The sequence below is a fragment of the Phyllostomus hastatus genome, unplaced genomic scaffold (assembly GCF_019186645.2).
Source record: "Phyllostomus hastatus isolate PE091 unplaced genomic scaffold, TTU_PhHast_1.1 phas_scaffold_21, whole genome shotgun sequence".
Taxonomy (NCBI): Eukaryota; Metazoa; Chordata; class Mammalia; order Chiroptera; family Phyllostomidae; genus Phyllostomus; species Phyllostomus hastatus.
Window position 1 is genome coordinate 4,603,811 of NW_025334017.1, and position 243,470 is coordinate 4,847,280.

The 243,470-nt window shown below is 38.4% G+C and overlaps 3 protein-coding genes across 7 annotated transcripts; 1 reads left to right on the forward strand and 2 right to left on the reverse strand.

Moving 5' to 3' along the window:
- Positions 1-32,698: 32,698 nt before the first annotated feature.
- Positions 32,699-41,996, reverse strand: LOC123832883 (cytochrome P450 7A1). The gene is made up of 6 exons (XM_045860720.1): positions 41,846-41,996; positions 40,061-40,301; positions 38,256-38,824; positions 36,521-36,651; positions 34,507-34,682; positions 32,699-33,911 (listed from the first exon to the last, which is right to left on the reverse strand). The coding sequence occupies exons 1-6, from the start codon at positions 41,923-41,925 to the stop codon at positions 33,612-33,614; spliced, it is 1,497 nt and encodes a 498-aa protein (XP_045716676.1). The 5' UTR covers positions 41,926-41,996; the 3' UTR covers positions 32,699-33,611.
- A 29,974-nt stretch (positions 41,997-71,970) lies between these two features.
- Positions 71,971-96,328, forward strand: LOC123833017 (syndecan binding protein). Of its 3 annotated transcripts, none has more exons than XM_045860980.1 (9): positions 71,971-72,111; positions 81,935-82,000; positions 85,353-85,431; positions 86,447-86,556; positions 88,556-88,717; positions 90,574-90,749; positions 92,095-92,266; positions 94,027-94,118; positions 95,143-96,328. In XM_045860980.1, exons 2-9 carry the CDS (start codon positions 81,950-81,952, stop codon positions 95,195-95,197), a joined length of 897 nt encoding a protein of 298 aa, XP_045716936.1. In that variant the 5' UTR covers positions 71,971-72,111; positions 81,935-81,949; the 3' UTR covers positions 95,198-96,328. The 3 variants fall into 3 exon arrangements, with proteins under 3 accessions (XP_045716936.1, XP_045716938.1, XP_045716937.1); XM_045860982.1 differs by having other exon boundaries at positions 71,978-72,111; positions 88,559-88,717; XM_045860981.1 differs by having other exon boundaries at positions 71,999-72,092.
- A 635-nt stretch (positions 96,329-96,963) lies between these two features.
- Positions 96,964-240,861, reverse strand: NSMAF (neutral sphingomyelinase activation associated factor). 3 transcript variants are annotated; one of them, XM_045860979.1, is made up of 31 exons: positions 240,763-240,861; positions 137,251-137,340; positions 134,946-135,024; positions 134,788-134,855; positions 134,671-134,707; positions 130,278-130,328; positions 127,727-127,798; positions 127,368-127,415; positions 127,211-127,263; positions 120,940-121,069; positions 119,294-119,365; positions 117,415-117,523; positions 116,331-116,507; positions 115,158-115,237; positions 114,515-114,605; positions 114,360-114,423; positions 111,471-111,522; positions 111,247-111,367; positions 110,743-110,874; positions 109,676-109,718; positions 109,202-109,365; positions 107,188-107,296; positions 106,033-106,091; positions 103,199-103,266; positions 102,356-102,423; positions 101,787-101,910; positions 100,853-100,936; positions 99,769-99,919; positions 99,134-99,236; positions 98,882-98,991; positions 96,964-97,642 (listed from the first exon to the last, which is right to left on the reverse strand). In XM_045860979.1, exons 4-31 carry the CDS (start codon positions 134,835-134,837, stop codon positions 97,548-97,550), a joined length of 2,517 nt encoding a protein of 838 aa, XP_045716935.1. In that variant the 5' UTR covers positions 134,838-134,855; positions 134,946-135,024; positions 137,251-137,340; positions 240,763-240,861; the 3' UTR covers positions 96,964-97,547. The 3 variants fall into 3 exon arrangements, with proteins under 3 accessions (XP_045716935.1, XP_045716932.1, XP_045716934.1); XM_045860976.1 differs by lacking the exon at positions 240,763-240,861 and adding an exon at positions 153,776-154,119; XM_045860978.1 differs by lacking the exons at positions 109,202-109,365; positions 109,676-109,718; positions 240,763-240,861 and adding an exon at positions 153,776-154,119.
- Between the last annotated feature and the right edge of the window lie 2,609 nt (positions 240,862-243,470).

Below are 243,470 nucleotides of genomic sequence, written 5' to 3' on the forward strand. Positions count from 1 at the left end.
TAAAGGAAGGGGTAGAGATGTGTTGTACAGGTGGCAGCATGGCTCATTTCCAGGCGCGGGGCACCTGTTCCTGCAAGTGAATGGTCCTGGCAGTTTCCCAGGTGGAATAGGGGCAAAGAGGGCTAAGGAATGCCCTCCTGAGAAAATAACAGTACGTGAAGTGCCTGGGTGTGTCTGAATCCAGTAGTAGGTAGGTGCTGTGATTTTAGAAATTTAGAGATAAAGGAGAACACTGTTCTATGGAGACATGATGAAAATGTCTCAACCTGTTAAGTTCTCTTTGATTACCCACAAAAGTGTGCTGGTCACTTGTCATGTACTCTGGTTGCTTATAATAAAATGTCCTCATAGATTTTATCTGTATATCAAGTTAAAATACTACTAGCCTTATAATAGCTATTACTTGATGCATTTTGTTAATTACACATAATTTAAAACTATTAGCCATTGATATTTTATTTTAGAATGTAATACTACATTGTCATTTATTTACTTTAATGCTGATAAGCTCCAAAAAGTGAAAGTTTATTTTATGAAATTTAATAAATTGGGAGTGTGCTAAAATATATGTAAACACTTTTATAAACTGGAAAGGTACAGAAGGATGATACTAGATGCTTTCATCACATGTCACTTTAAAATCACACTACTGTGAGATGTTAACTTTGGCAACCCTCTCAAGTTGGCTGAACTTATAAAGAAAATACTCACTAGTCATTAGATATTGTTCTTGTTCTCTAAATTAACCCCATTACCCAATCTTCCACGCAAGCAAAGAAGTCAGGAATGACCTGGAGTTACTGATTTCCTAATAACCTTTTACACAGCCAAGGATATCTGCAAACATCTATGAGTTTCAATGTTCTTATTTTTCAGAAAGGCAGTGATGTTACAGAATTCTCCTAATTTTCATATTTCTTAATAGCAACCTTGTATATATGTTAAAATATTCAACTAGTACTTGCTTAATGTGCATAGGTTTCTTTTTAAAAGCCCATTATAAGTACAAACCTTAAGTATACTTGCCATTAAAAATGGCACCAAAGCTTATAATTATAAGTGAGCAGGGGTTCTCTATGTGCAGTCTTGAAATAAGAAATTACTTTTAATGCAGCACTTTATTCACAGGCATTGCAGGCCATTTGCTTCAGGTATAATGAAAATAGCAAAGGGGCTAGCTTTAGTTCCAAGAATGCCATGGCATCTGTTCATTTGATCTAATCTCCTCGAGTGCACAGAACCACTGATGATTCACAAACTGTATTTTTTCTTTTTCTAAATTATTTTTAAATAAGATATTTAAAATTGAATCTAATAGTGAAAATAAAATTATGAAAGGTGTTTGCCTTCCTTTTTTTAAAGGTTAGTTTTTAACCTTATTTTTATTGTTGGCACTATTACAGATGTCCCCAAATGCCCCCTAGCCCCCGTTGCCTGCCCACCTCCACCCAGTCCCTGACCCTCCTTCCCTCAGGCCATCACCACACTAGTGTCTGTGCCCATGGGTTATGCACATGTGTTCTTTGACTAATCCCTTCACCTTCTTTCATCCAGTACTCCCTCTATTCCTCCTTCTGACAGCTGTCCATCTGTTCCATGTATCCATGCCCCTATTTCTATTTTGTTCACTAGTTTATTTTGTGCATTAGATTCCACATATAAGACACGTAATATGGTATTTCTCTTTCTCTGACTGGTTTATTTCACTCAGCATAATAATCTCAAGATCCATCCACATGTTGCAAAAGGTAATATTTTCCTTCTTTTCATGGCCATATAGTATTCCATTGTGTAAGTGAACCACAGTTTTTTTATCCACTCATCTACTAAGGGGCACTTGGACTGTTTCCAGATCTTGGCTACTATAAATAATGCTGCTGTGAACATGGGGGTGCATATAGTCTTTCAAATTGGTGTTTCAGGTTTCTTAGGATAACCCAGAAGTGGAATTGCTGGGTCATAAGGCAGTTCCATTTTTAATTTTTTTAATTAAAAACTGCACACTGTTTTCCACAGTGGCTGCACCAATCTGCCTTCCTCCAACAGTACACTAGGGTTCACTCTTCTCCACATCTTCGGTAGCACTTGTTTGTTGATTTACTGATGATAGTCTTCTGACAGGTGTGAGTGACATCTCATTGTGGTTTTAATTTGCATTTCTCCTATGTTTAGTGATGTTTAGTGATGAGCATTTTTTCATAGGTCAATTGGCCATCTATATGTCCTCTTTGGAGAAGTGTAAAATGAGAGCCTCACTTTTTAATTGAATTGTTTGTCTTCCTGGGGTTGAGTTGTATAAGTTCTTTATGTATTTTGAAAGTTGACCACTGATTAGATGGACATATCATTGGCAAATATATTCTCCCATACTGTGGATTGCTGTTTCATTTTGTTGGTTGTTTCTTCTTCTGTGCAAAAGGTTTTTAGTCTGATATAGTTTTATGTTTCTTTTCCTTTGTTTCCCTTGCCCTAGGAAATATATCAGCAAAAACATTGATATGAGAGGTCTGAGATTTTACCACCTATATTTTCTTCTAGGACTTTTATGGCTTCATTCATTTTGAATTTATTCTTTTGCATGGTGTAAGTTAGTGGTCTAGTTTCATTTTTTGCATGTACCTGTCCTGTTTTTATAACACCATTTATTGAAGAAATGATCTTTACCCCATTGTAGTCTCTTGCCTTCTTTGTCAAATATTAATTGCGCATAAAGCATGGGTTTATTTCTAGGCTCTCTTTACCGTTCCATTGGTCTATATGCCTGTTTTTATGCAAGTACCAGGCTGTTTGGGTTATAATGGCCTTGTAGAATAGTTCAATATCAGTTATTGTGGTCCCTCAAATCTTATACAACAGTCCAGGATGTAACATGAGAAGATGTGCATTTTCACCTGCCGATACATATGTATGAAGGGGGAGTCATGTGAGGTAACAGTTAATGAAGTAATTTTTTTTCATATGTTATCATCTGGCAATAAATGCTTAAGGTCACAAGCCCTGTTAATTTTTACAAAGATCAAGGAGCTGTTGATAGTAAAACAAAATCTCTAGTTACCTTTGACAAGTTATGTGTGTGGGAATTTGATTACTTATCATCTCCATCAGAGGGTGTATGGGCCCTGGCAAAGAATTCACATCATTATCTTTCCCTTAGCTGGTTTAGTAAAACAAAGGGACAGAATAAAACTTACTCATTCAAAGAAGAACAAGGAATAACCCAGACATCAATATTATTTAGTACTGCTTTTTCTCTTCTCCTACAGTATAGATAAGGAACACCTGGCTAAAAATAATTAGCATTTTTCCGAGATGTAATAATGTTAAATTCTAAAAATATTGATAATGTCAGTGTACTCTGGGCACTAGGGTTTTTTCAGTGCGATGTCGCCCATTAAACATTGCTCAGTTGTTTATTGCGTTAGTGTATGGGCCACTGAATGTTCTCCCTGGAAGGAATTTAACTCTCAACTCTCTCAATTATGCTTACTCCATTTTGATGCACTGCCACCAAATTACTCCTTTGCTGTTTTTCCTTTTTTTATGCTAAATTGTGATTACTCAGATTTCAATTCTTGGGTTCTTTATATCTTCGCAGTCACCACTTCTCACAATAATGAATTCTACTTTAATCTTCACCTTTCTCTCTTCCAAAAGTGTGTGTGCAACTTTACAATCACCAGGTCCACTGATAGAAACATGAGTGGCAGGACTGTGAAATGAAAATGGAGCAATTGGCATAAAGGTGGGATGCCCTGAATTCCTTATCATGTGCCTAACACCAACTCTGCAGGTCCCAGTGTTCTCATCTCTAGAATAAGGAGATCACAACACAATCCTTTAGTTCTTAATTCTGATGTCTTTTTTCACAAAATTAAGCACTAACCAACATAACATGCCTGAAGATGTTATGATTGACTTAAAGATAGACAAATGATACAACTCATTGGAAACCACTGAATAAATCCAGAGAAGATACAACTTTTGTTGTTTATTGTCTTCCTTGTGGGTTGGTTTTCTGTAGCTATTTACTGATAAGGAAATTTGAGAATTCTTATTAAAAATGTATTCAATGTAGTAATGTCTGTGGAATAGCTGGTAAAGGATAACATTAACAAATAGGTTAGTCAATGAAAATTTTGCAGGCGATACAATTTTCTTAAGCACAGATCTATTCAACAAAATAGGTTGGTGCCTTCATTTAATACTTTTGTTTTTTTTTAAATGTTTCATAGAATTTAGTGATGTGAAAAAAAATCATGATAAGAACAAAGTTGCCCTGGCCAGATAGCTCAGTTGGTTAGAGCCTTGTCCCAATACACCAAGGTTGTGGGTTTGATCCCCAGTCAGGGAACATACACAAATCAACCAATGAGTGCATAAATAAAGTGGAACAACAAATTGATGGAGTCTAGATGTTGTTGTTGTTTTTTAAAACCTGCTTACCATTTCCAACCCAAATTTTGGTCTTTTATAATTAATTCCTCACTAAAATTAACCAGGAAGTTGGCCCGCAAACCAAATCGTCACCAGTTCAATTCCCAGTCAGGGCACATGCCTGGACTGCAGGCCAGGTCCCCAGTAGGGGGCACACAAAGAGGCAACCACACACTGATATTTTATTCCCTCTCTTTCTTCCTCCCTTACCATCTCTCTAAAAGTAAATAAACAAAATATTTTTTAAAAGCCCTGGCTGGTGTGGCTCAGTGGATTGAGCGCTGGCCTGCAAACTAAAAGGTTGCTGGTTCAATTCCCAGTCAGGGCACATGCCTAGCTTGCAGGCCAGGTCCCCAAGTTGGAGACATGTGAGAGCCAACCAATTGATATTTCTCTCACCCACTGATGCTTCTCTCCTTCCTTCCCCTCTCTCTCAAAATAAATAAATAAAATCTTTAAAAATATAAAAAGTAACCAGGGCTCCTTGAAGAAATGGCAGATTCCAGGGAAAGGGAAACACAAGATGAGCACAGGCCATGCTGTGATCAGAAGTGAAGGTTGTTTCAAAGACCAGTGGAGTCAGGGCAAAAGGGCACAAAAGCCAGGTTGAAGTGGTTCCCGCTGGCCTACTTTGGCACCATTTCAGCATTGAGATGAAAATTAAGTCTTCTCAAATCAAGTCTATAAAAACTCCTAAGTCCTTCTTGATTCTCAAAGGAGTCATTAAAATCTCTTTGTCACCATTTGAGGTAGCCATTAAACCACTCCTTACTTTGGAGACTTGTAAGTAGAGGGAAGTGTGGATTCATCCTGCCTTTCCAGTAAGCCCCTTACTCCTGAGTACCAGTAGCCCCTCATTGATAGAGCGAAAGCTGTACTTTACTAGAAAAATGCCAGCTAATGAACACAGATGATGATAGAAATACAAAATCAGCATTTTGCAGTCCCTCATGAAATTACTGACTGGCAAGGATTACCAGTTGGTGTTAAAATTATTAGTGGATTGCACTCTCATCACAAGGGGACATCGTAACTACTGTGAAGAGGAGCAATGAGACAGGGAACGGTGTCATCCTCCTAACTCACTGGCCAGACCTAGCACCCCTGGCGGTGGAACAACCAGATATAGTGCATTGTCTATTGGGCGGCCTGTGGCACATACATGTCACCTGCAATGTACTCAATTACAGCATTTCATGTGAGTCTATTGGGCCTTTAGTTGTAACTTTCAGCTCACAGGGAATAAGTGGGAGAACAAGTTGATGTTGCCCCCAAAAAGTAATCTGACAAAGCCAGAAGAAAAACATTTTACATGACAGCTCAGTGCCATGAAAAGAAGAGACTCTTCTAGATTACAGGAGAGGTAGACTACAGCTAGACTAGTGTGACTTGGACTAGACCCTGATTTGGAAAGACCAGCTATAAATGATATTTTGAGGGCAACTTGTAAAATACAGACTGGATATATTGAAAATAATGATTGATTTTGTGAAGTGTGATCACGTTTTAGGTATGTAGAAAAATATTCTTTTTTAATGTATACTAAAGTCAAGTCTTCAAAAACTGTTAGTGCTCATTAACACAACATGTTAAGGGTAGCAGAGTATAAGCTTTGGAGACAGGCCTGGGTTTGACCCTGACTTCACCATTCACCAGCTAGTCAAGGCATTAAAACTTTCTACCTTAGTTACCTGATTATATTGACCAAACTTTGATACAAAGGTAATGGGAATTATAGAAAATAATGCATAGTGTAGCAACTAACTACTCTACTTTTCTGATTAACCTCCAGATGGTTGACCTATTTTTCTTCTATTCTAAATTTAAAAAATATATATTTTCTTTGTTCCTCACTGTTTTAGGCTTTCATTTTATTTCATTCTTATTCCCACTCCTGATTCTTTGATTCTCTCTCTGTGTACTATGAGGAGTCACTGTGAAATTTCCTTCATTATCTGTGTGCCATTGAGAACTCTGATTGAGTAATTATTCATTTCTCTTAGGTCTTTTTATCACTGAAAAACTCAACCATCCCTGCCACTCTGTCACTTTGTGACTCTTTATTTAAAACAATATTTTTCCGTCTTTAAAATTTTTCAATTACAGTTGACATTCAATATTATATTAGATTCAGGTATACAGCATAGTGGTTAGATACTTAGTTAACTTGAGAAGTAATTTTCCCGCAGTAAGTCTAGTACCACCTGGAATCATACATTGAAATTACAATATTATTGACTATATTCTCTATGCTGTAATTTACATCCCTGTGACCATTCTGTACAGCCAATTTGCACTACTTAATCCCTTCAACTTTTTCACATAGTCCCTCAAACCCCAACAATCTTTTTTCTTATTGACTCTTCATAATTTCCTTCAGCTCTTTATTTCCTGAAATAGTCTTGTCTGCTTTATTCTCATTAATTCTGTCCCTCTCCTCACAGAGACATAGGAGAGAATAGTTTTTCTCCTTGAATGTTTCTACACTTCTGATGTCTTCATATTTTCCTCAATCTTGCTCCTTAGTGGAGTCGGAGTCAAAGTTTGCCTCTGAAGTGCTTTGTTTAAACACCTGCATTGCCTGAGCTGTCCACTCTCCAATTCTCTCCTCGCTTTGGGCTCTGACTTTGCCACCCTCCACTGTCAGAAAATGCCACAATGAACTTTTCTTCAGCCTTAATGACCTCCACAGTCTTTCCTGAATGTGATCGCTCATCTTCAAATTTTCCAGTTATTCACGTTTGTGATTAACATCTGATCCCATCTATGTTAATGTACAGTTGACTGCCTTTCTTACTTTTCCAGTATTTTATTTGAATCTCATTACATTTAAATTGCAGTCTACTTGTCATTCTCTCCCACTTGTCCCTAAATTTCACATAAGGAACACTTTCCCATATTTTCATCACACTTATTTTCTAATTCCTGCAATTTCCATAAAAGGAATGGCAATGTTCTATTTTCTCGAGAACATTCACCCAAGAAAAGTGAATCTGATGAAGAGCAAATGCTGAAAAATAAAAAGAGAACTATGATAAGGCAAAGGTCATTCATCTCTTTTAAATCACCTACTTATTACTTTAGGGATTAGATCATAGATCAATAAGCAATTAGAGTCACTAATGTTTCACAGACTGAGCTTGGTAGATGGTAAGTCACAGAAGCCACCCCGGGCCCCAGGGTAGTAAACAAGTGTGTTTTTCAAGGAGAGGTCCAAGGCACTTCCGGGGGAGCCTAGAAGAATAAACAGAATAACATTACACTGGAGTCAAACCCCAGTTTAATTCCTACCGCTGCCACTAGTTCCTGAGTGACCTGAGAAAGCCATTCAAAGCTCCAATGTCTTCATCTATAAAGTTAAATAGAAGCTAATGCAGGCACACCTGTGAGATATTGAAGCCTGCTCCAGACCACCACAATAAAGTGAGCCGAATTGCTGCTGCTGGAGGGTTTTGCCTTGGATTTGTAAAAAACACACCTGTGAAGTGCAATAAAGTAAAGTAACATCTCCCAAGGGTGAGGAAATTAAGTTATGTAAAGATACTTACCTATTTGTTAACTACCCACCTTCCAGAGAGAGAGATGGTGGGGGGGGGGTGGGGGAGAGAGAGAGAGTTTCTACCAGCAGTAGCTATGGTTTTCCTTCCTTCTAATCTCTAGATGAGACTGGCTCTGACTTTTTTCCATGTCCTAAAGAGATCAAAGCCCTTCCCAACACCGCTCCCCATTCACTTCATCTTCACAAGCATCCTTGCTGCAAGCTCCTTGCTTCTATTTGATTAGTTTGATCCATGGTCAGTTGCCCACTGCCCCTCCTGTGTCTCCTGTCCTATATACGACATTGACAGATGTGAAACTAAAACACTTTTTATGGTTTCCTCTCCCACCCTGCCCTCCTAGAAAAGCAAAGCCCAGCAAAAACAAAACTTCACACGCAAAACCTTCTTTCTTTCAGCAGCCAAGTTTACTAAAAGGAGATTGCATGGGAAGAGAAAAAAGTATTTCAGCCAAAGAAACAAATTGAATGAAACACTGAACATTTTTATTTTCAAAAGTCTTACTGTTCACCCCTAGAGAATTTTCCTTGGCCTCCTGTTCTGCTGCACCCACAGGCATATGCTCCCTGTTTGAAGGTTAGTGCTCCCTGGAGTTCCAAACTCTTCCTATTAAGTTTAGAGCCTCTTTTCTGTCTCTAATCATAAACTTAGGCCCTTGGTGAAACCAATTGAGCTCCTCGAGAGAAAGGTGGGCAGTTCATTCAATGATATTTGCCTTCCTTTAAAGTTGTAAATAGCATTTTCCCTACTGAGTACATAATTGTTTGGATTTTTAGTGAAAGTGTGGTGACAGTATTGTAGTTTGTTTTCTTAATGCTATTTATCTAGAGTTTGTGGACCTAAGGCAGGAGAACTGCCTCAGCCTTAAAAACCATTAGTAGAACACACAAAGGATCAAGGCTACATGCGAGTAGTTTGGTTTCAATGTTCCAAACAGCTGTAGTGCTTTAAAAAATAAAAAGACCTTGATAAATACGGTTCAAGGTCTGCTCTTCTCAGTAAATAGCCTTGATCTTGACTATTCGGTCCAGAGTTGAACAAGCTCTGTATATAACCTACTGGCTTCTGTTGATTTTGGAAGGCTTACAGCTTTTCAGTGACAAAAATGCTTGCCATTTCTAAGCTTTCTAGTATGTACACAAATAAGTGCATGCTTCACTTCTACTGATATTTCTTTGTCCTCATTTATATATTTATGACTTTGACTACCTTTTTGTGTGAATCTATTATTTATAGCCTTTGAAAAATATACCATTTTAAGGTGAACAGAACAAAGGGTGGGGAATAAAATCAAATCAATGAACTCATTTCAATAGAACCAACTTTAGATCCTCCTGCTTTATTGGAGATATATTTTTTAAACAGTTATAAAACCTCCTGGCTGGTGTAGCTCAGTGGATTGAGCTCAGGCTGCAAACCAAAGTGTCGCAGGTTCGATTCCCAGTCAGGGCATATGCCTGGGTTGTAGGCCATGGCCCCCAGCAACCGCACATCGATGTTTGTCTCTCTCTCTCTTTCCCCCTCCCTTCCCTCTCTAAAAATAAAAAATAAATAAATAAATAAATAAATAAATAAATAAATCTTAAAAAAAGAACAGTTATAAAACCTAATGTGTGACCAATGTAAGATGAACCCAAGGTGAACTGAAGGCTGGAGTGCAGAGAAAGTTTTGGGGGTTTGTTTTAGGTATTATTTATTTATTTTTAGACAGAGGGGAGGAGGGGAGGGAGAGAGGGAAACATCAATATACGGTTGCTTCTTGAGTGCCCCCTACTCGGGACCTGGCCCACAGCAAAGCCATGTGCCCCAGCTGGGAATCAAAACAGCGACCCTTTGGTTTGCAGGCCAGTGCTCAATCCACTGAGCCACACCAACCAGGACTGTTTTCTGTTTTTGAGCTTCAGTTAAGCTACTGACAAAAACAGCATAGCCAATGACTTTACATGCTTGAACCAACTTTTCAATTGTTTTAATAGGTTAAGCAAAATATAATCGGAGACATTGAAATTAAGAACAAACTGACAGCAACCAGAGTGGAGTGGGGAGGGACATAAGGTGGGAAAGAAGGGAAAGGGTCTTAAACGAACATGTATAAAGGACCCATGGACAAAGCCAAAGGGGAGGGTAAGACTGAGGGTGGGAGGTGGGGTGGGTGGGGCAGGGGCAAGTGGTGGTGGAAAAATGGAGGCAAGTAAACCTACTTTTGTCCACCTGCATACATGCTGCCAGGCTTAGGGGAAAGACAATGACTACACCTTGGATCCTACTCCTTATGTCACCACTTACCATGAGTGAGGTCCTAGACAAATTGCTCTACCTCTGTAGAATGTTCTACAGTACAATAAGTGATTATGCACCTGTCATCTCTTGATTTAAGGCCATCTTTACATGATGGCCTTTAAATCTACTTTAAAAGTAAGGTAGTTACTCTACTGGTAACTACCATGACCTTAGAGTCATCTCCCTGAGCTCCTCTCAGCATTTACTCATTATAGTAACATGCTCATGTAGAAGCCTACATATTTTTCCCCTAATAGGAAATTAATGTTGATCAGACCTTATGAAGATTCTTTCAATTTTGGAATGCTTTGAGGATTGTGACCAGAATGGCAAGCATTAAAACAAATGTACATGTAGCATATTATTCATTTATGTTCTTAGTTAAGTATTATTTGAACTTTTCTTTGGATGAATTATCTGTCTTATATTTGGCTTAGGTTAACTCCACCTATGCTTTTCTTCCCATTTTCCTGGCTTTGTGAGAAATGTCTGAAATATTCTTTTTCTCTTTCAGTTTTGAACTCTAGACAAAATTTTTAGTTTCCAGAAGTCAGTACTATTTGGGCATATGCAAGCTCAAAGGTGGACTTACGCCACTAGACTCAGGGAGCAGAATTTCTATGAGGGCAAAGCTTTGCTGACCTAGTCTTTTATGATGCAGCATCACTCACAGTGAAACAAGTCACAGAGCGCACCCAGACTCAAGGGGAGGGGAAATCACTGTGCACCCCCAAAGAGAAGAATATCTATCACTTTCAGTCTGCCATAATTTCTTTTTCCAGAAACATCACTCTCAAATATTTTTACCAAAAATGACATTTCAAAAAGTTAACATGGAGTCTGATAATGACATAGACAGTGTTTGATCTAAGACACACGAAAGATTCCTTTTTTTTAGAATTAATTATACCCAGATATAATGTAATGGGTAATGACCTAGCACATGCTAATGCCCTATATGGAGGATCCATTTTCCTAGTTATATGGCTTCAGAAAATATCTGCTCCAGGTTAGAATAAGTTATGTCATTAGAAATCATGGGTGGTTGAATAGGAAGAAAAATTAATCATACCAAGAGCAATTAATTGTTATATTTGTATCCAAAAGTGATACTAATGCCATAAATAATCTCTCAGGGTCTGATAGTTGTGCTTTATCTACATTAACAAACAATTAATGCTTATTCTTATTTTCAACCTAGTTTCTTAGCTAACACCAGAGGACCAGCTAAGAGCAGCTAACCAGCTGCTATTAAATTCATACAACCCATGATGTTTAGGCTTTGCAGATAAAATAGACAACTTACAAACAACCTGAGAAAAACTGCTCCATCTTCTTAGAGCCACAGGTTACACAAACTTGCTTTGTCAGCTTTTTAAAAAAGATTTTTTTAATTTATTTTTAGAGAGAGGGGAAGGGAAGGAGAAAGAGAGGGAAAGAAATATGAATGTATGTTTGCCTCGCAGGCACCCCCCACTGTAGACACCCGGCCCACAGCCCAGGTATAGAACTGACTGGGAATAGAGCTGGCGACCCCTTGGTTCACAGGCTGGCACTCAATCCACTGAGCCACACCAGCCAGGGCAGGACCTTTTCTTTTATATCTCCTTATCTCTTCTTCTCTGTTAGCCTCAGCCTTCTCTCTCTATGCATATCGGCCTTCTCAATATAGAAAAAAAATAGAACAACTTCAGGGCCTAACTGAACCTGAACGACCTTTAGGATCTGACTGGCCTTAACAGCAACAGCCTTCCAGGGACACAGACTCCCTGGAGTCCTCTTGAGATGTGACCACGAGGACAGTGAACACTCAGTCAGAGAGTGGATCCAAGGACCTCAGAAAATGTGGAGAAAGGGTTTGCCACAGGGAGCCAGCTCAAGGTCTACTTGAAGGACTACACACTCACACACACCGCCAGGGCAGAAAGTCTGCTAATACTTGCCCTGTGAGATTCCATCTTTGCTATGGAGCAGTGACTGCTGTGTGGACTCTTTTTCTGAATGGGAGTTTTTATTGCAATCACCAAGCCTTGTTTCACCATGTCCTCGGTGGGAATACAACGTAAGTAGAATTGCTTCATAGTCTCATCTTCTTACAGTGTTTTTTAACCATGTAGCTCTGTAGACAGATGCTCCTTGACTTCCAAGGGGGTTATAGCCCAATAAATGCCTTGTGAGTTGAAAATATAAGTTGAAAATGCATTTAATGAACTTCCCAAACACCGTAGGCAACCTTAAATATACTCAAAACACACATTGCCTACAGTTGGGCAAAATCATCCAACACAGTGAATCCACTGTAGAGTGTGTGTTGTTTACCTGCACAATCAGGTGGCTGACCAGGAGCTGCTGGCATAGCCAATGTCCAACATCACTAGAGTGTGTCTTATATCTTACCAAATATCAAATATCGCTAGCTCAGGAAAGGTAAAAATTTTATGTTTTTCTGACCTTCTGTGAACTTTTTAAAGCATTAATTAGTTATATTTTATCTTTTCATTGTTTTATTTTTCTGTGATGGTGTTGCGCGTGGGTCACCGGCCAGCAGTGACCACGGAACGCTGTGGATGGCTCGACGATAAACACGCGAGAAAAAACAACACATGCACAGAGACAAACTAGTTTCTGTGGGGAAGTAGGGACGAAATGGCCACCCCCCTAGTGGGGAGCACGCTGATTTACAGTCCATACCTGCTTTTATTGGGCTCATTTTGCATAATAATTCAGGTAAAGTACAGTACTCATTAGGGGAAGTAAGGAACCATAGAAAACAAAGAACTCTGCCGGTCTATTGAGTGGGGGGTCAAAGAGCTGTAAGACTGAGGAACAAACTAACTTCCTCCTAAGACCCTTCTCATTCAACTGAGAGCATTCTAAACAAAGAAGGTTTCACAGTAATTTACATATTCTTTCTTAGGCCTGATCACCCCGGGAAATCCGCACTTCTCAGTACCGAGCTGTACCACCCTGTCATTGTTTCAGGCTTAGGTGGAGCAAGGGAACTAAGGCAACTGAGAGATAAGGAGATTTTCTTCCAGACGCTGAGAACTCAGGCTTTGTCAAAGCCGAGGAGCGAGGGTCCATCACCCCCTTTTGCTGCAGCCCCCAAGTCCTTCTTTTGGGGGGGCCTCCCAAAGTGATCGTGCCTGGCTTAGGTCGTTCCCCCCGTGGGGAATCTTACCCGTCTTTGGCTAACCGACCAAGCTTTTTGGGGGTTCAGTCATGAATAAAGCAGCAGAAGCAGCATTCCTGCCAGGGAGATAAGCTTTTGTCTCCTTGCTGGCTTACAGTTCCAAGGGCGTTCCCTTAGCCTTAGCTAGGCGGGGGTTTCAGCCTCTGATACCAGTCAGGGCGGTTCCCAACATGATGGTTGTCCCAATTTTTCCCCCTTTGCTCTCCTCCACCCAGCCTAACTAATTGCTAGGCTAATTAGTTATATATTTGCTCCCACTCCCCCACCTGTCAAGCCCCACCCCATTGGCCATGTCCATGGGTCATTCATACATATTCCTTAACTACTCCCTTCCCTTTCTTTCCACCCTCATCTTCCCTTCCCGCTTCCCACTGGTGGCTGTCAGTCTGTTCCTTGTTTCTATCCCTCTGGTTCTATTTTGCTCATTTGTTCATTTTGTTCATTAGCTTCCTCTTACAGGTGAGATCATATGGTGTGTTTCTTTCACTGCCTGGATTATTTCACTTAGCATAATATTCTCCAGATCCATCCATGCTGTCACAAAGGGCAGAAGTTCCTTCTTTCTTTCTGCTGCATAGTATTCCACTGTGTAAATGTACCACAGTTTTTTGACCCACTCATTTGACAAAAGGGACAGGAACATATAGTGGAGTAAAAATAGCCTCTTCAATAAATGATGTTGGGAGATCTAGACAGGTACATGCAAAAAAAAAGAAAAATGAAACTAGACCACCAACTTACACCATACACAAAAATAAATTCAAGGTGGATAAAAGACTTAAATATAAGTTGTGACACATAAAAGTCCTAGAGGAAAACATAGGCAGTAAAACTTCAGATATCCCAGGCAGCAATATTTTTGCCAATGAGTCTCATAGGGCAAGTTACGTAAAGAAAAATAATAAACAAATGGGACTGCATCAAATTAAAAATTTCTGCATGGCTAAAGAAACCATCATCAAAATTAAAAGGGAAATAACCATATGGGAAAACATATTTGCCAATGATACATACTTCAGACAAGGTTTTGATCTCTAAAATATATAAAGAACTGACATAACTCCATACCAGGAAGACAAACATCCAATTAAAAAAATGGGCATAGGACTTGAATAGACACTTCCCCAGGGTCATACAGATGGCCCATAGACACATGAAAGGATACGCAACATCATTAGCCATCAGAGATGCAAATTAAAACCACAATGAGATACCATCTCACACCTGCCAGAATGGCCATCATTAATAAATCAACAAACAAGTACTGGTGAAGATGTGAAGAAAAGGAAACCCTAGTGCACTATTGGTGGGAATGCAGACTAGTGCAGCCACTGTGGAAAACAGTATGGAATTTCCTCAAAACACTAAAAATAGAACTGCCTTTTGGCCCAGCAAATCCACTCCTCAGTTTATACCCTAAGAATCCTAAAACACCAATTCAAAAGAACCTATGCACCCCAATGTTCATAACAACACAACTTATAATAACCAAGTGCTGGCAATGGCCTAAGTGTCCACCAGTAAATGAGTGGATCAAAATTTTAAATTTAAAGTAGGGTTTACATTGACCGTGTATCATTTTCACAACATTGTAAAGTCAAATCATAAAGTGAACCACTGTTAGTCCGGAACTGTTTCTGACTCCTTTGTCCCAGTCTCTGTTCCTGTATTCTTCCCCAGTTCTGTGCATGGAGGGCCTGAGACAGGAACAAAAGACAGCACTCCCCCTTTCTTCCCATAAGTATTTTTTTCAAATGCTGTTGTATATCTGTTTTTTCTCAGGAGGAATTCCTTCACCATCTTATCAGTGGCTAGTGACTTGAGATGTAGCTTTTGGTTTTCCAGTATCTTTGCATGTCAGTCCTGGTCTTTAGGGATCTGGTCCTGCTGGTTCTCAGGACATTCCAAAAACAATAGTACATCCTCAGCTCAGGCCCTGCCTCTGAGAGAAAAGTGTTCACACCCCACAGCCAACTGTCCCTAAACAGCTTCTGCTTTTCCTTTCATACTAACAACATCAGAAGGGGATTGGGGCTCAGTATTGGGGCCTACAGGGTTCAGATCATTACCTAGCCATGAGTTGAGTTATTTAACTTCTCCAAGTCTCAGTTTCCTCATCTCTAAAAAGACATAATGCACCCATGAGAAGATGGTTGTGAGGCTCAAATGGGACAATGCATGACAGCCTTCAGCACAGTGCCTACCTAACACATAAGAATCATGCAACAACTTTACTGTTGTTATTAGTTTCAGTTCAAAATACCAGATGAAATTATACATCCGAGGCTTTTATCTGATTTAATAAATCAAGAGGTCTAATCTGTGAAAATCTCAACAGAATTCCTATGTTGAGATTTCCATCACTAAACCTCATTAATAACAGTGACTTGTAGGTGATTTGTATAAACATTCTCCTGAACATGTGGATTGATGGATGGAGTGAAGAGTCGTAAAATTTTTAAAGTTCTCGTACTGCTATGATTTGAGAAGACATATTTTGGAAGATATCACTCTGTGCCTTCTGGGCCAATCCTCTTTAAGAAGCTGAAGCTGGCTCTCTGACTTCCCCTGTTACTACACTTTCAAGCCTGACAGATTGTTCTCCATGTTCTCCTTGCTGGCAATTGCATGGTTTTCTGGCCTGGCAGGGAGGCATAGCTGTACCCTAAAGTCAATAATGACTTGCAAAGATATATTTACTTTGGCTTTTGTTCTATCACAATTCTGTAACCTTGGGCTAAAATGAACAGTTCTCAAACATATTCTTTCTGAAGGGCAAAGTCAAGAGGTTCACCACCCCTTATTTTCCCCTATAGAGTGAGAGAACCATCAGAAACAGGACAAAGCTTCTGCTTTTCAGATTCTGAGAATTGAGACTTGTAGGACTTTGCACAGTGACATTTTCAGTTCGTCCAGTCCAGCGTTCCCTTTCTTCGGAGGCCTCACCATGAGGGGAATCCTGGCTGTTCTCTGCTGCAGAGCGATGTAGAGGCTGCAGTTCCTGATGTTGAACCATTTCCTCTTCCTTTAGCCCCACCTGTCTGTGGATAATGCCTTGAACACACATAGTTCCACTGTATAAACTAGTACAGAATACAGAAAGTTCTCTTTTTTGTCCCCATAACATTCTGAAATCTAAAGCATGAAGTGAACACTTATAATTAAAACTTCTGTAAGACCTACTTAATACTATGCAGTGTTTCAGCCCTCATTTGCTCCTAAGAGCTCTATGAGGTAGGGTAATCAAGGCACAGAGAGATGAAGATCATGAGACCTGTAAGTCGAAGAGCAGAGAAGTGAATGCAGGATTTACAGTTCCGAATCCAGGCTCCTAGCCACTGCGTCAGGCAGCTTCTAAGATGACCCCCAATGATCTCTGCCTTCTGGTACTCACGTCTTTTTGCAGGAGATAAAATTTTTGACTTGCTTCTAACTCACAAAATGCAGCAGAAGTAATGGGATGTTACTTCTGAGGTTAGGTTATAAGAAGACTGTAGGACCCATTTTGGCAACTCCCTCTTTCTGTGCTAGATGACTCACTCACCCCAAGGGTGGCCAATTGCTATGGTGATAAGCAGCCCAGGGGAGATGCCCACACAAGTGGACTTGGGTGCAGATTTCTAAGGTCTGCCAACAACTACCTGAGTGAGCCTGGAGGCAGTTTCCTCAGCCCCAATCCAGCCTTGAAACTACAGCCTCAGGCAAGACCTTGGGCCTCAGGCACCCAGCAAAGTAGCCTGGACTCCTGGCCCACAGACTCCATGAGTCAATGTTTGTTCTTTTAACAAGTTTTGGGGTAATTTGTTATATCACAACAATACAACTGCTAAACTATATGGCTAGATATTTTGTTTATTTGTTTTAAACAATATATTACAATGAGAAGTTGCATTTCTTAAAAAAGTCTACAGTGTGTGAGAGCACTTCACTATTTGTGGTCCCTGTGTTGATTATTTCAAGCAAGTGCCTTCTTCATGTTCAAGCAGAATTATTTCCATAACAATTTCATGACGATTAGTTTTTTGAAACTTATCAAAGCCTTTGTGAAATTCTAAATATATTCCCTGATTTGGTTATCCATTTCCTCTCTGAAAGAAATTCATCTGTCATGCATACCTTACTGGAATTCTGTGGACAACTTTTGTTTAATGAGAAGCGGCCGTGCCCTGCAGCACAGGCTCTGTGAGTGGGGGCAGCATGGAAGTGTCATCCACAATTGCCCCCACCTACCTTCCCTCGCTGGCCCTTTCAGTGTCTTTCTTTCACTCTCTTTTTACTTTAATTTCTTTCTTCTTCAAGTGTGTGTGAGAGCATAAATGTGTGAGCACATTTGTGTGTGTCTGTGTATAGGAAATTCTTTTGTAGTCTTCTCACCTGACACAAATAAACATATTCTGACCAGAAATATTTTCTTAGATTCCTACAAAAATATCAAATTGTTTTTATCTGGGGTAAATCATTTTTTAAAATAATTATTAGTTTCATTTAGAAATATGGAAGAGCTATCACATGATCTTGTCCATCCAGCTTGTACATTTTATGAATAAATTTGAGCATAGGAACTTCTTTAATGCCCTGGCTGGTTGTGGCTCAGTGGATTGAGCACCAGCCTGTGAACTGAAAAGTCACTGGTTTGATTCTCAGTCAGGGCACATGCCTGGGTTGTGGGCCAAATCCCAGGAGGGAGCATGTGAGAGACAACCACACATTGATGTTTCTCTCCCTCTCTTTCTTGCTCCCTTCCCTCTTTCTAAATAAATAAATAAAATCTTTAAAAACATTTTTTAAAGAACCTCTAAATCTTCTTCAATAAAAACAGAGATCAAGGATGTATTTATTCTATGAATCATCATCACTTTTTCCTCCTTAAGAGGTTGCTCCATCATTATGAGAGGGACACTGAGAAACCTCTTTAAGGATTTGCCAGCACAGTTTTGGATATTCAGAAAGGTCTCCCACCATCCATAACACTTAGTACTATGAGGTCTGGTCACCTGACACTTGTGTACAAGAGCATGGAATTTACCCAGTGAGTCAACACCTGGCCATCAGCCCAAGGTCAACATCCTGACTTACTTCATTGTGGCAGGCATATTTTATGGAGGAATTATATGTTACATTGCATGTATATGGTCAGGTGGTTTAAAAAAATCTCTAAGTGCCCAAGGGCTACTTAATCTTTCATTGTTACTGCCCTCTTGTTTCTTCTTGTCAAAGTCCTTGGGCTTACATCAGTTTTAGTTTGCCATGTAGTCTAAAGATTTTTCATAATAAAAAAACCACTTTTCCTCTGCTCTTCTTTTGTATAAATGCAAAGTATTACTTAGATTCTGTGTGGGGAGAGGGTGTTAAACATGCCATATTGGGGCAAGATTTCAGTTTTTTACGTTCTTACCAATCAGCTTCACTACTGCCCTTAAATGACTTTAGATGCAAGGGCTGCCTGATTTACCAGAGACACACCAACGAGTACATTTCACCAGAGGCAGTCAAGGTGCCAAGGTGAATACTTTGCAAACAACTATTGACTCTAGATCTCCTGCCACAGTTTCAAACACCATGAATCAGCATTGGAAGACATCCAATGAGAGTTTATAGTTTCGAGCACCAGGGTTGTTTTGCAGGAATCGTATGGCACACGAGGGTTGGTAAGCACAAGAGTTTTGAAAATAAGGCAAACGGCTTCAAAAAAAACAACTCTGTTGTTTTATAAGTGTGCCATCAGGTAGAAAAGGCAACCATTGCACCCCTGAATCAGGGCTAGTCTCTAAAGTACATTTGTCTCTGGACCTGACCGTGGCACCTTAGAAAGACATCCTTACCCTTTATAAATGTACCACCATCTGCCATTTAAATTCCTTTAATATAGAATGGAGTCTGTTTATTCTGAAATTAGAGGTTACATTTTAAATACCACCAAATGGTATCATGCTGTTTTAATTCACTCTTGGGTATACATGGTGTTAGAATTAGATCTTCCTGGGTTTCTAAAGTTGTTGAACTAGAATCTGAACTCCTTGTGGGCAGAGACTGGGTCTTTTCATCTCCATAAGTCACTATGTACCATAGCTGGGGCAGCCTGAGCACTCAGCAGCCCATCACTCTTTTACAAACAAGAGGCGGACACTGTGCGATGAGGAAGCGGCAACCAAAGACAAACTTCACTTCATAATTTTGCCTTGCCTTGTTCTGGGGTGTCAGACTAAAATAATAATGTTAGGTTAGTCCAGCAGCTCGATGGGGGTCATTCTGGATACATGAATGCTATAGGATCTGCATAGTTTCCACATTTACTTGTTAGCTTATAAGGGACCTACTACCTAGGTGTAAATACAAAGAACCAAGTGAGGCTGGCATTTGCTCTGGGGTCCTATAGTCTTGTAATCACCTGCTTACCCAGGAGTGTGGAGGGGTCTAGATATGTATAGATAATTATGCTATCTTTTTTATTCTTAGGTTAGAGTGAACAAATGAATAAGTTGACCACAAAGCAACAACAGTCAGGATCAGACGAAATCAAGTTCTCTATTCTCATAGGAGAGCTAAGCACTGAGTGGGAGAAAGAGCTGTTGCTGGAGTTTCTTAGCCTCTCTTTCCTAGTGCTGAGCAGATTAGCCAGGTCTTAGCTTTGCCCATTTATTTCCCTAGAAATAAGCAATTGAGCAGACAAAGAGGCATTTCTGGAATGTACCCTTGAGGGTCTCACTCCTACCTCCATTACAAACAACCGATCAAAGAATTCCTGAGATGAATTTTGGTAAATTAACTTTTTTTCATGTTCTTGCATTTCAGTGTTTTTGGTGACCCTCGTGAAATGGCTACCAGTTGGACTTTGATTTTGGTTCAGATGCAGTGGAGTGCAACATGGAGAAACAGGCTGAGCTCTGGGAAGTAAAAACTCAGATCAGCTGCTTGTGAAGTTGTTCCAGAGTTTTTGAGAACAAGCTATGTAGTAGACTAGTAGAAGTGAGTTAGCACATGGGACTGGGTGGAATGTAAAAGAAAAACTCTTTATGAAAGTAACTATCCAAGATGATCAGAAAGAAAATAAATAAGGGAAGAATCCTTTTAAAAGGCAGGCAATTTCAGTATTAGAAAGGGCTGGGTTAGGCCAACATTTCAGTGACTTAACATAATACACATTTATTTCTCATTGATTACAATATCCAGTGCAAGTCAGGCAGCCCTTCTCCATTGCACACTTATCTCCAATATATGATATGGGATCACCATGGCAAAGAAAAAGACAAACAGCATGTCTTGAAGGTTTTTAAAGGCTAGCTGGGAGTGGCTTCCAGTTATAACTTCATCCTATTAGGTAGAACCCAGTCATTTGACCCCAACCTAACTGCAAAAAGGGCCAGGACATGTAGCATTCCCATGTTTCCAGGATGAGGATGAAGAAATGCAATTAGCTGAACACATAGCATTATCTCTGCAATAATCCCACTTTGATCACCTTGTAAAAAGTCCATTCACATTGAGAGAATTCACTCACCCTTTCCCAAGGGAGACCCCTAGAGAGCCATAAGACCTATATCCAGTTGAAAGTCTAGGGACTCCCTGGCATAGACTCCATCAAATCAGCCTGCTCTGATCTGGAGATCTATGAGCTGAAAATATATACACTTGCCCTGGCCACGTGGCTCATTTGGTTGGAGCATTGTTACTGTGCGCCAGGGTTGTCGGTTTGATTCCTGGTCAGGGCACATAAAAGAATCAGCCAATGAATGCATAAATAAGTGGAACAAAAAAAAATCAATGTCTGTCTGTCTCTTTCAAAAAAATCAATAAATTTTAAAATAACTTAAAAAATACACTATTCAGCTGATGAACCAGACTAGAATAAGGCAAGAAAATACTTTCATTTACAACATGGAAGAGTGGGAGACACACAGTGCTCACTGCTCTGCAGCCATTCTGAAGTTCCTCTGCAAGGCACAGGAAAGGCCTTCTGTCGCGTGGGTGAGTTCCTTGACTGGTCCTGGATCATGCTGTCTTGGAGAGGATCCCCTGGCCATGGCTCTCGGCTTGCCCTGTCTGAAATGCACACTGGGCAGCATGCCCTCATTGGGGGCTGCACAGCCATTTCGGCCAGCTTCCTGCTCAAGATAAAAGTGCCCTTTGTGGAGCCTGTGTGATGGCATTGGGATTTAGGGTCCCATAGGAAAAAGTAAAATTCATGGGGAAGAGAATTGATGCTCTTTACTCTTTAGCCTCTTAGTTACCCCATGCCAAAGCTCCCAGTACTCTTCTTCCCAACCACCGCTCTGTGCCTTGCCCTGTTCACCTGGCTCATTGGCAGCACTACAGCCTCTTTAATGTGCTTGTTTTCTTTCACTTTTTTTAAATTTTTTAAATTTTAATCTTTGTTCAAGTACAGTTTTCTCCCTTTTATGGACCAAATTGTGCCCCACTTAGGGTTTCAAAACCCTAACCCGCAGTACCTCAGAATGTGATTATATTTGGAGATAGGGACTTAAGAGGCAATTAAGGTTAAGTGAGGTCACTTAAATGGGCCACACCCCCATTTGACTGGTTCGTTATGAGAAGAGGAAGAGATACTAGTGATATGCATGAACAGAGGAAGGCCCGTGTGAGAACAGTGCTTAGATGGCCATCTGCAAGCCAAGGAGAGAGGCCTGAGGAAAAAGCAGGTCTGCCAACATCTTGAACTTGAACAGTTAATTTCTTTGGTTGAACTTACTCAGATTATGGTATTTTCTCATGGCAGCCCTAGCAAACTAATATATGGATCTGTCCCACTGTCTCAAATTCTTCTTCACATGCCATTGGTCTTCTCCCCTCTACCATCTCACCTTTAGTAAGAAAAATAAATAAAATAAAGGAGCTTTGAGGTAAAATTAGAAATAACCGCCTGCCTCTTATTTTTCTCTGCTACAAAATAAGTAAGTATCCATAACTTGGAGACTCCACAATTCTAAATCACCTCCTTTGAAAGAATCTAGATAACTCCTTCACAATCTTTTTTAAAAAAATGTATTGATTATGCTATTACAGTTGTCCCAATTTTCCCCCTTTGCTCCCTCCATTCAATAACTGCCCTCCCATTCCCTCCAGCAATCCCTCCCTTAGTTCAGGTCCATGGATCATGCATATAAGTTCTTTAACTACTCCATTTCCTATACCATTCTTAACATCTCCTGGCTGTTCTTTACCTACAGATTTGTACTTCTTAATCCCTGCACCTTTTCCTCCATTCTCCCCCTTCCTCCTCCCAATTGATAACCCTCCAGATGATCTTTATATCTATGCTTATTTGTTTAGTTTGTTTTTTAGAGTCAGTTATTGATCATCGTGAGTTTATTGCCATTTTAATGTGTCATAGTTTTGATCTTCTTCTTTTTTTTAAATAAGTCCCTTTAACATTTCATATAATAATGGCTTGGTGATGATGAATTACTTTAGCTTTACCTTGTCTGGGAAGTATTTTATCTGCTCTTCCATTCTAAATGATAACTTTGCTGGATAGAGTAACCTAAATTGTAGGTCCTTGCTTTTCATCACTTTGAATACATCTTGCCAGTCCCTTCTAGCCTGCAAACTTTCTTTTGAGAAGTCAGTTGATAGTCTTATGGGAACACCTTTGTAACTCTCTTATTTTCTCTTGATGCTTTTTTTTTTAGATTTTATTTATTTATTTTTTAGAGAGGAAAAGAAGGGGGAGAGAGAGAGAGAAACATCAATTTGCGGTTGCTGGGGGTCATGTCCTGCAACCCAGGCATGTACCCTGACTGGGAGTCGAACCTGTGACACTTTGGTTCGCAGCCCACACTCAATCCACTGAGCTACACCAGCCAGGGCTTCTCTTGATGCTTTTAAGATTCTCTCTTTATTTTAATCTTTGGCACTTTAATTATAACATGTCTTGGTGTGGTCTTCTTTGTGTCTATCTTGTTTGGGACTCTCTGTGCTTCATGGGCTTGTATGTCTATTTCCTTAATCAAATTAGGGAAGTTTCCTTTTATTATTTTGCCAAATAACTTTTCAATTTTTACTCTTTCTCCTTCCAGCACCCCTCTGATTCAGATGTTTGAATGTTGGTATGTTTGAAGTTGTCACAGAGGTTCTTTAGCCTACCCATGTTGGTTTTCTTGGGAGGGTGGTGTCCTTTTTACTTCTTGCTATTTTGATTGAATGTTTTTTTCTTCCTTGTATTCCAAATCATTGATTTGATTCTCAGCTTCTTCTACTCCACTGTTATTTCCCTGTAAATTTCCCTTTATTTTACTTAGTGTAAACTTCTGCCTGGGTCTTCTTCATGCTGTTGAAGTACCCAATGAGTTCCTTGAGCATCCTAATAATGAGTGTTTGGAACTCTGCACCTTGTAGATTGCTTTTCTTCATTTTGTTTAGTTCTTTTTCTGGAGTTTTCTTCTGTTCTTTCATTTGGGCCATATTTCTTCGTCTCCTCATTTTGGCAGCTCCCCTGTGTTTGTTTCTGTGTTAGAGAGAGCTGCTTTGATTTCCTATCTTAGTAGCATGACCTATTGTAGAAAAGTGCACCAGTAAATTGGATGGAGTAGAGCCTTAGGTAATCATCAGGGCAGGGCAACCAGTGTGAACCAGGCTGATGGAGTCTCTAATATGGTGTAGTCACCCTGTGGCTCTGTTGGGGGAGGGCTCAGAAAGAGAATAATGACACTGCCTGGCCTCTGGAATTTTGTCCAGGAGGGAGCTGTTCCCTGGCACTCACCCTGATGCCAGACTCTTCAATTTATTCCTGTATGCCACTGGTGTGCTTCAAACTGCTGTACTGGTGCTGGAGCCCAGAGGGAGTGAGTCTGCCTGTCCTAAGTCCATTGTGGGCCCTTTAAGAAGAGACTGGAGAATCCCATGGTTTCTTCCGCCACCCCAACCCCCACTGGTTTTTATAGCCAGACTTATAAGTACCCATCTTCCTGGTACTGCAACTCTGGACTAGGTGATCTGGTGTCCCAAGTTATCTATCACACGTGGGTATGGGACCACCCATTCCACATATTTGCACCTCTCCACCTCTCTGTGTGTCTCTACATCTCTGCTGCTCCTATATATCTGGGTGAGTGTGACCTCTTTAATTCCTTGGTATCAGACTTCCATACAGCTTGATTTTCTGATGATTCTGGGCAATGTTTGTAGTCTAGTTGTAATTTTTTCTGTGGTTGTGCGAAGAGACAAGCCATGTTTACCTACTCCTCTATCTTGACCAGAAGTCACTCCTTCACAATCTTAATGTTCCATCTCCCATCTATTTTTTAATCCTCATCTGAGGATATGTTTATTGATTTTAGAAAGAGAGATACATTGGGGGGCCATGGATGTGAGAGAGGATGATCAATGGGTGCATCCTGTACACACCCTGACCAGGGATTGAACCTGCAACCTTTTGGTGTATAGGACAACACTCTAACCAAATGAGCCATCCAGCCAAGGCTCCCATCTCTTTTAAGACATCTGTTTTCAAGTTAAATTAAAATTATTTCTTAGTTCATTTAAAATATTCATATTTCAATAGCATTTTCCCTCTTCTTTCGCATTGCAAAATTATTCAAAACAGAGTGACCCACGTGATGTTATGGATTAAATTAGCTTTTACTTGTTTCTCTGGGTATTTAAATTCCAGTTAAAATGTAGTTTCTTCAGTAAAATATGTTTTGAATCCTAAATATTTTATTTACAAGTGAATATTTGGAATATATTACCTAGAAATTGGGGCTCTCTAAACATGGTAGAATTGAATTGAGTCATAAATCTTGATGCTATTTCTTTGTCAAGCAGCTTTAGTTATTATGAGGAATGTACCTTGACCTCATTATAATAAGACCAGAAATCTAAGAGATTGCTGACATCTGAGTTTCATCCTCCAACCCTAGAAAACTGCACAATGAATGAACTATTTCATCAAGCCACAAGCAAAGGCCTGGTTATAACCAAATTTAGGTCCAGACCCTCAGCAGGCTGAACATTTCTAAAACTTTGTAACAAAATAGAGTATAAATATAGAGTCTGTAGTACATTAATGACTGAACAGGAGAAAGGGTTCTGTCTTATGCTTGCTTAGCCTCAGCTCTGCTTCCTGTGTCTGACACTGCCCACCTCCCGTGGTTTCTCTGAGATCCATCAGCAGCCTGCTCAGCTGTGCACAAAGCTGATACCCTCCCCACCTCCACTTTATTTTAGCAAATAGTAAATGGGCCTTATCAGGCAACGTGGGCCTGAGTTCAGGTCAGCTGTGTTCTCAATTCTGTGTGTAACTCTTTCTCAATATTTTAAATAGTGTGGGAGATCAATAGAAGCTAAAAAGCCTGCCAGCAAATAGCCAACAAAGCATTGACAACCTGTTGGAGTCTGGGCTGAGAAACACAGAGACCATAGAGTGCAAAACACCTCCACACCACTCATTTATTTACTTCATTGCTGTCCTCAGATGTCTGAGCTCTTACTATGTGTAAGACACCAATTAGGAGCTCTGGTGGGCTATAGCATTAGCTCAACCGCACTTACTTTCTGTAGGGAGCTGCTGTTCCTGAAATCACTCCAAAAAAACTGATGAAGTAAAGGCACTTTCAACTACATTTCTGAGAAACCGCTGACTCTGTTTGACTGCCATGATTTTCTGGCCAAAGCACAGTCAGGGGCACCTGCCTTCATACTTCAAGTAGCTCAGGCAGCTCCCTCCTCAGGGATAGCCAGCCCTTGACAGACATACCATCTTACTTGGAACACTGAGTACCTCTGTGTGTTTTTTTCACCATGTTTCTTAGAACTTCTCCCTAACCACATTCTCACCAACATGCTCGAAAACAAAAAACAAACAAAACAACAACAAAAAACCACCCTCTGAAGGAAAGGGGTTTCCTGTTCATATCTCCCTATGTGCATATATTTTTATGTTGTAAGAGAACTATTTCTGTTTCCAAGGGAGTTGAGGTGAATTTCACTTTTTTTCCTGCCAGAAAAGTGAAAATATGTTTAGATGTAGCGTCAGGAACAGTGAGGAAGATTATATCCCATCAGCATCTCCCTAGTTGCCTCAGCCCTTTTTCTACACTGCAAAGGTTTAGAGCATCCGGATAAAACCCCAAATTGGGAAACTTAAAAGAAAAATACATAATAATGAGAAACTCTAACTAAAATCGCTTTTCAAACCATCTTTCGTCATAAAAGCAAATGTGGGAACATGTGAACAATCGGTGGATTGAGATGAAAGTGGAGTCTTCGTTGTGCTCTATCATCGCCCAGGGTTGGGAATTTTGCGAAATAGCAAGTGGGGATGTGGATCGCCTTTCCCCTGTCAGCCCGCCCTTCTCTCATAAACTCTCTCTCACAAACTCTTTTACTTCTTACAACTGCCCTCCTTTAACTCATGCTCAATTGCTCTAAGATGGTTAAGTGTTGCATCTATATTCTAATTACCTTTGCAACAGGCTGCTGGGTAACTATCACTTGGAAATGATACTTGGCAGGTGAAGTTGAGAACAGACAATGTTGGTGTACACTTTTTTCAATAAAGGTAAAGATTTGTAAATATATAGCAATGTTAAAGTTTATGAAAATGTTTTATATTTCTAAGCTTTTTTCATATGTAACTTGGTAGGTGAAGAAATGGGCTTTGTGGAGTCTGTGAAACCTAATGCCTCTGGTTTGGAGGGTGAAGTTCTTAATGTTAAAAGTATACCAGTTAATTCAGTGGTTACTGCATTTGCTGGGCAAACAGGAAGTTTCTAGGGTCAGAACTGTCCTGTAATTTGCTGTGCTAACTTTTTAGCAAAATCATTTCACCAGATGGTTTCTGACTCAAATGAGGGCTTAGACTAGATGACTGTGCATGATCTCTGATGCTCCATGAAGCATCAGTGCTATGAGATGACTTGATGTCACTAGAGGTCCCAGTGTCTAAATTGGTATCAGCCAATGTGGTGTGGAGAACGGGCTGGTTGAGTGTGTTGTTGGTATTCCATTATCTGTTTAGGAGACCAATCCCAGTGAGCCATAATCCCAACCAGCTCAAAGAAGTTGAACACTGATTTTAGAGGAACAGCACTTGTTAATTCCAGGATTAACCAATCTAAGCTATTGGTGAGTTAGAGGAACTTTCTCTATGGGGGTGGGAGCAGGGGATCATAATTTAACACTGCAAATTGTATGTGATTATACAGCTGCTCCTCACAGGCTCACTGAGCCATTGCTGGGCGGGAGTCCTCAGCTTCCTGGCAGCCTTGGACCAGCTGAACATGGCAGCTGTTGTGTCCTCGTCCTCTGGCCAGATGATACTCCCGGACAGTGGAAACTATGGGACAGAAATGACATCATGGATTCTGTTTACCATAGGCAATCTTCCATGACCTATGTCAAGACAGTCCAACACTTGGACTCGCTACAGAGTGAAGAATGCTGGCTCTGGAGTCAGAACAACCTGGTTCCAACATTCCCAGCTCTGCCACTTGCCAACAGTGTAACCTGAGGTCAGTGACTGACAACCTTGCTGGTGTTCCCACTCTCCCCTCTGTAATATAGGGATGATCGTGATAGACACCTCAGAGGACCCTTATGAGGGTCAAATGAGATGATGCATGGGAAACATTTAAATGTGGACCTGGTTCACAGTAACCCTGAACACATTTAGCCAAATATATACATATATTTGAGGCCTATTTGATCATACAGCAGGTATTATAATTTTTTCTTAATTATAGGCCCTTGTTTCAAATAAAGATCTCACCTAAATAAAATGATTTAGCCTTCAATAAAGTTCTAAGTTAAGATTGTTTACAAGAAAATCATATGTGTTGTATTTTTTAAATCTAGTCCTCTCACATGCTTTTTTAAGGTGAAAAAAGACCTCATGTACTAGTGCTTTTTTTTAAGTTGGTGAAAGTATAGCACAAAATAGGTTTTGAGATTGCTGTACAACAGGGGTGAGCAAATGGTGGATGCCTTTGCAGCACCATGGTCTCCGCTGCAATTGCATTGTAAAAACAGCCCTAGCAAAGAATACAAATAAAAGGGCTTATGTCCCCACAGAACTTTACTTCCGGTTGCAGAAATCTGAATTCATAGAATTCCATATGTCAAGACATCTTCTTTAGGTTTTTCCCCCAACCATCTAAAAATATAAAAATCAGGCCCTGGCCAAGCAGCTCACTTGGTGAGGGTGTTGTCAAGATAGACCAAGGCTGCAGTTCAATCCCTGGTCAGGGCACATACAAGAATCAACCAATAAATGCATAAATAAGTGGGACAACAAACTGATGTTCCTCTCTCTCTTCCTGCCCCTTCCTCTCTAAAATCAATAAATACAATTTTTTAAAGTAAACATAAAAATGTAAAAACCAATCTTGGTTTTCCATCTACACAAAAGCAGGTGGAGGGGCGCCTCTGGCCTACAGTTCCATCAAAGGGCAACCTGTGCTCTGCAGTAATAAAGGCACACAAAGGTGTAAGGGTGCCTCTAGCATGTTATGAAATAGATTAGGGAACTACACCAGAAATTTAGTTTCAAACCATTTGCTATAAAACAGAACTTCATTTATCTTAAACCACACCTAAATGAGTTTGATTTTTTTGATGTGAGAACCTACATAAGTGATAATTCCATGGCAATATGAAATGGCATGGTTAAAAACCTTTAATGAATTTTATGAGATATGATGGTAATTTCTGAGTGAATGTATTTTGATTTTCTAAGAAATTAATAATGAACAAAATTATTGTAGCTTATCATAGGAGAATCTGTTTAACACTCTGAATATTTGAACATTTAAGACCAGGGCCAGTTCTGTCCCCAGCAGCAGTCTGCTGCTGCAGGGGAAGCCCTTTGAGCCAGCAGCAGCCCTTCCCTAAAGCCTGTAGTGGCCCAACCTTCATCAGCTGTGGTATGGGACAGCCCAGCTCTGCCCACCTTCCTATGATTTCACCCAGCCAGCCCCCAATCCCCAGGCACAGAGGCCCCCTTCTGGGGTTTAGCGCCCTGTGCCCTCCCTCAGTTATGCTCCCCAGGGAAAAACAGTCAGGGTAGGGTGTGGTGTGGGGAGTCCCAGGAACTCGCTCCTTAATGTTTTCCCATGGGCATTGAGAATCCTGCAGAGGGGAAAGGGACACTCCCCATCACCATGGTGACTGCCATGGGCAGAGGTGGAGAGACAGAAGCACAGGACTGACAGTGGGGGAAGACATGCCCTCCTAGACCTGCACCCTGACCTGCCTAGAACATCTTGGTAGAGGCTGCAGGGCGAAGGTGTGCTTGAAGATCCTGAGAAACCCGGGATCCCAGTCATCACTACAGTTTTGTCAAAGTCTGAGGGGCCCTTTGCATCCCACCCACCATCACCCCTAGGTTTGGAGAGGGTTCTCTGGGCTTGAGTTCCTCACTTGACCTATCTCTTGCCTTTGCTGAAGAAGAGGGTCTTTGTGTCCCTCTTGCCTCCTGACTTCATCCATCCTTCCCCAGCCACCACCACATTATGGCATAGGGAAGGGAGAAGAGTCCTTCAGCTTCTCTCGCCTTCAGAGGGAAGATTTCTCAGCTTCTTGTCCCTGAATGATAGGATGCCAGAAATGGGGCCCAGGCTGTCACTGACTCCCCCACTCTTCTTGCTTTCCCTGGCTGGCTCCCTACACCACATATACACAGAGAGGGGAGAAGTGATGGGAGAAACCACAAGAAGGGGTTAGCAGGGGTCAAGGAGGAGCTGGGGACAGAACCTAATCAGGAATGGAAGGACCCCTCCTCCAAGATTTCTGTTCAGCTCCAGAGGTGAGTCTGGGGGTGGACCTGGGCGCCCTGTCACCCTTCTCCCCCTCATTTTACCTACACTCTGTGACCCCAGCTGTTGTCCCCAGTGATGACTTCTGGAGGCAGGTTGGTGGTGGTGTCAGAACTGAGAGCCCTGGGGAAAGGCAGATGGTGGTGGGAGGGAGGTGGGAGAGAAATGAAGAACGGCACTGGACAGAGGCTGGGAGAGCTCTGCCAGATGCAGCCAAGGGGACAGCACCAGCTGGGGGCCCGTGGGGGTCAGAAACCTGGCCTCTGCTCACAGATTCACCACCAAGGAGCTGGTGAGCACCAGCCTTTTCTGAGGAAATTTCCTAAACACTCTGAAGTGGGGGTTGCAATAGCAATTTAGTCTACCTCACAGGACACAGGTGAGAAACTGGGTGGAAAAGTCCTTAGAAGGAGAACAGTGCTATTAGGAGAGAGGAAAATGCCATTATTAGGGGAACTGGAGGAGAGGCAGGTATGGATGAGAACAGGAGGTTCAGTAGGGTGACCCAATGGCAGGTAAGGAACATTCAAGTGCTGTGAGAGGGAAGGAATGGGGACAAATGTGTGTAGGGGTGGGGATGGGGCAGAGAAAGTGTCTTGGAGATTCCCGACTTTGAAACCCCCAACACTGAGGAGGGGAAGGAATGTCCCTGGCAGCCTTGCCCCCTTCTCCAGAGTAGCCTTCAGTGACTCCACAGCCTACATCACCATGTTTAGGTTCTCATGTGCTTGAAGCTTCTTCAGCTTCCTGTGGTGGATGGGGTAGGGCTGGCTCTGAGTGGGGAGGGCCCTCATCCTGTCCATGTTGGCCAGCCTGCTCAGTTGCACCCCTGGCTCCGCCCTTGTCTCTCCCTGCCACTCTTTCCTCCCTTCCCTAGGAAAGGGAGTGTGTGTGTTTGTGACTCAGAGATGGGGCCCTGTAAGTTGTGGTCCTGGTTATTCCCAGACTCATTGTGTGACCTTGGACAACTCACCCACCTTCCCAGATTCCCCACTGCTCTGACAGCTGGTGCAGCCCCTGTCACATGGCCTGAAATCCGCACTCTGCCTCCCCGCCCCATTCTGCAGCTCAGCACTTCTTAGGTTTTCCAGATCATTCACAAGGCTGATGTTTTACATGTCTAGGGAAGTTCAACATCTGCTGCTCACTGTGTCAAAGGTAATCACTGGAACCCTGTGACTGCAGTCTCAGTGACCTTGGATGTTCCACAGGACAGACAAGACCCCATGGTACTCCCACACATCCCTCACAGGAAACCCTCCCTGGTTGCTACACGATCAATTGCTCGAACTTCAAGAGTGAATGAGAACTGAGGGCTGACTTTAGACATTCATTTTAACATGACGACTTGAATTTTTTAGTGTTCTAAAAGAGGAAGATAGTAATTGTCATAAACTCAGAGATGAGTATCCTGACTTCCAGAAGATAAACTGGATTCCAGGGACCTGAGGCAGGCATGTGGGGCGGTGGTGGTGGGACATTACAGGGGACGAAAGTACGAGACCAAGAAGAACCATGATGTGTGGGCTCCAAGGGCTCCAAAGTCCAAAGCCATCCTCACCTGCGCAAAGGGTCACCACACCCAAAATAAACTGGGCTTCCTCTGCATGGCCCCAGGGACAACTCTTAGCTCCATGAGAAGTAGGCCAAGTGAAGTGAGCATTTTCTAAAAGTCATTCTGCATTACTTAATTCTGCCCTGAGAGGAGGGAAACTTTCTCAAATGTGTCATCTGCTTTTTGTCACTCAGAGTGGACATTCCAAGATTTGACCTTTCTTGCAGGTAACAGCATCAATGTGATTAATATTATGCATTTTGCCAATGCCCAAAGGCCACTTGGAGGCAGGGAGAATCACTTGTCCACATGAACCATTGAGAAGACACCACAAAACCCTTTGAGTTCTTATAAATACTTTGAATAACATCCCTCCCTGCAACCAGGCTGTTGTTCTCATTGCTATAATTCTGACTGTGACAAACCTTTTGGCTACTTCAAAAAAAATTTTTTAATGTGCACATTCACACTTTTATATCTGAAAGGTAGATCATTTAAAAATTATCAAATGTTGCAATGTTTTCTTAATATTTGTATTATAAGATTAAAGGTAAACATAATTTATAAATACATACAGGAATATTAATAAAAATTTTATAGGTGAGGCAGCTCTCTTGGAGTGTGCCCAACCCTTTCCCTGCCCCCTTCCCCCAAGCGTGTTTTCCTTTCCTCCTTCTTTCTCCTGAGCTCCAAGGGCCTCCCATTCCCTCCGTAACTGGTTTCCTGAGCCTATTTCTTCTACAGCTTACTTCTTCTACCTCTGTGACTTTCTAACTAAACTTCCTCTTATAATTTGAAAGCAACTATTATAGTTGATAGTCCCAACACTTAAAATATTTTACTAAAGCATTGTTGTACACAGTAAACACTATCACATAGGCTTAAATTATGTTTCTTTCAACAAGTCATATAAAGATAAAAAATATTTTATTTAAATAGAGTAAAATGTCAAATTATATCTAATGAACTCTTTCTGTTTCATATCCAAAGTGTTTAATGGTTTATTTTCATCCAGTTTTAATATTAAAACATGTCACGTGAGAAGTCCATTCTTTTCATTGTTGCATGTTTAGTAATAGCAGAAAACCTGACTTCTCTGAAAAAATAAAATCTTCTCATTAACATAGGATCGAATGAATGTATAAATAAGATAGCTGAAACCTGACATAGACATTAGATTTTTTAGAAAGAGTAAATTAAAGCATAAAGGGAAAATATTAAAACCCTTTTAATGTTTTCAGAACAGCAGATCATCATTTTTAAATCCCTGAAAACTGGATCTAAGGAAAGATGAACAATGTTTTCTTTTCATTAAAAAGCATAATTTAATCTTTTAAAATATCCTTTATAATATACATCTACACCTGAAGAGTTCCACATGTAGACAAAAACTCATGCAGTTTCACTAAAACGTGAATTTGTAACTCTTTCATAATTGTTAAGTGGTTTTTATAAAAATAAAGCAGTTTCCTTAGGAAAAAATATTCTGCCAATTGGAATATCTTCATTCTGGAAAATAAAAGACTTTTTCCTCTGAAAATAATGAAGTTTAGTCCCAAGCTACATGAACATTCATTGACTTATTCAAATGAAAAGACATTATAATGCTTCTAGAAACTAGTTTTCTTCATTAACGCAGTCTGAGATAGCTTCTGGAAACCATCACCAAAATGTTAAGATGCACAAGCACGTACCTGTGAACAGAACTGAACCTGCTGGATCAGCCCCACTACCAATACATGCACCTGCCAAAGGGACGAAGAAGTGGTGACATTCCACAATTTGTCACATCATCTAATTTCCTCTTTCTCCCAACCATGTATTCACAAATGTTTGAATTTATATTTAAACTCGATATCATTTAACGGTGGTAAAATGCCCAAGCCTGCGCGGGACTGGTCCAAAGGGGGACATTTAACATGGCTCTCCACAAGCTCTAGTTCAAAGAGGGAAAGCATTAGAATCAAAAATTGCTTGATTTCCTGGACAGCAAATAATCTTCCAGGACATATTGTCACTCCTGACCCAAAAGGCATGTAGTAATATTTCAACTTGAGTCCATTGCTGTAGAAAGCGGTCTTTGTCTTCCCGTTTTCATCTAGATAACGATCGTATTTAAACGTCTGCAATGAAAATACAAAGAAAACAAATCTGTAAGTTAGTTTTAAATAAATGTATCTGTTCTTTGACCTGGAAGCTCCAAAGCATAATTTTCTTTCTTAATCTAATTTATTGTTAATTGAACAAATACCCCTCCATGAATCAAAGAGTAATGAAGAATAGTAGTTTAACAAGAACTGATAGGAACGAGAAAGTTTTGAGATGCCGCCTACTCTGCCTGGGTGATGAGTTCCTCAGTAAGGCAGAACTAGAAAGAAGGGTTCAGGTAGCACACTAGAAGCCTTTAATTTCCTGAATTTGGGAACAAGCATTTTTCAAGGAAAAAGAAAGGCAGAAGCTTTATTATCACCACTGCAAATATAATCTAACAGAGATTATGTGATGACAAATATCAGAGAAAAATGAAAAGTTCAGACCATCATCTAGATGGTCCAAAATATATGAATATTTGATATAATAAAGGAGACAACAATCCCTATGACTTCTATAATAAAATCAGTCCTGTAATGGTAAATTTCCTCTTTATTTCAATTACCTGGATAGATACCACCTGGATAGATATCACCTGGATACTGACTTTGATGAACAGGCACTTACCAAAGGGTCTGGGTAGATTTCTGGATCCAAATGCATTAACTGAGGATACAGAGCTATGATGTCGTCTTTGCGGATATTATAGGAACCATCCTCGAGGTGCAAAGTGAAATCCTCTTTAGCAGTCCGGATGTTCAGGGAGGCACTGGAGAGCCTCAGAGACTCCTTGATGATACTATCTAAATATTTGAACAGGAAGAAAGGAGGTGAGGAAGGGCAGGGTAAGAGAGGAAGGGAGGGAAGAAGGGTGGGAGGGCAAAAGGTAGAACAAATTAAGTATTTAAAGGCCACATAATATAGAATCTGAAACACTTCTAGCAGTCCAAAACACAAAGCTAAACAGACTGTGAAAAGCTGGCTAGACACAAATTTCCCAGCTTTTTTCTGTTACTACTATGCTATGATCAATGACTCAGCTGTGTCTGAATGTATTTTTTAATCTGATAATCTGAGTTAATAATAATCTTTTGATAAAGTTATAATCTCAGTCATCAATAGGAGCTAGACTTTCATAAATTTATGGAAAAATAATCTTATTTATACATGTCACTAGACATCTAATACAATGGGCAAAAGCAGTAAATCACTCTTATGTGAATTATTCAAAGTTTATCACTTTTGAGATTTAATGTACTGATAATATTTGAATATAGAACTATTTGGCCAGATGGTTAATGCAACTTCAATTCAGTGCTGACAAGACCCAGTTTTTATCATTATACTGCCTAATGCCTCACGGCAAGACCCTGCTGCCTGGTGAAGATGTAAAGGGACAAAAAGAATCACCGTGTGAGTGGCTAAAACATGGCAACCTAGTGAGAAGGTCTAGCCTGACCTTCTAGCCTCTATCCTTTGAATTGTCATGTTTGGGGTGATCCTCACCTGATTGTGTGTAAAATCATAACCTGTTAGCACTTTATTTTACAAAGGAGAAAAGTAAGGGCCCCAGAAATGGTGACATTTCTGGAGACATGTCTAAGGTCTCCCATGACAGAGCACAACGTGGAACCTATGCTTCTGGCCTCCTAGTCCCTTCCACTAACACACACTGTCCATAAAAGCATATATTAGTTTCTTTCCTATAGTCAAAAATAACAAAAACAGCCCTGGCTGGTGTGGCTCAGTGGACTGAGTGCTGGCATGCAAACCAAAGGGTTGCTGGTTTGATTCCCAGTCAGGGCACATGCCTGGGTTGTGGGCCAAATCCTCAATAGCGGGTGCTCCAGAGGCAACCACACATTGAAGTTTCTCTCCTTCTCTTTCTCTCTCCCTTCCCCTCTCTAAAAAATAAATAAAATCTTTTAAAAACTAACAAAAAGAAAACTCTTTCTTATTATAAAACATATATGTTGTGTGTTTGTATAAAATATAAAAAGAACAAAAATAAGAAAATCCTTCCATCCCATTACCCAACCCATGCATCTAATTGTGATTTCTTTTTTAAATGGAAATTATTATTTTAAAAATATTATTTATTTACTTTTAGAGAGAGGGGAAGGGAAGGAGAAAGAGAGAGAAGCATCTCTGTGTAAGAGAAACATCAACCAATTGCCTCTCACACCTATAACCGGGGGCCTGGCTGGCACTCAGTCCACTGAGTCACACACCAGCCAAGGCTAATTGTGGTTTCTCGATGGTACTTTTTTCCCCTTGATTTCATGAAAATGAATAGTATGCTCCCAATTAACTGTAAAATGAGTGTAAGAGTACTAAGAAAAGAGACAGAGTACGAAGTGCAGAGAAGTGGTTGAGAGTGCAGGGACAGGAGTCCCACAGTAATGTTTAATTGGTTCACCATTCCATGCTGGACAGCAACTGAGCATCTAAGTGTTGGTTTCCTTACTTGTTATATAGAAATGGAAATAGTCCCTAATCATAGGTTGCTGTGAAGATCACAAGACATAACACATTAGAAATACTTAGCATTATGCCTGAAACAAGCAAGTGTATTACATAGACTGACAATTACTGTTAGTAGGAAGCAGTAAATGAAATGAATGTAATAAGTTATGCATACCTAATACAGGCATGTCATTCAGTTGCATTTGATTCAAACTAATAGGTTTGTCGTCAAAGCTGATTTTTTGACCAGCATTCTCTAGTGTTTTATTCACTTCTTCAGTAGCTGCTTTCATTGCTTCAGGACTCCTATTAAAAATTAAGAGAAAAGAAAAGATGTACAGCAAATAAATTTTTTCTGTGCCAAAAAATTTGCAAATACATGAGCTTTTCCCCTATCTTATAAATACATGATCAAAATACCAGAAAAAAGGTAGAAAGGGGATATTTCCTTTCCTTCTTTAACTTTATTTTGTAATTGTGTGTAAGTCCTTGCATATCAGCAAGAATAGCTGCCTTAAAAGGGTGTTGCTATGTAGAGTAAAACTGACCAGGTTTTTATAAATGCTTCTAGTAAAGATTAAAAGGTCAAGTTAGTAATTTACATAGTAACTGACAAGAAAAATTGCATCTAAAATAACAATCATATGGTACTGGGTAAGTTACAAATGGAAATTTAAATTTACTCCTAAAATCCATACCATCATTTCAGGTAGAACAACAGCTTTTCCATTTATAATTGTTCTAGCACTTTGACTTGTAAAATGAATGCTACTTCATTTCGCAAATCAAAGTCAACTTTAATGCATTGAAGTTCACTGGAGCCTCAGTGCCATTGTAAGAAATCTACATGATGTGATTATGTCACTGATTCTCAGAAATGTTTGATAACTGATAAGTATTTATGTGATTACCGCCGTAAAAAGGCTACTATTAGCTACATGACATTAAATTGATGCTGCGACCTTACTGTAAGTATGTGATTTTGTTCTGGACAGAGCTCTCTCAAGTAAAAACTCTGGAAGACATTGAGCATTTGAGACAGATTGATAATGGTTTTTTTATCTAAAATTGTTTTGACAATATTTTTTTATATTACAGGCACAAAACTATCAGCTATCAATGGAAATTTGGTATTTTCAGTCCCAGGGATAATTCAATAAACTATTTGAATGTCAAATTTCCAAAACACTAACACTTTGGAAATAAATCACATTTATGTAAAATAATGTGTTACGTACAGTTCTTTTGTTTGTTTGTTTTTATCTACATACAGTTTTGAAAGGCAAAATCTAGCTAAATCCCATCAAGAATAATGGATCCATAGCTATAATATTTGGTCAAATAGACAATAAGACAAAACCCCTGGCCAGGTGGCTCAGTTAGTTAGAGCTATGTCCCAATACACCAAGGTTGTAGGTTCTGTCCCTGATCGGGGAACATACAAGAAGCAACCAATGAATGCATAAATAAGTGAAAGAACAAACTGGCATTTTTCTCTCTCTTTCCTTCCCCTCTCTCTCTAAAGGTCAATAAAGAAACATCTTTAAAAAATAACAGTAAGACTAATAACTAACTGAGTGAAAACACACACTGTAAATGCACAAATGAATAAGGCATAGGCCCTGCCCCTTCGTTGTCCATGAGTCATTAGTCACTTAAATATATTTTAATGATTACAAAGACTGAATTCATGGACTTAAGTTGGTGTCATGATGAAGAGCCTGGGGTTAAGAGCCAGGGCTCTGGGCCCAGGTGGCCTGAATGGACCCTCCACCAGCGTATTCCTTTCCCTGGGAAGTTCTGCTTCTGTAAGACACGTTTACCAGTCATGGCTGCTTATGGTTTTTTTTAAGAGTTGAATTTCTGCCTTCCTCTGAAAGAAAAAAAGAACTGAGTAAGTTGCTGGTTACCTTATCATTTGAAATAAGCTCCAGAAAGTGGCTGGAATGGTGTTTGCTTGCGATGCCCACAAAACAGCAAGTTGCGTCTTGGCCTTCTCCATGTCATCTAAGGTGAAGAGCATGTCATTCAGGAACCTGACCAGCTCTGACATGTGGTCTCTCTTTCCCAGGTTCTCGTTCCTCAAGCCCTCTGCCAGTTTTTCCCGGGCTTGGTGTGCGGTCTTGAACACATGAATGGGGAGGCCTGCTACCAGGGCCGGAAAGATTTTGTCAAATTGCTTGAAGTTGTCAAGTTTATTTAGAATGAGTGCATCTTGTTCTGTAAGATCCCTGCCAAAGAGAGTTAAATACCCAGCTTCAAACATCACTCGGTAGCAGAAGGCGTACATCCCTTCTGTCACCCAGGCAGGCCTCTTCAAGCCAGGAGCGACTGGAGGTCTCAGGACAAGTTGCAGGTTTTCCATCATCGCTTCTGTGAGGGAATTCAAGGCATCGCCCTGCAGATTTTTGACAAAAGCTTTGCTTATGTTCTCAGTGGTATTTCCGTCACTGGGGTCAATGCTGCTGTGCCCAAATACCTGACAGTAAACAAAACATGGGAAAAAAGAAATTAAACCTGACCCAGTGCTAGTAAATGGCTGAAAAACAAATTAGATACCTTGATAAGTGGAAAAGTTTCATTTTTAAAAAAAGTCTATTTGTTTAAAAAGAGGGATAGAAATTGCCCTTTCCACATACATTTTTGTAGCATTTTCTAATAAATGGCCAACTTATACCCTTTGTTTATGGGCACATTTAATCTCCAGCTCCTCAGTGTGATTTCCCTCAATCATTCTATTTGTCTGTTTATTTTTATTATGCTAAGGCATTTATTTGCATGTTAATTTGGTACCAATCAAAAATGGTTTTTAATCATTAGTTCTCTTTTATATTTTTTGTAGATATAGTTTAACCAGACTTTAATTTACTTAGAGGTAGACACCATGTCTAATATTTCCTTGCAGAGACGCAGTCAATGTTGGTTACCATATTTTGCCAGGTATAATGTGCACCCAGGATTTTGGCCCAAACTTTTGGGGAAAAAAATTTTCATGTTAATTTTTTAATTCAATTATTTATTTATTTATATTAAAAGACTTGGGGTTTTTTTGTGTTATAAAGGAATTTTAACATTTATTTTTGAACATATGGATATCGTTATTGCTTTCTAGAGTTAACACATAAGCATAAATAAAAGAATTAAAAACATTTATATAGATACAGAATTATTACTACCTATGTATGATGTGCATCCTTATTTTTCCCTCAAAAATTTGGGCAAAAATGTGTGCATTATACACAGCAAAATACAGTAACTATTTTCTTTGTAAAAGACCTTCTTAGATTATATCTAAGTGATGTCAAAATATCTTGTCAATTCCTTAATAAAGTTAAACAAAGTTGTGGCAAGAGTGTGGGAAAACAATGGTTCAATGTTAAGTTCTCACCATATGCACTCTGGTGTTGTATAGACATGGCTGACATGAGTGAGTTTGTATCTATTTTACTCATACAGTGTCATCTGACTCAGTAAAATATTTAATTTTTATTTCACCTTCATTAGCTGGTTAAGAAATGACAAATCTATACTTATTCTGACTTTTTAAATGACTAGTACCAAAAGGTTATATCTAATTTGATTATATTCCCAAGAATGTTCATGTTAGAGTAACTCTTACATCTCTAAGTCAAAGTACCTCAAAATAACTAAGTAGACTGACATATTTAAAAGGTAGAAAATAAACAGAATGCTGTATAAATGCAAAAGTGGTTACCTTTGCAGAAGTAGTGAAATGAAATTTTTTCCAGTCAAAGTATTTTCCATGGCACAACACTTTATGGTATGACAAGGGGTTTGTGATGAAGTGGACATAGTTTCCCATTAGTTTGCAGGTAAACACAGGACCATATTTCCTTTGATTTGCTCTGAGGAACTTGAGCGGATTGGCACCAAACTGCAGAGCACATCCTAGGTATGGAATCAGCCCATTCTCCAGAGGTGGTTCACCCATTTTTCTTAAGACACAAACATAGGATAGATATAGAAAATTACACAGTTTTATATTTATACCAGGTTTTTAAATTGTTACTATTGACTTCAAACTTCAAAACTCTACAGTTTACAGATACTTTTCAGTGTTGATGGGGCCCTAATCTTTTACTAAAATAATGGGCTATATTAACCTAGTAAGATGTTGGTGAAAATGGTTATGATACCCACCCACCCTTCCATGGTTACATTCCCCAGCACTTACTGAATGTCCACTATATGTTAGCTACTTTTCCCAATGATTAGGATAAAAGGATGAACAAAACCAACAAGATTTTTGCTCTCAATACAGAGATCAAAATAAATTCTAGCATGAATATTTTCCTAAGCATAATTTGCCTAAGTAATTTATTGTTTTCTTTAAAGATATAGAATACTGAATAACAGAGAGGATTATAGAATTGCAGTTTTCACAATTTTCATAGTTTGAAGATATGATTCTGTGATGATAGTTAAGGAGAATCTCATTTGAGAAATTAGTGTATAAAATAAAATTAAGATAAGTATTGACAGAATCATCTATTGTAATTCAATACTCTTTCATGCAATTTTAAATGTTTTTTTAAAGAATATAAACATTTATTTCCCAACATAAACTACTATCCTTCTTGGTAGAATAACACAGCATAAAATAATTATTTTTTATTTTCTTATTTCGAAGATAAGTAGTTTAATTAAAATTAGAAACCATCAGACCTGAATTAAAACATCTTAAGGGATAGAACATACTTGTTAAAGGAATACGACACACAGCCATCTACACAGTTGAGGATATGTTGTGGGTAGTTCTATCCCTTGGAGATTGACCCCACAGAAAGTACTAACATATTACCCACCCCCTCCCCATGAACACTCTCTGAGCCAATCAAAAGTTAAACTATGCCTATATATCTGACTCTATTTGTATTTCTTGCTTTCTTGAACCAGCTATAAATAAATGACACATACAAATAAAAGTGATGTCACATTCATATAGCAGTTTTCCAATTCATCATGGTCAAATATCTTTAATAAGAAAAAAACTATAGAATGATCAGTGCAGGCTCTCTGCTCTCGTCTACACTTAGGCTGAGTCTCTACAATGCACCAGAACTAGCTGAAGGAGAAAATTTATTTAGTCAGAACATCTATTTGATCCACATGATAGAAATTCTTTTCATGGCAGATCCCACTTATCGCTTGTATCTTTACTAATCCAGACTTCCTCTTCATATGCCCACACAAACATGCACAGAGACCTCACAAATTTCTGTCAGTTATGTTTAACAAGTCTGTACATTTTTGCATTACCATGGATATGCCAATGCTAAAAAGAAGATCACCAATTATATCTTTTGTTAAATATAACTTAAAAGATACCACTTTAAAAATTTTAACCTTTTAATTTGAGAAGAAAATTAAAGAAAATGTTAGTGTAAGTACAGAAAGCCAAATTTATTTTATAACAACGAATGTAAAAAAATATTAACTGAATGAATTTAGATTCAATTTAAAGATACTATTTTTTTACCTTCTCCTCATTCCAAGGATAAGCCACAAACAGCAGCACATTGCTATCACAATCCCCCAGATCAAAGACATGGTTATCATTTAGCAAATCTAATGCCAAACCTGAGGAGGAGAACCTGAATAGAAGGGTAAGGATGTCACTGAGCAGAAACTGCAGCTAGACTTTTTATACTGCAGCTAGACTTTTTATACATGGTAAGGTCTTGCATTTGAGTGACCAAAGCAAACAATTAACCATTTGTTCATCCTATTAGAAAAAAAAAAAAAAGAGCTGGCCTTGAACTAAGTCCACAGGTATCAGAAGACTTTCCAAAACAATCAGAGACTTGCAATACTCAGTAAGGTGAAGGTCTTTCAAACACATGCTGACTTAACATTCAGACCTGGGAATGACAGCTAATGTTACAAAGTTAGTATGTTTATAACAAAAAACAAATTAACCTGTTCAGGATGAACACATTAAACAGAAATGTAAAATATAGCAATTGAGAAAAAAAAGCTTAAGTTATTATGAAGCCAATGATCTGATCTGTTACCTTTTGAAGAAGAAATCAATTTGAATGATTTATGAGAGATACAGTGGTCAAGTTCAAAGGAACAAGAACTGGGTGAAATGTTTCTGGGGCTCCATGGTTCAGTGCTTTTACAAAACCATAGCTATTTTACTATATACAATAAGAAGTTACTAACTTAACATCCTGAAGAAAGTATCTCATAGAAATGCATCTCTCAATTAAACTGTTTTATGTAAGCATCAAAACTTTGTCAACCAATTTTTCTAATTGAAAATATGATATTAATTTTTCTCATTGTTAAAGTAACATAATCTCATTTCAAATAACTTAAAACTAACTGAAACATATCTTAATAGAGAGTGAAAGTCAATTCATAATTTACCTTCCCTACAACTCCCCACTCAAAGGTAACCATGGTCAACTGTTTGGTATATACCCCTTCCAACTTTATTTCTGTGCAAACACAAACATTAAGTAAGCACCTATTCTGTGTCTGCTAGGAACTCTTCAAAGGTGCTCTGGTTATAAGTGTTCACAAGATGGACAGAGGCTCTATTTTAGAAGAGACAGACAATGAAATATAGATGTTATGGATACAATAAAATCAGGTATAGAGAGCTATTGGGGGATAAGAGCTACTTAGACAAGGCAATCAAGAGAGAGCTCTCCATGTAGAGGACAGCTGAGAGCTGGATGACAAGAAGGGATTAGCCAAGTGCAAATCAGAAGAAAGAGAACTGCAGGAAGAGAGAACACAGGATGCAAAGGTCCTGATCAAGAATGAACTTGGTATATCTAAGAATGAGAAAAAGGGTAAGTTAGACTGAAGCAGAGTGAGTGAGGGGAAACATAGTTAAGATATAAAGACAAAAGGCAGTAAAGAGATTAGTTCATGCATAGGAATGCATTAGAGCAGGGAGAAAGGTTAAAAATACTATTTTAAATGTTTTAAATTTGAGAGACCTATTAGATATCCAAGGACCAATATCAGATTGAGAGTTGAGTTTTAGAGTCTGAAGCTAGGGATAAAAGCCAGGATTGGAAATAAAAATCTCAAGTCATAAGCATTTGGATGGTATTTAAATCCAAGAGACCTTATGAGATTACCTAGGGAGACAATAAATCCTGAGAAAAAATGAGAGCCCGACACCAGGCCACAGAGCTTTCCATTTACTGAGAGCAGGAGAAGGGGAGATGGATAAGAAAGAACCAGAAAGAAAACTAAGAAAATATGGTATCTTAGAGAGAAGAGGAGAATGCATTTGAAGAAATATGAGTGATTAAATACATCATATGCTTCTTTGAGGTCAAAATAGATGACAAAGAAATCACCACTAGATTTGACAACATAGAGACAGGTGGTAAGTCACACATAAACACACACAAAGATGGGGTTATATTAAAGACCTTTTTTATAGCACATAAAACAATGAATATATATACTGTGGACATTTCCTGTAACAACATATATCTATGTACTATATATGAGTATGTTTATATACTTTCATTTTTAATGTGTGTATATTCTTCCATTGACTAAATACACTATAGTTTACTATAGCACTTTTTTTGGTTTGTACTATATTCAATTTGTTTCCAATTTTTGGCTATAAAACCCATCAGTTTATATCATGCTTTTTTGTTGCCTCCTTAAACAAAGAACACTAATTTTTTGTGTTATTCATGATCATAATTATTAATATCAGTCAATGTATGGCAATACATAGATCTCCTGATCTATTTAGGTTTTTTAAGACTTTGTGCATATTAACCCCATTTAGTCTGATGTGCTTTTTTAAATTGTTGGATCTGCTTTCTGTATTAAAAGGTAAACCTTTGCATGGCCTGTCACAGTTGGAGAAAACACCAATCTAACATCCAAACAACCCTTTAGAGCCATCTCTAAAACAAATAAACAAACAAACACGAAAAGGAGTTGGTATAAGGGACCCCTCAGTACTATCTCTGGAACTTCCTGTGAATCTCTCATTACAATGAAATTAAAAGATTTTCCAAATGGTAAAGGGGAAATACATTCACAACCCGAGGAAAACTTCCTTAAGTCTCATCTTCTTCACCCCCTCTCAGAACATCATAAACTCCTTTCACATATAGCCTGGTTGGTATTTCTCTCAATTTCTCTTACCCAGATCTATTCACACTTCACTTACTGCCTATTTTCTCCTTACTTCTCTATCTTACTCCTTCACTTACTGCCTACCTTCTATACAGCAAAAGCCCAGGAAACACACACACAGTTTTCTTTGTGGGCTGAGGAAAAGCAGCGGCTTAAATATTGATAATAATTTTTTGTTACATATGGTTTATGTCTTCCTTCTGAAGATGTCACTTCTTGCTACTGTCACATGTCCATAAATGGCACTAACACATCCCTAATATTCTACTTCTAATCTGGTGAGTAGGAATTCAGATATTTGCTACCATTGCCAAAACTTGATAGGCTGCAAGGAAATACCTAAAAGGGTTCCTGATAAGTCAAATGCATAAAGTTTCACACAAGGATTTTATGAAATCTCAATGTGTTTATCATAGTGCTCAGAGTATCAGGTATTAAATAAATGCTGGCTGAATTGAAGTTGTTTGCTTGATATTTTATTATTCTGCTCTTTCAAATTGTAAAGCTTTATTTTCTCCCTTCCCCTTTCTCTCTCCCTCTCCACACACACATACACACACTCACACACAGAGCACCTATTATGTGTGTCGGACACTGTGTCAACACTGCATTCAACAAGGAAGCCCTGAGCCCTGAGCTGGGGGGTTGCAGTGCTGCGGGGAAGGTTTTAAGCACCCCGATGCAGAAAGGAATACATCTTAGTTGCCAGAAGGCCTGCCTTAAGGAACTGGTTTATCTGAACTCTTTAATCCCTCCACAGCTTGTCAATATCCTCTTTATCTTCAGGGAGTAGTGTACACGCTCACTGATGTGTTGAGAGAGAATTTACTGGGGGCCTTAGAGAATATCTTGGTGTTGGCCAAGTCCAACACCAAATACTCATGAAGAGATATATACACAACATGAAAACTAAAACTAGAAGAACAGAAAGCAAACTGAATGACTAAAGCTATTCGTTTATATAAACTGATGGCCCATTTTGGTGGTTTCTACTAAAAAATGCAGTAAACACAATCTATATAAAACTTACACATCAGTAAGATTGCTTTAAGTAAAATGAACTGTGAATATAGTTAAACAATTGAGTCAAACCAGTTGCTCTCCTGAATTTACAAGTCAAACCTACTCTCCACAGTAGAAAGCAGATTGCCTCCATTACTGCAATGCTTGGCATTTTCCAAGAGCATCCCAGAGTTCCCGGGGATCAAGGCTGCACATCAGGTTCCTAATCCAGGTCCAGTTAGTGGGACAGCAGAGTGGAATGGGCTGGTGAGGTCTTGTTATGATTAATTTGGGTTTTCATAATAAGTTCTTAGGAAATACAGGCTCCAGCAGAAGTAATAACTGCTTGAGTGTGGTTGGTAGGGTAATGATATGAATGTAATAATTTATAGTTTTAATTTGAGCATTTCACCTAAAATGCTATGTGGTGTGTTTGACTATGATATTGTTGTCGCAGAACTACATGCTTATGATTTTGTAATAAAAGATTTTGTATGAAATAGGGGTGTTATTTGTGCTGGACTGTGTATATCTTACATTTGAGCCACATCTTCAACTTTTTGTAGGAAAAAAAGGTTATGTTATGACATATATGGAATATCTGATTCTCCAATACAGTTGTACATCTCAAACATGGTGTTGAGGCTATAAATGCCTAGTATATCTAAATGTGTCCGTTGAATAAATACAGTACCATAGGACTAGAGAACAGGAAGGTGTTGAGAAATTCTATTTTAGAGAATCATAGTAGTATTTACATGAATTTGAAGCTTTTTAAAAAATGCTTTTGAGCCCTGACTGGTATGGCTCAGTGGTCTGGGCATTGTCCTGCAAACAGAAAGGTGGCCAGTTCAATTCTTCATCAGGGCACAGGCCTGGGTAGGGGGTGTCGGTCAGTGATTGAGACACATTGGTGTTTCCCTCTCTTTCTCCCTCCCTTCCCCTCTCTCTAAAAATAAATAAGTAAATAAATAAAATCTTTTTTTAAAAAAGCTTTTTACATACACATATTTCCCAACTTGAAATAATCAACTCAGGCAGGACAAGTATTTTAGTTATCTTAAAGGTAAGGAAACAGGGACATGAAGGTTAAGTGACTAATGTCACATAAGGTAAAATTGTTCAAATGGAATAGAAGCTGAAACTAAACCTGGGTTTATATGTTGGCTCTGCCACTGACTAAGTGTATTCCTTTGAACAAAATGCTATCCTAAGTCTTTACTTTCTTACCAGTATAATGGGGATAATTACAGTGCATGACTCTTAATAGAGAGGCTGAGATAAAGCAAGACAATGTGTGTAAAATATTGGCCTAGGGTTTGGCACAGTCTATGCTAAAAAGTGCCTGTTGAAGGCAACTCACTCATGAGTTGGCCCACATCCACTCAGATGCGACTTTTTGCTTCTTTCATAGCAGCACCTGTACCCTGGCGTCTTTCTTTTTCTCTACCTGAGTAAAACTTGCTTTGTTCTAAAAAAAAATTGTTGTAATTATTAAGTGGCAAACCCAGGACACAACTCCAGATTTTTCTGAGTTGCAGCCAGCATTCCTCCTGTACAACCCAGAACTTCACAGGAAGTTCAGTGGAACTAAAGAGTTCAGTGGAGCTGGCCACAGATTTAGGAAAGGGTAAACATACCAACTACACATTCAGATATAAAACTGATTCATCAGACATGTTCTGAACACCAAGTATGTGGAAGGTGCTGTTAGGTAATGAGGGAAAGGTAAGTAGATCATCCAGCAAACATTTCTTCATGCATTTCATTGATTGATTGATTGATTGATTCATTCATTCATTCATTCATTCAAACTTAGTACTCACTTTGTGCCAGGTAGCTTTTAGGTTCTGGACATACAAAGGTAGAAAAGACAGGCAAAATTCTCTGGTCAGGTTGATACAACCAGTCAATATGAGAACAAAAGGAGAACAAATATGCTGTTTGATTTCTGATAAAATGTCATTTTTGTTAACAGAAAAGGTCAGGCTATTCATCAATGTTTTGTTCTAAGATCTTCACATGCTTGTCTATGTAAACCACGTGGTAGCACTATGAGATGGACACTGTTGCCCCCATTGTTAGATGACTTAATGCTAAGAAGCTCTGGCTACAAGCCAAGCCCCAGTTTAATCCCTGCTATGCCATGCTCTTTCTTGGAGAATTCCTTTCCCCCAAGTTAAAGGCAGGATTGACGATTTAGAATCAAAGAAGGCTAAGTGCTTCTTTGCTTTTTATAATCTCACCTTAATTTGAACCTTCTGGAATTTAGGCCAGGAATCTCGACAGAAGACAGAGCAATTGTTCACCAAGAGGTTAAGAGAGCTCAAGAATTAGAAAAAGGAGAGAGCAGCCAGGGGAGATCAAGAGAGCTGAGCCTCTTCCCACTTTTACTTATACATAGTATTGCTATGAATATTCATGTTCAAGTTTCTATATGAGCATATGTTTTAAATTTTCTGATTATATAGCTAAGAGTGGATTTGCTAGGTCAAACTGTAACTATGTTTAACTTTTTGAAGAACTGCCTGACTGGTTTCTAAAGTGACTGCACCATTTTACACTCCCACCAGTAATGTATAAGGTTTCCAATTCCTCCCTGTCTACGCTTATAATTGTCTGTTTTTTTTTTCTATTATAGCCATTTTAGTGGGTATGGCATATTATGGCTTTAATTTGCGTTTTTTTAATGACTAATGATGCTAAACATCTTTTTATGTGATTATTGGCCTTTTGTAAATCTTCTTTGGAGAATATCTATTAAATCCTTTGCTCATTTTTTAGCAAGGTTATTTGTTTTTTTATTGTTCAGTTGAAGTTCTTTCCATATTATGGATACTATACCCTTATCAGATATAATTTTCAAATATTTTCTCCCATTCTGTGGGTTTCCTTTTCACTTTCTTGATAATGTCTTTGGCTACACAAAAGTTTTTCACTTTGATAAAAGTCCAATTTATCTAATTTTTTTGTTGGTTACTTATACTATTAGTGTTACACATCTAAGAACCATTGACTAATCCAATGTCATGAAGACTTCACACTTATGTTTTCTTCTAAAGGATTTATAGTTTTGCTCTTATATTTAGGTCTTTCATCAATTTTGTGTTACTTTTTGTATATGGTATGAAGTACAGTGTTCAGCTTTACTCTTTTCATGTGGATATCCAGTTGTCCCAGGAGCATTTGAGGAAAAGAATGTTCACTTCATTTTTGTCGCCCTTGTTAAAAATCAATTAACTGTACATGTTAAGGGGTTATTTTTGGACTCTCAATTCTAGTTCCCATTGATCAGCATATCTAGTCTCATGACGGCACCACAAAATCTTGAGTACTGTAGGCTTGTAGTAAGTTTTGAAATCAGAAAATATGTGTCCTCCCACTTTGTTCTTTTGAAAGATTGTTTTGGATATTCTGGATCTCTTACATTTCCATATGAATTTTAGAATCGCATTGCAAATTTCTGCAGAAAACAGGAAGCTGGGATTTTGATAGGGATTGCATCCACTGTATAGATTCATTTGGAGAGTATTGTGATTTTAGTAATATTAAGTTTTCTTATCCATGAGCATGGGATGTCTTTTCATTTATTTAAGTCTGATTTAATTTCTTTTGATGATGTTTTGGGGTTTTCAGTATACAAATCTTGCACTCTTTTGTTAAATTTATTTCCAATATATTTTATTTTACTGATGCCATTCACAGAGAATTGTTTTCTTAATTTCATTTACAGATTTCTCATTGCTGGTGTATAGAAGAAATAAACTGATTTTTAGATATTAATTTTTCATTCTGTAACTTTGCTGAACAGTTTGATTATCTCTAAGGATTTTTTTGTGGGTTCTTGATAAGTTTCAATATACAAAATGAATATATATTCTAATATAGACATAGTTTTCCTTTCAAATATATGTCTTTTATTTCTTTTTCTCACGCAGCTTCCCAGAATATTACTTCCAGTGCAATGTTGAAAAGAGGTGGCAAGAGCAAATGTCTTTGTCTTGTTCCTGATCTCAGAGGAAAAGTTCTCGTCTTTCATCATTAAGTATCACGTTAGCTGTGGGTTGTTTGTAGATGTACTTCATCATGTTGTGGTAGTGCCCTTCTATTTCTAGTTTTTAAAAGTGTGTGTACATGTGTTTTTATCATGAAAGGGTATTGGGCATTTGCTAAATAGATTTTTTGCATCTACTGATATAAATATGTTGCTTTTTATCCTTATTGTATTAATATGGCATATTTCATTGGTTGATTTTTGTCTACTAAATCACCCTTGCATTCTTGTGATAAGTCACTCTTGATAATGGTGTACAGTGCTTTTTATGTTGCTATATTCAGTTTGCTAGTATTTCTTGAGAATTTTTACATCTTGATCTGTAGTTTATTTTACTTATAATGTCTTTATCTGATTTTGGTATCAGATAATACTGGGTCCAAAGAGTGAGTTGGGAAGTGATCCTTCTTTTTCTAATATTTGGAGAAATTGTGAAGGATTGGTGTTATTTCTTATTCAAATATTTGGCAATAGGATTCACCACTGAAGCTATCTGGTTCTGAGCTTTTCTTTATAGAAATTTTTAAAATTTCAACTTCAATATTTTTTCTTGTTATAGGTCTACTCAGATATTTTATTTCTTCTTCAGTCAGTTTTGATAGTTTGTGTCTTTTTGAAATGTGTCCATTTCATCTAGGTTATCTGATTTGTTTGCATACAATTGCTATAAGCATTCTTCTTATTTCTTTTCCCTTTTTATTTTTCTAATGTGGTACTAATGTTTCCTCTTTTATTCTTCATTTTAGTAATTGAGTTTTCTTTCTCTGTATTTCTCTTTCTTCTTTTGGCTAGTCTAGCTGAAGGCTTGTCAACTTTGTTGATCTTTTCAAGGAACCAACTTTTGATTTTGTTGATTGTATCTATTTTTTCTTTTCTGTATTTCATTTATTTCTCCTCTGGTTTTTATTATTTTCTTCCTGCTGCTTGCTTTGGATATATCTCACTGTTATATTTTTCTAGTGAAAATACAAACCTAATCATGAAAGATTAGGTTTTTAACTTGAGATCTTTCTTTTTTTAATATAGGTAAGTTGTAGGTTTCCTTCTAAGCAATGTTTTCACTGCATTAATTTTTGGTATGTTATGCTTTCTACTTTCCTTTGTGTTTTCTTCTTTGAACAATTGGTTATTTCTAAGTGTGCTATTTAATTTGTGAATTCACATATTTGTTAATTTCCAAAATTTTTTAATTAAATTTATTCTATATGGTCTAACATATATCTCTCTTAGAGAATATTCCACATATACTGAGGCTTTGTATTCTACTGTTGTATGGCATGTTTTATATATGTCTATTGAGTTTAGTTTGCTTATAATGTTGTTAAAGTCTTCCCGTTCCCTGTTGGCATCTAGTTGTTCTGTGTATTATTGAAAGTTAGATATTGAATCTCCTGACTATTGCTTTTGAATTGACTGTTTCTCCCTTAAGTTCTGTTAGTTTTTCTTCATGTACTTTGGAACTTTCTTTAAGATGCTTATATATTCATAATTGTTATAATTTCTTGATGGATTTACCCTTTTATCATTCTAAAATATCTAACAATAATTTTTGTCTTACATTTGCTTAATTCATTCCTATTAATGTACATTTTAAGAAAAATATTAAATATGTTCCAACCCTAGCATAAACCAAAAGGTAATATGAAAATTGATTAAATTTGGCTTGTTTTAGAGTTTATTCATTACTTTTTTCCCTAACATGCTGATATATTTGTACAAGAATCTGGTTTGGTCTCGTTTGAAGTCAGGACTCATTTCACCCTCTGGTGGACAACTATGTCCATTGATACTTCCTCTAGTTAAGTCAGAGGAAACTACCAACCCTCACCAAGGGAACTAAACCAAAATTAATTTTAGACATAAAAAATAAACAGCATTTACTTGAGCAAAAGGAACACAACCTTGGAGAACAGATTTAGACAGCAACCTAAACTGTGTTCCACCGAGACAAAAGGGAGGCCATCTTTTAGAGAAAGTTCCCACCCAAGTTCCCAATTGTATGTAGATAAGGTTTCCAAATTGTACGGTTCTGATTGCTCAGTATAGATGCAAACAAGAATGCAATCTGTGTAGTTCTGCTTGGACAGGGCAGGTCTCAGTCCATTGGTGGAAAGACAAAGCCAGGGTTTCACTGTAGTGCTTGACTCAGTCAGCTTAAACAAACAAGGCATAGTTGGGGGAAACTTCAGTTCTTCCCCTGAGCACAGGGTGTGAGAGGAGCCTTGTCAGCAGATGACTGCTAGGCTGTTACTATCCATAAAATCTGAGCCTTGGTGATCACACAGGGAGTCTATCTCAGCAGATCAATTTCTTCTTAGGGTTCATAGAACCTTAAACTGGAATCCTGGAAAGCATGTAGAAATTCAGCTTAAAGACACAGACCTCTGTCTCTCATCCCACATTTTGGAGCCAGCAAAACCTGGGCTTGGGGAAACCCTGATTTTGTTGTTGTAAGCCAGGGTCCTGGTATTCACAAACGACACAGTAAGACCATTAAGGGGCAAACCCTGGGGGAGCTCCAAACTTAAAGATCCCAGAATAAGTCCACATGAGTTTTTCTGTTCTTGTGGCATGTGGACAAAGATGAGAAACCCAGCATCAGCCAGGCTGCCAGTCACAACCGCTGCTTGCCTCACGCCAGGCCATGGTGCTGCTCTACTTGTAATGTGGTTTCCCATCTTATCGCCTTCGAGATTTTTCCTTTAACTTTGGTTCTGAGCAGTTAGACAATGCTGTTTTTAGGGTTTCTTTTTTTCTTGAATCTCTACCTTGTATTTTGTCATTAGTTTTAGAAAATGTTTGGCCATCATCACTTCAAACATTTTGCTACTATCCTTTTACTCTTCTGGGCCTCCAGTTAGATTTATGTTGGTGTTTCTTATTGGCTTATTTTCAAGTCCACTGATTCTTTCTTCTGTTGTTTCCAGGCTGCTATGAACTCACTGAGGAAATTTTTCATCTCGTCTCAGGTTTATTATTTCTTGCATTTCCATGTGACTGTTTCATTGCATCTGTCTTTCTAATGAAATTCCCTTCCCTTAATGCTCATTGTCTATTTACCCCACCAGATCTTTCAACATTTTAATTATGGTTATTTAAAATTCTCTCTCTGTCAGTACCAAACATCTTGAGCCTGGATTTGTTAAATGTTTTGTTTCTTGACATTAGACTGATTTTTCTTACTTTTTGTAAAGTCGCATAAATCCATGGTGAGATTTAAATTCATCTAACTTGGCTGGCAGGAAATAAAAACTCACCAAGAGGGAAGAGAGAATCCACACTGGTGACTGTGGTTTAACAGAAAAACTTGGATGTTTATAGTCAAGAGCAGTGTCTGGCCATTTTATACCTGAGACAGAAAAAGCCTCTGAATTCAAGGCCCTTAGGTAAGACAGCTAGACTTTGGAAAAATAACTACTTATGTGAATATAAAAATTTTGAAAGCTCAAAATAAATATCAAATATAAGACATCCTGCAGGCTACAAAAGGATCAGACCAGTGGTAATATCACAAGGATATGTCTGGTTGTATAAAGCAAGATTTTTGTTTGTTTGTTTGTCAACTACAGTCATCCCTCGCTATATCGTGGTTCACTTATTGTGGCTACAATGTATGGTGGGTTAACCCAGTGAAGCTGCAATAAGTGAACTGTGATATAATGAGGGACAACTGTACACTTCGCTTGTGAGTACCCATATAGAATTTTGTATGTTGTTAAAATTACATAGGTTTAAGGGTGTAGAAAGTGTTTAAGAGCATATGAAGCATTTATAAGTGTGACAAAGGTTTATAGGAGTGTGGGAAGGGTTTATAAGGCTTTAAAATATATATAAATAATAAAATAAACATAACACCGCTACTTTGAGCATTTTCACCTATCGAGGGGGTCTCTGGAATGTAACTCCTGCGATAGGTGAGGGATCACTGTAATAGGTTTCATTTTTAGGACAGGTTTAGGTTTACCAAAACAACTGAGCAGAAAGTCCAAAGGGTTCATGTATATCCTCTCTGCCCTCAGTTTCTCCTATTATGAACATCTTGAATTGATGTGGTATGTTTGTTATAATTCATGAAGCCATATTGACACATTATTATTGCAAAAAGTAATATTAAGCAAGCCAGTTTAAAATGGAGTCAGAGCTGCCATCCCAGAGGAATGGCCTTGCATGTCTTACTCCTCAAGTCCTTGGAATGTTAAAACTGGCCAAAATAACCTTTGAACTGGGCTTAAGGACGGGTAGTATTCCAAACAAGTATTTGCAAAGCTAACAGAAAAACAGATATGACTAAGGGACTGAAAATTTAAAACATTCTTTAGCACCAGCATCCCTAAGTCAGCTTATCTGAACCCATAGAAATTCCTTTCTTCTGTTCACATAATTATTCCCCTTCCTCTTCTCCTAAATACCTCTCTACCTTCACCAGCTAACTGAAAACTATTTAGGCTTCTTCCTCAAGAGAGCTTCCCAAATTCTTTTGGATCTCCAATAAATGCCTGTAGCCTCTTCGTTTGGCCTTTTATTTTTAGGTTAACATTATTACCTAAAGTTCATAGTTTACATCAGGATTCACCCTTTGTGTTGTAGAGTTCTGAGTTTTGATGATACATAATGCCATATATCCATCATTATAGGATCAGATGGAATAGTTTTTGATTGCCCTAAAAATCCCTCCTGCTCCTGCTCCACCCATTCATTACCACCTCCCCCACAAATCCCTGGTAACTACTGTTCTTTTTTCTGCCTCTAGGTTTTCCTTTTCCGGAATCTCATAGAGCTGAAGTCATAGAGTATATAGCTTTTCCAGATTAGCTTCCTTCACTTACAATATGCATTTACTATAAGTTTTCTGTCTTTGTGTGGCTTACTAGCTCATTCCTTTTTATTGCTGAATGATATTCTACTGTATGGATGTTGCGAAGGTTCATTTTATGCATCAACTTGATTGGACCATAGGTTGTCAGATACTTAGTTAGACATAATTCTAGGTGTGTCTATGAGGGTGTTTATGGATGAGATTAAAATTTGCATCAGTAGACTGAGTAAAGTAGGTAACCTTCCCTACTGCAGGCAAGCCTCATTGAATCCATAAATGCCAGGATAAAACAAAAGACTGAGCAAAAGAGAATTCACTATTTCTGCCAGAGGGTCTCCAAGTTGGGGCATCAACTATTTCTGGTTTCGGATTGGAACTTACACCATCATCTCCCCTGGTTCTCAATAAAATATATCTGCATGTATGTCCTTTTGGTTGTGTATCTTTGAAGAACCCTGTCTAATACAGATGTGCTACAGTTTGTTTATTCATTCAATTATTGAATGGCATCTTGGTTGTTTACAATTTTAGGCAATTTTGAATAAAACTTCTATAAACATTTATGTACAGGTTTTTGTGTGAACATGTTTTAGACTCATTTGGAAAAGTACATAGGAGCATGATAATTGGATAATACGGTGGACTGTAATTAACTTTGTAATAAATTGACAAATGGTCTTCCAGGGTGGCTGTACCATTCTGCATTCTAATCAGCTATGAATTAGAGTTCCTATTTTTCCACACTTCTGTCAGCCTTTGGTGATGTCAGCTGGAACCAGTTTCTAACAGCACCATTATATATAGCAACAGTTTTTTTTATATAAAAGAAAGTTTATTTAGAAAGTCGCAGGGGTAGAAAAAGTGAGTGGTAGAAGAAACGGGCTCAGGAAACCAGCGACAGCGGGAAAGGAAGGGGCTTTTGGAGCTTAGGAGAGAGGAAGGTAAAGGTAACACTCCTGGGTTGGGGAAGAAGAGGGGGAGAGGGAGGGGAAATGTGCCGACGTGCACCCGGGAGGAAGAGCGCCTATAGCAACAATGTTTTAAAACTAGAACCCAGGCTTGGCCGGGTGGCTCCGTTGGTGGGAGCATCCTCCCAATGGTTCAGGGTTGCGGTTAGATTCCCATTCTGAGCACATGCAGGACACAACCAGTGGGTGCATGGGTGGGTGGAACAGCAAATCCATTTTCTCTCTCCCTCTCCCTTCCTCTTTCTCTCTCTAAAATCAATCATTAAACAAAAACAAACAAACAAAAAAACAAAACAGAATCCACTGGTGAACAAATGGGATTTTGTGCTTGTCTTTCTGTATGGTGCTTGGGAAGAATACTAACTTCTTTGGATTAAGTGGTTCATTTGGGTTCTTATATCTTGTTGATGATGAGAACTTACAATAGGGGCACTGGATGTTCTTTTCTTTTAGATAAGTGGGTACTTGAGTAATTAATTGAAAACATAAAAGTGGTATTGTCATAATTATACCTCAAATAAGCAAAAGGGGTAATATGTCATAAAACATTGGCATTTACTTGGAAAGATATTTTATATGCACTACTGAAATGCTCTCCTTTAAGAACCCAGCTAAAACCCAAAAGTTTAAGCAGCTGACTGCCAAGTGAAGCCATGATTACCTTTCTTTCATTTGCCTTCTGGCCCTCCACTTCCCACCCTTCCTTTACCACTCGGCAACATAAATGTCTTCTAACAACTCCAGTTCTTAGCTGCTTGTGATTATTTATAAATAATTACTTACCCTAGACTTTGGTTCTTGTAAAAAGAAATTGAGCAAATTAATAATGACATTTAAATTTCACAATAAGAGTAGTTAACTTTGAGTAATGTTATAATAGGTATGCAGTGTTTCTTTATCTTTTCTACATTTCTACATATGATCTGTGTTGATCCAGGTCACACTTGCCCAGGAATTCAGTAGACAAATAGTAACAATAGTAAAACAGTGTTTCCCTTATTCATATTCACCCTTGAAAGTTAGGTGTTTTCCCAATCCCTTCTCCAACATCATCCCTCCAGTTCCATACACACCTCAGTATCTCCCAACTCCCCCAACACTGTGTTCTAGGTGCTAGGCTGCACTATAGAAGTGAAAGGAGGGGAAATGCTCAGGGGCAAAACAGAGTGAAGATGGAGAATAAGGAAGGTGCGGAAGCTGGGATTTCTTGATTTGCACAGGTGGAGCACTGCAGCCAAGGCCTGTAAAGCCAGAGCCCTCAGAAGGCTGCATGCATCCTAAGAAAAAGGGTTGACAAGAAAAAGTTGCTTAGCTGGACATTTGAAAGGAAAATTATCATATTTTATCAAGTATTTTAGGGGTTTTAGTGGGAGTTGGGACATTTTTCGAGAGAGGTCAGGGAGGAGGTTTCTCTGGTAACAGTTGTCAATGAGCTATGTGTTCCCCAGGTGGAGGAAGGCTGAGGGGTTTCCTCCCCTTACCTCAAACCAAATGAGGAGCTTTCAAAGAACAACTCCAGAAGCTTTTCCTGAGCCTGCAGAATTCAGATGACATAGCTAAGACCTGCTGGAACCACTGGGGTGACAGAGAAGAGAGAGGGCTTCATTAGAAGCAGCCTACACTTCTAGAATTGGGCAGGGCCCAGTCTCTAGTGTTGAGTCACCTTGGTAAGGCCATGCCCACAAAAGGATGGCCAGTAGGAGGGCTATGGCTCCAATAGGAAGGGTCTATGTCAAATAAAGCTCCAGAATGCAGGAGTTGATGGTGGGTTACAAATAGGGGCTTGCTGATCAGAGATGCCCTGGGGTCAGGGGTGTAAGACTGTACCAAACATACCATCAGAGAAAACACCAAAATGGAAACATGACTTGAAGCCAGATGACAGCTGCTTTTGCTTATTAGGCTTTACCCACAACTCTCTGCCTGACTTGGAGAGGAGGATGGGTAAAGGGGAAGTACAGATAACAACCATCCAGTGAGAGTGGAGTTGGAATGAGGAGATAAATTCCACCCTACCTTTCTTTTTTTCTTAATTTTTTAAAATTATATTTTATTGATTATGCTAAAAATCAGTTGTCCTGATTTTTCCTTCTTTGTCCCCCTCCACCCATCACCCCCTACTCCCTCAGGCAATCCCCCTACCATTGTTCACATCCATGGGTCATGCCTATAAGTTCTTGGAATTTCCATTTCCTATATTGTACTTTACATCCCCACAGCTATTCTGTAAATACCTGTTTGTACTACTTAATCTCCTCACCTCTTCACTCTTTCTCCCCCTGCCATCTGAAACCTACCAGTAACTAACTTCTTATCTCTTGCTTTTGAGAGTCCCTCTTTATCTTTAACCTTTGGCCTTTTAATAATAATGTGTCTTGGAATGAACCTCTTTGCATCCATCATAATTGGGAATCTCTGTGCTCCCTGGACTTGCATGTCTATTTCCTTCACCAAAATAGGGAAGTTTTCTTTCACTATTTTTTTCAGGTAGATTTCCAATTTCTTGCTCTTTCTCTTCTCCTTCTGACATACCTATGATGTGAATGTTGGACCTCTTGAAGTTGTCCCAGAGGCTGTTTATACTATCCTTATTTTTTTAAATTATTTTTTCTTCTTGTTGGTTTGCATGGTTGTTTTTGCTTCCTTATGTTCCAAATCATTGATTTGATTCTCAGCTTCATCCATTCTACTGTTGTTTCCTTCTAAACTGTTCTTTATTTGGATTAGTGTATCCTTTATTTCTGACTGGGTCTTTTTTCTGCTACTGAGGTCCTCACTAAGTTCCTTGAGCATCCTCATAATCACTGTTTTGAACTCTGTGTCTGATAGGCTACTTATCTCCATTTCATTTAGGTCTTTTTCTGGAGTTTTGCTCTGATCTTTCATTTGGGCCATGCTTCTTTGACTCCTCGTTTTGGCATCCTCCCTGTGTTTGTTTCTGTGTATTAGGTAGAGCTTCTTTGACTCCATGTCTTGGTAGTGTGGTCTAATGCAGTAGATGTCTTGTAGGGTCCAGTGGCACAGCCTCCTCTATCACCCACGCTGGGTACTTGAGGTGTGCCCTTTGGGTGGGCTGAGTACACCTTCCTCTCGTAGTTGAGCCTTGGTTGCTATTGGCAGATCAATGGGAGGGATTCACCTAGGCCAGTCAGCTGCAGAGATTGCAACTTCCACCCTCCGTGGAGGATCTGCTGTGCAAGGGCAGGGTGGTGGTGCTCAGATGTGGTTTGTAGCTGTGCACTGCCTGTGGTGGCCCTGGGGTTTCCTGGGTGGTGCAGGCCAAGACCCACCTCTACTTGTGTTTTGCCTGGGGCCACCCTGCCTGAGCTGTAAAGCAATCTGAGATGGCGGCTACTTGTGCTGGGTTTGGAGATTCCCAGGTGAAGCCAAGCTGTGACTCTAATTTGGCTGCTGCTAGGGCTCACTGAAGCCTGCAGTTTCTTATTTGACAGGATTTAGGAGCCAAGACCAGCCATTCATATGGAAAAGCAGGGTGAGTGGTTCCATTAATATGGTTCCATTCATATGGAAATGCATAACTTGGATTAGGTAGAGTGTCTGTGAATCTCCAAGGTGGGTCACACAGTGTAAGCCAGGTTGATGAGGTCTCAGATATGACACCAGCCTACTGACTCTGTGGGAGGGAGGGCTCTGCAACAGGACAATGGCCTCTGTTTGCCTTGATGCCAGACACTTCAGTTTCTTCCTGTATGCCACTGGTACCCTTTAAGCTGCCACCCTGGTGCTGGAACTCAGAGGGAGAGTCAGAGTAGGTGAGTCTGTGTGTGGGTTCCCCAAGAGGAGGTGCTTAGGGCTGCAGCGGCCTTCTCAACTGACTCAACCCCTGATGGTTTTCACAGCCAGATATTGTGGGGACTTATCTTCCTGGCACTGGAAACCTGGGCTGGGGATCCTGGTGTGAGTCTGGGACTCCTTGCTCCTGATATATCCCTCTCATATTTTTATCCACATGGGTGTGGGACCAGCATGTTCCACATCTGCACCCCTCCTACCAATCTAGATGGATATAGTTTCTTCAGTTCTATAGTTGTCAGACTTCCATTCAGCTTGATTTCTGGTGTTCCTAAGTGATGGTTGTTCTATATTTTAGTTGTAATTTTAAGTGGCTGTGAGAAGAGGAAAGCCATGTCTGCCTATGTCACCAACTTGACCAGAAGCCTCCCTACCTCTTTTTTACTGCAGGTCTCCAAGCTTATGTCAGATGTTATCTGGTGGAGGTGAGGAACTTAAATTGCACCAAAATTTAAACTTTGAAAATAAATGGGACTACAACTAAGACAAGAAAAACTGTGGGATCTGCCAGCAAACCTTGGCTATCCAGAAAAAAAAAAAGAGCTATTTTAGTCTGTCATCTCTAAAAAAGCAGAGCTTATTCAATATACTGGTTCAATACATTTTTCTGGGTAATTACTTTATCTAAATTTTCCAATCTGTTGATAGAGATGTACAAAGTATTTTCTTATAACATTAAAAATCTCTGTACCTATAATTATATCCCTTACTTGGTTTTGCTTTTGTTTGCATTATCTTCTCTTTCTTCTTGATCCTACTTATCTATTTAGTGAGTTTTTAATGAACAAACCTCTCGATTTAGTCAAGTCTATGTTTTCTGTCCTCTATTTCATTAAGTTCTGCTTTTATATTTATTGATTCCTTTCTTCTGTTTTCTTTGGGGCTATTTTATATACTCTGCCTATCTTTCTAGTTGTATTTGTATGCCTAGTTTTTAAGTCTTTCTAGTGGTCTAATATTTGCTTTTAAGGCTATATTTTAACTTGAATACTATTTAAGCCTGGCTTTAAAATTATTTTTGACAAAAGGTTGAGAAAACACTGTTTTACTGTACCCAAATTATTTTCATAAAGCAATGAGATTCAAAATGCCAAGAGAGCCCTCAAGTGAAATAGTTTTTCAAGATAGTTCCATTAATTTTTTACTTAAGATCCACTTAAGTACATGGATATTCTCTGCTCTGATTTCTCAATGATCTTATATTTAGACTACTTTAAAATGTTTCAGAGCTCTCTGTATAGTGAAGAAGCTTCCTTTTTGTATTTGTGGAGGGGCACAAACAAAAGAAGTAGCTTGATTAATTGGCAGTGATAATGTTTACCTGCATAACTTCTTTGTCTCACTAGGAGCACTGAAAAACAGATTTCACTGGTTTTCTAAAAGATATGGTACATAAGAGCAAGCCTGAGTTAATTATCATGTCTTAGAACAAGCTATAATGATTTAGCAATGTATCACATACATGTATTTCTTTGTCTCCTGAGCTATGATTTATATAAATTTCCTTTTGGGGGAGAAGATGGCCTCAAATTTGGTGGAACTATGCTCTCCTAAGTGAAAATTTAGGTCATCTACATTTTTTTCCCAAATGAAATATTGTGGTATGGCAACGGACAAGAAGCCTTAGCTTGCAAGACACAATTTCCAAAGATTCCTTGGCATGTTATATCTTACAGCACTTTTTATGGGTAGAAGAGTGATGGGTCTGTATTTAGGGAGTGATGAGTCCTTATGTTTGACTAATACCCAAGACAAAATGACAGAAGATAACCATTGTCTAGCTCAGTCGCAGCATAAAATTAGTGAAATAATGACATACAAAGGTAGGGTTATCACACAGGGTCAGCTTTACCCAGCTGCTTACAGATCACCCCTTTCGAGTTCTAAATAGGTTACTAATTTTGCAATGTGTCTACCCTGTTGTTAACTTTGTTTAAAAAATAGTTTATGGCCTGTCTATATTGTATTGATTTTTTTTTATGTAGCATTATATAATGTTTTATTTTTTCTTTAAACTGATAAAAAAATTGTCTAAATTTTGAGCTACTGGACCCATGGGTGTTATTTCTGGCTCTCATAAGTTTTAACCCAAACATCAAATTCTTTGCCTGATGTGTTTGATTTCCCTTCTGTTGTCAAGGAGTTACTTTTCCTGGTCTGTCAAACTGTTGCCTTCAAAGCAATATTGACAATGACATTAATTGCTTTCATTAAATCAACATTCATTGCTTTTCAAATCTATGTAAGACCTGTTCAGCATTTTAGCCAGCAGTAGTGGTATGTATGATATGGCCCCCACTGTCCCTTAAGCTTAGAGTAGGGCAGATATGCTTCCAAAGATACAGGGATAGGATGCTGGGGTTCCCAAACCGAGCCAGTAAAATCTCCTGTGGAATTAGCAGTGTAGAAAGGGAGAACATGAATCCCCAGGATAAGTTAAAAATTGAAGACATCTGGTTAGAAGAAGAGTAGAGAACTGATACTTCTGTGGATGTTGAAACTTCCAGGGAAAATGTCACATTTTTATACACTATGGGATCCTGATAGCCTACTCTGGAATTGATGCATATTTTTGAACACTTTATTAATTACCTTGCTTTGATCAATTCTGCTTCCCATGTAACATATATATTTAGCATAGTATGACTCACTAGGGAACACTAATTTTCAATTTATTTGAACATATGTCATTATTCCACTGGTTGTCCACATCTACTGATTATTTTGGATAGCTTCACCCTTAAGAATAGTGAAGTACTGATATTCTAGCACATTGCACTGTGAGCAGTACACAGCTGCAGTAATGACATTAATGTATCAACTTAAAAATTATTGGATCTCAAATTATATTTACCACATATCCTTACATCTGCCTATTCAGTGTTACTCAACCATTCATTCTCTGATTTGTGGCTTCATTCCTAGATAGTTCATGAGGTGGTCTTACTTCTGGGTCTCTTTTTTGTGAGAAAAATTAATATTTATTATACTTAAACCACTTTATTTTAGGTTTCTGGGTGAAACTGAACATAACCTTAACTGAATCAAGCATGTTTTCCTTGATTGTACAGAAAAAAAAAAAGAAACAGGAAGAGAAGATTGAGGAAATTAAAAAAAAAAGCATAACAAAATAGTGGTAGGATTCTAGGGCTAGTGTATTCCCTGAAGTCTTTCAAAGAACAAAACCTAAGGGCTCTTCTGCTATCACAGGTGTTTCAGCAACATGATTTAGTTCAGACACAAGTAAATGGGGAATCACATCAGGGTAATAATGCTGAGGTTGTATTGGTTCATGCACAATTTTTCCCAGCATGTGATTTCCAATAAATCAGGAGACAACTTTCTCCACAGTTAAAAAAACAAGCCTTAGCAATATACAAATACCTTAAGAAAGAGATCATAAGAGCTTACTTCCTTTACAGAAAGCAAAGGCTGGTTTGGTGGTTTCAAGAAGTGCCATGCATTTACCGACATTAAGCCAGTCAGTGAAGCTGTGAAAACAGATAAGTTGTGAAAATATTTCCCTCTTTGTTAAAAAAAAATGATGAAACTTCCTGAATCAGATGTTTAATTTTGATAAATCTGGTCTTTTGGATGTAAATGCCCCTAGATCCCTAGTGGAAATTAACTGAGCCAATAAAAAAAAAAAGATGTTTATTTTGTTGTTGTTGCTGCTCTTAATATAAAGTTGAGCAGTGTGGCATGCCTCAACTCTATCCCATATGCCTTGTTATTTTTAGTGTATGCTTCTGTAGAGTGCAAAGCTTTAAATACATGCATGCACGATTTTACAAAGAACTGACTGTATTAAGAAAACAATACCTTCAGAGCAAACTGTAATAACATATTTATCTTTCACATCTTAAGGATACTAATTCTTCAATCAAGGTTGCCTTCCTAATTTCCTTTCTTTCATAATTTTATTTTCTTTTATCATCTAGAGTACAATCTTGAAAAATACAAAGCCTTAAATATTTTACCCTTCATGATCCTTTGTTCAGGAAGCTACTAGAGGGTGTACTTTCTCAAAATGAGAGTAAATGAGGTGATGCAGAAGTCAAGGACTCCTAGAACAGTGGAGTAATGTCAATGGTGAGGACAAGGAAAGTCCTGGAAAACAGCTCTGTGGCTGCTGGAAGAGGAATGACTCAGATGAAGCTCTCAGAGGGAGGTTTCCCAGAGAAACGAAGCTGAGGAGATATGCTTGAGTGTACAGAAAAGTAACATCTAAAGGTCTTTCGGGCATCTTTTTGGGTCACCAGAAAGAATAAGCTACATGACTATAGAAAGCCAGTCCTATCTTGACTTGAAAACCAACAGGTATGACAGTGCTTGAACCTCCCACTGTGGAGAGTGGATTACGCATCCTACTTTGGCTCTAAGGATTTAAGAATTAAACAATGGATGTCATCCTGTTACTTTTGAAGAGTTCCAGTAATAACCCTGTACTTTTAATAAGAAATGCATTTATACTAAGCACATGGATTTCTTCCTGCTTTTGTGCCAGTGGCATAGCTTAGAGGGCTGTTTTATCTCCCAAAATCCTGGTCAGGAAGCCCTACCTCTGTACCAGTAGTATCTGGTACCTCACACAGGCATAAAATCCATGCCGTTCTTTCTCAGTATCCTTATCTACTAGACCTTTACTTCAAGTAACAACAGTACACCTATTTCTCCTGTTTTCCCATGTCCTGGCAAGCTTCCTCTGAACCTTCTATACAGGTGTTTAACAGATGTGAGGTTTATTGTGGTGTAGGCCTCCCTTGCAGAGGGTGGGCCCTCACAGAGTCAATCACTGGAGAAGAGTCTAATTCTCAGAGAGGAAACTAAACCTCCTGAAACGTGTGCAGGGTAAGATAGGGAAGTCCTGTTCCTCTCTGACCTTGTTTTGTTGTCTTTAATTGTACAAGCAATCTGCTTTCGTATCTAGTGGTTTTGAGTTACTCATTGGGTAATCTTTTTGAAGGCATTTGCAGTGACAACAGGAATCCTAACAAGTTAAAAATGTAACATTTGGATGTGCAATGAGTGCAAATAATGCAACTAGGTGACAATCTGTTCAAGGAGTACCTTTTGAGCATGGCTAAGGAGGATAGGTGAGCAGGTAAAGAAAACTGTCTCAATTTACTCTCTGGTCTGGCTGCTGAAATAATCCATTAACACGGATTATGACAGAAGCCTTATGTTCTGAATAGTTGGAGTGTGAAAAACAATGTGGATCCTAGAAACAGAACAATAATGACAATTCCAGAATTCTAGAAACCTTTTCTGTTCCTCAGGCATTGTGCCAGGCTTCAAAGACCACCCTTTAAAAGCATAGCCCCAGCCTTCCTGAAGTCTCTACAAGGTGAGGTAATGATTAGTACAAAAGAAATGACAGGGACGAAAAACCAAGAAAAGACCATTTCTGCTCACACGTAAAATTATTTGATAAGGACGAAAACAAGAGGTGAAGGATGAGAGTGGGATCCAAAGGTTCAATTAATAAAACTACATTATTCACACACAAGAGACTAAGAGAATGCAAGAAACTATAGTGATTTTTCACATGAGTACAGTTTGGAAGTTATACATTTTCCTGGCGATGTAAATAGATTTGATATGGTTGGTTCTGAACATCTGGAACACTTTTGACCATGTGTAATTTGGAACAGAGCATTTGGCATTCTTTTTAAGGGTGTGTGTATTCACAACTTAGGAAGGAATCCCAAATAGAATCCCAAATAGAATTCCGGAGTTAAAAGCAAATATCTTTAACATACTGAAAGAGTACTGTCCTGTGTGGTAGAGAAACATCAGCCAATAAAACCTGGAATGCAGGGTAACCCAAATGCCAGTGCTGCGCATCTCCTGTGGAATGTGTGTGTTCAGAGGTTTCAATGATTTCACCTCCTTAACCAAACCCAGATGCTCTTAAATAGCTAGAAAGTATTACAAATTAAACTAAATATAAGTGGCCGCAAATTGTAGTTAGTGTTCCTATTAACAATCATTTTGAACCCTGATGTAGAAAGAGCTGTATCCTTTCACCAATTTAGTTATTTCAACCCTACTGTAGTAAATTCTTATATATTATCAATCACCTCTTTTTATATTTTCTGTTAGAGGAATCCTGCATCAAGTGAGCTAACATACATTTAAGTATCTCTCCTTGTGTCAGCAGAAGGTGGTGGCATCAATTTAACACCAGCAGGAATCCCTGATTTGGGGTACAGTGAAGAAGAAAACTTTATTTAGTGCAAACGACTCAAATACAGCACAGCTGTGAAAACAGCACAACTTTGAGGAGGCCCTTGGCCCAGGCTCCTTTCTGGCTAGACAGTTCTGCTCTGCTCCCTGCTGGTCTGCTCAGCCTTGCGCTTGTCAGCCCTGGCCTGGTCCAATGTGCTCTGCCCTGCATTGGTCTGCTCTGCTCTGCTCCTGGTAGATACTTCTGGTGTTTCAGTTCCAGGAGGGGAAATGTAGTTGTTAGTCTTCCCTGGAAAGGGAAAGTGACCTCAAAGCCAGAGAGGAGCTGACTTACACAAACAGCAGTCCCTGCCCCTGGTTCCTCCTGATTGGCCCATCCTCATGTTCGTAAGTACTCCAAAATCATTGCAGTTTGATTGGTCACTGCCAAATGGCACTGTCCTGATTGGTCAGAATGGACCTGCTCTGATTGGTTGGTTAAGAAGCTGATTGGGGAATATAGCTCTGGCAGCTCTAATTGCATGGGGAAAGCCTCAGTCCTACTGGTTGAAATAAAATTCCAGGAATTTGGTTATAAGGGCTGGCTCAGATAGCAGAAACACAGTATAGGTAGTTCAGTGCGAAGGCGGGTAGTTTAATGCAGGCCTTTCCCTGAAGTGCAGTTTGCATGAGAGGCCCCTGTGTAGTAATGGCTGCTAGGGTCTGTTGTTGCTTTTTTTTTTTTTCAGCCCTGTTAGCCATCAGGAGCCCTCCTAAGAAGCTATCTTCTTTCTCAGGGTTCACATAAGTAGTATCCATCATGGCCATACATTGGGAGAAAATAGAACCTTGAAATACAACAAATGACCCAAAACTCCTTTTTTTTAAGTCATAAGTCACTTTACCATTGCTTTAATTTTTTAATTTTTTTTGGATAAGCCCACAAAATTTTTCTGTTTTGTGGAGAGAAAGATTTTCTAACTATGGTAAAATTTATTTTAACTTCTTAGGAAAGCAGAATTCAACACACACCTTTGAAAGGGGATCCAAATGCTATACTATAAATTAATTTAACTTATGTTTGCAAGCTATGTTTAACTTACTGGTATGTCAACCAACCATATTTTTACAACCTCAAAGGTGAGGCTTGTGATTGTGATGGAATTTTGGTACAAATGATTACTTGACTATGGGTTAGTCATCTGTGATGGAAGAACTTTAAAAATAGCTTTGAAAACATTGTAAATACCTGTGGAAATGGTAATTTAGAAATAGACTATTATTATTTACACAGAAGTGTTCTATTATAAAATAACCAGCTACCCAGAGATGTTCTGTTACAAAATAACCAGTACACATGTTACAGGGTGCAGCCAAGAGGGGGGACCCCAAATGCGCATTTGAAATGGGGTCCAGAACTTAAGGTGTCCAGGAGATTTTAAGATGTCTCCATCCCCCCACCCAGGGTATGGGTTGGGGGAAGGGACAAATGAAGCAAGGCCATTGAGATCTGTTTTGCATAGCAACAGCCTTGCAGCTACCCTCTGGTGTGGTCATTTAACATATCTATAGCCTTTGGCTGGTCGCTTAGATATGTTAAATAGCTGTGATCATCTCTGAGCCAGGGGAATGGAAGTAACTTCCCCACCAAGACGTGACTGGGGGCAGATCCCCCAAGCTACAGCGCCTGCATGGGAGCTCGGAGAAGATTGGCTCCAGGACATGGGCCACACTTGCCCAGACTCATGATGGCAGCCCAGTAAAGCTGGAAGGATATGAATTCTGGCATGTGAAGCCGAGTGTGGGAGGAGTCGGAAATGAGGCTGCAGAGGAAGATTGGCCGCGGGGATTTAAAACCCAGACTTGGCGGCCATTGAGAGAGAACTATGCTGCTTTGAGAAGGAGAGCCATGCGCAGCCCTGAGAAGGAGAGAACCACGCGGCTTTGACGGAGTGGAGACTCCTGCATCCCAGGGAGAACCGTGGTGCTTTAGGAGAGAGAACCACGCGGCTTTGGCAGAGTGGGGACTCTCCCCTTCCCGCAGCCCTGAGAGGGAGAACCACGAGGCCTGGACAGAGTGGGGATCCCTGCAGCTTTAGAAGGGGGAACCACCACCTGGTTTTAGCAGAGATCCTGGCAACTCAGCCAAGGGTGCCGGGAACCCAGGGAGGTCTCCCAGTCGAGAAGGAAGACTAACGAAGAACCAGAGGACTGTCTGAGCCATGGACTTCGTTTTCCTTTCTGAGTTACGGTACTCTGGACTGGGCAAAGGGGGAAGGAAGGAAGGACTGTGTCTGTTTGTGGGTGTTTTGGGGGACTTTGGGATTTTTGATAAAGACATTAGGTCACTACTTTAAGTTTGTATAGCATTAAATAAACATTTCCTTTCCTTTTCACGAATCTCTGGCATTGAGAGACGTCTTTCCTCGGGCGGCGGACATGACGGACCTGGGGGCCTTTTAAATAATAGTATATTGTCTCAGGCCCCCCCCCCCTTGTCTGTTCTGTTACAATGTTACTCTTTTTAGTAGATTCTGTGGAGCCCTGCCTACTTCTCTAGCTTTGTCTTAAGCTATTCCTTCTCTGATGATTGTGTTCTGGCCAAAATGGCCTTCCAGCTCCTGAAATGCATCAAGCTTCTATTTAACCATAACACTTTTGTATTTCTTGTTCTCTTTGACTGAAATGCTTTTCCTCCACTTGTCACTTGGCTAATTCTTATTCTTCAGCTTAAAAGCCCTATTTTCAAGGATGCCTTCCTCAGACTCTTAGACTACTTTTGGTTCTCTTATAATAAACTTTCATAGTTCTGAATTTTTTCTTCAAATACCCATTACAACTTTACTTGTGTAATTATTATATTTTTCATTAATAGACTTTATTTTTTAGAACAGTTTAAGTTTATGGAGAAATTGAGCAAATAGTACAGCATTCTCATGTATTTCCAACTCTCCAAACACAATTTAACATATTCTTTTTTATCCTTACCAGAGGACATTTCTTCATTGCTCTTAGAGAGGGAAAGGCAGGAGAGAGGAAGGAAAAGAGAGAAACATCAATGTGAGAGATAAACATTGACTGGTTGCCTTCCATACACACCAGGACCAGGGATCACATGCACCCAAACTGGGGATCCTATGTGCCTGGACTGGGGGTGAACCTGCCACCTAGGTATGTGCCCCGAGTAGGAATGGAATTCACAAACTCTTGGTTAAGGGGCAATGCTCCAATCAAATGGGACACATAGGCCAGGGCTAACCTTTTCTTACCATCTTGTATCAGTGATGTATATTTGTTATACTTGATGAATCAATATTGATACATTATTATTAGTAGCAGTACGAGATCTGTCTGGAAAACAGTCCAGCCAATGTTAATAGAATGAGAATAGTATCATGACATCAATGTAAAGTGGCAGCTGAAGAGAGTGGACTGGAATGCACATGCATAAACAATGACGACTTCACTGTACAGTCAGTGGGGGTGGTAGACACTGTTGAGTGAGCTGTGTGCTGTGTGCCCATTGCATTCAATATGACTGTGTAGAGCAACAAATCAGCATCAAATTTTGCGTTAAGCTTTAACATTTCTCTGTGGAAGCTAATTGGTTAATTCAGAGGCCACAGCTATGGGCAGCTGGTGATTGGTAGTTTCATCACAACAACACACCTACTCAAGGCATTATGTCTCATGCAGGGTTTTTTGGAGAACCGTCAAACCACTGAGGTGACTCAGCACCCTACAGCCTAGATTTGGCACCCTGTAACTATTGGCTTTTCCAAAACTAAAATCACCTTTGAAAGTGGACAGATTTCAGACTGTCAATGAAATTCAGGAAAATATAACAGGGCAGTTGATAGCAATTGGGAGAACTGTGTGAGGTCCCAAGGTGCCTACTTTGAAAGGAACTAAGGCATCGTTGTCCTGTGTACAATGTTTCTATCAATCTTGTATCTCCTTCAATAAATGTCTCTATTTTTCATATTCATGTGTAGTGCCTTCAAACAGACCTTGTATTAGTATTTACTTATTGTCTATGCTATAATAGTTGTTCCGCTTTTTCTTCCTTTTCCCACCTCTACCCAGTACTGCCCCCTCCCTCTGTCAGTCACCCCATATCATTGTGTGTGTCCATTGGTCATGCACAAATGTTCTTTGGTTAATCACTTCATCTTTCATCCAGTTCCCACATCCCCTTCATTATTATTAACTGAAATCCACAGTTTACATCAGTGTTCACTCTCGGTGTTGTACACCAATATGTGTGTAGTGGTATCTCATTATTGTTTTAACTTACTTTAAAGACTTTTTTTATACACTTATCTGCCATCTGTATATCTTCTTTGGTGAGGTGTCTTCATATCTTTTACCCATTTTCTTATTGTTGAGCTTTAGTTGGTCTTTGAATATTTTTGATACAAGTCCTTTATCAGATACGTATTTTGCAAATACTTTCTCCTAGTTTGTGGCTTGTCTTTTCACTTTTTTTAATCCTCCATGGAAGACATTTATTAATTTCAGAGCAAGGGTAAGGGAGGGAGGGAGGGGGAGAGAGAGAGGTAGGTGGAGAGAGAGATGAGGAGAGAAACTTAAAGGTATACACATGCCCTAACTGGGGGACACATCCACAACTTAGGCATGTGCCCTGGCTGAGAATCAAACCCAAGATGGGATGATGCTCCAACCAATTGAACTACATCAGGCAAAGCTGTCTTATCTTCTTAAGAGAGTCTTTTCCAGAGCAGAAATTTTAAATTTTAATGAAGTCTTAATTTGTCACTTTTTTCTCTCACTCTGTTTTTGGTGTTATATCTAAAACTTATGACCAAACCAAAGATTACCTAAATTTTCTCCTTTGTTATTTTCAAGAAGTTTTATAGTTTTGCATTTTGAATTTAAGTCTATGATCCATTTCAAGTTAATTTAGTTAAAGGTGTAAGGTCTGTGTCTAGATTCCTTTTTTTTTTTTTTTCATTTTTAAGTCCAGTTGTTCCAGCACCATTTGTTGGAAAGGCTATCCTTTGTCCATTGAATGAATTTGCTCTTTTGTCAAAGAACTACTGACTGTAATTGTGTGAGTCTATTTCTGGTCTCTCTGTATTTCATTTTATTCATCTATTTGCCTAGTCCTTCTTCCCAAAACCACATTGTCTTGATTACTGTAGTTTTATATTGTTTTGATGTTGGGTCCTGTCAGACCTGAGACTTGGTTCCTCTTCTTTGATACCATGTTGGCTTTTCTGGGACTTTTGTCTTCTCAAAAACTTTACGTCAGTTTGTTGATATAAAAAGTTGCTTGCTAGGATTTTTATTGAGATTGTGTCAAATCTATCAAGTTGGGAAGTACTGACATCTCAATATTGAGTCTTCCTATCCTTGAACATGAAATATCTGTCCATTATTTGGATTTTCTTTGATTTCTTTCATCAAAATTTTGATGTTTTTCTCATATAAATCTTGTATATACTGTTACATTTATACCTAAGTACTTCTTTCTCATGTGCTAATGTGATATTGTGCCTTTAATTTCAAATTCCAGTGGTTCATTGCTGGTATACAGACAGTAGGTTTTTGTATATTAAATTCGTATCCTGCAATCTTGCTATAATTGCTTATTAGTTTTAGTTTAGTTTTTTATTTTTGGTCAATTCTTTGCAACTGTCTACATAATCATGCCACCTGTGAAGACAAAGTTTGTTTTTTCCTTCCCAATCTGTTGTGTACTTATTTTTTTAATGTATGTTTTATCAGCTCGAGCTGCTAGACCATAAACTCTACGAGGGTGAAGTTTTCATCTTATAGTCATCTCCTTTCTGCTCACATTTTTATCAGTTATACAGATTAAATTATCATAGTACTAAATAACAGCTAGAAATAAAACGCTTCTAAGTTAATGCTATTTTATATTCTATGTTGCTGCATGGTAACTATGAGAAACCAGGTAGCTTGGGTAAATTGTGCCTCAATTTGTACGCCAAGGCAGATGTATTTCTATCTTATAGATTGATCTTAATGACCAAATTGGACTCTAAAACATCAAGGTCTTAGGAAAGTGCCTAGAACATTGCCCTCAAGAAATAGTCTTTTAGTTTTTATAGTAGGATACAGATGTTCTGTACAAACCTACCCAAAACCTTCAACAGCCAACAAACTTCAGCTCAGATGGAGGAAAAGCGATAAAAGGCCAAGTAAAAAAGTTGTAGCGCAAAGAAGGCTAGAGTTTAGAAAGGTTACTGGGAAGAATATTTCTGGGCCTGTGGGAGGAGAAGGTAGTAACTGCAGTGGTGGAAGTCCAAAGGCGAGCGGAGGAAATCTCCAAAAGATAGATTGTCAGGTCTCTTCGTAATTGATGTGTGGGGACCATGAGCTTAGACAAAGTAGTGAGCAAGGGGCACCGGGCCCTTAGGCACAAACTACTCGCAGGGCGGAAAAGGTGGTGAGGGTAACGGGTGGCGGTGTGGGCGGGTGGCGGTGTGGGCGGCTCTATCTCCCCCAATCCCTGGAGTAGTAGCAGCAGTAGCAGCGGTGGTGGCAGCAGAAGCGGCAGCAGCAGCCCCCAAACACGGCCCTACTCACCTCCATCATCCAGCTGCCCTGTTACCATGGGGACGGGTCACCTGACCAGCCTTCCTGCGCCTGCGCAGGCAGAAGGCGGGGGCGGAACCCTGGCGCGCCTAAAGGGCGGTCCTCCGGTGCGTGCTTTCTTCCCCTGGAGTCAGAGCTCAGTGCCAGTGACCGGAGCCAGGGGCGGCAGTACCGGTTCTTTGAGGCCTAGGTAAACCGCCCTTGAGGGGGTAAGTGGGGTGTTCATGTCGCTTCCCCGGGCGGGCGGACGAGGGGCTGAGGCGTGGGGATCCCGCGTCACTTGGCGGGGAGTGTCTAGGTCATAACGGTTTTTGGGAGGTGGAGGGAGGTGGAGGCGGCGGCGACGCCCTCCCAGTGGGCTCCGCACCCCTCTGTGCGCCCGGGTGAAAGTTTGCGTGAGCTTCGCGCTCAGCCTGCTTGGGACCCCGCGGGTTCCTAGTCCTGACCTGGCTGGGTGAGGGGACTGGGCAGGGGGCCGAGCGTGGTGGGTCGGCCCCAGGGCGCCTTCCTGAACTCCCCCACCTCCCCACCCCCAGCAGCTCTGGGACTCTTTCTCGTCTCGGTTGTTCCTTTTCCTTGAGAGTGAGCCGCGGGCTGCGGTTTGTCGTCGGGGAGCTCCGCATTCCTTGGGGCTGCACTTAATCACCTTCCGTGGCAAATCCGAACGTCCGGGATTTGGGAGGAGGAGGAGGAGTTTGTTGAGGGGCGCGGGGTGGGGGGGTGGGGGAGCCTTACTTTCTGGAAGGGGGTTGGGGAGAGGTGGTCCTGTATGCGCCCGTTTCCTGAGAAGTTGGAGGAAAGGGAGACAGTTTCCAAGGAGGGTGTGTTCAGAAAGAAGTATCCCTTGAGATCTCATGACTCAGAGCTTTCGTTTCAGGATTTCCTGGTAATGGGAAAGTAAAGGCATATGGACGTAAAAAGTTTTCCTCTTCACTAAGTGGAATTACTTAGTCATGAAGCCTTCTAATGTGCCAGTTTTGGAAAGGAATTTCTAGGTTTCTCTAGTCTGTGTAATCTACATACATAGTTACTGTTATTTCTTCCATTATGTAAGTCCATTACTTAGAAAGTGCATTAGTTTACCAAACACTTATGGTGCACTTGCCTCAAAGAAAAAACAATTGATTAAAAAGGCAAAATGACATTGAAAAACAGCTTCAGTCTGTTAGCTTTATTTGAAATTCATGTGATTAATTTAAACTCAGATTTGTCCCCAGTCTTTGGTTTTTCTGTTTGCGATTGTGGGTTAACAGTAATTTTTTAAAAAATTTTATTTTGTCTGGTACCAACTTATTTCTATAAACTTTTGTGCTTAAAATGGTATGTAAAAAGGATAGATCAAGTGATTTGTGCCACAGAAGAAAAATAAGGAAGTGGAATGTCATTTAAAAGGTTCAGGAAATAGTTATTGCCTTAATCTGAATATAATTTTGGCAACATTAATTTTTAGTCATGTTTGTGCATTATAAGAAATAATGTAAAAATCGTGACCAAAAGGGGGAGAATTTCCTAATAGCAGCATTCGAGTATATTGTTCAATTAAAAACAAACAAAAACCACTTCCTTAAACTGAGCATGACTCAACTTTTTTTTTCCTATTTTTACCAGATTTAAGTACTCTTTTTTAGGTAGTAAAGTAAATGCCATGGGTTCCTAAAATGAAAGGTTCCCCCAAACAACTTTTAAAAATACATATGGTAATGGTTATTTTAGCACTTTTAAATTTCTAATTGCTGCAAACATTTTTTTACATGTATTTAGCTTTTGAGGAGGTGAACAGTAACATGACTAAAAATGTAAGTAATATAAAAAGTATATAGTACAGTTTCCATTTGAGGTTCTCTAGCCATCAAACCATATTCCCTTTGTGTAGGAGCCAAGTTTTATGTTTCTTAGGTATCCATCCAGGAATATTGTATACCTATACAAACAAATGTGTAAATATATTCCCACCACTTTTTTAAATTGTGGTAAAATACACATGCCATAAAGTTTACCATCGTGACCATTTTGAAGTGTACAGTTCAGTGGTATTAAATATGTTGATACTGTACAACCATCACCACCACTGCCACCGTCCATCCTCAGAACTCTTTTCAACTTGTAAAATTGAAACTCGATACCCATGAAACATAGTAGCTTCCTCTTCTCTCCTCCTCAGCCCCTGGCAACCACTGTTTTACTTTGTGTCTTTATGATTTTGACTAAGTGCCTCATAGAAGTGGAATCATAGTATTTGTCTTTTTGTGATTGGCTTCTTTCACTTAGTGTAATGTCCTCAAGGTTCATCCATGTAGCATATTGCGGAATTTCCAAACATTTTAAGGCTGAGTAATACTTTATTGTATGTGCATGCCACAGTTTGCTTATCCATCCATCCTTCCATGGACACTTTGGGTTGCTTCTGTGTGTGAACACTTGTGAATAATGCTGCTATGAACATACATGTATGAATAATCTTTTCAGACCCAGATTTCAATTCTTTTGGGTATATATCCAGAAGTGTAATTGCTGGATCATATATGGTAATTCTAATTTTTTGAGAAACTGTCATTCTGTTTTCTGTAGCTGCTATAGCAATTTACAGTCCCACCAACAGATCAAAGGTTCTGTTTCTTCCATGTTCTCACCAACACTTTTTAAAAAAAATTTAATGGCTTGAGGGGAGGTGGGGAGGAAAGAGAGAAACATCGATTTGTTCAATTTTTTTTTTTTTAACTTCATTTGTTGATTCTGTTGTGTGTCCAGACCAGGAACCTTGTAACTAACCTGTGACTAAACTGTAACCAACGTATATCTGGACTACACTCTGAGCTACTTTGCCAGGGGTACTTTTTTTTTTTTTTTTTTTTTTGATAGTAGCTGTGCTTGTGGGTGTGAGGTGGTATCTCCTACTTTTGATTGCATTTCCATAATGATGGGTGATGTTGAGAATCTTCATTTCATGTGCTTGTTGGCCATGTCTGTATCTTCTTGGGAGAAATATCTGTTCAAGTTCTTCGCCAGTTTTTTGCTGTTATTGTTGAGTTTTAGTTCTCTAAATGTTCAGGATAATAATCCCTTAGATATGTGATTGCACATGCTTTCTCCCATTGTGTGGGTTGCCATTTTACACTGTTGATAGTACCTTTTGCGGCACAAAATTGAAAAATTTTCATGAAGTCCAGTATGTCTACTTTCTCTTTTATTACTTATGTTTTTGGTGTCATATCCAATAAATTATTGGCAAATCCAGTGTTGTGAATCTTTTGTACTATGTTTTTTTCTAAGAGTTTTATTGTTTTAGCTCTTACATTTAGGTTCCTAAATGAATTTTGAGTTATTTTTTTTTATATGGTGTTAGGTAAGGGTCCACCTTCATTGTTTTGCATGTGTATGTCCAATTTTTCCAGCATTGTTTGTTGAAAAGACTGTCTTTTCCTCATTAAATGGTCTTGGCACCTTTGTCAAAAATCAGTATACCCTATATTGGAGGGCTTATCTACTTTTAGGCTCTCTGTTGTGTTCCATTGGTCTATATGTCTTTATGCTAATACTATACTATTTCGAGTACTATTTTGAGTGTGTTTTGAAATCAGGAAGTGTGAGTCCTCCAGTTTTGTTCCTTTTCAAAATTGTTTTGGATATTTGGGGTGCCTTGAGATTCCATATGAATTTTAGGATGGGTTTTTCTATTTCTGTAAAAAAAGTAATTAAGATTTTGATAGGGATTGCATTGAATCTGTAAATTGCTTTGGATGGTATTGACATTTGAGCAGTATTAAGCCTTAATTGGTGAACATGGGATGTACTACCATTTATTTATATCTTTTTAAAATTTTTCAGCATCATTTTATAGATTTCATCATATAGTTCTTCTACCTCTTTGATTAAATTCCTAAGTATTTTATTTTTTGATGGAATTTTTTTGTAATTTCCTTTTTAGATTCTTCATTGTTTATGTATAAAAATGCAACTGATCTTGCATGTTGACTGTATGCTGCTGAATTTGTTTATTCTAACACATTTTTTTTGTGGCATCTAGGGTTTCCAAACCCTAAACATAATAAGATGATGTTTAAACAGAGAATTTTACTTCTTTTCGTATGTGGACGCCCTTATTTTTCCCCTTCCTCCCTCTCTAATTGCTGGGGCTAGAACTCTGTTGCATAGAAGTGGTGAAAGTGGGCCTCCTTGCCTTGTCCCTGATCTTAGACTAAGAGAAGTATTCAGTCTTTCACCATTGTATGATGTTTGCCATGTATTTTTCATACATGGCTTTTATTATGTGGAAGTAGTTTTCCTCTATTTGTATTTTGTTGAGTGTTTTTTATCATAAAAGATAGTTGAGTTTTATCAAGTGCTATTTCTGCCTCCATTGAGATGCTCATGTGGTTTTTTCCCCTTCCTTTTCTTCATGGTGACACATTACTTTGATCAATTTTCCTATTGAACCATCCTGGTATTCCAGGAGTAAATCCTATTTCCTAAAGATATATAGCTGTATAATCCTTTTAACATGCTGTCCAATTCTGTTTGGAGGTATTTTGTTGGGATTTTTTCATCAATGTTCGTGAGGGATGTTGGTCTATAGTATTTTTTCTTGGAGAATCTTAGTCTAGCCTTGTATCAGGGTAATGGCTGTCCTCATAGAATGAGTTAGCAAAATTTTGAGGAGGAATGATATTAATTCTTTTTTAAATGTTTAGTAGAGCTCACCGGTGATCAGGTTTAGGGCTTTTCTTTGGTAGATTTTGATACTGATTCCATCTGTTTACGAGTCACAGATGTATTCAGATTTTCTGTTTCTTTGTGATTTAGTCTGGGTAGGTTTGGTGTTTCTAGGAATTTGTCCATTTCATCTAGGTTATGCAGTTTTTTTGGCATGTAGTTGCTCATAGTACTAATTCTTTTATTTCTGTAGAGTCAGTGTAAATTTACCACCTCCATTTCTGATTTTAGTATTTCGAGTTTTTTCTTTTGGTGTCTTAGTCCATCTAGTCAAAGGTTTGTCACTTGTGTTGACCAGCTTTGGTTTCATCACCTTTCTTTATTTTTTTTCCAATTCTCTATTTCATTTATCTTTGTTCTAACCTTTATTTCCTTATTTCTGCTAGCTTTGGACTTAGTTTGTAGTCTTTTTCTAGTTACTTAGATCCTCCCCTTTTAACATAAATATTAGTATGTTTTACTGTACACTGCCCTAAATCATGCTTGTTTTTCCACTTACTGATAATGTTTTGAACCTCTTTCAATATTAGTATGTATAGAACTTCCTCCTCTATTTCATGTATTCCAATGTTACAGTCAGTGCTTCAGTGAATAAACTTTTACATGTGTCACTTTTTATGTGCACATATATTTGTAGGATAAAGAGTTGAAGTGGTATGGCTGGGTTGTAGAGTACCTGCATTTATAATTTAGGTAGATACTGCAACTCTATGGAAATTGTTCTGGTTTACACTTTCACTGGTAATGTATGAGCGTTTCTCAAAGTGTTATGATCTGAAAGTGTTGTCAAACTTCGGATTTTTGCCAGTCCAGTAAGTGTGAAATAGACTCTTTTAGATAAAAAGAAATTATTCTACTTAACGTAGACTTTATATGGCCATATTTCTCAGTGGCTTATCAGAATCTCCGTGGATTTTGACTAAAAAGAGTTTCTGTGTTCTTCAAGAAATATGTGTCAGCTTGGGAACTATTTTTAACTAGTGCCCAGGTGATTCTGCTCTGATGATCAGCCACGTTTGAGAAACATTGCTCTTGGCAGACTGCCTAGGGCTTTATCTCAAAGTATGCCTGTTCCTTGACACCATATACGAACCACCTGGAATGCTTATTAATCTTCAGTCCTCAAAACAGTCGTCACTCTCTACCATTGGGTCCAGTGAACATCGTTTGTTGTTTTTTTCTATTTTAAGCCATTTCATGAATGATTTTGTGGAAGTGAAGATGAAAGGGTAGTTAAAAAATAAGTTAAATTTGAACATAAGCCCAAATGTTTATTATAAATTTTCTGATTTTGAAGGTATAAATAGCTGAAATGGGCAACATCTCTGAGTACAACTAATTGCTTAATGATCATGCATAATTTGTAACATATACATTATATAAATATTGATCCAAATTTCAAATACATCTGTAATATCTTCTAGCTTGTTATTACTTTTAGTTCTTTAATACATTTGGTTGTCAAAATACTGTACTGAGACCTATTCAATTGTATACTTTAAAAGAATGAATTTTATGGTATATGGAGTATATCCATTTAGAAATGTTATTATTGAGCCCTGGCTGGCGTAGCTCAGTGGATTGGGCGTGGGCTGCGAACCAAAGTGTCGCAGGTTCGATTCCCAGTCAGGGTACACGCCTGGGTTGCAGGCCATGACCCCCAGCAACCACACATTGATGTTTCTCTCTCTCTCTCTCTCTATCTCCCTCCCTTCCCTCTCTAAAAATAAATAAATAAAATCTCTAAAAAAAAGAAATGTTATTATTGAGCATCTAACCAAGAGACAGAAACCATATAGTAATTGGAACAGTGAAAGTTTAATGTACAGAATTTTTAACTATAACATGATTGAAGAAACAGATTGGCTAGTAAGAGTAAAGAGAACTTTAATGAATACAGAAAGAGCAGATTTAGTGACTATCTAGTCAACCCGGGGCTGAGATAGAGTGTTCCAGCACTACCCTCCTCCTATGTCTGAGATCCAGGCTTTGGAGAGAGTACAGCCATCACTTAGAGGATGGTAAAATTGCCTTCCTAACTTACTGGAAATACTCCCTTTGAGGTAATGGGGGAGGCTATTCACAGGGAGGTGCTTTAAGGTACTTGAGGGTATGCTAGGAAAAGCTACTCAGTGGGGGAAGTGCTTTGCTGGTGGCACCATGCTGGGAACCTACTTACCAATGAGTGATGTGGTTGGTATGGGTTACTGTGCATTGCAGTAGCTGGGTGCTTAAGAAGCTGCTCCCTGCTGCAGGAAGATGATAGAGACGCAGGTGCTGCAGGAGCCTGAATGGAGGAAAATCTCTTTCTCCAGTGTATCTCCAGCGTCCTTTACTGACAACACCTAACACCTGCCAGCTGGCAAAAGAGCAATTATGTAAATTTTCACAGAGCAGCCAATAATGGGTAGATTTGGAGATGAGAAATAATAAACTAATAACTAGTTCAAGAATTATTGTTAAACCCTATACAGTTTAGGATATATTGGTATCCTGGGTTTAAAGAAAGGACCAGGTATTCATCTTGAAATAGCTAAGCAAAATTTTAAAGTACATATCCTTGTATTACTTTTAGAAAATTGTTTTAAACTACTACAAAAAACAATTCATGGTGACTAAAAAAATATGGAAAATGTAGAAATATTTAAAATGTAAAAATTTTTATCTTGTCCCTCAGGCCCTTACTGTCTGTTTCATTCATGTCTCCTGAAGATAAAACTATCATTAATGGTTGGAGTACAGTATATTGTTTTTTCTATATACAGTTGATCCTTGAACAACAAGAAAGTTAGGGCCGCCAACCACTCTTGTAGTCAAAATCTGAGTTTAAGTTGGCCTGCTGCATACTCAGTTTCCAACTGCAGATGGAAATACAAGTTGACCCTTGAAAGATCAGCTATACCTATATATGTATATTGGGGTGGGCAAAAGTAGGTTTACAGTTGTATTTTACTATAATAAGTAATAATACAAGAATAGACTGTTTTGTGTACTCACAACAGTGAACCTACTTTTTCCCACTCATTCATAAAATTTATTTCTCCCTAGTGATGGAGGTTTTATAGATAGGTAAGCTAAGTAAAGTAACATACCCATTCTTTTTGATTTTCTAAACTTTTGAAATGAAGGGACTTTGATTTGAAGAGACGTTTAAAGTCTCTAGTGGATGTAGTTTGATAGTATTGGTAAGGGAGGGAGAAAGAGTTTGGTAGCCATTAATCAACAATTTTTATATAACCTAGTTCATATTTTCCCATGTTTTGCAATTTAAATGTATTGTGTTAAATATTTAAACATGTTTATGTGTATGTTGCTGGTTATGGATACTATTTAAATTTCAGTGAAATATGAATCAAAAATTTTTAAAGTATATTTTATTGATTATGCTGTTACAGTTGTCCCATTTTTTTCTCCCCTTTACCCCCCTCTGCCTGGTACCCTCATTCATTCTAGCATTCCCCCCCACCCCAGTTCATGTCAATGGGCCATGGGCCAGGCATGTACATTTTTTTTGCTTCTCAATTTCCTGTACTGTTCTTAACCTCCCCCTGTGTATTTTGTACCTACCAATTATGCTTCTTATTCCCTGTATCTTTTCCCCCATCCTCCCTCTCCATCCCCACTGATAACCCTCCATGTGATCTCCATTTCTGTGACTATGTTCCTGTTCTAGTTATTTGTTTAGTTTTTGTGTTTTTTTAGGTTCAGTCCATTGATAGTTGTGAGTTTGTTGTCATTTTACTGTTTGTATTTTTGATCATCTTTTTCTTAGATAAGTCCCTTTAACATTTCCTATAGTAAGGGCTTGGTGATGATGAACTCCTGTAACTTGAACTTATCTGGGAAGCACCTTATCTGCCTTCCATTCTAAATGATAGCTTTGCTGGATAGAGTAATCTTGGATGTAGGTCCTTGCCTTTCATGACTTAGAATACTTCTTTCTAGCCTTCTCTTACCTACAAGGTTTCTTTTGTGAAATGAGCTGACAGTCTTATGGGCACTACTTTGTAGGTAACTGTCTCCTCTTCTCTTGCTGCTTTTAAGATTCTCTCTTTATCTTTAATCTTGGGTAATGTAATTATGATGTACCTTTGTGTGTACTTCTTGGGTTCAAGTTCTTTGGGACTCTCTTAGCTTCCTGGACTTATATATCTAGTTGCTTTGCTACATTGGAGTTTTCTTTCATTATTTTTTCAAATAAGTTTTCAATTTCTTGGTCTTTCTCTTCTCCTTTTGGCACCCCTGTGATTCAGATGTTGGAACATTTAAAGTTATCCCACAGGTTCCTAAGCCTCTCCTGTGGGATAACTTGGGTTGAATTTTTTTGAATTCTCCTTCATTCTGTTCTGGTTGAAAGTTATGTCTTTCTTCTGGTCCAAACCATTGATTTGAGTTACAGTTTCCTTCCCTTTACTGTTGGTTCCCTCTATCCTTATTTCACTTTGTATAGCCTTTCTTTATTTTGTGGCTGTACTCAATCATTTCTGTGAGCATCCTGATTACCAGTGTTTCGAACTCTATATCTGATAGATTGGTTATTTCCTTGTCACGTAGTTCTGTTCTTTTATTTGGGTCCCTTTTTTTTTTTTTTTTTGGTCTTGGCAAACCTGTTACATTGTATGGGGCGGAGCCTTAGGTATTCTTTAGGGTGGGGCAACCCACCTCCCTGTGTTGTGGTGTTATATGTGGGGGAGGGGCCAGAGAGGGTTTGCCCCGCCAATATATATATACCCAATATATTGCTTTTTGCCCAGCTCTCCCCAGGTTTCAGTCACTTCCCCCTCTACCCACAAATGAATTGTTCCCTTTCAGGTGCTGCCCTGGTGCTAATTCCCAGGTGCTTGGGCTTGTGTATGTTCTAGGACCCCATGGGTCACTTCAACAGACTCTCCTATGACTGGCAGTTTCACCCTTGGTAGCAACCCCCACAGGTTATTATAGCCAGAGGTTTTGAGGCTTTACATCCCCACACTGGAACCCTGGGTTGCACAAACTGTCTCGCTCCCTAGTTGTTCCACCCTATTTATCTGCACCAAATGTGGGACCACCTGGTCCACCATTGCTACCTTGCCCTTCAGAGCTGCCATCCTCTGCCTTGTCAAGTGTCCTCTTTGCCCCTCCTACCAACCTGGATGAATGTTTAACTCCTTGGTTGTTGGACTTCCATATAGTTCAATTTTCTGGTAATTCTGGTTGTTTTTTGTTTTTAAATTGGTTGTTATCCTGCTTTGGGTTGTGTGAGGAAGCGAAGCATATCTATCTACGTCCCCATCTTGGCCAGAACCTCCTGAATCACAGAAATTCTTTTTTTTTTTCCCTTAGGAAAGTCCTGCAAAAATGTCTCTGTACCCATCTCTTGAAGATTTGAAGGTAGACAAAGTAATTCAGGTACGTTTAAGTTAAATACTACCCCCTCACCCCCCACCCACCCAATACACTATGCCATACATTTCAGTTACAGGTAAAGTGAAGCAAGAACCTTAACTAGGTAGATATGCTCACTTTTATACATCATACACTTTTTTAAATTTATTAATTGCAGACTAAAATGTTATAGGAAAGCCAGTGTTTCCTTTTCATTTTACAATGAATTCATGAGTATGAGATATTATTTCTTTAAAACCGTACTTAAAGTATTCAATGATAGCTACATTTTATGACTGAAATTTAACTACAACATATATAAGTTGGTAAAATGCACTCTAACCTTCTGATGTCCTAGTTTTGTTTATAATTAAAATATTGTTTTATGGGATCTTCAGCTTTGACCAGCCTTTAAAGTCTTTGCCTTCTCTTTGAAGTTAAAAATGATACAAATAGTGAAATGTACATGCTGCTTGTAGAAGAGTAGTCATGTAGAAGCATGAAGTGTAGGGATTTATTTCCTTTTAGAGGTAAGCAGCAGACATTTCACATGTCCATACTCTAAAAACTATTAGAGATTACAGTATTTTTCATCTCAGTAAGTCAAAAACTTTTTGGAGTCCTTCATGTAGGTATTAGCTCTGGAGACGTGTTTCTGCTTAAGAAAGTTGGGGGTTGGGATCAGGGGATCAGGTATTGCCATTTTGTAAATTTTTACTATGCTTTTAACCAGATATAACTTGTAGTATTTAATGAATCCACCGTGATTCCAGTTTACTTAAAATACTGATGTCCAGTAAACTTAGAATTTTTCAGCTGTTGTTTATTCTTTTAATTTTGCAACATAAATCAAACTCTGTCTTATACTTGTTTATTTCTAAAATCTTTTTAATATGATGAAATTCTCTCTTGAGTGTGGTACTTAAAAGCTTCTTACTCTAAAGATGATTTCACCTGAGGCCTTGACCTTAGTTTATTCTGATATTTACTTAATAATTATTTAATAAGCATAAAGTTTATTTCAAATTTGTGAGAAGTAAACAATTTCAAGAATACAAATGTTTTTAGATAAAATGTTGGCCTTTTTAGGGTGAAAACGGTACTTAATAGTTTAAGTGCCGTTTTAAACCCCCAGAAATAATAGTAACAAATACATGGCTGGAGTTATTATTAACCTTGTAGTGATGATTGGTTACATATGGGGGGAGATCAGTAAACACATGCTTCCACCATAGATCCACTGTGGATATTAAAATAAGGTGTGTGAAATATCTAAAATGTATTATTAAGCTGCCAGAGCTTTGATGCCTCACAATTTTAAGTGACCTGTTCAGTCATCTTAAATGTTCTTTTGCTTTTTTCTTCAATGTTTTCTTGTGTGGTTTTTATTTCCACAAAGTTCATTTGAACAAACACATTTGCTTTTTAAAGAATTTATCTCAAATATTTAGCCCTCAAGAATTAAGCCATTAATGACATCAGAGCACTAAGGGATAAGGATTTGCAGGTGGATCTGAAACAATGGCTACCATATTTTGCTATGTACAAATTAGGCTTCTTAAGGAGAAGCCTAATGTACAGAAATTATATGGACATTTCCATTAGAAGATCTTTTCTGTTTTGAGCAAAAAGCTAGCTGTGCAGAGATGTAAGAATGAGTGAAAGGGGGAATACAGAATATTTTTGCTCGTTTTGCTTTTCTTAAATTCTCACTGGATTTAACAGTATTCCTAGCTACTAAAGTCTTGGGCTATATGTGTGCCTGTGTGTGTAGTTAATTTTACACAGTAGTTGATGTAGTTGATACTTAGGTTTATTTTTGTTCTTGAGATGTCCCTGCAAAGATACTTATTTTCTAATCCTCTGGCTTTTTACACAACAGCTGAGCTAAATGCAGCAGTGTGAACTGGCAGTTCATATATTGTAAACTTTTTTTACCATATCCATTACAAATCCTTAACAGGAGCCTTTGGTGGCTGTACCTATATAAAATAAGCTTCTAAAAAACAATGCTGTAGAGACCCAGTGCTCATCAGTTTTCTAATGCAGTGAGCAGATGTTGGAAGTGTTGGCTCCAGGAGCTTGGTCTCTTCTCTCAACATGTTTTCTGTAGTGGCAGAAACAGCATGCCCCAGCAGTGACTGTGTGCTCCTTGGGTACTTCCCTTTCCCCCTTTTTTTATAGTTGGGATGTCAAATAAGTATGAAACAATTTGCTGCATTTAATGACTCATAGTCCTTAAGCCCTTATTGTACCATCTTTCTTTTGTTACTCTTATTTAGTTACATAAGAAAGATGTATCTAGTTGCCGAGAACTTTCTATATGTACTCTTATTTCAGTGTTCCTTGGATAAGAATCATAGCAACGAATGAAAGAATAAGAAATAATAACCAATCTAAAAAGGAATAACTTTTAAAATTAATTAAATTCTATCTTTTAGAGTAGTTTTAGGTTCACAGCAAAATTAAATGGGAAGTACAAAGAGTCCCCATTTTACCTCCCCCTCTACACAATGCACCTCTTTGTGATTATGTAAAGAGTGGTTACTAGAGGTGGGTCATACATTTCATTATTAACCTTGTCCAAGTGACATGGCTATTTCACTATCAGATCTTATCTGTAAAGCAGAAAGAATTTCCATCAGTGGAATACTTAATACAACGTGGGCTGTGTGGGCAGCCCGGAGAGGAGTTCCTGGAGTATGTGAGCATGAGTAACACTGATATCATATAATGTTATTAGAATTATTTTGGCAAGTTTAACAATGATAAATCATACAGTGTTAATTTTTTATGTCAGTGATAAAGTATGCATTTTGCATACTTTGCAATGTTTCTGTATTTAGTATAGTCTAGCTGCTTCTTATACTTGCTAAAATGAAGATAAAAGTTTCAGTAGCATATGCTAGAAGAGCAAAGTAAGTATTAGCAACTTACAAAGTATTTAAATTTGTAGGTATTTTTTTGATATGTGACTTTTATATGAATATGGTTGAGCTTTTTCCTTATGCAAATAAAATATTTTTTAAACTGATTACTGAAAGAATAATGAAAATGTAAAATGGGTGGCTGTGTATTTTATAATGCATTTTGCAAATATTTATTAATTTGCAGCAGCACTATGAAATATTGGTTATAAGATACATAGAATGGTGCTTAGTCAAGTTTCATGTGATAGTGCTAAATATTTAGAATATGAAAAATATTTTTGATCTGCATATTTTTTTGAAAGCTTATATTGCTGAAATATTTGACATTAAACTTTCTTGAGTACAACTTCAGTGTTTTAGTTTCTTTGTGGATGTACTTAATTTAACATGTAAGAATTTTAAGTACACATGTAACATTATTGTTAGAATTTTCTTTTCTTTTTCAGGCTCAAAGTGCCTTTTCTGCAAACCCTGCCAACCCAGCAATTTTGTCTGAAGCATCTGCTCCCATCTCTCAAGATGGAAGTAGGTTTATACTTTGGGTTCATTCTCCTTGAACAGAAATCTTTAAGCATTCTTTTGAAGAAATAAGGAATCCAAGAATTTAAAAATTTTGTGCAGCATAAAATTGGTGGTTTTAAATCTCTAGTAGTAAGAAGAAAAAATGTTTATTTCAAAACCTAAGCCTTTAATCAAGAAAGTGAACTATGAATATGAAGATGTGTTTTATGGCTTAATGAAAATTAATTACATTAAATTTTACCCTCTTAAGTTCCTAACTTACGATTCATTCATTTATGTGAACTGTGCCCATAATGCCACTGTTGAACTTTCGAACTGTTCTCTCTATGGGGCATGGGGAGTAGTTGCAGTTTCCAGCTGCCTCCCTTTGGGGACCTTCCCAAATCCTGGAATCCACCCAGTGTCCGCATCCTTTCCTTTGGTTCCCTTCTCAGTTCATTCAGGAGAGAGCCCCTAAATATGACATGACACAACAGGAGTGTTAAGTAAGTTTTTGTGGCCTCTCATACCTATTTATAACATTGTTCTTCTGGAAAATCCAATTTAAGTCACAAATAAATCATGTAAAGTGTTTTTGGAAATAGTGCCTAACTCTACTACTGAGTTAAATACTGTTAATGTTTAAATATACTGTTTCCAAGATTTCATTGAAATATGGTTAACATTCTTAAAATGATATGACACTAAATAAATTAACAGTCTTTGGGTTTCTTTTTTATTGTAGTCAGAAGAGTCATTTCATAGCCATGTTTACTAAATGAGTTATAAAGTAGCTGCCTTGACAGTAGATATTTCAGTCAGTTCTATATTGGAAAATCAGTGGTTCACAAAATTGCTAATCAAGTCAGTTTATTAATTAAGAAAAAGTCAAGGTAAGATCCTTTATTTGGGATACTGTATTTGAGTTTTTAGAGGTCTGAGATTATTAATGCATATAGAAGCCCATTATGACAACAGTTTTCATTTTGAATATTCTACCTATGTTTTTCTTCTTTATTCATTCATTTATTTGTATTAGGTCTCTATCCTAGATTGTATCCAGAGCTTTTTCAGTACATGGGCCTGAGTTTAAATGAAGAAGAAATACATGCAAATATGGGCATGGTCCCTGGAGCACCAACTCAGGGGGTATGTAGAGTGCAGTTCATTTTGGATTATAGAAAACCATACTTTACACATAAATACAAGTTCTCTTTGTGGCTAACTCAAAATTTATAACTTTACCATTCACCTCTCTTCTCAGAAATTTTTGACTCCTTTCTGAACATTATTTCTAAGTAGTCCACTTCCTCTGTGCTCTTATCACTTCTCTAATATATTAGGAGTTAAAAATTCAAATGCCTTTGACTCCTCCATTCTCCTTTGTCTTTTGCATTTGGTCAGTTACTAAGATGTAGTGATTCTGTCTCTACCGTGTTTCTTGTTTTCATTTTATCTATTCCAGTTGTACTAAACCCTATTCAGTTTCTGAACTTCTAACCTAGATTACTACAGTAGTCTCTTACATTCCCTCTAGTAACTTCCTACAACAAACAGCACTAAGCTGCTGCTTGAGTAATCATTATGAAATACAGGTCTATAATACCTTTTTTGCTCATAATTTTTTAATGTTTTGAGATCTAATGTTCCTTTTAATTAGACCCCAAATTCTAATCTTAAATATGTTATATCACATATCCTTTTATTAAGGTCATTACCATGAGACCATAGCACTTTATGGCACTTATAGTTAAATACTTACTTTATGAAGACAGGGTCCGTGTATAGCTTGTTGCCATAACCCCAGTGCTTAATAAAGTAAGTGATATCTTGTATTTATTTACCAGTTATTGAAAACTTGGCTTGTATCAGGGTTCATTTGGGAAAACAGAAATCACAGTAGATATTTTAACAGATAATTTAAGAAATTACACAAAGAGGCTGAAGAATTGAAAAAAGCAAAAATGGAATACAGTTGTAGCATAGGGAAGAAGTGGCAGTTATCAGAATCTAGAAGCGTGGGGGAAGAACTCCAGGGAGCTGGGCTTCAGACCTTGGAGAAGGGCACGCCACTGACGGTGCCTGGTACCTTTGAGGTTTGCAGTGAGGCTGGTTCTGGGAGTGTAAAATTAATTGCTGCCACCCAGGTTAAGGGCTATGCCCAGGCACTGCTTACAGGAACCAGAAGCAAACAAGAAGGAGCAAGGCACTTGTCCCCCTTCAGCCTTCCTGTCCCCCTCTAGTGCCTCATGTGGTGCATGCTAACCAGAAACCTGTTGGCAAAGGAACATGTAATTTGCACAGTTCAATCCCAGCATCACCCAGTAGAGTCTAGAAGGGTGAGCTTGGAGCTGTCAGTAATAACCATGAATTCTGAATGAAAAGTTTGCAACATGTGGTATATGTGTAACTGAGGTTCCTCTTTCCCTGTGATTGCTGCTCTGAATGTCCCAACTTTTAGGTACGTGTGAACTTTTTATGACAGATACCAATTAAACCTTGTTTAAGTTCTTCCCTCCCTGACTTTTTCGTTGAAGAAAGGGCCCATTTAAGATAAAAAACCAGTTAGTTCCAGAAAACTTGAAATATGATACCTGACATGAGTCCCTGCTCTTCTAGGGCAGCCTGGTTTGTGCCTGTTGCTGGCTGATCCATAGCTCTTTACTAAAAGGGTTGAGAAATAATATTTGTCCGGTGTTCCAGAACTCATGTAACATGTACTTTTAATCCTGACAATGACACTATGAGGCAAGAAGTTTGTCCTTTTATAGAAACTCTGGAAGAGTAAGTAGATTGCTAAAGATCAGACCATATAAAAGAACCCTCTGGAAAATGTTGCATAAGCTTCAAAAGTGTTATATGGCTGTTAAGTTCAAGGATCAACATTTGAGTTGAAGTGCCAAAGCACACATGAGAAACAAATGGCATTGAATTTAGAAGGCAGCCAGCAGAGAGTCATTGAATCTATTGCAGATAGATAAATGTTATCTATCTGCAGATAAGTGTGAGAATAAGTTACCCAAGGAATTGGTAAATAAAAGCAGAGTCATTTTTGCATAAGTTGAATGAGTATATTTGTTATTAATTGTGTAAATTTTTTTAATCACTTAGAATGTTTATAAATATGTATTGTATATCTTTTTGGCAGCAGTTGGTAGCAAGACCTTCTAGTATGAACTATATGGTGGCTCCTGTAACTGGTAATGATGCTGGAATTCGTAGAGCAGAAATTAAGCAAGGGATTCGTGAAGTCATTTTGTGTAAGGATCAAGATGGAAAAATTGGGCTCAGGCTTAAATCAGTGGATAATGTAAGTATTTTTCATGTCTATTTGAATTTGTCTAAATAGCTTATTAGGATATTAACTGAGCAGTGTTAGAGTGAAATACATTAATAAACGATAATGGTGTATCTATAATTGGGAATACTTTAAATCAGTTAACTTTAAGTTTTTCTCCACTTGGAAATGCCCTATTCTGAAGAGGCAGAGTGGGGACTTGCATTACCTTGAATGAATTTTTCTTCTTTTTCAAGTCCTCTTTCTGGAATAAAGTTCACTGGTCTGCATATATTATAACATAGTTTATACAGATAGAATTCTGGATTGAAATAGGGCAACAGATGTGGAAGTTAAGAAAAAACTGACCAATGAAAATTAGTGGTCTTACGATGAGTGTTTTTAAACCAAAAGATGACCATTTAACTTGTAATTTTGCAGTTTTGTTATTTCCATCCTTCAATTTGAACTTAAAAGGTAATTTTCTGAGGAAAGGTGACTTTTTAATTAGGGTAAATTAGCCATTACTTTACCTTTATAATTACTTCCTGTCTCCCCTTAACCATACTGAAGAAATCAAACAGGGTTACTCTCAGAGGAAGCATTCAGGATTATTAAGGACTTGACAAGTCTACAACGTTTTTTATGGTTTTAGGCATTGCCTTATAGGATTCCTTTTTAGTCCTGAGGTGTCAGCTCAGTGCGTCCAACCTTTTCACGTAGTAAATAATGAGCGTGGCATGCTGTAGTGAGTGGCAGAGGCTGACCTTGGCAGGAAGCCCCAACCCTGCCCACCTATCCAGGGGGCTGAGGGCATCGATGTCTTTGCACACTTGTAGCTTATTCAAGACACATCAGTGTGCTCTTTTGGGAAGTTTTAACTGCTGTTTCCCTTCCTCTGCAGTGAATAGAGTACTTGCTGCCCCTTGTGCCAGGGTTTCTTCTCCCCTCCTTCCTCTGTACTAAAGAGACAAGATGCTCTTCATAGGCCCCTGTTCCCCACTGCAGCTGTCCTTGGGTGGATTGTCCATCTGACCAAAGCCCAGTGATCATAGCACTTTCACAGGATGCTGCCAGGCTTTCTTGTGCCGCCCTAAAGTGAAGTAGTAGAGACATGACAGAAGTCATGTCTGACCTGTTAATACACCAGAAAGGGTGTAGCCTTGTAGATGCTTTTTCATTTTATCAGGTTTGTTCTTTTGTACTTAATTTCTATCTTGTTCAACATCTGAGATTGAGTTTATATAAGTGAAAATAACTTAGTTAAATGTACTTGAGTTTTCTATATTTATTCCACAGTGGATTCTTTATAATAACTGGAGTGGTACTGAATGTGCCCATCTTTTTTACATTGTTAAATGAACCCTACTCTTACTTGGTTATGAATAATTTAGCAAATGGGCAAAGGAATCCTTCAGCTCACAGGGTAGAGTTATGACCTTAAACTATCACTTTTTAAACTGTAAAAGAAATCACAAAACTTCTAACACTTGACTTGCTTTCCCTGTAAATAATGGTCATGTGACTGATACCTATTCAGTATTGTCAGACTCCTAGAAGCTTAGTTACGATAGTAATCCTGCTTTATTTTCCTTAGTCTTTTTATTCCAAGATGAAGGGAATGATTGAGGTTGAGCAGATGGCTCATGATTTGAGATATAAATTACTACTGAGATCTTAGCTTTTTTTTTTTTGCCTTATTTCTTGGGATTCCTGCCTTGGTAAAATTTTCAATTTCTTGTTTAGGGACAATGACAGGCATACTCATGTAATTTTTAAAAATTACTAGAGTAGATTATATACCTAAACAGTGGGTTCCTGATTTTCTGATATTTTAAAACTGTATCATAACAAAGTTAACTAACCAAAGTTATTTTCTTATTCTCTAGGGTATATTTGTTCAGCTAGTTCAGGCAAATTCTCCAGCCTCATTGGTTGGTCTGAGATTCGGGGACCAAGTGCTCCAGATCAACGGGGAAAACTGTGCAGGCTGGAGCTCTGATAAAGCGCACAAGGTGCTCAAACAGGCTTTCGGAGAGAAGATCACTATGACTATTCGTGACAGGTAAGGTGACTGAACAGTTCAGATGGAAATTCAAGGCCAATTTCCCATTTCCTGGGGCTTTTTAGATTCTGTGAATATCGTAATTTGTGGTAGAAGATAATCATATTATAGATGAGCCTTAGAGTCTTTAAAATGTGTGGTGCAGATTTTTCTTAAATAGTTTGATTTTTAAGAAATAGCATTCTGGTTCTGCATTGAAATTCATCCTAAGTTACTTTCCTTTTTTAATCTGTTTCTCTAAAAAATTCAAAATGTACATTGGAAAAGTAAGCCACATGGTGTCTGTTGGCTCACTTAGATTTACTGCTCAGACATACAGTCTAGGGAGGAAGTGCCAGGGTCCCCATAGAACTGCAAGGGCATGTAAGTTCAAAAAACAGATCGGGTTTTGGGGGTGTTTATGAAAGTCTTGTCCAGGTGGGCATAAGGGACACTTTATTTAGCAGTTAGTGCATTCATTACTTAAACATTCAGCACCTGGAATACGGGCCTCCATTTATTTTCTTGCCCTGGCTCTCAAAAGTATTAAGGGTGGACCTGTATCATATTGTTACAGTTAGCTTTTGGGTTTTTTTTCTTCTCAGTTAAACTTTTTACTTTGGTGTTTCTAGTTTCTCACATGTGGTAGGTATTTAGTAAATGTTTTATAGATAAATGCCATTTTTGCTTCATATGTAAGGAAGAGTAATGTGGACTGATAGGAAGCTTAAGATTGTTCTGAATTTTATAAAAACAGGTTTATCACAAAACCCATAATGACCTGACTGGAATTACAGAGAGCAGAGCAGGTGTAACCGGCACGGTAGCTTTTCAGAGTGGATAGCGGGCTGCCTTGTCATCATAGCCATGTGTCTTCCTTTCTAAAAGGAACTTTGTAGAAACTAGTTAAGTCTTTGATATTTAAGTCAGTCTTGATTAATAATTTAGGCAAACGGTAATGTATAAATTAAAAAAGATATAGTTGACCCTTGAACATGGGTTTGAACTGCACAGGTCCACTTACACATGGATTTAATATGCAGACCCAAGCAGTTCAAACCCATTGTGTAACAGTCAGCTGTTTTGAGCTGCTGTTGGGAATCTACAAATGTGGAGGGCCAGTTATTGTTGAAGTTATGCAGAGACAAAAGTTCTGTGCCGACTTTTGACTGCACGGGGGTCAGTGTTCCTTATCCCTTGCATTGTTGAAGGGTCAGCTATAATCTTTTATGTTAAGATACTCTGTCAGTGTGCAATATCATGGCTGTTCTTTGTTGCTCTTACTAGAATTAACAGCATCCAGTATGGCAGAAGTCCATGAGAATGTTTACTATGGAATTTTTAATTGAACCCATTATGTTTACAGGCCCTTTGAACGCACCATTACAATGCATAAGGATAGTACTGGACATGTTGGTTTTATCTTTAAAAATGGAAAAATAACATCCATAGTAAAAGACAGTTCTGCAGCCAGAAATGGTCTTCTCACAGAACATAACATCTGTGAAATTAATGGACAGAATGTCATTGGATTGAAGGTAAGGGATGGAACTTGCATCTTGTTCTGCTGGTTTTATTTTAGCAAATGTCTGTTTCATTTATCTCTTTCGGTCGTTGTCTATTTCGGGTGTTTTCATACTGAGTTTCAAAATGTAGAAATACAGTGGAGATGAATAACGTGGGACCCGGGGCTCTGCTGTGCTCTCTGTGAGCTGTACTCTGAGGACAAAGGAATTAGTGGGTTGACTAAACAGTTTGTTTGGTTTTTCCCATAAGGTGGCTCCAGTACTGCTTAGTTGTTTTTAACTTCATTTGAAACAATTTTGCTGGATTGTATTGTGACAGCTGTCATATCAGTGTGCATTGGGAAAAAAGTCAAATTTGGTGAATTTTTGTGTAGTCATTTTAATACTGAAGATGGAAGAAGATAAGCAAAATTTTCAGCATTTATGCTTTATTATTTCAAGAAAGGTAGAAATGCAACTGAAACAAAGATTTGTGCAGTATATAGAGAAGGTACTATGACTGATTGGGTGTGTCAGAGTGCTTTGCAAAGTTCCATGCTGGAGATTTCTTGCTGGACAATGCTTCACTGTCAGGTAGATGAGTTCAAGTCAATAGGGATCAGCCTGAGACAACGAGAACTATCAATTCTCTACCATGGAGGAGATAGCCGATACACTCAAAATATGCAAATAGTTATTGGTGAAATGAAAATGTCTTTTTTTAAAAGATTTTATTTATTTATTTTTAGAGAGGGAAGGGAGGGAGAAAGAGAGAGAAAGAAACATCAATGTGCAGTTGCTGGGGGCCGTGGCCTGCAACCCAGGCATGTGCCCTGACTGGAATCGAACCTGCGATGCTTTGGTTCACAGCTCTTGCTCAATCCACTGAGCTACGCCAGCCAGGGGGGAAATGTCTTTTATGGAAAAAAAACTGAATGAATTTCTTGGCCAACCCAATACCTGGGCTGTTATCTGGAATTACTGTTCCCGCAACAAGGTGGTTGGACTAGTTGATCTTTGTAGTTTCTTGAACTAGAATTCTATGGAGACATAGGCATTGAAGATTTAATGGCATTTTCAATGAATGATTGCCCAACTTTTTTCAATCCAGGTTGTGGGAAATGAGTAATAGTTGCTGTTCATATTAGTACTTCATTTTTGTAGGTTTTTTTTCCTTGCAGTTTCCTAAATAAGGCTGTTTTAAGGTTTTCATTATGATCTGCTTATTTCATAAACTTTGGTTAACTGAGGGGATGTGGTAATACTATACATGGGGAAAAATATTTAATCTTAAGTAATAAAAAGGTGTGGGGTTTTTTTTGGGGGGGGCTAATATATTCAGATCAGTTTACTTAGCAATTTTGCTACTACCTATAAAATTGTGATTCTACAGAATTAAACTTAGTAAGGAAATCTATAAAAAAAAAAAAAGCCCTGACCAGTGGGGCTCAGTTGGTTGGCCATCTTCCTATGAAGGAAAAGGTGGCCAGTTTGATTCCCAAAGCATGTGACTCGGTTGTGGGTTCAGTCCCTGGTGGGGCACATATGAAAGGCGTTGTTTCCTGTCCCTGGTGGTGTTTCTCTCCCTCCTTCTCCCTCACTTTCTCTATAAAAATAAGTAAAAATCTTAAAAAAAGAGGAAGAAAGCTAGAAAAAAGTTATAAATGCCAAAGGTCAGGATTTTAGAGATATTAGCAAAACATAAGAGGATACATATTTATTTACCAGTAATATAATTTTATGTTTATTGAATAAAAAAATCTGTGGAATTCTCACCCATGTGTTTTTAACAGGACTCTCAAATTGCAGACATATTGTCAACGTCTGGGACTGTAGTTACTATTACAATTATGCCTGCTTTTATCTTTGAACATATTATTAAACGGTAAGTAGACAATTCTTGAACTTGATGCTCATGGTAATGTGACTTAATATAAGCACTAGGCTTTCTTTTAATTCCCTAACTCTTGGTTCTTTACCTAAGAGATGATGTTGCTATTACCCAGAAATTTGGATTAAATTGTTTAAATCAGAGGAAATGGTTGGTAAGGATGACCTTTCACAACTTCCTAAGTATGGAATAAAATCCACCACACACTTTCGAAACTTGGACATTTCCTAATAGGAAAAGGGTATATGAACAGAGGTGGGCAGGCTTTCACTTCACCTACCACTTTTCAGTGAAATGGTGGTTACATGCTGCCTATAGCTCCTTTGCTCAGTAGAAATCTCCCGGTGGTTCATGATGGCAAATTCTTGTTTTCTGGATATTAGGAGTCATGGTTTTTATTCTCTTGATTATCCCAGGAGGAAGGTAGAGGTGGGCAGGGGTGTGGTGTGGTGGGGGGATGAGGCCTGGAAAGCTAAGGGAAGCTAGAGAAGGGGCAGCAAGGGTTCTCATCTCTGGAGCTTTTAAAATCCTGGCTCCAGCAGAGCTGTTTCTGCCAAGCGAACTTATGATCCCTGTTTCAGACTCAAGTTATCTTGCATGTGGAAATAAGATTTAAAAAATTACAAAAACACAGCAGCTATAATGAAATTTTTGTTGGTTTCAGCTTCTGGGTAGAAAGTAACTAGTTACTCTTGGGGTATTAAAAAAGGAGTTACTGTCAGGACTCCTCATTCTAAAGTTCTCTCCTAAATGAGTGATAGGAGCCACAACCTCTCTCCCCCAGCTCATAACAGCATTCTCATTTTCTTTCTTTTTAATATCATCAGCCTTAATATAGAAAGACTTAATTGTATCTTATCTAACTTTTCCAACCAAGATTCAGATAGCCTTTCACACTGGAAATTTACAAAACAAGTAGATTACATGATACCTTTAGATTAGAACTCATTAAAAAGAACTTAGCATTTTTGAAAAAAGCCCCAAACTTCAGTATTTAATAAAAGTGGCTCTCTTGTAGGATGGCACCAAGCATTATGAAAAGCCTGATGGACCACACCATTCCTGAGGTTTAAAAGCCATGACACAATGGAAACTTCGCTGAACTCCTCCAGTTTACTTCTTTGGCAACTTAACTTTGTATTATGCACGTGAAGCTTTCTAGGAGCCAGACAGCATATGCTGCATGAAGTCCTTTCTATCTGATATTATGGCTGGGAATCTTAACTGATCTGATACCTTGTTCAGACTTCAAAATAGTTGTAGCCTTATCCTGGTTTTACAGATGTGAAACTTTGACAAGATTTACTGACTTTCATAGATTAGTATCTCTACCAGATACCTGATGCTTTTATAAGCCATGATATGATGATTAGAATGACTAATGCAGGCTTTAGCTTTGTGTTAGAACCAGTCAACATTATTCTAGAAATCAAGTAGTGCTGTCATACTACTTTAGTTCTGTGGTATTTGCATTTTTACTGTTACCGTAGTACATTTAGAATGATTGCTTTTGATAGTGTTTTTTTTTCCCCTCTTGGTTCTGTGTGTGTGAGTGTAGTGTGTGTCTGTAAAACACCAATTAAATAACACTGGTTTCATTCCATGTAAGCATTATACAGTGTATGTAGGTTGCAAGAGATTGCATTATCATTAAATTTTTAACTACCTTCACTTAATATGCTTGAACTGTCGCCTTAACTATGTTAAGCATCTAGTATAAAAGCCAAAATATAACTTGCTGCCTTTCTAAAACCCAAAATGCAGTTCTGCATTAAACTGAAATGTACACTAGCCCAAAACAAATTAGTGGTGTATACTGAGCTATATATAGCATAGCTGCTTTGTTGCATTTGAGATTTTCTAGTCATTGTGTAATGGAAACAACTTCTCAACGTTACTGGTATCATTTTCTGAGAAATGAATCACTGTATATTTAATGTAAAAATTCTTATACTAAGTAGAATAAACTTTTGACTTCCTTTTTTATTGTAGATTAAGTAGGATGATGCCTAAATTTTGACATTTCACTCTAAACATGATATAACCTAGCTACTTTGGGATGGTCTTACAATATTGTCCTGGTAATTCTATCTCCTGACTCCTCCCTGCAAACAAATTGCATTGACACTTTATCCTCATTTTCTTCTTTTTTGGTTTATACCTATTCCAATTAAATATGTATAAATAAAGTTAAAATTTAGTCAGACTGTCTACTATTGCATCATTTGGAAACTGTCTATGGCTTTCTCCAAACTAGTGCACGACCTAGAAAGTAGGTATGTGAAATTCACCTGGGACCTGTGGGAGAGTCGTCTCCATAGCAGCTGGCAAGGGGTCCTGGGAAAAGCCCTCAGTGCGGGGGAGTAGGAGTGTTGAGAAAAGTGCTTCCACCTGTGAAGTTGATTCCTCAGGTTCTGACTCCTCAGGCAGAGGACCAGAAACTCCGTTGAGGCTGTAAATTTTCCCCAGCAATACCTGAGAAAAACTGAAAATTCTATCACCCTGGTCTGATTCAAGTGTTTTCCTTATGCCATTACTGCTTACAAGATAGACCTTTAGAGTATAGAAAAATTTTAAGTCACATCATTACTATGGTCCAGAAAAGAGAGTCAGTGCTACCGCTTTACAGCTTACCTTACTTGAAATTTACAAAAGCAAACCAAATAATGTTTCCTGGTTTGATTATCTACTTTGCTGTCTGGACTTGGGTCCAAAGATGGTTCCAAGTGTAAGAACAACATTCATATCACTATGGTTTTCTAGGAGGATTGATATTTGGAGTTCTTAAAAGGTACTAGTTTCTATAATATATTATTTAAATGAGAAAATGAAAACTGGCTTAATTACAGAAAAATACTTTTAATGTTTAGAAAAGATGAACATTTAATAGCTGCAATGAAATAAACCATTCCTATATACAGTAACTATTATAAGAACTCCTAATCCTTCCCCAGGTTCTTAGAATCTGGGGACAGTAGGTTATAGAAAGTAACCACTCCATGAAAACAGACACCCAAAAACCCAATGGGCAGCAATTGTGTAGATCATGAAGACAAAATTGAGTGACTCAGAAATAGTATCATATACTGCACATTTTCTTGGAAAATTCTGTATTGATAAGTGCTTTCTGAACGTTTCCCCAGGTCAGTTGAGTATCTCCCTCTCTGCCACTCAAACCTGCCTTCTGACCATCACCACACTGGGATGACCACTGGCCTTGCAAATGTAACTGCCTCAGAAGATGGCAACTAATAGTTTTCAGTGAAGTTACCATGCTTTAGAAAGTTTAAAGCCACAAATTCCTTATGTGGTAACACTTCCGATTATTATCATTGCACATTCAATTCACCAGTTCATTTAAAAGTTTGGTTTAAAAATACATTAAATAGAGTTCAATTTAATATTCAGGAGAAGAAAAGGCACTTAATACTGCAACTTCCAGAACATAATTTGTCTGTCTTTCCCTCCTGTGATGATACTGCTACACTGTTCATTCATCCATATACATGTCACAGCACCTAAGAGAAGGAGGCATTGTGGTTAGGGAGTGAGTGGAACAAGAGCCCAAGAACACTAATAAGTACTACATTGTGTTGTCTTGTCCTATAATAAAATCTTCAGAAATTAAAAATAACTGCTTGATATAAAGAACTTGGGGAAAATAAGAAACCTTTTAAAGGTAAAGCTAAAACAACTGGGATTATGGATACAGAAGAGAATGCAGATATGTACCACTAGTGAAAGTCAGGAAGCAGATGAGGAAGGAGGTAGGGGATAAGAAGAACTAACCACACAAAACAGTGCCAAAGGATGGAGGTGGGAAGTTTCCATTCACAGTGGGAAGATAGCAGAGACTTACAACTAGATACCAGAAGAATTAAAAGTCATAAACAGTCCATTAGGGGTGTCCAACCTGCAAGCCGCATGTGGCCCAGGATGGCTATGAATGTGGGCCAACACAAAATTGTAAATTCGCTTAAAAGCCTTTCTTTGCTCATCAGTTTTCATTAGTGTGTGTGTATTTAATGTGTGGCCCAGAAACGTCAAAAGGTTGGACACCCCTGCTCCACATGATCAGGAGGAAATGATGCAAATGTAAAAAACTACAGTGAGTCTCCAAGAGATACTATTAAGTGGGGAAAAAACCCCACAGAACAATTGTGTACATGTGCAAACACACCCTCTCAACAATAAGGACCCACATCCAGGATCAAACTGGAAAACCAAGATGAAGAGAAGTGTGAGAGGCAGGAGACAGTGCTAGGTGACAAAAAGATGACAGCTTTTTTCATTGTGATTCTCTACTTTGGTATATATTTTTAAACTGTATTGAACTATTACAGCTTTCACTATGGTTTTTAATGCTCTATATGGAACTTAATGTAAAAACTTCCTTTTTGGAGTCAAATGTGTGTCAACATAAACCTAAATCCCGAAGGACCCAAGAAATGCATACCACCTGGCCAACCAGGATGTTAGATGGGAATGTTTACAGTATGGAGGGTACATGGGGTGTTTTCTGCTTGAGAAGAGTTATGTTCCCTGAATTCATTCATCAGTTCTAATAGTGTTTTGGTGAAATCTTGAGGATTCTCTACATATAGTATGTCATCTGCAAATAATATTAGTTTTATTTCTTTCCAATAAGGATGTCTTTGTTTCTCCTTGTCTCTAATTGCTGTGTCAAGGACTTCTGGGAAAGCAGGTTTGAGTTCGGTATTTTAGGAAGAAAGGTCAAGTCAGCCAAATAACTTTACCTTTATGGCCCTGTATTTTCTCACTGATTTTTCCTCCAAGAAGGTCCCAAACAAGAAGTTCACCAGACTGACTTCCAGATAAAACAGTATTTCCGTCCCAGATAAAGCACCTGCAAGAGTGATTTAGAAATAATCATTTCATCATCCATCCTGAAGGAAGGCCTGTATTACACTGGCCAAAAGCAAGCCCAAAGGCATGATCATGAACTTGTGTGTAAATGTCTTCACCACTAATAACCCCCCAAACTGTACCTCTGAGGCTCGTCTGAAGTCATAGAGGAGATAAGCGTTCCTGTCTGCACATCTATTACATTCAGACCACCATCTTCTCCTGCACTGAGGATATGGCGACTGTCTGTAACGTGAGGTGAAACACAGACAAGGGTCACTGCTGCAGGCTGTTTTAGATTACTCTGAGATTTATTTCTCATCCAGTGACCTAATACTCATTTTCTTTGAGCTGCTTGTTTTAGTTAACCAGTGACTACCCTCTCCTTGAAATGCTTGATTTGGACCATTTGAGACCTACCTCCCCTGCATGTCATCAGCTTGGCTCAAATCAACTGTTAAGGGGAGGGAAGTGGGGGCAGGGAAAGATATGCTTTTGTTTCTAAGACACTGGGCTAATGACCCTTTGGTGTGAGTTCATTTATATCTTACAAATTAATTTCTTGATGAGCTGAGGAATAAAGAATAATACCCAATGCAATTTTTCTACTAGGTGCAAATGCCACCAGTATACCACATTCTGCCATGAAGTAGGTTTAGCTATATAGGCAAAACCTCTTTTATCAGCCAGGTATTTTTCTTTTAAATTCCCATGTATTTCAAAGTGATAATTCTAATGCCCCCAGTATCATTTGTATTAAAAAGGATAATAATACTACCTGGGCTAAAAGCAGTATCACATACAATCCCTGAATGGCATGGAATCTGGTGCAGTACCGTGGCTGTCGTGAGGTCCCAAATAGTCACCGTGCCTTCTCTGGTGCCTGAAACCAACAGTGTGCTTGCAGCATTTAAACTGATCGTGTCTACCTAAGGAAGGAAACAGAAGTACCTCATTTAGAATTATGGTCATAAGCTATGTTTCCCTAGGCTCATTCAAGTAAGTGGATGCAATGATGCAGATTAAACTCTATGGCACAGTGTACTGGTGTAGTTAATGCAGATGTATTTCAATATCACCTGCTGAATGATATTTAAAGACAAAATTCTTTGTATGCTAGTGAATAAGATGAAGTATTGCTATTGGAAATGTAATTTGGTTTTAAAATAGCCTAAACTTGTCCATCTAACTCTATGAATAATAAGTTGTAGCAAGGTGGCAACCTGCCTCAAACAGCAGACTGGTGTCTAATGGAGGGATTTGGGAGAAGGGGGAGGTCTCAAGGTTATACCTGCATATCCATCTTGAATTATACACTGAATAAATATTTCTCAACTTCAGTTCGTCTGTCGACCATGCAAACTAGGCATCAGTTCCCAACCTCAGAGAACTGGGAGCTACAGCCTAAGATGTGGCAGTGGGACCCAGTGGAAACTATGTGAAAGGTACCAGGTGCCAGCCCTGGGTCTGCCCCAGGCTGCACACACTTGGGCCATCCAAATATCAGGTCAGTGTCCTCAGCTGTGGCTGTGCATCATCCTAGACAGATGGTCCCTTTTACCTTCTGTGTCAGAAAACATGAAAGACAATGGGTCACATCTTGTTGCCTGAGATAGTCTGAGGATACCCAAATATTCAATGCCGTGCTCAGGGAAATAGTAAACTGAAGAAAAAAAGACAAAAGTGGACTTGGAAACCCAAAAAGTCAACTCAAAGAAAAGAACTGAGAGTCAGCCTATGATCTCCAATAAGCAAACCTAACACAAAGCAAAAGGTCATACACACAAGTGAGACCAAGAATCCCCCTCAAACGCCCGGACTTTGAAGCTCAGGTTTTATGCACTTTTGTTGCTGGTACTCACACTGACATCATGTTCCAGCTCGGCCAGCATGTCAAACTGGTGTCTTCTGGTGCCTGTCATTTCTGCAGGAACACCAGACCACACCTAGAACACAATGCAGAAGATATTTACAAACATAATATAAAAGTATTTCTAATAAAGTGAAGAACTCTTGACTAACAACCTCCACTGAAACACACAAGCAAATGCGCTGCCTAACGCTCTGGTTCCCGTTCTGCAGTGCTGCAGTGCCCGTGCTTTTATTCCTGCCATCCTGTGCTTACCAAGAGTCGACTGGACCTGTGTCTCTTTCCATCCCTTATGGGATTTAAGTACTGTGTGAACTAAGGAATATGAGTGTTGCATGTCTACTAATGTTCTGAAAAGACTACCGAAAAATTGCTGAAATGAGGTGCAGGAAAGAAACTTATCTACAAAAATGGGGGACAAATCTTGAAAAACTTTTGAAGGAATTATAATGGTTCTAGGTTTTTGACTTCTTTTTACACAAATGAAGATTAGAAATGAAGATGATGAATACTGGTGTAGTTTATATACAGCCCTACGATCCACAGAATGGTGAATGAAATGTGCATTTGTATGTTTAAACTTTCAATAAAATGTATTATCTTTTAATGATTCCCACTTTAACTTGAAATTTTCTGATTAACTGGTCAACTGCTAGTTCCAACTGTGTTAGATGAAAGGGGTCATTTCTCCATAGCTCCGCTGTCTAACGAATACTAGATCATTCCACCCCTAGTTGAACACACAGTAGGAAAATCATGGAAACTTCCTATTATACTGAGAAGTGTACACATTTAAAAAGCAATAATATTCAATATTCTTATATATCACATGCTTTGTGAAAACCAGTGATTGAACATGTTAACAGGTAGTTAAATGGTTTATAATATTTTTATTATACAGACATTGTAAGATAGAAATATATAACCTTCACTGTAGAATCCCACGATGCAGAATACAGCCTGTTGTCATGCCAACAGATCTTACTAACAGCATCATCATGTCCCATTAATGTGTCTTGGCATCTTCCAAATGCTATGGAATAAAAATAGCTAACATAAAAGATAATGAGAACTATTAAAACAGCATTCAGCTTAATTTTAAGACTCAAACACATATTCAAGAAACATCATATTGTTTAATGTTATACTTACTAAGGCCCATTAGAATTACAAATTACTTGTTCTCATGTTAGCAAACCAAAAAACTGAAAATTTTAATTTGAAACTAGAAATTTCCAGGTCTGGCTTATCTTTGTTTTCACCTCAATTTAAAATTTAGAGAAACAGTTCAACTGGAGAAATCATTAGATTCAAATAATCATATTCAAATCCAACAGAAATATCCTCATCTAATATTTGTTCCCGCCCCCCCCGCCCCCCCAAAAAAAAACACTACACAGTGTCCTGGCAATGGGAGATTCTGTCCTTACTACACTGAGTCCACACAGTGGTGAGATGCATGTGTAATTACAAAGAAGTGTGCACAGGTACATACACGTTATTATCCCATGAAGAACTTATGACAGTGGCATCTCCTGGTAAAAGTAAACAAGATGATAAGGCCTGAAACACAAATGATTCAACATTAATAATTTATAATAGTTAGTCCCTAACATAGTAAAACTATCTTATGAGATCCCCCAAATTAATGCTCATATTCTGTTTGTTAGCCTTCTGATATTTACAAAGTTTTTTTTCCAACTGGTTAATTCCAGAAGCCTTGGTTCCTCCCAAGTGTAGGAAAGTCAAAGTGTATCCAGTGCACCAGGTCTAGCCTGACCATGTTCAGGGGCTGTGGAAGGCCTCCCTCACGTCCTGGGCTGGGGGAACTGCCAGGAACGCTGGAGGAAGTCATGCGTGAGGGCGGGCTGGGGATTATCCTCAAGAATGCAAGCACAATCTCAGGGTTACAGGTTAATGTGGGTAAGAACTTCCAAAATTCTTTAGGGAGTTTCAGAATCTTTTGGGTGACTTACATTAACAATAAAATGTGCTTTTTCAGAATCATTGGTTTTCTAGTATTGGGTATTCTAGCAACTCAGATATGCATAAGTTACTTAAGTAGCATATATACATTTAGTCTGAAAATTCCAAGGAGGAAAGATTAAGGAGAGCTCTACTGGGTAGCAGCAGTTCAAGTTTTTTAGGCTACAAATGAAATTTCATTATGAGAATGAGGCAACTTGAAAAAAGTTTAACTTGAATTTAGAAATAATCTAACTAAAGCATTCTGTCAATACCATACAGGAATAAACCCAACTGTTTCGAGAGAAACAAAATGTCATGATATGTGTGCCTATATTATCATGACACTGACTTAAAATTAAAATGAACTCACCATATTTGAAAACGATATACTTCTCTGTAGCATTTTGGTTTCTTTAGAAAACATCTTCAAGGTGGAATCTAATTTAACAGTGAGAAGGCAACCACGTGAGAACCACAGAGATGACAGAGAAGGCTGCAGGGGGCACGCTCCTGACCGCACTGGGTGGTAAATGGGGTTAGGTGACCTAACTCCTCCTCCAACAGCAAGATGCTATGATCTGTTAACTCCCTGACAAGGAAATCAGTTTAAAACCCAGTATAGACACAGTTGACATTTCAGTATGAGTGAACACAGGGTTAAGCGTAATAACTGCTATAAGCTAAAATTAAAGAGGAGTACAACAGCCCTGGCTGGTGTGGCCAGTGGATTGAGTGCCAGCCTGCAAACCAAAAGGTTGCTGGTTTGATTCCTAGTCAGGGCACATGCCTGGGTTGCGGACCAGGTCCCCAGTTGGAGGTGTGTGAGATGCAATTGATCTATGTATTTTTTACATGCCGATGTTTCTCTCCTTCTCTTTTGCCCTCCTGCCCCCTCTCTCTAAAGGTAAATAAATAAAGTCTAAATAAAGAAGTAAACCTTAAAAAAAGGAGAAAAATAGAAAGTTTAATTTTTTTTTAAGAATTACAGCAGTATAAGTTTGTTCCTTTTTAACCAATAGACCAATTTTGGTGTGATACCTGTACAGAATTAGCATTTATGGAAGAGAATCACTAACTTTCTAAAGAATAATAAAGTTGGGATTATAATATCCAAGCTTTTAATTTCCCTGCCTAACAAGTTTTAGAAGTGTACCCAAACCCCTTAAAAAAAGCAAGACTTGCAAATCACAATGTGCTCCAAACATCCCACATTTGAAATATGTAACATTTACAAACATACAACATGATAGATAAAGGTCAGAATGAGTGTTAAATAATTCTTTTTTATAGTAAAATTTAATATTTCAATTTATTGCAACACTAACACACAGAAGTCTTGAGTCTTTATAAACATGAGTTTAAATAAAACATTTTCCCAAATTAGCCTGAAAACAGAAACAGAAGAATGAATACAATATCACCAAACATCTCCCTGAGGGTATAAGTCACTCTGACATTCTTCCCAACCTTGCTTTTGATTCCAAAGAATGACCTGTTTATTTGGCAATTCTGAGTATTCACCACAAAGCCTGCTTAAGCTTATTAATTTGGGGCAACCTATAGAAAACCATAGGCCAGCCTGGTATGTAACGATGTTTTCTTGACATCAAAGGTTCCCTCCCCATACCAGAAATGATCATGTTACAGATGCTGAAGAGCTAGTCTCATTTGTGATGGGTTCCCGTCATGCCCACATAACTAAATATACACGGCATATCTGAGGAAGAAATGCAACTTTAGGGTAATTATCAGGATACATATGAATCAGTGATATGAATTACTAAGATTGAGAAGAAACAAACAAAAATATAAAAGCTTGTCACTTATGGAAAATGAAATATCTCTCTCCTTTATTTGGCAAATTCACAAAGAAGCAATATAATAATTAATAAGCCTTGGAGGTTTAAACCCTTGATGCTCATGATTTACAAGGTCACAAAAGTACAACAAGCTGAAGGATTTAACGAACCACATCAGGCCAATCCAGCTAAGAACACAGGCTTTGCCTAAGGAAAAGCCTTTTGTCTGCGTGACTGTCGGCAAACGTGGCAGGCAGAAATCTTGGGAAGACAGGGACTGCCTTCTTCTCCCAGAGCATCGTGTCGGTGGCCCCAGCATGGCCCAGTGTGTGTCCTGCACAGTCACTTCCTTTGGTCTACAGGAGAATCATTTTCTAGGCTTTGTGGAAAACTCTGTGCTATGAAATCTGAGACGGTATTTGAAAGAGAAAGGAATGACATGCTACAGATAATAAACCATGATTAAAGAGTCTGACAGCAGTAACTGATTTTCCCCTGGAGGTGTTGAGTTGGATAGCATTATTTCTTAACTTAATGGATGAAAAATATAATTTCATATGATAAAGACTGAATAAACAGAGTCAAAATAGTCAGCTACTAACTTTGCCACGATCAGCTGTCTAAAATCTAAGCAGGATGGCTAACACCTTACTCTTTTCATCTCCACACCTTCGGGAGTGCCTGTCACCAGGCTTTGAACACAGCAGGGCAACAGGTGATTGAATTAAGTACATGCTGTACAGACGCCAGGGAAAGCAATGTTGTACACAGCAAGAGATGCTTTATGCTTAGTCCTTTTTAAAGATCAAAATAGTTAAATTCTAATGTATCATTCAAATATAATTATTCCAAGTCATATCAACAAGCCATTGCAGGGTTTTTCATAATTTTGGTAATGCAAAAGCACATTAATGATATAGGAATTAGATTTCAAGCCAAATGCTACAGCAAGCACCCTGAACATATACTGAGTGACAAAAATGAAAACCTTCACTTCAAATCATCATTCCCACGTGAAAACGTGCACAACCCAGACCCTGTGACGCTCCAGGTCTGTCTGACAGTGGCTCCAGCCCTGCTTCCCGTTCTCTCCCCAGCCACCCACAAGAAATCAGGTGCACCTCCAGCGCTGGTGGGCAAGGCTCCTCCCAAGCAAGAAGATGGGAAACAAACTCTTTCGGTTCTTCCCTTTAAATTTTGGGAAACCTTCTTAGCAACAGAAAGGCATTTTTCATAATTGTTTTTTTGCAAACTACAATAACATTGTATGTGATAAACCACAAAATAATTGCTCAAAATTTATTTTATGTGGGGGCGGCACATGCAAGTACAGTCCTTGACTGAGAGTGAAGAGATGTGGACACTATGACTCTAGGAAAGCCCTTTTTCAGGTGGGAAAACATACCTTGTGAGGTGGTAAAGACTGATGATCCATTGCAAGAGACTGCTATTCCAGTAACTGCCCTGTTTAAAAACAAAGTTTTATGAATTACCATCAATCCTGCACTAGGACACTGGTCTCTTTCAAGGTCTTGATTTAATTTTACCAAATTTTTATAACTGTTTTCTTCACAGCTTATCTGCTGGATCTGTCCCACATGACACCTGCCATTACCAAATCACAGCCTGGCAACTTCTAATTCTGTGCTGCCGATACCTGTGGCCAGAAAACACTCCCACTCACGCTTCCCTAGTGGCCTCATTTGAAGTTAATACATTGCTGACAATTGGAAAACTACTAATGCTTCTCCCTCAATTCCCCTTTATCTCTCACCCGAATGACTGAAACTCTTCTTTACATTCACTTCGCCTGCATCATGAGTGAATCAAATTTACCTAGCCCCTGTGCGACGATGACACCACTGAGTGGTTCTAGCATGTCCTGTTGAAGTTTCATTCATGTCTTCACTGCCCTGCATTACAAGGCCCCTTTCTATGTAACAGAGAATTTGAGGGAAGAAAGGGCACGGTTACAGTGAATAAGGAGCAACTACGTATTCTTTTCCAAGGCTGTGCTCTGATTGTAAACCACTGATCTAAAGCAGACTGGCATGTTCTGTTTCACCCATGGCCCACGGTGTGCACAACATCAAAACGTCAGATAGGATGCCCATGGCTGTGGAACAGGACACGGAGCCTTGTCTCTGGGCTGCATTTCCTCACCTGTAACAGGACAATCAGGTGACCAGTGCTCCTCTAGTCTTTCTACCGAAGTTTTATAAAAATATCTTTAGTAGCAGAAGACAGGGAACACATAACCGCTCTAGGTCCAACAGCAAGCTCAATGTTTTGGAAGTACAGGTATTATTTTTAAAATTCTAAAATGACTGACTATAGAAATGACAACATGGTAGGCCAGCACAAATCTGTTTTGTGCCAAAAATTCCTTTGCCACATTGACCTCAGCTGGCTGATCACTATATCACTATGGACATTCTGGGGAGATAAAAAACAATCAAGATGACATTGAAAGAGAACTTCCCCCTTGACTCAGCTTAAAACAATCTCACACCAGGCCAAGACCCCAGCTTCTACAAGGACAGCACAGAGACAGCCTTACTCTTTGTGGATTTTATATTGCTCATGCAACTGCAGTTTTGCGATGTTATTCCAGGCCAGTGTTTTGCTTTCCTCAGTCAGGTCTTCAAAGGACTCTTCACCTGGAGAGACTACATTAAATTATTGCTAAGTGAGTCAACTAAAGTACTAACAAGCATCAGACAACAAGCATCAGAGTCACAATATTTCCTATTAAAATCAAACAACCAAAAAACCCCACAAAATGTCCCACCAAAATATAATAGCTTTGAAATGTACTTGTTAGAGAGCTCCAAAAATAATAAGGTATATAATCTAAATAAAATAAAAATCGTTTGTGAAAGGGTAAAGCCGGAGCCATTTGCTTCGTGGCACCATGTGCTGAGTGGGCCTGTGACCCTGGTAAACAGGACTGCCATTTCACTCTTCTGAGCTTGTCCCCAGGGCTGGAAATTACTGGAGGTAAGAACTAACCGCTCTCCACAGCCACTGGCAGGAGATAACATTGGAACAAACTGCAGCCCCAACTGCCCAGGGCCACACAGCAGCAACCCCACCCTTTCCTAATCCAGTGAAAGCTCAAAGCCCCCACCCCTCAGTGCTGGTGCATCTCTGCACAGCATGCCCCGTCCTTTATCTGCCAGTGAACACAAACTTCATTCTCTACACGTCCTTCTCTGTGAATTCTTTCACAGCCCATGCCACTGACCACCCTAACAATCTGGAGAATGATTAAGAAGTATATTTAAATATCAGAACATTTTTATACTTTTATCAATGTTTGCAAAGTCTTTACTTGGCCCCTAAATTAAGAACTTCAGGAAATACAAGCCTGAAGAACCATTTCCTTGTCAGCAGTTTATGCAAACGCATGCTGTTTCCCTAAGAATGCTGCAGTTTTGCTCTGGTTTTGTGGGGGAGGAAGCAGAGATGAAGACAATTACCCCAAGTACTCTTGGACAGGACTAGCTAAATAATCCCTTCATTTCTAAGAAAGGCTGAAACAATTACCCTTTAAAATAATCACAAGACAGTGGTACAGGGCCAGTGAGTAAGCAAAATACGGGTTTAAGAGGCATCACGAGATAATCCTATGATCTTTGTGACTTAACCCAGTGGGGTTATCTTTTAGAGAAGTACTCCCAGCCAGCCCTGGGTCATGTGACTCTGGTGAGCTGTCCCTCCACACTTGAGAGCTTGCTCAGCGACGACGTGTGCCTAAGAAGTCTGAATGTGCCTGGAACAGATAGCAGAATTGGAGACAAGAAAACTTTGCTCTCAAAGTTCCACGCAGTGTCAAACTCCTAAGAGCCTGTAGGTTGGAGGCTGTCCTATGTGAAATATAAAACACAGATAACTGGATGAAGGTGTGAATACATTCCACCCTTTCCAAATACTAGATGTGAGAACAGAGTCCATTTCATGTCAGCACCTAACATATGCCTGGCACAGAACGGATAATTGGTAAACGTTCGTCAAATGGTTGAATAAGGAGATAAAGTCAAGTACAGAAAACAGAACTGGATGGAAGGTCTGTAGGCTGTGGGGATGGGAGAGGACAGCTGGACGGAGATGGGGGAAGGAACTGGGGGAAGAGCAGGGCAGAGGTGCCTGTGAGGGCAGCCAGGCCAGGATGTGCCGGCAACAAGGGACTGGCCAACAATCAAACACCAGCCTGAGAAAGCACAGAAAAGAAACAGAACCCTAATGTTAACAATAAAAATACCGCCAGATTTCAAATTACCAGGAAATAACAGTAACTGGAGTTCCTTTAAAGTTAATAGTGAAAAATGAACAAAATAAGAACAAAAACTATTTTTTTTCTAGGAGAACTCCAATAAGATGATAAACTCTAATAAGAAGTCTGAATGTGCCTGGAACAGACAGCAGAATTGGAGACAAGAAAACTTTGCTCTCAAACTTTGCTCTCTAAGCAGCATAACAGTTTCCGTTTCATCTCCTCTTCAGAATCGTTAGAAACGTCTTCGTCAGAGAAAAACAAGAGATGCTCATATTTCTTCTCTTTGCAAATTTACCTGGAGAATCTGCTGTGGAAGCATTGTAACTGGAGGTCTGGGACAAGCTTTTAGGCTTGGGAGTGATCCTTCGAGGATGAGGTGTCACAAAGAGCTGTTTTGGTGTCTGCCCAAATTCCAAGATTTGGGTTAGCATGGCCACTTTCTCATCGGGGTCTTCGATGCTTTAGGACAGAGCACAAATAATGCAGTGAGCCGCTAGGCTCGAGCTTCGGGAAAGTACACGTTTCAAATAATACTGACCAACAGGAGAGAGATTAACCTTCAAATACTAACAGCAGGACTGTCCAAATCTTATCACAGATTTTTTGAAAACTTTCTGAGGCTCAGTAACTCAAAAACAGTAAAAGCAAGATATACTTAGCTGTGAATTTTCCATACTTCAATATTATTAAATAAGTGCACTAGTTTTAACTAATTTTAGTTGAAGAGGTATTTGAAAATCAAGAAGAAGTTCCTTATAGACATAAGTACCTGTTTAGGTCTACACCTCCTTCATAGGTCAGGGGATGAAATACTGAAAAGAGAGACATAAAACACCATGAAAGATGTACTGCTCAGTCATAATATACACTCTGCTCAGAATTTTAAAACCCAGTAACAACTTCAAATTTTTATTCAAAGAAATTGATTTTCACTTTGTAAAATGGTCTAATAATATCCAATTTCAGCCTACATCAGTTTGAATTACTATCTTTTGCTTAGCAGAAATCTAATTGACAGGTAAGAGGACCAATTATCTCAGTGCATTTCTCAGTCAACAGTATTTCTGCCCGAGGGGCAGTCATTCTGCCCTCTGCTCAGGCATGTGAGAAATCAAGCCCGAACTTCCAACTCCACTCCCTTGTCATCTGAGAAACCTGGAGGTAGGGAAGAGCTGAAACTGATGAGAAGGTGCATTGCTGCTGGTTTCTTTCAGCCCAATGAAAAAGAAGCTCCAAGGCCCTTCATAGCCATTGAGGTCACTGACCTATCATGTTCTGATTGAATAATTTTTTATCCTCACCTGAGGACATGCCCATTGACTTCAGAGACAGGGGAAAGGAGGGAGAGAAAGGGAGAGAAAGGGAGAGAAACATCTAGGCAAGAGAGAAACATCGACCAGTTGTCTCTCATATGCCCTCCAGACTGGGACCAGGACTGAACCTGCAGTCTAGTTATGTACATTGACTGCGAGTCCAACTCACTACCTTTCGGTTTACAAGACGATATTCCAACCAACTGAGCCAAACTGGCCAGGGCTGTTCTGATTGAGTTTTAATTGACATTATTTAATGGGCTAGAGAGAGCACAAGCTAAAATGAGAAGACTGAAAAAGACCTCTTGGGATCATGGTGAAAAAGATGTTCTTTAGGCAAAAGTACTTCCTCCTCTGTTACTTAGTATCTAATCCAGGGTCTTTGAGCCAGGAGGCACTGTTTGCTGACACAAAATTCTCCTGCTGAAGAAATAACCTTGACTGCTCTACCCTCCTGCTATCTATTTTTGGTTAGTTTTGTTTTTGTAAGATGCTAAATGAACTTTCAATGACCATTACATACCATTATATGCCCCAACAGCCTCACTTCCTTTTTGCTTGTAGCCAAATATTAGGTCAATCCACTCATGAAGGTGCTCTGACACATAATTGCTTTCCAGGGCATCTTTGCTTTTCTGAAGAAAGTCCTGGGGACCTGTTGGATTAGACTTGATCAAAACATGGCAGCACCCATCTATTTCCTCTCGTTTCTTTCATCTATCCACATGAAAGCTTCTAGGACAGGCGAGAGGCACATATTTCTTAATGAAGTTTTGCCTCCTCATATAAAATACTAATTCTGTAGAGCAAGAATCATTTTCACAACCTTTAGGTCTCTCAAAAATGTCACTATTTTTACAGGATACACTTAGAATATTTTTGATTTGGAATAGGAATGATATTGCCTCATTTAGATAGAGAATTATGCTGTCATTTTTAAAAATCTACACAACTAAATAATTAATACTGAAACTGCACAGTCAGGAAAAGAATGTCTACAATGCAACACCTTCAAGGTGGTACTCACTCTGAGCCCAAGGTGGAAGTTCCACATCATCCACCATCTGCCCTCCTTGTCTCTTCCCCAAGTCCAGTTTCAGATTATTGACTAAGAAGCTGACATCATCACCATAGAATTCTGGAATCAACTGAAAGTTCCAGGAGGGGAAAAAGAAAGAAGAACAACAAACATTTTTTAAAGCGGTTAGAAATCACCAGCCCAGTGAATCATTAGCTTTTTAAACCACTTACCTCTTTAAAATCTGTGGCACCATCCAAACAGTTTTTCCAAGTTTCTGCAATACTAAATATATAAAAGAAAGTTAAACTGATTTTACTTCTAGGATGTAGACACAGCAACCACACTGCTTTCTCTGCACCGAGGGTACCATTCTACATGTTACCCATATTCACTCATTTCTCTCATTAACTCAAATTCTCAACATCCATATGCACATCTAGGCTCACGCTGCATTGAACATAGAGTCGGAACATGGCCAGATGGACCACCTCCAAGTCCATGTCATGAACACCCCCACACATGCTGTCTCATCCAGGGACAAATGGAGGCAGGTGCTCAAACACTAAAAAGTTAGTAGAACTATTTTAACAGTTCATCTCAAAAAGGAATCATGAATAACCATGTATAGAGCTTAAAAAAAAGACTGGAAAGACAGACACCACAGATTAACAATGAATATCACCTCAGCGTGGTCAGATGCCAAGTGAACTTTATTTTCTACTTTATATTTTCTGACATTTTTATGGTAAAGAAATATTACTTTTATAATTAAAAAAAGTTATACATTTACATACCCACAGAGAATTATATTCAATTCATGGCAGAATTATTTAGAATAGGGACTTCTGGCCAAGATGAAAGCATAGGTAGATATACTTTGCCTCCTCACACAAGCAAAAGAAGGACAACAACAAATTTAAAAACAAATGATAACCAGAACTGCCAGAAAATCAAACTGTATGGAGGTCCAACAACCAAGGAGTTAAAGAAGAATCATTCATCCAGACCAGTAGGAGAGGTGGAGACAGGCAGCTGGGGCACAGAGGATACATAACAAGGTGGCGGCTGGCGGAGCAGGAGGTCCCACATTTGCGTGCGGATAAACCAGGAGGAACAACTGGGGAGCGAGACAGATGGCACAACACAGGTTCCAACACAGGGAAGTAAAGCCTCAAAACCTCTCACTGAAAAAACTTGTGGGGGTTGAGGTGGCAGGAGAAACTTCCAGCCTCATAGGGAGAGTTCATTGGAGAGACCCACAGGGTCCTGCAACGTACACAAGCCCACCCACCCAGGAATCAGCACCAGTAGGGCCCAATTCGCTTGTGGGTAGTGGGGGAAGTGATTGAAAGATGGCACAGAGCCCAGCAAGTGACATTGTTCCCTCTTGGACCCCTCCCCCACATACAGCACCCAAATGGCAGCAACGTGGGTTGTCCTGCCCTGGTAAGCAGCTCAGGCTCCACCCCTTACTACGTAACAGGCCTTTGGAGATAAAAAAAATATGATCCAAATGAAAGAACAGATCAAAGCTCCAAAAATAGAACTAAGTGATGAAGAGATGGCAAACCTGTCAAATGCAGAGTTCAAAACACTGGTAACCAGGATGTTCACAGAAAAGGTTGAGTATGGTAGCAAACTGGAGGAAAACGTGAAGGCTATGAAAAGTGAAGTAAAAGAAAATATACAGGGAATCAACAGTGAAGGGAAGGAAGCTGGGACTCAAATCAACGATTTAGAGCAGAAGGAAGAAATAAACATTCAAACAGAACAGAACGAAGAAACAAGAATTCAAAAAAATGAGGAGAGGCTTAGGAACCTCCGGGACAACTTTAAATGTTCTAAAATCTGAATCATAGGGGTACCAGGAGGAGAAAAGGAAGAACAAGAATTTGAAAACTTATTTGAAAAAATAATGAAGGATAACTTCCCCAATTTGGCAAAGGAAATAGACTTTCAGGAAGTCCAGGAAGCTCAGAGAGTCTCAAAGAAGTTGGATACAAGGAGAAACACACCAAGACACATCACAATTAAATTACCCAAGATTAAAGATAAGTAGCTAATCTTAAAAGCAGAAAGAGAAAAAGAGGCAGTTACCTACAAAGGAGTTCCCAAAAGGCTATCAGCTGATTTCTCAAAAGAAACCTTGCAGGCAAGAAGGGGCTGGAAAGAAGTATTCAGAGTCATGAAAGGCAAGGACCTACATCCAAGATTACTCTATCCAGCAAAACTATCATTAGAATGGAAGGGCAGATAAAGTGCTTCCTAAATAAGTTCAAGTTAAAGGAGTTCATCATCACCAAGCCCTTATTATATATGAAATGTTAAAGGTTATCTAAGAAAAAGATGATCAGAAATATGAAGAATAAAATGACAACAAACTCAGCTATCAACAAATGAACCTAAATAAACAAAAACAAAAGCTAAGCAAACAACCAGAACACGAACAGAATCAGAGAAATGGAGATCACATGGAGGGTTATCAGTGGGAAGTGGTAGGGGTGAGAATGGGGGAAAAGATACAGGGAATAAGCAGCATAAATGGTAGGTACAAAATAGACAGGGGGAAGTTAAGAATAGTATAGGAAATGAAGAAGCCAAAGAACTTATATGTATGACCTATGGACATGAACCAAGGTGGAGGGAATGTTCGTGGGAGGGTGGGGTGCAGGGTGGAGGTAGATAAAGGGAAAAAATGGAGTAACTATAATAGCATAATCAGTAAAATATATTTTAAAAAAGAATTATTTAGAATAATGAAATGTTGGAAACAGTCTAAATGTTCAACAATGGAGAAATAATTGAAATATATTTTGTCAGACATTAGGATGTGATACAATAATTTGAAAATGACACTATTTTTAAAAACATCTAATAATACAGAAAAACTCAAGTTCTAATATGAGGCTACAAAAGGAAGGACAAAAAACTGAATTTAAAATATGTTCTCACACTTATACATAGACACAACTAGAAAAAGCCTGAAAGGAATAGATATAACAATTAGTGATTTTTTTGCATATCTTTACATTTTTGGTGACATAGTTTTTTGAAAAAACATACTGTGCATATATAATTAGAAAGTTTAAAAAATGGTAGGTAAGGCATTTATGTCAAACCTGTTGAACATTCTATCTGCATTATCAAATCTTCCATTCTGTAGGCACAGCATATACTCTGGTGCTAGAGGGGAAAAATCAGAGCTTTGAGATACAGGTTCACTGAAGAATCCACGTGAAATAATACTGACTCGGGTAATGATAAAGAACCTTACCAATCCTAACGAGATAAAACAGCACATAACCCGGGGAGGAGTAGTGACTGCCGTACATGAATTTTGGTTCTGGCATCTCCTGGTAGCGCGTCTACAATATGCGGGAAACAAACACCATTAAGTGTCGGCATGAAAATACCTGACTTAGATAGAACTACTGACTTAAGTAGTAAAGGCCTAAAAGAAATGATGGCATGCATACATTATACCCCTTAATTTTTTTCTCAAATAAGAAAAGATAAAAAGAAGGAAAAAGAATCTGTGAATAAGCACGCCATTCCTGTGATAAGTATTTTGGGTTTTTTGGCACAGTGGTAACAAGGTTGGGGCTGGACCGAATATAGGGATTTTAGTCTCTGTTGCAATTTACCAGAGAGCGCCTTCATGAAAATAAGTTAGCACACTTGTAATCGGATCAGCTTCCTACTTCCTGAATTGTAGGCAAAACTGCAAATGGTGAGCAGCTAAATTCACAGGGTGAGGCAACAGGCAGAGGGGGAGAGGAGTAAGAAAAAGCAAACCCACATGATCACTCTGGACCTATTTCCACTTAAGTCTTGTTTAAACGAGTTTCAGTTACTATAAAAACACAGGCATGGCTGAGGAATTCCCTTATAGACCAAGAATCCTTATATCCACGTACCAGTAGTCTCTCCAGCCGCTCCTTATTTAGGGCTCCTACTGGTTTACTAAGATCCCGGAAGGTTTCTGGATTTGACAAATCTATGTAAATAAATACATTAAAAAATTAAATAAGTAGAATAAAGCAAGCAAGCTTATACTTAATAACATTACCTCCCCGAACTGATTCACATGCACACATTTATTTCCACAAAATAAATACTTTTGAAAAACTGAGACAGATACATTAGAATTATAGTATTTCTGACATTTATAGAAGTGTAAATGTGAGAACTTCTGAGTTTTAATTTAGCAGCAGCCATTGAAGAATAATTTGAAAACATCATGAATACTGATTTTTTAAAAAGTCCTGACAAAAAAATATATTCTAAGTAAAATAACAACGGGACCCACATATTTTAAAAGTCATTTTTCTTCTATTAAGATTTATGTTTTAAGTTGGAATTACAGTGACTATATTATTCTGTAATAACAGCATAATTTGAGAACTGAGGATCTGAATATTATCAGAAAAATAAATGATTAGATTCCTAGAAAACCTGTTATCTCCTTCAAGTACAAGGGTTCAATAAGTGAACTGTCAAAAGTAATTTATGGTTCACAATACATAATTTAAAATTATAAAATAAAATCACAGTACAATCACTATTTTTGTTAAAATAATTTGAGAGAAGTATTTATAACACAAAATTAAAAATGGTTACCTCTCAGTAACATCATGTTTGATGATTTTTATCTCCTTATTTACTTTTTAAAATATTTCAGTTCATTCTCAATGTCCTATAGTGAATAGTTATTAGTTTGATAATCACATTTTTAACATAAATTTAAAAACAGGATAACCTGAGACAATTTTCAAAGTGAAAAACTACAGTGTTTCAAAACTTGGGACTTCTGGATAATAATGATAATATGGCTTAAAATTATACCCATATTATCCCAGCATGTCTTTAAGAAGTATGTGAGAACTTTTTCTGGATTAAAAAAATTAAGAGGCAGTGTAGAAAAGCATACAAAACACATATAGTTTATGTAACACTTATCCGGTATCTTGAAATGAAAATTGGCAATCTTTACTAATAAAGTCAAAACGGGTTCTAATCTGTTCAAAGACCACATCATAACCCTACAACAGCGTTTTTTCTGCCCGTTAGAAATGCAGCTTGTCGTTTACCCAGCTCTAAACTGCAGTAGTCGTGGAGCACCCACGGGAACACCGGGTACTGGGACAGGTCGTTGCAGCTGCGGTCGGCCAGGTTGTTGAGGTGCAGCAGGTACTGGTAGTTGGAGAGGTGGCCGCGCTGCCACTGCAGCATGTAGCTCTCGGCTGTGCGCTCCGCCACGTGGTGCTCTGAGGGGGACCAGGCCTGTGCTTACTTATACATTACGTAAAACTGAATAGCTCAGTGTGAGAAGAAAAAAACAAATTCTAAACCTACTGTAAAGTAAGATATAGTCCTTATTGAAAGTAAACTATTCTTACTGGAGAAAAAATTTCATTCCTGAGGGAGTATTTCACTATATAGCTCATAAATGGCTTCACTGCACACCAGAACAGCAACTAAAATTAAGATGGTATTAATATAATCCCAAAATCTAATTTTAAAAATCATTCTATTCTAGTCATCTGGCAAATTCGTAAACAAGAATTAAATCATTCAGCCATACAACTTAATATATTTACCTTTGAAAAGAAAAATACAGGTGTTTTCCCTAATAAAAGTAGGCAAATTCACATGAAAGACTGAGGAAACATTAATTAAAAACAAATGCAGTCCCACAGGTATTATTTTGAGCCAAGAAGTTCATGTGTTCCTTTTGCATTTTTTTCTAGCTTCACAATTAAGACCACAATTAATGATCACAAATGACTGGCTAACTCACCATCTCACATTAAGAAGCTGAATCTTGGTTTTCATAATCTAATACAAATTATGATTGGACATAAAAATAATTAGGTGGAGTCTTTATAATCCATCCAACTTATATGTTAAAATAAAAAATAAATAAATATATTTATCAAGAGTTTTTAAAACATACAATTGAAGTGAACTATTACCAAAATTCATTTATCATTCCCTTAGTTTTTAAAATGCTATCTTGCCAACTATAGTTACTAATAACAAAGTAAGAAATAAGTAGAAGAAGAGAGGTGATTCTAGATATAACATTTTTCTTTTTTTTAATTTCCTATCCTAGTTACTTAGGAGTTGGACTACCTTCCTATGAATAGATACAATGAAAGGTGAGCACCAAACCTAGATATGTGGCGATATAAAAATAGAGGTCATCTCTATCTTGAGGGTCATAAAACTTTAGGTAGATATCCGAACACAGATCATCTTCCGTGCAAAACACTTCTAAGCCCTATAAATTCAGAAAGAAATGAATAAAAAAATAGCATTTTATTAATATTGCACTTGCAATATAAACTACAATTCCAAAAACCTTCTAATCGAACATCTACATTTTTACTTGTAGGTCTTCTATTCATATTCTCCAGCTATAAATTTTATTCAGTGATGCATATATATATAAATATATATAAATTTCCTGAGAACAAGACTTGCATCTCTAAATTTTATAAAATCCCTTTTGGTATTAAATATTTTTATTGATAAAACCTTTCATGAATTTTGAATTTGGAATTCAAAACCAGCTGATCCATGTCCTCACATATCTTCTTCAAATACAAATGTTTATCTTTCTTTTATAATTAATTATTATGTCAATCTAACAAACTGATAACAAGATAACTAATAACTTACAATTATTCTTAAGAAAACTATGAGCTTGGTGATTGCTGTGTTAGTAAGGCCGAGATAGGACAGGAATAGGCAAAGAAATGACAAAAGCAGAGTTGTCCCTGGTTCAAATACAGGCTTTCACCATTTACTAGTTAAGGTAAGGAACAGAGGAAATGAACTCTTAGAATCTCAATTTTTAAAAAGATTTTATTTATTTATTTTTAGAGAAAAGGGGAGGGAGAGAGAAAGAGGGTGAGAGAAACATTGATGTGTTCAAGAGATCACATGTGTTCAAGAGATCACATCAATCAGTTTCCTCTCACACTCCCTGAACTGGGGAACCTGGCCTGCAACCTAGGCATGTGCCCTGACTGGGAATCAAACCGGCAACCTTTTAGTTTGCAGGCTGGCACACAATTCACTGAGCCACACCAGCCAGGACAGAATCTCAATTTCTTTATAAAATAGGACATCATTTACCTCATAGGGATTTTCATGATAACAAAATATCGTATACAAATTGGTCAGGATGTAAAAGACACTTAATGTCAATTTCTTTTTCTAACTATATCTCTACACCCAATGGAGGAGATTTTTAATAATATGGTTCCATAATCCTCTATTAGCACTAGAAATGAAGAGTAGCCTTTTAAGTTAAATAGATAGAAAAACCAGTAAATTTCATATATTTGAAACAAAAATGAGGTGCTTAAAATTCCACAGTGCTTTGGTAACACTACCAGGTTACTGGTTAATCTTCAAAGTAGAACTGGGTTTATACTGATGTCAAGTTAAAACACCTTGGAATCACACCTTATAGGGACTGGTTTCCAAGGTCAGTATGTAAGGCTAACATGTTTATTTAGGTGAATAGTGGGAAGAATTGTCCACATGCTTTAATTGGTTATTTTATTAATTTCTCTCACTTACCAAACTGAAGGTTAAATTAAGATAAGCTAACCGTGAAGATACTACAGTTCCAATGAAGAGTTAATTTTGTACTAACTAGCTTCCCAATCTTACTCTGAGACCTAGCTGCTGCGAACAGATGGTGCCAAGTCACACTGGATTGATGACTCTGCATACATTATCCCTGCATAAACCTAGAAACTCTGAGGACACAGGTGTGGAGAACTCAATGCAACCTACTCCTCTTGCTCTTGGAGCCACAAACATTTGCACAACTGACTTCTTGTGTAGAGAAAGGAGCTATTCCTTTATGAATTTCTAGCTCATTCAAAAGAAAGAGCAGCAGGACTCAGAGTGCACTTGCTTACAATACAATACACATTTTCCAACAGGCCATCGGTGTTTACAAGCTAATAAACCACTGGGTAAACTGAAAATAGGACAGTCATTCACCTAGAACGAGCATTCCACTTGAACTCACCAAAGGCATGAGGCCGTGCCTCCGTTTGTAAATGCGGCGGACATCATGGAGTGTTATTTGGACCACAGGTTTCTGCAAAATAAAGCAAGTTTCACACGTCAATATCCTGACCCAATTAAAAGTTGATCTTTAGTATCAGAAAGCAGAAAATGACCAAATCTTGCATTTGTGATGTGTTACAAAGTGAACAACTGGAAAGGAAGACCTTAAACAAGGCGTATCTGGGTTTCACATTCTAGTCGGCCCTTTTCACTTTATGATCTTGGACAAGTCTCCCTATCTCCATTGGTACCAAAAAAAAAATATGGTAATGTGTTCATCTTTTGGGTTAAGACAGGCTGTTAAGTGATATGGAATATTAATTAGTATAGATAACCTCTCAGGAATTTTGCTAATTTTATGAGCAATGGTTTGCTTAGTACTGACTCATCTTTCTTTAGAATCCTGTCTTTTGTCTCCTTAAAAACTATAGTGTAGTAAAAAGCAGGGCCTCTAATCTTTTTCTTTATGAGGAGGGCAATTTTCTTGCCTCTCTAGAACCTTAAAATGTTAGTAGGAGGAACGAGGTTAGAAAAGGCAATGAGATCGGTTAAAAGGTGACAAGTTCATTCCTCTTTCTGAGTGGGAGGGATCAATGCCCATACTATGTATGAATCCTGAAGCTATGGCACATACTGAAACATTTTTCCAAAGGTTTCTGGCCCCAAGTTATAGTAACAGTAGCGGTCAAGCCAATTTACTACACCACTAGAGAATGCTCATCAGCAATGTTCACTGCTTCAGCTGGAGGGTTTGGTGAGTGTGTCCCACCACCTGGTGGACAGAATTATTATAGCATCATCTTTCACTTAAAAGTTTAGAAGTTTTAGTGGCATATAATGAGTGAGCAGCCTGGAGAATTTCCAAGGTGTAGCCTTCTATGGCAAAAAAAACACTCCTGTTCTTTAAGCTACTCTGCCAAATGGTCCAATGGCACCATCAGATTGTATCAGGATATCTGTCCTTTTAATGAACCACTTCCAAAAGGGGCCAGATCTAGACAAACAACACATCTTCACAAGATTTAGTGTAGCTATCTGAGTTCATCTTCACTGTGACTGGCTCCTCCATCACGGCAGGAGCACGGCAGCTGCCTAACTGCAGCATCACTGTCTGCATGCACCTCTGCACTAGCTGGGCGAGGACCCCTTCAAACTGCTTCTTTGGGAAGATCTGATTTTGCTGGTAATAAAGGAAAAGCAAGTACCAGCATAGGCATATGTACACACAGATATACATAAAACATTCATTTCTTCTTAATCTTAGTATATTTCATTTGTCTGTCTCAGAAGTGTCTCCAAATAGAAAGGTACACAACTGTCATGACCTTTTACTAATAACATTGGGAGGCGCAGGGTTTCTTTTCACAACACTGAGAACAAGTGGCCCCCAAATGAAGACTGATCAGGAGAGTTCAACCTTGGATTCCTTAGGCTTACACAGGAAGACTGTTAAAGACACAGATGATGGAGGGGTGGGGGAGGGAATTTTTGATCCTCTCTAAAAATGAGAACACTGGTGGTGCAGTCAGGTTCGCAGGGCAGAGAGCATAGGTGAACACCCAGAGCTAAAGGAGCTCTCCATCTGACCCGGCAGTCTTTGCTTACCGGGTACCCATTGAGGGGCTGAAAGTACAGGTTGGTGTCAGTAATGCAGACGTGTCCAGGATTTGTCACCAGAGGGGTCACCATTTCTGCCTTGCATTCCATGTGCAGCTTTTCAGAAACACTTTGGAATCTGATGGTTTTCAGCAAAAGCAAAAAAAAAAAAAAATCAGAAATTGATCTACTTTCTGGTTTAACTTTAAAAGAGTTACAGTGCGGTTTTACATAAAATTTGTCTAAACAATGATTTAACACAAAATAAATGGTAATGTAAACTGGTCGATTAAATAAAACTGATATTCTTTCAAATGGTATAATGAAAATACAATTTTTTTATAAACAGATGAGGCTATGCATTGCGGAAGGAAAGATAGGTAAGTAAGTGAAGCCAAATAATACTTTAGCTCAACTCTTATTTCTTCCAAAATAAACTGACATCAAAACTATTCTTGCCCTGGCTGGCATAGCTCAGTGGATTGAGCACAGGCTGGGAATCAAAGTGTCACAGGTTCAATTCCCAGTCAGGCCACATGCCTGGGTTGTAGGCCACAGCCCCCAGCAACAGCACATTGATGTTTCTCTCTCTCTCTCTTTCTCCCTCTCTTCCGTCTCTAAAAATAAATAAATAAAATCTTAAAAAAAAAGGGCAACACTAAAAAAAGAAACTATTCTTAAGTTAACAACATTTTCATTTTGTGTCATCAAGGCCCACTTTTACAGTCGCACAGGCTGTTCTTGCACAGGTTGCATTTATTTCGCAGCACACTTCATAAGGCTATAAATACACAACTACAGTCACTGGAATGTCAGTTCCCAAGTACAGATGACCACGGGCAACACAGTTTGTACTGTGAGGGTCCACTTACATGAGGATTTTTTCAGTAAACACTGTAAATGTATTTTCTCTTATGATTTTTTTAATAACATTTTCTTTTCTCTAGCTTACTTTATTGTAAGAACATAGTATAAAATACGTATAACATATGAAGTGTGTGTTAGCTGACCTTGCTATCAGCAAGGTCACCAGCAGCTATTAGCAGTTAAGCTCTGGGGGAGTCAAAGTTACATGTGGGTGTTTGGCTGCGCAGGGGACTGTCACCCTGAGCTCCCGCATTATTCAAGTGTCAGCAGTATATCCCTTCATGGAGTTACTGCAGTAAAGCCAATCCAAGATGGTTTCTCTACTACCTCCTTATAAATTATTCTGACAGTCAAAAAGTCCATGGTCTTCTTGATTTACTAATGAAAAAGAATTTAGAGGGGAAACAACGAAATAATATTTTAAAATAGGCAATTACTTAGTAGTTAAATAATTGGGTTAAAAATAAATCTCCCTCATAAGTAACAAGACAAAAGGACACCAGGGTCGTCTTCCTCTTGCAGCGAGGAGGTAAAGGAGACCCTGCCGCTCTCACACTAACAACAAATCCCAGGAAGATAAGCTACACAATCCTCATTATTTTTAAAAAAAACATCAGAAACCTGAAGATGCAAAGAAACCTAAGTGAAGGGGCCAACAGCTGAGTGGCCGGCAGAGGAGTAACCTGCCACAGCAGGGCCTAAGGGCTGAAGGGTGAAGAGAGAGATCAGAAAAGCAGAAAGCCATGATCGGGACCAGACAGCAGATACGCAAAAATGTCAAACCCAGAGTAAGCCGAAGGAAGGAAATCATGAGTGGAAATCAATTTTATGTAAAAGGGAAAAACAGAGAAAAATCAATGAAGCCAAAAAGTTGGTTCTTTGGAAAGGGTAATAATATCGGCAACCCCCTGGCAACAGCAAATGCTGACAAGTACACAAAGATTCTCAGAGCAGTCTCTCTCACGAGCTCAGATGCACACAATCTTCACAGAATGTTGGCCCAGTGACTCCAAGAACACAGGAAAAGGCTACTAAACACATGGTGATAAAGTTGGATGTATCCCATGAATACAAGTGTGGTTTAATATTGGAAACTCAATCAATACAATTCACATTAGCAACAGAATAAAGAAAAAGAATGATCATCTGAATAAATGCAGGAAAATTAGTTAACAAAATTCTAAGCCTGTTATCAAAAATACTTTCAGTAAACCAGGAATAAAAAGGAACTTCCTCATCATGAAAAAAAGGCATCTATAAAAAAGCTACTGCTAGCATCATTCTTTAATGGTGAAACATTAAACCCCTTTCTAGCATAGCAAGAACAGTGCGAGAATGTCTACTCTCACCACATCTGTTCGTTACACAGCGCAATGAGGCAGGGAGTAGGAGTAAAAGCCACAAGGATTTCTGTGAAGTTATCATTATTCATGGATTAAATGACTATGTACACAGAAAACTCTACGGAATCTACAAAAAACCCACTAGGACTAATGAGTGAATCTGGAAATCATAAGATACAAGGTCAATGTAAAAACAAACCCAACTGTGTATCTGTATTCTAGTAACAAATAGTTGAAAAATAAAATTTCAACAACGTCAAAAACATCACAAATCTAGGAACACACCCAACAAAAGGTAGCAGCATTGTCTCACTAAACATGGAACAGTGGGGGAACCCAGTGAGGAATGAAAGAATGGTACTAGGTTTACATCTTTTCTTTAAATCTGAAGTTAATCGAAAGTAAACTATTTTAAAGAGGGCATTTTGGGTACAGATGGGGACAGTGAATATGGAACTATAAATTACATGACATTATATAAAATCACTACCACTTGGGTGCTCTAATTATATGGAGGAATGTCAGAAGTACCCTTGTAATAGACACCTGGTGAAGAAGTTATTGAGTGTAGAGTCATGATGCCTGGCAATGTGATTTCAAATGGTTCCAAAAAAATTATACTCATGTATGTTATTGTATATATGTAATACAAACACACACACATATACATATTACCTATATACATACATACAACACATACACATATATACAGACATATACATTATGCATATATATACACACACACAGAGCAAGCAACTTAGAATATAAACATGTGAAAACTAAGACAACTTTGCAAAATATTAACAAATTAACACCTGGTGATTCAGAGTATCTGTGATCATGCTAGTATTGTTTCAACTTGCAAGGATTTAAACTTTTCAGAATGGACAGTAGGAAAAAATATAGTTATCCTTTATTTCTTCAATAAAAAATATTTCCTCAGAAATATGATAAAAGCTTACATTTTTTAGTAAAACTTTTACCTTCTTTCAAAGGAAGTACACAATACGGTAATATCTCATTTTATACTGTAAAAACTTCTTCCCCAAATTCTTCAGTCTGACATTTTAAAGACTGGATAAATTAAAACTTTCATAGTGAATAATTTTTAAAGTAATGTTATGCTGAAGCTTGGGACTGTAGTCTAAACTGCTACTTAGAAAAAATGTAGGGGGTGGCTAGGGGGTGGAGGGATGGAGCAAATAGGAAAAAGGACTCATGGACATGGACCACAGGGTGGTAATGGCAGGGAGTGGGTGGAGGTGGAAGAGAGTATAGCGGGGATAAATGGTAATGGAAAAAATACAATAAAAATAAAGAGTGATAGGCACAGCAAAAAAAGAGGAAAGGAAACATGTATTTTAAGCAGGTCAAAGAAGCTAGTTCTTCTTATTTCTTTTCCTTTCTAAAATGGAAGCTATTCTCCAGGGCAATCTACTTGCCTAATATATCCTACAAGTATAAACATGAAAATGAGTGCCATGTAGGCAAAACAGAAAAAGAAGCAAACATAAACACAGAAAACATCATTGGCCAGATGGCTTTACAGGCAAGTTTTAAGGGTCACAAATCTCATAAAAACAACAATAAAATAGAATATTACAAATTAATCTCACTTATAAACATAAGCTTCTAGCAAAAGCCTAGCACATAATAATCTATAAATGAATCTATTCAACCAATACTTTCTACTTTGTCCTAAGCTGAAATGATTACAAATGCAAAAATCTAAAATAAAAACGTTATCTGCTGAAGTAGACTGCAATAATTCATACATAAGATTCTGTACATATTAAAGAAGCTACATAGAAAGTTAATGAAATTGATCACTAAGTTTAGCAGGACTGCTGAAAACAAAATGAATACAAAAACATCTTCTGCATTCTTTAAATAAACAATAAACAGAAAATAAAAATTTTTAGGATAGAATTTAACACCATCAAAAATGTGAAGTACTTGGAATAAATCTAGCACAGAAAAGAACTGTATGACAAAAATCATAAGACATTACAGAAGACATAAATAAATGGAGACATTCATTATAATTACAATCAAGATCTTAGCAGGCTTTCTGTTACAGACCTTAACAAGCAGATTCTAAATTTATCTAGAAGTGCACAAGACCAACAGCAGTGAGGACACAGTTAAGAAGGAAGTAAGGCGTGGGGCCCCTCACTACCACATATCAAGGCCAGTAGTTATAAAGCTATAGTAATTAATACTGTAGTACAGCAGATGAAGGTGTAGACAAATAACCCAAGTCCACTTAATACAAGGAAGTTTACTTAACATAAGGTAAGAAACAAATAAGAGAACAGGTTAATATTAAGGTATAATTGTTTTCAAATCTTGGCTAATGTAAATAGCGCTGCTATGAACAGAGGGGTGCATAAATTCTTTTGAATTGATGTTTTGGGATTCTTAGGGTATAATCTCAGCAGTGGAATCACTGGGTCAAAAAGGTAGTTCCATTTTTAATTTTGTGAGGAAATTTCATAGTAGTGGCTGCACCAACTGCACTCCCACCAATAGTGCACTAGGGTTCCCTTTTCTTCACATCCTCCCAGCACTTGTTGTTTGTTGATTTATTAATGATAGCTGTTTTGGCAGGTGTGAAGTGGTATCTTATTATGGTTTTAATTTGCATCTCTCTGATGGCTAGTGGTGTTGAGCATCTTTTCATATGTCTATGGGCCATCTGTATGTCCTCCTTGGAGAAGTGCCTATTCAAATCCTTTGCCCAGAAGATGAGTGGATAAAAAAAATTGTGGTGCATTTACACACTGGTATACTACACAGCAAAAAAAAAAAAAAAGAAGAAGAAGGAATCCCTGCCTTTTACAACACCATGGATGGAACTGGAGACTATTATGCTAAGTGAAATAAGTCAGCTGGTGAAAGACAAGTACCATATGACCTCATTTATAAGGGGAATCTAATGAATAAAATAAACTAATGACCAAAATAGAACCAGAGGCAGGGGATCACAGAATAGACTGACAGCTGTAAGAGGGGAGGGGAGCAGTGGGGACTGATTGAAAGAAGGCAAAGGGATTCGTCAAAGAACACATATGAAGGACAGGTAGACAAAGACACAGTGTGGGGACTGACTATGGCAGTCGGGGGTGAGCTGGGTGGAGGGGAGTAAAGGGTGAAAAATGGGACAACTGTAATAGCATAAACAATAAAACACTAAAAAATAAAGTAAAACTGTTTTCAGAAAATATACTGTATTCTTAGAAAAGCTAAGAAAATAAAAAACATATTAGACCAGTAAAAATATAGTCTCTTGGTCCCTGTAGGATACCTCAGGAAGGTGACTTGCTATCAGAATTTGAAGGGTCAGGAAAGGCTTCCCAGAAAAGCTGACAGCTAAGCTGAAATCAGAGAATGTGGAAGAGTGAGCCAGGTGCAAAACGGGAAGGAGGCTGAGGACTCTCAGCAGAGGGAGCGTGCACTGAGGCCCACAGATGAGAGACCGTGTGGCACCCTCAGGAACCGCACATAACGCAAAGAGCACAGAATCCAAGAGCAATCAGTGACTCAAAGCAGTGAACAAGGACTGGTCCATAAATGACTGTGTGCCAAGTAGGGTTAAGGTTTCACACTGAAGACAATGGGAAGTCTTGAAGAGTTTAAACAGACAGTGACACAATTAAATAACTTCTTTAGAAAGAACATATTTCTTTCTAATAGGTACGGGGGGGCAGGGGGGAAAGGACTAGCAAAGGGAAGATGGGAGTCAGGTAGACAAGCCGAAATCTGTCACAGTGTTCTGAGTGGGAGGTGATGGTGGCCTGGACTGAGGCAGTAACAATGTGAAAAGACAGAAGCCAGCAGTGTGGAAAGATCTTACAGAGCATTGGTCTACAGGTCTGCCTGACTGACACCAGGGTGGAGAGGAGTGGAGGAAGCCCCCGACACTGCTCCTGCTCGGAGACGGGGCCATTCTTTAAGAGAAGCAGGTCTGGGGCAGGAGGTGGCAACCTCAGTCCTAGACACGCCGAGTGAGGCAAAAGGAAGATGTCTGCTGCCTTCCCAACCAGTAAACAAAATCACTAAAAACTTACCTGTTTTTGTCAAATGATGTTCTAGCCAAACGTGATTGCAAAATAGCTGTTATCTATTAAAACAGAATCATTTAAAAGGGATGGATATAAGTATTTATAAGTAAAAATCAATACAAGTTAATTTATAATAAAGATACAGATCTTTAGAAACTCTTACCATAGCAGTCTGGTCCCCTAGTTTGTCAAGGCAGGATGCTCTGTGAAGCTACAACATTATAAATATACATGAATTTATTTTTTCTCTCAGATGAGATGAAGATACTTCCTTAGAAGCAATGAAAAGCAGCAATCATTCTGTTACTTAGTAACAGTTAAGATTGCTTCTGATATATGTATGGCTTCTTCCTAATATACAGTTTTCAAATTCAACATAATCAAGTAAATCTGATTCATATTTATGAAAGAGATTAGGGTTTCAGTAAGATGTATAAATATGCAATTGGAAAAAGAAGTTTCTGCCGAAGTATGTTTTGAATTCTCTGCCCAGTATATGCCCCGAGCGAGGCACTGGCTTACCTGAAGTAACGTCTCCACAACGTCTTCCACTTTCCCTGAAACATCCAATTCAAAGACATATTCCATTTTGCCCTAAAAAGAAAGAGAAAGAAATGGAAACAAAAGAAGAAAAGGAGCACATCAAAACTCATTCTTTGAAGAGCATCAGCAGCTCCCCAGCTGAACGCTGTGTAGGTCTGCCCAGTGTGTCCTCCCACACGCCACCCAGGAAGGAGCTCCAGGGAGCAGAGCCTGTGGGGTTTACTGCTCTATGTATTATGTTCTTGCTTCTGCTGACTTTGGGCTTAATCTGCTGTTCTCTTTAGTTCCTCGAGGTGTATAGCTGGGTTTTAAAATTTGAGATCATTCTTCTTTTTTATCATAGGTACATATCACTATAAATTTCCCTCTTAGTACTGCTTTTGCTGCATCCTACAAGTTTTGGTGTGTTGTGTTTGTCTTGTGATATTTTAAAATTTCCCTTTACATTTCTCCTCTGACTCACTGGTTGTTCAAGAGTGTTAATTTCCACATCCTCGTGAATTTGCCTTCTGTGATGGATTTCTAGTTTTATTTCACTGTGGTTGCAAAAGAATTTGTATGACTTCAGTCTTCTTAAAGTCACTAAGATTTGTTCTGTGACCTAACACATGATCAACTCTGAAGACTGTTCCATGTGTACTTAAGAAGAAGGTGTGCTCTGCTGCTGTTAGGAAGAATGTTCTTTGTGTCTGTTAGGTTCATTTGGTCTATAGTGTTAAGTCCTTTGTTTCCTAATTAATCTTCTGTCTGGATGCTCTGTCCATTATTGAAAGTGGGGTATGAAGTCTCCTACTGTTGCTGTGTTGCTGCCAATTTCTCCCTCCAATTCTGTCAGTGTTTGCTTCACCTGTTCAGGTGCACATATTGAGGCTGGTGCTTATATGCTGTGATGGTTAATTTTGTTTGTCACATGCTCTTCTCTTTTGCCTGAGGGAGTCTGCTTAGCTGCCCGGGCCACTGTCTGCTGTACCACAGCTCCTATGGAGCCGCAGCATGAGGCCCTGCTCTTTCTTGCTTTTGGTGGTCCTCAGGCATCTCATGTGGGTGGGGTCCTGTCAATGCTCCAAGGTAGGCGAGACAGAGCCAGTCCCTCAGGCAACTGGCTCTGAAAGTCAGATGCCCCCAAAAGTCAGAATATTGGACATATCGTCCAGGGTTTTCTTTCCCTCCCCAGGGAGAAGTTCAGAGCTGGGAGTTTCCTCCCAATCATATGGCACTGTGCTGGGGGGAGGCTAGGAATTTTCCCACTAGCTTCAATTAGGCTGATTTTCTGATAACCTGGATTGCAGCAGGCTCTTAATTGGTTTTTGAATTTCTCACAAAGGAAACTGGTCCATGGATGGTTGTTGAAGTGCCTCCATGAGAAAAAACAAGGGTCTGCGGCTTCCTCACCTGGTATCTCTCATCGTCATCATTGATGTCCCAATCTGCCCACCCCCTGAGCCTTTTGAAAACTGAGAATCCTTTGGTTTTCCAATTCACATTGGAACAATAGACTTTTTCTTTGCTTCAGGCAACCTTGTTCACTTCTTTTTACATAATTTTTCAATGAACCAAGTGCAGCTTTGCACTTCAGGAGCCTATCAGGAGAGCCTTCGGAGGGAGAGTTGAGAACAAGTGGTTCTCAATTTGGGGGAGGAGGGCTGTGGAGGTGCTCCACACAATGGGGGGACAGTGTATTTGGGCATTTAGTGGGTGGAAACAGGCTTGAATAAGGACAGCCCCATACAATAAAGAGCCAGCCTGCCCAAAATGCCAACAGCACCATCTGAGAGCAACTACATTTCAGTATTTATAGTTTCTGACTAACTGGTACACATAGCAGTTTCTTGTACATAAAACCCAAAGGCCAGGGCAGGTAGTGTGTGCATTCCACAGGCTGCTGGCTGAGCAACTGCACACACCTGAATTGGGACTGAGATTCGGCCCATGAGACTGTTTCCCCAGAGACGGTGACTGCTCCTAATTCACAGAGGTGTCGTTATAAGGAGCACTAGCCCTGTCTCTAGGTCCTGTAAAGATTCTCTTTTGGTAGAATTATCCCTTTACTATCCATTAAGCTGAAACATAAAGAATAAAATAAAACACTGAATGATTAAATGTAATGTCTATGCTTACTTGACAAGTCCTGGAAAACCAGATACGGTATTCATGTCTACTCCTATCCAGTTAAGAGAATTTATAACTTATTATTGAGTTCTCAAATAAGGGTATTTTATAACCCACATTCTCAACAATATCCAATAAATAATCTTATAAATGATGTACGTTTTGATTTCAATTTTTATTCTAGTAATTCAAGTTTTTTGACTATTAAACATATCTTTTTAAGTCAAGAGGTAATTGAAATCTCTTAGACTAATGTATTTGACTCCCTTGGGTAATTCTGCTATAACTGCTAGGCAACAAGCTTTTAAATACCCATTACTATTACATTTGATTAGAGATTAAAGATGTTAATACAGTCACAAGGTCTTACTGTAAAAAGCACTGTATTAATGTGTGGGAATAAGTGAAAAGTTTTACTTACTCTTTCTATTTTATATGGTGCAACAATGTTGTGTTCTTTAATGAAATATACCTGGGAAAGACAAATCAATAATTGTAAAATAAAAATTTTCATAGTAATGAATTACTATAAGTTCAGGTATTATAAATTGAATTTAAATCATTGTTATATAATCTCCAACTTCCAAAAGCACTTATGTTAATATTAGTAGAGCTTCAAGTTTCTGATGTTGCAATAACCAATATTAAATTAAAAAGAGATGCATCAAGGCAACGTGGCATCAACCATTACTAGATAAATAAAATAGCTAAGATGTTTCATGAATGTCATTATTTGTACCAAGTAACCAAGTAGACAGGTGAAGGAAGCTAATCTAAGAGCCAGTTTTCTAAAAAATGGGCACTTAGAAAAGTAAAACAAATCACTATGGCATGGAATACATTCATTCACACAAAGAAACTTCTCTTCCCTAGAGGCGATCTGGACTCAGTGTTCTTATGTGCACTGGGCCACCTGTCCTCACACTGTATGTTAGTACCTGTGTCAAACAAGTGCCACCACCTGCCAGGCCAACCATCTCCTCACACCTGTATGTCTCTCCCTGCCTTCTCTCCTGTTATGATGGAGGGTTGTCTTGGTCTCTTAGAAACCAGTCCCTGACCTAGAGTACAGAATGTGGACCTCCCCCACCAAACACTCTGCCCCATGATTACACACTGTAGTCTCTCCCACTGGACACAAACACTGTAAAAAACTCTCCACGGTCTCCATCCTCCTATGGGCATTCCTGTGTTCCTCTTCGTGACAAAACTCTTTAAAAGAACCAACTTCACTCTCTCTTGGGCTCAGAAGAGGTGTTCACCCACACCACATTACCAAGACCACTTCTGAGAAGGTCATAAAAGATGAACGCTATCTCCATGTCACCACATCCAAGAGTCCCTTCTCAGGACTTCCTTGACTGTTTCTCAGAGCACGTGACAGAGCTGATGGCTCCACCTGATGCAGTTTCCCACTTGGCTCCCCAGCCACCTGCTCCTGGTTCTCCCCAACCTCGCCAGCTGCTCCTTCAGTCTTCCTTCCAACCTCGCTCTCTTCCCAATCTCTTATGTTACAGAGCACTCTGCTCTCCACAGGGCCTCCTCAGGCCTCTCTGGCCACACTCAGTCTCAGGGAAACCTCATCCCGGCCCAGGGCTTTAAAAAGTGTAACTGGAACTGCTGACTTCCAGTTTATCTTTCTAGCCTCAGTGTCTCTGAAGCCCGGGCGAGTGCTTCGGAAGGCCTGCCAGACTTCTCCTCTGAGAGGTCACATTCTAAACACTGCCTGCTTCTTTATCACAATAAAGGGCACTGCTGAGTTGGAGTCGTTCCTACTTTCCTTTACACTTGGAGCTAGTCCACCAGCACATCTGTTAGGTTTTTATTCAGAATATATCCAGACACTGACCATCCCTCACCCTCCTACTGCTGTTGCCCTGGTCTGAAACACCTGGTTTCTGAACACCCTTGCTTCCATACTCGCCCCTTACAACATTTTCTCTAGTCAGCCTCCAGAGAGACTTACAGATACACACAAATCAGATCACACCTTCTGTGTCAGCTCTCCAACGGCTTTTCTCTTCTGGGTTTTACTCTAACTCCCACCTGTGGCCCACAAGGCCCTCCATGACACGGTCTCTGCCACTGCTTTAGCCTACCTTCCTAGCACTCTCCTCACTCCCACACTTGCCCTCATTGTATCTCCCACCTGCCGTGGACATTCGTGTCTCTGGGCCTCACCCCTGCCACTCTGCCCCTCAAACGCTGTTTCTCATGATAATCGCGTGGCTCACTCCCTCACGCCTTTGGAGTGGTGTGCCTTCAAGTGGGATCTTCTCAGCCAGGCACCCCCGACCATTCTATCTAGAGTAGCACATGTCCCTTATCATAGTCCATCCTGTTGCCCTGTTTCCAGTTTATTCATGAAATTCATCACTACCTGACATTAGAGAAGATATTTGCTTCTTGTCTGTTTCCCCCAATGAAAAGTAAAATCCATAGGGAGAGGGCCTTGGATAATGCTGTTCTTCCCTATAGCTCTAAAATCTTGAATACAATACTTACTGAATACATGAATTAAAACTATTATTCGCCCTGGCTGGTGTAGCTCAGTGGATTGAGCACGGGCTGCAAACCAAAGTGTTGCAGGTTCGATTCCCAGCCAGGGTACATGCCTGGGTTGCAGGCTATAACCCCCAGCAACCGCACATTGATGTCTCTTTCTCTCTCTCTATCTCCCTCCCTTCTCTCTCTAAAAGTAAATAAATAAAATCTTTAAAAAAAATCTTTAAAAAAACCACAAAAACTATTATTCGCCCACACACATACACACCCTCTTTAAACTATCAGTAAAAGAAAATTTGGAGGCAAAACTCTCTACATCCTAAAGAACCTAATGCACAGTAGTCGTCCCTTGTCCATGGTTTCCCTTCCCCTGGTTTCGGTTACCTGCAGTCAACCTTGGTGTGGAAATATTAAATGGAAAGTAAATAATTACTATGTTTAAATTGTGTTCTGTTCTGAGAAGCAGTATGAAATCTTACGTCCTCCTTCTCCAGCCGCCCAGGTGTGAACAATCCCTTTGTCCAGCATGTCCACACTGCATACACCGCCCACCCATTAGGCACTCAGGAGCTGCCTCGGTTGTCAGAAGACCGTCACAGCATCCCAGTGCTCGTGCTCAAGTCGCCCTTATTGCACTTGCTAATGGCATCAGAGCACAAGAGTAGTGACGCTGGCAATTCGGACAGGCCAAAGAGAAGCTGTCAAGTCCTCCTTTAAGTGAAAACGTATGACACGTAGGAAAAACATGGCATACGCGGGGTTCAGGACTATTTGTGGTTTCAGGCATCTTGGAATTATCCTCTGCAGATAAGAAAAGGCTACTGTGTTTCTGAAACACTGTGAACTAGTAAATAATAAAAAAGATATGTTACATTTCTTGGTTGTGTACTTAATACCCAGGAAGCTTAAAGTAAAACTTGAAAAGAGTAGCTTGTGTCTACTCACCCCTTGGTGTTAAGCTGATCTTGAATTTGTTTGTTTGTTAAGACCTCTTCTATAAACTATTAAAAGAGGGGAAGGATTTTTGGGCCTTATTTCTAAGGTCAAAGTTATTAAAGTTTTACCAAAATGCATATTTTTCTAATGAAAACCACACTTCCAACTGAAAAAGTACTTCTTCCTTTCAAGACACAGGCTTTCTAGAATAAGATAATGATGTAGAATGATACTATAGAAATAAGGAGAGTATAGGGGCAGACCAGAATTATTAATAATGGTGTTCCCTCCCCAAAGTAACAGATAGCTGTAACTATTTTATGTATGCCTGTTAAAACAATATAAAGTCAAAGACAGCCTGTGAAATGTGTTCTTCCTTAAAATTAATGGAATCATGGATGCAGCCCTGGAAAATCACCTCATCTGGTATCACCCAGCTTTCATTACATGATCTTCAGTATACATTAAAAAGTGTTTCATGGCCAAAGGGTTCAGTGATCTGAACACCACTGGGAGCACACTCTGCCCCTAACCATTTGCCTCCCTGAGACTCTCAATGCACTGCTGTACCTGCAGGCTTTGAGTCACGTCCCGAAATAGAGAAATCTGTGTGTCTTTGTTTTCCACAGTGTTTCCTACACTTACTTGATCACGGGAAGATTTTTCTTTGAACGCTTCAAGGAACCAGGGCTCTAGTTGGTAGCCGAGGCAATGCTGATTTCCTCTAACCCTTTCATTTTAAAGATGGAGGTGAAGTCCAGAGCCAAAAGAAAGTGTTAGATAATCTCTACTCCTTTCTTTACAAATTTTCAAAAATCTATAGACAAATTAAGTATATGACAGGAGAAAACCCATGTTTTAATTTATCTCTGTATTGCCAGTATTAAGAACAATACTAGGTGAATGAACGTATGCCAAGTAAATAAGGAATGACTAAAAAGTCATGACCCCAAGCATCACAATTGTACGAAGCTATGCATCCTTGAGTCGCTGCCTTGGTCATCATCACGAGTTGAGCTGAGACCCATTTACGTGGCGTGCTGCTGGCCTCCCATCCAGTAAATGGCCAGGAGGCCACAGGAGCATCTGCAGTCGAGTCATCTCAACGCTCAAACATGGCCAGGACTCCTGGACATGGAGCCACAGCCCACAGGCTTCACACACTTAGTAAACACTGAGGACCTCAGCAGGGATCATATCTTTCTAAAAAATATATTTCTCAGTGATTAAATTGTTTAAAAGCATTTATCCATCTATTTCAATGGCTTAATTTGAGATTCCTACAATTTAATCATGCTTAAACACACACACACATACACACACAAGAAACGTTCATTCAGGTCAGGACAAAATATTTACTATGTGACTCTTACCTGGCTGAAAATGAGTGAAATCCCCCCAGATTTTGCCCTAAAATGCAGATAAAAGTTAATAAACATATACACATCTTTGGTAGAAGTAAAATTAAACAGTTAGTGATGATGACATACTTTGCAAAGTGTCTATTGGCTCCATTTTCTCCATGTTTCCCTATTTTCATACAATCTCTCAAAGGAATCTGCATAAAATTAAGAGAGAAATATAAAAGTAAGCAAAGGTAAAATACACACAAACAACAGGAATGCCTCTATTTTTACAATGCATTTACCTTAATGATGGGCTGGGATATTGCATCTGGTTCAAAAATAACTGATTTTGAACATATTTTTAAGGAGCCTCTGATTCTCCTAGAGATCAAAGTACAAAGGATTATTTTTAATAAACACTAACAAAAGCCACAGAAGAAATCATACTACATTTTAACTAGAAAGCATCAGCTAATAAAAGGTAAACCAAAAAATTAAAGAGTATGAAGGGTTAGAAAACACAGCAAAATAATTTTCCTTTTTTCCTAGAGGTTGACGAAATCTGCATACACTGTAACGTGGGTCAGTTGGTGGCACTGTCCCTCGCACTGTGTTGGTGTCACTGCATTTGGTGCTCACGACCACACCGAAAGAGAAATGAAGGATCGGAGAACTAATCGCTCAGAAACACTGTCCTGTCTCCACTAAGTCCTTTTAATTCCCTATATCTAAAAAACTATTCAGAAGGCAAACTAAATAACTAAAATTGACTATTTAAGAGAGTTTTTTCTTACTTATCATAATGGAAAAATAAACTGAGTTTGAACTTAGTACCTACAACTCTTTTACTGGTGATTTTGGGGTATGGTTCAGGAAGAAATTTGTTCCATAATAAGCAATTTTAAAGACTATCACTTCAAATATTGAATTTAAGATTTTTAATTCCACTTCCTGGATTTATATCTGCCATCTCTATATAGTTTAAATAATGTACTGGTTGGGAACTTAGAGTATCTAAAAAAAATCACACTGAGAAATAATATAGTCTTACAGTATGAATCCTGTCCCCCCTTCCTTCTGCCATCACCAGAATAGAATACTACTTCCTGTTCTTTTGTGGGCAGGATGTATTTCTTTAGCTTTCTACCTTCAGTGCTCAATACGTATGTGTTGAATGAATGAGAAGATTCATTGTGCTAAAAGTTTATGGTTTAGTTTGCAATTCTTCATTCTCAAAGGATTTTTTACATTGTTGATTTTACATCATTTTTTCCCATGTTTTTTAAAATGTATAATTTAAGTTTTTTTCAATTCTAAAAATATTACAAAAAATGATTCTCCTCTTACTCATGTGAAAGACAGCATAGAATACACAGTATTCTGCCCTTTGCTTCTTGCATTTAACATATGCTCATCACTCCACTGCAGTATAGAACTCCCTCATTCCTTTGTTACAGCTGCATGGTGCTCCACTGTGTGCACTTCGCAAAGTTTTTTCAATCAGTCCCCTACTGGATTGTTTCCAGTCAAGAAATGCTATAATAAATAAATATGTACATATGTCCATTTATAAACTTTCCATATCTGAGATTATTTCCTACAATTGGTATTCCTAGATGAATAGGTTAATGCACATGCAATTGTGCTAGATATTACCAAATTCACTTCCATGGGGTTGTTCCATTTTACCCTAGTGATAACTTTAAAATCATAAAACTAAGTTTCAGTTTGCTAGCTTATAGTTGTGTTTTAATATGATATAGGACACAGGAATATTGAGAGGAAAAAAGGTATGAAATTAGAGAAATGAATATGAGCAAAATTTCAGATGTAAGAAAGCAAGATGCTACTTTCGAGAAGTAGTAATTGTTTAATTTGATTGAATGCTAAGGAAAGAAATGTCCTAGGATAATAAACAAAAAGCTAAGTCATTTTTACTTTGGCTTGTATTTAAACAAATGCTACATGGCTTTGATCCTTTCAGGACAAATCCTGAAGAACACTAAACATTCAAGTATTTAATACGAAAGCATGTTGCAAGTTGTGGCCTATAATGAAGTGATATCCCAACAGGAAATCATTAGCAGAAACATTTTTGCTGGAACAACTTTCATCTTAGTTAATTCCAAGCTGGCATTTTAAATAAAAATTTCATTGTATCCTTTTGTACATAACTTTCAAAGGTATGACTAAAGAAACAATCTGTTTTTTTATAGTAATAAGTAGTAATTAAAATATAGAGAAAATGTTGCTTCCAGTTCAAATTGACAGTGTTGATTTTTATATCACTCTGTGTTTGATGATCATTACTGTATAACACCATGACCCAAATAACTAAAAGTATAAGTACAAAAGGGATGCAAGAAAAAAATGATAGAATGAATCAGAGTCCTAGCCAGCTGATTTGAGACACTCACAACCTTGAAGGAATTAGCACATGCTGATTCTTAGCTTTGGAAAATACCTGAAGTATGACAACAACTGAAAAACCCCCCTCTTCTCATTACTTTACCAATATGAAAGGAGGAAGAACCTCTATGACCATATATTCAGTTTTAAAAATATCAGACTACAGAACATCCACAGAGACCCATGAATCTTCCTTACCTTTCATTCTGACTGCCCTTATGCTGAATGTGATGAGCTGTGTGCTGTTCAAAGTAGTATTCCTCCAAGTTCAGCAGGAGCAAGGAAAATCTAAAGGGGGGGAATATCTCATGTTTATTTTTTTTAATGTATAAGAAAGCAGAATATACAAAGCATCCATTCCCAAAGTGCTTTTCCATACAATAAATCAACAAATGCTTATTAAGTATATATGCTTATTAAGTGTATGATATGCCAGGCACCCCTCTCTATCCAGTGAGGAAGAGACAACAGACAGACCAGCTGGCTTCGCCAAAAATAAATAAATACATAAAATTGTTACCAGGAAGATTTATTATTTCTTTACAAAATCCCCAAACTTCATGAAATAAAACTTATTTTGTCCGAACAAGTTTGGAGCTTTCCCACCTGCGAAGTTCTGACCATGTTCAGCCGCCCCCCCCCCCACCCCCCGTTCCCACCACACCCACCCACCCCCTCCAGTGGCAGCTCCTGTGGTTAACTGAGTAAACCTTGCTACTCCCACAATATCCACTGTAATAACCAAAGCAATATTTTGTGCATAAAGGGTATTTAGTAAATAAATAAGTTGAACTAAATGGGATTGAAATATAGTTCTTTATAAAGTTTTAAGTGCTTTAAACTTTTAAAAATGAAATAAGGTAGTCAGAAAAAGTATAAATGTAGTTGTATGGACACAGAAACAACTATAAGACAGAGAACCGCAAACAAGTGTGTTTGTTCTAGGGTAAGAAGCAAGAAATGTCAACAGCATCTAGAGTCTTGGGGAGAAGCTTTCCTGAAAAGTGTGGGGCTTGACATGGGTCTTGAAGTTCTGGTGTGTGATGGAAGGAGGAAGATATTTAGATTAAATATGGCAGATTAAACATATGTTTATTTCTGCTTCCTCTGGAAACACCACTAAAAAGGGAACAAAAATATTTTTTAAGTGGTAAAACCCACAGACCAAAGAAAATTGCAGGGACGTAAAAGCAGAAGAGAGATATCAATAAATCTGTAACTAATGTAAAGCAGATGGGAAGAGTTAGGAGTGATCTGAAACCAGAACAGCAGTGCCTCCACAGAAAGTACCAATGAGGAGAAAAGCAACACAGGTCATAGCACTTCCAGAAAGTCCACAATTGCAGGTAGCAGGTCCTAAGAAGGCAGGGATGGAGTAGAGGTGGGTGACTGAAAGCCTGAATGAGGTCAGTGGCCTAGATTCCTCCCCAGATGGTTATCCCCATTTTACTCTGGTACATGGTTTTTCTATATAAAAACTGAACAAGAGGCTCCAAACTAGACATAAAGTACAGGGGAGAGCAGGGCTACGGAGCAAAGAGAGGGTGATTAAGCAAAAAGCAGGAAGACATGTACCACTCCCAACAATAGTCTGTTGGATTAGTTTTGGGAAAAAAATAAATAGCTGGAGAGAAATGACCTATGAGTTTTTTAAAGAGCCGGGTCTCTACAACATCATCCCACAGAGAAGCCCAACACATAAGGCCTGCCCACAGTGACAGAGATTTACACACTTCACACTTAAGTATGAATGGACAACTCAAGATCACTGAGCTCTAACATGAGGGAACTAGACCAAAACAAGCAGAAACAACTTGACTAAGACAATGCAGAAAAATTTAAAAGACTATAATGAATATCCTTACAAAGAAGAAATTTCATCCATGAAACAAGATACTGTTCATTAAAAAAAATCTGAACCAAAAGAAAAATAACTCGTAAGTTAAAAATAATGAGAGTAGGACCCAGTTTACCATCCTAACAAACAACTTTTATTGGCCTGTCCTACATTTTAAAATACATGAACAACAATTAATCATAGGCCAACCTGCTAGAGCTCCATATAAAAGGCTCACTATTAACACTCACTCTGAATTTCAATATAAGCAAAAGAGTTAGGATTGCTAGAACAGTCCTTTCATATATCAGATAATTCCCAGAAAGGTATAATTCAGAGAGATAATATTTACAAACTACCTCACCCCTTATTTTAGTTTGTATCTTACTAACTCAAAACCCTTTGCTTGGGCTGGAGCTGTGCAACCCTACCTCCTCCCTCTTGATCTCCCTACTCTTTCTCTTAGAGAGAGAGGGTAAAATAACATAAGCATTCTTCAACAAGACAATGGCATAATTTTATTGCTTTGAAATTTGGGTAGCTTTCACAGACAACCAGTTCTTCCACATATTATTAAAATATAATCCTACCCTTAATATTGTTAAAATATCCAGACTACCTAAAGCAATCTATAGATTCAATGCAATCTCTTATCAAAATCTCAATGGCATTTATTACAGAATTAAAAAACCTAAAATTCATATAGAATCAAATAGCCAAAACAATTGAGAAAGAGAAACCAAGCTGGAAGAATCACAGTTCCTGATTTTAAAACATATTATAAAGCTATTGTTTCAAAACAATTGTGGTATTGGCACAAAGACAGACATACAGAACAATGGAAATCAATAGCTCAGAAATAAGCCCTCGCATGTGTGGTCAAATGATCTTCAACAAAGGTTCCGAGGCTACACAATGGGGAAAGAATAGTCACTTCAACAAAAGGTGTTGGGAAAACTGGATATCCACATGCAAAAGAATGAAGTTGGACCATTGTTTTACACTGTATACAAAAATTAACTCAAATGGACTAGAGTTAAAAATGGACTAGAGACCTAAATTGAAGACCTGAAAGCACAAAAATCCTAGAAGAAAACATAGGGGGAAGCTCCCTGACACTGAATTTGGCAGTGATTTCTTGAATATTAACCAATAGTACAGGCAACAAAAGCAAAAACAGACAAATGTGACTAATCAAACCAAAAAACTTCTGTGCAGCAAACAAAACAAACAAAAAAAACAATCCACAGAATGAGAAGGCAACCTACAAAAATGGAAAAAATATCTGTAAACCATATATCTGATAAGGATTTAACACCCAGATTATATACAGAACTTAACACAAAATTTAACCCAATTAAAAAATGGGCAAAAGACTTATGCAGAAATTTCTCCAAAGATATCCAAATGGCCAAAAAAGTATATGAAAAGATGCTCAACATTACTAATCATCAGTAAAATGCAAATCAAAACTACAATGAGATATTACCTCACACACTATTAAAAGAAAAAAAAAACAGAAAATAACAAATGTTGACAAGGATGCAGAAAAGTTGGAACTCTTGCACACTGTTGGTAGACTGTGAAATGGTACAGCTGCTTCATTAAACAGTATAGAGGTTCCTCAGAAAATTAAAATTAGACCTACCTTATGATCCATCAGTCCCAATTCTGGGTATATACCAAAAGTAATAAAAACAGGATCTCGAATAGACATTTGCATATCCATGTTCACTGCAACATTACTCATAATAGCCAAGATGTGGAAGCAACCTAAACATCTACGCACAGACGAATGAATAAAGAAAATGTAGTATATATAAAAAATGGACTATTATTCATCTTCTAAAAAGAAGAATATCCTGTCCTATGCTATGACACAGATGAACTAACTGTAAAGGCATGCTAGGTGAAATAGGACAGTCACAAAAAGACAAATACTACATGATTCCACTTGTATGAAGTATCTACAGTAGTCAGACTCTAAGGGAAGATAGAATGGTGGTTGCCAGGAGCTGGAAGTAGGGGGAAAGGGGGCGCTGTTGTTCAGCAGGCACAGAGTTTCAGTTTTGCAAGAGGAAAACGTTCTAGAGATCTGCCTTACAACAATGAGAACATACATAACACTGCTGTGCTGCACACTTAAAATGGTTAAAATGATAAATTTCTGTTACATGATTCTTACCACAATAATAATGTAATTATTATTACATTATAGGAACTATTATAGGAACTATTATAGAACAAGAATCATTCTTTTGGTAAATGAATTATGTCTTCATTAATTGATCAATATACATATTTTGTAAGGAATATAAAACATGGTAAAGGGATAAAACAAAATCATATTATTCAAAATTAAAGGATGATGCAAATTTTCTGAGTTTTTTTCTTTTTACTGAAGTATTCAGTTATACCTGTTTTAAAATTTTTGTATGTAAAAATCATAATAAAGATTTATGCATTTTGAACAATGATTTTTCAAACTATATTCTATGTATAAAAGATTCCATGCTTTAAATTTTTAAAAATATTTTGGGTTGGCCAAAAAGTCTGTATGATTTTTACTGTAAAATAAAAGACATTTTTCATTTTCACCAATAACTTTATTGATTTGGATATTGTGAGGGTGTCGGCTATCTCCCATGTGGTATAAATGTTGATTGTTCTCAATATCTTGATTTGATCACTATCAACTTCCAACTAGTCTGCCCGGCCATGGAGCATCATCCAGTGAGAATCTCCAGCACAAACGTCAGAAACCACTTTTGACACAGTCAATCAATCTCTCTATACACTGCAGAAATCTTTTTTGTGTTTTAGTTGCATTTTTACCTTACTTGAATAAATCATAACATGCCAAAATGTTGCTTAATTTCTTCCATCTTCAATATTAAAATGTCTAGGCAAAAATTCACCAATTTTGACCTATTTTTTTTAAATGAATGCTGCTATGACAGCTGTCACAATACAATCTAACAGAATTATTCTGAATGAAGTTAAAAACAACTAAGTACTACTAAAGCTATCTTAGGAGAAAAACCAAGTGAACTTTTTGGCCAACCCAATAATTTTATCCCCCAAAAAGAAAATGAATGCATACTACCATACTAATGTAACACCAACTTAGAAACACAAATAATAACATCTTTCATTACATGAGCATATGAAATTGGGCCGGTGACAGATTTTGCAGTAAATAATATTTAGGAAAATGTTCATCTGTAATCTTTTCATTTTACATATGTAACATTCTATGTGACTGCATACTGTAATTCATGATCACTTTCTTAGCAGGAATTGGCCAAACCAACAGAGCAGTTACATATATCAATCATCAAAACTGTTATTGAAAAGACTGTACACATCTTTAGGAATTTTCTCCTCAAGCAATTTGTTTACTCCAGGAAAGCTGTATTTTTATTGCCCACCAAGGCAATCAGTGGCTGAGTTTCTGACTCCTCACTCACTTTCTTCACCACAGCACACCAGTCTTCTAAAATTCTAAGCTCTGATAATTTGTAACATTATATACCAAGAGGATTCCCTGTGCTCCAAAGATGTATTTATCCAACCTCTTGCCTCCTACTGTCTGCCCTCCCATATCCCAAACTTGAAGAGTAACATATAAGTTTCCTGGCAATGCTATCCTTCTGAAAAAGAAATCCAGTCCTACAGACTGAACTGTTTCCCAAAAGTATCTTGAGCAAAATGTGTAGCTAAGGAGGAGGCTTCCCGGAGGTGCCGACCCTGCACAACCTGGCTCTCCTCTTCAGGGTCCAACACTGTATCTGGGAACCAGGTCGGCCTCCCCACCCCACCCCAAGTAGAAGCAGGGGAGGAAGGGGTGGGGCTCCAGGATCCCAGGATTGGAGAGGAGGAAGGGTAGCAGTGAGGAGGAACCCCTCCCCCACCCCGCCCAGGTGCCTCCACCCCTGGAGAAATCCTGAGCAAATCACTGGTCAGGTGCCACCTTGCCCACCCTCCCTCCCTCTCCATTCCGCCCTGCCCGCTTTGTACTGCCAATGCCTTAACATTTTTTAATCCCTTTCATAATTTTATGATTTCATTCAGTAGTATTATATCAGACTATAAATTATTTCTTTAAGGAGGCTCCTGGTTCTGCCCCTGGGTATTCCTTAGTTTATTCCATGTTTACTGCCCCTGGGTATTCCTTAGTTTATTCCATGTGGAGGCATGGTGGCATTCTCCACAGATAAATTTACTTATTCAGCAGCTTAACTTTCCTAAAAGATGCTGTCCCATCCTCATGTCACCTGAATTCTAAAGCACAGTGTTCAACACTTAACCAACAACATAAAATAAGTCCATTTCAGGCAACCTTTGTACTCATGGCCACTCAGCAATTATTCAACACTCTGTTAATGAACAGTATTTATTATGGATCCAGAAGATTTTGCTAGTCAGTCAATTCTCTAGACTGGAGATGTAAAACAGGCCCCACGGGGTTGAGGAGGACTGTAATAGGGGCTCCGTGGGAGAAAGTGCCCACTACCTTGGTGCTGTGCACACAGGAACAGGAAAGGGTGGGAGTGTCATGTGGCTGCCATTTCTACTCTGAATACCCCAACACTCCCCTTGGGTTAAGTTGGACTGTAGTGCCCTGACCACCTAGAGAGTCAGTTTACCTAAACTGGGCAGTTTTTGTAAGCTTCCTACAATTGCCTCTGAAACAAGGAGAAAATTAGGAAAAATGTTGAACAGATAGGGTAAGAACACAGTCCTAGGATCCATCATTAGAAACGTTACCCCAATCATACGTGTGATAGCAACCTCTGAATAGAATCATTCAGACAAATATTATTCCACCAAACTACACGAACAGTCATTTCTCCTGTCTCAGATCTGCTGTTAAGACAGCACAGAAACAAATCTTATTTTCTACCGAAGTTTAGATGAACTAAATCTAGTGCATTTCCTGATCTACCAGCCAGAACTCTGTGAAAGAGAGAAAGGTAGCATGACAAGACTTCATAGTGAAGATTCATGCTGGAGACTGGCGACAACAGCTTCCCCTTCCAGTGGTCTATAAACAATCTGTGTGATCTAGAACTAGCATTAAACCTACTTGTGTTCTTTCTGCACCTTTCAAAGTTCCTAGATCACTGAAACAGTTCTGGAGTTCTAAACTCAGACTCTGCCGGGAGTTCATGCCAGGAGACACAAGTACAAGTACGTGGGTGCCCTTTGCATCTTCACCCATCTTCTGAAAGTTTATGTGTCACTTTCAGCCTAGTGGTCAGTATCATTAATGGATATAAAATAAAAACCACTTTCCCTGTCATCAGTCAACTTTACAGTACCATGATGGGCTCGAGGAGGCAGCCAAGTTTTAGACACAACTTTAGGGGACTTTAAAAACCGCTTTAATCTACAGCATTTCTTAAAACCACCACTTATTTGGGGCTTCAAGTTTCATTTTACGTTTTCTCAGTAGGTTTCTTGATGCTAATTGTGCAAGGCTGTAACATCTCTTCATCTACACTTGTTTGCTGTCCTTTTTTGCACTGCCCGGAGGAACGGTACTTACACAACCATTCCATGTTTCTCTGCTTGTCTGATTTTTTTCTAACTCTTTGCCAAACACCATTGCGTTGGATGTTCTGAATTATATTTTTAACAGTTACACAAACCTCCTGCTTCAATATCCATTCCAGAACTGCCCTGTAGTAACACTTACCTCTTTTCCCCTTGAAACTTTAAGTAACTGTCTTCCAAAAAATCTAGGTTCTATGTATGACAAAATCTTCCTTTATCCTCCAGGACTTCAACAACAAACAACTGGATATGATTGACTTTTCTGAAGGTTTCTGTCATTTCTACTTGGTTGATTAATTTCTCTTTAACATTTAGAATTCTGTAAAGTTCTCAAATTTTCTACCTTAAGATAAATAAGCTTCAACAAGGGAAGTCAAAGAACTGTACTTACAGCTCAGTAGGCATTGACTAAGTAAGGTCTCCTGTCATTTTTTTTTTTTTTTGTATTGCCACTTCCTATTTTCAATCTACATCAGGTACAGATCTACCATTTTTTTCCCACCCGCTTACGTGGCCTGTAAGAAATGAACATAATTATGTTATCTCTGTTCCTCTTTCCAGTGTGTTCTCTGTTTCCCCTCTACCTCTGGTTCATGCATTCCCCAGAAGACATACATCGTCTTGACATTCAGGGCCCACTGCTTCACCTCCTAGTAGGTCTTTCCTTTTGAATAGGTCTGTAGCTTTTTAGCACTAGATTCCAAATTTGAGACCCATCCTAACAAGCTTCAGTGACACTTAAAACACACATTACCCTCTTTTATAATAAAATTTCACTGATTTTATTATCCAGGTTCTACACACTTGCATAGCACCATCTGAGTGACTAAATGTTATTTCTAGTCCGTGAACCAATTGTTTTCTCAATTACTAGCTCATCCTTCCCTGAGCTAGTATTTCATCACATGCCTGCTGTCCTCCAGTGTAATCAATTTCACTAGTTCATCTAGCCTTTTTAATTTTCAATATTTATTTTATTTTAGAGAGAGGGCAAGGGAGGGAGAAAAAGAGGAAGAGAAACAATGACATGAGAAACATCAATCATTGCCAATCGCATGTGCCCTGACCAGGGACCAAACCTGCAACCGAGGCATGTGCTCTGACCAAGAATCCAACTAGCAACCTTTTGCTTTGCGGAAAGATGCCCTACCAACAGAGCCACAATGGCCAGGGCTCATGTGGCCTTTTGGTCCCTTTGCTTGGGAGTAAGTTTAAAGCTCTCTCTATCACCGGGCCAGAGCCTAAGAAATTACATTCTTCTCTGACTACATGAGATGCAGTTATTTTCCATGGTGCAGACATCAAAACCACTTTCACTGAAGCAATCCATAAAGGCATGTTTCTATATTCAAGTCTCACTATCTATAAGAACAAATGGCAAAAATATCACCCAGGCTCTCAAAGCCTTTCAGTGTCCTCATCAAGGAAAAAGCCCTGGGGAGAACCTTTTCAGGAGCTCTCACTATACTATCAAAATGAAGAGGGAAGTATAGTTTGAAGGAACCAAAACAGCAAACAAAAGAAATCAAGGTAAATGCTTAATGACTGTTATCTAGAACACTGCTTCTCACACTTGAGAGTGTGTATAACTATCTGGGGATGTTGCAGATCCAGACAGATGTAGTAGATCTCGAGTGGAACCTGAGATGAGCTTGGAGGCCACGCTGAAGCTGCAGGCCCGTTGACCACACCTGGAGTAACAAGACTCTAATATCTACAGTAATCAGGCTTCTGATCATTCTTGCATATTTTGAATTTCAGAGTGTATCACTATAAAATTAAGTAGTGGCTGAGCATTTAAAAAAGAAGCATTCTGTTATCGTCGAAGAGAGGCTAGGCTTGGATCAGAAAACATTTGTTTTAGTCTTAGTTCAGCCATGACTTGGCTGTTGAGACTTACAAGCAAATCACTGTACTTGCTTAGACCTCAACTATAAAGTTGAAGGGAAGGAGAGATAGACTAGATTACCTCAAAAGTCCCTTAAGCCAGTGGGTTTATGGACTTATTAAATAAACCTATACTTCAAGAATTGGCAGGAATTTCTTTTTCAGGCATTTGGCAGATTAGATGTCCAGAAAAACAATCTCACTACAGACCCTCTAAAACTTCTGGATAAACTTTTCAAATGCTTGGTTGAGGTGTAGTCTAGAGCCTGAATTGATTAGGACCATGTGCCTTGAGGGGATGGTCACTGGGTGAGGGGAGGGGGGTTAAGGGGAAGCCTTTAGAAAAGCTAGGATCCCTAAAGGTAACAGCCTTTAAGAACCAGTCATCCCACCTTCCCCAGAGGGAGAGGGTAGGACTTTGGCTCTGGGCTGGGGGCAAAATAATTCTCCCTTGAGAATATGAAACCACAAGCCTGCCTTGACACACATTTGGGTCTGGATTTCACACGACTTGTGTAGCTCAATAAAACTCAAGAAAAACCCATGTGACACCCCCCCCCCCCATCAGATCTAGGCAGAAGTAATGCAAACACTTTCTGGAAATATACACTTTAAACCCAGGCCTCTAAGAATTCCCAAGAATACACTCCAAAGAGCAAGAAGCTACAATCAAAAATCATAAAGCAAGTGAGAAAGTAAAATTACTGAAGTTAGCACAAGCAACAAAATAATCAAAACTATAAAAGCTACAGATTGTTTTGTGTATATGATCATTCCAATAACTAAGTTTAAAGAATATAAGGGCATCAGAATATAACAAAAACATACTTTTATAAAAAATGGCCAGGCACTTAAAAATGACCCAAATGAAACTAGACATTTTAAAATATAGTAACCGAAGTTAAAACTTAACCTAATGGAACAGACAGAAAAGCAACTACAGAGAAAACTAGTAAATTGTAGTGTGGATTTAAATAACCTACAACACAGCACAGAGAAATAAATATTAAAGAGTGGTTATAAGACATAAAAAATAGGGAAAAGCAGTATTCCAAGAGCTAAATGCTTGGCTCCAAATTTTTCCAGAACTGTTTCAGAATCAGGTAGATGAATAGAAAGAAATCTCTATTTCAAAACCCTACAGAGAGATCTTAAAAGCATCCAGAGAGAAGGCATTACAGGGAACAATTAGATTTAAATGATATGGGTTTATTGCAGGCTGGCCTCCCAGAACAGAAGGCGGCCTTCTGCAAAACTACACGGAAACCTGCTATGATCTTGGGTTAAAGGAAACAGTTCTGGTCCACCACAAGGCTAGGATCCCAGTGTCTTAATCACATCCGAAAAAGGGCTGGTGGTCCTCTAGCCATGAACACAATACAAACACTGCCCCATCCTGCCACATCACACGGACCTAAGGGAAAGGCCTGGATGACCCCAAAAAGGCCAGGAAAGGGGCAAGGCCAACCCACAGCCACAAAAGCTGAGCTAGATATGATGAGACAAGGTTCCATCACAGTTCAGCTCCACTGTGTCCTAGCCCAGGTCACTCCATGGGATGCAGGTTTCTTCTGGAGTCTGAAGCCTGACCCTACCAATGCAGCTCAGTGCTGGAATAGGGGGATGAGGCACACCTGTTACCCAGCCTTTTCCCTGTTGAGTTCCCTCCTTCAAATGCTGCTCCAACAAGCATATTCCCTAGACATATCCTGCGTTTACACAATTTTCAACATGCTGAGAGATTATACATCTAGCAAAACTGATTTTCAAAACAAAGATAACACGAGGGCCTGTTCAGGCAGGCAAAAACAAACATAACATACTATCATCAGAACCTAATCAGGGGAACTTCTAGCAGAGGTGTCCAACCTTTGGCATTTCTAAGCCACACTGGAAGAAGAGTTGTCTTGGGCCACACATTAAATACATTGAGACACGTAATCACAAAAAAATATCATAATGTTTTAAGTAAATTTACAATTTTGTGGTGGGCCACATTCACAGCCATCCTGGGCTGCATACAGCCCACAAGCCACAGGTTGGACACCCCCGTAAAGGATATTCTTCAGGAATAAGAAAGTAATTCCAAAGGGAAGATATAATATGCAAGATTGAATGCGGAACTACACATGCATGTAAAACTATGTAAGCTCTAACTGGACAGTTATACAGTAAACGCACCCCTTGTTGGCAATTTCACTTTCTGTGCTTTCAGTTACCAGTGGTCAACGGGAGTCCAAAAATATTAAATGAAAAATCCCAGAAATAAACAATTCATAAGTTTTAAATGGTGGCACTGTTCTGAGTAGCATGATAAAATCTCGCGCCTTCCCACTAGGTTCCACTCAGGATGTGAATCACCCCTTGGCCCAAGTCCTCTCACCCACTAGGCACTTGGTGGCTGTCACAGTTATCACACCAGCTGTTGTGGTACTGTAGTGTTCGTGTTCAAATAACCCTTACTGTGCTTAATAATGGTCTCAAAGTGCAAGATCAGTAATGCTAGCAATTTGAATATGCCAAAGAGAAGCTGTGAAATGTGTGTATGTATATGAAGAAACATAGTATATACAGGATTTGGTATTATCCGCAGTGTCAGGCATTCACTGGAGTTCTTACAATGTGTCTTCCATGGCTAAGGGGGGACTAAAGGAGAACTAAGATAATGTCTAATTTGTAGGTTTAAATATAGATTGAAAATTCTGGACAATAACAAGTTATAATTTAGGATGGGGCAACAGGAGTTAACTATTCTAAGGTCCTCATATTATTAGGGAGGAGGGTAAAGAGAATGATTGGCCTCAGACCTTAAATTAACTATAGACATTAAAGTTTCAAGGGTAAGCACTAGAAAAACAGAAGCAGAATATATATATGTGTCTTCTATACACTTCAGGAAAAATGAAAGGGAACAAGAGGAGGTCTTAATTCAAACTAAAGAAAAATAAGACAAAATTAAAGAACAAAATAAAAAAGTAAAAATTAATCCAAATATTTACCTATAATAATAGTAAATGTAAATGGACTGATCTGTCAAGACAAAAATTATCAGAATAAATTATTTAAAAGTCCAACTATAAACTTTCAGAGAAACATGCCTAAAACCTATGAACACACAAGAGTTGAAAGTAAAAGAATGAAAAGATTCTATATAATGCAAATAATCAAAAGAAAACTGATATAGTTATATTAACATCAGTCAAAATAGAAAAAAATCAGTACTAGAAGAGGTCATTATACATTGATGAAAACCTCAATTGACTAAGTAGATATCAATTCTAAACTTACGCAGATAACATATACTGAAAATACATACAGCAAACTTTTATAGAAATACAAGGCAAAGTTTGCATCATGAAGCATCTTTCTGTAATTGGTAAGTCAATCAGAAAAAAATTCATTAAGGAAATAGAAGATCTAAACACAATTAATAAATGTAATGTAATTTCTTTCAACCTATCAGCAGTCCTGACTAAGTAAGTACTGATTCTGCAATTTACCCCCATTTCCATGACTTGGTATAACCCATGGAGATATTAAAAATAGGACGTTCAGTTTTAGAAAGATTAAACAGGAATATAACAAATCACTTTGCTTTCTGACAAGTATTTTTAATATAATGAATACAGAATCAACAGATAAAATAAATATATGAAGTAGAAGCTATTTAATATCAGCCAAGAAATTTAATATCAGCATAACCATGAGAATCACACACATGGAATGTTTGAAGAAAAGCTGAAGTCTTAGAAACGCCTGTAAAACTATTCACGTATTATGTGTGCCCAGTACAGAATTCATGATCACTAATGTTTTATCCTGGAATGGCAGTTTACAAGCCATAACTAGGTAATCTGTTCTATGACTTTACAGAGAGAAAACTGTGACTCTCTCCTGGTGGGAACATGCCTCAACTATCCAAGTTTATATATCACCCAAGAAGAAAAGAGCTTTAGTCCCCCCACACCACTTCTAGATGCGAAGATAAAAATCATTTAACAATATCCTATTTTTAAATCTTAAAGTATAAATATCTTTTAAAAATGTTTTAATTTATACTTATTTTCAGACAGAGGGGAAGGGTGGGGGTGGGACAGAGGCACAGAAATATTAATGTGTGGTTGTCTCTAGAGCACTCCCTACTGGGGACCTGGCCTGCAACCCAGGCATATGCCCTGACTAAAAATCAAACCAGCAACCCCTTGGTTAGCAGGCAAGTGCTCAATCCACTGAGCCACATCAGCCAGGGCTAAAATAGAAATACCTTAAATAGCAGCAGTTTGTAGAATATCCTTATCTGCTAACCCACTGTAAACATCTGCCATGTCCAAAAATTCCAAAGGAAGATATGTGAATTGTCTTTTTAAAAATTTTCCACTTTATCTTCATTAACACCTGCATGGGACATTTTTTTTAAAGTAAAATCAATATGGTTCCTACAATCTAAATCTTAACCAGGATGCTAGTATACTTAATTTGAATGGCCAAGTATTTCTTCATTTTCTGATAGTGAAAATTACCAAAGCAATTCTTCATAAATATCACCAATAAGTAGCATCACAGTTGTTCACACCAGAAACCTGAGAGTATGATTGCCACATTTAGCTAATAAAAATGGAAGACAACTAGTTAAATGTGACTTTCAGATAAATTACAAAAACGTTTCAATATAAATACATGAATACTTATACCCTGTGCAATACAATATTGCACAGGATATACGTATCCTAAAAGATTATTTGTTGCCCCTCTGACAACTCTAGCTGAGATTCTTCCTCTGTTACCTCCTACACCCAATTCATCACACCAAGATCTGTCACTGCTACCTCCTAAAAACATCTAAAATCCATCCACTTTTCTCCATTTCTTCTGCCACCACCTTGATGGAAGCCACCAATTCAAGAATCTCCCAGACTCTCCACTTTTACTTTGTAGAAATTTCACTTACTTGAAATGTACTACCATCAACTTAACAGTAAAGGAAGTATACAGTAACTTCAAGTGTCTCCTTTTCTGGGGTCATTATTTGGTAGCAGTAGACATCTAAAATCTCTAAAGCAGCATGACAGGTACCGATGAACTCACAAGTCTGAAGAGGTGAGGCCTTTTCATGAAAACAGTCCCAAGGAAAATAACAATTCCCTTGGATATATGCCTAAACCAATGAGCCATATCAATCATTTTGCTAATTAGCGATAATTGACACCAAAGGATTTAGCCAGGAAAAATCTGCGTGAAAATGGTAAACTTGGGACTGAACAAAGTTGTCTGAAATATTCTTATCTTTCAGAATGAATTCTAAGATCTATAGAGAGACTGCTTGATTTTAGCCCACATCTGATTGTGAGACAGATTCCTGTCTTTCAAACTGATTCTATGGACACCATCCATCCTGGTTCAAGTTTGCCCATCTAGAAGGTGCAAAGTCAAGGGACAGAGAGCATTAAAGAATTTGGGCAGTCAGCAAGTAGGTTTCAAATAAATATAAAATATGTGGTACTAACTTTTTCAGAAGCAGTTGCTGCCTCCTGCCTGATGTAAATGTTTTGGTTGTGAGAACTCGCTCCTATATTGAGAGTGCTGCTAGCCTGTCATGTTGTCTGATTAGTGAATACCAACAAAGCAGACTGTACACAGAAATGTAAGTGCAGACTCCTGTGACATTGCAGAGCTGTGCAAGCTAACCAACTTCAACACAAATTATTGCCATCAAAATAACTGGCAGATCTAAAGAAAACCGGTTTTCCTGTATATCAGTGAGGCAATGGAATTGTTATAAGTGACTCTTAGATCATAGAACAGGATGCCAATTCAAGTGTTTCAAAGTTCTTACAATGTAGGATGAATTTGAACATTCATCTATTTAACACAGAATACCATTACGTTCTAATGTTGCTGGTACAGAAAAAGAAACTCTACTCAAGCTCTTTCTACTTGAAGCAAGCAGTACGAATGAAGTCAGAAGAGCCTCTATAAGTGTGAGCACTTTACAACCAGTTATTACTGAATAAGCAAGATTTTATGTGGCTAAAACCCAATCACACTTCTAAAAACATCCTTGGGAGCCATATTCAAGACTTTTTTTTTTTAATATCTTATCTCCTTCTCTACACTAGTGAAACAAAATTTCAAACTATGGACATGATGGCCAGACCAACAATAGAGATTAGAAAGGAGTAGGAATGTTCGGACAAAACAGGTCCAGTCAACACCTATAAAACAAGTGTGGATGCTGCAAGATCACACAGACCTTGAAGTCTACTCTTGTACTTGCTCATATGAGCTGCTTTGTTGGTGTCCACCGATCACACAACGTGACAGGTTAGCCGCACTCTGACATAACTAGCTCCCACAGCTAAAACAATATGTGTGAAATAATTCAGCCCCAGTTCCTTCTGTCACCTGGGACCCCAGGCTCGAGGATCAATCAGCAAGTTGCTTCAGTCACCATAAATGCATTGGGATGTATAGCTAGGGCAGAAGTGAGCTTTCTTATAAGACACTTCCGCTGGAGACTGAGGATCAGAAACTCTATGAAGGCACTGCCCTGGGACTATTTTAGCTTCTCCTGGGGCCCCAAATTCCTCCAGGGTTACAGATGGTGACTGCAGTGCCCCACCAAGCTGTCGAATGCAAAGGCTTCGATGACACGTATAGTAAGGTTCACTGCTTAACAGAAACATTTGGGGAATTGGACCCTGGCTTTCCCAGAATAAGGCCTTGTTTGTGGCCCTCCTCCAGGCCCAGAAGAGCATCTGCTTTACGTCTGAAGAAGTTGAAGTTGTCAGAAAGAAGGCTCGGTGTTGTGAAGCATCGGCGTCGAGAACCCCCCGCGCCCCCGCCGCCCCATCCATCTCCCCGACCCGGTGCAGGCTCTGGGGTCGCTGACGAGCCAGCGGCCCGCCTGGAGCCCCTCGGCTCCCGGCCAAATGCGATCGGCGTCGGTTCCCTGGGGGTAGGAGAGCGCCCGGTGGGGGACAACCGAGGTGAAAAAGAGGGGGTGTCCGCCCACCTCGCTTCACACCCCCTGCAATTCGCCCCCAAAGAACGCAGGGCTCGCGCGCAGGGGGCCGTCCCCGCGCTCCCGGGCTGGACGCCCGCGAGAAGAGTCCGCCCCGACCCCGCGCGGCCTCTTCCGGGTGAGCCGGGACGCGGCCGCCGGGAGCACAGCAGCCCGCGGGGCCCGTCCCGGGGTCGGGCCCCGGCTCTGGCTCCTGCGCCGGCCCGGGCTCCGGCCCCGGCGGTCTCAGGCCCCGACCGGGCCCCCGGGCTCTGACCCCAACTCCTGGCACTGGCCGCGGTCCCCCGGCTCGCGCACCGCGGCCTCCGAGCCCGAGCCACACCGGTCGGTCCCCGCGCTCTCCCGCAGGCCACCCGACGCCGACCGTGGCCTCAGCCCGCGGCTCCGGCCCTGCGCGCCGTCCCGGGCCGGGCGCTCACCTCTCTTTGGAGTAGAGCTGCAGCTGCTGCTCCTGCTGCTTCTTCCGGATAAACGCCATGGAGGGCGGGCGGGCGTGGGGAGGACGCGCGGCTCCGACCAGCTGCCGCCCGCGAGAAGGAGCTGGTCTGCGGTGTGCGGGCCGGGAGGCGGGCGAGGCTGCGGGCCCAAATTTCCGTGCGGTGCCACTCGGCGACCGAGAGCCCGACGCTGTGCCCCAGGGCCCGCGGCGTCCCGGCCACACTCACCGCATCTTCGCGTGGGGACTCCGGCGCGGTGACTCAGGCCCGGAGGAGGGGCGCCCGGTGACCGGAGGCGGCCCAGGTGCTCGCTGAGGGCCGGGAGGTCAGCTTCCGATCTGCCCTTAAACACTAAATGTTCGCGCTTCACCAACCAATGCGCTGCTCCATGTTTGACATTTTATACATGGAAACGGATGCATGCCCATAAACGATACCACTTTGTTGGTCGCTGGAAATAACGTATGGGGTCCTCAGTCTCTTGGTAGTTGAAATAATTGGTTGCATGACTTTTTTTTCTCTTTCTCTAATTTTATTGAGATATACCTCACACACCAAGGAACTACTCATTTGAAGTGTACCGTTCAATGGTTTTTATTATGTTCACAAATATGTACAACTATCACTATAATTTTGGAACATTTTTATTACCTCAAAAAATCCATACTAATTAGTTATCACGCCCCCCCCCAAATATCCTTCAGTTATTACACACACACACCCCAAGCCCGACACCCCAGCAAACTCTCATCAGCTTTCTGACTGTGAATTTGCCTACTCTGGATATTGCATTTAAGTGTAATCATACAATGTGTAGTAGCGTTTTATGTCTGGCTTCTATCAGTGAGCATGATATTTTCTAGGTTTAGCCATGTATCAGTACCTCATTCCTTTTGATTACTGATGAGTTATTCCACTGTATGGGAATATCTATACAGTACAATAATGTTTATTCATTTAGTTGATAGAAATTTTGATTTCTTCTACTTTTTGGCTACTATGAATAATGCTGCTATGTCCTAGTTTTTACGTGGACATATGTTTTCATTTCTATTGACTACATACCTAGGAGTGGAAACATTTGAGAAACTGTCCAACTATTTTCCAAAGTGGCTGCACCATTTTATATTTCCACTAGCAGTGTATAAGTGTTCAAGGTTCTTCACATCCTTGCCAACACTTGCTATTGTCTGATTTTTTGATTATAGCTATCCTCATGGCTGTGAGTGGTGCTTCACTGTGGTCATGACCACTTAATATACCCTGAATGTGAGCCTATGATTGTTGGCCTTTGAGGGGTTCTTTAATAATGAGCATCTAAATGGTGTAGTACCTCACACATATCTATTATTGTCTTACAGACTGGGTTCTACAGGGTTCGATTTTTGAAAGTTTCAAGGCAAATGTGTATTCTGATGGGGAAAATGTGGGAGCCAAGAGTAAAAGTTGGGGCTGGGTCTTATTGAACTTGGAAAAATGATATGCATATAGAAAGTACTCATTAAAATTGTTTAGAATGAATGAAGGTGCCTGGGTACCCTGTGACTTGCACTGAGTCCTTTCCATGTGATCAAGTGCTGAACAGAACCTTTAATTGTAAAAAGATGGCAGAGGCAGTAGCCCACGTTCCTATAGGAAACTGTGACCTCATTAGGTAGCCCAGACAAATGCATGAGATGTACATGTTGAAATAAGACAATAAAATTTGCTAAGAGGTACAACAATAGCCTTCCATATGAGAAGTACTGTAATAGATGCTATTATTTCAGAAGAGAGACATCACTTTGGCTGGATAAAGGGGAAGAACATGCAAGTTTTTCTTTTAGTTAAACATTAAAAGAGGGTGTGATCCTGGTAGGTGGAGAGTGACAAAGATTCTCTCCTTGACCAACTTCTAGCCAGGACCCTTGGAGCCCTTTTCTCAACTAGGCCTCAGCCTTGGCTTGTAAGACCTACAGATTCGCAGCACAGATAATTTTGTCCATTACCTTTTCCCCACATTAAAAGACTTAGCTAAAATAGGTTCTAACAGCTCACAGCCTCACCCCTAGGATGACCCTAGCCCCTCCTAAACTCCCCTGCCTGAGAAAGCTCAAGTCCGCCCCCAAAATGTAGTTTGTTTTAGCTAACACCAGACATAGGCTCTTAACTTCTGTTTCTTAGAGCATTTACTAAACAGGGCTTATAAATGTGAATTCTTTCTCTGTACCTTTGAGATATACATGTATCTCCTACAACTTGGGAATGCTTTCCACGGGACTTGAAAGCTCTTCATTTGAAATGTAATCATCCTCAGTCAGGATATGGCTTCTGTTTCCCAGTCACTGTGGGCAGATAATTACCACCTAGCAGATACACATACAGCATTTGCCTGTGATCAACCCTTTGTAATTTTTCACTTCCCTGCTTTATCTTTGACAGGAGGAGGGGAACAAATAGGCCCAAAAGGATTTTCTTGAATAGCTCAGCAGAGAGATACTTGTGTTGTTACAGAGTTTGTTTGTGGAGAATTAAGAGAAAACTGAGGTGGTAACTTCCTCATCCTCCCACCACCAAATCAGCCAGCCAGGAGGCATCTGTTCCCTTGTCTTTACTCCTGCTGTTTGGAGGTATGCTTACTTCTATCGAAGGCCAATTTCTTTCTCAGCAATATAGCCTTTGTAATTATCCTTTCTCTCTTCTTCCTCTTGCTCTATGTCTCCCTTATAGTTGTTTCCATCGGCATATATACTTTTCAAGAAATGTTCCCTTTATTCCCACATCTTCCTCCAGCTCTCCATTCTTAGCAAAAACTTCTTGAAACACGTACCTACAAATGCTGTATCTATTTTCTCAATTGCATTCTCTTCAATCCATTCCAATTGGACTTTGGTTTTCACCACACCACTGTAATGGTTCTTGTCAAATCGCAACATTCATAGGTCACTTCTCTTGCTTTAATTTTTCTGAACTCAGCAGAATTCAGAATACTGGATGATAGCATTCAATGTACCTCCTTGTTGGAACACTTTCCCTGTCCCTCAGTTACTTCTGAGGTCCCACTCTTTCTTTGATTTTCAAATGACATTGCTTCTCACTCTTTCTCAGTCTCCTTGGTTGGTTTCTCTTCTGCTTAACTTCTTAATGTTGATTAGCTGAACAGGTCATTCTACCCAATGCCATGATTGGGTTGGGATGGGAAGGAGAAAGCGGAGTAAAGTCTTCTGTTTGGGTGCCTGTGAATTAACTTGAGTAACATGTGTCCAAGGTTTTACTATGTAGATTGTAAATCTACATAGTAAGATTTACTATGAAGACATGAGGGGAAAATCTCAGGATATATAACAAAGGAAAAGATTTCACAAGAGGCCGAGTGAGAGATTACTTTGAATTGTGTGTCCCTCAGTAAGTGGAAGTTTTCGACAGAACATTGAACTTCCAATAAGGTTTTACTCAGCCTTAAGCCCATCTCACCTTGATCTTTAGTTCCTGAACACTGTGGTTTGAGGTAATATTACCTACTTCAGATGAAGGTTATTGTACATCCCAGGAGATATGGTAATCTCTGGGAGAGACCTCACCACCTCCCATCTCCCTCCCTCCCCCCAATTCTTAAAAGTCAGAGCTTTGTTCTCTTGAACCAATTTTCATTCAGAGCTACTTTGTAATCATAAAACATGTCTTTGAGCTCTCAGTGATGTTTTTATTTTCATTTACAGACACTAAGCCCTAAAAACTTCAAAGAACCTTGTAGTCAGTTTTTAAAAATTGCATTTGACTGCAGATGAGGATAGTTATGTGTCTCCCATTTGCTAGGTGTCAATCACTAGGTATCAATGCTCTTTACTTTATTCTGTTTGTAAAATAAACATTTTTAACTGTTGCATATTTCTGAATGATGTTTAAACTAATGTTTAAAATCTTATAAAGACAGAAACAGTTAATTATCACCTTTTATGTTTAAAGTGGCAACATACCTTTTTTTTTACCTGGAAAAAAAAGACAATCACATTCTCTTATACGTTACAACTTCCATCTGTTATGTCTTTAGGCCTTCCTGTTCTCTCTGCTTGAAATGCGTTTGTACCTTTCTCCAGCCATTTCTCCCTGTTGAAATAATACCCGTATTTAAAGTTGCCACTCAAGACTTTGGAGTCCTCCCCCATGTACCCAGATGGAAGTCATCTCATATTCATTTACTCAGTACATGTTTATTTTACACCAACATGTCAGACACCATGGTGGGTAGAGACCACAAAGCTCACAGTCACATGATTCTAACAGTGATCCCATTCTACCTGACATTAGGGCCTGTCTCCCCATCTAGGTTGGAAACTCCTTGGACCAGGAACTTGCTGGTCTTAATATCAACACTACCTCTCACCACAGTGTCTTGCACTTAGCGGTTGCTTAATAAATATCTGTTTGATTTTGCACTTTCTTTTGTCACCACTGTGTCTGTTATGATTTATTGCACTGTAAGTAACAGCAAACTCAGTCAACAGTTGGGTTCCCTTTCTCACTGGCTGTGTTTGAACAGCTCAGTAGTATGCTCTGACATTTCTCTTAGGCTTGTAGCCAATGGTCACAAGAGTACTTCTTCACCACCATGATCAAGTCTGGCTTCTGTGCAGAAATAAGGAGAAAAGAGTCAACTTTGTTTGTACCTTTTACCAGGCAACCAAAAGCACTCCCAGAAACATACTCCAGACTCCCACTACGTCTCACTGGCCAGAACTATTAATATAGGCAAGCCCGTAGCAGCAGTGGAAGCTGAGAAAACAAGTATTTAAATCTTGTGGGCAGGATGGTGGAAAGCAGCCAGGCAGAAGGAGACAGGGAATGGTGTGTACCCATTAGTAAAATAAAAAATGGTCAAGGATTCTACATTGATAGTTTTTCTTAAGATCACTTTTTGATTTTATTACTTTCTTCTTTATTTTTCTCCCATAAATAATTATTGGGTGTTTATTCTATGATGGAAATGTTCCAGGTGCTGGAGACAAAGTCGTGAATAAAATAAAGATTTGCCCTTATGGAACTTACAATCTGGTGAGACTGACAGGTTTAAAAAGCAAGTGATATAAATGCAGGCAGAGATAAGTACTGTGAAGAAAAAAGGAGCAGAGTAAGGGGTAGAGTGTGAAAGAGGTAGGTAATGCTATCAGAAATTAGTATAGATTACATTAGAAGGTAGTTAATATTTGAGCTGATAAATGAATGGAACTGGAGTTGGGAAACGGTGTTCCAGACAGAAGGAGTAGTGAGTGAAACAGCACTGAGACAGGAGCTGTACAGAGTAGCAAGAGCGCACTCAGGGAGGTAGCACGGAGACAGCAGGGGCCAGAGCACAAGGATCCATGGAGGGCGCTGGGCTACTCATGATGACTATTCTTATTATTATCACAACAACATTGCCATTGTTAACAATGTGTGACAGAAGCCATGGAGGATTAGGAACAAGGGAGTGATGTCATCTGATTTAAAATGTTAAATTGGACTGGGTAACTAACCTGAGAGATACTCATGACCCATATGGACAGCTTTGAAAGTTAGATAACAACTGTTACCAGCTCTTTTCCCTTTCATTTATTGCTTAATTACAAAGAGAATTTTCAGCTTAGGTACCTGGAAATCAGAGGCATAATGGGCTTCAGGGTTCTTTGAGCCAGTAGCTCAACAATTTCATCAGAGACACAGTTTCCATTAGTCTCTGTTATGTCTTCAGCATCATCAGCTGCGTGGTGAGTCTGGTCCCTGCCACACAGGGCTCATTGGTGGCTGTGGTAGCAAATTAGCTGCATGCTTTCCCCTTCAGAGTGACAGACCACATCTAGCCCAGCATGCCCAGCAAGAATACGGGGGTTTGCCTTCAAGGGACCTCCTAGATTACACAACCACCTTGAATCAAAGACTTTGGTGAGGGAAATGGAATGTTCCATGGCACAGGTGGCAAACACAAGGCCCATGGGCCGGATCCAGCCCTTCACCTTGTTTCTACCTGGCGGCAGCACCAAGCCCTCGCTTAACTGTTAAGGAGTAGTTACATTTATACAGTCCTAAAATCACATTTGGCCCTTTGAAGGCAACCAGGAGGCTGATGTGGCCCCTGGTGAAAATGAGTTTGACACCCCTGTTCTATGAGATCTAGACCAGGGCCATCACTAAAACTGAAGGTGAGAGGGAGCACATGGGCCAAGTGAAGAAAGGGAGGAAAAACAATTCAAAATATGTGTGTGAGAACAGCCAGGCCGTGGGAGAGTAATAAGATGCTAGGTAGGCCACTGGCAGTAGACACTACATGCAGCCCCTGGAGTTTCCTCTGGTTGGCAGTGTCGGTGTGTGCCTCTTCTTCTTCCTTCATACCTATCTAGGCTGTTGAATTAATGTGAAGGTTAGTGGAAGAATATCTAACATTTCTTTTCCTGGCAGTTTTTATAAACTAAATATTTAAAAATGTTAAATGATTTTTCCCACACAATTAACATTGTCTCTGAAATACTGATTTTTATGTCTAGTTGCAGAATCACAATGTGCCTCAGGAATTACATAACATGTGTGCATCAGTTTTCTCCTCAGGTGATATACATTGTCAGAGGGCACCTGTTATCTGTCATCTGCACAGTTTGTCTTCCCTGCAGGAGTGAAAAATGACTGTAATTGCCAGAGTCATCCCTCATGTAGGGTCTTCTCCCTCATAATAAACCCAGGAAATATTGACTAGGCACAGGTGCCCATCAGAAATTAGCATAGATTAGATTAGATAGTAAGCAGGAAATGATAAATAAAACAATGATTTTAAACTATATATTATAGCCTTTAGGACAAGAAATGTCAATTTCATTAGTAAATAAATAAAATTAAAACAAAATGAGATGTTATTTCGGATATGAAACTAGCAAATAAGCAGTGCTGTTAACGGCAGCATCCAGGGCTGAGGTGAGAAGGCATTCTTAAACACTACTGATAGAAGGAAAATGTGGTACGTTTTCCCACAGGTTTAGCAACCAGAAGGCTGGGAGAAAACAGGCTGATTTGAGAGTTTTGCCAATTTCTATGGTGTAAACACTCTCATCACAGGCAACTTCAAGGCACCGACACGATGTCACTGAACGCAGAGTTGGGGAGACAAGTGCACATGGGGGCCAGCTCTTGGGGGGGGGGCAATTTAAATAGATGGAAAGGCCCACTGAGTTCACATCTGGGAGTTTATTCCTAGGGGAATACTCAGCTGCACAAAGATTTTTATGTGTATAAACATTCATGACAGTTTTATTTTTAACTGGTGAAAACAATCAATAGTCTAAACGTCTACAAAGAGGTCAGTGGTTAAGTAAATTGTTGGGTATGTGTTCAACAGAATATTATGTGGCCATCTAAAACCCCATTTCTGAGGAAGACTTATTACCTAGTAAAGTAAGTATAATAGTGAAAAATCAGGAAGTAATATATTTTCTGTAATACCAATATATTTTAAGTGTACTAGAAAAAATACAGCAAGTGTTCATGATAGTTTGAGGGGTGAGATTATGGATGGTTTTTGTTTTCTTTATACTTCCATATATTTTCCAAAGGATATACATATTATTATTGTAAATGGAAAGTAAGTAGCATTTGTTACTCACTTTTTTAAGCAGAAGGAGTACATAAACAGCATTTGAGGGCACATCTGAATAAGTTCTCTTTCTTTATTTTTCTCTAGTCAATTTCTGGGCTAGGAAAGCACTGCATGTGTTTCTTTAAGCTTTTTATTTCTGTTTACTGTTCCAGGTGAGCCACTGTCAAAGTGCCACTACTGACCCAGGGTCATTTCCCTGGCCCTGCATCCTGGTCTCCACTGTCTCTTTTGCTGTGGTGCCAGGAATTCAGATTGGTTTCCTTTGTTTTATGACTCCCAGCAACACATTTAATCCCTTGAGGTTTGTTTTTCCTTACCCTTGGCCACAGTAAAAAACAATGCTTTCAGCTCTCTTATTTTCTCCAAACACATTGATTGGTGTCCTTTTGTATTTTTTTCTTTCAAGGGCTGTTTTCTTACAATTCCCGTACTGGGACACTTCAGCTAATGCTACCACTGCAGCTATCATTTATTAAGTGCTAGTTTAAATTTTTTGTGTATATTAGTTCATTTTGTCTTCATAACAGCTATATGGGGCAGTACTATTATCCCCACTTTTTAGGTGAGAAAATTGAAGCACAAGGTCACATCTACTAAATGGAAGAGCTGGGACTGAATCCTCATTTTGGATGCAAAGCCCAATCTTGGAGTCAGTAGATTTTATTGCCTCCTAGAAACAGTAAATGAAGCGGTGGGCTTTCGGTTCTCATCTGCTTGGGGGTCAGAATTATAAAGGAACAACAAATTCCATCCCAAGTCTCAAAGGGAACAGTTCCATCCCCTTCAGCCTGGGTATCTCAAATACACACACCATTGTGGGTTCATATTTTATTGGGAGAACTTACCAGTATATTTCCCCAATAAATACAGTGCTTTTGCTAAAAGGAACGATGGCGCCAGGTTTCAAGAAAAGATGCTGTTTGTTTCACTGTGATATCATCATCATAATTGTCACCATTACTGCTATCTGAATTTATTATGTAGTTACTTTGTAGCAATCTCTAAGCTCAATACTTAGCATTCATTTTATTCCTCAGTCGTTTTGGGAGAAAATTCTCCATGAATCTCTCACATTTCTCCATGCCTAGACATCTTTAATCAATTGCACTCAGATTTACTTTCCAGGATAGTAAAGATAGAGGACTCACCATTTCCTGCCAGGGAAGATTTGCTAACGTCTCATAATAAGAAAGATAATATTTCTCTCCAGAGAACAGAGTGGACAGGTTTGCCAGCAGCCACTGTGTAAGGTAGGGGGTTTCCTGAACTTGGTATTCTTCCCCTGTGACAAAGAACCACAGAATGTGCAATATCAACCTGGGACCCTCCTCATTGCTCCCTTGGGACTTGAGGGCTCACTGTCTCCATACCAGCCAAATCTGGGGACATCCAGCAGCTGTCATCTGCCACTCCTTAGGAACTACTTGACTTACTGGCAAAGCTCTAAGATTGTTTTATCATTATAATTCTTTGGAAGAGAACCACTAAGGCTTAGTGCAGTTTAATAATCTGTCCAATACCACCGATTAGTAAGTGACAGTGATAGAATTTGATTTCATGGTTGCTTGACTCAAGAGTCCACATTCTTTGCAGTTATCCATTGCTAGTGGCAATTCTGAGGCCTTTAAAGAAAATCTGGTAAGAAGCAGAAGTCCTCAACTACTCGTAGTAAATCTCTAAGGGATCTCAAGGCAAGAAAGCAAAATATTCCACTCCTGTCCACATAACCAAAGTTAGTCTCAATATACTCACATGCAAGAGCTCTTTGAGAATTCTTCTCTTGAAATCTTCCTTGAAAGCAGTGGCCTCAAAGAAAGGAGTGTGGGAGTGGAAAAGGCAAGCTCAGTGTTTCCGCCATTAATCTTACAGTTTTCTTTTCCTTAGTTTCTCTTAGTAACCATTTATAATATTTGTAAATTTGTAAATCCATTTTCAATCAAGTTTATTGAGGTATAATTTACATACAAGGAAATTGATCAATTTTAAGTTTTCCATTGGATGAGTTTTGACAAATGTATATATAGTCATGTTACTACCACCAAAATTATGGTATCGATATTTCCAGCATTCCAAAATAGTATAAATTGCCTCTGAAATTAATGAGTCCTTCTTAGAATGCTACTAATAATTGTGAAAGGCAAAATAAAGCTCTCCAAATATGTCCACACCTTAATTCTCAAACCTTGTGAATAGGTACCTTACATGAAAAAAGAGATTTGGAAGATCTCTAAGGACCTTGAGATGGCAAAATTATCCTGGATTTAATTTTTGATTAATTGTGTGCCCAGTCTAATCACATGGGGCCTTTCCTAGCTATGGTCAAAGGGAGGAGTGACAGTGGAAGAGAGATGCAGAGAGATGGTGGAATGATGGCTCGAGCCATCCTTACTGGCTTTGAACCTGGAGGAATGAGGCCCAGGACCAAGGAATGGAGGTGACCCTTACAAGCTGAAAAAGGCAAGAAAACACATTATCCCACAGAACCTTCAGAAAGGAACAGAGCTCTGCTGACATCTTGATTTTAGCTTAGAGAGACCGTACACAATGGTGAGATAATCATTGTGTTGTTTTAAGTCACTTAGTTTATGGTACTTTGATACAGCAGCCACAGGAAGCTAATACATGATGGTGTTGAAAAGGTAATGGAACCACTTTCCAGAAAGAAAAAAAAGAAAGAAAACATGGCTCAGTAGTTTTTAACTTAAATGAAAATGGGGGAAATAACTTTATAGCATGAATTATTTCTGATTTTTTTCTAGATAGATCTAATGACTACTTAAAATAGAAAAAAAGAAGACATGGTATACACCAAAATGTTAACAGTGTTATCTTTTTTAATGAGATCATGGATTCTTTCTTTCCTATCTATCTATTTGCTTAATTTTTGATTTTCCTATAGTGACTATATATCACTTTGTTTATTAACAAAATGTTTGGCAAAACATAGAAGTGGTCAAAGGAAGAAATGGTTTGCCTGCAGAATGATCTTTCTCAAAGGCCATTCATACCAGGAATCATAGGGAGCAAGCTTTCCAATCACGAAGAAATCCTCTTTCTCAGTACTCTGAGGTAGCAACACACACACACACACACACACACATCTATGAAGCTAAAAATTTTTAAATTAAATGTATTGAGGTGACATTGGTTTATAAGATCATTTAGTGTACAATTCTGTAATGCATAATTCACAGGTTGCATTGTGTGGTTGCCACCCAAAGTCTAGTCTCCTTCTGTCACCATGTATTTGACCCACTTTAGCTTCTTCGTCCTCTTTGCACCTCAATTCCCCTCTGCCAATCACCACTCCATTGTCTGTATCTAGGACTTTGTTTATTTCTTTTGTTTGTTCATTTCTTGTGAGGCAAACATTAAACTTTTAAAAACCTTTATATACTACCAGGACCCTGACAGTTTCCTAATATTCAAAAAAATGTGTTTGATGAAATCAGTGAGGATGTTAGCAAGTGTGGTTTTTCTTGACGTGGTAATAATGGAATTTATTAACATTTGGGCATTACAAAATCACACAAGGGTTAAAGATATATGCATACAGGTTGATGAGTTTTCATGTAGCAGAGGAAGAAGAGTTCACTAATATGATATGGTTTGGGAAACCATCCCATATCAACCATCCTTTCAGAAGTTACCATTTTGTTCATTTGTTGAATTACAGTGTAGTACCAAAAAAAATTCAAATTATATAAGAAGGCTATTAAATGCTCCTCCCTTCTCTGACTACATATTCCCATGAGATCAGATTTTCTTTATATACCATATTTTCCCATGTATAATATGCACCATGGTTTAGCACTAGCCATGTATAATGCACCTTCTTTGTACCATCCATGTATACTGAGCATCTTTATTTTTTCCTCAAAAATTTGGGCAAAAGTGCACATTCTACATGGCAAAAATATGGTATTTCAACCAAATAACATATCACAATGGATTAAGTGCACAAGCAGATTATAAGAATCCAATTTTCTTCTACTAAACAAAACATAAAAAAGAAATAGCCCCAAATAAAATAACATTTTTATAATTTATTTAATTTATTTTTTAATAATTAGAAAAAGTTTCAATTACAGTTGATGTCAATATTATATTGGTTTCAGATGTACAACATAGTGATTAGACATTTATATAACTTACAAAGTAATTGCCCATATCTAGCACCCATCTGACACCATATATTGTTATTAGAGTATTATTTAATTAATTTTATTTTACACACATTTTGTATGCAAATAATTTATTTAAGAGGTCATGGGTTTATTGTAATTTTAAAATACTTTAAAAAGGTCTTACAATTGATTTCTGATATTATAAATATCAATAGATATTAAACCTTATAAACAAAGTCCTCAATTATTTTTAAGAGTGTGATAAGTTTGCAAGATCAAAAAATTTGAGAACTGCTAAAAACCCAAACCATCAGGAAGTTGTAGAATCTAGCAGCTTCTGACAGATGGTAAAAATTGTTAGCCAGAGATGTCTTGTTTGACATGCCTGTCATTTCAGGGAGGATTAAAAATATCCCAGTTCTAAGAACAGTTCCAGTTAGCCACATGCTTGCTAAAATTTTTGGTTGTTGCAATAAAGAGAATCATAAGTGAACTACTTTAATATAAATGAGATTTTCTTACCCTACAAATAATAAAAAATACAGAAATATGAAAGACATTTTGGTCTTTTGCTACAAGAGAAAAACAGTACTTTATTACAAGGAGAAGAAAAATGAATGGAAATTGATACAAGAAGATAAGCATTTTGGAGCTATTCTAGAGAAACTAGTGGCTAAGAAACTTGGTGGTGAACAGGACTATAGATCATGGAAAGACTAGAATTTCCAACTTGGCCAAAAGGATATTTGAAACAACAAGAATAATAAGTCAGCTAAAATAAAACCTCCAGTTTAAGAAACATTCTTTAATCCTGTAGTTTTCATAAAGTATATGGTCAATGTAAATGTAAATAACAAGAGGGGGAATATATATACATATACATTATATTATATTATATTATATACATTATATATATATTCCATGTAATTTCTCAGTTGCATATCACAGAGCAGCTGGGTCATGGCTATGGCTATGGTGACAAATAGCAGCTCTTGAACTGACAATTTGTAATGTGGATAGTTCACATATGGAGAACAGAGAATTTATTTTGTGTAATTTAATTTTCTCTCTCTACCCAGCAGGGAAATTGTCTCAGATATTTTCCAGAGTAAATGATCATGTTTTCCCGTTTATGATGCTAGAGGTACAGTATTTTAATGCTAGTTAATTGAGCCAATGATTCCCTCAACACTCAGGATCCGCTGGCTGCACACAGGAGCTAAATGGGCTGTAACACAGCGCTGGCCTGAAAGGACTGTTGAAGTGCTCCATTGCTACACCCGCACTGCCACGGCGATAATGACCCGATGGTGATCCAGATGGATGATGATGGTTAGAACTTACTGATGTCGCTGTACCACTGGCCATTTGTTTTACTACTCACTCACTTAAGTCCTGTCACAGCCCATCTAGTGTCTCATAAATTACTAGTTTAAAAAATATATAAAAGCTTTCTTTAAAAAAATTGGGTTAAGGAGTTTATTCTCTCTGAGTGAAAGGCTATAGATTTTAAAAAATTGCTTTATAATGATTTCATTGTAACAACTGTTGTAGTGTTGAGTTAGAGTCAATTTTAGGACACAAGTGTAGATGACGTTTGTGGCCTTTTGGTAACCAGTAGCCCTTGCCTCTTTCTCATACTAGTTTTCTTTTGAGAACTATCTTATTGCTCATTGACATTAAAATCTGGTAGAACATTTCTTTAGTTGAATGTTCTTGCCTGGCCAAGCTAATGGCTTGACATATAATCCAAGCTTGATGGATTTTCCATGAAATTTAAATCTTGAGTGTTGGAGACTGAGAATCGATTTATTCTAGTGTCACTAACCAGGGAAAGCTGTTCTTGCTGCCACTTCATTCCTGCTGCTCCTGTTTGCCAGTCCCTGGAGTTACCTGATTACAGACCATAAAAAACCCTGCTTCTCCAGATTGCCCATTGATTCTCTGTACTCTTGGTATCTTTGCAGAAAGCTCTCTTTTTACGTAAGGTAACCAGAACATAAACATCCAGTTTTTGCCTTGCAACCAAAGAACCCCAATATAAACAAGTATTTATACAGGTGTTACTACTGTTCAGCCAGTTAAAAGGATTTGTAATTTCCTGCTACCTAGAGAGAATTAACCTTAGCCATCTGTAAGAGAGCTGGCACAAATATCCCAAACCTCCATCAATTTAAACAACTTAAATATCCATGAAAACAATGGACTCAATTCAAGAATCATTGTGGAATACTTACTCTGTGCTATGCATTATGCTGAGCCCTACGCCAGACATTGGAAAGGTGGAGATAAGAATAAAATGGCTGCTTGTCTTCAAATAACTTATCATCTAGCAGAGTATGTAGACACGCACACAATTAAATGAGCCAACAAGATAAGTGCAACAATAGAGATATGAACAAAGGGCGGTGGGAGCCCAGAGGAAGCAGCAATTTCCTTCTGCCAAGTAATTCAAGGAGATGTTAGGCCTTTACATAAATTGGGTTTCTCCGACTAAAGAGGGAAAGAAAGGTATCTCAGACAGAGGGAACGCAGAGGAAGATTAAAAAGACAGACTATGAAAGATCATGGCCTGTTGGGAAACAGGGAGAAGTTCACAGAGGTGAGAGGCCGAATACAGGAGATGTCAAGGTGAGAGCAGGGCTTGTGAGCATTGGTGCAGGCATGAGCATGAGTTTAGGGTGGATGCGATTGGCTGTGCAGAGCCTGGACACAGTTTTGGTTTGGAAAGCAGAATCAAGTAAATGATCAATTCTTTACTTTAAAAAGATAACTCATGAAAAATGGAGGCTGAAAAGAAAGGAGTCAAAATCACTACAGCATGTACCAGAGTAGATGATGATACCATTAAACAAGATAAAAAAAACAGGATGATGTGCAAATTTGCAGGAAGGATATATTGATTCTATTTAGGACAATATTAGGAAAATATCACTAGCCATGGCAAACTTCTGAGCTACCTAGAAGGCACATAGAGGAAAGGCACGAGTTGGGGTGACCTGACTGTCCTGGGTGGTAGCTGGGAGACAGCCCTGAGATTGCTCCAGAGATGCTCCTGTGCATCTCCAGTGTGGTGTGTGGTCTGCGGCAGTAGGGCCATGCTTTTTCTGCCACTCCTAGGACAGTGCCCAGTGTACAGTGGACATGGAGTCGACATTTGTTCAATAAATAGGTCACCTAGGTCTTGAATCCTTCCCTTCATCTTCTTTCCCGAGGCTAGCTGCAGATGCCATACTCTCTACTCTTCCTAATGTCGGTAATATCCCAGTTTCTTGATTTCTAATTTTAGTGGATTTAAATTTGAGCAATTGAGCACTATGTAATTACTTGCATTTTGCTTCCATTATTATCATTAATTGATACTCATTAACACAAGAATTGCTGCAGAACAGGGGTGGGCAGTTTTGGGCTCTGGTGGGCTCTCAGGTCATCCATGTGATTTACCTGGGAGAAAAATTAAAGGGGAAAGACATTCCTCCTACAGACCGAATGGTGGGTTCTGAGAACCAGAGTAAAAGACTGTTCTGTGCAGTTTTATCTCCTGCAGCTTGGTCTCTGTTTCTTTATTCATAAGTAGATTTTTGTCATAAAAAATGGACAAAAAATTATATATATATATATAGATCTATCTATCTATCTATCTATCTATCTATCTATATATATATATATATATATATTTATCTTCCTGCTACTCAAGTTTGCCACTGTGAAAATTAAACGAACAAAAGAGTACAGTATCAGGAAATTTTTTTTTTCATCAACACATTTTATCATCTAACAGATGGTAGAAGATGACATTCTTTGAATGATATAATTTTCAAAAGCTTTCATCATTAGTGACTAAAAAGCCACACCATCTGTATTGTTGGTGATATCTCTCACTCCATTTATCATAACAACCTGTTCTTACAGTAAAGGGTGGGAGTAAGTATATATAATAAGGATATTTCAAACTTTGGAGATTTGCAGGGATTTTTTTAAGTACCTATATCTTGATATTAGATGAAAACATCAAAAGTCTATATACAGAGGACCGAATCCTGAACAACCACATTCGCCTTTTAATTCACTTACCGATCCACTCAAATGTAGCCGTGAACCTCACGCGTGGGCAAGGCCCTTGTTGGACTCTGGGGAGAGAGGGTTGAGTAGGATGGACCAGGTTTCTGTTTGCCTAGCTTCTAGCTGGAGAGGCAGAGATTAAACAACCAATTATGTAGTGATTATTTCATTACAAGTGTGGTCACTGCTAAAAAGATTAAGTACAGAGTCCTCTGAGATCGTGTGGCCTGACTGAAGTTGCTGTCTGTCTGTGTGACACACTCACATTGTTGAGGCTTGGGGTGGGGGAATCGTTCCCTAAGGAAGCACCATTGGAGTCTGGACGTGAATAATTGTCTGGTAAGGTGAGGGGGGAGCCTGCGGCCGGGAAGAGCAAGATCCAACGAGAGTGGCAGGAGCGCAGACTCTGTGATGTGCTTCAGAGTGCGGCTCTGGTCTTGGGTTTGTGAGCGCCTCAAATTTAACTCTTTATCTTATCTCTAATCGAGGTTGTATTTGCAGTCACAGTATATGTGCAGGTTTAAATGATTGGTTTATTAAGTAAACATTTAAAAATATCCTGTAGTTTTTGATTCCTTATTTTATCATTTTTGGGGGTTTCTTTTCTGTCAGAGGCATCAAAAATTCTACATGGCTCAGGCCTCCTTCACCTCGGCAAGGCTCGGCAGGTGAAAAATGGGAGACCCATGTCACACAGGGCCTTGTTGGCTGTGTGAGGGCCCGGGTTCATCTCACCAGGCCAATGGAGGCCTTGGAAAGGCTTCAGCTTATGCTTGAGAAACATGGTGTCTGTACTTCCCATTTATCATCTCTTTTCCACTTCCACCTTGCCAAGTAAGGAAGGTACTTCTACTGCTATTTCATAAATGGGGAAACCAAGGCAAGGAGGCTAAATAATTTCTCTAGGTCGCACTGCTAGGAAATGATTAAAGCTGGCATCTTAATATAGGCCTGACTCCAGAACTCAGACTCTCTCCATTGTCTAACAGCCACCCCACTGCACTGCAGATTTTTTCCTAAGGTTTTATTTATTTTTGGAAAGAGTGGAAGGGAGGGAGAAAGAGAGGGGGAGAAACATCCATTTTCCATCAGTTGCCTCTCATACACCCCCAACTGGGGACCTGGCCTGCAACCCAGGCATGTGCCCTGACTGGGCATAGAACAGGTGACCTTTTGGTTTACAGGATGATGCCCAACCCACTGAGCCACACCAGACAGGGCTGCACTGCAGAATTTTAAGAAGTATGGGCAATGTTGGGGAGAAAGGAAGTTATAGGCTGAATGGTGTCCCCCTCAAATTCATATGTTGAGATTCTAGCCCTCAACACTTTAGAATGTGAATGTATTTGGTGATAGGGTCTTTACAGAGGTCATTAAGTTAAAATGAGGGCATTAGGGTAGGCCTTATGAGAAGAGGTGCCCTTGTAAGAAGATGCAATTAGGACCCAGAAATGTAAATGTGAAAACAGGGAGAAGGCAGCCATCTACAAGCATAAGAGGAAAGAAGAAGGTCTCAGAAGAAACCACCCCTGCTGATATTTTGATCTTGAACTTTTTGCTTCCTGAATTGTGGGAAAATAAATTTCTGTTGGTTAAGCCACCCAGTTTGTGGTGCTTTTGTTACAGCACCCTAGTAAATGAACACAGGGAGTTTTTTACTCTGTTCTTCTTTGCTGTTACTTTGTAGTTGAAATTGTTTTCTTTTCCTAGATGCCCGTGGTCCTGGCAGATTTCCCAATAAAATAGTCCAGTGGCTTTGTACATCTGACCTTCTCCCCAGGTGAAAAACTATTAACTTGACCCTCAAAACCTTGCCTTCCTATCATATGATGATGGATGGTAAAGAATTATACTCTTTAAGCTAAATTCTGCCAATAATCAGCATCAGCCAACTAAATGAGGTAAAGCCTTAACTCAGTTGAAGATGTTAAGAATATTAAGCCATAATTAAAGTTCTTAAGATGGGATATGCGTTTAAGAATTTCAGGTAAAGAGGTTAATCAGAAGAAATTTCCGATTAAGGGAAACTTTCAGCATCTTTCAAATTATCCTCTGAAGCTCACACATAAGGCTGACTCCACTGAAAAGAATATTTTGGCAGATGGAGAGGCTGAATTTACTCTCTGTGAATTTATTCTCATTTACAATCTCCTGGATTGTTTGGCTTCTCTAATTGAATCAATATTTCTTGTGTATTTTTTTCCTCTTAAAAAAATACACAAAAATACAGTACTAACCTAATGCCTTTAGGCACTTGTACTTTGTCTTCTGAAGTCTTTTTAGTGTTATAATTCCCTCAGCCACTTTGTGATTCTTTATTAAGTTTTAATGTGGTTTAAACTCTCCATCTGTAGACAATATTATATTTCCCCCTCTTTGCCAGCACGCCTACTATTTCCCAGTAATCTGTTTTAGAGCTCCTTCTGGTGGTTTAAAGCTATTATGACACATCCATCTGTAGCATCTGCATCCATTTCATCTCACGGTGATTGCTAAAACCTGACCATCAAAGCAAAATAATGGAAGCTATATGTTCGCAACAGAATGCAACAGAATGGTGTCCAGCTTTACAAATTAGGAATGATTATTCAACTTGTGACTGTCAGGAAAAGGACAGAAGAGTTTCGGGAGGCAGGTCACAACCATTCTAGCAAGTGGTCATTCTTCCTCCTGTGACTATAAAACATGTTCTAAAGGATGCATTTTATGTTCTTATTGTTTGCTAAATTTGGCTAAATGTTTGGAATAATGGGAAGGTGGAGAAAGGGCTTTGGTTTTCTGTTATGTTTTAGCTCATGTTACTGTTGCTTTTGAGAAATGGCACATTGGAGTGGGGCAATATGACCGATTGTTAGCCCTTCCCTCTCACGACTTTTTATTATTTGGTGATGAAACATTGGTCGAAAGAGCTCAGTGACTTGTGTTCACAATTGATCGTTTACCTTATAATCGAAGTCTCCTTGTTTTTCTTTTTTGTTTATTTATTTGTCTTTTATGGGGGGGAAACATGTAATATAAAATTTACTATCTTAACCATTTTAAGTGTAGTTCCTGTGCCTTTCCTGTTTTCTCATGCCTTTCTCTTTGTAATTTCATGCAAGTTTTAAAGTAAAACTTAAGTACTGATATTCAAAAGAAAAAAACATATGAGGGTTATAATGGTAAATCAGTCTATATCATGATGTGACCAGAAAACAGAGTGAAAAACTTTAAAAAGAAGCAAAAACAAATCTAGATGCATATCAAAATGAGTGTTTTCCTTTTTAAAGGTACAACTTTGGAAAGTTAAACACTTAGAAGGGTTTTTCTAAAATTGCAGATTTTGAAAAATATTTAAAAAATAAATAAAATTGTGTTTTTTTTTTACTTCAGAGAATATAGACAGTTAATTATATTTTTACGGTTGCAAAATAGTCCATCTTCAGAAATAGGTTAGATTTTTGGAGACGGGCAGAGGAGAAATGGTGGATAAAACAGACAATCAAGCTGAGTCATACTCAGGTCAAAGGCAAAACTGAACCATTAACTAACGAGTTGTCTCTTTCTATACAACTTGTAAATAAACTTCTCTGGGCAATTCTAAAAGAGGAAATTGAAAATATCTTGGAAAATAGCAACATTTTTGGAATGAATAGATAAATCTACATAAGCTATTTAGAGGTTACAAAGCATTTCAACTTATATTTTCTCATCAGATCATAACAAGCTAGAAAAGTAGATGAAGGAGATATTAATAGTAATTATTATGATCCTTAACGTGCAGGTAAGAAAATGAAGACTAGGGGAGGTGAAGTTCTTCCTCCAGCTGCCATGGCTGTTTGACATGGAAGTGGTGGATCTGAGCAGAGAGCAGCACATCCTGCAGTCTTTCAACGCCACAGCCCTTTCGTGACTTGCTGTTCCAGGAGACCTTCTCTGAGCTACAGTTTATGGTATTTTTGTTTTACAAAGAAAATCAGATACTTCTTCATCATAAATGTATACATTTTGTAAGGTTTAAAAACTCTGTGCTAGATGAGAAAAAAGACTGGAAGGATATTTCTCTGAAATTAACAGTTAATTGGTAATATGATTTATTTTCTTCATGAACCAATGGACATGTATAATCAGAAAAAGGTGTTATTTGTAAAATCAATTAAAAAACTAATTGCTGAGTTCATAATTTATAGTTTGTTTCCTTTTAATTGAGATTTTATTTTATTTTATAGCAGTTTAATGTTCACTGAAAAATTGAGAGGGCAGTACCGAGATTTCTCATAGACCCCTGGACACTGCACATACATATATAACCTCCCTATCAACATCTTGCACCACAGTAGTGTATTTGCTCTAATTGATGATCTTACATTGATGCATAATAATCACCCAAAGTTCATAGTTTGCATTACGATTCATTTTTGGTGTTGTACATTCTGTTGGTTTGGACAAATGTGTGAGGACATATAGCCATCATTATGGAATCATGCAGGATATTTTTACTGGGGGGGGGGAGTGTTGCAGGGTGGAGGGGAATAAAGGGGAGAAAAAAATGGGACAACTGTAATAGCATAATCAAATAAAATATATTTAAAAAAAGAGTATGTTCAGTTTTGCAAGGGACAGCCTGTCTTCCAAAGTGGTTGTACCATTTTGTATTCCCAAAAGCAATGAAGGAGAGTTGTTCTTCCAAATCCTCATTAGCATTTGGTATGGTCAGTGTTCTGAATTTGGCTGTTTTCACAGGTGTAGAGTGTTCTTTCATTGTTGTTTTAATTTGCATTTCCCTGAACTTGTATTTTTTTATGGAAAGTTCTAGGATATTAGAATTAAGCTTTTGATTGAAGAGCTACAAAGGGGATTTTTAGTTATGAATACATTCTTGAAAATATATATAGGAAGAAGTTATTTTAAACTCCTTACTGAATAAGAGCATATACAGTGGGGTTGGACTTTTAAAGTAATCTTTAATCTATTTTTTTTAAAACCCTTTTGAAATTCTAATGAAAATTGTGAACTCTCTCACTAGGAAAATGTATGTAATCTCAAAATTTTGCCTATAGTTTCAGAGAATTTGTGGGTGTCTAAAAACCATCCGTGGGCCATGAATTACTTATTCCTGTCTTTTTTCCCCCTTGAGACTTTTTTCCACTATAAAAGTTTATTTTTTAATGTATTAGAATCATGACACCATCTTAATTGATGGAGTTAATAAAGCTTCTATATGAATCAAGGAAATATTTCTGAATTAGCATAAAGAGTAGATTATTTTTATTACCTCTTCGTAAATAATTTCCTGAATGTGTTAAGGGCTTTTTAAGAACCTTAGTCAATCTAGGCACTAAATTTCTTTCCATTTCTTCTCCCTTACTTCCATCTGTTTCTAAAAGGATTTACAGCAGTTTACAGACATGCATGAGGTTAAACAAGTAAAGATAATGAACTGAGTACTGGTAAATTTGGACAAAGAGAGACCCAAGTTAGGGAAAATGAGTTTAAACTATCTCTGTTTTAGGGATCTAGAAGTGGTTCCCTTACCAGATTTTGAGACGACACAGAGAAGGAAATGCAGTGTTTTAGTCAAATCAGTAATCATAAGAACTAATGAATGCTTAGGAGAGGCACATTTGTTTTTGGCATGAAGTCCAAAGAAAATGTTTTTTTTGGAGGGTGGGGTGGTTCATTAGGAGGATAGGAGGGTAGGTGCAATGGACAGAGCAAGGTATTTGAAAATATCCATATGGAAAAAATATATGCCCACCCAGTAAATACAACAAGTTACTCAGGGCTGCTTCTTATAGAGAAGAGGATCTCAATAGAGATCCATGTGATAATGCTTAACCAGTGAGCAAGTTTCTGGGTGGAGAATCTAAGCGATACAGCCCAAGTATCCAACACGAGGACACTCTGGCTTCAGTCCAAGGATATGTATAAAACAAGAGTCAGATTGTCTGTCCTTTGGCAATCTTACACAAACATGGCTTTTTTCAATGGCTTTTGGTCAATATTTTTAAAAGGTCTATCAGAATAATATATGCATATGGTAAAGTATCACATAGCAGAAAACAGCTTTACACAAAGAACAATGTTTCCCTGGACTTTCCACCCTCCAGGCTCATTCCTCAGAGGCAGTTACTGCACTATGCTTCCTTCTTCCAGTGGTTACTTTTATAACACTGAATAAAGTGTTATTTCTTGATTGATAAATTTTAGATAATATTAAAACTTTAATTTTAAATTTAGCTGACTATAATACTCCTCTCTGATTGACATCTATTTTTCTCTAGAAACTTAGACTACTAAAACTCTTTCATATTCCAGCAGAATGTAATGCCCTTGATATATGATGAATATTGGCACCTTAAAATTTTTTTCCCCTTTCTTCTTTTGTAAATTATATCTTTTTGTTTACATTGTAAATGTTGGTAAAGATTGTTACCTTTCTATTATATTCAGTAACCTGCTTTACTTGATAATCAATAACCTTGTGATTATTAAATTGTAATTCACTGTTAGACCAAGTGGTATGCTAGGGTTATATGTCCTTCTTAATGGGTCATGATCCATGAGCCACTTGAGAACAAATGTTCTTAACATTATAGTCAACCAAATTTCATTTTTCCAAGTATGTAAAATAATACTACACTTGAATTTTCTAAAATGGGCCATGATTTTCTTTTAAAGCCTTTGATTTTGCCTAGAATTTCTAATGCACTTTTATTTTTTGTTCATAAAATAGTAGTATTGAATATCCTTACATTTTCACGTCCTTGCAGTTGTGTTACCTGCTGTTTGGGGTCCTTTTGCTTAGGGTCCCCTTTCTCTGGGGGAGTTCTCCCAGTGCCATTGTCTCCTACCCCCATCTGGCCTGTGTGTTCTCTGGAGCTGCTGAACCATCTCACTTCTGACTTGTCTCCACTGATCAACCTCTCTCTCAATGGTTAATCAAACCCTCCTTCTTTCTTTTTCTTGTATTTTCTTCGATCTTCAAGGAACTTCCTAAGAAAAGGTGTGAAGGGGTTACATTCTCTGAGTTCTTACATATCTCAATATGTCTTTATTCTGCTCCCACATGTGATTGCCACAGAGTTTGGCTGGGTACAGAGTTTTAGGTTAAACCTCAATTTACATCAGCATGTGGAAGGCCTTGCTGTATTTTCCTCTCACATTCAGTGTTTTACATGATGTTCTGGCATCAGCCTGAATCTTGAGCTTTTTTTGGTAAGTACCTGTTCACTCTCTTGGAAGCTTTTAGGAATTTCTCTTTATACTTGATGATCTAAATTTTATAGCAAGGTGTATAGATATTTCCCCACTCATTCCATGGTTGCTTTCAATTGGTAATATCTGTCCTCCTGAATTTATTATTCAGTTGTTGAGCTTGAAGAAATAATTTTCTTATATTTTCTCGTCTTTGTTTTATTTCCTGGGATATTTACTAAACTTTATCTCCCAACCTTCTATATTGGACTACTCTTTTGTACCTCTTTTCTTTTAGTTTATGTTTTTGAGATAATGTTTTTAGTCATCTATTATGTTTTACAAACTCTGCTTTTACTATTATCATTCAAGATTTTCTTTCCTAAGAGTTCTTTCTGTGCTTTCTGATTATTCTCTTTCATGGCATGCTGGTTTTTTTTGGGGGGGGGGCAGGTGGTTGTCCTGAATATACTAGAAATACATTAAAAATATTTATATTTTCTGAATTTTCTGTTTTCTCTTCAAATTTGGCTTCTCTGCTGCTTGGTTTTCTCCTATTCGCAGTAATCCATGACTGACATTCTTATTTAAGAGAAGGTTTAGGGATCCTCACATGCCAAAATGAGATCAGGTATTTACTCTAGGCAGCTAAAACCTACACTAAAAACTTTAAAACTCTCCAGAGAGTATTCATGTTTTTAGCAAATAATCCTCTGGATTTTTTTTCCCCAGAGTTAAAAATGCTAGATTTCCTGAACACTTTGAGTGGGTAGGCAAGCTGGGGCACTGAAAGGGATACTTTATAACATTTGTGTGCCCAGACTTTGAATAAATTCTCTTTCTTAGCTCCACTTCTTTCTCCTGCTCTCTGTCTGGTCTTCTGACTCTCAGTCTGGAGAATCATTCATGTTCTCGAAGGCAGATTCATCACCAACTCCCTTGCAGCAGCTCAGAGCATATCCCCATTGGTTCCTCCCTCTGCTGTGCTTCATCTGACAGTACATTCCATCCATTTACATGGTCCACCAATTTGTTGAAACTTCTCATATGCTGTTGAGCCTTCTCATGTTCATTGATATTATAGAATACTCTTTGTTTTATATTTCTCCAATTTTATTTCATTGGATTCCCAGAGGAACAGAGGGTTATGTGCTCATTTTCTCTTCATACATGCTCAAAGACAGTCAGTTTCATTTTATGCTCTGTTGTGGTCTCAGTGGAGTTCCTCCCAAATTCATGTTGTGGTACACATAGGTTGAAACCTTAGTTCTGAATGTGAATATATTTGGAAATACGGCCTTTTAGGAAGTAATTAAGGTTAAATAAAGTCATAAGTGTGGATCCCTAATCCAACAGGACTGGTGTTCTTATAAGAAGAGGGAGAGATACCAGAATGCACAGGCACAGAAGAAGACCATGTGAGGACACAATGAGATCAATTATCTGTAAGCCAAGGATAGAGGCCTCAAGAAAAAGCAAACCTGAAAAGATTAGGGTGATCTTGGACTTCCTACCTTCAGAAATGTGAGTGATAGATTTCTGTTTGAATACCAGTCTATGTTATTTTTGTTATGGCAGCCTGAGCTGACTAAAACACATTCTGAGAAAATCACCTGTAATATAGTCTATATTATAAGGCGAGTGCTGGGTTTCTCATTTCAGCTGACACATTCCCATAAAAGTGAGGAATCTAAGAAAGATGCTAATGAAAGAGAAGGCCTTTATATTTCTTGTGAAATAGTTTGGGTTGTAGGTGAATATATATATTCATATATATCATATATACATGTGTGAGTGTGTATGTATGCATGTATGTATTAGTAATGGGAAGGCTTTTCTAAAGATTATACTAAGGGCAAAATCAATAATGGAAACAATGATCAGCATAATCACATAAAAAAGTAAGAGCTCTATATAGAAGAAAATACTGCCTTAAGCAAGCTTAAGAGGTGAAAATCTGGGGAAGGTATCTGGGCAATACATTTATGAGATACGAGCTCATTGTTTGCTAGACAAAAAAAATTTAATGAAAAAGGTAAACAGCATAATAGGAAACTAACCAGAAAATAAGAATAAATAACTTATGAAAGAAATACAAAAGTCCACAAACAGATTTTAAAATTATAGCTGGTGTAGTATGCTTGTATCCCAAATAATACCACCTAGAACAGAGGTGATTATAATGCCACTTGTCTCGTAATTATCTCCCACTAGCTTTTTTATGTATAAAACAGCCATTGTTGGTGATATACTTCAGCTTATAAAAGCTAGAAGCTTACAAAGGATTATGTACTCTGAGCTGTGAACTTTGGCATACTCTGAATTAGTGAGTGGCAATCTTACCACTCACCTTATAGAAATAAAAAGGAATACTTTGAATATTTGTATGCCAACAAATGGGATAACTTAGATAAAATTGTCAAATTTCTAGAAAGACACAAACTACCAAAATGGAGTCAAGAAGAAATAATCTGAATAGATCTATCACAGTGCAGAGATTAATTAGTAATCACTTAAAAACTACCCCCACAAAAGACCTAGACAGCTGAATTCTACCAAAAGTTTAAACAATTTTAATGCTAATTCTTTAAACTCATCAAAAATATAAAAGAAGATAAACACTTCCCAATTAATTTTATGAGGCCAGGCAAAGATGTCAAAAGAAAACTACAGAGAAGTTCTGGCCAAGGTGGAGGCGTAGGTAGAAATGCTTCACTTCCTTGCACAACCAAAAGAAGGGTAACAACCAATTAAAAAAAAACATAACTGCCAGAAAATCAAATTAAACTGCATGGAAATCTGACAACCAAGGAGTTAAAGAAGCATTCATCTGGACCAATAGGAGGGGTGGAGATGGGCAGCCGGGCAGACAGAATGCATGGCAAGGCAGCATACTGTGCCAGTAAGGTGGGAGGTTGGCTGACTGGCAAGGTAAAGACTCAAATCTCTGGCTATCCTCAAAACTCCCAGTCCATAAGAAAGTCTATTGGAGAGGTCCATGGGATCCTAGAATGTTCACAAACACACCCACTTGGGAATCAGCATCTGAAAGGGCACAATCCACTTATGGGAGTGAGGGAAGTGATGAAAAGTGAGTCTAAAGAGAAGTGAGGCAACAGCATTGTTCCCTCTCTGACCCCTCCCCCACAGACAGTGCCACAACATGGTGACATGGGTTGCCCCATCCTGGTAAATAACTAAGGCTCCACCCCTTACAGCATAACAGGTGCACCCAGACAAAGAAATATGCCCCAAATGACATAACAAGTCAAAACTCCAGAAAAAGAACTAAGCGACAAGGAGATAGAAAACCTGTCAGATGTAGAATTCAAAACACTGGTAATCAGGATGCTCACAGAAATGATTGAGTTTGGTTGCAAAATGAAGGAAGAAATGAAAGCTATGCAAAGTAAAATAAAGGAAAATATACAGGAAACCAACAGTGAAGGGAAGGAAACTAGGATTCAAATCAATGATGTGAAACAGAAGGAAGAAATAAGCATTCAACCGGAATAGAATGAAGAAACAAGAATTCAAAAAAATGAGGAGAGGCTTAGGAACATCTGGAACAACTTTAAACATTTCAATATCCAAATCATAGGGGTGCCAAAAGGAGAAAAGGGAGAGCAAGATATTGAAAACTTATTTGAACAAATAATGAAGGAAAATATCCCTAATCTGGTGAAAGAAATAGACTTCTAGGAAGTCCAGGAAACCCAGAGTATCCAAAGAAATCGGACCCAAATGGGAACACATGAGGGTACAACATAACTAAATGACCCAAGATTAAAGATAAGGAATCTTTTTTATCCATAATCCATTTTTTCTGTCTATTTTAAAAATATATTTCATTGATTATGCTATTACAGTTGTCCTTTTTTCTCCCTTTAATTCCCTCAGCCCTGCACACCCCCCACACTAACATTTTCCCCTCTTAGTTCATGTCCATAGGTCATACATATAAGTTCTTTGGCTTCTCCATTTCCTATGCTATCCTTAACCTCCCCCTGTCTATTTTGTACCTACTATTTATGCTTCTTATTCCCTGTACCTTTTCCCACATTCTTCCCCCTCCCCCTTCCCACTGATAACTTTCCATGTGATCTCCATTTCTGTGATTCTGTTTCTCTTCTAGTTATTTGCTTAGTTTGTTTTTGTTTGCATTTTTTTAGGTTCAGTTGTTGATAGCTGTGAGTCTGTTGTCATTTTATTTTTCATAGTTTTTTATCTTCTTTTTCTTAGATAAGTCCCTTTAATGTTTCATATGATAAAGGCTTGATGATGATGAGCTCTTTTAACTTTACCTTATCTGGGAAGCACATTATCTGCCTTTCCATTCTAAATGATAGCTTTGCTGGATAGAGCAATCTTGGATGTAGGTCCTTGCCTTTCATGACTTTGCATACTCCTTTCCAGCCCCTTCTTGCCTGAAAGGTCTCTTTTGAGAAATCAGCTGATAGTCTCATGGGAACTCCTTTGTAGGTAATTGTGTCATTTCTATGCTGCTTTTAAGATTCTCTCCTTAAATAAGGAAGATCAACAAGAAGAAGATCAACAACTATAAACGGTAAAATGACAACAAACTCACAACTATCAGCAACTGAACCTAAAAAACAAAACAAAAACTAAGCAAACTAGAACAGGAACAGAATCACAGAAATGGAGATCACATGGAAGGTTATCAGTGGGGAGGGAGAGGGGGAGAATGGGGGGGGAAGTACAGGGGATAAGAAGCATAATTGGTAAGCATTAAATAGACAGGGGGAGGTTAAGAATAGTATAGGAAATAGAGAAGCCAAATAACTTATATGTACAACCCATGGACATGAACTAAGGGGGAGGGGAGTGCTGGAGGTTGGGGGGTTAAGGGCAGAAGGAGATAAAAAGGAGAAAAATTGGGACAACTGTAATAGCATAATCAAGAAAATATACTAAAAAAAAGAAAACTATAGACTACTATCTTGTATGAATATGGATGCAAAAATCCTCAATAAAATACCAGCAAATCTAATCTAGCAATATATAAAATGAATTATATAGCATAAACAAATGAGATTCATCCCAGGAATGCAAGGTTGGATTAACATCTGAAATCAAGTAATGTAATTCATCATATAAATAGATTGAAAAACAAGATTTACATGATATCTCATTAGTGGCAGAAAAATGTTTAACAGAATTTAACACTTGAGAGTGATAACAAACTCAACAAAGTAAAAATGGAAGGATTCTTCTTCAACATAACAAAGGACATCTAAAAATAATCCATAGCTAACATATTTAATGAATATTTTCCCTCTAAAATCCAGACTCAGGCACGAGTGTCTGCTCTCACCACTTCTATTCAACATTTTCCTGGAGATTCTAGATAGTGCAATTAGGTAAGTGAAAATAGAAAATATCCAAATTGGAAAGAAAGAACAAAACTATCACTATTCACAAATGACATAATCTTACATGTAGAAAATCCTAAGGAATTTTTAGAGGTGAAGAACTATTTGAACTAATAACTTCAGCAAGGTTCAAGGTTAGGAGATAAACATGTGAAAATCAGTTGCATTTCTATACCTGCAATGGACAATAACATGAAGTTAAGGAAACAATTCCAATTAAAATACTATACGGAATTCTACGCAGCAGAAAGAAAGAAGGAGCTCCTACCATTTGTGACAGCATGGATGAAACTGGAGAGCATTATGCTAAGTGAAATAAGCCAGTCAGTGAAAGACAAATATCATACAATCTCACTTTTCAGTGGAACCAATAGAAAAATATAACCAGAGACATTGAAATTAGGGACAAACTGACAGTAACCAGAGGGGAGGTGGGAAGGGATAATGGGGGAAAAGTGGGGAAGGGATTTTCAGGAACATCTATAAAGGACACATGGACAAAACCAAAGCAGGTTAGGATTAAGGGTGGGACGTGGGGATAGCTGGGGTGGGGGGAGTAGTGGAGGGAAAATGAAGACAACTGTATTTGAACAACAATAAAAAAATTAAAAAATAAAATAGCATCAAAATTAACATGCTTAGGAATAAATTTAACAAAAGAAGTGTGAAACTTATACTATGAAAACACAAAACATTGTTGAAAGAAATTAAAGTGTATCTAAATAGTTGGAAAAACATCCTACGTTCATGGGCTGAAAGACTAAACATTTTTAATATGACAATATTCTTTAAACTGGTCTACAGATTCAATGCAGTCCCTACCAGAATCCCAGTTGACATCTCTGTGGAAATTGACAAACTGATACTAAAATCAGGACAGAAAAAATAATTCCAAAGAAGAAGAATAAAGTGGGAAGACTCTCAATTTCAAAATTAACTGCAGAGCAATGGTGTTCAAGATAGTGTGGTATAGAATAGAATAGAATAGAATAGAATAGAATAGAATAGAATAGAATAGAATGGAATGGAATCCAAGCTTGAGAAAAGTCCATCTGTGGTCAACCTACTTTTGTATACAGGTCCCTAGACCATTTAATGGGAAAAGAATAGTCTTTTAAACAAAAGGTGCTGGGGCAACACAACATGCAAAAGAATAAAATTAGTGACCATAGGAGAGGGGGAGGGGATATGGGAGGAAAGAAGGGGAAGGGTTTAGTCAAGAAGCTATAAATGACCCATGGGCATGGACAACTCGGTGGGGATTGACTGTGGGAGTGGGGGGTGGTCAGGACAGGGGAGAGCACTGGGGGAAAATGGAACCATTGTAATAGAACAACAATAAAAAATATTAAAATTAACCCCCTACTTCATATCTATACAAAATTAACTTAAAATGGATAAAACACCAAAATGTAATATCTAAAAATATAACTCTTAGAACAAAACATAGGGTAAGCTTGTAAGGTGTTAAATTTGGCTAAGATTCTTAGATGTGACATCAAAAGGACAAACAACAAAAGAAAAACTAGGTAAATTGGATTTCATCAAAATTGAAAACATTTGTGCTTCAAAGGACAACATTAAGTAAATCAGAAGGCAACCCACAGGATGGAAGAACAAATTTGTAAATTATATATCTAGTTAGGGTCTAGTGCCCAGAATATATAAAGAACTCTTGTAACTCAATAATAACTAGATAAATAATCCAAGTTTTAAGGTGGATATTAGTAGATATTTCTCTAAGGAATATATACAAATTGCCAATAAGTACATAAGAAGATGCTTGACATCATTAGTCATCAGGCAATTGCAAGTCAAACACACAGTGAGATACCACTTAATACTCGCTAGAATATACAGAATAGAAAAGTCAGGTAACAACAAGTGTTGGCAAAAAACAGAACCCTCATACACTGCTGTTGGGAATGTAAAATGTTGCAACCACTTTGGAAAATGGTCTGAAAATTCCTTAAATGATTAAACAGTTACCACATGACTCAGCAGAAATGACATGTCCACACTAAAACTTGTACATGAGTGCATATAGCAGCATTATTTATAATAGTCTAAAGTGGAAACAATTCAAACACCCATCAAGTCATGAATACATAAACAAAACTGGTATATCTCTTAAATGAAATATTATTAGGCCATACAAAGGAATGAAATACTGAGACATGCTGCCACATGAATAAATGTTGAAAACTCAAAGGAGTTTCTAACAAAAGATTGTGTATTATATGATTCCATTTATGTGAAATGTCCAGAACAGGGAAATTTGCAGAGATAAAAAGTAGATTAAAGCCCTGGCTGGTGTAGCTCAGTGGATTTGAGTGCGGGCTGTGAATCAAAGCGTCGCAGGTTCGATTCCCAGTCAGGGTACATGCCTGGGTTGCGGGCCATGACCCCCAGCAACCGCACATTGATGTTTCTCTCTCTCTATCTCCCTCTTTTCCCTCTTTAAAAATAAATAAAATCTTTAAAACAAAGTAAATTAATGGCTGCCTAGGGCTGCTGTAGTTGTGGTGGGGTAGGGGTAGGGGGTCTAGGGAGCTGAGAGTATGATAACTAAAGCTTACAGGGTTTCTTTTTTGAGTGATGAAAATAACTAAAATTGACTGTGTTGATGGTTTCATGTATCTGTGAATACACAAAAAAATCATTGATTTGTATACTTTAAATAGATTTTGTATTATATGAATTATTTCTGTTTTAAAATTATATTTTATTGACTATGCTCTTATAGTCATCCTGATTTTTCCCCCTTTGCCTCCCTCCAACCAGCACCCCTCACTCCCTAAGGCAATCTCCCACCATTGCTCCTGTCCGTGGGTCATGCATATGCATTCCTTGGCTACTCCAATTCCTATACTGTACTTTACACCCCTATGGTCATTCTGTAATTACCTATTTGTACTTCTTCATTCCCTCACCTCTTCACACATTCCCCTACAACCCTCTCCCATCTGGCAACCATCAAAATGCTATCCCTATGTATGATTCTGACTCTGTTCTTCATGTTTGATTAGTTTGTTTTTTAGATTCAATTTTTGATAGACATATTTTTTTTGCCATTTTATTGTACATAGTTTTAATATTCTTCTTCTTAAGTAAGTCCCTTTAACATTTCATATAATAATGGTTTGGTGATGATGAACTCCTTTAGTTTTTTCTTGTCTGGGAAACTCTTTATCTGCCTTTCAATTCTAAATGTTAGCTTTTCTGGGTAGAGCAATCTCGGCTACAGGTGCCTGCTTTTCATGACTTGAATATTTCTTGCCAATCCCTTCTAGACTGCAAAGAGTTTCTTTTGAAAAATCAACTGACAGTCTTATGGGAACTTCCTATAGGTAATTAACTTCTCTTCTCTTGATGCTTTTAAGATTCTCTCTTCACTTTTGATTTTTGGCATTTTAATTATGAAGTGTCTTGGAGGAGGCCTCTTCATGTCCATCTAGTTTGGGGCTCTCTATGCTTTCTGGATTTGTATGTCTATTTCCTTCACCAAATTAGGGAAGTTTTTTTTTTTCAATATTTTTTTCAAATAGATTTTCAATATCTTTCTCTTTCAGTTCTCCTTCTGGCACCCCTATGATGTGAATGTTGGACCTCTTGAAGTTGTTCCAGAGGCTGCTTATACTCTTCTCTTTATTTAAATTCTTTTTTTTCTTGTTGTTCTGATTGGTTATTTTTTTACTTCCTTATGTTCTAAATCATTGATTTGCTTCTCAGCTTCATCCACTCTGCTGTTTCCTTGTAAATTCCTTTTATTTCAGTTAGTGTATCCTTTGTTTTTGACTGGATCTTCTTTTTATGCTGTTCAGGTCCTCACTAAGTTCTTCAAGCATTCTTATAACCAGTATTTTGCACTCTGCATCTGATAGATTGCTTACCTCCATTTTGTTTAGTTCTTTTCCTGGAGTTTTGATCTGTTTTTTCATTTGGACCATGTTTCTTTGTCTCTTCATTTTGGCAGCCTCCTTGTATTTGTTTCTATGTATTAAGTAGAGCTGCTTAACTCTGTGTCTTCGTAGTGTGGCCTAATATAGTAGGTGTCCTGTAGGGCCCAGTGGTACAGCCTCCCCTATCATCAAAACTGTGTACTCAGGGTACACCCTTCATATGGGCTGAGTATACATTCCTCTTATAGTTGAGGCTTGGTTGTTGTTGGCAGGTCAATGGAAGGGATCTACCCAGGCCAGTCAGCTACAAGGAGTGGCTGTGACTACTGTCTACCAACCTGTGCTCCCCATGGAGGATCAGCTGTACAGAGGCAAGGTAGTGATGCTCTGACATAGTCTGTAGCTGCCTACTGCATGTGCAGACTCTGGGATTTCTCAGGTGGCATAGGCCAAGGTCATCCCCCACCTGTGTTTTTCCCAGGGCCACCCTGCCTGAGCTATATAGCAATCCAAGATGGCTGCTACTTGTGCTGGGCTTGGAGATTCCCAGTTGAAGCAAAGCTCTGAATCTAGTTTGGCTGCTGATAATGCTGGGTCTGGGGATAACTGAGGCCAGTGTTGATTGTTTGAGAAGATGTAAGAAGTTGTGAAGTATGAGCCAAGACCAGTCATTCATATGAGAAAGCAGCTTGGGTGGGCCCATAAGTTGGGTGGGGTGGAGTCTCTGGGGATCTCTAAGGTGGTTCAGACATTGTTAGCTAGGTTGATGGAGTCTCAGATATGGCACCAGCTTTCCTGCTCAGTCTGGATGGATGTGGTTTCTTCAATTCCATAGATTTAAGACTTCTATTTAACTTGATTTCTGACAGTTATGAGTGATGGCTCAATATTTTTGATGTAGCTGTACCAAGAGGCAAGCCATGTCTGTCTATGATGCCATCTGGACTGGAAGTCAATGAACTGTACCTCAAGAATGATGTTTTAAAAAGAATGGGAATGATGACTTCCAAGCTGAAACCAAAAGTGATCCATCATGACAAAAGTTTTTGTGGACAAATACTTGTTGACACAGGATGATGTGATCTTGTTGAGTGAAGAAGGCAGTCTACAAAACAATGTGTATGAACCTATTTAAAATTATTTTTAAATACATAGAAAAATACATATAAGGATAAGTGTTGAAAGTGATTATTCTTTTTGGTTGGTTATGGATATTTTTTAATATATTTTGTTGATTATGCTATTACAGTTGTCCCATTTCCCCCCCCTTCATTCCCCTCCATCTTGTATACCCTCTCCCACCCACATTCCCCCCTTTAGTTCATGTCCATGTGTCGTAAGTTCTTTAGCTTATACATTTCCCATACTATTCTTGTCCTCCCCCTGTCTATTTTATACCTACAATCTATGCTACTTATTCTCCGTACCTTTCCCCCCCCTTTCTCCTCCTCCCACACCCTTGTTGCTAACCCTCCATGTGATCTCCATTTCGGTGATTCTGTTCCTCTTCTAGTTTGCTTAGTTTCTTTTTGTTTTTGTTTTATGTGTGGTTGTTAATAATTGTGAGTTTGCTGTCATTTTACTACACATTTTTTAATCTTCTTTTTCTTAAATAAGTCCCTTTAACATTTCATAAAATAAGGGCTTGGTGATGATGAACTCCTTTAACTTGACCTTATCTGAAAAGCACTTTATCTGCCCTTCCATTCTAAATGAAAGCTTTGCTGGATGGAGCAATCTTGGATGTAGGTCCTTGCCTTTCATGACGTGGAATACTTCTTTCCAGCCTCCGTCTTGCCTCCAAAGTCTCTTTTGAGACATCAGCTGACAGTCTGACGGGAACTTCTTTGTAGGTTACTGTCTCCTTATCTCTTGCTGATTTAGGATTCTCTCCATTTTTACCTTGGATAATGTAATTATAATGTGCTTTGGTGTGTTTGTACTTGGGTCCAACTTCTTTGGGACTCTCTGGGCTTCCTGGACTTCCTGAAAGTCTATTTCCTTTGCCAGAATGGGGAAGTTCTCCTTTATTATTTGTGCAAATAAGTTTTCCACTTGTTGCTCTTCCTCTTTTCCTTCTGGTACCCGTATAATTCAGATGTTGGAATGTTTAGAGATGTCCTGGAGGTTCCTAAGCCTCTCTTCATTTTTTTTTTGAATTTTTATTTCTTCATTCTTTTCTGGTTGTATGTTTTTTTCTTCCTTCTGGTCCACTCCATTGATATGAGACCCAGCTTTCATTCCATCACTATTGGTTCCCTGTGCATTTTTCTTCATTTCACTTATGGTAGCCTTCATTTGTTCATCTAATTTGCTACCAAAATCAACCAATTCTGTGAGCACCCTGATCACCAGTGCTTTGAACTGTGCATTTGATAGGTTGGCTACCTCTCGGTCACTTAAAAAAACTGATTGCGGTGCTTTCAATTCTGTTTGAGCTATCGCCTCACTTTGGTCTGATTGTGCCTGTTATGTATGAGAGGCAGAGCATTACGTATTCACCAGGGCGGGGCACCCCAGTCACTGGGTTGTGACGTTGTATGTAGGTGCAGGGTCTGAGAGGGAACAATGGTGCTTGCTTTGCTCTCCGTGGGACCTCAGTCCCTTCCACTGCTTCCCCTGAGCAAACTGGGGCCCTCTGGTGTTGATTCCCATGTGGGTGGGCTTGTGCACCCCATGGGACTTCCCAAGGACCTCTCCTGTGAGGCTGGGAGTCTCTCCCTGCACCTCACCCCCCACAGGTGTTTTCAATCAGTGCCCCAAGGCTCTATTTTCCAGCGCTGGGATCCTGGGTTGCACGCAGTGCCTTGCTTCACAATTGCCACCTCGCTGGGTCTGCTGGTTGCCACCCCTCAGCTGAGGTCTGCCAGCTGCTGCTTGTGCGCTCAGGGTCTGCTGGCTGCGGTCTTGTGTGCCCTGGATACCTTATGTGCCAGGTCCCAAAGCTCTCTGCTCTCTGAGCTGCTACCTGCACCTGGCTGCCCAACTCTGCCCCTCCTACTGGTCTGAATGAATGTGTCTATTTTAGTTTCTTAGTTGTCTGACTTCCATTCAGGTCAATTTTCTGTAAGTTCTGGTTGTTATTCTGTTTCTAAATTGTTGTTGTCTCTATCTTGGATATGCAAGGAGGCACAGTATGTCTACCTATGCCTCCATCTTGTCCAGAAGTCAGATATTTTAACTATTTTTCTCTTTCTGTATAGCAGTACTATGTACATAGACAGAACATGTTTCTGTCTATCTGTCTATCTATATATCTATTTATCTATCTACTATCAATGAACTTTGTATTTGGAAACATTTAAAAATAATTTTGTGTCTGCTATAACACAATCAAAATCTCAGAGAATATGGCTGCTCTGCTTTATCTTGAATAATTCTCAAAGAAAAATTAAGAAAGAATCTATCCTTTCTTAAAGAAACTATTTCAGTAGAAAACTCATAGAATATATATGTTGAATGACATAATCTGATGTATAATTCTAAATTAATTAGGAGAAAAATGCATGTCCTGCAGTTTATTAAATAAGGCAGTCAGCTTTAACTTTATTAAATGTTAAATACTATTTATGAAAAGCACAACATTGACTTTAAAATAGCTTATCTGAAGGCTTTCTTGTTAAAAGCAGTTAGATATTTTTAAAGGCACTCTTATATTGGGACAGTAAGGCCTTATTATCAGTATTTAGGAACTTACTTTTTTTTTTTTAAAGTGAGAGTGTCAGGTGCAGGAGTAGAGGAAGAATGAATCTAGTTCACCCAAAAATGTCATTAAATCTTTAAAGGATATTCAAACAAGCAAAGGAAATACTGTGCATTTTTATACTATAAATATACATGTACCCGTGGAGAGAGAGTATGTGGTAAAAATATAGATATTTATATAATAAACTTATTTATAAATCTTTCAAAGAAACATTATTTCATCCATACACAGGTATATTATCCTAGAGTAAGGGCTATGGTTACCTAAAATTACCATCCACATATCATTTTTTTTCTCTCTGTTGCCTATTCCAAGCACAGGAAAATATTTAGAGTCTATAATAGAAAGTGTTTATTATTTATTTTTAAAAAATCATATCAGTGTAATAGTCCTTCTTTTTACTCTCAGGTGCCTCAGTTCATGTGATAATTTATATGGTCACCCTACCTATAAGGATATTATTTAGTGCTGCACTTTCCCATATTTTTATGGATTTTCAACTTATTTTACAAATCTATCTATAACTGTGAACTTCGCAAATAGACATACATGCTAATGGGTCTGGTGAAAATAAGAATTCATAAGTAATTCAGTTATAACATTATAGCTAGCATTTATTTAACACCTACTGTGTACCAGGCATTTTGCAAAATACCTAGTATAAAATACCTGTGTACTAGGTATTTTGCAAGCACTAACTCTTTCAATCCACACAGTAAATTCAAAAGGTAGGGAACTAAGGCTCAGAGAGTTTATACATCTTGTTTAACATAACCACATATTAAGAAAGTGACAGTTATGCTTGAACCAAGTGTCTATCTTGAAGATCTAGAGTTTTTCTGTGATATCTCAGGAGAATGAAATGATAGCTTTCTGATAACCTCATAGCCTTGGCTAGTTTATGGGCATAATCCTTACACTAATGTTGGACATTTAGTTAAGAACTTGGGCTCTAGAGTCAGATCTGGGTTTACACTACTTATTCTGTATAATCTTAGGCAAGTAGATAGTTGTCTCAGAGTGGGACAGAACACTATTGACCTCATAGGGTTGTTGTGAAGAGTAAACATAATTATACATAAAGTCTTGAAACTGCTAAGTAATTGTTAGCTCTTATTATGATGATGAGAAAATTGTCCTTTTGAATATATAAAGTAAGATCCTACCCCTGTGGTCACACTGTGGTGTCCCTAGAAGAGAAAAAAAATTCCTATTATGAACCTGTTTTGGAATTTTAATCTCTTGGCCAGGAAACAAGTTTTTGTAGGTTGACTCTAAACTGAGGTAAGTCACATTGGCTTCTTTGTGAATCTCTTTCAGGCTTGGACTCTGCAGCATCTCTGTGTCACTGAAGACATTCTAACACGGTGTAGAAACAATGGCTTCTTCCTCATGGGGGCAAGCTGCATTCTAAGCAAGGAGACACACCAATGGCAGCAAGAGGGCAGTCATAGTGGAAGACTCCAGGCACTCAAGGTCTTCTGTCTGCAGGTTCACATAGCAGTCACATCTAGTACATCGCCATCAGTTACAGTTTGACTTGCAATTTCTTTCTGTCATTTTCAGGACTTTATCAAAAAGTCATCATGTGTCAGTATAGTTTCTGATTTGTTGTAGGAAATTAAGGGAAGGGTCTGTGTTCATACTTTGGCTGGAGTGTGAAAGGTGAGAATAAGTGCTGTGATTTAATAGTTTCAATGATTATATGTATATACAAAATTTCTTTTACATATATTTGTACTTTATTAAAACTGGTAGTCAGTCGTTTAGGTTGGTTTTCAACCCCACATTTGCTCATGATACTGACACAAATAACACTAAAGTGAATCTATGAGTTCTGTTTCATTCTGTCCATTCATTTCCTTATGTAATAGATATAGAGAGACCACCAATTATAAACCAGGGATTGTTCTAGGTGTTGGGGGCCCAAAGTGGATCCCTGTTCCATGGAAGCCAGACATGTAATGAAGAAGACTGATATCTAAATAAATTACAATACGTGTGTAAGTGTTAAAATGGGGCAATGAAAAATAATCTTAGAGACTCTAGTAGAAATAATTTTCTAGGATAAATACAGGATTACAAACAATAGTATTGCTTCAAAAAGAAATGGATTAAATATTGAACCTATCCAAAAAGACAAGTGTTCTCTGTAACAAACCTTGATGAAGAAACTAATATTATTCCTATTTAACTTATTAAAAAACTGAGGTATAGAAAATTACCCAATTTGTACTTGACCACAAAAATAGTGGGTGGCAGAACATGGATTTCAATCTGTTTATGTCTGACTTCAGAGCACAATCTTTCCCCCAGGTTTAGTGAGAAGTGATTTACACATGTCACTGTATAAGTTTTAGGCATATAGCATGTGGTTTGACTTGGATATATTGTGAAAAGATCACAGTAGTTTCAGCTAACATCCATCTTCTCATACAGATACAATAAAAAGAGAAGAAATTTTAAAAAATTCTCTTTGTGATGACAACTCTTAGGGTTTATTCTCTTAACAATTTTCCTATATATCATACAGCAGTATTAGCTATAATCATGATGTTGTGCATTATATCTTACTACTGATGTATCTTATAAGTGAAAGTTTGTACTCTTGGAAAATCTGCCTCCAATTTCCCCTATCTCCACCCTCCCTCCACTTCTGGGAAATGCAAGTCTTGTCTATTTTTCTGGGAGATTTTTTTTTGCTTTGTTTTTAGATTGTACATATAAGTGAGATAATACAATATTTGTCTTTCTCTGTGTGACTTATTTCAGCTACCATAATGTCTTCGAAGTCCATTTGTGATGTCACAAATAGTAGAATTTCCTCATTTTTATGGCTCAGTAATATTCCATTATATTTACAGGGGTAGGCAAAAATAGGTTTATAGTTACAAGTACAAAAAACAGAGCTTATTCTTGCATTATTTACTTGTTAATTATTACATTATTTATTTGTTTTGCCCACTTCTGTATCCCTCACAATTTCTTTATTCATTCATCCACTGATGGATATTTAGGTTATTTTATATTCATGTGTTGGCTCTTGTAAGTAGTGCTACTATAAAAAATAGAGGTGAAGGTATCTTCTGTTTAGATATATCCCCAGAAGTGGAATTGCTGAGTCATGTGGTGGTTTCATTTTTGTGTATGTATTTATTTATTTGGTTAGTTTTTCTTTTCTTAATTCTTACCTGAGGACATACTTATTGATTTTAGAGTGGATGAGAAAGAGAGAGAGAAAGTGAGAGAGACATTGATTAGTTGTCTCCCATACATGGCCTGACTGGGGATCAAACACACAACCTAGGTATGTGCCTTGACCAAGAATTGAACCTCCAACTTTTTGGTGCATGGGATGATTCTCCAACCAACTTACTCATGTGGCCAGGGCTGGTTGCTCCACTTTAATTTTCTGAGGCTCCTTCATATCATTTTTCGTAGTGGCAGAACCAATTTACGATCCCGACAATGCACAATGGTTCCCTTTTCTTCACATCCATGTCAACATTTGTTATCTCTTACCTTTTTGGGGTTTAAAGAAGTTTAAAAATTTTTAATTATAGTTGAAGTACAATATTATATTATTTTCAGGCATACAAAAGAGTGATTAGACATTTATATTACTTAAGAAGTGATCATATCAGTAAATCTAGTACCCATCTGACACCATACATAGTTTTTACAATATTACTGACTATATTCCCTATGCTGTACTTTACTTTCCCATGACTATTCTGTAACTACCAATCTGTACTTCTTAATCTCTTCACCTTTTACACCCATTCCCCCAGCTCACCTTTCAGCTAGCAACAGTCAAAATGTTCTCTGTATCTATGAGTCTGTTTCTCTTCTGCATGTTCAGTTATTTTGTTTTTTAGATCCAAGATATAAGTGAAATCATATGGCATTTCTCCTGCTCTGTCTGACATATTTTGCTCAACACAATACCCTCTAGGTCCATCCATGTTGTTACAGATGGCAACATTTTATTCTTTTTTTTTATAGCTGTCATATTCCATTGTATTTATGTACCACTTTATTCATTCATTACTTGATGGACATCTAGGTTGCTTCCATATCTTGAATATTGTACAGAATGCTGCAATGAATATATGGGTGCATATGTTTTTTTAATGTAGTGTTTTGGGTTTCTTCAGACAAATACCAAAAAGTGAAATTGCTGGATCCTTCCTTGTCTCTTGGTATAGTCTTTGTTTTAAAGTCTGTTTTGTCTAGTTGTAAGTATTGCTACCAACACTTTTCTTTTAAGATTTTATTTATTTATTTTTAGAGAGGGGAAAGGAGGGAGAAAGAGAGAGAGAGAAACATCAATGTGTGGTTGCCTCTCACGTGGCTCCTACTGGGGGACGTGGCCTGCAACCCAGGCATGTGCCCTGACTGGGAATCGAACCTGCGATGCTTTGGTTTGCAGCCTGTGCTACCAACACTTTTTGTTTGTTTCCATTTTCATGAAATATCTTTTTCCATCCTTTTACTTACAGTCTGTGTGTGTCTTTTGACCTGAAGTGAGTCTTTTGTACACAATGTATGTAAGGCTGTTATTTTGTTATTCATTTTGCCACCATGTTTTTTGATTGGAGCTTTAATCCATTTGCATTTAAAGTAATTGTTGATAGATATGTATTTGTTGCCATTTTATTATTCTTACTTTTAATTTTTTTTCTTCTCCTTCTCCTCCTCCTCCTTAAAGAAGACCCTTTAACATTTCTTGTAACACTGGTTTGTTGGTGATACACTCTTTAGCTTTTTCCTGTCTGGGAAGCCCTTTATCTGACCTTCACTCCTAAATGATAGCTTTGCTGGGTAGAATAATCTTGGTTGTAGGTCTTTGTGTTTCATCACTTTGAATATTTATTGCCTATCTCTTATGGCCTACAGAGTTTCTGTTGAGAAATTAGCTGATAGCCTATGGGAGCTCCTTTGCAAGTAACCAGATGCTTTTCTCTTGCTTGCTTTAAGGCTCTCTCTTTGTCTTTAACCTTTGGCATTTTAATTATGATGTGTTTTTGGTTTGGGACTCTTTGGGTATATCTTGTTTGGGATTCTCTGCACTTCCTGGACTTGCATGTATATTTCCTTCACCCGGTGAGGGAAGTTTTTTGTCATTTTTAAAAATAGGTTTTCAACTCCTTGCTCTTTCTCTTCTTTTTCTGGTACTACATTATGCGAGTGCTGGTATGCTTGAAGTTGTCCCAGAAGCTTCTTATACTATCCTCATTGTTTTTGGATTCTTTTTCCTTTGAGCTGTTTTGATTGCTTTTTTTTTCTGCTTTCTTCTCTTCCAATTTGCTACTTCATTTACTTTACTGTTGGTTCTTTGTAATGTATTCTTCATTTCAGTTCATGTATTCTTCATTTCTGACTGGTCTTTTTTTATGTTTTCTATCTCTATTTTTCTATTTCCTATTCCTTTGTTAAAGTTCTCACTGAGATCATTGAGCATCCTTATGACCAGGATTATGAAATCTGGTAGATTGCTTGTCTACATTTTGTTGAGTCCTTTTTCTGGAGTTGTGTTTTTTTTTCTTTCATTTGGGACATATTTTTTGTGTATTCATTTTGGCTGCCTCCCTGTGTTTGTTTCTATGAATTGGGTAGAACTCCTCTGTTTCCTGGTCTTGGTAGAGTGGCTGTATGTAGTAGGTGTCCCATAGGTCCCAGTGGCACAGCCACCCTAGCTATCTGATCTGGGCAATTCCTCCTGTTGTAGTTGAGCCTTAATTGTTATTGGCACATCACTGGGAAGGAATCATTCCCAGGCCCATTGACTTTGAGGGGTGGCTGGGACCACAGTAGACAAGTTGTTATGCAGGGGTCCGTCCCACAGAGCACTTCAGCAGGGCTCTGGTGCCTGAGTAGCCCACATGAGTGTGTTGTTGATAAAGGTTGTTGGATGGTTTGTTTTGAAGCTGGGGGCCTTGGTGTGGGGCTGGGACTCCTTGCACCTCAGAAGGAACCTCTACAACTAAGATATCCCTCCTGATTTTTAACAGCCAAAAGTGGGCATGGGACCATACCATTTCACATCTGTTCCCCTCCTACCAATCATGACATGGCTTCTTCTTTATACCCTTAGCTATAGGTTTCTGTTCACTTAGATTTCAGGTGGTTCTCAATGATGGATGTTCTGAGTTTAGTTGTTATTTTGATGTGGTTGTGGCAGGATGAGAGTATCATGTTTGCCTATCTACCATCTTGACCAAAGCTTCTCATATCTTTTTGACAATGGCCATTTGAACAAGTGTGAGGTGACATCTCATTGTGGTTTTAATTTGTATTTCCCTAATGACTGGTGATGTTGAGTATCTTTTCATGTATATCTTTTGGATTTTAATATATCGTCTTTGGAGTAATGATTATTAATGACCTTTGCCCATTTTTTCATTGGGTTATTTGTTTTTGACTATTGAATTGTATGAGTTCTTTATATATTTTGGATATTAACCCCATATCAGATGTATGGTTTGCAAATACTTTTTCCCATTCTGTGGGTTGTCTTTTCAGAGCACACACTCTTAACCATTTGCTAGACTAAAAATAGCTATTACAAAGTTATTTGGGTATAGTTTGGTTGTGTTATTTAGAAAAAATTTATTTATTTGGTGCCTTATTTCCAAGAGAGATCCATTATTTTAAGACTGTCCTGAGAATTAACTACTGTAAATACTTTAAAAATTATTATTTCATGTGGTGTTAAATATAAAATTAAATGCAAAATAGGGTGACTACTTAATTTACGAATGTTAGAGAGGGTAGGCAGCTTTAACATGGTTCTATGGCCCTATCTTCTGGTTTTTATGACATTGTATAATTTCTTTTTGAGAGTTGCTTCTAGTAATCCACTTTTAACACATAGGATATAGCAAAATTTATTTTTGATATAAATAAATACCATATATTTCTGTGTATAATGTGTACTTTCTTGTCCAAATTTTTGAAGGAAAAATAAGGATGTGCATTATACATGAGTATAATGATTACATACCATGGGTATTATAATGGGCATAATAATCTCATATATAATGTGCACAGAAAACACAGGTTCATTACATACAGCAAAATATGGTAATTGAATAAATTAATTAGGGAGAAGAGACAGTTCTTTCTCACAATAGAATTTCAACTGATAAGTTTAAAATAAAAGTAGGAAACAGAGAATCACATTATGCAATTACTACAGTAATTAATAAATGTTACATATAAGATCCACTCCTGGATGCTAACGTAGGTGGGCAAAAGTTTGAGAGGAAGCAGAATTCACCACATCTCAAGTTATTCCCCAAAAGATATTTACCAATTTCAACAAGAAAGACAGCAACTACAGTGGAAAAATACAGCAAACACCACCCTAACCAAATGTTCAAGGTAACATAACCAGCAATAAGATATTTCTTTGGAATTTAAAAACCAAGTATGAAACTGAAATAATTAAAAAAGCCTACATTAATACTAACAATGTTTATTCATGAAGACAGCTTAAAAGAGAGTGAAGAGCAAGACACAAAGTAGGAGAAAATATTTGCATCTTATATAAATGTCAAAGATCAAATTCAGACTATATAAAGCACTCCAAAAACCAATATGAAAAAAAACAACCCATTAATAAACAAGTGAAAGACTTGAACAGGCTCTCCCCAAAAGATGAATTCCAATATCCATGAAGTGTGTGAAATTATTCTTAGCCACATTGATAATCAGGGAAATGCCAACTAAAACCAAAATAAGATACCACTAGTACACAGCAGATTCTTTAGAATAAATGAAAAAAGATCTAATAACAACAACTTTGGTCACAATATACACCACCAAAAGTTCTCATATTGCTGCTGGAAATGTAAATTTATACACCTGCTCTAGAAAATCTGTTGGCATTAGCTGGTAAAGTTGAAGATATACATCCCCCAAGATAGGAACTCTACTCTTACATTTATAGCCTTCAGTTACACCCTCAGAATTGTATAATTAGAGGCACCAAAACACATGTTTGTGCACATTCATTGCAGCATTATTGAAAATATTCTCAAATTGGAGGCACTGGATGTCCACCTATAGCAGAATATACTGATCTTTCAAAGGAATATTATATAGTAACAAAAATGAGTTCACTATTTCCCTTGGATGAGCTCATTGTATAGCCTTCAATGTACTTGTAAATGAACCTTAAAAATCTATAGTCAATAAAAAAACCATCTAGAGTTAGGTAAAAAAGCCTCTCATCCACACACAGAGGCACATACACACACGTGCTCTGGGATTCTATTTAGGCAAAATTAAAAAAAAATAGGGTTACTTAGTTTGAAGCTAAATTATAAACAAAAGAGAAGGGGTAACCAAGGGTCTTTCTGGAGTCCTAAGAATGTTCTATTTCATAGTTCAGGTAGTGGTTACATACTTTATCATAATAATTTTTTATACTATACATTTATTTCTGTGAAAAAAGAACATAATATTTTTTTGGCCTTTTTGGAGCAAATTAAAAAACTCTAGTGCCACAAAAATATTCAATAAATGATGCAGTGGGCTTAAGCACTTAATTTTTACAATCATGAATACTTAGACTTTTCTGGACTTTGATAGAGTCATATCTTTTTTATTATAATTGTTGTAGACAGAAAGATTCTTAACAAAATTTGTTGACAATGACAATCTGTTTTATCAAATTTTGCAGAAAACGTGGGCCAACTTCATTCATTACAACCATATGTAATGTGAAACTAAAAGTCAAGATTTTCCTTAATTTACTCCCTTTTTGGTAAATGCCTCCAGGCATAAGAGGGGGCTGAAAGAAATGTCTACAAGTCAGATTGCAAGAAAAACACTCAGAATTTACTTCTCCCACTAGTCCACTTGATGGCACTAAACTAACATAGAATGCGGGCCAATCCTTTACACACGTTTGATGCATTAATGTGTTTTTATAATCTCAGACCTTGTAAATTCTGAAGGTCTTTTTTGGCTTAGAGCTTTGGATATATTCAGTAGGAATAAAGGATTAAAAATTCTTAAAGAATTAAAGCTGGTTTTGGGAATTAAAGAAAGGTACGGTATATTTAAACTGTCTTGGACAAGCAGAGCTTTTCATGTCTTCTTGCCCCTAGCTTCTTCCACATTTCCAAATTATAAACCTTAGAAAAATAAATAATTTTGGCTCTAGGTGATCAGGCTTGATAAATATATATGCACTGAAAAATTTTAGACTGAATTCTTTTGTGGGAGAATGAAATGGAGAAGATTTCTTCCATGTATCTTAGTCAGCTTGGGCTAATTACCATAAACTGGGTGCCTTAAAAAACAAACATTTATTTCTCACAGTTCCATTAGCTGAGAAGTTTGAGATCGATATGATGGCAGATCTAGGGTCTAATGAGAGCTCACTTTTTGGTTTGCAAATGAATGTCATATTCTTGTATCTTCACATGGAAGAGAGCAAAGATAGAAAGCAAGCTCTCTTGTCTCTATAAGGGCACTAATCCCATTCTTGAGGGCTCCATCCTTATTACCTAATTCCTTCCCAAAGGTCTTATCTCTTGCTATCATCACATGGAAGATGAGGATTCAACATGGGAATTTTGGGAGGCACAGACATTCTGTTCAGAACACCATGGTCCATGCATTGCATACAGTGCAGAGCCAGGAAGGGGCAGAGTTTCACACTGGCAGCAAGGATGCAGTGAACCAGGTCTGGGTTCTGCAGTTTCAGGAGGATGCTGCTTTCCTTCTTGAAAGAACATCTTTTCTTGGATCTTAAAGCAGACTCAGGCTTCTTTGTGACTATTCCTCACCTGTAAGCACCGAGAATTGATTCTTGGCTGGTGAGTCTTGAAAGAACATCTTTTCTTGGATCTTAAAGCAGACTCAGGCTTCTTTGTGACTATTCCTCATCTGTAAGCACCGAGAATTGATTCTTGGCTCGTGAAGGGAATTAACTGGTAGACAGAAGAAATGAGAGAAGCTATTGTTCCTTTTGGGTGCATTTACTGAAAACTGGTAAAATAAAGTCTTGACTTTTAGTTTCATATTACATATGGTTATAAAAATGTCTTACATGTTTCCAGAGTGGAAAAATATTGCTTTATGTGTATAAAAAATTGGTACTGAGAAACCATAGACAAACCCTTTAGCACCATGTGGAGCACCAGCAATGATTATAAAGAAAGCTACCAGGATCTCTCTTCTTGGATTGACCTTAACAGGCCCCTTTCCTGATGTGTAATAAAGTAAGGCATTTCATCTAAATTCTTTAAAAGAATCCTGTAAGGACTTCCAAGTTCACACACCTTCTGTCAATAACCACAGCCAGTGATAGGCTCTGTTTCCCTGGGGAGACAAGAAGCTTCTTGAGAGCAAGCACTGTTTGTGAGTGTCTTTTTTTTTTTACCTCTATTCCTTAAAGCAGAGAACCCAATGACTCAGAGTTCTCAGAGTATGATGACTGAATTGTCATTCTGTTCAATCTAAGACCTGATCTGGTATTTCCTTCCTTTCTGTGAAGATTTGGTTGTTTAATTTTTCCATGTATGAATTAAGGGCATCACATCTCAAAGGCAGAAAACTTGATAGAAAATGAAATACATTGTGTACATGGTGTTAAATCTAAATGTTGTACTTTTTGAAATAAAGCACCACTCTGTGCTTTCCTCACCACTTCCTTCCTCTTTGGCTGCAAAGGACCAGTCGTTTTGTCCATAATACTTCAGATAACATTTATTTCCCTCAAGAATCTAAAAGTTTGTGATCACTCCTTCAGATTATTAACAATATTAAGCAATTTTAATTGTTTATTAAGTTTTAAGTATTACCCATCAGAAACAAAAAATAAATGTATTACAATAATAAGAAATAAATAAATAGGTGGACAAATCTTCTGGACTTTAAAACAAAACAAAACAAAAAGCTGTGCTAAAAAAACCTCACCAAAAATCTCATCTTTCTTTATAATGTAGAAGTCATCTCATCTTTATGTTTCTTGAATCACCAGCCATTTGTCAAAATGCCAAAAGCAATATTATACATAAGTGATATTAATTTTAACCTTAATTCAGCCAGGAACAGCTCTGTGAGCCAAATTTGTATTTCATGCAGCCTTCACAAATTTTCTGAAATACCTGAGTGATAAGAAAGCATCAAAATGTATATTTTTAAAAATTTAACAAAATATAGCTTAAAAGCTATGAATAAAAAATCTCCTATCTTTAAAGATAATCTTTCCTAATATGGAAAAACATCTTCACAAGCAATATCTAATATTGCCATCATATGCTTTGGTGAATATCTAAAACCTAAAATAACATTATTGTATAAAAAATAAATGGTGAAGACAATGGTCTTTATAGGTCTTTCTGTCAGGGTCTAAAAATGTTTTCATATTTTGACTCTAATGGTTGCTTCCCTCTCTCTCTTTTTCTTTCTCTGTCTCTTTTTTATGTTTTCATACACAGAGGAGAAATGTTACTCATTAGATGAATCTATAAACTAGCAAATATTTGAATTTGTGGGTGAAAATTAAAACATAAAATAATTTCTAAGCACCTGATTTAGTGCCAACAAATGTCTCCTGATTTGGATGCATCCTCCATGCCTGGAACATAGTAGGTACTCAATGAACATAATGAAAGAAGGGGCCACTGAACCCTGGAGATTCTTCTTTCTTTTGAGTTTTTAAATTTATTTTCATACCAATGTCATATTCTTAGTTCTGGCCCTCATCATATCTGGTGTATCTATTGTACTAGCCTATTAATTGTCTAATTAATAGGAAACTAAAAGGATAGTTTCCTTTTCTGTCTTTGGTTACTGTCATGTTTTCTCTTATTCATTCTCTACAATGTAACTGGTGTTTTTCCAAAGTAAAATTGGACCGTAACAACAGATAACATTTATTAACCCCTAGTATGTGCCAAACACTTACATGCATCATATAATTAAATTCTTGCTGTGACAGTAATAAGAGGGCATTATTGTTCCTGATTTTAGGCATAAGTAAACCAAGGCACAGAGAGGTTAAGGGGATAGGCCAAAGTCAGTCTGGCTACTGCAATCTACATTTAAGTGATACTATACCACTTGATGTACTCGTGTGATGAATGATCTCAGCTTTCCTGGAACTGTCTTAGTTCAACACTGAAAGTCGGGTGTCACAGGAAACTCCTCTGCTCCTTGTAAACTGAGATAGTTGGTCACCTTACATATAGTATAAGAATTTTATAATAGTGTACTTTCACTTCTCTCTTCCTAACTGTTATGCTATTTTATGAAACATTTTCCTTTTCCATATGTGAGAAATTCCCTGCTACATTGTTAATATTTTTATTTAAACAATTATTAAAAGAGATTCATCTTTCAACAGACACTCGGGTTGCTTTCATGTCTTGGCTACTGTCAACAATGCTGCAATGAACATGAGAGTGCAGGTATCTTTTTCAGACAGTTTTTGTTTTCTCCAGACAAATAGTCTGAAGTGGAACTACTGGGTTATCTTGAATTTTTGGAGAAACCTCTGTACTGTTTGCATACTTGTACCATTTTATATTCCCACCGTGAGTACACAAGAGTCTTCTTTCCTTCACATCCTCACCAGTACTCATTATTTCTTGTCTTTTTGATAACAGCCTTCCTAACAAGTATAACAGCTGTGAGGTGATGTATCATTGTGGTTTGGATTTGCATTTCTCTGATGATTAGTGATGTTGAGCACATTTTTGGGTACTTGTAGGCATTTGTATGTCTTGTTTGGAAACATGTCTACTCAGCTTCTCTGCTCATTTTTTAATTGGGCTGTTCCTTGTTTTTCTATTGAGTTGTATGAGTTCTTTATATGTTTTGGATATAACCCCTTATTAGATATATGATTTGTAAATATTTTCTCTCATTTCATAGATTGTTTTTTCATTTTGTTGATAGTTTCCTTTTCTGTTCACAAACTTTTTAGTTTGATGTAGTCCCAATTGTTTATTTTTACTTTTGTTGCCTTTGGTTTTGATGTTACATAAAAAAAAATTATTGCCCTACCAATGTCTAGGAGCTTCCTCTAGGTTTTCTTGTAGGAGTTTTATGGTTTTAGGTCTTATGTTCAAATTTTTAATCAATTTTGAGTTAATTTTTGTGTGTTGTGAAAGGAGATGTAATTTTATTCTCTTGCATGTGACTGTCCAGTTTCCCAACTGCATTTATAGACTATCTTTTCCACATTATATAGTCTTGTTTCTTTTGTTCTAAATTAATTGACCAGATATGCTAGGTGTATTTCTGTGCTTGCTATTCTGTTTCATTGATCTATGTGTCTGTTTTGATGCAAATACCATATTGTTTTGATTATTATAGCTTTGTAATATAATTTGAAATCAAAGACAGTGATGCTTCCAGCTTTGTTTTTTTTCTTAAGATTGCTTTGTCTACTTTGGGTCTTTTATGGTTCCATACAAATTTTAGGATTGTTGTTATATTTTGTGATCAAAATGACATTTGAATTTTGGTAGTGATTGCTCTTCTACCTCAAAGGGCAAGGAGACAAGGAGAATGTGAGGTATCCATATGGTGTATGAATGTGGCAGAGATGATGTATGCACAGATCTTGCTGCTTTGGTGTCTTCCCACATATTTTGAACAGGCATCAGTCACCTTGGTGGTAATCTCAGCATTTATTCCCAGGAGCTATTCCTGGAGTCTGCTTATTCATTTCCCCCCAAATTTTGTGGGTTATGTATACTCCTTATTCAGTTCTCTTTGTATAATAAGCGTAGGCAGACATGGCTCACCTCCTCGCACAACCACGTAAAAATTACAACTAAAATATAGAACAACCATCACTCAAAACCAACAGACTGGTCCCATATCCCCGTATGGTGGATAAAAATTCAGGAGGGATATGTCGGGAGTGAGGAATCCCAGCCCCACACCAGGCATCCCAGCCCAGGGTTCTCATGCCACAACTTCTGACTGCAAAAAACAGCTGGGATTTAATCTGTGGAAGAAACTTCTGGAATTCCAAGCAGTGTCTCTTAAAGAACCCACACATGGACTTACTCAGACTCACTCCCAATAGGCTCTAGCACCATGGTATTAGCTTGAAAGGCACCAGTGGCATAAAGGGGGGAACTGACACGTCTGGCATCAAGGTGAACAGAGATAATTGTCACTTTTCTGAACCCTCTCCAACAGAACCAGAGAACTGGGAGGATGGTGCCATATCTGAGACTCCATAAATCTGGCTAACACTGTTTGCCACCCCCTGTCCCCACCTGGAGTCCCTAGACACTTCTCCCAAGTTATGGGCCCACCCAAGCTGCTTTTCCATATAAATGTATGGTCTTGGATCATACTTCACAACTTCCTACATCCTCTCAAACAAGCAACAGCTGGCCTCAGTGAGCACCAGGCTGGGCACTAGCAGCAGCCACCCTAGATTCATATTTTGGCTTCACCTGGGAATCTCCAAATCCAGCACAAGTAGCCGTCATCTTGGATTGCTTTATAGCTCAGGCAGGGTGGCATCGGGCAAAACACAGGTGGGGGCTTACCTTGGCCTGAACCACCCTGGAAGCCCCAGAGCATGCACATTCAGTGGAAAGCTATAGACCACATCTGAGAACTACCACCCTGCCCCTGCACAGATGATGCTCCATGGTGGGCAGAGGTTGGCAGTCAGCCTCTGCCAACAAAAAAAGCATCCAAAAATATGAGGACAGTGTAAGGAGCCTCTTGAACAACTTCAAGAGGTCCAACATTTGCATCATAGGGGTGCCAGAAGGAGAAGAGAAAGAGCAAGATATTGGAAATCTACTTGAAAAAACAATAAAAGAAAGCTTCCCCTATTTGGTGAAGGAAATACATTGCAAATCCAGGAAGCACAGAGAATCCTAAACAAGATGGATGCAGAGGCCCACTACAAGACACATCATAATTAAAATGCCAAAGGTTAAAGATAAAGAGAGAATCTTAACAGCAGCAAGAGAAAAGAAGTTGGTTACCTATAGGAAGTTCCCATAAGACTGTCAGCTGATTTTTCAAAAGAAACTCTTTGCAGTCTAGAAGGGATTGGCAAGAAATATTCAAGTCATGAAAAGCAGGCACCTATAGCCAAGATTGCTCTACCCAGCAAAGCTAACATTTAGAATTGAAGGGCAGATAAAGAGGTTCCCAGACAAGAAAAAACTAAAGGAGTTTATCATCACCAAACCATTATTATATGAAATGTTAAAGGGACTTATTTAAGAAGAAGAATAGCAAAACTATGTACAATAAAATGGCAAAAAATATGTGTCTATCAACAATTGAATCTAAAAAACAAGCTAAGCAAACACGAAGAACAGAGACAGAATCATGAATAGAGAGAGAGAGGACATTGATGGTTGCGAGATGGGAGAAGGTTGTAGAGGAAATGAGTGAAGAGGTGAGGGGGTTAAGATGTACAAATAGGTAGTTACAGAATGGCCATGGGGATGTAAAGTACTGTAAAGGAAATGGAGTAGCCAAAGGAGTTGTATGCTTGACACCTGGACCTGAACAATAGTGTGGGGATTGCCTGAGGGAGTGGGTGGTGCTGGTTGGAGGGGAGCAAAGGGGAAAAATTGGGACAATTGTGATAGCATAATCAGTAAAATATAATTTAAAGAAAGACAAAAATAAAGAAGTGATCACTGAGATTAGAATTCAGGTTTTAGAACTCCTAATCTTGTGCTCTTTTCTCTAAGTGGTCAAATGGAGAATGGGCTATTCTACAAAGAACCCTACTGGAATTACATGTTTGCATTCCTGAAAAGTTTTCCTATGGTCAGAACTTCCTAACAAAGATGCTGGACCCACCAACACATAGGTAAAAGGCATGTGGCCAATTACTCGTGCTTTGAACCATCCTGCCTCACTTTAATAGCATGTTTAGTGGTAACCCATCAGCTAAATGAGAAGTATGTCAAGTGTTACTATCACTTTCTTCACTACCTTCTTAGAGATCATTTTGTGGCTCCATAAGTATAATGGAAAACATTTATATTGACAAAGAAAAATGAAAAGTTGCTCTAAAAGTTCAAACAAATTCTTAATGCATGTTAAATGAGGATATACAAAAACAGTGGTAATAACTTTTCTAAGTGGACATTATCCTAATGCAAATTTTGATGGAAACAATGGCTCAATTTTTCATACTGTGTTTTGCTTCTTCAACAAAGAAATGTTAAATGCTTTTCCTGCAATTGCCAGAAGTGCTAAAAATAATTATAATAAATGTTGATAATAAGAAAAAGATGTGAGCTACATAAAAAGAGAACATTCAGGCCTGGACAATCCAAATTTAGTGGGCCAATCTGGTGCTCTGCCAACTAACCACATTTACCAGTTCTGACAATAGGAGCTGTCAGGAACTGGCAACTGGCTTTCCCCTTTCCCTCTATGCTATCCACTTTTCCACTTTCTGCCACTTCCTACCACATCTTCCCTCCTCCTCCCTCCGTGTATGAGGTTCACGCACAACAAATAAAGTAAGACTCTTTCTCAGGACCAGTAAGGTGCCAACACTCTAATAGTCATATATATATATACACACACACATATGTATGCAATATATGTATATATATGAAAATATGAGAATACAAGTATATCTTTAGGGGTGCATAAATTACATACACATGGCTGTGTCTTTTGATCTTTGCTACAGGGAACAATTGAGAAGTGGTGGGGTTGTGAAGGGAAGGGTAGAAATAGGTAACATATATAAAGACTTACCACTGTTCAGGCACTGTGCTAAGTATGCATTTTCTCACTAAAATTTCACAATAGTTTCTGAGCTAGTTACTCTTATTATCACTATTATTTTACAAATAAAGAATCTACAAATTCAAAGATTTAGTAACTTGACTGAGATCATAAAATTAGAGCTGTGGAGTCTCTGCATGTGTGCTCTTTGCTGCAAAACCATACTTACTGTGCAGAGTCTTACTAACTGATTGGCTCCAAATGAATTCAGTAAAGGTGCAGGATAAAAATTGACATCCCCAAATCAGTTGCATTTATATACTCTAATAAGAACCTGTCTGAGAGAGAAATACAGAAAGCAATCCCAATTACAATAGTATCAAAACCAATAAAATACTTAGGAAAAAATTTGACCAAGGGGGTAAAGACATATATACTGAAAACTATAAGACATTGATGAAAGAATTGAAGAAGACACAAATAAATGAAAAGATTTCCCATGATCTTAGATTGGAAGAATTAATATTGAGAAAATATTCATACTACTTAAAGAAATCTACAGATTCAATACAATTTCTATCAAAATTCCAATAGCATTTCCCACAGAAATAGAAAAAAAATTATCCTAACATTTGTGTGGAACCACAAAAGATCCCAAATAGCTAAAGCAATCTTGAGAAGAACAAAGCTTGAGGCAGCACATTTTCTGATGTCAGAGTATATTACAAAGCTACAGTAATCACAGCAGTATGGTACTGGTATAAAAATGGGCACATAGAGCAGAGGAACAGAATAGAGAGTCCAGAGATAAACCCACCCACATGTGGTCAGATAATATTTGAGAAGGGCACCAACAACACACAATGAGGAAAGAATATTATTTTCAATAAGTGGTGGTGGGAAAACTGGTTAGCCACATGCAAAAGAATAAAACTGGACCTCCGTCTTACACATTTCTTAAAAATTAACTTGCATGCATACTTCTATTTTGGAGCTTTCTCTTCTGATCACTGGAAACACTCCTCACTGGAGCATGGTTGTAGAGTTGTCTCTTTCACATCCTCACATCTTTGACCACATCAGATGTGAGCCAAGATAGGGACATCCCCTTAGATGTTTGACCACCTGGGAGATAAGTATCACCTTCTTCCTTCCAGATGATTTTTTTTTTTTGTAGAACCAACCTTCCCTCCTAGAGGTAAATTCTGATTTTAAACACTCTTTTTCTCCCTGCTAAATATATACCTTGGGCCAAACAGCCAGAGCTTACCCTCACACATGGCTAGACCAAGTTCTGTTCACTAAAATCTATCCACTTGAGAATGGGTAAAAACCACTTTCCAGCACTTTTTCTGTCTCTTCATCCTTCCCAATCCTTTTTCTCTATGGTTGGTAAGTAACAAGAATTTGAAGTCAGGACATCAGAGCATGTTCAGTTATTGGCTGATTATTGAGTTGATTTCAGTATTCAAGTTGGCTTTCCATATCTTGGGGGAAATAAATGTTAGTCACTGTCCTTCACTTACACAGCAACTGGACAATCTCAGCAGAAAGCCTTCCCTCATTATTGTGCTTCTTTTCATTCTCACTGTTTCAGACTTTCCCCTGAGAACAGTAACAGGGACTCTCTGTAATAATGCAGTCTTAGGAGGACTATAACATCAGATTAGACAGCCATCTCTTACTCTGTTTAATTTTGTAGTTGTTCAGCACTGAAGAGAAATTTCCTGATCCTCTTTCATATTGATCTCACATAGCATAATTAAGGAAGAATAAAAGATAGCTGACTTATTCAATTTATATATTTATTTTTATCTAAACTACATATTCACAATGGTAAGATATAAGATACACACATATACATTCAGGGTGGGGAGAAGTAAGTTTATAGCTGATCATATGAAAAATGATACAAGAATTAGTAAGTAATAATACAAGAATAAACTATTTTGTATACTCACATGTAAACCTAGTTTTGCTCCATCCTAAATATATATATTCATCTTGTACTGCATGTAGTACCCAAACAAGAATAATTATATGGAGCACCTGTCTAGAGGCTTAACTCATTCTTGCCTCAAGAGACTATCCTAGAAAACAGGATAGGCCATGGAATTCGATCATGCCAAGTGGGTTTAGAGGGCGCCTCTGCACTCTCTCTCCATACTGGGTTTAGATTCTGTTTGACTGACTGCCTGTTCTGTGGAGGAAAGATGTACTAGATTTTCCTCCTCTAAAGATACGAAGCTTTATCACAAATCCCAAGGTTCATTTTTTACTATGCCTTCTGGAGCAACTGTAGAATGTCACTTTTAACTCTGATGGCTTCTCCGTGTGAGTGTAATATAACCAAGAGGATAAACCAGATCTCCTCCTGTGTCCACAATTGGCTTAATTCATCATGGGCAACAACATTAAATAGCAGTGAGAGAAAATTCATTGAGTGCTTGCCTAAAAGTCCTTCTGGAGCCAGGAAAGAAGGGTTGCTGGCCTATTACCTTCTATTTCTTGTTTATACTTGGCCTTCTCCAGATGATGATGATTTTGCTCTGTGGGTCCAGCTTGCCTCAGGGACATTGTGAGTAGCAGTAAAAATTTGTTTCAGGGTGAGTTCTTTTCTTCCTCTGCCACATGCCAAATGGTGGTGGTAGATACGTGCAGGGCATTTTGATATATCTTCAAACAATCCAACTTTTCAGTATTGGGGAATGATAGAAAAACAGGGAGCAGCATCCCCTTCAGCCCTAGGGCATATATCTAAGCCAGTTCTATCATCAGAGAACCAGTCCGTTTAGAAGAACTATCCTGAATCAGAAATATTTTTCTAAGAAATATGTGTAATTACTGAAAGTTGAGAATCTAGAGCAAAAGATGACTAGTGTTGCTCAGAAACTTGGACTTGACAAGCTACAACTCAGTAATGCTCCTGATTCTTTTGTGTGATTTGCAAGATAAAAATGTACGTGTCCCTATGGCTCTCGAGAGCAACCATTTTCAGGGTAAACTGGAGCACAGTTGTTTGTGTCAACACGTAATTCATCCAATTCCAATTATCAAACTAATTGGGCCACAATATGGTTACCCCAGATAAATTCAGCATTCATATTAAATTGACCTTTAACTAGTGATTGCAGACTCTGTGATCAGCTTCTATGGCAACCAAGAAAAATATAACCAACCTGTGATAGATTCAGCTGATCCTCATAAGCATTGTGGTGAATTGCTGCTAAAAATGTCCATTTTCAGAAAGGCACAAATGTTGGCAGCTGTCCACGTTAGCCCTGCTCAAGTGCAGAGAATTTTACAGATTCCTTCAGAATCATTAAGACCACTATCTCTTCCTTAATTAAAATAAACACTTACTCACGTCATGTTCACTTTGGCAGGCTTCCTTTGTGTTTTCAGTCAATTCAGTCAGATTTTTTAACATCTAAATTTACCACAGATACTGTTTAATGAGTTTCATTTTTATTCTGCTTTTAAACATTCAGATATAAAAGGCATTTGCATTATTAATATTCTTTTGAAAAAATGTATTTCAGTTCATTTTGAACAGCCATACATTTTCCCCCAAGTTTGGGTGAAATCTTTCTGCATCTGGATTTTAACACAGACCAAATAAAATCAGGTTATGAATATACTGCCACAGCTGTTCAAAACATCATTACTACCATTAAGATCATCAAACTCTTTATCATACATTACATATGAGTAAAAAAATACCTGAGTAAAATGAACTTATTTTAGAGACATATAAGCATACTCAAAACCTAAATTTTGTATGCTATTTAAAAACCTAATATCCTATCAGAATGATTGTATATTAAAATTCTTTTATTTTATTTTATTTTTAATATATTTTATTGATTATGCTATTACAGTTGTTCTATTTCCCCCCTTCACTCCCCTCCACCTTGTATACCCTCTCCCACCCACTTGCCCCCCTTTTAGTTCATGTCCATGTGCCATACTTATAAGTTCTTTAGCTTCTACATTTCTCATACTATTCTTACCCTTCCCCTATCTATTTTCTACCTACAATCTATGCTACTTATTCTCCATACCTTTTCACCCTTCTCTCTTCCTCCCACTCCCCTGTTGCTAACCCTCCGTGTGATCTCCATTTCTGTGGTTCTGTTCCTGTTCTAGTTGTTTGCTTAGTTTCTTTTGGTTTTGCTTTAGGTGTGGTTGTTAATAATTGTGAGTTTGCTGTCCTTTTACTATACATGGTTTTTTTTTATCTTCTTTTCTTAGATAAGCCCCTTTAACATTTCATAAAACAAGGGCTTGGTGATGATGAACTCCTTTAACTTGACCTTATGTGAAAAGCACTTTATCTGCCCTTCCATTCTAAATGAAAGCTTTGCTGGATGGAGCAATCTTGGATGTAGGTCCTTGCCTTTCATGACTTGGAGTACTTCTTTCCAGCCCCTTCTTGCCTGTAAGGTCTCTTTTGAGAAATCAGCTGACAGTCTGATGGGAACTCCTTTGTAGGTTACTGTCCTCTTATCTCTTGCTGCTTCTAGAATTCTCTCCTTCATTTTTACCTTGGCTAATGTAATGATGATGTGCCTTGGTGTGTTTCTTCTTGAGTCCAACTTCTTTGGGACTCTCTGAGCTTCCTGGACTTCCTGGAAGTCTATTTCCTTTGCCAGATTGGGGAATTTCTCCTTTATTATTTGTTCAAATATGTTTTCAATCAGTTGCTCTACCTCTTCCCCTTCTGGTACCCCTATAATTCAAATCTGGGAACGTTTAAAGATGTCCTGGAGGCTCCTAAGCTTCTCCTTGTTTTTTGAATTCTTATTTCTCCATTCTTTCCTGTTTGGTTGTTTCTTTCTTCCTTCTGGTCCACTCTTTTGTTTTGAGTCCCAACTTCCTTCACATCACTATTGGTTCCCTATGTATTTTCCTTCATTTCTTTTATGGTAACCTGCATTTTTTCATGTAATTTGTGCCCAAAATCAACCAATTCCGTGAGCTTTCTGATCACCAGTGTTTTGAACTGTGCATCTGATAGGTTGGCTATCTCTTGGTTGCTCAAGGATGAGTTCTGGGGCACTGATTTGTTCTTCTGTTTGAGCCATCTCTCTGTCTTTTTTTTGTTTGTTTGTTTGTTTTTTTTTGGTCTGGTCGCTCCTGTTACAGTCAGGGGCAGAGCCTTAGGTGTTCACCAGGGCTGGGCACCCCAGTCGCTAGATTGTGATGTTGTATGTGAGGGTGGTGTCGAGAGGAAACAATGGTGGTAGCTCTATTCTCTGTGGGACCTCAGTCCTTTCCCTGGGATCCTGGGTTGCATGCTCTGCCCTGATCCACAATTGCCACCTCACTGGGTCTGCCAGCTGCCGCTTGCATACTCAGGGTCCACCCGGTGTGATCTTGTGCGCCCCAGATGCCTTATGTGCTCCCGGTTGTCTTATGCACCCAACTCTCCCCGTTCTCTGCACCTCGACCCACACCCGCCTGCTGGTCTCTGCCCCTCCTACCAGTCTGGATGAACGGGTCTATTTCAACTTCTTGGCTGTCTGACTTCCATTCAGATAAATTTTCTATCAGTTCTGGGTGTTATTCTACCTCTAAATTGTTGTTGTTCCAATCTTGGTTGTGCGTGGAGGTACAGTGTGTCCACCTATGCCTGCATCTTGGCTGGAAGTCCTGTATATTAAAATTCTTTTCTGAAAAACTATCTATAGCTAATCATATCAATGAGGCATATATAAGAATACTGCAATCCTTTTTATGCACATTACTTTTTGGTTATGTTTTGTGTTTTTTTAAAAATATTGAATTTATTAGGGTGACATTGGTTACTAAAAGTATACAGGTTTTGGGTGTACAGATCTATAACACATCATCTGTATACTGTATTGTATGTTCAGTGCCCAAAGTTGGGTTTTCTTCTGTCACCATTTATCCCCCTTTCACCCTCTGCTGCCTCCTCCAAACCCCTTTCCCTCTGGTAATGATCATACTGTTCATCTATGAGTTATTGTTTTTCTTTTTCTTTTGGCTTCGTCCCTTTACTTTTTGGGGGAAGCCCCTCAAGCTCCCTTCCTCTCTGACAGCTGTCAGTCTGTTCCTTGTGTTTGCGAGTCTCTTCCTATTTTGTTCATTAGACCCTACATATAAGTTAAATCATATGGTATTTTTCTTTCTCTGACTGTAATACTCACTCCAGTTCTATTCATGCTGTCGCAAAAGGTAAAATTTTCTTCTTTTTTATGGCTAAGTAGTATTCCATTGTGTAAATGTACCACAGCTTTTTTATCCACTCGTCCATTAATGGGCACTTGTGCTGCTTTCAAAACTTGGTGATTGTAAATAATGCTGCAATGAACATAGTGGTGCATATATTCTTTTGATTAAGTGTATAGGGTTTCTTTGCATGTATTCCAAGAAGGGGAATCACTTGGTCATAGAGCACTTCCATTTTTAATTGTTTGAGGACATTCCATACTGTTTTCCACAGTAGCTACACCAGTCTGCATTCCCACCAATAGTGCACTAGAGTTCCTTTACTCCATATCCTAGCTAATCATGTTTGTTGCACTATTTTTTTGATGGATGAGGGAGGATTATAAAATTATGTTTTTAGATGATATCATTTGTTCAGGGTTTTCCATTTCTACTGCTATACTTTTCATAACTATAAGATTGTGAGAACCAAATTTCCTGATTCTGTTTCAGCACTGAGAATATTTCACCCAAGATATAAGACAGCTTTTTTTTGTCTCTTGGGTTTGATTTGGACCATGAATAATAAAATACTTAGTGGTTCTGGAAAAATAAGTGCTTCTTCCTAGTTCTGCTGTACAACATATGTTCCCTCCTTTATGGGGAGGTGAAATAGGGTGAAGAGTGAATGATTTTAAAGTAGTGACATGGAAAATTCTTAACATTCTTTTCTTTAGTATCCCAAAAGCTCAACATCTCTCAGAAATTCAGCATCTGTCAGTATTTTGACAACCTAGGACACATTTTTCTCCAAAGCCTTTGCTATTTTAATGTGCCTTTCACCAGATTCTCAACTCATCCCCTCTGAGATAAGCACACCACCCTCTCTGATGCTGATCTGAATGGATCTGATATTTTCTATCATCATAATATAAATTTGTTAAAACTGCAGCACAAAACCCCACAAATTTGGAAGAAGCTTAGGTTCTATTTCTTGAGAGGTCAAATCATAGAATTTCCTCTTCATAATTAGAGCTTGCCAGAGTGACATCTATACATGCTACCTCTGACCTGGGCCCACACAGGTAAGATGGGCTATAGAACTCTTTAACCTGAGTCCTTACACATAAAGTAGCCTGGCCTTGGTGATAAAGATAACTACTGAGAATTATCTGGAAGCCTGACAGTGTAGCTATTCAGAATGAGTGCATTTTTAAAATTCATAAATTGGCTTTTGCTTACAATTATGTAACCCTCAAACCAAGGAAAGTAATGATGGCTTAATTAGAGTTGACTAGTGTCATTGCACATGGGACGATGGTCACCTCCATGGAGAGGTACAGAAATGAGAGGTCTGCTGTGTTGGGAAGTCATAGCTCATAGCAGTCTCCTTGAGCTTCTGGTGGGGCAGTAAAGCCAAAGGACAATGATGAGAAGAGGGGCAATCCCATGCTTGGTTAAGTCATTGATTTTTTACATGAGAAACCAGGCCAACTTAGTACAGCTATTTGAGTATATCAGCAGTGGTTTCCAGAAAGTATTGTTACCACAGATGTTACTGCAAGATAATCAAAAGAACACATCTAATTTGGGGATGTAGAGTACTTATTTCTGTTGCTGATTCTATCATTTGAAGCTTTCAAAGCTGAAGTCTTTCATGATTAAGCACATATTATTCTCCTGGAAGATATTTCTTTTTTGGCAGATAAGATAATGGAACAGATCCACTGTTTGTCAAGAGGAGTTACTATGTCATTAAAAAGCCTTTAACACAATGTTTTCTCTTTTCCATGCTGGTTGAAAAGATTTGAATGCAAAAGCACAGTATAACAATAACAGTACAAAACCTAAATTGTCCACGGAAGAGCTTAAACCAACTTAAAATTTTCCATTTGCCAAATGCTCTTCAGGCAATTTAAATGTAATTCAAAACAGGCACTCAGTAGCCACAGATGTGTGTTGCCTCTGAATGGTCTTTGTCTTGATTGCACACAACCACTTTCTTTCTAAAAACTGTCTCTGTTACTGCAGGAGCAAAAATACTACCCCAAGTCAATTATGAAATTCACAATGATTAAAATCTTTTTTTCCTGTTAACCCTGGGAAAGTATTTTAACTTACCTCAGAGAATCCTTTGAGTTTTAGCCTTATAAGTCTTGATACTATTCTTTAAACTTGACAACAATGCCCAGAAGGGCCTCTTGCAGTGTAATATGAGGTTATTCAATATCTAGAGCTCTGAATTCAAGGAAGTGATCTGAAACACCACTGACTTTGGGAACAGATAGGAGGGGCTTCCATTTTTTGCTCTTTTGTGCAGTGAGGACATGACAACACTTTGTGTTGACTAGAGCACAAAATTTGCCCCAAGCATCTTTCAGGAGACACTTGATACTGCCAGGTGCCACCCTGGGATGTTCTCGCAACCATTAAAGTCCCTTCATGAATTTATTGTTCAGAACACACCTGAATAGAAGAAGTTATGGACAATTCCTGGGGATCTTCAAGGGTTAATAAAAGTTCCTGTTGCTCTAAGACTTTATTTACCATCTCCAATCTGGGCCTGCATTAACACCACACTCTATACAACCCTTAGCCTGAGTTCTCCCTAGGAAGATAGACTAATATTTGGAGTACTGCTCCACCCAGAGAATAGTATAGGAAGGGAAATTGTTTCTTGGGGAGGATTCTCTCCCTCAGCTCTTGGGTCTTCAGGAGATGAGAGAGCTCCTGGAGCTTTTGAGCCACCTCATTCAGTGGTCCTCTACCATGACTGGGACAGGATAATGATTGAGATCCTGGACTTTAATTGATTCAGTTTGGCTGCATGGAGTTCTAGCTTTCTCAAGGAACTGGTGGGTGTAACTGCTCTGAGCCTCAAAAGTGGATAAGATTAATAGTACCCATCTCACAGGGCTGTTAGAAGTAGATTTCCTATGTCAATGCTTATCAAATATAGTAAGTGCTCAACAAACACTGCAAGTAGCACAAATGTATTTATGGTAGCAGTGTCCATTCTGAGATATGGAAGGGAATGCCTGACATTTTGAGAGTTTGGCTATGGAAAATGTTCAGCAAAGTATCCATGAAATGTAGTAGTTTACTGTTTTTTCTCTGTCAACTTTCAGCAAATATACAATGGATTGATTCTACCTGATTTGTCCAGGCCAATGCTGGGCAAAAATCATCAGGTCCACCCTAATAGCTCTCTGGTGGCCTCATATTTCACTTTGGGTAATGAGTGTGTCTCTTCATGGGTAATGGGATATTAATTGATAAAGCAGAAGGTTAACAGTCCATTCTCTTGCTATGTAATCTTTGTGTAAAAATGCTAATGGCAGATCTGGAAAACAAGCTAAATGATTTTGGGGATATATCATTTGTATAGGATCGCTGTGGTAAATAAATTTGACATCTATGGATACATGGAGCATGACTCCCGGAATACCTCACAGAAGCTCTGCAACTCCCTGAGCATAAGATGAAAAAACTTCACACCTGAGAAAACTCTTTTTGCTAGTGATGCAAGCTGCATACATCATGTAGAGATCTCACATGCTAATGTGGCCAGAGCATGCTCACCATGGCAGGAAATTCCCCAGAGAATCACATGAGAGTGACATACTTCTCTCTGCTTTTTCTGTACCTCATGATGACCTATATTCTAGAAATTATTAGTTAAGCTTGATGCAGTGAGGTTTCTCCTTCAACAGGCATCATCACTGATGATCTGTGCTATCAAGGAGCAAGGGGGCTTCTTAGATACTTTGACTCTTAAATCACTCTGAAAGCTACACAGGAAATATAGTGTGGGATCTATAACAATGTTCCCTCCAAATGTTTGTTGAATACACTTCAATGAAAGTAAGTGGGCAAATGAATTAATAGGCACTTACTTTTCCTATTGTCATTTGAAGTTCACAAGAAGAAATTAAAAGAAATAAACCATTGAAGAGTGACTTTAATAGTTGATTTCCAGTCATCACTATTGACTCAAAGAGAGTCAGGAGATGCCTGGAACCCATCAGACCTACAATCCTGTCTGCTTGTGAGTTTCTCTTGTATGGCTTTTTTTTAGGAGTTGGAGGGAGGAGGGTTGTTAGTTTTGTTTTTTGTTTGTTTTAAGGATATAACAAAATGAAATTTTTAAAATTTAAGTCAAGGTATGATTTGAACTGCTTATGCTTTAGCTTTAGCTTATAGGGCATATTCTGATTGTTCTGACCACAAATGACCTTTAAGGGACACTATGTGGAACAAACTAGCTTATTACAGTGATGCACAGAGATCTCTGACAAGAAATTTCAGGACTTAAAAAAGCAGGAATCAACCAAGATCTACGGAATATATTTTGAAATTACAGGTCCCTGGTAGTGTGTAATGAGCCAATCTTTACATCAAGATTCCTTCTTAGCTTAAAATGGATTCTCCATTTTATGCAAATCAATGCCAGCATCAGTGAATGGGATCTAGTTGGTCTTATTGGAACAGACCTGGAAGGAAAATAGACCTGACACCTCTGTCCTGGAGGAGACTTCTCTAAAGCCCTGTGTGCTGTCTGAGTGCTAGAGCAGAACATGCATGACACTTTCAAGCTTTTATGCTGCAAAAGAGAAAGACTTCCACCACAGACCACACTGAGGTTGTATTAAGGGTTTATGATATTATATTTGGCATTACAAGGAAACAACAACTAAGCTGAAAAAGTTCTTTATAAATCAGACATAAGCAATTGAAAACCCTGAAAGAAGATAACTCCACTGCTGTTAGTTCTGTTACTGTCGGTTTTGCTCACCTTTGTACTATAGCTGTATTGCATGGCACAGTATTTGCTATATAGTTAAGACCCAGTAAATGTTTGTTGAATTAATGTGTGGAACAATCAGTCTGCTCACCTTTCCTCTGTTGCCTTACACAGCAAAATGTTTATGTGTTCATCAGAACTTTGCTACATAGAGTCCTACCTTCTATGCTTGAGTCCTATGATATTAGAGCAAAAATGTGAAGGCACATTAGTTTGCTATCAGGGTAGTATTTGTGAAAATTTCCACAAGAGCACACAGAGTTCCAGGCTCTGCTGTGGAAACTCCAGGCCAGCTAACTTCAGAGTAAGATATTTAAGGAAAGCAATCTTGTAATTATGTTAGCAGAGATTTGTAAATAGAAAAAAACTACAGCTTGCCAAAGTATTTTTTAAGAAGAGACATATTGTTGATTTGTTCCATATTTAACAACTAATATAAACAAGAAAATTCCTGCCTTTTGTCATGTGTCAGACATTCTGTCCTCTAGAACAACAGCAACTTCTTTAGAAAGCACATCTGGTTTCTGAGCCCAGCCCTGTCCATCAATAGAACAGATGGTTCTGAAAGAGAGGCCATGGATTAAGCTACAGGCATTTTTCCAAGTAGAATTTCCTTCTTGGCAATTTGAAGCTTGAAATATTCCCTGAATACCAAAACTTCATTTCATGTGTTTATAATGTGATATGGAAAATTAAAATATAGAAATAAGAGTGATGATAGGAACACAGCAGTTATTGTCCACATTTAAATACTTTTTTAAAAAAGATTTTACTTATTTATTTTTATAGAGGGGAAGGGAGAGAGAAAGACAGGGAGAGAAACATCAATGTGTGGTTGCCTTTTGCACACACCCTACTGGGGACCTGGTCTGCAACCCAGATGTGTGCCCTCACTGGGAATCGAACCAGCAACCCGTTGGTTCGCACTCAATCCACTGAGCCACACCAGCCAGGGCCACATTTAAATTTTTAAATTCATAATGAGGTTGCTTAATCTATAATAATAGCAGTATGTAAGAAGATAAGGAAAAGTGTCATAAACATGCATAGGTCGAATTACACTTTGACTTCTATCTTTAGGTAAATGGTTTAACAGCTCTGGTCTTAGTATCCTCACCTTCAAAGTAAAAGTTTAGGCAAGTGAGTCCCAAGCTTCCTACTGGCCTTAGAATTTTATGACTTGTATATAATTTGATAGAATTTCATCTGCTACAATCTTTCTGAAGGACTATGTATAGCAAATACAGCAACCCCCCCCAAAAAATGATAATATATTTTGACTCTGTAAGTCCACTTTCATAAATATATCGTAAGAAAAATACATGGGCAATATACAAGTATGTACAAGGCTGTTTATTGCAGCTAAGTGTAATAAAAATATTTTGGAAGCAACAAAAATGTTCATCTATAGATGATTGATATGTAAATGCATTATGGTGTATCTCGAAGCTTGAAAAAACAGAAGATATTCTATGTCACTCTCAGCAACATTTCCTACTTGCTAGATGGAATGGCCAAAAAACAAAAAGTAGTGAAACTATCTTGGACATAAACCTGGCACCACAGCAAAGGAGTCATCAAAGTGGGGTCCTGCTCTAGTTGTTAAACATCTTGGGATTCCATGTTGAGACAGGAATGTAGGGAACGAACTATGGCTCATCATGAGATTCACTCATTGGGCTACCATTGGGAATGGCCTGGGTAAAAGTGGAGACTCAGGTAGGCATAACATGGTATCTAAAGAGTTCAGCATTAAGTCACAGTTTCTGTTATGAGCCATCACCAAAGGATCCAGGTGTGTCTTCTCAGCTGGATATAGACAAGTGATGGGCAATCCAGTCAGGTGTTCAGGAAAGAGGTACAACTGTCTATCCATGATAGAGGTCAAGTTTTGGGTGGGGCTCAGAAACAAAGAAGTTACCAGGGTTAGGGGCAGGGGAAGCTTAGAGAAAGATGGGCCACAGGAAGACTATCTGAGAATGGGGCACATGGAGTGGGAAACACTCTCTAGGTATGGGGAACTGACTTTGGAAATCAATCATAAACTCCATCTTCTCAGGACAGGCGATGGGGGAAGTGAGTAACAACTCAGACTCAACTCAGAAATCTCATTAGCTGGATCCATAGCTAGCTGTAGTTGGTTTAACTGAGAGGACATCTGCTAGCTGTGTCCCTAGTAGAAAGTCTCACGGGTGGGGATGCTTGGAAGGGTAACATGGTAGTGTGGTCTCTGAAGGGTAACATCCTGTAGTGTGGTCTCTGATCTTTGCTGCTGCCTTCACAGGGAGCATCCTGATACTGTAGCCTTGACTAAACCCATACCAATCAATTGGACAGAAACCAACCTAAGAACACAAATGGAGCCAAGCAACAGCTGGTGAGACAATGAGTTTTCATGGTTATCTTTAAACACAAACATGTTTTTTAGTCAAATGGGGTTATTGATTTTATACTTGTTTTTTGACCACCATGTTGCAGCAGTAGGTCTGTATAGGTGTTTACTAACTAGACTTCCCTCTGCAGTCTAATGATTTGTTTAATACAACAGACATCTGTTGGATGCCCACTATGTGCCATGGGCTGCACCATGCCCCAGAGAAATAAGGAGTCTTATATAGCTCTCACCTGTGCTGTGCCCTCTGTTTACTCCATCCATGGCAGGGTGATTATAAGTTCCTTGACAGCAAAGATAGTCTTTTCCTCTAAAATCCCACACAGTGTTCACCAAACAATTGATTTATTCACATTGCCTCATCTACCAGTTCCATGTTCACTGATACAGAGACTTAAAAGGCAAGGATGTGTCCCACTGCTATAATAAATTCTCACAATTACACAGCACTTATGATATTCTAGATCTCTTCCTAAGACTTCATGTTATTAAACCACAACAACCAAATGAGGTAAGTACTTTTATTATTCTTGAGCTACAGGGATTAAGTAATTTGCTTAAATTCACAGTTACTAAGTAGAATGCTGGGGTGTGAACCCAAACAATCCCATTTCAAAGTATAGGTACTTAACAATTATGCTATGTCTTATCAGTAGCAGAAAAAAGAAAGATACAGTCTCTACCACTGAGGAATTTATAATGTGCTTGAGGTAATAAAGCTAAATTGCTGAGAATAACAGTGGATGATGGGGCATTTAAGGTATGCTGAAGACTGTAATAGCTGCAGAGGTTGAAGAGGAGTGAGGTCAATAGTAGGGAAAAGCTTATTGTTTTGGAGGTTAATAGGATCTGGGGAGATAAAAATGCAAGGAGAGGGTTCTTGGTGGAATGGCGGGAAGTCAGGTGTGTGTGGAAAGCACTGCCCAGTGCCCTCTGCCTGCAGGCTGGCACTCAGTGCTGGGCACTGGATCGTGAGGGAGGGTACAGGGAAAGCCAGGATGTGGCTTCTCATTTTTGCCCTCGAGGACAAAAAGTTTTCACACTAACATCTTTTATTCATGCAGTACTATTTCTGTAAAGCTAAAAGTAACCTACAGTGTCTTTCAGTTTTAGAAAAGAAAATCTTTTCTGCAGAATTTTCAAAAACTGGCAGGACTATTAAAATTTTTAAACATTTGGGATTTTAAAAAATATAATTGCTGTCCATTATATGCTCGATATATTTTTAATCTTCCTTAATGTGTGTACCATTATTCAACAGTCAGAACGAAGTAATGACTACCACTGGGACCATACCTATTAAAAACACATTGAAACCTGATTTCTTCTTTATGTTAAACTTAACAGTTGTGTGAAAAGAAGATAAAATTCTGTGTCATGATAATGCCAAAGCATTTGTTCATTTGATTCAGAGGGGAAAATAGGCCAAAACCAATGTTACAGCATTAAACATAAAAAAAGAAAAATAACATTTATAAGTACTGCCTGCATGCCAAGATTTCTATGAATTTTTCATGCACTTTCTTCCTTAATATCTACAAATATCCTCTGATAAAGAAACTTATATCCCTATTGTATGGATGAGCAAAGAGAGGTTTTGAAAGGCCATCCTTCCCAGATGCTGTGTGTGGTAATGAGAGCATGGATTCGAATTCAGGCTTTCTGCTTCGTAGCCTCCATGTTTTTAATCCCATTCGGTTTAGTCCCCAGATGCAGTCTGGTGTGACTCACGATGACATGATGACTGCCCTCAAGGCCAGCACTGAGACCTGTGGGTTCAGATTCCCTCTAGTACCTTCTACTGCTGTGTGAATATGAGTGTCTTGGGGGCAGTAAGTGAAGTCTGTGGTGGTGTATGGATGAAATAATGGAGAGATTGTTTATAATTTTCAGTGTTCCATTGTATTTGTGCTATTGTACCAGAATATTTAATAGCCTATTCAAGATTTCAGAAGGAAAACACAGGATGTTTTCTCTAGCCAGAGCTCTGCCTTCTCATTTACTGAACTTCTCCACTGCATCTCAGAGGAGTGCATTTCCAGATGTGGCTTGCAGACAAACGGAGCAAACTAAAAGATCTGCAAGTCTTCCAATTTCTCTAATAGGATAGAAAGGGCCTGTATATATTAAGAACTGGTTATGAGTGAAAGGTTCACTCCTTCTTATTGGTGCTGCCTTATGCCCATGCCCCTCCACAAGGGCTCTGTGAATTCAGAGCTCCTAGGAATTTTGTTGTGTTCCTTGTAGTCAAATGTATTTTGGCACCTTGTAGAAAAAGCTTAGGATATCTTGGACATAAGAAATTGGAGACATTGATAGCAAAGGAAACAGTAAGTTGGGATAGTTATTAAGAATTCAAAAATGAAAGAATCACCCAGACTAAATTGAGATGTTCTAACGGTTCTTTCTAAAGGAACTTCTACTTCTGAAAAGACATTTCATTATATATATATATATGTGAGGTCTGTCTGGAAGGAATCCAGCTATGTAATATGAAAAATAGAGGCATTTATTGAAGAAGATAGAAGATATAAGAAATATTGTATGTAAGACAATGACACCTCAGTCCTTTTCAAAGTAGACACCTTGGGACCTGACACAGTTCTCCCAGTGTCTTTTCTACTGTTCAAAACAATCTGCAAAACCCTTTGTTGGAATTGCCACCAGCTGCCCCATCATATTTTCCTGAATCTCAGTGATGGCCTGAAATCTCTTCCTTTTCAAAGGTGATTTTAGTTTTGGAAAAAGCCACAAGTCACAGGTTCCAGATCTGGGCTGTAGGGAGGCTGAGTCACTTGGGTGATTTGATGTTTCTCCAAGAAACTCTGCATGAGAGGTGCTGAATGAGCAGGCATGTTGTTGGGATGAGGCTGCCAATCACCAGCTGCCCATAGCTGCCGCTGTTTTCATCATACTGCATCTCTCAACTGATGAAGAACATTGAGGTAGTACTCCTTATTAGTTGTTTGGCCTAGAGAAGCATACTTGTTATGGACAACACCTTCCCAATCAATAAACATAGTTAACATGGTCTTGATCTTGCTGCGACTTTGCTGTGCCCTCCTTAGGTGTGGACAACCAGGTGACTTCCGTTGGAATGACTGGGCCTTCATTTCTGCATCATACTCGTAGCCATAGATTCATGACTCATCTCATGTTTTGACCTTCTTGAAGAAATCTGGTTCATTAATAGCCGTTTGAGTTAAGTTATCAGCAACTGCAGCACAGTGTTCCTTCTGCTCTGGTAGCAGAAGCTGTGGAATGAATTTTGCCACAACACATTTCACTCTAAGATTCTGTGTCAAAATCTCAGACACAGTAGTTTTTGGAATCCCCAGATCATCTTCTAGTTCTTGTACTGTCAGTCACCAATTTTTGTTGATTGCAGCCCATACACATTCAACATTCTCAGGTGTTCTGCTTGTTGCAGGCCTTCCAGAACACGGATCACTTTCAACAGATTCCTGACCATCTTTGAAGTATTTGTGCCACACTTTTATTTGCACTATGCATATTGCATCATCCCTGAAACCCTTTTGAATTATCCAAATAGTTTCTGTGGAGGAATGTTCAAGCTTAAGGCAAAATCTGATACAGATTTGTTGCTCTACTCAGTCGTATTGAATGTGGTGACCACACAGCACACATGCTCACTCAACAGCATCTACTGCCTCCACTGAGTAGTACAGGGGAGGTCATTGTTCATGTATGTGCCTTCCAGGCTCCTCTCCTTGGCTGCCAAGTTACATTGACATCACGGCAACCGTTCTTATTACAGTAACAATGGCTGGACTTTTTCTGGACAGACACTGTATTTTATTGTACACACACCTTCCCTAGAGGGCATTTCCTTTGAAACCAGAATTTAGATCCTGGTGTCTCTTTTGCAGTTACAAAATATAAATTTAAAAAGACCAAACAAATGATAAATATTAACTCATAATTACCCACCCTTTCAAAGTGTCAGTTTTACCTATAAGGAGGAAACAATAACAGTACATACCTTGTATTTTTTAAATTAAAATGAAAATGTATCAAATGTAAACATGCGTAGCATATTGCTTAGCACATAGGAAAAAAATACACAAAAGATAAAGTCATCATTAACAATATTACATTGTGGCCATTAAAGAATAGAGCTATCTTGACCCCTTTAGTAAATGAGATCCAGTCTGTAAATCTATAGTAACTGTACCTGGCGCCTCTTTTGCCTTTGAGGTAGAGGCTCGGGGACTCTGTGGTCACCCCACAGAGTGAGAACATAGTGAGGCTATGTTCATTGTGATTTTTCTGCTAACTAACATCCTTTGGCTGAGGTTCAAAGCCCACAGGTTTGCTGAATTTTATATGACAAGTCTAGGGCACCTATTTTGGTATTTATATATGAATGTTCTTAGGATAGTTTTAAAACCTTTTATTTTGACTTTATTTTTCTCTTTTTAAGTAACTTTACCCATTTTATAAATTTAAATAAACTTTAACTTTATATAACTTTATATATTTAAAACATTTGAAACAGATTGGAATAATTTGGTTATCTGAAAATCATTGGTGCTAAATAGTCTATGTTTTTAATGCATGATATGATCACCCTTTGGGAACGGAACTGACCTCAAATTTGGGGCTTACATTTGCTTTTCCTATACTGAGTTGACTTCATGAAAAAAAAACACACAAAACCTCCCTTATCTCAGGGAAGTGGTAGATGCTAATTGTAAATGTTTATCTTCTTTTAACCATGGTCTAGGAGATAGTTTATCATAGCTCTAGTATTATAAGAAATAGGAAATTCATGCATGCAAATGTTGTTTGTGAATACAGGGCAGCTCTAGATGCATTTTTAATGAACATGGGACACTTGGCTTTGTGTCTGGTAGCGTGGAGAATAGCACCTCCAGCTCTGCACCCTAGGAGACATCCAGATTACTTTATTGATGCAATGGTTTCAACAACTCTGGGCACTTTTCAGGCACCTGGATTTTCATAAATGGTTCAAACCTCACTGATAGCATTTTATTCATACGACTGTCAGAAGTTAGAGATCATTTGAGCTAGCTGAGTTTCTGAAAGGATACAGGAAACAAATGCAAGAAAGTCTTAGAGACCAAATTTGTCAATGCTTTATTTCCCTGTTGCTATTCTTTTAAGAGGCACGTCAAATCTTGGGAGCTTGTGATGGCTGCCATGCGCTTCCAGGCTGCCCTTAAGAACGCATCGCTGGCTCACTTTCCATTGCTCTCTGGTCACTTTCTTGACTTCTGGTGGGATAAATCTAATCTGTCTGGGGAACTTAATGAATAAATTGATTAATCCAAATCAGTGTTTTATATTTTATAAGTAGCTTATAATTATAGCCAATATTTATGTTTTCTGACTATCTCCTAGAAAACTCCTATTTGCTTTCAGTCTTTCCCAGGCACTCTATTGTTTGAAAAGAATTGGATGGGAAAAGATGACTTGGCTTTTGGTACAAAAGCCACTTGAGAGCTTATGGAAAGTTCATCTGTGCACTTGTATCTTCTGACACTCACTCAGTAGGTGAACTTAGATGGAACAGAGCCGTGTCTAATAGGACTGTCTGATTCTATTTATTTTTGTTATTATTTTGCAGGGTTATTTTTGGCATGCAGTTATTTAAGTTGCCAGTCTCCAAAAAACTGGGTAATCCCATGCAGACCATTTCAAGTTTTCTTTAAACATCTAAATACTGACATTTTCTATGCGCTAAATTGTGTTTTTTTTTGCTTTTGGGAACAACTAGAAAATTAAAGAATGTGTCTCCCTTCTAGTTAGTAATTTAAATGTCTTTAGGTTTCATTTAGTTTTATTCTTGCATGTTAATTTAAATGTTTTTGCTTCTATTTATTTTTATTGCTACTTATGCATTTTTTTTTTTTTTACTTTTCTGCCAAAGAATGAGTTTTGCACATTTTAACTTAGGTCTTAATGTTTGTGTGTGTGTGTGTGTGTGTGTGTGTGTGTGTGTGTGTGTGTGTATTGTATAAAGCCAAATGATAGTTTTATGTGTTGTTTTGGCTGAGAACTAGGAGACACATTGTTTAAGGATTCTAGACTATTATGTGGAACCCCAAAACACTCCCATTAAAGCAATTGTCTGAAAGCTTTTGATCTTATAAATTTATTGATGAGTATTTAATTGTACCCCCAATATCTGTTTATATACTTATCATCTAATAGTTTCCAAGTTCATTTAGAAAGGCTAAAATCCCCTTCTCAAAGCTTGCTTCTTCTCTGACATCCTTGCTGAGTGAGTGAATTCATATGTCTGCCACTGCAGCATGAGAGATTTTGTACTACAAATCAAAGACAAAAGTTAAGAAGATGAAATATACACAGTGAAATGCCATCTTACACCTATTAAGACAGCTACTTGCAAAAAAAAAACCCCAATAGAAAATAAGTATTGGAGAGGATGTGGAGAAGTTAGAACCTTTGTGCAGTTTTGGTGTAAATGTAAAATGGTTCAGCCTCTTTGGAAAACTGTATGGAGGATCCTCAAAGAATTAAAAATAGCATTACCAAATGACCCAGCAATTTCAGTTCTGGGCATACATTCAAAAGAATGGGAAGCAGGGACTCAGACGTGTGTACACCCTTATTCATAGCAGCATTATTTACAATAGCAAAGTGGTGAAACCAACCCAAGTGTCCATTAGTGGATGAACAGATGAATAAAATATGTTATACATGTACCATGTAATATTATCTAGCCTTGAAAGGAAGGAAATTTGAACACATGCTACAGCATGAATTAACCCAGAGGACAGTGTAAGTGAAATAATTCTGCCACAAAAAGACAAAAAAACCATAAGATTCTATTCACATGCGGTACCTAGAACAATGGCATTCTGTGGGTGGTTGCCAGGAGCTGGGAGGAGGGGAGAATTGGGAGTTGTTTAATAGGTACAGCATTTCAGTCTTCTAAGATGAAAAAGTTCTGGAGGTTGGCTGCACAACAATTTGAACATATGTAACACTACTGAACACTTGAAAATGGTTAAGATGGTAAATTTTATGTTACGTGTATTTTACCATAACTTTTTAAAAAAATGAGATAAAAGATAAATGTGAGTTCTTATTTATTTATTTATTTATTCACCTCCAGGGGGTTATTTTTACATATCCCATTCTGGAGACCACTAGTTTTAAAGTGTGTCAACAGGCAGATGGTGATGGACACAGGTCCATACCCCCAGCTCTTTTTTCTAGCATGTACAGCCCAGCAGCAGGCAGTGTGCTCAGTAGATGGCACAGTGGTCAGCCACTCTGGAACCCATCTAGTTTCAGAGAGCCATCTTGATGAGGTGACAGCCTTTTGGGGGCAGGCTGTGTCAGTGACTGAATGTGAGGAGGGATGACTGTGGGACACTCTGATAGTCAGCCCTTGTTCCAGATTTTGCCACAGGGGTGGCTGAGGCTTTGTTCGTCTAGCCTGCATTGCAGTTCTAGTTTTTTCTCTGCCCAAGCCTACTTCCACTTCCCTTTACACAGGTGTGGATTCCTAAGAAAAACTGTGCACCTAAACTCCACCTCAACATCTGATTTGGGAACACTGAATTTGCAACACAGATGAAGATACTCTCAAGATTATATAACCAGATTCTTTAATTTTTAAACCAGAATACACTAATTTTTAGGTGTTTAGTGAAATGATGAAAGGCATTACATTTCAAGAATAAAAGAAGAAACACATACACACACACACGAACCAAACTAACATTAAAACTTATTCCACAGAATGAATAGCAACTTTGTCTCTGTAAAACTGTGGTGTTTATAATTCAGGCAGGCCTACTTTGTATAAAGCAGGCATGATTGGACATTAATATTGGTATGCTTTCCCCGGGAGCACCTTCCCACACTGTAAATGTAGACAGTGATCGATGGGCCTGAGAAGAGAAGAGTTGTGCATAAATGCCCTAAGACAATAGATAGGTTAATCCATCATCAGGCCAGTTCACAGTGATGGGGAGAATAAGACAAAATGTGCTGAAAGGCCAGAATGAGAGCACCCAGGTAGTTGAGAACCTTTTAAATATAGTTACCCCCTTTTGAGTAATTAGAGGTGGATCTGTGATTCTTCTGCCTGCCTCTGTGAAAGTCCCAGGAATCTTAGAATTCCTGTGAGAAATTTCACACATCTGAGGAAACTTTCCTAACATTATAGTCTCTGGTAATGTGTTTTATGTTCCTGTGTTTTGAAGCTCTGTTTAGACTCAAAAGAGAATAAAGAAATTACAATATAATTTAATTCCTACCTCACTTTGGCTTTAAGAAACTTCCATGTGTAGAACATGCTTAAAATAAATATATTTAAAAAACTCAAAACTTCAGTTGAGTCAGAAATCAATTGTTTGTAATCAGGGAAGGAAGAAGAGAGAGAGAAATGTGAAGTCATTTGTAACGCCATAGTAATTAAATGCACATTTGGTTATTGAATGAGGTAGAAACAAACCTCCCAGGTATTTCTAAACTGCAATCATGATAGCTAATATTTATTGAACACATACAATGTGGGCTTTACTAAGGTTATCTCAGTGTTTCCCCCGAACAACCTGCAAAGAAAGAATTATTATAATACTGTTTCACAATAATAAGGAAATACACAGTTCAGGGGATTTAAACAACTTGCTTGAAGTTATAAAGGAAGGAAATGAAAGAAATGGGGGTGGTGGGCCCAGATGGCTGGCTCCAGGTTGGAGCTCATACATGTGAATGTAACCAGCCAGTTCATCAACTAACTGCTTAATTGATGGTTTACGTTGCATGAACTGGTGGTTTAATTAAATGTTCTGAATCATGGAATTGTATTACTTAGCACTGGCAGACTTTAGTGAGAAAATGACAAGACACTTCAATTAACTTTTATGCATTTTTCTATTAAAATAGGTATTTTTCAGACCAATTACAGTGAACAAGTAGTTTGTTGGAAGAGTCACTTAAGGGGAGAACGGTGGGGCACCAAATGACTGATAATCTAATCTCATTTACTAGGGAGATAATTGTTCTTGAACTCTGAAATTCACCCAACTCAAAGCCTTATTGTCTGAAACATCATTCCAGGAAAGAAACAGCAAACACAATCTCTCTCCTCTCTCTCTCTCTCTCTCTCTCTCTCTCTCACTCACTCCTTTAGCACTTGGGGGCTGGAGGAAGGGAGTTTGAGGTGTAGTCAGTGATTTTTTTTCAAAGCCTTTGAACAGTCCCCATTTCCTCTTAAATTTTCTAATTAAAGTCATGGCATAAAGGAAGAGAGGTTTTAGGACTACAGTTGTTCTCTCCGTTCCTCTCGAGTTCTTATTAGGTAACTAGACACTTAAAACGATAATATGATCTCACTGACATTGATAAGAGCTTAATACGTTGGTCTTTTGGCTAATAAATTCACAATATTAAAGGATCTTTGCCCCCACTCAGATTTTATAAATGAGTATGGGCTAGACAGGTGATTTCAGAATCAGTGACTCTAGGAAACTGATTGCAGTGTTGATTACTTCATAGAGCTTGCTCAACAAGCTAAAGGGGACAATTATTTTGAGACAAGCCTTTTGGCAAACCTCACATGAGAACTCAGGTGAGATCCCTTAGCTTATGGGTAGGAATGAGCTGTGGCTTACAACTAAATAGAAATAAATGTTCTCAGCAGGGAAGAGTCATTACTAATTTAATGAACCAGAGTTCTGGTTATAGCTCTGTGAAGGATCATAATGTGTGAATTTAAATAATACACCATGGCTTTGGTTTTATATGTTAATATGTAAAATATTAGTTTCTTCTTAATTTGAAAAGCAAAATGTGTAAAATTTGAATGTGTCTATCAAGTTCACTGACAGGCACTATTCAATGAGAGACCCCAATAAAAATGTAAACGGGACTCTAAACAGTAACATTGCCAGATATGGGATCCACATCGGTCAGTTATGTTCCATCTGTTTAGGGTTCATGGCTTTAAATAGCAAAGTACATTTCAACATACACTTATATACACTTGAATATGACAAGTCCTTTCTTTAAGTTGTAAACTAAAGCAATAAAAACGTCCTTTGAAATTTACTGAAAAGTCTCTTCCTAGAGTTCCTTCTGTAGCTCTTTTTGGCTCCGTCAATTCTCCTTGCTTATGTCTCTGGTATTTTCCATTGCCTGTAAACTCCTAGCATGTGGGGACATTATAGTCTTCCCAATGCCACTTAGTACCATGCCTGGTCCATGCTTGGTACCTAAGGAATATTTGTTGAAAAAATAAATGAATCACTTTTTGAAAATTATACCAATTGAACAAAAGATCTTGTCCAATATTAAGACTTCTTTTCTCATAATTAATGAGTTTAAGTTCGTGAACAACCATGTAGTTTAATTTTTTTTAATTAATAAACTCAGTTGTGCTATCTCTGGGGAAATTCTATTTTAGATGAACTGAGCCAGCTGTCTTCCAACTTGGGTTCAAGTCCATCTCAGGATGGAAAGGATTTTCCAGGTGGTCCATAGACAAAAATACTTTAAGGGAATCATTTTTCAGATCTTCAATTTCTACATTTACCACTTTCTAAAAATTAAATTTCCTGAGAACACACACACAAACCACTTCCATTGTCATGATCCTGTTTCTTGTACCTTCCAAAAGAAAGGCATGTTTCTCACTCAGTCTAGATCTTACTGTGGTGTGTGGTATGGGGGTGGAGAAAGTCAACTGACCATAAAAGCTGCCATCCAAACAGCAGCATTCCTGAGAGTGAAAGTAGGTTCTATAGATTATTAACTCAGGAAAATATAATATTGACAAAGGTGTTTTGAAGATAACACTATTATAATTCCCTTCCCCCTTCTAGGTATACTGGTTTCAGAAAGGTACCACTTAATGAAAGGGTAGCAGGTAAATTAAGTGTTAAATGTTGGTAAGTTTTATAGTGTTCTCAGACATTGAACACTATAAGTGAATGAATGAAGTGAATGAATTAAGATGGTAATTTCCAAAACTTTGTTTAAAAAGAGGATCTGATTGAGTTGTCAGCTGATAGATCAAAAGAGATGTACAAAAGTGTTTGTGTCAGCATAATTCAAAATAGTCCAAAGAGTAATCATCCTAAATCTCTATCAGCAGAAGAATGGATAAATTGTGATAGAGTCACACAATGAAATCCTACATAGCAGTCAAAAAGAACAAACTATCACTACATACAACAACATGGATGACTTTCACAGACACAATTTTAGCAAGTACACACTCCGTGATTCCATTTTAATGAAGTTCATGGACAGACAAAATGGATTTATGGTGACAGAGATGAAAATAATGCTACCTTTGGGTGGGTTATAGGCTCAGAAGGGGATAAGCGAGACCTCTGGAGAGAAGGAAATATTCTATATCTTGATCTGGGTAGTGGTTATGTGGTTCTATCTATAATATATTTAAAACTTCATTGAGCTGTACATTTAAGATTTATAAACTTTATTGAAGTTATACATTAATTAGAAAGAAAAAGAAACTGATTTATTTAATCAACAAAGATTTGCTGATGCACATAGAGCTAGGTGCTAATGATACATAAATGAACACAACCTTAAAAAGCTTATAGCGGGGGAAAAGTATATCCTGGTTAAGTACTGATTTTCCCATAATTATTAACATGTATTTGCATTCCCTGAAGTGTCCTGGTTTTGGTGATAAATTATTTTGCCCTATGTTCCAGCAAGTTATCACTACTCAACAAATCACCCTTAAAACTTAGACATCAAGGAACATGTATATAAAGGACACATGGACAAAGCCAAAGGGGGGCAGGATTGAGGGTGAGGGGTGGAGATGGCTAAGGTTGGGGGTGGTTCTGGGGGGAGGAAATGGAGACAACTGTACTTGAACAACAGTAAAAAAAGAGAAAATTTCTTAGTGTCTTGCAGAAACAATAATTTCAACATGGTTCACGATATTGTGGGTCAGGAATTTACACAGTGATGAGGAGGGTGATTCTTTCACCTCTGCTGGCCTTGAATACAGCACTTGCTGGTATTCAACAAACAGGTGGGCTGATCTGGAGGGCTCAGATGGCTCTACTCAGACTCTGGTGCTTTGGTGGGGCTAGCTGGAGACTGGAGACTGGAGTTTAATGGGGTCGTTGCCTGGAGCACCTCCATGTGGCCTCTTTAGATGGTGGTCTCAGGGTAGTCAAACCTCTCATGTGATGGCTGGCCAGGTGGAAACCATATAGATCTTTATGAACTTCTCTTGAAAGTCACATAGTCTCTGCTGTCTCTCCTCACATTCAAGAGACAGGAATATACACTCCATCTCCAGTGGGAGGAATTTCAAAAAATGTGCAGCCATTTTTTAAAAAACCTCAATGTTCTACTTATAGACCAGATCCAAGAGACTTTGACTAATTCTACATTCTCAGTATCTTTTACATCCTTGTCTTCCTCTCTGTCTTGAGTGTAACTTCATTAACTCGGATTCTCACAGTCTCCCATCTGTACTATTGAGACAATACTCCGAATTGATCTGTTCCCAGTTTTCCTCTCCTTCAGTTTATTTTATGGGCTGCTAACTAATGCCCTATTCTGTGTCTGTCAAGTTTTCTTTTAAAAAAATCATTAAAAAATCCCTTTTTGTTTACTAACTAAAATCTGAACATTTATTCCTGCCATTCAAAGCTCTTTATCACCTGAGGCTAACCTAACTTTCCAAAGTTATCTTCAATGGCCCCTTTCAACATACTTTCATTTTCAACCAAATACCCAATTTTTAATTTTCCCTCTGTAGCACTCACCTTCACAGCCTCAGTACATGAACTCTCAAGAGTTTCTTTTCTCTGAAATGTAACTCCTCATTGGCCCTCCTCACCCCTCATTTTTCCCTACCTGGCCCAAATCTAGCATTTCTGTAAGATCCAATGAAAGGCTTCCTCGTTTGTTCACTCAACAAAATATTATATCGGGGCTTATTTTTCAGGCCCTGTTCTAGGCTATGGAAGCACAGGGGTGACAGGCAGACAAGGTCTCTATACCCAGAGAGCTTACAAATCCCTATTTGGAAGTAATCTCATCCCTTGATGTCACATGAAAATTCATTGGTTCTTTTCTTGGGCTACTTTTAGAGGGTTTGTAAGTGGAACAGCTAAACATCGAGGTCCTGAAACTGTGTGACCCTGAGAAAGTTTCTCACCTTCCTTGTGCTTCAGTTTCCTTTTCTGTGAAGTGGGGATAATGTAGTGCCCATTATACAATTGCTGTTAAGTTCAAACATGTGAAATACAAAACACTTAGAATAGAGTTTGGTTAGCAGTGAACACTAAATAAACTTTAGTAATTATTAACATTGTTATCATCTTCATTGTTTTTAGTTGTATATGTTTTTCCTCCTTTCCTGTCCCCTTACTAGATTACAAACTTACATTTTTAGAGCTGGGTAATGCATAATATATATATTTATGGTGCATTGGAAAGAATGGGGGCTTTTAAGTCAGGAAGAAATATTTGTGTCCAGCTCTGCATCTCATTAACTGTAAAACCTTGAGCAAGCTACCTTTTTGTATCGTAATTTTTCCATATTTAACTTCTGAATACTAGTGTTTAACACATAGCGTTGTCATAAGGATTTAATGAGGTCATGTTTGTAAACTGTCTGCCTTAGTGTCTGATACACAGAATGTGCCTCCCAAATGATGATGATGATAATGATGATGATACAATTATAACTCTTACAATTCCTAAGACATTCTCTACTTACTGTGAGGCATAACTTAGTAAGTATCCTTATGGACATTCTGATGCCTTTTAAACATTATTTTCTCTAATGAGAATTATACTATGTTTAATTAATCTTCTATCATTTACCACTAAGAGTAGTTGTCTTTAAATGTCAATCCACATAGTTCTGCCTTATCTTTTAAAATGATTACATAGTGTTTGTCTTTTTATATATGTGCACCATAATTTATTTAATCAGTGTTTTATAAATGAATATTCAACCAGTTTTCCATTTTTCTTATTATGTACCACAGTATAATCAAATGAATTACATAACACGTTTCTACCCTACCTTATTATTTCTTTAAGATAAGTGATTAGAATTAAAATTGCTTGGATAAAGAAAATATACTTACAGATTTTATGCATATAAACAGATTGCTCTCCTGGCTGGTTGTACCCATCACTGCTGCCAATGAGCACCACCCTTTCTTTAGACATCTTTGCCAACAGTAGACTTGATCAAGCCTTTACGTCTTTGTCGAGATTATTTTTCACCTACCCCCTTTTAACTCATCAATATATTTTCTGTAATATAAGCTTTTAAAAACTATGTGCTTTTATTTCCTCTAGACTATGGACTTGTTGGGGGCAACCACCTTCATTAGTTTTGGTCATGTCTACTAGACAATGGTCCATTTTATTGTAATCTAGAGCAAACGCTTTTCTTTCCTCTGCAATTATATGCCCTTTAAAGCAGATCTGGGGCTTAAATTAAGTTGCCAGTTTATTTAAGAGTGGTTGGAGAGGCACTGACTGATGTAGCTCAGTTGGTTGAGCATTGTACTGCAGGGTGAAGTGTCGTCGGTGCAATTCCAGGTCAGGGCATATGCCTGGATTGTAGATCTGGTCTCTGCTTGGGGTGTGTGTGAGAGGCAAGTAATCAATACTTCTCTCCTTCTCTTTTCCTCTCTTAAAAAATAAAGCAGTTGGGGAGGGAAATTGTTTCAAATGATTAGAAATTAAAATTTACATCTAGCATTTCCTTTCCCTTCAACTGTAAATCCTTTCCTTCCTATTGTCATTTCCAGAGTCTGATAGATTTAGAGAAGATGGGCATTGCACCTACAGCTCAAGACAAGGATGGAGATGGAATGAGAAGGAAAGTCTGAGAGGCTGCCAGGCAAGCACAGAGGTGACTCCCAGTGTACTATGCCACCATCCCTCTTCCCATTTCAACTTACTGTATCCCACCAGCCAGACATGGAAACGTCAAAGTGTCAGACAAAGTGTTAGAAACGACTTCAGCAAGGGTCATTTCAAGAAGAAAATCATTTGGGGAAAGTGAAAGAAGTGGCTGGTGATGACTATTGGAAGGTTGGGAGGGTTATGTGAGAGAAGTGAGGTGAAGGCATAAGTATTGTATTATGTGCTGCCCAACAAATGACAGTGGTCCAGAACATCAGACAGAGGTCTTAGAGAAGTTTCCATATGAGAAGAACAAAAAGTTTTAAAAAAACCCATTGCTTTCTAAAGTAATCATATGCTACTTTAAATGAGTTCAGATCTCAATATTCCAAAGAAGTCCATCCTAACTAATAATAATGGTAGTTAACATTTATATAATGCAGAGTAGCCTGTGGGTTACATTCAGCCTTCAGATATGTTTTGTTTGGCTCAGGCAGCATTAGCCAGATAATTTTTGTAAAAATTCTTAGTGGTTACTCAGATTTAAAATCACAGAAGAGCTGGCTATTCACCAAACTACTTCTGCTTCTTCCTGGGCACATACTTTGATTCACTTTCCAGCTGCCACTGACGTAGTGTATGTCTGTGTGTCCAAACTTTAGCCAATGTAATCTGACTGAAAGTTATGGGTACCTCTTCCAGGTCTGGCCTGTAAAAACCAACTATGGGTGACTCTCCTGTCTCTTTTTTCTTTCCTTGGCTGTATGTAAATAAATATCCAGGACAACCTGTTAAAGATGATAGAATCTTAGTAGTTGGTTTCCCTTGAAGACGTGTGGTACAGAGCTTCATTACCCACCTTTCACCCTCCACCAGACTGGAACAAGATTATTAGAGCAAGAAATCAGCTTCTGTTATGTTTGAGTCATTAGGTATGTTGAGGTCCATATGGTACAATAGTCAGCTAACCCCAGCTAATATATAATAACACTCACAAAATTGCTAGGATGGCATGATCTACTTCCTGTTACCTCTCACACCCCTAATGTGTTACCCATTTATGTTTCCTGCTAGGCTCTCTTAGGTATTACAACTTTAGACTTTTATATGTTGATTTATGGTTTACTAGGCATGAGCACATTCATTATTCCTTGAACCTTTCAACAACTCTGTGAGTTGTTGGCAAGCTAGATAGCATCATTCAGTCTTTAGTAAGATCGGTTTCATTGGAGTAAACAGTTATTGAGTGCCTACCACAAGTCAGGCACTGTGTTAGGCCCAGGAGGTACAAAGAGGAGACATGAAGAATCTCAAACTTAGAAAATTTTGCTTATGTAACCATACATCTGCCAAGTCACAGGCTACTAAAAGAAGTGGGAGATGGGGGTATGGAACAGGCAGAAATCATCTTTGAGAAATTGTGGTGATCTAAAATTATGCCAAAAATTAAGACATTGAAAAATGTTTGGATTTTCAAAAGGAAAATAAAGTGGCTTTTTAAGATTGTAAACCATTATGTTTAATGTTGATGCCATGAAAAAAGTCTAGAAATCATTCAACAAAAATTGTGTGATGACTTAAAAAGAGGGGATTATACCTTGAAGTCACAATCAGTTCTCTAAGAGAAAATTTTGCTGAATGTAATTTATCCCCCTTTTGTAGAGGGTTGACCACTCTGGAAACTATGGAGAATATTACCAAAGTGGTTGTCTTAGTCTGCTCAGGACGCCATAACAAAATACCATACATGGAATGGCTTAAACAACAGAAATTTATTTTCTAATAATTCTGAAGGCTAGCAGTACCAGATCCAGGTTCCAGTTAACTCAGGTCCTGGTGAAGACTCTTGCTGGCTTACAGAAGGCTGCCTTCTAATTGTGTCCTCATATGTCCTTTCTTTGGTGCATTCACACAGAAAGAGGTATATTTCTCTTCCTCTTCTTATAAGCACCAAACTCTATTTGACGAGGACCCCATCATATGACTTCATTCACTCTTAATTGCTTCCTAACATCCCCAGCTCCAAATATAGTCATATTGGGAGGCAGGGCTCCAAAATGTGAGTTTGGGGCATGGCACAACTCAGTCCATCACAATGGTAAATATTGATTTAGAAAAGTATCTGATGAAATGTTTTTATGATATCACTGTAGACTAATAAGTAATGGTAAATTTAGGTGGATGCAGATAATTTGAAATCAAAAGATTTAGATTAATGAATAATAGTCAAACTTCAGAAAGACATGCCTTGGGTTCTGGGGCTTCCCATATTTGCTAAGAACATAGGTATAAGCATAAAAATATGCTGGTTGTGTGTGAAGCTCATATAACTAATGAAAAAAATAAAGATTTAAAATAATCTCCAGGTGCTAGATTTATGGGCTCAACCATTGAGATGTCATTTAGCAGGGTAAATGTATAGTACTTTTCCACGGATAAAGAAATGATTAGTTAAGAAAGAAGGACAGTTGAGAAAGAATCCTGGAAGAACAAGTTATTGTGACCTGGCCTGTGTTTCTTGAGGTCTAGTATTCAGGTCAAAGTGATGGTCCTGGCACACTTTGTGCTAGGCAGACCATGTCGTGTCCAGCTCTGAGACATACTTAAGGAGGACGATCATTAACAAACTAGAAAGGATCCAGGGGATGACCAGAATGGCTCAGCTCATATTTCAACTCAATTGTTATTGTTCCATGCAATGTTGGCTCAGGAATCTGGGGTGGAGTGTGGGGTTGGGGAGGTTAACTTAGAGATAATAAGTCTTGAGGGAGAATAAGAAATTATTTTCAACTCTAAGAAAAGTCATGAAATGTTATAAAATGGTTTTATCTGGGTGGTAGGATTATATAATAGCCTTCTCTTCTTTTTATTTAATTTATAAATAGGTACCTTATGTAGAGTGTTTATAATGCTACCAGGTACTATGTCAAGCACCTCAAAAATGTCACTGTTTTTTAAGAAAATCTGGTGAAAAAATAGTTTTGTCCCCATGTCACTGACGGGAAAACTGAGAGCTGGGAAGGGTAAGTAGCTTTTCCAATGCTACACAGCTAGTAGGTGAAGGGACTAGGATTTGAACCCAGTTGTGTGAGATTAAAATATTTTCTCTTATTGATTTTAGAGAAAGGGGAAGGGAGGGAGAAAGAGAGGGAGAGAAACATGGATCAAACCCACATCTCAGGCATGTGCCCTGAGCAGGAATCAAACTGGTGACCTTTAGGTTTTCAGGATGATACCCAATGAACTGAGCCATACTGGCCAGAATGAGTTTTGTGCTGTGAGATTTTAGAGTCCACACTCTTGGCTATTATACCTTATTGCTTATCTATTCTCTCCAAATATTTTCCAGTAAATAAAACATTACACAGATATCTAAGGAAAACATCTTTTATAAAGGAAACCAAAAAGCAGAAGGGCAGAGACAGGGTGAGGACAATGGATGGAGTTTAAGGCAGTCAGATTGAGGTTAGTGTCTGGAAGAACCATCTAACAACGATACATTTCCATGAGGGTATGGATTGGATTGTCTCGATGACCTGTAGACGCAATCATCTGAATGACAATCTATAGAGGAAATTGAAAAGGAGGGCATTAGGTTATCTAGCCTCTCAAGATGGTCTATAACCTGACTTAAAAGATCCACTCATTCCTCTACCCAGTACATAATCACTGAGAACCCACTATGCATCCAACACGATCTAGGCTCCAGGGTCACAGTCTCTCCTCTCATGGAGTCTATATTCTAGTCTGGGAATAAAAATAAATAAAAATACATGTCTCATATAAGGGGTACTATGGAGAAGGAGAGGGTAGAAGGAAATGGATGGAGATAGTGTTGGAAAGGAGAGAGGGAAGAGATATTTTATATTAATGGTTAGTAAGAACTTGTAGATAAAATTTTCCTAAAGTATAAATCATATCATGTCATTCCATGGTATGACCCTCAGTGGCTTAAAATATTAAAATACCCTCAGTGGCTTCCCATTTCATTCAATAAAATCCAGAGTCCTTACAATAGTCTACCATGTTCTACATAATTGGATCCCACCCCACTGCTGCTATCACCTCATTTTTATTACTCCACTTACATTCACTTTGCTTGCCACAGTGGTTTTCTAGCAGCTCCCAGCACATGCCTACTATACATCTGTCACATGGCCTTTGCACTGCTTTTCTCACTGCCTGGAATTAGCATACCTCAGTCACACACATTGCTCATTGTCACCCTCTTTTAATCTCTGCTCAAATACCATCTTGTTAAAGAAGCCCTTACAGTTTACACTAAGTGAACCAGAGCTCCTTTATCCATCACTTTCTCTCCCCTGACCCAAGATCAAGCTACATACTTTACAGGCTCCAGAGCAAAATGAAAATATGGAATCCCTGGCTCAAAAAGCAAGGAAAAGAGAATGATATTAAAGGTACTACAAAAGAAAGCTTTTTTCTTTTGTCCATGGCCTCTCTCTCAATCCATCATGTTGTGTATTTGCCATTTAGTATTATGTTTCCTAAAACACAGGGATACTTGTATACTGAAAGCAGACCTCAGAAACACCTGGGGTCACCAGTCCACAGCTGTGCTCGTGGGCATGTAGGGAGGGGAAACATCTGCCTTGACATCCCCATCCCGATTTGGGCACAGCACATCAGGCTGGTGGCTAATAGGAGGGGAATCAGACAGACAGTGAGCTGCATGCAGACACCAAGTCATGGGCTAGGTATTGCCAACTCAGCTCCACAACACACCATGTATCTGAATCAGGAGTGTGAGAGAGGTTAACCCCCATTGAATCACCCACCCAATGCACCATGTCCTGCAAACCCTGAGATGGGGACAACCATTGCTCTGCTCCACACTCAGATGCCACAAGGCATTTTGTGCCCACCCTGACCATTCCCAGACCCATGTCAAGGGCCCTACTGGACCCCAGGGTGGCACTGGTTATGAGGTAGGAATATAGATGGGAAGGCCAGGTGGGACCAGGCAAGCCAGCAGGTGGGAAGAGACTACTGAGAACTTACTTCTCTTGGGGAGAAGTCAGGAGGCAGGAGCAAGCTTAGGATCCATGCCTCTCCTGCATGCTCCAGTGTCCCAACCAACTGCACTTATAAAATCCAAAATCTGACATAAAATTAGTAAGATTTTCAATACAGTGACAACAGGGCATTAAAACCCGTGTGGGCTCCTGTGCAACTTCACAGGTTGCACGCCTGTATTCCTGGCCCTGCCTGACTGTGATTCTGCCCACCACGGTCACACTGTACTGTATATTTATTGTTTGTCTATTATCTGTCTCTTTCACCTGGAGCAGGGAATCTGTTACCATCCTATGTGTCTTCTAGTGCCTTCAGATGACGATTGCAGTCTTCATCATCTTGAGGGGGTAGTTCTGGTAAGTAGTGACTATTTAATTAAATCCTAGATTGCTAGTACATGAAACTTCAGATCCAATGAAAGGATATCTACCTTTACAAAATCAGTTGTAGGATGTGACTGGAATACCCCCAATAAAGACAAAGAAAAATATGTAAGTAGGTTCGAGCAAGATTTGAGTGATTTTAGGAAGAATAGATGTATATTCGTGCTACTCAGAAATTCCTAAGCAATTTAGGGATGTTTAAGGGTCTTAACCATGAGACCTTCAAAACAGACAGCCAATAGTGTCAAAAGCTCCAGGGCCACCACCAGAGGCTTAATCCTGGGCTGGTGGCCATGGTTGATCAAGTATGGCTTTCTTTTGTTCCTGTTTTCCTGTGCTTTCCTTCAGAATTTGGTTCAGTGGCCTGGGTATGGCCTCTGAGAAGGTACAACAGAAATATAAAACATGAATTCCATCCATGTGTAACTTTCAATCAATCTTTGAAGAGATGAACTCATACAGAGGGGTTTCCTTACTGAAGTAACCAACTGGAGCTTTGTAGAGGGGCAGAAGCAGGGCCAGAGGTGACAGAGCAAGCCTGTGCTGCAGGAGGAAGTGAGCAGAGCCTTTCACAACAGAGAGTAGGCTGGGCCCAATGCACACAGACAGGAGAAACCTACCTGAGTCTCCCATGGGGGTGGTCAGGCGTCTCTGCACATTATCTAGCTGGTGATCTGGTGAGTGAGTCTGCATTTGTAGCAATAAAAATATTCTAAAACCTATTAAGCATGAAGTATGAAATAAAATCAGTTGCTAATATTGACTTTTAGTTGCTGTTTCAGTTCCTAAAAGTCCCCAGACAGCATAGAAGAATTAAAACAATATACTAAGATGGAGCAAGTACAGATGACTTTTCCCCTTTTCAATAACTGGCTTGAGTGTTGGAATAAATTTTTAAATGGAAGAAAAAAGTCCTAGGCATCTTTCTCTCATAAAATTCTAAAGGTTTCATCTGTAAAAAGATGTATATATCTATGTTAAAAGTTCTCAAGTCTCTCTCTCTATATATATGTTGAGAACCTATTATGTGCCAGACATTATCCCAAGTTTAAAAATAAAAAGGAGTGCCAGACACTAGGCAAACACTAAGGCCAACTAGGAAGATTTTTTAAAAAATAAAGAAGAATAGATCTTTACAACAGAACAGAGAAACAGATTGTAAGTTTTAGACAAAGCCACCCAAGAAACAAACCTGAAAGGGAAAGCAGTTATAGTAAACCAACATATCTGAGAAATTAATTTAGACATAAAATCAAATTTCCTACTTTGGTCTCGTTGTAATCATGTGGTGGCTCCAGGGAGATCTTCAATCCTTCTGGATAATCACTCACAAAGTGTTCAGTGTAACGGGTGAAGCATACAAACCAGGTGAGTGTCTAATGAGCCAGAAAATCTGTTGGTTCTACAGATTCTCTTCTTTGGTTTCAGGGGAACTTGGGTTTGTGCTTTTAGGGGTATGTTAGTTAGGGTTCTCCCAAGAAACAGAACTAATAGGGGTGTCTGTGTGCGTGTGTGTGAAGATGTACATGGAGGGAGACAGATGTAGAAAAAAAGATGGAGACAGAGAAAGAGACAGACAGAAAGACAGAGACAAAGAACGTTTTATTTTAAGGGACTGGCTCACACAGTTGTAGAGGCAGGCAAGTCCAAAGGCTGCAAGGAAGCCAGCAGGCTGGAACCTCAGGGGAGAGGTGATGCTGCAGTGTGGGTCTGAAGTTCATCTGGAGACAGAATTTCCTCTTGCTAAGGGGCCCAGTTGTTTCCTCTTAAGGCTGTTAACTGTTTGGATGAGGCCCACCCCCATTATAAGAGTAGTCTATTTTACTTAACATCTACTGATTGAAATTTTAGTCACATTTCACAAATACCTTCATAGCAATATCCAGGTTGGTGTTTGACCAAAACCTGGGTATTGTGGACTAGCTAAGTTGAGACATGAAATGAAGAGTCATAAAGGATGTAATTTTCCTTCAAGCAAGACTGTCACTGAGCAAATCAAAGAAAAGGTGCTCCTCTCAGGCCTTCAGGGGACTTCAGCACCCAGGTCTCTGCTGTATGGGGGCATCAATTGCTTTGAGGATTTGGGCAAAGAGAATGCCCAGGCATCCCTGTCCTGAGCCTGGGTGCAGGTCTGGTCTCTCTCCCCTGGTCAGGTGCTGGTTGGGGAACAAAGAGAATAAAGCTGGTCACAAAGCAGCAGGGCATGGGATGAAGATAGAAATAAAGTACATAAAACATAAGTTCATTCTTGTATTTTATTTATTAATTATTGTATTATTTTCCATACAAACAACTGTCAACCTATTTTGCCCCACCCTGTATATTTCACACAAACTTTTGTCTCTTCAAATTACTATCACCAAAGGGTTGTAACATTCATGTCTATTGATGCCTATTCTCTTGTTAATACATTGTAAAATAAATATCACATCACATGAAGCACCCAGAGAAATAAGATATCTACCTATGTGTCTTTTTATTAGTCAGAAACCTGTCCGAGAAGCCACTGCTGCCCTCAGCAGATTGTTTTTGCCTGTGATCATACCATATGTTTCAGATCCAGTCACCAGTGGCGGTGGGGAAGGAGGTGCACAGCCATACTGAGGAAGGGTGGGATTTCTCCCAAACTGGGGTTCTGATGGAAAGGATGAAGTCGGAGGATGAATATGCTGTAGGTAGCCAACAATGCTTGTTCCACCTTTTGTTGGGCAGCGTAAAAGAAACAGAGTTAGGGTATGAGTGCTAGGAAGTTATCATAGAGAATTAATTTTTTTTGGAGCTGTGTAGAGCATGACTTATAATATCAGAATTTAAGTATAGTACTCTGCAACAAAGCTGAGGGCACTGGGCATCCAGGAAGAGAGGACTGGTTATTTAAAGTAAACATTAAGGGACTTCAGCATAGCACCGAATCAGCCCTGCTGAGAGCTATGTGGCCAGGACCAGGTATAATTTTGGTGAGTCAAAGAGAGGAGTAGCGATTTTCTTTCATTTTCAAGCTGTGTAGTTACAGGAAACAGTTGCTTTATAACATGTGTGTGCATGTGTGTGCGTGCACACACACTAAAATATTAGAAATTTTAGTAATTTGTATTCTCTCCATCAGTAGAAATGAGCTGAAATGTGAGATAACCCCTAGCCTTTCAGATCCTAAAATTTCTCCTGTTAAGGTCAAGGCCTGAACACAACATCAAAGCTAAATAAACTGGCTCTGGTTGGTTGGCTCTGTGGAATGAGCATTGGCCTGTGAACCAAAGGGTTGCCAGTTCAATGCCTGGGTTGCAGGCCACGTCCCTAGTAGGGGGCACATGAGAGGCAACCACACATT

Coding starts and splice junctions, on each gene's coding strand:
- LOC123832883 (XM_045860720.1), bottom strand. CDS start 41,925: ATGATAACCATGTCTTTGATCTGGGGGATTGTGATAGCAATGTGCTGC. Junction 38,825..40,060: donor ATTTCACTACTTCTGCAAAG/GTAACCACTTTT, acceptor GTTTACTGTCAG/GTATTTGGGCACAGCAGCAT. Junction 33,912..34,506: donor AAATCTACCCAGACCCTTTG/GTAAGTGCCTGT, acceptor TTTTCATTGCAG/ACGTTTAAATACGATCGTTA.
- LOC123833017 (XM_045860980.1), top strand. CDS start 81,950: ATGTCTCTGTACCCATCTCTTGAAGATTTGAAGGTAGACAAAGTAATT. Junction 86,557..88,555: donor CTGGAGCACCAACTCAGGGG/GTATGTAGAGTG, acceptor TCTTTTTGGCAG/CAGTTGGTAGCAAGACCTTC. Junction 88,718..90,573: donor GGCTTAAATCAGTGGATAAT/GTAAGTATTTTT, acceptor CTTATTCTCTAG/GGTATATTTGTTCAGCTAGT.
- NSMAF (XM_045860976.1), bottom strand. CDS start 153,834: ATGGCGTTTATCCGGAAGAAGCAGCAGGAGCAGCAGCTGCAGCTCTAC. Junction 111,368..111,470: donor GTGCCACAGATTTTAAAGAG/GTAAGTGGTTTA, acceptor TGGAACTTTCAG/TTGATTCCAGAATTCTATGG. Junction 106,092..107,187: donor CAATATAAAATCCACAAAGA/GTAAGGCTGTCT, acceptor GTTTTTAAACAG/GGCAGTTACTGGAATAGCAG.